General features: G+C 38.3%; 3 protein-coding genes across 6 annotated transcripts in view; 2 read left to right on the top strand and 1 right to left on the bottom strand.

Moving 5' to 3' along the window:
• Positions 1 to 79,566: 79,566 nt before the first annotated feature.
• On the bottom strand, positions 79,567 to 85,441 carry shox2 (shox homeobox 2). 2 transcript variants are annotated; one of them, XM_079886183.1, is made up of 5 exons: positions 84,909 to 85,361; positions 83,685 to 83,893; positions 81,627 to 81,684; positions 81,269 to 81,357; positions 79,567 to 80,853 (listed from the first exon to the last, which is right to left on the bottom strand). In XM_079886183.1, exons 1-5 carry the CDS (start codon positions 85,156 to 85,158, stop codon positions 80,596 to 80,598), a joined length of 864 nt encoding a protein of 287 aa, XP_079742309.1. In that variant the 5' UTR covers positions 85,159 to 85,361; the 3' UTR covers positions 79,567 to 80,595. The 2 variants fall into 2 exon arrangements, with proteins under 2 accessions (XP_079742309.1, XP_079742308.1); XM_079886182.1 differs by having other exon boundaries at positions 79,586 to 80,889; positions 84,909 to 85,441.
• Positions 85,442 to 87,438: 1,997 nt separating this feature from the next.
• Positions 87,439 to 228,124, top strand: rsrc1 (arginine/serine-rich coiled-coil 1). 2 transcript variants are annotated; one of them, XM_079886180.1, is made up of 10 exons: positions 87,439 to 87,535; positions 88,262 to 88,445; positions 90,543 to 90,665; positions 124,495 to 124,674; positions 161,647 to 161,683; positions 173,773 to 173,824; positions 204,868 to 204,933; positions 223,544 to 223,650; positions 225,831 to 225,941; positions 227,648 to 228,124. In XM_079886180.1, the coding sequence occupies exons 2-10, from the start codon at positions 88,276 to 88,278 to the stop codon at positions 227,738 to 227,740; spliced, it is 939 nt and encodes a 312-aa protein (XP_079742306.1). In that variant the 5' UTR covers positions 87,439 to 87,535; positions 88,262 to 88,275; the 3' UTR covers positions 227,741 to 228,124. The 2 variants fall into 2 exon arrangements, with proteins under 2 accessions (XP_079742306.1, XP_079742307.1); XM_079886181.1 differs by lacking the exon at positions 204,868 to 204,933.
• Positions 228,125 to 269,989: 41,865 nt separating this feature from the next.
• Positions 269,990 to 288,358, top strand: part of hephl1a (hephaestin-like 1a) — a 38,744-nt gene continuing 20,375 nt past the window's right edge. Inside the window, exons 1-13 of one of the 2 annotated variants that reach the window (XM_079885632.1) lie at positions 269,990 to 270,822; positions 271,125 to 271,369; positions 274,700 to 274,912; positions 275,102 to 275,290; positions 276,724 to 276,978; positions 279,108 to 279,282; positions 281,027 to 281,166; positions 281,744 to 281,875; positions 282,180 to 282,385; positions 282,982 to 283,132; positions 283,258 to 283,470; positions 285,369 to 285,576; positions 286,167 to 286,306. In XM_079885632.1, the coding sequence (XP_079741758.1) occupies positions 270,677 to 270,822; positions 271,125 to 271,369; positions 274,700 to 274,912; positions 275,102 to 275,290; positions 276,724 to 276,978; positions 279,108 to 279,282; positions 281,027 to 281,166; positions 281,744 to 281,875; positions 282,180 to 282,385; positions 282,982 to 283,132; positions 283,258 to 283,470; positions 285,369 to 285,576; positions 286,167 to 286,306 (2,413 nt within the window). In that variant the 5' untranslated portion in view covers positions 269,990 to 270,676. The remainder of the gene's footprint in view (positions 270,823 to 271,124; positions 271,370 to 274,699; positions 274,913 to 275,101; positions 275,291 to 276,723; positions 276,979 to 279,107; positions 279,283 to 281,026; positions 281,167 to 281,743; positions 281,876 to 282,179; positions 282,386 to 282,981; positions 283,133 to 283,257; positions 283,471 to 285,368; positions 285,577 to 286,166; positions 286,307 to 288,358) is intronic. The other variant, XM_079885633.1, reaches the window with a different exon arrangement.

Consider the following 288,358-nt stretch of genomic DNA (forward strand, 5'->3'; position numbering starts at 1 on the left):
GAGGTTTTTTGAAAATTCAGAGCCACCGTACAAGCGAACGACAAAATCCAGAATGACGTCTGACAAGTTGATACACTTCGTCTCGCAGTACTGTATGAAAAACAAAATGCGGATTACAAAGACACTGAATAAAATATAACCTGTATACAGCTGTTCTGTCTGCCCAGCGCTTCTGCCGGCCGCGCGCGCGTGTGTGTGTGTGTGTGCGTGTCCGTCCATAGACATACTGCCTGTTCAGGATCGACTGGTTCACGGAAGTTGGTGGTCTTCTTTTTAATATGTGGCTCCAGTATCGGTAGCAAAGCATCAAACTGTTCCACTGACATTCTGAGGTAAATTTTGAATCGCTCGGAATAATTTCGCAACTCCTTGATAAGGAGGTGAAACTCTCCTTCCTCTCGGCGCAATCTCAGGATTGGATGGACCCAATATTTCCTTTCTTTTTTTCTTTTTAAGAAGAAAGAGTGCAACAAATTCATCCTCACTGCTTGACGAATCTTTTTGTATTTTTTGCGTTTTTTTCTGCAAAGGTTTAATAAATACGCATCGGACTCAGTGTGCAAGGTTTCTGTGCGTGACGAATTTTAAGGCTGACGAACACGAAAAAACGCATACGAAAATTTCGGACTCAGTGTGCAATGGCCTTTAGTTTTACCCTGCTTGATCAGCAGATGGTGCTGCCAGCCTGCCACCATAGACTGTATGTCTGCCCCATATACATACACACACATATAATACACTAAATTATTTATATACTACGCAAATCATGCAGCAGTGCCATCTATCTTTATTTCGCGATCCATTTTTTTCGACCTCGATGCGTTTCGTCACGTTTTGTATCGCGATATTTCGTCAAACGATATTTCGTCCCATCCCTAGAGATGAGTGGTACCCGGTGGGGTCTTCTGCTGTTGTAGCCCATCCGCCTCAAGGTTGTGCGTGTTGTGGCTTCACAAATGCTTTGCTGCATACCTCGGTTGTAACGAGTGGTTATTTCAGTCAAAGTTGCTCTTCTATCAGCTTGAATCAGTCGGCCCATTCTCCTCTGACCTCTAGGATCAACAAGGCATTTTCGCCCACAGGACTGCCGCATACTGGATGTTTTTCCCTTTTCACACCATTCTTTGTAAACCCTAGAAATGATTGTGCGTGAAAATCCCAGTAACTGAGCAGATTGTGAAATACTCAGACCGGCCCGTCTTGCACCAACAATCATGCCACGCTCAAAATTGCTTAAATCACCTTTCTTTCCCATTCTGACATTCAGTTTGGAGTTCAGGAGATTGTCTTGACCAGGACCACACCCCTAAATGCATTGAAGCAACTGCCATGTGATTGGTTGATTAGATAATTGCATTAATGAGAAATTGAACAGGTGTTCCTAATAATCCTTTAGGTGAGTGTATATATATATATATATATATATATATATATATATATATATATAGGGCCCTATAAAATCCGTTTTATTTTTTCCCAAATTCCGTTTTATTTTTTCCCAAATTCCGTTTTTTCCGTTTTAATTTTTGCAAATTCCGTTTTTTCCGTTTTAATTTTTGGGAATTCAGTTTTTTTTTACCCTTTACTGTTATTTTTGTCGTAAAAAGAGTGTTTTTAATGTTAATGATTAAAATGTACATAAATAAAATAGGAATGACCCTAAATTTATCGAGGTAACAAACAAAATTCTCATTTTAAGAGGTGTTAAATATGGTTTGGTTTGTTTACATTAGTGAATGTATTAGGCTAACTAACATGAACCACGAGCAATACATTTGTTACTGTATTTATTAATCTTTGTTAATCTTAGTTAACCCTAACCCTGCATTTTTATTATGTTACTCCACACAGTGCATTAAGCTAACTAATGTTAACAAATACAACTTTTCATTTAAATAATGTAGGCTACTAAATGGTGAAATTAACATTAATAAAGATTAATAAATGCTGTAGAAGTGCAGTTTATTAATAGTTAATGAGTTTAATAAATGGAACCTTATTGTAAAGTGTTACCGATTTTGTTATACACCGAACCGATTCAGTGTTGGACAGATCAGTTGTTTTAACTATTCATTAAAGTGAATCGGTTCAAAGGAGTCATTAGTTCGCGAATCGGACGTATCATTAGCAGACTTGTACGCGTTGTGTGATTATCCCGGCAGTTTTAGGATATCGCACAAGATTTGTCAACACAGAAAACATTTCATCATTGGATAGGTTTTGTTTAGTTTATTGAAAGTGTTTTTATGTCAGCTGAATGGGCGGAACGCTTTTCAGAGAAGAAGGCAAGGTAAAAAGTTGTTGTTTTTTTGCACAATTCACACCCAGCGGTAGCCTAATTCAGGAAAAAAATATCCGAATGCTCCACGTGAAACTTCGTTCTTCCGATCTTTTACCATTGTGTCAATTCTCAATTGATTTAGATTAATAAGCGCGAGGGAGTGAGAGAGAGCAAGACAGTTTGAAGACGCGCGCGCGACCGGGCCTCTCTCTCTGCTCGTTCTTTCAGTAATATGCGATTTTCCTCAGACATACGTTTTTCTCCCACTCAAAAACAGAATTTTATTCCAAATAAGTAAAATTCCGCGAAATTCCGTGTTGACATTAGATTCCGCGTTAATTTGCCAATTCCGCGATTCCGTCCGCGATTCCGTGATCGCGGAAATTATAGGGCCCTATATATATATATATATATATATTTTTTTTTTACTCCTTGCAGCTCCACCGAGTTCCCTCATCCCATCGGATCCCCCTTGGTCAGTCGTCACTCTGCTTCCGCCACAGACTTGCAAGCTTTCCGCTGCGCTTCGTCTCTCCACCCTCTCGGCTTCAGCGGGCACATATACACCACATATATTATGATCACATGCCTTATGACAGTAAACATTTTTATAACAGGGTTTTTTTTTTCTTTATGGGAGTGGCTTTACTTCTCTTTTTGTCTAACAGTAAGAGGGAATTTATTTATTTTATTTTTTTGAAAGTCAGTTGCCCCTGTTTACACCTGTCTGTGGCTGTAACCCGTTTAATCAAACCCTAACTTTCAGCAATGATTCAAGTCAGACTTTGCTGTAAAAAACACATCGTAAGATACATTTCAATTGGATCGCTTGTCATCCGCATGGGCTATTGGAGCTTGGACCCCAACATTTTTGGCTAAATTTATTTTTATTATTCTACTTCACTTTTATTGAATTAGTATATAGAATTTATATACGACAAGATTTAAAATAATATTCATTTGGAGAAAAACTCTCATATGCTTACTTTTAAATTTCTGTTTATTTCCCCGAAAAACCTTCTTAACGCTACGTAGTTCTTAAAGGTCCCATTGCATGGATTATTTTATTATTTTAGAATGTTTCCTGGGGTGCCCTTATAATGTTAGTATGTTTTTTAGATAAAAAATTGTTATAATTTAGAAATAAAAGGCATTTTTCCTAGCCTGATTTCATCCCCTCATTTGAATGCTCTGTTTGAAGGGGTGTGTCTGCTGTGAGACTTCAATGTAAACGCCCACTGCTGTGATTGGCTGACATGCTTGCATATGAAATATCTGGCATTACATGTGGAACTATCTGGAAAACTTTTACTATTACAGCTATTATACGTTTTTACTATTACAGCTATCGGGATTAACGAATCGTGAGAAGTTTTTTAAGTATTTAGATCTATTCCCATCACATAAAAGTTTGCAGTGATGAGCATTGAGCAGATAACAGTCTGTTGATCGCGTGAAAAAAGATCTTATCATTGCAACGCAGTTTCTGCACTCTCACTAATGATTTCACCAATGCAAACATGAGGTATATAAATACAGTAAGAGCTTCGTTTTGCAGTGTAACAGCGTCATTGATTTCATAACGAGTTTTGGCAAGTGTCCAGATAAACTCGCGCTGTGTGATTGACAGCTTGGGCGATTGGAAAGGGATTGTTCTTTGATCGCTTTCTGTATATTAATCACAGTTTAAGTAAGATTATTTTCATCCTACTAAGAGAAATGATGTGAAGTTGATCGCTACTTCCATAGTAAATCACTACTTACCGCTTGCTGGAATATAGTTGAAATTGCCCCCTTCGTCAGTATGAAACGCTGAGAGAAGCTTTATGTTTAACAAATAAAAAAAACAGATATAATACAGATGAACAAATGTGATAAAGCTTGGTTTGCTGAATATTAGATCTCTTTCTACAAAAGCACTTTTTGTAAATGACATGATCACATATCATAACCTACATGTGCCGTGTTTGACAGAAACCAATCTAAAAACAGATGATTACATTACTTTAAATGGGTCCACCCCCAAAGATTACTGTTATAAACATGAGCCTGTCTGAAAGGCAAAGGGGGAGGTGTTGCTGTAATTTATAGTAATATTTCCAGTTTCTGGTCTAGCACCGGCACTGTCTTTGGCTGCATCCGTGTGCGAGGATTGTGCAGTGAAGTTGTCCAGTGTCCCTCATCTCAGTCCAGTGAAGTAGGTGCGAGGGCGAGTTTGGACTCAGAGCTTCTCTGCGTCCTCATTAAAGCTGTTGAAGACCTCGGGCTCAATTGGTTTTCGCCTCAGTAGCCCGATAAGAGGCACCAGGCTCCTCGTCAAAGACCAGCGCCGTTCTTTCCTGAGGTACACAACGAGCTGACTAAATCATGACGCGCCCCCAACTCAGCCTGCCTGATAAAATCCACCTCCGCAACGCTCTCCACCATTGATGGCGCAGAGGAGAAGGGATACGAGAAGCTGCCCCTCCTAGAGGAGGCAGTGGCCGTGCCCCTCTGCCCGGCCCCCGGCTATTGGATGGAGATCCAAGGCAGTTCATCCATCGAAACCCTGCAGAGCCACTTCAGCTCTCGCCGGCCGAGCTTACACCACCGCTGGCCAAGCTGCATCGTTACTGCACATCATGGCGGACATAACCCTGAGGCTTTTAGGGACCTGCGCAGCGCCACTGATCTAGCCCTGCGTGCCAGTAAAACCACCACCCAGGCTATTGGAAGGAGTATGGCCAGTTTGATTGTGCTAGAGCGCCACCTCTGGCTAAACCTGACGGAGATTAACGATGCAGATAAGACTGCCTTTCTGAACTCTCCAGCCTCTAACACTGGCCTCTTCGGTCCTGCTGTGAAGGGCTTCTCCGAGCGCTTCACCGAAGCACAGAAGGCATCGCAGGCCATGCGTCACTTCTTGCCGAAACGCTCCAGTTCGGCCTCGGGCCAGCAAAGCCAGCGCCACCGGTTTCTCAGCCCTGCCCAGCGGCTGAAACTCACCGGCGCTCGCAGCCAGCAAATCGCTACTCGTTCATGGAGCGTCAGGGGCCCCAAACCAAGATTGTGTTGGACCCTGAGCCTCAAAAGCCTACCTAGTCCCACTCAATGGGCCCATTCTAAAACACGCACCCCTGCAAATAAACGCTGTTTTAATAGTAACCCAAATAGAGCACAAAAAGAGCAGTTTTTCAACTCACAACATCAGGGTGGCCGGGTCCCCTTTGCATGGCGGCCCGCCCCCAGACTTCATTCAACCCCTAGCCAATCGGGCTGAGGCCTGGGCAGCCATCCCTGATGTGTCAGAATAGGTAATGAACACAATAAAACAAGGTTACTCGCTCCAATTCGCTCGCAGACTGACGGTCAGAAGCAGCGTGGCTCACGTCCTTCGCACCGAAGTATCAAAACTGTTGACAAAAAGAGCTGTAGAAACTGTTCCCCTGTCACTGAGCGAGTCAGGCTTTTACAGCCGCTACTTCCTTGTTCCAAAGAAGGATGGCAGCCTCAGGCCCATCCTAAACCTCAGACACCTGAACAAGGCCCTCATGAGACGGCCATTCAGGATGTTGACAACCAAACAAATCCTCGAGCAAATTCGCCCGGGGGATTAGTTTTTGTCAGTGGATCTGAAAGATGCTTACTTTCATATCCAGATATACCCCATCACAGGCTATTCTTGAGATTTGCCTTCGAGGGGCAGGCTTATCAATACACAGTCCTGCTATTCAGCCTGTCTCTGGCATCTCATACATTTACGAAGTGCATGGACGCAGCTCTTTCCCCCTGAGACAGCGGGGGAATGCGCGTTCTGAATTACCTTCACGATTGGCTCGTTCTGGCCTAATCGAAGGCCGAATTACTGACCCACAGATCCTGGCTTCTCAGCCATTTGCAATGCCTTGGGCTCAGGATAAATTTTTCCAAGAGTGTACTGTCTCCCAGCCAAAGTGTAACCTTCCTGGGAACAGTTATCGACTCGGTTCAGATGAGAGCATGGCTCACGCCAGACCACGCTCTCTCCATTCAACAGCTAGCAGCGTTGTTCAGGGCGGGCTCTCACACACCCCTCAGAACATTTCAGAGGATTCTTGGCCTTATGGCCTCAGTATCGTCAGTACTCCAACTGGGCCTACTGCACATGCGTCCCCTGCAGCGCTGGCTAAAGCCCCGAGTACTGGCTCATGCGTGGCGTTCAGGGCACTTGCGCATTAAAGTGAACCACAACTGTATCAGAGCCCTGGCACCTTGGAAAGTAGCCAACTGGTACCAATCGGGCGTGAACATGGGAGTGGTCTCGAGGAGGAAGGTGATTTCAACAGACGCCTCCAACCTAGGTTGGGGAGCCCTGTTCGAGGGCAGGCCCATTTCCGGCCTCTGGTCGAGCCCGGAAAAGCGCTTGCATATCAACTGCCTCGAAATGACAGCATTTTTTCTGGCCTTAAAAGCCATCCTCCCAAACCTGACGGGGCATCCAAGTGGTATCCTATATAAATCGCCAGGGCGTTTCAGGTCAAACAACCTGAACACCATGGCCAAACTCCTCCTCTTATGGGCACACGCCAATCTGCACTCGCTGAGAGTGGCGCATGTGCCAGGCATTCTGAACCAGGGTGCAGATATGCTATCCAGAGACAATGTTCCCCCGGGGGAATGGTCTCTTCACCCCCTGACGGTTCAGCTGATCTGGAGTGTTTTCGGTGAGGCAGAGGTCGACCTCTTTGCCTCAGAAGGCAACTCTCAATGCCCAATCTTCAAAGACAGGGACGCGCTGACCCACGACTGGCCCAGCCGCCCTCTTTATGCATTCCCTCCGGTCTTGATGCTCCCTCAGGTCATCGAACAGGGGACCTCCTCATGCAGGCGAACGGGACAATCTGGCATCCCCTCAACGGGTACCCGGGAGCCCCCCGGAAAAGGTATTAAACACCATCACTGAGGCTAGAGCACCGTCAACTAGACACCTTTATGCCCTGAAATGGTCAGTGTTCACCGACTGGTGCGCAGCCTGGGACCTTGACCCTTATTCAAGTGAAGTACCACTGGTACTTTCTTTTCTCCAAGAGCTGATGGACACGGGTCGAATCCCCTCCAAGCTCAAAGTATATGTGGCGGCCTTAGCAGCCTTCCACGCTCCTGTGGCAGGCCAGTCACTGAGAAGGAACAACCTCATTGTGCGTTTCCTCAAAGGGGCCAGGAGGCTGAACCCACCTTGACCCCCTTTTATACTGGTCTGGGACCTTTCCACTGTCCTCAGGGCCCTAAAGGGACCCCCTTTCGAGCCACTTCAGTCGGCTGATCTAAAGCCTCTTTCACTGAAGACCCTCAGCATTGAAGCATTGGTCCTAGCCCTAGCATTGGTCAAGCGAGTCGGTGATTAACAAGTACTCTCTGTGAGCGCTTCCTGCCTTGAGTTCAGGCCCAACGACTCCAAAGTTGTCCTTAGTCCCAGGCATGACTATGTTCCCAAAGTTCTCTCGACTCCGTTCAGAGCTCAGGTAATTTCTCTATCAGCTCTTCCCCCTTCGAAAGAAGATAGAGATGTGTCTCTTCTCTGCCCTGTTAGGGCCCTTTGAGTCTAATTAGAGCGTTCTGCCCCATTCAGGCAGTCAGAACAGCTCTTCATATGCTTCGGTGGCTGCACCAAAGGGCTTCCTGTCACCAAGCAGAGACTATCACGATGGATAGTAGACGCTATCGCCTACGCTTCTATGGGCCTTCCTTGCCCCATTGGCGTTAGAGCTCATTCCCCGAGAGGCATGGCCTCATCCTGGGCCTAGTCCAGTGGTATACCAATTGAAGACTGTGTGGCGGCCGGCTGGTCCTCGCCGTCCACATTTGTAATATTTTATAACTTAGAGGTTCCTGCTCTGCAGGCTCAAGTTCTTTATGTATAAAGGCCTTGGCCTCGGGGGAGCCCAAGCCTTTTATCACCCGATTTGACTTTAGCTCTACTATTAACCTCGGGCTTCGAGCCCTAGGTGATAGTTAAGGGCGAAGTGTTAAGCTGAAAGCATGGCGTTTTAAAATGGGTTCCCATAGCGTATAGCTACGCAATACTCGTTCCCTTACTCTCAGGGAACCGAGGTTACGTTAGTAACCGAGTTTGTTTACTTGCGTTGTCGGGTTATTGGTTTGCATATAAACCCAGACAACAGATTATTTCAGTGATATTTGTGAGTTATCGGCGTACTGGTGTGCATGTAAACATGCTCATTTTCGTAATCATACTTTAGATCTAATTTTGTCACATGGAATCAGTGTTGATGGCGTTGAAATTCTGCAGCACAGCGATGACATCTCAGATGATTATCTAGTCTCATGTATACTCCATTTAGCCAAGGCTGCAAATCAAACCTCCTATTACAAATATGGTAGAACTGTCACTTCTACCACTAAAGATTGCTTTATAAATAATTTTCCTGATCAGTTTCAACTCCTCGGCATACCAAATAGTTTAGAAGATCTCAATGTTTCAACATAAACTATTGACTCTCTTTTCCAGCACTTCAGACACGGTTGCTCCTTTGCGCTTAAAGAAGCTTAGTAGGGATGCACCGACACCACTTTTTCCAGAACGAGTCCGATACCAATACTCCCATTTTTGGTACTCCCTGATACCGATATTGAAAACCATTACCTGTATTTTCACTGTATTTCTAATTTTCAAATGTATTAGAAGATAAAACAAAAGAATATAAATCATATTAGTTGGCTTAATTTGTTCATCAAATATATTTCCTTCAGTTATTTTCATGCTTAATTAAGACTGCTAAAATGCATTGTATGAGCTTCTGTTACTTTCACTGTTCATTCTATTGCTCTATCATATTTTATCTTTCATTTAATAGCACATCATATCTTTCATTTAATAGCACATCATATATTTAGAGCAGCTCCAGAAGGTCTCAGTGCTGAGGATTGGGTCAGTGGTACAAATGTTTAGACACCAGTGAAATATCAATTCTTTATTCCAATTTTGATACTACAAAAACTACCAGCCTAATTAATGTGAATTTAAAACATTATTAAAGAGAAGTAAGCAGTCAGTAATAAAATAAGAACAAATAATCAAATTACACATATATAGCACAAATAGCACAAAGAAAGGCTACAAATGAAATAAACAGTGTTTTTACAGTTTTTCAGGTAGATCTAACAGGTACAGAAATTTGAATAAGGTAATCAAATGTGAAAAAAAAAACATTGCATATTCTCTACTGTATAAATTAAATATAGATGGATCTTTTTGTAAAGTTGAAAAGGGTAGCCTATTTAGTCAAGAGCAGTGAGTAATTTATGTGTCCTTTGTTTGATTAACATTAAAACACAGCAGCAGGTTTATTAAACTGCTGCCCCTTTAAGACAGAACGCACGGACCCCATTTTGAATATACTCTCTACGTTCACATGAGATATAACCGACTTTGTTTAGTGGGATTCTCCCAAGACAGGCGTTTTTACTTAAACTTGTGTGAATTCGTCTGTACAAGCGCAAGACATGAAATACAATTCAATTCAGTATTCGCGCGCGGTCTATGAAGACGTTGGTTTTCAGAGCTTTGGTGGCTTTGGATGTTTCGTTCATGGAACTTCTTGACCTGCAAACGTCCTGTAATAATGTAGGGAACCACCCATTATACATAAATCAGGTAACAGTTCATGTTTTACTTAGACATACGATTTAGTTTTAATCCAAAGAACACGTGCTGTTCACTCAGATAAATGATAATAAATTATAAAAGTATAAATTATATTATCAAACTCAGTAAACACCCTACTAATAATGCATACTACAGAAAAGCAGATGAGCACAGAATATGACGAAAGAAAGCAAATTTGTATTCAGTGCAAATAAACCTGCTGCCTGTGTTTTATTAATAATGTATAACGAATTGTGTTGTTTTTTTTGTTTTGTTTTTTATAACTGTTGGTCCATTAAAGTCCGCGTGAACCGGAAGTTCCAAACGACTTTTCTCCAGTGTTGTGACGCATTTCCCAGTGAAACGGAATATTGAACAGAGGGCAGGGTTTTACTCTAGCGCTCCTCCTCTCCATCTCTGCTCATAACAGACTAACGGTTTGAGGGGAGTGGTTAAGCGTTGCCCAAACCAATTCCTCAAACCTACGTCATCAGAGAAGGTCCTCCAATGCAGAGGGGAGGGGCATTTTCAGATTTTGATTAAAGATTACGAAGCCAAAACATTTTTTTGTGTGGATTGACTTGCATGGATGAATTGTTCACCACAAAACGATCAATTTAGGCAAACAAAGTAAATATGGTCAATTCTGATTTCATGTGGACTTTAAGCCTCATTTTTTATGAGCCTCACAGGTTTTCTATGGGAGCAAAACGCTTAATTTACAATTAAACGCACTGCGTTCATATTCTGTGCTCACCTGCTTTTCTGTAGTATGCAATATTAGTATGGTGTTTACTGAGTTTGATTATATCATTTATTTATTTTAATAATTTATTTAATGCATTAAGCCATGTTAGCATTTCAGAGCGTCCCAGAGGATGCTGGTTTCGTGACATCATCGCGTACACTAGAAGTCCCATTTCATTGGCTAGGCACCAACCAATAAAACAGCTCATTGGAACACCCCCGCACCCGCCCCCCTTTCTCTCTCGCCACCACTGAGTTTCAAGTGCACAAGTTAGTTTTGTACGTAATATATCACGAAAAGAGTAGCAAAAGTCAAGGCGCGAAATTTTGTACAAAAAAAAAAATGTGTGAGATGGCTTCCTCCCTATCGGGAGTTATTCTATTGAGGCCAGCGCTCTGTCAAGCTCCAGATAGAACTACAAAGTCAAGCATTGGCCCTCTTTGGGCCACCTTGATAGTTGATAGCCACCTTATACTAGAGTAGCAGTTCTCCTTAGCCTGGGTTTCCCCATGCTGCCTTGCGCACAGCGCGATTTTATTCACGCTGCCAGGCAGCCGGAATACCATGGACCAGATTTTCCCCTCAGGGAGGGAACCAATCACAGACCGGGGAGGGAGCAGCAAGACAATGACGACGTCTATGCGACACACCGAAGCAGTTTGTTTATATCTATGGATCCAACATGGCATCAGACGCGAAGTTACCTTTCGATGCAGCCTTAGATAGTGTTCTAAGTAGTTTAGTCGCTGAACGCCATCGTGTACACATAAATCTCTGACCCATCGTCTTTTTCCTCGTCGAATTTCTGTCGCTCTACATACGTCACCTGGTATAATTAAAACGATTGGCTATGAGCTACGTACAGGCACATTTGATAGACATTCGTAGCGCCCAATAAACGGCTCTGGGCATTCGTAAACCACGCCTCAAATACGAGAAAATGAACATGTGGTTCCCAGACCACGTCTCAATGAGACGAGGTCTGACGTTAGCCAGGCTAAGTTCTCCTCTCACTTTAGAGAGTCGTTGAGATTATAGCTCTGAACTTTAGTCACTTTATATCCGTGTGTGCCCTAGGGGTGACCCCGAATAGTCGAAGATTCGATGCTTCAATTGGAGGAGCCTGATTCGACTACCGATCTTACGGTCGAATCTTCGCAGAGGTGTTATGAAACGAGGATCATGCCACTTTGGCTATATGAGGGCGCTCAATGTCTGATTTCACGTAGAACTACCGGTTTAATACGTTAATATTCAGCCTATTATGATAATGCTGTATATAAAAATGTGCAAAGAAAGAAGCTTTTAATAAATATTTTTTAACGTGCATGAATAAATCCAAACACCCCGTGACAGATTTAAGTTTCGCTTTCAATCCGTGACCGACAGAGGAGCGTCTTGGCGGCAATGATTTAAATCTTTAACAATGTCTGGGATAAGAAAATCGAAAGTGTGAATGTAAACCATCAGAAAGGATATTCTCCAAGGCTGGATTTAGCATCAGGAAAACCATGATCACACTTCTGCCGGCCAACGTTAACAAGTTGGTTTTCCACAGGACATTCAAAAATGCTTAACGTGAAAAAAGCTTTTAAAACGCTTAAAGTGCACTTTAACGTGGCTTAATGCATGTACACAGTACACACTTTATTAAGAAACCATACTATGTGCAGATAAGCAGATGAACCCAGAATATGAACGCAATGCGTTCCTCCTATAGTAAAGCGTTTTCTTTACATAATTTGATATTTTAATTTAACTATTTTAGGAGATTAAGTCGTTAAACGTTTTTCACGTTAAGTGTTTTAGAAGGTTTTTTATCCGCGCGCACAAAAGACTCCAACGGACACAGACAGTGAAAGACTGGATTTGTTCTCTCGATCAGGTAGGGAGGGGTACAAGTGATTTCAAAACTTTTCAGCCGGTTCTTATTTGATTTTTGGATGCTGTGAACATTTTTAGCTAAAAAGACTGCCACTCCAGTTTAGCATTTATTGTTGTTTCTGGCTACTATCGTTATTTTAATAATTTCTTTATTTTAATTTTATTTATTGATCTGTCAGGGTTATCTAATCTAACTATTTGTGGCTTGTGTTTTGAATATATGTTCCCCTGCACTTTAGGCATTTTCACACATTTGCTCATCTTGTGACTTGATACTGATTTATTTCGTTTTGTATTTTTATTTATTAGAAAGGTATATTCTGTTCTAATTTAATTTAGTAAATTAATTGTTTATTTTTTCGGTGCATCGATGTTGTGCTGTACTTAGAGCCTGCTCGCACAGGTAATTTAGCCGATTTAATTTGATTTGCATGTGAAATGCAAATCCTGTCTGCAGTGTGGCCATTCTGGAGTTATTTATGTTATTTCTTAGTTTTATTGATCCAAAATGTTTTTATACATTTTCTTCTATATCTTTGTGTGATTTTCTGTACATCGCGGCTTTGAAATGTTAAAGCCACGCCCCCAGCCCCACCCCCATACACGTGATTCGACCATTAGTCGACTATAGGCAAGACTTGACGATTCTGATTCGACTATGAAAATCCATAGTCGGGGACACCCCTAGTGTGCCCTCACGGTGCCGCCTCGATTTCTGGCTTAGGCTTAGTAACTAGGAAATTGGTGGCGGTTTGCTAAGCATTAGCAAGAGCTAGAGCCCATCAGGATAATTTATTCCTGTAAATCTAGTTGTTCCTAGTACTGGCCTCCTCTTACTAAAAGAGTCGTCTTTTCTCTCTAGAAAGTAAGAAGCAGTATGCTCAGGCCTCTGCCCTTTAGAGCTGAGTATTGTGGCTAGTTTATCCAGTTAGGCCTTATAATTGAAAAATTATTTTTTTCCACTGAAGTCATTAGGTTGAATGTCATTGGACACTTATTGTGGACTCCATTTCCTTGGGTTTAGTAGAGAATGTAAAATCTGTCTTGTAAAAAATGCAAGATAATAGGCCTCGACCCTGATACATTCCTCAGGGTCATGCTGATAGTACTCCCCTTGTTAGGGTCTTTATTAGAGTACTTTGCCACCCATAGCTCGTGTGATATCACCCTTCACCACCCAGGCTCAGGTAGAGACAGATTACTTAATCCCTCCCACTTGGGATGGTTGAGTATGCTCCCTGAGAGCCGAAGCACTGCCTGGGCTGACGCCTGTGACATTCGAAGATGTAGGCCTTACAGTAGGCCTCCTCTATAGTCCGGTAGCGTAAGATTGTACTCACCTTGCTTTAAAGGGTTGATAGCGCTTCTGCTGTGTATACTGCCTGTTGGCAATGTGAAATAAGTATAACCAGGCCCAGAGAGATGTCTGTTAGAGCACCTGACTTCTGTGGCTAGCTCTGCTAACAGTTCCGCTATCAAGTAGTTAGGCCTTGGCAGGCCCCCTTGAAGGCGGATCTCCAGCGAGTTGGATGTTTAGCATTGTAAAGACAACACCTAGCTTAGAGCCTGGTCAATACTTATCAGGTTTTGAGTATAGTGTTTCAGAATCTATCTGAGGATCGTTCTGTATGAATACTTAGCTCCCTAAGTCTGGTCAGAAGGTCAAAAGACTCTCATGAGGCCTCCCTGTTAGATCAGCCCTAGAACTGGAGCGCTCCCCTATTAAGACAAACCATGTGCAAATGCATAAGTCAACACCATTGTTGAGTATTTTCTCCTTAAAACTGCAGCAAACCAAATACTCAAAAACACGGTTTGAAATCGCTGGTGTTTCTGACGTCACAAACTACCTTGTAACCAATCAGATCAACGTGTTATCGTCAACGAGTGGATCTCTGAGCTGGTGTGAGTGAGTGGAGGTGGGGCTAATTTGCATGTAATTAGAACCGTGTATACTAAATAAGGCAAGGGTGTAGAGTTACATTCAACCTATGTTAAGGCATGAAAAAAAATTCAAGGAAAAAATCTTTAAATGTGTCATTTTGGTGATCAGAGATGAGTTTTAAGGGGTTAAAATTATTGACTACAGGGGGACTTTAAGTAAACATTTTCAGTACACTTTCCACTTCTGCTTTAGCAAATTAATCTACCGAACACTATTGACAGCTACAGTAACAGAATGTTGACATAAGGCTTGGGCATCTCCAGCCCCCACACATCAGGGTAGTGATATTACTCTTAAACAGCATATAAAGTTAAAGATAAACAGCATTTGTCCTACATAACAGCGCCAATACATATATTTCTAGCTCTAGGATATTACAGACAGATCTTTTTTTTTTCTACAGGGTTTTTTTTTTCCAACTTGTTTTTATCTTTTTTTAGAAAGATGTTTTTCTTATCAAGAAGGCCCTTCAAAGTGAAACAAGCCACAAGTCATCCTGTTTTCCTATTAATAGAAGGTGCAACATCAACTTGACCTTTCAATCCAGTTGTGCAAATAAAATTAAGGTCTTGCCACATAAAGTAGACTTAAGTTTTTTCTGCCCTGCCTTTCCTATTTTCCTCCTGTTAGGAAAATAAATTGTTACATTAGCAACATGCATATAAAGGACTGTCAATCATTTGAAATTAACTTCATAATGCTGCTGATGATTTTACCTGAGATTGGTGCAACACACATGATTAGAGGTGGCAGAGCGTGTTGGCAAGCTGAATAGCTGTCACAAAACAGTAATGAATAAAGACAGCAGAAAATCATGATTAAAAAAGAGAGGTTGGCTACCTTACTCTCATGCTTTCATTTGTTCTTTCATCGCTCTTATTATGAAGTGATAGTAAATAACTATAAATGGATCATCGTTTGTCTATACCTGTCCACACTAAAATGTTCGGCAAGTAAATTCAGTCCAATTTTCAAATGAAATTAGTCTTTTCAGACCAATGCCTAAAAATTGGAAGATGTTTGCATAAAAAAACCCAGCAAATTTGAATGATGTCATCATAACTATATGAATACATCTATTTATGCTGGTAAAATTATGTTAATTTTAATGCAAATAAACAATACTATAGATTTAAAGTCACCATGAAATAAAAATTGACAAATCTTTTTTTTTCTTTACATAGAATGTTGCAGTGTTTCTTATAGATGAGTTATCCATGCACATCATTATTATTATTTTTAATTCATGTGAGCTCTTAATCTTTAATCAATAACCTTAACCTCCCCTCCCCCTCAAAACACCATCTGCTCTCTTTGTGACGTCTGGTCGAGGGTGGGACTAAATATCCATCTCAGTTGACTGCAAACTGACATTCATATCTGCCTCCATTTATTTGGCAATGCCCAAATTCCTACGATCCAATCAATTCCTAAGGATAAAATCCAGTCCTGACCTTCTCATTTCAGAAGCCAAAATTCGTATATACTACGTCACAATATGGAAGAAATGACGATCGCAACTTCCGCTTCAACTTTAAAAAATTACCCAGGCAGAGCAGAAGAGCCAATGAGATCAAGCGACATAAATGGGTCTGGAGGCTGGGTCGGAGCCGCAGCAACTTCACCAAGGTGAAGCCAGGGTGCCAGAGGACTGAGGCGGACTGGGGAGCCCGGTGGAGCCATTTGAATGCTGGCCCCAAGTGGAGCCGATGGTGGAAGGAGCCAAGGTGGAGCTGACTGTTCTGGCGTGCCTCACCCACTATCCAAACCACTCACTTTGCATATTTTTTTTTACCCCAGTCTTAACGAGCAGTCCAAGGCGGGGGGGTCCAGTGTGGCGAGGGGGGCTTGCCACACCCCCCTCGCCATAATCAGTAAGCTTAATATATATAAAATCATAATTTATTGGGTACTTTCAATTGGGAGGTGGCAATCCCGAACCCTAACCCCTAATTTTCAACTTGGGAAAATATTCGCATTTTCACATCACTAGTCCATTGGCCGAGACTGATTTTAACCACACCCCTACATTTTTGATCAGGAAATATTCCTTTGTCCCTCTCTCTCATAGCCTCTCTTTCATTGTAGATAGGTACCATCATTTTGAGGGAAATGTGTTCAAAAGTCTGAAAATCTGTGTGTAACTTTAAGGAACGTCACTACCAAACACCTTTTTTCTGCAATTAAGCAAACTTTTTTGGGTGTTTTTCCACGAAATTTCGTTTTTATGTGTGTACAATTGTTCAGAACTGTGCTAGGTAACCATGTGCTGATTATCATCTTTGAACTAGGCTCAAAAGTATCTTAAATTGTCACTACCGAAACAGTCACTACCGAAACATGTGGTGAAGTTTCGGTTGTGACATCATGGTTTTTTCGAGTGTTATTCGATAACATGTAGTTTTTGTGTGTGTTCAACTGTTCAGAACTGTGCTAGTTAACCATGTGCCGATTAGAATCTTTGAGTTAGGCTCAATAGATTGCAGTATCTAAAATTGTCACTACCGAAACAGTCATGACCGAAACATGTCATCATTGTTTTGGTAGTGACAAAAGGGAACACAAAATCATTTATTTGGGGGAAATAAACAACATTTTTGTACAGTTATGCAAATCATTATCTTAGTATGTTTTAGTAGTGTTTTAGTATGCGAGTTAAAATTCTGTAATGTGATGTGGCCGCTACCAAAGCATTACTGTCACTACCGAAAATGTGCCGTCACAACCGAAGCATGGATGTTTTGTCTAAAATAAAGTATATCGAATTATCAACTAAGATGTTATTATAGTGTTTGGTTCAATGTATATTCAAACTAATGAATCCTTAACTTTGAAATCAGTATGATTAACTTAATGCCTTTTACAAAGAAAGATTGGATTCAAAATACAACAAATCTTAAAAATTATATTGAACTATTGTTAAAATTGTAATAGTTATTGATTTACCTGTGATTTTTTTTTTTTTTTTTTTTAATAGCAAAAAAATATATGTACAGGGTAGATGTAAACAAAAAATGAATAGATCAATATAAGCCTTCTTATTAAATTATTTATTATTGTGTTTCGGTAGTGACAAATATGGGGAGAGGAAAAATATGATAATTAACTGCACAATTATTAGAAATGTGTACCTTGGATATTATACAATTTGCATACATACAAATTTTCTGGAAAAAGACAAAAAAAAAATTCAAGATGTTTCCAAATTGGACTTTGAACCAATTCTGTAGAATGGCCCATATAACAGTGCTTTCCAACCCTGTTCCTGGAGGCACATCAACAGTGCACATTTCGAATAGCTCCCTTCTATTTCTGGTCCTAGAGTCTCTACTAACAAGGTGATTAGTTGAATCAGGTGTGTTTGATTAGGAAGAGTTTGGAAATGTGTGGTGTTGTTGTGCCTCGAGGAACAGGGTTGGGAAATGCTGATACACCATGAAAGGTAACATATAAAAAAGAATATTCGGGCACTTTAAGAGTAAACATTTTTAATGATTAACAGGCCTTTGTTACACATACTTACGCTACTGTAAAAATTATAATAATAAACAAATTATTTTGTAACTATGTCAGAAGCAGCATACCATCTTATAATTTATTGCCAGTGTTAAAGAAAATACCTGCTGTTGTAACCCAGAAATAACTTAATTTCCTGTGCAAAGCTGCAGCTCTGTCATGCAGAAGAGACGCTCTCAGTGTAAAAACCCAACCCATCCTTATGTGTGAAACAGGCCTTATCTCCACAGTAGTTGCATTTATCATAAACCATTTCTCTTGATTCTCTTAAATGATCATGCCTAAAAGTCATAAGGTGTACACAAATGAAGCCCCAAGCTTCCAGCATTCAACATTCATCATTACATCATCTGTTGGTTTGTTGAAATACGGAAAAACTCAAAAAAACTCACTCAAGAACTACTAGTATTACTTATACGCAGGCCCGTTCAAAATGAGTGGCCTCAGGAGAAATGCCCTTGAATCTGTGCCTGACCACAACTGTTTAGTTAGAAAGAGTGTGATATGGTTCACCCTTAATTTCACATCTAGAAAGCCACTAACTGTTTAATTTCCTGCCTTACACTGAGGGCTCTCAAATCCTTTGGTTAAAGTGATTACAAGTTTCCTGTTATTTTCTGCACAAATAACATTCAAAATCTATCTATCTATCTATCTATCTATCTATCTATATATCTATCTATCTATCTATCTATCGAAAACATGATGAACTCTCTCATTGTGTGATAGCTATAAACAGACAATTTAAAATGTCATTAGCGTGAGCGGCGTCACAGCCTGTCAAAAAGTCAATACTCAGTTCTTTATGTCTGTACAAACATGGAGTAATTATCCCTTTATTAGGGAGCAGAGCAGCTCGCCAATAACGAACTTCGAGAATGAGGCATTCATTACTGTCAGCCACACCTGACTCTGGGCTTATTAAAAACATTAATAATGGAAAATAAAACCTAATTAGTAAACAAATGCAATCACTCACAGGTGTGTCAGAGAAAATACGCACTTGTGACTTTGATTTTTCACTTAGCTTGTATCTCTCTTTCTTACATGCAGGCAGACACACAAATAGCACACAAATACACTCACACATAATGGCATGGGAGCAATAAAGACTATTTTCTTTCATCTAATGAAAATCAAAAGAGGAAGAGAAGGAAATTAAATAAGAAGTGTTTATATTTGTAAGGACACACAAAAAAAGTGGGAAGAGGAAAAAACACTCCCCCTCTTCATTTCCCTCTCTCATCATTAGCTATAACACTCTCTCCATCACCACTCGCCCCTCAGCGACCAAACATTCAATTAACGTCTAATGAGGCTTAATGCATGGTAAATACATGCACCCGCTAAAGGCAAACAAGCGCTCCTGATAGGAGCGGACAAAAGAGAGACAGCCATAACCACTGCCATGAATAAATGAAGAGAAGGTCATATCACTATCGCCAGGGTCGAACCTGTTTTTAAACACTATTGAGGCGTTGGGGTCAGTTCTGCTTGACCTACGCTGTTTTATTAATAGCAATGTGTGGAGAACATGCCGTTCTGGCCTCTTGGCTCCAGACTGTTTGGAATTGGGGATCAATATCACAGGTGTTTATCTGGCATCTTGGTCAATCAGGTCCCGCTAGAACAGCGATCTTTTGGTCTGTCTTAGTCCTTAGTGAATATGTTGGAGACTCCAGAGCATAAATGTGTACATGTGCACTTCAGTTCAATTTGACATTTAAATAACTTTCTAACCTAAAGGAGACTGTCAAAGCGTACCAAGACGTAATGTGCAGTCAGCCGGTCATTATCCGATTCATTTTGTGACTGTTTTATTATCTGACCACTGAATGCTGTGTTTGACCAATCGGAATGAAGTATTCCAAGGAGCTGTTTAATAAGAGACATTAAAAGGCCATTTGATTAAACACATTTAAAAAGTTCAGGCTATGGTGTTCTTCTGAACCAAGAAATAGTAAGCAAGTAATTTGCTCTAATGTTTATGATATCTGCAGAGAATCAGACAAAGAGAAATGGAGATGGGGGGAGGGGTGCTCAATGAGTTTCGTCCTACCTTCTATGTCCCCCAAAAAACTAAACGCATACACACACCCAAAGCACTTCACATAAGATTTATTACAGCCAAGCAGAAATATTATCTTCTGAAGGTGCCATTCATCAACCTCACTTTGAAAGCCACTGAATTATATGATGGAATTATGCAGATCAGGGATGTCTGAGGGAGGATTCCATTTGGTAACCTTGGCAACCTCAGGTGCTCGTACCCCAGTCCTGAATACAGCCCTGCACATCAATTAATGACCATACTTTAGAGAACCGGAGAGAGAGAAAAAAAACTCCCACTAATTGGGATGTAATTGTTAATGCAATATTAAAATGATGACGTTTTTTTTAATTGAGTGCCTCTCGCTCTCTTCCTATTTCCTACAGAAAATGAGAAAATAATCCTTTTGTGTGTTTCTGAGCTGTGAGGTATAAGGAGTACAAGGTACAATGAATTACTGTATAACCAATGTATGTACTGTATATATGTATATATACTGTATGTACAATATATATATTATTGTACAATTATCCCTCTTTTATTATTTAAAATGTACTTAACAAAAAAAAAAAAATCCTTGTTACTAAAATTACTTTTCCCACCTTTAAATGTTGAATTATTTTACTTACAGCATTTCACTCAAGGGGAGTAGGGATAGTGCTTAATAGAACATAATTACTGAACAACACTGAACACATCCTAAACAGGCATTTTTGCTTGACTGAATTTGCGTCTTGAATGCAAGCAGCAGCTAACTCAATTAGAATGCAAGCATGCCTTCTTGAAAAGTGTAGCCCATTGTAATTAAGACACACTCATACCTATTTGTAGCTTGTGTCCTGATATTATGCAAATTGTATGCAAATCATCTCAAATTATCTTGTGTTAGCTGTGGTCTACTGAGAGACTTCTAGTCATATTGTAAGTAAGCCCATCTTAACAGCACAGAGCAAAATATGGAGGAAAACCTAGCCTCACTTTCCTTCACACATCACATATGTGTGCAAACTCAGTAAAAACATAAATGATTAGCAACTCAAATATCCACAGTAGTGCTGTGTTTTATTACCATCTCCGGAACAATCCCAAGGTGTTTTTAGGTGTTTTTTTTTTTTTTTCTTGCGCTTAAGCTTTGCGCATTAATTGCACCTGAACACTGCCACATGCTTCAATGAAAAATAAATTGCTTTTAATTTGCGATTTCCTTTCTGCCACTGCCGGCGTCACTTAATTTCATTAGCTCTGAACCTGTTGATCACGTTCAAAGCATCAGCCGCTCTCGAAAATAAAAAGACGCAGGCTCTTTTTATTTATTCATTCATTTATTTATTTCTATATCTTTGCCCCTCCTCTCCCACTCTTCAATTAACAGAATCGTTCCCTTTCAACTAAAATGAATGTTATTGAAACCAATTAGCATAGACTGGAAAATCTCTCATTAATGAGAGCAGTGTGAGTGAGTAAACAGAAATGTAAAGATGAAATTAGAGGAGAGCCTCTTCTTGTTGGCCCAGAATAATTACACGCTTAGTCGCCTAATTGTCTGGTGAAAAGCGCTGTGGCGATAGTAACAGATTGCTGTGTTCATTAGGCTGCAATGGGCCACCTGCTGCTGGGGCCACAGCGCCCCCGCTCCCCATACACGTGTTTATCCCAGGGGGGAGGGTTTTTTGGACCCAACACTCACTGTGAAAAGCAAATGAGCCTGCCAATATGCCACAGTGATAATGAGTCTTATGTGTTTGCTTTAAAACGGTCCAATAATCCCTGTTTTCTCAGATGTTTTAGGGTCCTTTTGGTCTTACCCCTGAATATTTCATTGAATTGTTTAGGCTAAATTGTACAGAAGCTGCACGGGTTCTGCTGTATTGTTATCTGTCTGTGAAAAAGGGGGTGATACTCATGTTGTTTTCACTTCTAATGAAAGATAGTTCTGCAAGCTTATAAGCATAAGGATAATGTGTGGAACGCTAATAATACTTCTACATAATTGTAAATCACCTTGAGCAGTGAATTGCTCTGTACATTTTTTAGGAATTCAATCACACAAGCATAGCACAATTCCGATTGTATTTTATATGTACTTGACTGAGATTCTGGTAAACTTCCTTTTGGGGAAAAAATGTCCCCACAAAGATGGCAATATCCAAAATCCTGGTCCCCATGAGGAAAACAGTCTATAAATCATACTAATTGATGTATTTTTGAAAATTTAAAAATGCAGAACATTTTCTGTGATGGCCAGGTTTAGGGGTAGAGTAAGTGTAAGGGGAGAGGTATAAATACCCCCCTTAAACATAAAAACCCAACATGTGTTTGTGTTTGTGTGTGTGTGCGTGCATGCGTGCGTGTGTGTGTTTGTATAGGAGGCAGAGATTGGCTGAGGTCTTCACGGCATTTGCCTTAATTTCCTCTCATTAAATAAGCTGGCTTTTCAGTTGAGTGCCACTGAATCACTTTCAATTCAGACTTTTCTTTGAATCACCAGTACTGCAGTTTTAGTGACAACAAAAAATGTAATCTTACCAGTTGTATGGCAAGTCTGCTTTACAACAATGAAAAAAAGAAGACTAGTCTAAGAAAGATATTGATGAACAAAAGGTCAAGTCAGGTTAAGTCATCTTTATTTATATAGCGCTTTTATAATACAGATTGTATCAAAGCAGCTTCACAGTGATAACATGAAAATAATACAACAACGTTTGCTTCTAGAAGAAAATTGCGTCTTCGTCCACCTTAAGTAAGGCAGATCAATAATATTGTTGAATATTAAATGTCCCCAACTAAGCAAGCCAAAAGCCAATGCAACAGTGGCAAGGAACCAAAACTCCATCAGGGACAGAATGGAGAAAAAAACCTTGGGAGAACCCAGGCGCAGTATGTTTGTGACCAATTATTATTATTATATCAAATAATAAAAGGCAGCCTAAAAGATGGCTGTATTTATTTAAGTCTAATTTCTCCTTCTATAACAAACGTGACGGCATTTAAATTATAAAAAAGAAACCTTGAATTACCAAGTATTTTCGGACATTCTTTGAAGTATATTAAAATAAAATGTAAATGCCATGGTACAGTACATAAATATGGTAGTCACTATTTATCATCACCATCTTATACCATTATTTAATTTGAGAAACTTCAATTAGACACACACTTTGTTTTTGAAAAAACATGCATTAGATGAAATACCTATTTTTAATATTTCATTTAAAAATAATATAGACCTAACTAGTTGCTCTCTATGAAGTTAAACATTCAGCTTTTAGATGTTAACACTGCTGTATCTCCAAAGTGAAATGTATTCTCTCTCTGTCTCTTTCCAAAGAAATACAGCGTTCTGGGACAAATTCTTAATTGATTTACCTTATGTGGAATTAGATGACCGCTCTGCGCACAGATGAATATATGGATATTTGTCAGGACAGGAGGAATTAATGTTCTTGTATGAATGGATAGCTTAATTGAGTAATTTTCAGGGAAAAAAAGAACAGAGGGTCGATCTCCATACTGATGAGTGTCGATACATTGTTTTAGGACTTTGGCTGGATAAGGTTCCTCTCTGTTTGGAGTCTTTTGGGGATTGGGCTGCCGTATATACAGGAAGAGGTTCTCTCAGTATAGATTATCAATGAACAGACACATTCCTGACAAGCAAAGCTATAATTACTACCTCATCTGGTTGTTTAGTAATCTAATAAAGCATGTCTAATATTGGAAACCAATGATCAATTGATGGCTTTGGAGACAGACATGAAAAACTTGCAAGACTGTTTTTTTTTTTTAACCTTGTCCTGACATTTTGTATCACTAAATAGTGCTGGTTTTCTAGTATTTTGTCATTTTTACATAAATTGAGACAGTTTTAGAGATTTTGTAGATGGGTATTGTTAGATTTGCACTCATCTTAACTTTTGGCCCTCTAGCAGTTGCGGAAGAACATTTTTTTGGTTGTCCTTCGGCATTCCATAACCCTTTACAAACTGCTTTACAATGAACTGTTAGAGAGCTACATATGGCAATTTATCTGTGTGTTTATCAATTTATATGTCTCCGCGTTGCATTTACCACATTTAAAATCCCTCAGTTCTCGCCATCTCCGAAAAGCCAAGCCAATGTTGATTCTCTTTTTGCCAGCAGACTCTCCTCTATTCTTGTTTAAAATGGGTGATTTCCTGGAGGTTCAAGATTTAGCTGCGCCATGTCAACCTTTCTCACTCGTTGTGACAACTAACCTCTGCCACTCCCACACCAGACACGCATCAAAGTAGCTGAAACAACTTTATTCTCTATTTACGGATATGACGAGACATGCATGGGCGAGTGACGTATGTATGCAAGTTCCCATGAAAACCATTCCGACAGGTCTAAAATATAAACAGTGAATCAAAGACAAAAACACGTTTTGGAAGAAGGATTGATGGTTTATGGACTCATTATTTAAATTTTGTTAATTTTGAACCAAAAAAAAGTCACATAGTGTACCTTGAAAAATACCATTATGAGACTTTATCTTACTATTTACAGATGTATTTCCATTACAATGAGTACAGAGACAACACCTGACCACTCACTGCATAATGTGAGGAATGTTAAAGGGACGTTACGGATCGTACATGGACCATCTGATGATGAGATATAATCTGATAAGCTGGTTTTATACTTTTTGGGGAGAAATGGCGTTAAATCTTTGAAAGGTACTCACAAGTTTTGTTTGAGATACTTATTTTCAAGTAAATTATCACTCATTTAGTTCAGCTTTGCTCGATATATCCGATTTCAGATTAAGGGGCTGTTTACACGACACCGTTTTCAACTAAAAATGTTAAACTTTTTATGCGTTTTGGCCGTTCATTTACACGACAACAGCATTTTGGGTGCTTGAAAATGCAAACTTTTGAAAACGGGTTTCAAAGTGCAAGTTTTTGAAAACGGCGTAAACATCAAAAACACGAATCACTGAAGACGTTGACGTCATGCACACGTGTATTACATGTTCAGTCTATAGTGTTTCATCGCCATCTAATGGCCTGGCAGCAGAATACAGTGTTTTTAATTGTTTTTGCGGATCTGTGTGAATGGGAAAACTTTGGCTGTTTGTCACGGATTCAACCAGCATGCCATCAGCACCAGGTCCTTCAGCTCCACCCATTCGTTCACAATCACCAGAGTAACTCGCTACTCAAGCACCCTTTATAAGCACACAGCTCACACTCACTCACTGTCCGGTCTCCTCAGTTTGTACATGAGAGTGAACTTAACCAACAACTCACCTTGATATAGGCCTACCAACTACCTTCATTGTCCTCTCCAAGCTATTCAATCCTTCAGACCAGATATCCTCGGCGTGTTCATCTTCCATCCTACAAAAGAAAGATTTATCGGTTAAGTGTGATAATCATATGCTCTTCACTCACCTGTTCAATGATCCAATAGACTGCAACATATTGTGAATAAAGAACTGATACGTTTACCTCTGTGTCCCCCTGTGTTAAATAATGTTCATACACAAAGCTAAAGATTTCAAGTAGCTATGTCTGCCTTTTCTCAAAAATGCATTATATGCAAAATACTGTTATTAATAATTCATAATAACTTGATAAGTAAAATACAATTAGGATTACCCACCAAGCCTGCCTAATATAATTAATTAAATTTGTTCAGCATAATCATCGTAATATCATACAGGTATAAATTAATTTTTAATTGATCATTAAATAGTTTAATTAAGGTTTATACATGCTAGTTTCCATGACAGAGTTCAAGATAAATCTTTTCATTACTACTGGAGCTGTCTACGCCAGAACCTGCGCAAAATTCCCTTTATAAAACCCAGTCAGTGGAAGATTGTGCGTACATGCATCTCTACCCCATCTCCTCCTCAAAATAACCATAAATGGAGCTTACAACGCCTCGTTTTACTATGCACAACGTCATCTGCATATCATTTCCATGCGTATTCCCATCCATGTGATACCATGTTTAACACAAGACATTAGGAAATATGAGAAAAGGACGATGTGCCGTCACATTGCATTACTAAAAATAATTCAGTGTCCTTGCCTTGTTTTAGAATAAAAAGGCCCTAAATCAATGTTGTATGTTGGTAACACTTTATAATAACTGCACACTATTAATCATTAGTTAAGCATTAGGAAACAGTTAATTCATCATTTATAAAGCATTAATAGACATTAATAAGCAGTTTATAAATACAGATATAAATGCTTTATACTTGATTTAAAAGCATATCTATAATGTGTTTAATAATTGTTTTTTCATACTTTATTAATGATCAATTTATCATTTCTAAATGAAGTATAGCATTATTTACACACCAGGTATTAGGAGTTGTCAGTGGTTCATAAGATCACTTAGAAAGTGTAAGTAAATGATTAATAAACTATTTAAATGTGCATTCATACATCTTATTATTCAGACATATAGTAATAGTTACTTAGTGTGTTAATAAATGGTTTATTAACATGTATTTCTACAGTAATTCAGGGTTAATTCAGGTAGTAATAAAACATATGTAGTTGTTAGTTAACTATTTTTGTGAGCTCATCTAAAGTGAGGACTATTTATGCCTTGTAAAACATTTATAAAGGCTGTTAATATTTCTATGTTCTGTATCGCTGTGTGTGTTTGTTTCCTTTTTCTGTTTAGAAGATAAATGAGTGTTTAAATCTCCTTTATAAATGCTTTACAAGCCATAATTAGTCCTCACTTTAGATGAGCTCACAAAATAGTTAACTGACCACTACTAAATGCTTTATAACTACCTGAATCTACTACATTTACGTACAATTTCTTGTGATCTTATGAATCACTGGCAACTCTTATGAAATAACTGGTTTGTAAATAATGCTATACTTCATTGAGAAATGATAAACTGATCATGAATAAAGTATGACAATAAAATTATTAAACACATTATAGATATGCTTTTAAATCAAGTATAAAGCATTTATAGCTGCATTTATAAACTGCTTATTAATGTCTATTAATGCTTTATAAATGATGAATTATCTGTTTACTAATGCTTAATTAATGATTAATAGTGTGCAGTTATTATAAAGTGTTACCTAGGTTATTTTTAATTGCTTTTAGCAAATCAAATGTATGCAATTTTGCCTATAAGATAAACATATTTTAAGCTGGTTTATATATTTTTTAATGGAAACAGACGGGCCTTATTTTTTGCGGTGTAAGTAATTGTCTGACTCAGCGCTTCACTGACAAAACATTTAAAAATATGCATATCTTACCATTACCTTCAACTTCTGTCCTTCGAATACAATCGTTTTTTTCATAATATTGGGAAGACCCTGAAAATGGTTATCATTAGGCTACTGTCTGTCTGTCCACGACACCAACAGCACCTGTGTGCAGTAGAGGTTATAGAGCCTACAGTCATCGGACTTATTCAAACCCGCCAATGGACCGTTTGATCACCCTTCTGGATAATGAATTCATGAAATTTCAGTGCTTAACTCCATTAATGAGAGGGGCATATTTAATCTAAATGTGTATATGTAAAACAGTTTAAATCATTCTACTTCATTACTTTGGTCACTCCAGTAAAATAGTGCGTACGCACGGTCTAGAGTGGCCGCACATATTTACGCAAAGTTTATTTTTTTATAAATCCCGATATGTGTGTGGAAAATTGCGTACGCACATTTCAATGCTTTGTTATGCGTACGCAACGTTTATAGGTTGGATTTTAGATTGTGTTTTCTTTATGTTTGAACGGCAGTCGTCAGTGAGGGGCTGCCGCTTTTCTTTCAGTTTGTTTGTTTATTATTAAAGTGTTTAAACGTTTGTGCCGGTTCCCACCTCCTTCTTTCCTTATCAACAAATTAGCTACCTAATAAAGTGGCCGGTGAGTGAATATGGTTACATTATATGTTATTTTTAATGTGGCCTCTGATAAATCAAATTTTGCTTTTGAAAAGATTTTGTTTCAGCTTCTTGATTTGTCAAAGAGAGATAATGAATAGTGGAAACATTACCTCAAAACAATTACATGAACTCTACTCAAAGTAACTTCTAGAGATCTTTTCTAGAGAAGATTTAAAGGGGACCTATTATGCAAAATTCACTTTTATATTGTTTTTGAACATATTTATGTGTCTGCAGTGTGTGCACACAACCACCCTATTTTGGTAAAAATCCATCCATCCCGTTTGTTTTCTCCCCCATAAATCTGAAACAGTGGCTGCGTCCGAAATCGCATACTCTCTTGAGTGGGTACTTATTATGATTAAGTAATAGGGATGCACCGATACCACTTTTTCCAGAATGAGTCCAATACCGATACTTTAATTTTTGGTACTTAGTGATACAGAGTGTCGTGCTTCGGATGTTTCGTTCATGAAATCGATCAGCAATCAAGAGGATTCAACAGAAGTGCTCTCTCTCTATCTCTTTCTCTCTCTCTCTCTCTCTCTCTCTCGTCAAGTTAACGTCAATAATACATGCCTCGTTTTACTTTCTTTGTCATTGACATCTGACTGAACACTAAACTTTCCACTGACATCTGTGAAAAAGGGATGCGCTCGTGCGACTGTGCCGCTGCGCGCTCAATCCACTGTACGTTTTTCTCTTATCAGCTCGCGCACCACAGCTATATCGCCATTACTATATTCTATTTAATATTCCATTCTCTTCAATATTTTATTTAATATTCCATTTTCTTCATAGACAGCTTTCTTTTTTATCCCCATTATAATCTCTGTTGTCTGTGTTTCTTTATCTGGACAAAAACACTGGACACATGCTATAGTATCGGTTGGTACCATTTAATTACTTCACGACTGCTAAAATAGTATGTTCTATATAGTTTGAATGTGTGTAGTATACATGTAATCTGGACGAACTACATTAGCTTAGCTCCTCCCCTGAGTGAGCTGTACACAGTCCGCCATGTTTATCTCCTCACCAGAGCATTTAACAGCAGCATTCAAGTAAGAAATGTATTCTTATTAAAGCTACTGAGTTATTCAATCAAGAGCAGTGAGTGATTTTCTGTTTTTCTTTTGTTGATGGATTCAAATGTACAGCATATTATAGCAGGTAGTACTGTAGATTATACTTGTGCTTTCACTTTAATACCCAGTCTGGGTACAACTGAAATTTATATTACATCTTGTAATAAGGGGCATAATAGGTTCCCTTTAAAGTATTGGCTCAAAAACTAATCTTTGCCTATTTAATGCAGAATTTGTAAAAGTTTGATGGAGTTTTGTGTATTGTTCTATAGCTAATAATTAATTTGCTCAGTAAATGCTCAGGATTGTCTTTTAGCACAGATGCATTTAAATGTAGCATGCTAAGTGATCTGTGATAGTAAATGTTTTGAATAAATGAGCACATAATGCACTGATTTATCGGTACATGGGTTGTTTGGGTTCCAAGCAATGTCGCTGTTCTATCTACTCTTCCTGTGCCATGAGTCAATAAAGTGCAAACACATGCACACACACCCGACATGCAAACACACCGATCCACACGCACCGCTACTCAATTAGGGCCCTGGGCACGGCCTACACCCTGCTGTCACTCATCTGTTTCCTCTTGGAAATGACATGGTCCTGCCAGCGTGGCATGATGGGAAATGACCTGTCATCGCCGTGATAGGCCTCTGGAGTTGCTAATCAGATATGGGCGTCAGGGAGAGGCAGTATTGCAGGAACAGAGCTTGGCTGCACCAATAGTCCATTTGTTGCCCTGTTTCCTCCTGAGTGGGTCCATAGTTTTAACTGACCAGACAAGACAAATATTTAGCCCCAGGAGGGAAATGTGTATTTCCTGTCACTGAGCAGAGAACAATAAATCTCTCTCTCTCTCTCTGAGTGTGAATGGACTGCTTTGGGTTACTGCTTTGGGTTTCTCAGAATAGCAACAATTATCACACTTCCCTTTATTATGTGGTTACTCTCATTGTCTTAGGAAATTTAGCGGTAAGCTTGAGTTTAAACCGGAAAGGCTTAACTAATAGTTTGTCTGAGTGAGGCGGCTGAAGCATGCAAGGGTGTAGGACAGCAAGCCCAGCTCAAGATAGAAGAATGAAAGGTCACTCAGATAGCCTGTTCGGTTACTGAAGCATCAGGCTTGGGGGATTGAAGAGTCTTTGTCCCCGTAATGGCCATTTGGCAGTCAGACAATAAACAGTACTTACTATTTAAGTTCTTGTGAGCAATCTAATTTTATTCAAAAGGAATCATTTTACAAATTCTAACATACATTTTATATATATATATACACACACACAGCTGCGCTAACATCTGGTATAGTATTCTTCCATATCAAATTATGTATTATTATTAACTATAGTAAACATCACTTTTTTTGTATATTATGTTAAAACATGAAAAGTTACAGAGGCTGTAAATACCTTTAGCATGAACGTGGATTATATCATTGGTTTTCCATGATTTTCCATGCATTACACTGCATCAGAAGTTCCGGTAACGACATGCATGCTTTTCACCTGACGTAAGTACATTTGAAATTGTTGAACTGCGGTAAACGGTTGTTGAAGAAATCAGTGCAAAATGTGCATATTCAGGATGAATAAACTCCATAATAATTTCAAAGTATTTCACAGAATTAAGTGAAAGGAGGACAGACTCACGGACAAACACAATAAGGAAATAAGGTGAACGTGATTTCAACAACCAAGTACAACATCTTTGTTAATCCTGGAACAACAATCCAAACAAGCAATTAGATTTGAGGGACAAGTTTACAGTTTATGTCAAGTTTAGGCTTCCAACAAGAGATAAGTGCTTCTAGATCAGTGTTATTCACATATCGTTTCCCTCTGATTTTAGAGTTAGGTTTAGTGGTAGGACAAACTTTTTGGACAGGAACATTGTTCCAGGATCAACAAAATATGTTGATCCAGGAACATGTCTTACTTGGTAAACTCACAGTGACCGTGGAGATAACAGTTGCCCATATAATGTTTATATGGGCAACTGTTGCAATGTTTACTCGCTGCTACTGTACGTGACCCAAGCAACAGAATTCCTGCGCAACAAACTTTTCCACAATCATTTTCAGAAAGTGGCTTTTCGGGCCAAAACGAATTTGCCATTTGGCTAGGTTTTCTAATCAGGCACTTTCATCCAGTGGAACACAGTCCTAGGCGGACACATTTTTCATGGGTAAAGTAACGTGGAACAAGTTGTTTACTGATCGAGCTGCATGTTCAAATTGTGCTACAATTATGTAAGCAACATGTACAGTATGTAGCCTACACGTTTGATTAAAAAAATATATATATATTTTTTTTTTATTATACTTATATTGTATTTATAATAGGCTACTTATATTTCTATTTATTATTACACTATATTTATAATATAAGTATATGATATATTAATTATATTACACTATAAGTATATTATTTGAAATTTCAAATAGTAAAAAATAAGTGAATGAAATATTATATTAAATATTTCATATTTAATATAATTAAAAATATATAAGTATATATAATTATCCGAACCCTTTTGGCTGACATTGCTGATCCCCCTGCCTGAACAGGGCCCTTTGAATCATTCTCAACTTCATTACAGCGCCCCTGCATTCCACCCTTTAATATGAAAAGGTTCACTTTCATCTCTTCTGATTGTTGTTGTATAATGTGCAATGCGCTGTGATTAATTTGGGGAATTTCAAAGTGTGACCTTTTATGAATTACAGCTGCCATGGTCTATGTTGCTGTCTTGAGTTCTGGCGTGGTGTTTGTGATTCGAAAGGCTCTCGGTTAAAAAGTGCTGAACACTAAACAGTAGCTGTGTTGACTTGCTATTGTCATCTTTATTTACACCTGTGATTGTTTGCTTCCCAGGCAATTCAACAGCTATTTGAGAGCAATGCATAATCAATACTTCAAGAAATCAAAACGGTGCTTGTAAATAGACTGAATGAATCAGCTCTGAATAATAGCCCTTTCCATGAGAATCAGCACATTGATTGGAATACCAATACCCCTCGGCATTGGCATGCTATCTGAATTAATTCTACCTTGATGTGGCCTGGCAATAAATTATAGGAATTAATGTTGTTTTGATGTGACTGAACCAATTGGTGAGGTGGGGGTGGAAAGAGAGAGAGAGAGAGGGAGAGAGAGATTCTGACACAGTGATAACTACACATTATAACAGTCGATTAAGATCTGGACCCCGCAGTTTGGGCCTCTTTGTAAATTTAATTTACAGCAACTTGACACTTCATCAAAACAAATGTTATATTTTCAATAACAAATGAAGAAAGAAAAAAAAAATACCACCAGAATTGCAATGGGTTATCCGAGAAAATTGTGAAACCAGCTAAGAGTGAATTCTTAGTATACATCCTTTATCTGCTTACATTTCCAATGAGAATAGATATGTTACTCTGATCACACTGTAAAAAAAACAACAACATATAAAACCCTTATAAAACTCTCGTTACACTGACTTTGTTAAAATGATCACCCAGTCATGGAGCAAATAATATATTGTCTTGAATTTTCATACATTTTGATTGAAAATGTTATATTTCTTTCATTGGTGTGTGTGTGTGTGTGTGTGTGTGTGAGAGAGAGAGAGAGAGAGAGAGAGAGAGAGAGAGAGAGAGAGAGAGAGAGAGAGAGAGAGAGAGAGAGAGAGAGAGAGAGAGAGAGAGAGAGAGAGAGAGAGAGAGAGAGAGAGAGAGAGAGAGAGAGAGAGAGAGAGAGAGAGAGAGAGAGAGAGAGAGAGAGAGAGAGAGAGAGAGAGAGAGAGAGAGAGAGAGAGAGAGAGAGAGAGAGAATAACTTTTTTATTTCATGATCCTAAAATGAAATAGGCCATTTTGGCTCATGATGGATAGGACACACACGCGCACTGATGGAGATGTCATTAGAAGCAACAAAAGCACCCTGTCAGGTGGCATCACACACTGACAAATGCCCCATAATCTCTTGAGATTGCCAATATTACATTTGGCTCTTTACTCTGTTTTCTCTGGGGCTTTCTGACTGGTCTGCTTAGCTATATGTCAAACGTATACATACACATAATGCCTTTTGACTTACCTGCACATCGTGAGATAATGAAAAGATTTACATAAAAAGCACGAAATGAAGAAACCACAGGGTCTGGATAAAGAGTATTTGCATGATCACATTAGCAAATCATTTACAGAATACAGAGCATAGATAGATATCAGCCACCTCCACTGAAAAAGACACCAGTTTAGTGCCATGGACACAGATACACATAGACACCACAGCCCAGCGCATCTCTCCATCAGTAATAGCCAGACAGTATGTGTTGGCAGTAATTGTTTCATTGCAAAGTGCTTAACCTTCCATTAGTGGGGCAGCTGATCTGCACGGCAGGGCAATGGAACTTGATTTACAGAGTGGAGCGGAGAGCACCAAGAGATTTACCATCCACACACACAGAAGCCCCTCTATTGACCCAGAGAGATGGAGCCAGCTGTTACTGTACCATTCTTCCTATATCAATCCATGCACTTAACGCCACAATGGCTAAGTTTGGTTTCTCTGATACACGTGACAATGGAAACCATCAGCAGGAAACCTTTGCACTATCATCACTTTTTGAAAGTTTATGTCCTCATTCACTATTATTTTCATTTATATTGCAATCATACATTTTGGCGAGCGCATCAGACACTTGAGTCGGCTTTTCTGTGAATTCTACTTTGGTGTGCATGGATTGTGTTGGAATATGCATGCACTGATTTGTGAAGTCAAAGAAAAGGAAAGGGGTGGAAGGTCAAATGCGGGTGAATTTTAATGTTCTTATTCTGTAGACATTTATGACCAGTGAGATGTGAACAAGAAGCATCAGCGACTTTGGTGTTTTATGACATCTATAACATTCCAGGAGTTATTATCTGTGTGTGTGGGTGGGTGTGTTTGGAAGCTGTGTGTTCTTGACGACACGTGTAGAACATGCAGTGTGTCTGAAAACATTGTCTGTGTGGTCCAACTTCTGGTGTGTGTTTGTGGTTGGACTTGTGCAAGCAATGCAAAACAGTGAGACAGCAGGGATGATAGGAGCGGTCATGAAACCTGTCAGGGAAAAATATCACAATTTGAGGGAATTGCCTCTGCTCCCACTGGGGTTGTGGGTGGTTGCCAAAGAATTCTACACTCTAGATATGCTGGTCCCTATATGACCTGACCCTTATGTCTGTTAAGTCGTAATTGTATTGTATTGTATTTATTTATTTAATTCAGTCCTGACAACTCTCAGGATAATTTGTAAGACATTTTATTAATGTATGACTTGCTTCTGCTAAATGCTCAGAACATAAATTAAAGGAAACATGTTGCTGCTGCTAGAGAGAGGGAAACCCCCCCAGAGCAGATCTAGGCAGGTGGTGCTGGGGAGGAGGTGGAGGGCTAGGAAAAGAAGGCACATAGCGCGCAGCGATAGTGCATTCCTTTGATGCGATGAGGTTATATAGAGACATGTTAATGGATCCGTGAAATCGATTGGCTGGGAACATTACGTTTGGTAAACCAACCTGAATGCGAATAGTTTCATGGCTGAACTATTTATTTATTTATTTATTTACTGTGCAAAAGATTAATAGGGGCCTTTTCAAGGCTTGTTCTTGTTCAAATCTTGTTCTAACCGTAAATTTTAGCAATTTTACTGATATGATTGCCATTTGGCTCATTCTGATAATGTTGACATGTACACACTCAAGATGCCATTGTGCAAGTATACTTTCACATAGTGATCTATCTGTGCTCTCTACACTCTAGCATTCAAGTTCTAGTTTTTTTCACAATGATCCATAAAAGAACCATTCTGGATTACCCAAAGAACCTCAACAGTTCTTAATTATTTTTATTTTTCTTATATGAAGAACATTGTAACCATCTATATAACCCTTTTCCACTATTAGGAACCTTTTGTGCAAAGGAAGGGTTCCATGAAAATAAAACCTAAGTTTATAAATCGAAATTGGAATTCATTTAAACTTGAAATCCCTCGTAAAAAACTGACTGAATTTGAGACAGAGCTAAAGGGTGTTAACTGGGATGAGCTCCAACAATATGACCAAGTAAACAACTGCTGTGATAAGCTTATGTCCACTATTGGATAAATTCATTAAAAAGCTAAAAAAAAAATCCCAGAGAAAATTTCAGCTACCATGGATGAATGATAATATTAGAAAATTTATAAAAAAGAGGGACCATGCCCTGAAAATTTTATCAAGACTCGAAGGGACATTGATTTGAAACCATTTAAAGGTCTGCGTAACCAAGTCGTTAAGGAACTCAGAATGTCCAAATCAAATTATTACATTCAAGCTCTATCAGAGGCCAAAGGGAATGGCAAAATAATTTGGAAGCATCTAAACAGCCTACTAAATCCAAAGGCTACTGCCATTCGAAATAAATATGAACTTAGAATGTGTGAAAACGTCATTACTGATAGTGCACAAGTTGCAGAAGAATTCAATAACTTTTTCATACAATCTGTTAATAAACTTGCATCAAGTTTTCCAGGCAGGAACGATATAGGCCTAACTACAACAGACCTGCTTGAAGATCAAGATAACTAATTTCAGACAGCTGTTCTTAAAGCTATACAGGACCTACACATCACCTTCTCAAAAGATATTTGTAATTTAGACACAGCTCTTCTTAAAAAATATAGTAGCATTTTGGTCCAGTCTCTCACCAGTCTTATTAATATTTCCATTAAATCTGGGCAGTTCCCAGATGGGTGGAAAAATGCTTTGGTAACACCTCTTTTTAAATCTGGAGATGATCAAATGTCTTGTAATTATAGACCTATTAGTCTTCTTCCAGTTTTGATTGTCTCAGATTGTCTCAGAACAACTGATGCACTATCTTGAGACAAACCATTATCTAAGTTCTCTGCAATTTGGATTCAGGCACAATCATTCTACTGAATCTGCTGTTTGTTTATTAACCGAAAATATCGGTAACACTTTAGATTACAGCCCGGAAAGTACTGCGTAATTAAAGCGATTTTAAAGTGTAACTTTTGTTAATTATAGTGTACCTAGAAAGTAATTACATGTAAGTATAAGGGACCACTATGTAATCGTTTGGAGAATAAAGGGGTAACAACCAGGAGAATTAAAAAAATATTTATACTGTAAGTATTATAGAACTAAGGGGTACTTATTCTACTATTATGATACAACAATCTTACATTTGGGAGCAATTCAGCAAAAACATACATCAGTACCTTTTTGTAATAATGGTTATTTTTAAAAATGACAGGGTACATATCTATGCATTTATATAGTAATCTTTTTAACAAAAGTGCACTGAAATATATAAATATTGGGGAAAGATACTCTTGTTTCATGTAGTGGTGCTTGTTACCCTTTTGTTACATGTAGTTACAGGGTAAGTGTGACATTGCGGGCCGTAAATTAAAGTGGTGCTTTTTACCCTCTTGTTACATGTAGTTACAGGGTAAGTACAATAAATATACATTGAACAAATGTATATTTCCCAGTATTTAAAAAAAAAAAAAAAAAAAAAAATCAATAGTTTTAGCTTTACTTGCCTTGAAACATGTAAGCCCAAACTTAAACATCTGCAATTTTGCTATCAAAAAAAAAAAAAAAAAACTGTATAAATGCATAGATATGTAAAACTTTAAAAAGCCTATACAGTATGTATTGGTACACCATTATTTGAAAAAGGTTCCTAAATTGCTCCCAAATGTAAGATTGTTGTAAGTACCTCTTAGTTCTATAATACTTACAGTATAAATATTTTTTTTAATTTTCCTGGTTGTTATCTCTTTATTCCCAAACTTTACATATTGTTCCCTTATACTTACATGCAAATACTTTATAGGTACACAATAATTACCGAAAGTTACACTGTAAATTCATCTTAATTACGCAGTACTTTCTTGGTTGTAATCTAAAGTGTTACCAAAATATCAAACAATCACTTGACAAGGGAAATGTAGTTGGTGCAATATTTCTAGATCTAAAAAAGGCATTTGATACAGTAAATCACAAGACCTTAATTTCCAAATTAGCTAAATTCAATTTATTTAAACAGCCATTGTCTTGGTTTGAATCATACGTAAAAGGCCGTGAACAATGTGTTATAATTAATCATGTGAGATCCACCCTTCTCAAAATTGAAACAGGGATCCCTCAGGGCACTGTATTGGGACCTATACTTTTCAGTCTCTACATTAATGATTTGCCATATGTATGTCCAGATATAGGTCTACAGATGTATGCTGATGACACAGTGGTGTATGCATCTGGTAATACCTGTATTTCTGTGGATGATAAACTAAATGCCAACTTAGAAATAATATCATCTTGGCTGGCCTCATCTTGTCTAATTTTGAACACTAAAAAAACAAACTCTGTCTGCTTTTCCATTAAAAAAACTACATTCAACACAACTATTGAATGTACAAATTAATGGGGAGCTTATTGAACAAGTACCTGAAGTGAAGTATCTGGGAATAATTATAGACTATCAGTTGAATTTTAAAAGTCATATCAAGAAAATCAGTAAAACCATTAAGGCCAACTTGGGCTGTTTTATGATGATAAGAAACTGCTTGACTCTTGACTGTGGTTTTATTTTTATGAATACTATGATTTTCTCACACATATCGTTTGGCTTAAGCACATGGTCCCAAGCTCATCAGTCATCAGTTAAGTCTATAGAGTGTCTTTATAACCGAGCCTTGAAAATCCTGGACAAGAAGAGAATAAGGTACCATCATTGCCAAATTTTAAGCAAATATAAGATTTTAAGTTTTGCTAATTTTATCTCCCTGCACTTTGTTAAATTGGTCTTTAAATGCCTAAATAACGCTGCTCCCCCAACCCTTTGCAAAACAATAACAAGACAGCAAAGTGTTACCAGACCCACCAACCAAGCAGCATTAAAAGGCAATTGGATTATCCCTTTCCGTAGAACATCATTTGCCCAAACTGCCTTTTCAGTAAAAGGGGCGAAATTATGGAATTCTCTACCAGGCCACTTGAAATGTGTTCCAACATTACCCTCCTTAAAAAACAAAAACAAGCTGTCGCTAATTCAGGAACGATATTGCTTTCATATTTAGTTTCTGCATTGTGCTCTCTCTGTATATATATATATATATATATATATATATATATATATATATATATATATATATATATATATATATATATATATATATATATATATATATATATATATATATTTTTTTTTTTTTTTTTTTTTTTTTTTTTGTTGCTCTTTTCATTGCATTTCATTTAATTGTATCTCTATCTCATTTATAATAATGTTAGTCTGTATTTTCTTTGAACTAAAAGCCCTACTAGGGACAAGTGTTGTGAATTAGCTTTAGCTAAATAACACTATGATACATACATCAGATGACTGTTTAAGTTTCTTATGTTTTTTTTGTATCTGTCCCTATCTAAATAAACTTTAATAAAAGTCAATATTATGCAAAGAGAGGCAGAAAAAGAACAACAGAAGCAGGGTTTTAACATCAAACCATTATGTCCGTAGAATGACGTTTCTGTCTCTAATAAAAGCTCAGTGTCCAGATGGGCCCCCAACCTGCTCAGCCAGACCAGTGTTTGTCTGCATACATGTTCCAGACATGCATTTGTGTCAACATACACAACATAATGACGGAACTCTGCATAACACTCAGAAAACTTTTCAATATTTAATTTGCCAGAGTATTTTCTCTTTTTTTTTTCATTCTGTCTGTCCCCTCCCCCACATCTCTCTCTCTCTCTCTCTCTCTCTCTCTCTCTCTCTCTCTCTCTCTCTCTCTCTCTCTCTCTCTCTCTCTCTCTCTCTCTCTCTCTCTCTCTCTCTCTCTCTCTCTCTCTCTCTCTCTCTCTCTCTCTCTCTCTCTGTTTCTCCAGCAGCAGGTGAGTGGGAGACGCCTTGGGGATATGGATGAGCCCAGTTCACACAAGCGTCTCATTAGTGAGCACTGAATTACACTCCAGACACGTCTTTATGTAGACTAATCATATTACAGCAACCAGGGGAGAGAGAGAGAGAGAGAGAGGAATGACGGTGACGGGGCAGAGGTAGAGTGGGAGGGGGGGGCTGCTTAACCTTTCTTGCAATCTGATTTGCCCGGGAGAACTCAATGTAATCGAGAAGCAACGTCGTGACATCGCTCTGTCTATCTCTCCATCTCTTTACACATGACTCCCTCCTCTTCTCCTTCCTCTCCCACTGCACAATTCCTGCATCCCTCAGGGACCCTTCCTGTCTCTCTCTCTGCATTGTGAATTCAGCCAGGCTGAATATAATCGCTGGTGTGGCGCTCGCCTCTGACCACTGTGCACAGTCATTAACCTTGACTGCCATAATTGAATTCAAGGTTGATTGCATGTGACCCCTCCTTGGCTCGGGTCCTTAATGTACATATTCATTACAGGACATCGGCTCTAAACGAAAGGCACAGGGAAAGCTGTAACAATCTCATTGCACGTGCCTGCTTGGGGTCGGGGGGAGGGGGAGCGAGGGGGCGTTTGTGGCAGCAAGGGGGCACTAATTGCATGTTGGAGAGGAGGATTGGATTATGAAAAGAGTGCACGAATGAATACAGATCTTCATGACACTGTCAAATTAAGGTCGCCTGTGTAGCGCAGCTGAACGCAGCAACAATACAAGAGGAGAGAGATAGAAAGGTGCGTATGGAACAGAGAAAGAAAGAAATAAACACTGAGCGCCTCAAAGCGATAAGGAATCTATACACAGCCGAGTTAAGGCTGCTTAATGCAGTTTTGCGCAGACTTCAAAGTATGTCTAAAGTTGCAGTGATGTGTAAAGGGCCGGTCACACTAGACTGTTCGATTCATTGACTTCCGGGAGACCGGAATCGCAAAAGCCTGTGTGAAGACGTTTTGCATTCCACTGTATATGAAAGTTCAAGTTTGAAAGTTGGGGACATTTGCATGATGAGATGTGACAGACATGTGACCAGCAGAGGATTGTTTATGTGTAAGGGTATGATGCATAGCATGTCCATGGACTTGTATAAAGAAACATGGGTAACACGCACTGCAAAAAAACAGTTGCTGCCTCAAATTTTTAAGTACAATCAACTTGGATGTTTGAGTCATTTCAACTTAAATGTAATTAATCTTGTATAACAAAGTTGAAATTGCTTAACTTATTTTGATGAGTTAAAGCAATCTAAAAACATATGTTGTCATAACTTATTGTATATATAATTTACACTGCCAATAAAGTTCCATTTGTTAACATGAACTGATAATGAACAATAATTCTACAACATTAATTAGTTTTAGGTTTAGTCAACATTTATTAATACGTTGTTTCTTTTTTAAATTATTACAAAGTTGTATTTGTCAATGTTGGTAAATGCAGTGTGAACTAACACAAACAAAAATGAACAATTGTATTTTATAAACTAACATTGGCAAAATGTTTATATATATATATATATATAGCTCACTATGTTGTTCATGTTAATACAGTACTGTACATTAACTGCACATAATGGTAACAAATGGGACCTTATTGTAAAGTGTAACTGAAAACTATAATATATTTTAGGATCTGAGATTGTTTCATCCTTTTTCAAGTTTTAGACCATTTGAATTGCCTTTTTGCATTCATTAGATAAATTTAAAGTACTTAATAGTGGTGTGAGTATTTTCAAATGAACAAAATAGGCATCATTCCATAAGGACATGTCAAAATTCCAAAAGTATATTTTATAATGTATAATTTTATCGTTTTATTAAGAATTTCTCTGCTGTGTAGAGATGACAATAGCAAAAGTGAGGAATAGAATGAAACATGGAGAGGGACTGGAACAAATGGCAGATGGGGAAGAAAGCAGGGCACATTCCACTGCGCACACACACTCACATCTTGTCTCTCACACCTCCACTAAGTGTTCCACAATTGTGCCCTCACTCCAGTGTCTCTCTGACTCCACTAATGAAAAGAGGGGGGAGGGGATAACCGCTTAAAGAGAAGAACCTTTAACACAACACACACACGTGCCTGTTCACCCGCTGCTGCCCTTGTATCACTCCTCTAATGGCTGTCAAATTACCATCACCCAAACAAGACAATTAATTTGTCTCGAGCCTCTACGCTACATTCTGTAGGCAGTCACTTTCCTCTCTACCTCTGTCACAGGACAGAGATTACATGTAAATAAAGTTTATGTTCTGGGGGAGAGAAGCCATCCTGAAGGAAACTGAAAAATATGACATTACTGCACAAAATACACCAGAAAGATTGCATTTAAAGACAAGATGTTAGCAATCAGCTAGTTTGATGTGTCAGCTAGTTTGATACGGTGTAATTCTATGCTGATAAACTGTTACAATGATCAGTGATAAATAAGTTGGCAGATTTTAAAGAAAAAGACAAATCTTTTTAAAATCTTGTTATGTGACAATCAAAATTGACTTCCTTTTTATTGAATATTGCAGTGTACTGTAGAGGTCTACACGGGTCCAAAAATGTGTACCCGAACCCGAAGGGACCCGTAATGTGCTACACAGAACCGACCCGGACTTGTCTATTATTTCAAAGGACAGACCCGGACCTGTGCAGATCCGAGAAATGCCATAAATGTACTATCCGGAACCGACCTGGACCTGTCTATTATTTGAAAGCTGGGCCTGAACCCGGTGGGAAGGCTTCCTTGTCGTTCGTTCATCATCTGCGCTTTATTTTTTGTGAAGCATTATTTTGTTGCGCTTCTGCTACGATAAATAGACATCCACTCTTGCATTGTGTGGGCGAGCTAGTGAGAGTTGTGCAGGCTGATGACTGCTATAGAGAATGTGGTGTTTCTTGTTTAGCGTCCTTGTTCGTGCATCCAAATTCACATGCAGAGGGATCAGGGTTCGAGACCAAGCAGGGCAGTTAGGACTGGAGGGTGAGCTTTGGAGGCAGATCAATAAAGAGAGGGGTGTGTTTGTTTGGGCTGATTTCAAATATCAACAATGTTCAGCAACGACTTTGATAAATAACCTACTGCTCATTCACATGATTTGTCATTCGTTTCAGCTGGGTTCACCCCATTTTCATGAGTATACATGTCATTCTGTTTCAGTTGTCAGTTGTCCGGTCTACGTAACGTTAGCTCTTGTGTTTATTCGATTACATGTCTTTGGGTGCATCTTTGAAGCTTTATAAAGTTTATATCTCACAATTCTGACTTTATAACTCACAATTGTATTTATATTACGTGATTCTGATGGTATAATATGCAAGATGCGAGATGTAAACTATTTGGAGACAAAAAGTCGCAATTATCTTTTAACTTTTTCTTCTGTGGCGGAAACAAGCTTTCATAGAAAATACTTAATTGCAGTTTTGGACAAACTATTAGATCTAGACAAAAAAAAGTTTCAAACAAAGTCAAAGCAGAATCAACTGTTGTGTGTCTCTCGAGTGTCTCTCGAGCAAAATATCATTGTGCCGTTTTGTTCCAGTGGTTTGAACAAATTGTATGAGTGAATGATTCAATGATGCACTCATAAAGACAATCACTTGTCAGTTGTACTGACTTAACAATGTAACCCACAAAAAGGGTCAAAGAAAACCCCCCACCACCAACACTCTGTCTAGGCTATCAGTCAAGTTGAGTCAAGTCACCTTTATTTATATAGCGCTTTTTACAATACAGATTGTATCAAAGCAGCTTCACAGTGATGACATGAAAATAATACAACAAAGTTTGTTTCTGGAAGAAAATTGCATCATCGTCCACCTTAAGTAAGGCAGATCAATAATATTGTTGAATATTAAATGTCCCCAACTAAGCAAGCCAAAAGCCAATGCAACAGTGGCAAGGAACCAAAACTCCATCAGGGACAGAATGGAGAAAAAAACCTTGGGAGAACCCAGGTGCAGTAGGGGGCCAGTTCTCCTCTGTGTATGAAAAGCGTATGATGATGATCCAGGCAGCATTACAGGTCAGAAGTCAGATTGGATCAGAACAATCAGAATATTTATCCAGTTCCATCTAGTTGGAGGTCATCACGCCGGTATGGAGACGAGTTTGTTGAGGATCAGTGCCGATGGTGTCGATGAGGCCCTTCACAGGGCTGATGAGGCTGGCACTTCAGGGATGTGTCATGGATGGGTCCAGGTGCAGGTCCACCATCTGATCTGGATACGGCCGGGATCCGGCTGACTTCAGTAAACAGGGGAGGGACTGTTTGACACTTCAGGACTGCGTTGGCATGTGCAGGTCCAGGTGCAGGTCCTTCATCAGATATGGATCCGGCCTGGATCCGGTGGACTGTGGTAAACCTCGGATAAATAGAGAGACTAATATTAGCATAGATGCTATCCTTCGTATGATGTAACCAGAACATCAGGATTTATGGGGAGTGTTCCCGGTTCCGGTTGACCTAAACTATGCAGCCTAACATTGAATTATAGAAGTCATGTGTTGTATTCTAGGCCAAAGAGATGTGTTTTTAGTCTGTTTTGTCCCACGACTACAGCGCCTCACCGTCACGCAACTGCCCTGCTACACAGGCTCTACAGCCGAAACCGAACAATGTACAGAGTTCACTAAGCTAGTTGCATCCAAAGCAGTATCTAAAGCCCTTGCAGTCTTACAATTAAACCTCGATTAAAGATTGGATGAGTGTCTCTAGTTCTGAAATCTTCTCCGCCAGCCTGACTATCTCCCTGCATTTATCACAAGTAAATCCTGTGCTGACAGAGAATACATGCTATACATGTGACTGGAAGTGCAAGTGGCAATAAGAGAAGAAGATGACATGACTCACCGTGTTTGTTGACTGATCCTACTCACCTAAGTTGTTTGATGAACTCGTAAAATGCGCAAGCGCATGAAAGAAAAACGAAATAAATAAATAAATAAAGAGTGCACGGATGGCACACTAACAGGCTAGTGAATTACTAGCGTGTTGTGCTAGCAAGATTGAAGCTAGCGATGTCGGGTTAATGTGTGATGTTGAGTAAGCTATATTTAGATACAACAAGGAATGATAGTAAATAATGATTCAAAACAGAAAGATATACGAAGCTTACAGACACAAACCAACGCAACAGCAGTAGCAGCAAACAATGCAGCTGAAACAATCGTGATAACATATAGTGAGTATATGTGTGAGTGAGTATATGTTTGATATATCAGTATGTGCATTAGTACAAAATGTGAAACTTCCTAGTATATTAGACTGTATATGAGCACTATTGGTTAATCAAATTTGAGTACAAGAACTAACAGTTGTAAAAAGTAAAACCCAGAGTGATTCAGAATTTATGCACACCATCAGTGGCTTTGGTTCAGGATGCCGATTTTACATTGGGTCACAGCAATCTGGGTGTTTTGAAACATTATTTTAGCTGGCAAGAATCACTATATGGGCCCTATTTTAACGATCTGAAACGCAAGTGTCAAGCGCAAAGCGCAAGTATCTTTGTGGGCGGGTCTTGGGCGAGAAACACACCCAAATTAACTTCGGTTAAACAGGCGTATGATAATTTGGGTAAATGTGTAAGCTAGATGTATGCTTTTATAATAAACTCTATCTATCTATCTATCTATCTATCTATCTATCTATCTATCTATCTATCTATCTGTCTATCTATCTATCTATCTATCTATCGTAATAATGTATGATTTGCAAAAATGAAAACTGCTGCTTCTGTGTAGATGAGAGAATCAAAGTGTATGCGCGTTGTGCACACTCTACATTGTTTATGGCCAAGCATGCACCCTTAAAATAGCATAATGAACAACGCGCAACGCGCCACTGACTTTAGACTAGGTTTTTTGTGGTCAGTGGCACAATTGTTTTATGGAACAGTAAAATAGCACCAGGGATTGTTTGCGCCGGAACACGCCTCCTTTTTTTGCGCTGAACCGCCCAGGGAGCGCAAGTTCATTCCCTACTTTAGCGACGTGCTTCTGTGGAGGGAAAAGCGTGCTTTTCGCGGGTGCAAAATAGGAATGATACATGCGTCGGTGTACAAAGTCAATTGCGCTGGGTGCAAGATAGGGCCCTATATGTGTCTGTTAATTGTGATTCCTATGTTGATACATTTACTACATAAATGTATTTTATACATTTGTGCCAGTGCACCTTTTCTTTGTCATATTTGCAGGGTGGATGGATTTAGTGGTCCTGTCTAATAACCTCATTTGATGTTTCAGGTCATTATTTTTTATTGTGTCAGGTCATGAAGTTTTATACTCTTCTTACTGTCCTCACACCCAGACTAAGTTACTAGCAGTGCTCCCAGTCCAACCATCCTACTCATGATTTAATTTTATTCTGCCGCAACATTTGGCTGTATTCCAGGTTACAACTGGGTGTACATTCAATGGTTTTCCCAATGCTGCGGAAACAAGTGAGTGAAAGGTCTGCGATCGGATGTGGAAGTAGAAAATGGAGGGTTTTCCAACACTTAATGTGTCTTAAATGTGTCCCCTGACTCCATACTTTAACAAGAGATCATGGGTTCTGTTACCTCTGCCCACCACACAGGAAGTGTTAGAGGCTGGACCTCCAGAAAACCCCAGCTGCCTGAACAGCTAAATATCTGAGTCAGAAGTGAATGTGTGTAATTGTGCGATTATGTTCATCTGTCTGAGTTTGTAGGTGTGATTTTTTCATCTGTGCTGTGCATGATTGAATGGTGTACTATGCAGAATAAAGTAATACCAAAAGTTCACAGGAAAATGACAAATATCTCCTTTCTGCATCCAGGCAGAAGTAGATCCTTCTTATAGAGAAATTAGACCATGTGCTAATTATTTTCTTAATTGCTAACACACTAAAAGTAATTCTGTGAGCCGAAACTCCATTACTTAAATTCTCAAAACAAAGACACATTTCTCGAAACTCTTCACCTGTTTTAACAGGTTGTTGAATATTAGAAGACATGGACATTTGTCCCTTAATAATATAAGCTACACTGGTTCTTGTGCATGGGATGACCATTAGTGAAACTTGGAAACAAGTCCAGCTGAATGTGAACCGTTTCAACAAAGCATCTATTGTTGGAAAGCTTAGACGAGAAAACAGGTAACTAAAGTATAATGTAGTTACCTTTCGAAAGGGAACGCGCACTGCGTCGAATGATGCTTTGGGGAACGCCACACAGGTGTCTGAAACTGCTATCGAATCACAGCAATCCTATTGACTTGCAACAGGCCATGGTGTCATCATCGTGACCCGGAAGTATAAAAGGGGCGCCTTGCAAACATGACATTCACCTTTTTCGTCTTCAGGGACTGTTCTGTTTGTAAACACTGAAGGATTACGGTAAGAGAAATAAAATAAAAAAAGGGGGCAAGCTTGATGATCGGTTTCTCCCCGGCCATAGACCACCAGCTCAGGCGAGCATTCCATTCCTTCCTGATCTTCACATGGAGATCGAGAGGGCATGGAAGAACCCATACCCTGCCCGGATCCACCGACATCAGCAGGCTAGTTTTGCTGATGTTGATGGGATCGGAGAGCATGGGTGTGTGTCGTTGCTGCCTAATGACGAGACGTTTGCGAACTATCTTGTGTCTGGGCGGGCGTCTCTCTCACTCACATCCTCTGATCCAGCAGCGAGCGTTCTGCTGTGTATAAAAACAACCAGCCCAAGAGAGCAGGAGATGGCTGATGAGGCTAATGAGGATATACAACCCAAACCCTCACAGCCACTCTGCACCGCGTATGTTAAGCTGTTGAGTGTTAAGGAATGCGCTTCAACGAGGCTTCTGCTGTCGTTGGAGCGCGTGAGGGAAGAGAACGCTCGTGACAGACTTGACAAATGGTTTCTTTCCAGCCATAAAGCTCCAGCTCTCATGAGCCTTCCATTCCTGCCGGATCTATACAATAAGATTGGAAAGGCATGGAAGAACCCGTATTCAGCGCGCATTCATCGCCATCGGCGAACTACTCTGATGTTGAGGGGATGTGCGAACACGGGTATGTGTCGATGCCCCAGTTGACGAGATGTTAGCGAACTATCACACGGCTGGAGAGGCATCGACCCTAAGTGCTCCGGTCCTGCCTCTTAAGCCACTAAAATATGACGGCACGCTTAAATGGCAGGGCATACGCAGTGTGGGTCTGGCTGGTGATGCTTTGCACACAATGACGGTGTTGCAAGCATACCAGGCTGATCGGCTGACAGATTTGAAGCATTTAAATCTCTCACCCCAAGCGCTTCTTGCATCAGCCTGAGGCTGGACCTCCTTCAATTTGGAACCTTTCTGTAGGTCTAGCGTCAGGTTTGGTAGTAAGTGCGCTCTTTCCAGCTCTTATGGTGATAGGCCTCCATTTTGTAAATGTCGTTTAGGCCATCGCTCTATGGGCAGCAGGTTGAACTTTGTAGGTCTTCTCCCTTTACGTGAGTTTTTAGTAAGGTTGAATCATAGGCCACGGTTCCCTGTTAGGCAGTATTAAGGGGGTGTTCAATATGGTTTTCATAGGATGTTGAAATTAGGGCCCTGAAGTTCCCATATATAACCTTCCCATAGGCTTCCTCTTATGTTAGAGACGTCAGGTTTATATAACGGGTAGTGCCAATCTGTAGTAGTGAACAGGTTGGCTGTATGGAAAATTCTCTAGTGAGGCCACCGTTCATCCGAGCACCTTATTTTGTGTGAGATGGCTTCCTCCCTATCGGGAGTTATTCTACTGAGGCCACCGCTCTGTCAAGCTCCAGATAGAACTACAAAGTCAAGCATTGGCCCTCTTCGGGCCACCTTGATAGCCACCTTATACTAGAGCAGAAGTTCTCCTCTCACTTTAGAGAGTCGTTGAGATTATAGCTCTGAACTTCACTCACTTTATATTTGTGTGTCAGCCCTCACGGGTCCACCTCGATATCTGGCTTAGGCTTAGTAACTAGGAAATCGGTGGCGGTTTGCTAAGCATTCTCCCCTCAAGCCTCTCAGTATCTGAGTATAGGCTCCTTAGAGCTAGAGCCCATCAGGATAATTTATTCCTGTAAATCTAGTTGTTCCTAGTACTGGCCTCCTCTTACTACAAGAGTTGTCTAGCCAAGGCCTGCCTTTTGCACTAGGTGTAAAAATGCTAGTGGTGTTACAGGGTAGATAGCAGCATAGGTAGCAGGCTGTATTCAAAAAGCCTCCCATGCAGATATCTCATGGGCGTTGTCAGGCCTTTTCTCTTTAGAAATTTAGAAGCAGTATGCTCAGGCCTCCACCCTTTAGAGCTGAGTATTGTAGCTAGTTTATACAGCTAGGCCTTAAAAATGAAAAATATTTTTGCCGCTGAGCCCCTTGAATAAAATAATTCAAGTCATAAGGTTGAATGTCGTTGGCTGCTTATTGTGGCCTCCATTTCCTTTTAGTCCTTACATTTAGTAGAGAATGTAAAATCTGTCTTGTAAAAAATACAAGATAATAGGCCTCAACCCTGATACATTCCTCAGATAGCACTCCCCTTGTTAGGGTCTTAATTTAGAGTACTTTGCTACCCATAGCTTGTATGATATCACCCTTCACCACCCAGGCTCAGGTAGAGACAGATTACTTAATCCCTCCCACTTGGGATGGTTGAGTATGCTCCCTTAGAGCCGAAGCACTGCCTGGGCTGACGCCTGTGACATTCGAAGATGTAGGCCTTACATTATGCCTCCTCGATAATCTGGAAGCGTAAGACTGTACTCTCCTTGCTTTAAAGGGTCAATAGCGCTTCTGCTGTGTATACTGCCTGTTGGCAATGTGAAATAAGTATAACCAGGCCCACAGAGATGTCTGTGAGAGCACCTGACTTCTGTGACTAGCTCTGCTAACAGTCCCGCTATCAAGTAGTTAGGCCTTGACAGGCCCCCTTGAAGGCGGATCCCCAACAAGTTGAATGCTTAGCATTGCAAAACCTAGCCCAGTGCCTGGTCAATACTTATCAGGTTTTGACTATTGTGTTCCAGAATCTATCTGAGGATTGTTCTGTATGAATACTTAGCTGTTAGATCAGCCCTAGAGCTGGAGCGCTTCCCTATTAGGGTCCCTTTCAGAGTGCCCAGCCTCCACATGGCTTTGAAGCACTGTGTAGATCCAGGATTGGGTAGGGTTACTCCCTTCGTTCGCAAGGATTAGAAAGCGCTATGCTGAGTTCTACTCTCCAGGATGCCCATCTCTATGATCCGGTCTTTGAGCAGCCATGGTAGGCCTTCATTGTATCGGAGGCCTCTTTGAGGCTTGGGCAGTGGCCGTAGAAATACTGTCACTGACAGCCTGTATGTGACCCGAAGGAGGAGTATTTTTGGCATTTCAGTGAAACTGACGTTTTTAGATGTTTTTTGTCACAGCCATAATTTGGCATGTACTCCCCTCAGCATGGCAGCACGGGTAGATCGTTCCCCATAGCGTTCTGACGCAGTGCAAGTTCCCTTTCAAAAGGGAATGTCTTAGGTTATGACTGTATAACAGGGAACGAGACACTGAGTCTTTTCGCCATGCTGAGGGGATGCCTGCTGAACAGTCCCTTCAGACGATAAGTTGTTGACATGTTCTCCAGGCTCCCCTTATATACTTCCGGGTCGCACCAGTGATGATATCATAGACTGTAAAGCGTTTCCGACACCGGTTCACGCGGAGGCGTTCCCCATAGCATTCTGACGCAGTGTCTCGTTCCCTGTTCTCAGGGAACATAGGTTACAGTCGTAACCTGAGACGTTTTTCCCCTTGGGAATAGCTTGCAAGGGGGCCTGGATTTTACTAAATATTTTTTAATTAATAATATTATCAATATTTTAATATATTTTAAACTGTTATTTTGTAAATAAATAAATCAAATCAAACTTCCTAATGCCTCCCCCAATCTCATTTCCGTAAGAAGCTGTCGCATGACGAATCTGCATTTTGACGGATAATAGCTTATAGTATATCCTGCTTGCCTATAGTGTGGTGTGACTGGATATTCATCTGTTTTTTTTTTTGTTTTTTTTTACAACTTACAACAACTGCAGAGAAACCTGGACCGAACCAAAATAAAGTTATATAAAGCTACTGAAGCTGATGCTTGACGACTCCGGACCCGGACAATCTCAGAAAGGTGATCCGCAGGATGCTCTGTTGTAGCGGCTCTTACATTTATGTCAGGAAGAGGACCATTTACATCCAAATGGTGGCTCTATTTACCCCAAGCTATATCAAGCTACACCTATGGTTTGTTCCCTTAAAAGCACATTACAGGAAATATTTTTTTAGTAAATTTTATTTTTTTTGTTAGAAGTAAATTATTATTCCAGTCATTTGCAAATAAGCCAGTGCAAATCTGTTCAAAACTATGTTCTTGCCTTGCTTAGAGTATACAGTGAGCCTAAAATAAAGATTCAGAGCTGTTCGGTTAAATTTGGCTGGAAATATCAGGCTTCCATCATTTGTCCTTGCATGTTTATGTCATGTCCGTAACAAAGAATAGAAGATCTGGCTACTAAGGTGGCAAATATGCTACTTGCGTGCACAGACAACAATCAACTAAGAGCAACCAAGAGTGAATCCCTGTTTGAATGACGTTATGTGTTGGACAATCTGTGTTTGTTTTCATGGAGCAGAGGATGGTTAACTGTCCAAATAAGATGAGGAATAAGCTGGGTGATGAGGAAAGGTATCAAATAAACAGACTTCACAAAATTAGTAAAAGGGTAATACAGTGTTTTTTCCCTTTGTTGAAAGTAGGATGTCCATTGTTATGATTAAACGTTATTGTTGATGAGCTGCTATCTGTTGCACAATGTGTCTTCTGCTGAGGCACCAGCAGTTTGTGAAAGACAGATTGTGTATCAACATGTCAAAATGGGTATTAATTCAAACAGCTATAAAAACATTGAGACAGGTCTCACAGACGTATTGTTTTGGAAAAGCAGAGACAATGAATCTAGAAGTGACACAGTCATTGTGTACAGTAACTCTGTACCTCAGCAATAATAGATTGTATATGTTTATACTGCTATCTTGCAGTACACACACACACACACAGACACACACACACAAAAGTTACTAATTAAAAATAAAATAAATAAGCGTGGACAGACTGTGATAACCCCAGGTCACATAAATCTTGATGCTTCTTTCATATTGTATGCAGACTACAGGAGCACCTTCAGATCTGTGTGTAGGTACAAACACAATTCAATTCAGTTCACATTTTTTTGAAAAGCGCTTTTCACAGTACATTTCGTTTCAAAGCAGGTTTACAGAAAATGCATGTGTCTACATTACAATTTAGAGTGATCTGTTATCAGATGTGTCTGTGTCCAAGTAATGGATTTCAAAACATATAAAAATCACGCAGTTGCTAACATCATGTAAATTTTAGGCCGAAACAATGAGCTCACAGAAGTATTTAATTACATGGTGTGAACATAATGAGTACAATATAGAGGAAATGTAGCATTGGTGCATGTTGATTCAGAGTTTGCTTCCTCTGAAGTCCTTGCAAGAGTCATCTCTTCACAGGTGTTGGGGCATCTGAAGTCTTTGTAAGAGGCTGGGAGACTTCAAGTCACTGTGAAATCAGATTTGCCCTAATTTATGTTATTCTCCATGTACTACAACCCCTCACAGACAACCACATGCCCTATAAATACCATTCTGTCAATTCTTGATGGATAAAATCAAATCCCGCCCTATACCCAGCTTTTTTTTCTCTTTGAATATCCTGTTGTCACTCAGATATTGGGTTGTGACCACAGTTTTCTCTCATTTATTATGAAATTGTGTTTGGCCACTCATTGTGAAGGTATCTCAAATGTTCAATGCAAAATTGTGTATCACTATGGTAGCTTTTAAATTCAGTATTGTGTTCTCTTATTTTATTCCCTATAGGTTACATATTCAATGGTATTATTTAAAAGAAGAGATCCCAAGATAGAGTCATGAGTTCTACAGAACAGTTAAGACCTAAAATCACAGTGTCTGGAGTTTAAGATTAAACATTAAAAATATTCAACTGTTTTTGTGTAGTGGAGAAAATCAGTGTAGCTCCATCGCAACCATCTTTTTTTTTATAGATGTGTGTACATTTACTTTTTTATTAATTTAGCAGACGCTTTGCAACTTTGTACACTTATATATTTTGGTTGTAGTCATCCACAGTTTATTGGTGTAGAAGGATTTATGCACTCTCTGAATTTATTTCCATCTACTTAGGTCTATATCATCAGAATTAATCATCACTCATCTTTGCATTATGCTTTTAGCAGGTTTCATTACACCCTGAGACAAAAAAATACAATTATACAATGTAAAATGTATACAATACTGATGGTATACCCATTTAAATAGTATGACTAGAGGTGCAAAATCACACAAAAACAAACGTATGATAGCATCTTTTCAGCTACTTTTTTTCTCCTTTAAGGCAATTATGGAGGACGCTTTCATCTAGGCATATATTTAAATGACACATGCAGTCATGGCATAAATTAATATGTATATCAAAGTGGGGACAATCTAATAACTCACCTGTCAGGCTTTCCCCAGATGAGTGAGAGAAAACACTTATGAAATAACTATCAAATGTTTTCCATCATGGGTGTGCTTTCTAAAAAATAAAATCGCAGACAAAATATCCCACTGGTGAAATCACTTCTATGCTGAAGAGTATCGGGTTAGATTTCTGTTCAGATTTAGTAAACCATAAAAGCTATTATATAGCATCATAATAACTCTTATGCATTTAATGGACAATCTAATGTTACGCTCCCTCTCCTGTTCCCATCAATGTTATGATCTGAAGTTCTTGGCTAAATGTGAGCACTTCTCTGGTGAATTGATAAGGGCTTCTTTCAGGAATTAAAGATACAGTTCACCCCTAAATTAGAATTATTTAATTATTTATCCACCCTGTCATTTTCACAGAAGAAAGAAAACCATACAGGTTTGGAGAGATATGAGGTTGAGGTAATTGATGAATGAATTTGCAATTTTGGGTGAACTATCCCTTTAAGAGCTGCCATTTAAAATGTTTGGTTCATCAGTCTAGTCATCCCGGTCTAGAGTGCAGTTTTATACAGATAGATCCCACTTGCATGCATCTGTGGTTTTCATAGCTTTTTTTTTTCATAGCATTTGTCAGTAGCGCACCACTGACAAATGCAAACATAAATTTGACTGATGACCAAGGCGGAGCCCAATGGAGCTGAAGGGGTGGAGAGATGAAGCATAGCTGAAGGCCCGTAAGTCCATGGCGCAGGCAGAGGTATGTCTGACCAAGGAAGAGCTGGAGGGACGAGGGAGCCCGGTGGAGCCATCAGGACAATGGTCCCTGGTGGAGCCGAGGGAGGGAGGAGCCAAGGCGGAGACCACCCCAGACTGGATGCTTGCTACTGCCAGGCCACACCTATGAAATATCCACACAATAGAGTTGTGTAAGAGGAGGGGCTGAAGGTAACCAGTGGGGCCGGGGCTGAGGAACTGGCTGTTATTGGAAGCGCACAAAGACGAGGAGATTATAACACAAACACTTTATTAATAAATAAAATATACATTCAGGAGATTGTAGAAGTAATCACAGGAAAACAGAACCATTACACATAAATGCAAATGAGACCCAATGCTGAACAAAGGAAACTAAGGTGTAATAAACACAGGGAGTACTAATCAAGAGAAAAACTAAAGACTAATCAAAATCCATAGTAACTAATGAAGAGCGGGAAAAAACAGGAACAAGGGAACAGGAGATAATGATAAACAAACTAAAACACAACCTAAATGTGACCGTCTTGAGTACATCTTTATATGTAATTTCACAATTTTAATTTGAAATATGCTTAAAGTGTACTGCTGAATGTACCAACAAAACTTGTCATGTTTTTTTTTTATTTTTTTTTATATATATATATATATATTTGTAATTACACATTGCAATGATAACATTGCAATTTAGTCAATTTAAAATATATTAACTTTAAATTAAATGTTTAAAAACACACTACAGTTCAGATTATAATTAAGTACAGTTACACTTTTGGTGAAGGCGAAATCCCTGGATCCACAATATATTTTGTTGGTGTGGTCTTCTGTCACAGATGGGAGAACATACAACGGGATGAGTTTTATTCAGTTGAAGCGAACTTCATCAACAGACAACAAATGAACGTAAGGCACTCTATGGAATTCAGGCAGGTAACTTAGCTTGATTTAATAGTCTTTTCTTTTGTTTCTAGTAGTCTCTTGTTTGCCACTGCTATTAGGATACAGGTTCAGGTAGGTCAATGATGAAGTCGACTCCTAGGTGTGACTTGGGTCGGCAAGGAATGGGCAAAGGCAGGAGTTTTCCTTCAGGCAGATAACGAGGAGATTTGAAAATGGCGCAGGTGGGACATCCTTGGACATAGTGGTGGACCTCCTGAGACATACTGGGCCACCAGTAATGGTTGTGGAGGAGCGAGAGGGTTTGTTGAATGCCGGGGTAACCAGAGCCTACACTCTAAAAAAATATGTTTCTTTAAAGGTTCTTTACACGTAGTAACAGTTCTATTTAGTACCATAATCGCCCGGAAGAACCTTTTATATACTGAAATGGTTCTTTGTGTTAGAGTTTAGGGTTCTTTATTCCCGCCTTTTAGTTTTTCAAATCTGTAACTGTCAAAGCCACCTCATTACTGATCTTCTGGAGCTCAGCTGTTCAACCACAGTTACTACAACACACTGTCAGCATACTCTCAACAAGTAAATGATTTATTTCTTAAAATATCTATAAATTATAACTTTATCATAACTTAATCATTTCCTAACAATCATGTATTTTTCTCTTTTTAGTTTAACAGAACATGTAAGTGTGAGCAGCTCTGTTCAGTAAAGGATACTGTTCTTCTCTTCTCCACAAAGTAACAGAGATATGGAATTTATGATCCATATTGTTTGATTTTTTTTTAAATTATGACTTTATGCCTAAACATACACAGTCACAAAAAACATTAAAGCTATACCATGACTTTATATCACTTTCTCCTTTTAACATGGTAAAGGGCTCATTCTGTCCATTTTTGTTAATTTTGGCCTTCACGAACATAATTGTTTTTACATAATCAACTGGAAAAGACACTATGTAACTCTAAACTCAGTTGTGTATTTCAGATGCTGTCTCGTATTATAACCTCATCATCTGCAGAGAGAAACTGCCACTCAGAATACACACACATTGAAGGACGTAAAGACATCATAGAGGATTGTGAAAATATTTCACTGAAACTTGGTCTTCATTACATCTACATTGTGTTCAATGTCAATTGTTATTTATTAATGTATTCAGCTAACCTCTGTTGTTAGAGCACTGTAATTATTGCTACAATCTGCCATGTCAATAAAAAATAAAAGTACCTAATTGGCACAACATGCTGTTTTGTTTTAATGTAAAACCCAAATAGAGGTAACAAAATATAAGACCAGGCAGATAGAGGGCTAAAAAACAATATTCATAAATCATTTATAAAAAAAATAATAGTCATAATAGTAATATTACTAATATGAAGATACTAATATTAATGAAAATAAATATCGTTGAAAAGGTTATTTATAACACCATAAAGGTTCTATATAGCACTTTCAAAGCATGGTTCTTTATGGAACCTTATAAAAAGGGTTCTATTTTGCACAAAAAAAGGGTTCTGCTATTGTTACAAGCCGAAGAAGCCTAATTTGGTACTGTTTAGAACCATTTTTCTTAAGAGTGGATGGAAGAGTGTACATGGGAAAAGAAGAGTCCATGAGGGACAGGCCAAGGACTGACGGTACATAGATTTGTCCCTCAGGACCTCCCGGCGGAGCAGGTTCTGAGAGGGTGGTTTCTGTGATCTGATTACTGAATAGGACTGACTGGTGGCTGGAGGGAGGATGTGATAAGGAGTATCGGTAGGCACTCCTGAAAACAAGATGTGGCATCAGCTTTTTGGTTCTTGATTCTGAGTCGATAAGTCATTGTGAATTTAAACCGTGTGTAGAACAATACCCATCATTCTTGTTATGTTTTTAGGTGGCGAGCTTCTCGTAGGTACTAAAGATTTCGAATGGGTGATTCGCTCCCTCCAGCCATTGGCGACACTCCTCCAGGGCCAGCTTGATAGCAAGGAGCTCCCGGTTTCCACTGTCATAGTTCTGCTCCACCGGGGACAGTCTCTTAGTGAAGAACGCACATGGATAGAGTGTAGATGGATCAACCTGCCGCTTTGAGATCACCACTTCAACCCTAGTGGTGGATGCGTCTACTTCCACGACAAATGGCAGATCAGCATAATGATGAACAAGGGTGGGAGTGGTGGTAAAGGCCTCCTGGAGCTGGTGGAATGGTTCAGTGAGAGCTGGTGTCCAGGACAGAGACTTGGGCCAGCTGCAGAGCAGGGATGTTTATGGAGAAGAGATCTTGCTGAAATTTGAGATTAAACGGCGGAAGAACACTGAGATTCATTGTAATTCTTTGATGGTGGATGAAAGTGGCCAGTTGTGAATTGTTTTGACTTTCCCCAGGTCCATTTTGATGCTGTGTGTGTTGATGATATATCCCAGGAACTGAATAGATGACCGGTGGATTTGTTTTCAAGTTTGAGGTACAAACAGCGGTCACAGTGATTCTGTAGGACCTGCTTAAAGTGGAGGCGATGGTCGGCCATTTTCCTGGAGTATATCAGGATGTTGTTGATGTAGATTATGTCAAAGTGGAGTAGGTACTCCCAGAACACCTCATTCACAAAGTCCTGGAATACGGAGGGAGAGTTGGCTAGCCCGTACAGCATGACCCGGTACTCAGAGTGCCCTGATGGTGTGGAGGATTCCCCCCTCCGTATCCGAATGAGGTTATAGGCACTATGCAGGTCCAGTTTGATGAAGAATTTGGAACCATGGGGCATCTCTAGGGCTGCTGTGAAGAGTATAGGGGTATGTGATAGTTTGCTGGTTGAGAGCACGGTAATTGATGCAGGGTCACAAGCCTCCATCTTTCTTTGCCACGAAGAAGAAGCTCGAAGCGCCAGGGGATGTGGAAGGGAGTATGTAGCCCTGACAAAGCGCCTCTTCCACATACTTTATGTTCCGGGATAGGCAACGGATACATCTTTCTGTTAGGCACCCAGTAATAGGTCGACTGGACAGTCTCATGGCTGATATGGAGGGAATTTGGAAGCTAGTTGCTTACTGAATACATCCTAGAACTCCCAAGACTCCCTTGGTATTTTAACCTGTTTGTACTGGACAGGACTTTCGATTTTTGTGGCTTGGAGTGGAGCAGATGGTTCGCTTGAAGTATGGGGAGGTATCTGTGGTAGTTGGCGAAGCATTAGTCCCCCGCCAGGACAGAACTTTGCAGGTGGTCCAGGAGAAGTGAGGCAAATGGGCTTGAAGCCATTGGAGTTCCAGGATGATGACAGCTTTTAACCATCAAGCACCAGCAACGATATCACCTCGAAGTGAGTACAACCAATGCGGAGTGTGAGGGTTGGTGTGCGGTGCGTGATTACCCCTTGTCCAAGCGGCTTACCCAGGATAGTGTTGATGTTTAGGATCTTTTGGCGAGGGCTTTTTGGATGTTGAGATGACAGAGTAAGTTTCTTGAAATGAAGTTGCCCGCATAACCAGAGTCAATAAGGGCATTTGCTGCAACAGAATGGTGAGCAGAAATTGTTATATGATGGATTTTTGTTCTGAGGGTGAGAAGAGAGCATGTGATGAAGAATCTGTGATGATGAGTACATTTACATTCTTTTTCTTAAAAAAAAAAAATTATGTACATTATTTTATGTACAATATACAACTACAACTTGTTAACATTACTGCAAGGGTGTTTTTAATGCAAAAAGGGGAGGGAGTAATGATCTTTCTCTGTTCTGACTGCTGTAATCAATCTCTCTCAAAAAAAAAAAAAAAATATTTCTTCCTATTGGAACAAATGGGAAAGCAAAAATTATATTTGCTGTAATCTCACATTCACCACTATAGAAGTTTGCCAAACTATGATGACTTTTGCTTCTCAGAATCTGAAAAGGATCAATTAAATTTGGATGCTGTCACCCTAATTGAGATTTTTATAGTAGCTTGTATTATTTTTCTCTTTATAGTAGCTTGTATTATAGCTTGGGAAGCTACAGTCTTAAACATGAGGCACACATTGAGAAGTTAATGTTCGCTCTGTATATGTATGGTTATATGAGGGTTATGTAGTATTATAGGTGTAGGAGTTTGTAGCCTGGAGAATATTGCACAGAATGTTTACAATCTTGCATAAAGTGGTGGTTCTAGCTTGTATGGCACCCATGGGAAGAAAAAAACTGTAATTTTTATTAAAACATTTGAAACAGCACAAATAAAGAACCATGAAATGTAAAACTATATAAATATATACAAAAATACTCATAAATATCAAAAAGTAACAAAGACAAATATAAAGGAATTATACTGTAAATACAAATAAAACAATCAATTTATTACACAGGTGGCGTAGAGCAGTGTCATGATGTTACTGCTGTCATATGCAAATGATCATAAAAAAAAACCACTATTCCTTTTTCTTGTTTTTCTTTTTTGCCCCTGACAAGATGCAGGTCCGGGTGGCAGCCGATGTCGCCATCCCTAAATCTGCCACTGCTTGCATACAGGGCAACATGTAATAGTTGCTGACTCGCTTTGAATGTTCATAAACAAAAATTAGAACGAAAACAAAGAAAGACGAGTGTGCATGCTCACATTATTCCTGTTGGATCCGTACATTTCTGTGTCTTCTACACCTGGCAATTATCGGCAATAAAACTCTTATAGGCCCTGCTGGTCTGATTTAATGTTTATTCATATGTTTGTGCCCATACTAAAACAAATCACCCTTGCCTGAATCTCCCATGCAGCCCTAATATATTCATGGTGAGAGAAATTAATTAGGCACCAATTACAACATGCTAATGGGTATGCTTTGCCTTTCTGCTGTGTCTGACTCTGTTCTGTAATCTGTAAAGTTGATTCATATACAACAGTGTGGAACAGATTTACTGTTATTTCAATGTTATCAAATATATGGGAAAGAGAAAAACAGAATGAAAGTGAATCTACAATCTGTCATGAGTGAGTCCTGGTGAGAAGGTTTTTTGTTTTTTTTATCAATTTGAATATGAAGAATTCTCACAATATTGATAGAATACGGAGACTTGGATAAAAGGAGGATGAAGGAGAGAATGATGAAGAGTTTTCTGCTGTGTGTAGACTGATTGACACACAGGAGATGAGAAACCCTAACAGGTCAGAGCAGGTTTTCTCTCCATCTGTCTCTCTCTCTCTCTCTCTCTCTCTCTCTCTCTCTCTCTCTCTCTCTCTCTCTTTACATTATGGGGACAAAATGTCCCAAAAAAGATGGCAATATCGAAAATTCTCGTCCTTGTGGGGATATTTTTTGGTCCCCATGAGGAAAACAGCTTATAAATCATATAAAGTGATGTTTTTTGAAAATGTAAAACTGCAGAAGGTTTTCTGTAATGGGCAGGTGTAGAGGTAGAGTTAGTGTAAGGAGAGAGAATATACAGTTTGTACAGTATAAAAATCATTATGTCTATGGAAAGTGCCAATAAAACATTAAAACACAACGTGTGTGTGTGCGTGCGTGCGTGCGTGTGTGCGTGCGTGCGTGTGTGTGTGTGTGTGTGTGTGTGTGCGTGTGTGCTTATTTATATGATTTATGAGGACACAAATTTGTATAAAAACACTGGTATTACACTGATATTACAACGTAAATGTGGTTTATGAGGACATTTCCTGAGTCCCTGTAATTAAAATGGCTTAAAAAAACAATGTTTTATTAAAAATGTAAAAATTTGGAAAGTTTTCTGTGATGGGTAGCTTTAGTTTAGTGAAGGGGAATATATGAATGTGTGTGTGTGTGTGTGTGTGTGTGTGTGTGTGTGTGTGTGTGTGTGTGTGTGTGTGTGTGTGTGTGTGTGTGACCATTTTTATCATGTCATTGAAAGCATGAGTGACAGTGATATCACTGTCAAAGCTATGAGAAAATGTATGCAAAACTCAATGTGCAAGAAAGAAAGAATCAATCCTGCAATTGTCTTTCTCTCTCCCTGCTGTAAGTCACTCCTGCCTCACGCATTTGGCCCTGTTGTAATTACTGAGCGGACAGGTTACATGCATTGATTTCCTTACATGTGTCTTATCACTATGGGTCTAGTGGGTGTGCGTGATTCACAATAAAATCCATGTCTGATGCGTTAAAGATGCTGGGACAGATAAACACCAACATTACCATCCTAACAGGTCATTTGACAAAGACCTGCTGATCTCTGAGAGCAGCTTTAAATTGGAAATTATTACACATTAAACCCTCCACAAGGGCCCTGGATAGAAGAGGATCGATATTTTGCCCGGACTATAAATCAGCAGTTTTCCCTCTCCACTCCACTGCCACGGTCTGCTGCACATATTTAAATTTTCTTGTAACAAATTAATTCCAACATTTTCTCTTGATTGAATTAGGGCGAGTGCTGGTGCTGTCACAAATGTTATGCTGCTTCAGGGAGACAAATTGCTGGCCTAGACACAGGTAACATGCGCCGGTGTTGAGTCCCTGATAATCTTCCCACTAATTCTCTATTACAGCAAAATGAAGCCATAAATCTTCCTGACAGCTGATCGATGTAAACATTGTTTCCCCCATGATTGCCAGCACTCCCAGTGGAGGTACTGTCCACTCACCACACACTGAAATTACTCCCCACACAAGCACCAGCGCGCGCCTGGAACAAGAGAGAGATGACACGTGCGCGCTCAAGAATGATGGGAAGAAAAGCCTTAAAGGGATAGTTCACGCACAAATGAAAATTCTGTCATCATTTACTCACCCTCATGTTGGTCAGAATCTGGATGACCTTTTTTCATTCCATGCAATAAAAAAGAGATGTTAGGCAGAATGAAACGCTCAATAAGGAGGAGACAACCAGGCAGGCACATTGTCCTTGGCCCTGTGAAGTTCTATGGTCTCATCCCTAAAATAAATATCCCGGGCCTTATGCGCATTTTAGTGATGGCCCTGGCCTCAGTCACCAATTACTTTTTATTTATTGTATTTAAAAAAAAAATAATGCAATCAAAGAAAATGATGATTCAGTAGGCGCTTTCAAGCTTTAACACTTTCCATGCCAGAGTTTTTTTTTTTTTTTTTTTTTTTTTAAGGTGCCAGCCAGCACCAGCATTTTATTTATTTAACTATTTTATGAACACTATAAAAATTAATACGCTATATCTAATCAATAAAATTGTGGCAACAGATTACAAGCAATATTATTCATTAAATTTAACAAATTAGAATTGAGTAATAATTAATCAAATTAATTCCTTAAAAGTTAACCATTTAAAATGAGTAAAAAAAAAAAAAAAAAAATGTAAACAATTTTTTTTTTTATTGCCAACATTGAAGACACCTGGTGTTAACAAGCAGAATCCCTGAAGGAGAAAACCGTAATTTTAAGTGTTTGTTTTAGTTGGGCTCTTGACCTTAAATCATTGACTTTAGATTTTGTTTGGCTGCTGTACCTGAGTTATAACAGCCAGATGAACAACGAGAAAAGGTGATCTGATGGTGTTGGTTGTGTTTTAACATAATCATTATTTCACAATCATTTGACCTGCATCTCTGAACTCATATAGATCCCAATTTACTTGGGAACCTAATTTATCAATTTAGGTTTTTAATTATAGCAGCACTGTTCTTGCACAGCATAATATTTTGAACTTTTACAATGTAATCCTAGCCTGGGTTTCCCCATGCTGCCTTGAGCGCAGCGTGATTTTATTCACGCTGCTAGGCAGCCTGGACACCATGGACCAGATTTTCCCCTCAAAACAGCCCGGTCTCACCCCAAAACGTCACATACTGACGGGTCTTGACCATACGGCAACATACGACGAAAAGGGTACCCCTATAACGTCAATATGAGACGCAGACATAAGCGCACCAGCAGCCTCCTAGCGGTACCCTAACGCATACCTAAACCTACCCATAACCCGAATCGTCACACATGGACGTTAAAGGGGTACCCTTTTCGTCGTATGTTGCCGTATGGTCAAGACCCGTCAGTATGTGACGTTTTGGGGTGAGACTGTGTTACTCAAAAAGGGAACCAATCACAGACCGGGGAGGGAGCAGCAAGACGATGACGACGTCTATGCGACACACCGAAGCAGTTTGTTTATATCTATGAATCCAACATGGCAGCAGACGCAAAGATACCTTTCGATGCAGCCTTAGATAGTGTTCTAAGTAGTTTAGAACGCAAGTTTATTTCGTCTTCTTCCTCGTCGAATTTCTGTCGCTCTACATACGTCATCTGGTATAATTAAAACGATTGGCTATGAGCTACGTACAGGCGCATTTGATAGACATTCGTAGCGCCCAATAAACGGCTCTGGGCATTCGTAAACCACGCCTAAAAAATACGAGAAAATGAATATGTGGTTCCCAGACCACGTCTCAATGAGAAGAGGTCTGACATTAACCAGGCTAATGTAATCCAAAGATTTCTTAAACATGTCTCATAAACAAACAAACAAAAAAAAAAATATATATGGTTTTTTTTTTAGTTTTTAGACACACAGACATCAGTAATCAGCCTGTTATCTCAACAATGGTGACAATTATAAAGCATGTTAAAATTAAAAATCTAAAGTAAATGATTTAAGGGTCAAGAGCCCAAGTAAAACAAACACTGATCACCATAATGGTGACTTAAATTACGGTTTTCTCCTTCAGTGATTCTGCTTGTTAACACCAGGTATCTTCAATGTTGGCAATAAAAAAAAAAAAATGTTTTTTTTGTGTGTGTGTAAATTTTACTCATTTTAAATGGTTAACTTTTAAGGAATTTGATTAATTATTACTCAATTCTAATTTGTTAAATTTAATTAATAGTATTGCTTGTAATCTGTTGCCACAATTTTATTGATTAGATATAGCATATTCATTTTTACAGTGATATAAACCAACTCCCATGCCTCTGTGACATTCAGAATGGAAGATATCCCTCTATGGATTTTGGTTGCTAAGGTGCTCGACAATGGTTGCTAGGGAGGGGCTAGGAAGTGTTGAGATGATTCATGTTTGGCTGTTTATTGCCCCGAGTCAAACGAGACCACCCTCATGACCATCCTCACCCCGTAAAAGTCCTTTGCAAAACTCACAAGTGTAAGGGAAAAGCTAGTGAATTTAAGACTCCATAGAAATTTTTGCGAAGTGTTGACAACTTAGTATTAACTAATAATTGTTGCAAACTGGTACTACCAACAAAATATTAGTCCATTCCTGGAACTGTGCATCATTACACTACATCCTTATGCATCGCTTTCTGCCAGGACTTTTCCCAAATCACGGAAGTGACGTCGACGTCCGGGTTAGCGGTAGCATGAGCCGTCAGGCAAGTGTTATTTAAATAAACTCCTGATGTACTTACAAACTTTCCAATGCCTCGTTTTATGAGTACACCCCCACGGCCCGTCCAAGGGCCGATGCTAGTCAAGGAGTTCCAGCCGTCTGCCACTTTACCAGATGAACTGGTGCTAATGATCTAATGGCTTGTTGTTCATGACACAGTATTTATTCTGTTTGAAGCTTGAGGACTGCACAATTTTAGTTAAATTACAGTTTATTCCAGGTAAATAATTGCATTACAACTGCACAGTGGGACATTTCTTGTAAAAATCTACAGTACTTTACTGGCAATTTTAGTCAGGTTTTTACAATTGTACTGGTTTTACTGTGATTTTACAGTATTGGAAAACACAAAAATGACTGTAAATATCATATTGTATTTCTACAGTGCACATGTACTATGAAGGTGCCCAGCATGCAGTGCGGTATGAATAGATTATGCTGTAGAATATTTTGATGCTTGTTGGATTTATCTGTGATGCTGAACTTATTTTTGCTTCACTTTTTTAACAGTTTGTGTTGTTGGTTTATTTTGTAATGTTTTTAAATCTGTTGAGTGTCACCATTGTTGTGTTGTCTGTTGAGTATTGATGTCGTGCATCATTAAGTGATGCTAATAATCTTGTGCTGCAGGATGATATCACATCTTTCCAAGATGAATCTCAGCAGTTGCTTCACTATTATGAAAGATCCATCTGCAAACAGTTATGAATTTTAAATAAGTTCTAAATAAGTAAATCTTCATATTTAAATACAGCTAAAATGCTTCATGCTATAACATAAAATCAGCCATTCAGTTTATTTCTGCTTATTCTTATTCTGCTTATTCTAGCTCATCATCGTTTTTACATTATTTTCATTTGTCACACTTGTCTAGATCAATAATTTGAATATGAATATAGAAGGTCCAAGATCCCAAGCAAATGGAACACTGTTCACCATGATGGTGACTTCAAAACAATTACAGTATAATAATTACAATATAATTAAAACAATTACAATATGATTTCTTACAATGGCATGATTAAAGACAACATTATAATGTGAATTCACAGTAAAAAAAAAAAAAAAAAAAGAGCAGTAAATTACTGTGATGTCAACATCATTCTGCTGTTGATTAACAGTAATTTGTTAGAAAATGACCCAGCATGCATTAATCTCACTGTAAATTTCTGACTACAGTAATTTATTGTAAAATAATATTCTTTAATCCTGGAAATTCCTGGAAATTTTTGTAGTTTTATGAATGTACAGATATGTTATTCACAGGTGCACAGTTTAAGATGTTATTTACAGATGTACAATTTTGAGATTTTATGAACAAAATGTGTAATTATGAATACTGTTGGTATTTGAAATCAACCCAAACAAACATCTTCATTGCTTCGCCCCCAAAATGCAATGTCTGTTTATCATAGCTGAGGCGAAACAAGATAATGCTTCGCAAAAAATAAATGAACACAGTACACAAGAGTACATACAAGCAAGAGTTGGTTGTTAGTCACCAGCAGCACAGCAGCTTCAGACAAACAATGACACTCAAAACTGTCTTGTTACTATAGCTAACAATACAAGAACAGCATATTTTGGTTCAGTGAGGTTTTCCCACTTAGCTCTCTCCAGCGCTGGAAAACGTTTCTAATATTACCGCGGGTCCTAAAGCTCTTGCCTGATCATAACCCTTTATTTTCCAGTGATATTCCTCTGAGCTCCTCCCCCATCATGAGTGACACGCCCCCTACTGCTGATTGGCTACAAGTTTGTTGTGGTGTCCGATCAACAGCAGTTCTCAGAAATTGCTTACTGCACCTTTAATCCCACCAGCCCTACAAATATGACAAAAATCACCAATCTTATATGGAGGATGCACTGTTAGAGTGATCAGAATGGAATATTCACACACAAATTATACACATAGAAAACATAATATCAGAGGTAGAAAATCAATACTTTTAGAAGTGAACAAAACATGCTTGTTTAAATCATCTTACCTTCAGTCAGCACATACAGAGGAGAGCGACTGCGCCACCTGGCAAAGCAGTTAGGGCAAAGACGTCTGTCTAGCACATGATGACACAGAAAAACAATTAAAATCTGCGGTAAATATCTACGTCAACTTTATGACATCAGCATGTTCTCATACCAGAAATCTTATGCTTAAACTGTAGCAGCATATTTGTAATTTACTTGTAACTTCTCATCTAGCAAATTAGGGGTCATTTTCCAGAAAGGCTGAGTGTGTGTGTGTGTGTGTGTGTGTGTGTGTGTGTGTGTGTGTGTGTGTGTGTGTGTGTGTGTGTGTGTGTGTGTGTGTGTGAAAGCCCTTAGCTAGATGTTACAAAGATAGTAGTACAAGGACTTTTAGTTTAACTTTTTTTCTCACATTACTTCTCACTCCTTTTTCAGTTGTATTACCTTTGCCAGTATTTCTCCACCACTGAAACATCAAGCTCAGTGTCAGTGCTGCACTTTTCTTATTAGTGTTATTTTCTATAATGACTTATGGATCCATCTTGATGAGCTAAACCGCTTTTTTCTGGTAGTGATTACTGTGAGCAAACAGTGTTTGGTTTAATCAACTTAGAGTTCAGGGTTAATGTTAAAGTAAGTTAAACATGCTTTTTGGAATAACCTGGAATTCATTTTCAGTAAGAGCAGGCCACGTCTATTGACATGAGTTATTTTTTATGTCAGGATGTGGGCGTGTCCATCAACATTGTTAATTTTAACTTTATGCGAAGTGCAGCATCTACAAAATGTATAGGTGAAGAAACTTTGTCCATTTCTTCAGCTATTGTAGTGTCTCAAGTTAATATTTTTATTGAACAATTTCATGATTTTCCACACTCAAAAGTGTTTTGTTGCTATTGATCCATACACCTACTGTAATTGAAATGAGCAAATGCAACACAATTGATTAATTCACAAAATATTTTAATTGTATGCAATCAACTTAAATTAGTAAAAAGTTTACTTAATCCATTTGTGTTGGGACTACATAATTTAGTTGGCTTTAACAGAAACTGGGTGGGGCATTTCTAGTTTCCAGATTTATCTGTGTTTAATCCAGATCTGTGATCTGTTTCCAGATCTGTGTTTAAATATTCTCCCCCTTTTCAGGGGTACAACATTCTGTTATGTTGACATTTTAGGGGTTACCTTTATGCTTAAGTGTGCTTAGGTTGAGGGTTGTTATGAGATGACTGTTCTGTATGTTGCTTTACTCATTGACTGCAGAAATGACTGCATGTTAACGTGGTATCACTAGTTAATAGTAATCTGAATTAGATAAAGTTGAGTTGGTTTGGAAAGTGTCATTTTATTGGGCTATATTCAATTCAACTAGTTTACTACACAAGCTAAATTGATAGAGTGTATGTCATACTCACACTCGCAGTGTTAGACACTGCCTCATCCTTGTTAGAGGCAGATGCATGAACAAGTACACTAAAGACCACAGCCATATCCATTAAATTCGAAAACAGAACTCTCTGAAGATAATGTTACAACAGTATATCTTCTATGAAACATTACTTGCCCCTAATCTATATAAGCAGAGATTCAACTTCCACTTCAACCCCCAAGCAGCCCCGCACTTTGGCAGGACGTGGGGAAAAAAGACACACACTGTCAAGGTCATCATTCAACCAGTTCCAGAGGAGGTCCTAATGACAGTCTTACTAGAGGTGGAGGCTATATTGAGCTCAAAATGGCTTGGCTATGTGTTGATCAATGTTGCAGACACTGACTCTGTGACTCTAAATAGTCTACTCTTGGGGTAACCATATGGGTCCTTATCACAAGTGGTATACCCAGAAGCTGAGTTCCTGAGTCGCAGATGCTGGAGATCACAAGCACTGGCTGATCAATTCTGGCCCAGATGTACCAGAGACATGCCCTGTTTACAAACTAGGCAGAAATGCCATTCATCTCCTCCCGATTTGAGAGAAAGATGGCTGTCATGGTTATGCGCCCTCAGATACTTAGCGAGAGTGTTAATGGCCATGTGAGGTCGGCAGATGTCTTCATCAAAGTGCAGGTATAAACTAGGCCTCTAGTACGGTTCAAATCAAACTCATTTAAATCACCTTTTAGTGACAACATGGGGGATTTGCACAGCTAGATAGAGTCATTACCACCTTTACACCACCAGCAATGTCCCTGTTCTACATCTATGGGTGCAGATGTAAATGCTCCAGAACAAGCAACATTTATTACATACTTTTATTATGATCATTATGTATACACTCCTCTCACTTACACACAGGTGTCTTTATGTGTATATGCAGCCATTTTGTATCAAGCGAGTTTGCTGCGCTAAGAGGGTAATGCCTTTTATCTGGACATGTGTCAGGGTTATATTTGATTCTAAACACACACACAAATAAATTGAAGGAATAAAAAAACACTAAATTATACACTTAGAAAGTGACACTCTGGCCTCTTAATTTAACAGAGTCAGTGCCTGGCAGCCCTTTTCCTCTCCAATAAAGAGGAAGAAAAAGCTAACAGGTGTGTAAGCAGTCGTGGTAACTGAAGAATACCATCAGTTGAGACACACACAAAACAAAATCAAATATAAAGGAAGAAAACAGATCAGACTACAGTAGAGTCTTGACAAGAGGAAAGTAGCTGAATATATCAATGCATAAGATATGCACTGTAAAAAATGTCACTCCTCAAACTCAAAAATTTCTAGTGACTGATCACATCTGAATTACATTTGGCCCAACTGAATTTCTGTGAATTTAATTTGATCAGTTGTGGCAATAGTCTGTTAACAAGGGCTCAATCAGAAATAATATGTTGAGTCAATGGAAAAAAGTTAGTTTACTATAGCCTACCGTGTTGTTGGTTCAATCATATATTTTACATTGTAGAAGCAATTTTATTTCTCACTGGCCCAAAATAAAAATTGTATGAAAAACATAAAATACATATAGCAAAATACAGAACACAGACAACGGTCGACATTTTATCACATCACTTTATTAACATAAATTCCAACACGGGTTATTTTGTGAAAATACCTTCATTTAAATATTGAAAAACACTGAATAATCAAGAAGTTTTGGTGGTGAAGAACACGTTCAAAAGTGGCACTGCATAGGTTAAAAACCTGTAAATGAAAATAAAAACTAACATTAATGACAAAGTTCCCCTGCAACACATCTGGCAAGTGACAGAACAGAAGTTACTTATATAATGAGGACGAGACTTGTGTCAGTCGATGTAGATTTTGCTTTCGTTTTTTCATTTATTTTTTGGTATGTAAATATATCCAGCTTTCAGAACTGCTTAAAGTTACAGATACGAACGATAAAAAAAAACATTATTGGATGAATAAGAAAATCATGAGCTTGACGTGTTTGATATTAAAAAGCCCGAAAGAGGCCGACGCCAACTGCAACGACAATCTAACGTCACTGTGGTCAGTGGTCGCATGGCACACATTTCACACCAATTACTTATTTTACTTATTATTTTAGACATAAATGACTTGAGGAAAATAAAACTATTGGCAACCAATAGATAATTATTTGGTAACCGGGAAAACACGATCATGAAACCAATGAATGCATGAACTCGCGATTCTACAAAATGCCTTTTAAACTTTTTAGCGGTTGCTAAAGAAAAACTTTGGAGAATAATTTCCATGCTCAATTCTCATCATGACGTCTTGAAACTTGTGGCAATGAATATCTGTATTCTCTTGGAAATGCTTCAGCACAGTTTGGCTCAGTATCAGTCTGCCTCTTTAAGTGTCCTCCAATTTGAGAATAAAGTATCAGTTTTTAATTTCTTAATCATTACTTGTTGAAGGTACGGACAATCATTATTCAGACTGCATCATTTTTTATGTCCATGTCAACAGAAATTATTTGCTTAAATAAGACACTCTACTCTCAAATCCTTTTTTTAATTGGTTGGTCAACCCAGTGGAGCCATGCTGAAGTAGTCAGCAACGGGCCAGCACAGGATCTTGAGCCATTACTGGGAGTTTGTGTTTATGAGAACCATCCAGTAGACACCCATGGGGTGTCAGTAAAGGACAAGAGAAGTCCCTTTCAGCACAGACAGCTTCTATTGGCTTTAAAGGTTATTGCTCACCCAATTGGTCTCAGTCTGGCAGTGTCACTTGCATTATGACTTCATCACCCTGGGAAAAGTGGATGAGAAGAAAGAAAAACAGTTGCTAGCCATCCGTCAATGTCCGTCTCAAATTACCGCTCGACCAATCACTGCTAAAGATCAATAGGGAGCCAGTCGGGGAGGAGCGTGAGATGTAGCCAGCGGGGGATAGTAGAATAACTGATCAATACAGGAGGATGGATTTTGTCATCTTGGAAATGCACTGTCAGAGAGAGAGTGCTTCACTATGACAGTCCAACCAATATTAGAGACATCCTAAAAGACTGTACCACAATTTTAGAAGAGCACCAAGTCCCAAGAAAATATACACTATATTGTCAGCTGTTTATCCAAACTTAGAGGGATAGTTTAGACAAAAATGAAGATTGTCTTCATTTACAAATCTTCTTTCGTGTTTTGCAGAAGAAAGACAGACATGCAAAGTGAAAACTTGGAACAGTTGGTGTAAGTCCATTCAAATTCATCTAAAAAAAAGAAATGTTAAGTTCGAAATGTCTTGAAATTTGTCTGGAATAAGTGTGCTGTGTGGCCAAGAGCACTGGCCTCTGTGAAGTGTAATATTGCATGATCAGAGTAGCTCAAATTGAAAACAAGACCTCCACGACCGCCTGATTACTTTTACACAAAACTTTATTTCTCCTGCTGTTTCTTTGTTAGTTCTTTTCATTCATATATTCATTCTGGGGTTGTATTTTGTCGAGGAAAGGTGACTTGTCCTGAGGCATCTGATTATTTTTGAAAATTTCAGTGATTTAAAGTGTAACATTTCCAGACTCCAAGGTCAAATCCGTGTTCTCCCCTCCTCCTCTTTCCTTTCCCCTCGCCCTCCCAGCCAATCGATTGTTTCTAAAGAGCTCAAACGGCATGTGTCCACCCTGGAGTCTTTCAGCAGCGCAGGCGAAGGGAAAACGCTGGTGGGGACGCAGGCGGAAGAGAAAGCGCTCTCCCACTTTTTCCTGAGTGGGAACGCTGGCAGCGTGACCTCAGAGTCAGGGTGAGCGGGTGTATTGGCACGGGTACAAGACCGCTAGGCCCCTGTGCAAAACTGCCCTGGCTCGCACCCTGCGCTCTGCCCCCACTTGTGCCTTTGCCAGCTGCCAAGTTGAAAAGTTTTTCAGAGATGGATGTAAATTTCTGGAGCTCTGTTTATTAAAGCCTGATTACAAGATTGGATGCGGTCTAACTGACTCTTTCATGTTTTGACAACGCAGAGTGTTTGTTAAAAACATGAGGTCAAAGAACCGCCGCTCTGCAACCCTACAAATTCACCAAAGCATGCAGCGGTCAAAATGCATAATGCAAGATGAGACAACAAACGGAGCAGTTAAATGCGAGCGGTCATTCGCTAAGGCTATGGTTACCCTCACCCTTTGATAAGTTGCGCTGGATCAGCTCCTTATCAGCATATTTGGCCTCGATTCACAGTTCAATAAAAGCTAGAGGCTTAGGTGGAAACAGATGACTAGGTGTTGGTGGTGACCTCGTTCCATGCCTGAGCACCAGTGCCATTTCACGGAGGCAGAGAGGAAGAACCAGTGCCTGGTTTGAGTCGAGGCGCAGAAAGATCACCTGCTGAGCAGGTAAAGAACTTTAACTGCTACTCTCTGATCCACGGCAGCAGCGCGGTCTCCCTTATTCTCTCTTTCATACACCTTGACTCATGCGCCACCACTGTCCTTGCTTCTCAAGCCCCACGGGGGGTCAGCCGTGTAAGGAACATAAAAGGCCAATTTAATTTAGCACGTCCGCAGCTCCCAAGTATTTTAATTCAGACAGCTATGACTGAGGAGTTAATATTTCACTTGTCAGAAGGCAGGTCGAGGCCACTGAATCATTGTAATTCTCATTAAGAGGCTCTCCCCCAGCAGCACCCTAATTCAAAATAATGAAAGTAAAGACTGAGAGCGATTCTAATGCCAGTTGAGTCCTATCTTTTAATATTCCCCCCTTGATGGATTAGAGAACCGGGAAATTCATCTTGGATCATGGGACCTAATTCAATAAGGGATCATTCCAGGAGTATTGCATTTTATAATAATGTCATTTAAAGTGTCGTCTTCCATTGCAGCTGTCCCATATGTATGCTTATATAATGGTGCCAGAGGGATAAACTTTTACAGCAGGAACCACTCTCCTACCATTGTGCGCTGTCAGTCTCTCTCTCTCTCTCTCTCTCTCTCTCTCTCTCTCTCTCTCTCTCATACACTCACTCTTTCTCTCTTTTTATTCAGTCTTCCTGTTTTCCTTGTCCAACCACATTTAAGTGAAATTTTTATTCCATTTATGTGTCATTAAAGTTTGAATCTCAGGAAGTAGAGGTGCTGTACAAAATGCATGCTATACACTAACATTTAATCCATTATCATAAAAAAGTAGGATTTATGTGGAAACACAACTGTTGAATGGCATCACACTCAGCGTTGTAGTCAAGACCAACTAATTTGAGTCCGAGACATGACGAGTCCATGACTTTGAAACATGTGGTCCAAGTGAATCCAAGAACATATTTTCTTGGTCTTGTCATGGACTCTGGACCATGTGGATTCAGTCTTGAATGACTTGGCCCTCTTCTGATGTTGGTTTCCATCAGAAGGTTGGATATCACTGGTCCCACATTAAAAATCAATCCATGTGAAGTGGAAGTTGAGACAGACTTTACTCTTTCAGTTTTGTGACGTATTTCCAAGTGAAACAAAGTACTGAATAGAGGGCAGGGCTTAATTTTAGGGCACCTCCTGAGGCCTGTTGCATGAAGCCGGTTTCAGTTCCTAAACAGGTAAGTTTGGGATTAGTTTGTATTCTTTTGAGCTCTTTGTGAACCTTTACATAAATGATCATTTCAATTCAGTCGATACACATGCATTGATATAGTCAGATGTTTTAATTCAGCTGCCTTCTCAAACTCTCACTGCAGCAGCAGTATTTATTCTTGCCTTGTAAATGTGTTTAATTTCATGATATTCTTTCATTATGATCTCTTAATCTGCAGCAGAGACATGGATTGCTGTCACATTGTCTAGTCCTTTCAGGTGCACACGCTTCACAATCACAAACTCTGGATTAGTTGACAGAAAACTTTCATTTTGAGCCTGATCTAAACCAGGTTGGATTTGTATGTTTTGTCAACTCTATCCTACTTTGAAGTTTGTACAGTAGCTTCATGCAACAGGCCTCCGGGTGGGAGAGGTTAAGGATGTTCTGCCTAAGATTAACTACTTGCACTGCTTAACTGTTCACCACAAGACTGGTGATGTGCGCTATGTCCATTTTTATTTAATGTGGACTTTAAAACATTAAAGAGAGTTGGAAATCCATGTATATCTGGTATCAGCTCTTTGCCTAAATGGCAAATCAGAAAGGATGACACTGTCTGTCAAACATTCTGGAGTGTGACCTGTTAAAAGATCCCTCTGTACTCATTAAGATAAGATGTAGCGTTTTTAAGGCCCTCTCCAAACTGACAAAGGACTCCTCTTGTGTCTGCGCCACCTCGCTGTTGTACTCATCCCACGACAGTGAGACTCCCAGGGTTCTTCTCCTTCTATCTCTTCGGGTTTTATCACTCACATTCTTCTGTCACATGATGTGCACACATCCCTTTTTGGTGTTGGGTTTTCATGCAGTCAGGGGCTGATCCAGGGTCAGACGTGACCCCTTCTGACTTCACTGAGTGCAAAGGCAAAAACTGATGTGAGATCAGCATGTTTTCTTAAATAATCTGACTCTGGAGAGACATGGAAAAAGCATGTGTGACTGTAGAGTCTTCATATATTATATTGTGAGAAAGAAAAAATGTTCTTTAATTAAAGGATAAGTTCACTTCAGAATTCAAATTTCCTAATTATTTATTCACCCCACATCATCCAAGATGTTAATGTCTTGCTTTCTTCAGTCGAAAAGAAATGAAGGTTTTTGAGGAAAACATTCCAGGATTTTTCTCCATATAGTGGACTTCAATGGGGTCCAACGGTTTGAAGGTCCAAACTGCAGTTTCAGTGCAGCTTCAAAGTCTCTACACGATCCCAGCCAAGGAATAAGAGTCTTATCTAGCCAAAACATCGCTCATTTTCTAAAAAAACCAAAACATTTATATACCTTTTAACCACAAATGCTCATCTTGCACGTCCACGACTTCACGCATTACGTAATCACATTGGAAAGGTCAGGGGGGGTAACCATCTCATTTTCTCCTCCAACTTCAAAATCGTTCGACATCGTTGTTTTACCTTTTAATATTTTTTATTTTTTTGGTTAAGGCCGTTCAGGTCAGGACTAACACTAGGTCGGTACTTCCACCTATGTCACACGTGACCTTTCAACGTGATTACGTAATGCGTGAGTAAGATGAGCATTTATGGTTAAAGTATTTAAATGTTTATTTTTTTTAGAAAATGGCCGATCGTTTGGCTAGATAAGACCCTTATTCCTCGGCTGGGATCATTTAGAGCCTTTGAAACTGCACTGAAACTGCAATATCAAACTGTTGGACCCCATTGAAGTCGACTATGGAGAAAAGGAATATTTTCCTCAAAAGCCTTAATTTCTTTTTCGACTGAAGAAAGAAAGACATGATCATCTTGGATGACATGCGGGTGAGTAAATTATCAGGAGATTTTAATTCTGAAGTGAACTACTCCTTTAAGCACAGTTTTCACTGCTGTCTCAAATAGTGTGATGATTGACAGCACTGTGAGTACAGTGCTAAATTGTTTAAAAAGCCTTGAAGTGAACCAAAAGAGAGAGAATAGTAAGTAAAGACTACAGGTGATATAGACGGAATCTGTAGGCATGCTTGCAAAATTCAGTTTTGTATTCAGAACCAGACACACGCACACACACACACAAGCGCGTGCGCGCCACACCAGCCTTGCACACATGGACGCTAATGCATGGCTATTTAATTAAATGTTGCCAGATCACTGGGCCAAATAGGTAATCCAATAGCTCTGTAGGAGCCGTGTTAAATCCTGTTCCATCAAAGCCCGCTTGCCCCTGACAGCCCCTGTGATGTTTCCCTGGAACATCATGTCTACTTAGTCTGTCTCTTTAAAGACTGTGACATAATTTTATATTGAGTAACAATCTATTCATCTGCATTATCCGCAAACCACAAGCGCACGTTCAGCTGAAATTGACCTGAGCTATTTTTATATACATTTATATTCTTGCCTGCTCAGGTCTATAATAGCATAACCCATTAGAGTGGGTCCATTTAGGGTTTTGTTTAACTTTAAGTAAATCAGGAATTTACTCTGAGCAAGATGACTAGGTTCACTGTTCGTAATATATTCAATTGATAAATAATCTAAATATCACAACTTGAATATCAAACTCTCACACTAGACATCTGATAGGCTACTAAAGAGTGTCTGAAAACTTCTGTGTTCCTGTTTGATGCTAAATACACATTCCAAAGTTTTGCTCTCAAAATCTCGGCTTGAACGTTTTTAGAAAAAGAAAGAGTGTTTTTCTTTTGTCTTACCCTGGTGCAGAAATGGCACAGTTTAGGTTATTAAATCAAGCTTTATGTTAAAGCTGAATTTGGAACTGAAGTATTCATTTTCTCCTGGTGGAAAGTGGATCTGTAGAGATTTTTTTTTTTTTTTTTTTGCCTGGTTTTATGAATTGCCATACTTAGCCAGCTGTTTTGAGACACACTCTGTTAATTTCTGTATACAAAACTGACTTCAACAAAGCGGTAGAGTTCATACTGAGATTTGTGTAATTCAAGACTCCTAGTATAAATATCACATGACGTGAGTGTATGGCTATTGTCATAGCACATTGTTTCAAAGAATATTCCAATGTTCCTTCTTGATGAAAATATATTCAAGTCAAATAAACAAAATAGAAAATTATGTATGGTTAATTTACAACTTCAACTGGAGAGAATAAACTTACAGTATTACTATCACAAGAATAAATGCGCTTTTACATCTTGTGTGATTTTCACTTTGCAAGGATGAAATGCCTCATAGCAGTTTTGTCCTCCTTTCAGTGCCAGTTAATTGTTGTTATTCAGTTGTGTTACTGCCAGCTGCAACAGGAATTACATCGAAAATAAATAAATGCTCATAGTCCATAAAAGATTTGCTGGTCCGTCTGCACTACCTAAACAGGATGCCGAACAACAATTCCTCACTTTGTTTGACTTCATTTGGTATTGTGAAGCCTTCTTCCTAACAGATAAATTAAATTGCTGCAAGTGTTGCCATTTTTCCCAGCGCTTTATTTGGTCAGTCCCATTGTTTTCATCTGCATCCCATCTGAAATTATACACACAGTTATGAAGTCTTTGGTTATGAAGTGGTTCATACAGACTCACTCTCATATGATACATCTGAGCAATAGGCTGCTTTAATTGGTCTGTTTGAGCAAGTTTTAGGCAGGTTTCTGTCTCACTTTCACTCCATTTCACACCTTTGAAGTCTCTCTTTCATCTTCTTGCTCTCCCCTGATGTTGCTTGTCTTTTGTCTGATGATGTGCGCACATTTCTCTTTCGCAGCACTTAATATATAACAAAGGCAAACCTTTAGAGATCTACCTTATCTTTGTGTTCTCTCGCTCTCTTCACCTCCTTTCATGAGTGCTTCGGAGTTTGATTCAACATTCATTGACATTTTCTCAAACACACTACCACTCTCTGTCTCTCTTACGGGCTCAGAGACATATTTAATATGTCATCTTCAGTGGAGACAGCGAACTTGCATGCTTCAGGTTTCACAATAAAACAACTGAAGTGTAGATATGGTTGCCTCTGTAATGGGTAGACAGAGCCTGTTCGGAGATGACTGTTCAGCATTAACTGTCTGTACAGTGGTAAATTTAGCAACAGGTCATGAAGCTCCGATATACACCATCGACAGCTCAAGGGATGAGCCTGACCCTCAAAATGCTGCTTCACTTGTCTTATCGTCAATGCAGGGTTAACTGCTTGAAGTTTGCAGGGGTTCAAATGGCTCTCGGTATCATTTCTAGGCCATAAAGTGCCGGGATACAGCGTGAACCTCCCACTCCGGTGAGTCACACATTTGCACATCTTAAAGATCATTGCAGAACGGAGAGAGTTAAGGAAAGAGACGAAGGAGAGGAAGAGGGAGGAATGTGGAGCCAGCACAGAAAGACATGGAGCCAGTATGGTGTGAAGCCTGTTGACTGAAGAGAGTGTGGGGGAAAAAACGATTGCTCTCTCCATCATTAATCTAACAAGTACTTCAGTGTTCCCGTCCCGTTGTCTCCTTGAGTACTTGTAGATTGATAAGACTTAACGCTGAGATATAGAGGATAAAAGAAAGAAAAAGAGGGGACTTTTGGGGAAGTTTAAGTCATTGGATACAACGTTTTGAATTCCTAAAATAATGCTAATATATTTTAAAGTGCATGTCAATTTGCTGAAATGGTAAGTTACTGTAAAACATTTGAGTTTTTACAGTACTGGAAAAAGCCGTTTACTGTAAGCAATGTCATTTTCTGTAAATTCACAGTAAAATTTGAGTCATTTCAGCTGTATAATAAGGAAGATTAGCTGTGACTACATTACAGTAATCTCTTGTATATTTGTCAGATTAACTGTAATACTGTCTTCTTCAGGCACTCAGCATGAATAAATGATGCTGTTGCATTTTTTTTTACTGCTTGCTGGTTTGTTGCGCTTGTTTTTGTGGCTCATATTGTAATGTTCTGGGTTTATCTTAATATAAAAATGATTTGTTTATTGTCACCATTGTCATATTTTGTATATGCTGAGTGCTAATGTCTGGTATAACAAAATCTGGCATTGCATATTTTAAAGCATATTTGGTAGCTCTTCTAATATTGTGGAGGAATTGAATGATAATGACAATGATAATGATTATCAAAAAAAAAAAAAAAAGATAACATCATAATGTTCTCCAAATTTATCAGTGTCAGCAAATTGATTCATTTGAAACACGTTTGAACAGGAAGAGACTTTACTGGATCCCCAACCAAAGTGAACACTAATCGCCCTAATGATTAAACAATTATTCTTAATATAAAACAACAAAACTAAATAGAACCAAACCTCTATGCATTTGGCAGCAACACACAACACATTGAAGTTTTAGTTATTATTATGTGTTCCTTGCTCTAACAATTGAGCCAGAGGAAGAGTCAGTTAAACTGTTCTGATAAGTCCCTACGCTTGCCTAAACATGTTCATGTAGTGGCTAATGGGTTTTCCCCCATTGTGGGATCCTACAAAGCAAGGAAATGTACTTATTTTTTGTTTTTATAGAGTAATTAATCGTGTTATGAGAGACTGATTTCCTTGTACAATTCTAAACATCATCACGTTGTATTTTCTAAAACAGCTCTTGATTTGAACCTGTAATCTTTAGACTCACAGATCAGTTCTTTAACCTGTCTGAACAATCTGAAGTTCAGTGTTGGCATCCCATTAGTCACTGCATTTTACATGCTTTTACAATAAAGCATCTTTCAAGGCCGGGCAGCAGCTCGAGGAACACATCTCATAATATCAAATTACATATTGTAATTTCAGAATTTATGTTGTTATTGTCATATTTACTGTGCAATTTGTTAAAGTGCTTTTTGGCAGTACAGGTCTCTAATTTAATCACTTAATCTTCAAATCACTTTTCTAGCTCAAGTTCAAGGTCACAGCCTAGCATGGTGACTCTCACTTACTAAGAAAACTGCTGTGCGTTTGTGGAAGAAAAAATGATATCCAATGCTCAATGTCCAAAAACGCTGATAAATGTATCCACTTTGGAGCGAAGCGCTAATTTTTAATACCCACCTTTCGCCCTCTGTACTGTACGATCCCCATGCATTCACAAGTTTGTCTGAACTAGACAGTAACAGGAATCAATAATTCAATAGCGCTGGCGTCCGAGTCCAACCCGCGCTGGAGACACAAGCCCTCGTTATACACGCGTTTGTTAAAGCAGGATTAATTAATAGGCCAAAACATTGTGCTTTGTGTCCAGACAGTAAACTGAGCAGACAGGTTATTCACGATAAGAGATGGCGTTTGGTATTTATCCAATTCTCAAGAGAACCGTTTTAGATCTCTACAGAAGACTGCGAGTGATGTGCCATTTATAAAGGTACAGTCCATTTTACACATGCAAATACAAGTCAATATGTTTTTAGTAGTATTTAATTATTCATTTTAAATTAATTTATTACATTTTATTCATTTATTTGTCACCATTAGTTTGGCTTTGGAAACAAACAAAATGATCAGATATATATATTCAAATATTTATTCCTTTAATTATTTTATTTTTTGTTTTCCTTTTTTTCTTAAGTAATTTTTCCACTGTACACTCTAAAAAATAAAGTTTTTTTTTCTTCACAGTGATGTCATAGAAGAACCTTTTTTTTTTTTTTTTTGGTTCCACAAAGAACCTTTTAGTAAACCGTTCTTATTTTAAATTTGTTTCCCTTAGTGTGAAGATTATTTGAATAATCTAAAGAAACTATAAATAACCTTTTGTGGAACGTAAAGGTTCCATGGATGTTAAAGGCTCTTCACGGAACCATCAATGCCAATAAAGAACCTTTATTTTTAAGAGTGTAGAATAAGTGTTTGCTATAAAGGTCAGCTCCATATATTTCACATCCAGAACTGAGAGAGGTCGGTGTGATTTTATGACAAATGTTTTCCCCCCAATATATGTAACATATGTTTTTACATATTCATATATATTAGCTAATTGATTTTTGACAACATTTTAAAATAATCTTCAGTAATAATATAATGCTTAACATATACAACATATCCATCCAAACAAAACAGAAACGGGTCGATTTTTTAATTAGGCTATTTACAATTTATAATTTAAGAGACACCGCCAGCGTCAGTCCAATTCTACAATAATAAAGTGCAAACGTCTGTTTAAACGTATGTATCCATTACATTAAAAATGAAATAAAACGAATTGGTACGTATATAGTATGATGACACAGATGCTACAGTTCTTGACATTTATTTTATGAATCGAAAACACGGTGTTTAGGTGAGCTCAGGTTTCACAGTCATGATCAAATCAGAGATATCATAAAAATGAGTGCCCGCAGTCGATGCTTTTATAACCCTTATAAAACATACATTTAGAGATTCACATGGTTTTACACACTGAGAAAGAGATGAAGGGAAAAAAAAACAGCAATGAAAATCCAGAGTGCTCCCACAATGCCTTGATGAAGCATAAAACAACCAAAATCATTTTTGTTGGTATTAACATAGGTATTTTACATGTGCCCGTACCATATCAATATTAGTCTATTACCTGAATTTGATTTATACACCGAGAATAAAAGCCTGATGTGTGTTCATATGAATTGGGCATCAATGCAACTGGAACTCTCCATTGAATAATTACCTGATATTTGATGATTATATTCACAATACACTCAGTAATTATTAATAAGTAAAGGAATGATCGTCATTTCATTTAATGTTCATTTATTTTGCTTCAGAAACCAAAGAGCATAAACTTGAACTTAAATCTCGTGTTATTATCCGTGAGGACAGAAACGCATGTTCCACACTGGAGTTTTCATGTTTGGCAACAAAAGTGATTTCTGTAATATTTCACAAATATCCACAGAGAAACTTTGTTTCAAATAAAACGAGGCCAGCCTCTTTATTTTCATTATTTACTAATAACGTAGAATTAAAGCAGAAATGTTGGCGTTGTCACACAAACAGCCGAACAATCGTCCCCGCTGCTTTATATCAGTATATTCAGATTCAGCTTCTTCTGCAAAAGTTCAGTCAAAGTTCAACATTTTGTAGTTGTTCGCATCCTTCCATCCATGAAAAGATCCACGTAAAGTTGTCCACTTCACAGTTTGTGTTCTTATAAATAGCCTATCCTTTTCCCCCCTCGCGTGTCCTTCACAAGAAAACATAAATAATGTGTTTTTCTGTTGTTCACGTCAACAAGCCACCGGTGCGCGCGATGCTTTGTTTGTGACGTCACAGTCCCAGCGCCGCGGCGTGTTTTTTCGCCTTCAGTCTCAGATCCGCGATGCTCGAGTTTTTGTTGGTGGTTTTCGCGGCCGCTGCCGCCGCGACCACCGAAGCTGCTGACGCGGATTCCGCCGCGAGCGTTGCGAGCGGCAGCCCGAACGGCGGCGCGGGAAACATCATGTATGGCGCGTGCGCCGCCAGGTGTGAGTGCAGGTGATGGTGCGCGTGGGCCACGGCGCTGTCCAGCTGCAGCTGAGCCTGCACCTGAAAGGAGAAGGGCGGCACGTTGAGATGACTATCCTATGGACGCACGGGTGGGAAGAGAGGGGAGAAACACATTAACTTAAGAGAGACTCTATGCAGAGCTGTTACTGGGCACTGGATCAATTGCATTTAGGCTATTTATCATTATAATAAAAAAAATCATTCGGACACCATTCCATTGTTTTGGTAACTATATGCTCCCCTGAATCCGATTCAAACCATAAAGCAAACAGACAAATTCACAAATCTCATCTCGTCTTTATAGTAGGCTATATTCTTCGTCAAAGACAAATTTCTCTCTTATGCTGACAATGCAATATAGCAATAACAAAGAGAGATATTTGAGTGTGCAGTGCGCCATAAAGGACCCACAGACATAAAGTCTTGGGACGCCTCTGTGTTCAGGGTAACTTGCCTGCTGGAATGGCATGCGCAGAGCTCCCACGTTGACATATGGAGCGACGCGACACGCTTCAAACTGACTCGCCGCTCCGATGAGAACCCCTGAAAAATAGTGACATCGAGTTTTCTTTACGGGCCACTTTAGCTAGGCAAACGAGAGACTGCACGAACTAGGCCTACTAGATTTTATATTTCACAGTAAATACACATTAGGCACAACGTAGATTATATTATATGAAAATATATTAGAATAAATAAACGTATATTAAAATAAAGTATATAAAAAAGTAAATTGTATTGAAAAAATGTATTAAAGCAAAACAGAAAACCAATGTTGATTTGTTTGTTTATTGTGTTTAAATTCAGCGCACCTTTATGTAACTGGTTTTCCTGCTTTCTGCATTTGGCCCGTCGGTTCTGAAACCAAACCTGAAAGCAGAAGACATTGATTGACAGCTGTTGGTGAGGGCATGTGTACATCCTCCCAAAATGACAACAGTCTCAGTAAAACTCCGTATCCCTGAGGAGGACCTTCTAAAATATTCATAACGCGTAACCGCACATTTTAATTATTATTATATCGTTATAACGAGCGGCGCGGCCAACTAACCACAAAACAAACAGATTTGTTCAAATGTTAAACAATCGGAAAGAAACAGAATCTTGATGTAATGCATTTGAAATAGTGCCATAAAATATCGTCTTTCTCCAATGGTTGGATCTATCCAGGGATTAGAGTCCCAGAAGAAGCGAACTGATCCTTTCATAGCAAACACCCAGCATGGGACGATTGTAATGTCAGGGGTGGGCAAAAATTGGGGCATTAATTGCCTATATCCGAGAGAAAGTTTTTTTTGTTGCCCATTTAGCCATGTCATGGGCATTAGAGATTTGGAAATGATTGTGTGTTCTGCATCTGTTTTGAATCACGCGCAGTTTCATTGCATTGTTTATTCATTTTGTTTCACCATAACAACGCAGCGATCGACATTGCATTTGCATAATATTTTGCTGTAAGTGAAAGTGGAAACACCATTCTAAATAATGAAATGGCCTGGACATTATGACTTCATCCGTTAAAACGGGTGTATATCCTTTGAGCCAGTGGTGTGGCCTCGTCTGTGAATACTGAATATGAAAAGAGCATCAGATCTTTATTTGGGTAAAAATGATAGATAATTTATGTAAATCCGCAGGCCTTGCTTGGGACAATGCCTTTTGGTAAGATCCCAAAGAGAGACGATGGTTTAACTTTTTCCAGGGAGGTCTTTTGAGCCCATTTTTAAAAAGGACCAATGTATTCAAAGAGTGAATTTTATATCCCCACCCAAGGAATGAATAGATAAAAGAGAATGAAATAAGATATTGTTTTTTTTTTCTTCCCTGATCAATCACAGCAGAGCCAATGTCTATGTTGAATGTCATTATTCGGCTCGGTCGCTCGTCTCTTGTTACACATATATTATGTTTCTGTGCAGATGGTCTTCCCCATCCTAAAAAGCACACTACAGATGTTGCCTGCAGGGCCAATGCGCGCGAATCACGGAATCAGTTCTGTTCATTGTTCTGTTCATTATAGCACAGCGGCGCTTATTTAAGCGGATTATTAGCACTTTTATTTTCAACAATTTCATCCCTCCGTTCGACACATATCCTATAGGCTGATATCTAATTTGACATTTGTAAACATGAACTACAATATCGCCAGAAAGAGTGTCCATGTAACATTTTAAAAAGGCCTACCTAGCTCTTTTTATTCATCGATCCTATTTCAAATGCCATTTACATTTTTAATGCTTAAATAAATAATAATAATAATAATAATAATAATAAAACGCTACATTACAGAGCAGTGTTAAAGTTGCTGTGTCATTACATTCAGTTTAATTCCTGTGTATTGAATATATGCCTATGACACGTGCAATATATATATATATATTGCACACGTGTCATTAGGCATATATTTTGTCATTAGGCATTATATATACAAATAAGGATACACTTTATTTTAATGTGGCCCTGTTACAGTGTAATTATACAATTTAGTACTGAATAATAATAATTAACTAGCCTACATGTATAGGGTTAGGATTGGAGTTTGATTTAGGTTACATATTTGTTACATGTAATTATGCATAATTTATAATTATCACTACAGTATGCTAACATGTGCAACAAGGACACTGTAAAATAAAGTGTGACCATATATTTATTTATTCATTAGCAGGTCATTATTTTGCACTTAATATGTAATTGCATTCGGCCTGTTACGGTTAACATTAGCATTAATCGAAATGATTTCGTCTCTCGCAAGGGAAACCATCACTGCCACTACATGCGCACATGACAGCACACACACACATATGAAGTGCCTTTCCATACACACAGCGCACATGACAGCACACACACACACACACACTGGGTCTGACCTGCACCCTGGCCTCCGACAGCCCGAGTCTCTGGCTCAGCTCCTCTCTCATGAACGCGTCCGGATAGTGTGTTTCATCGAACAGTCTCTCCAGCTCATTCAGCTGCTCAAGGGTAAAGTTAGTCCGACTCCTTCTCTGCTTGATTTTAGTCTGTGTCTCATCCTCCAGCGGCTTACAATCCTCTTTGCGTTCTTTCATATCTGTGTTCCCTGAAAACAGAAATGAACGCTTGATCCAGTGATGTGAAGTGAGGGCAGTTTTTGCCCACTGATGTCGGTCACGGATGTTTTGTCCTACACACAGCTCTTTAATTATTTACACACTATACATATGCATGGAGTTTCTCTCTCTGCACCGGATGCTTACAGGAATATTATCCTTTTGCACGTTAAAATGAACAACCTGGCAAAACGGGTCAATGTTAAATGAAATCAATAAAGACAACAATTAACGTATAGCTGAATGAAAATCCCTGCTGTCAAAATAATAATTAACCTCTATTCAAATGTGAAAAATCCAAAACAACATGTTCACAATTATATCTAAAGGAAAAATAATAGGTATCGAAATTATCTGTAGGCTAATTCATATTATTATTATTATTATTATTATTATTATGATTATTATTATTTTATTATTATTATGTTGTTGTGGCTGTATGTTCTGATATTATTTTAAGTTTCAGACTTGATGAATTATAGGCCTTCAGTGTGTCTCATACAACATGCGTATTGATTTATAATAAACTGCACATTCTTTGTTTTTTTTTACAGTAATTTCTTTTTCTGTTTAGCAAGCTGTACGAGGAGCCTACATTTATATTTTATCAGTCTAGATTGTTATCTAAAGAATAATCTGTAATTATTTCAAGCCTATAGCTACAAACAATATTTACAAACAATATTAATTCAAATATAGGCCCACATGCAACTATCCAATAAAATACAGCGCTCAGTTTTTATCACTGGAGAACTTTTGATTTATTCTCGGCACTTTTGTTTTTCAGGCTGCTCCAGTCATATAATGACAGTGATACCTGTCAAATTATTTTGTCATGCTTCGTGTAGTTTTGGATTAAATCAATGCAACTTTAAAATAAAAATATATAGGCTATATAAATGCTATTGAAAGCGAAATTATAAACCTTAAAATACAGAGATGGGCCTATGAAAAAGAGCGTGATTACATGATTTTCATGCTAAATGTCACAGAAAGCACCCTCACCGTCTGTAAGTTTGGGACTGCTCGAGTCTCTGCTCCTCTCGGACGCGAGCATGTCCGCGTCTCTGGCCGGCGACGAGCGCACGGAGCTCCGCGTGATACTGTTCCCCTCCTCGCGCCCCGGCTCCACCGACAGACTCTCTCTGTTCCTCCCAGACCCGGTCTCCAGCACCTCCCGGTACGTGATCACTTCCTTCTTTTCCTTCACTTTCTGATCAAACGACTTGGAGACAAACGCGGTAAGTTCTTCCATCACTGCACCCAAGAAGAAGAAGAAGAAAAAACACACTCTTCCCTTTAGATCCTCAGCAGTCTACCATATAAGACATCAACAGTGCTCTCTCTCTCTCTCTCTCTCTCTTTCTCTCTCTCTCTCTCTCTATCGGCCTGAATGCGAGATGATGCGAGGAGATCTTTCACAATTCCTCTTGTTGCGGACTGTACAGACTTGCTGCCGATTCACTATTGAAGTCACACTATTTATACTTAGCGAAGCGTCTCTGCCCCTTGATCCGCGCGCGTTACCTTCCCTCTCCACGAGCCCCTTCCTTCCCATAGAAGAGGGGGGGGGGGGGGGGGGGGGGGGGGGGGGGACCTTATCTGTCCTTCAGATCCACATCACCCGTCCGTGCTTGCTATTGGCTAAGATTGACAAGAGGAGCAAATTAATGTCATTAAGCTGGACTGGTTAGAGTTTGGAAACACCAGGCGTGATGATGAGGATGATGAGGATGGTCTGAAACTATACTGTAAAGGGCACACCGTGGACATCTTATTCGGCAACTCTTTGATCTGAGCTGGAAGACGAGAAGAGCAAAGAGAAATATGCACTTTGTGATCATGGAAGTGACACACACATCGTTAAGAATCGCATTTTGGCCCACAATTGACTTGTAGAAGAGAAATCTAAATTTCATCTTCACAGAAAACCGCTGCAGGCTTTTTGCGGGCTAATTATTTTAACAGTCTGTTTTATACAATTGATAATTAATGTAATGATATTATGAATGAGAGTCGTCTTGCATAATTAACGCCTTTTTTTTAGTGATAGGCTAGTTATGAATGTAATGATAATATGAAGAACGAACACCTTGAATCGGAATCATTTAAAGAGAATACAAATGACCAATTTTAACAATTTACAAGTCTAGCCTACAGGTTTTTACATATTCCTGAGCAGCTTTTTATTAAATAGCCTCATATTCGAAAAGCTTAAAAAGTGCTGTATTTACGTTTGTTGTGTTTATTCACAGTGTCGCACAGCATTAAAGAAATATTTTGCCTATTTAAAAAAAAAAAAACTTTTTATTAATATTTCAGCTATCAAAGGACAGCTGTTTCTAATGATTAATTTCAGTTTTATTCTATGCTGCTTTATTGCTATTTAAATAAACAAACTTTGTAAAGTTGTTGCATATTTGCATAACAAGTGTAGCCGTTTAAGTAAATAAGCTAAATGTAGCTTTTTGGGGATCGAGAGCGTATAATAATAATAATAAAAGTAGGCTAATAACGCGGTGGGCTAAATGAGATACAAAACTACACGCCTTTAATTGTCAAATCAAACACCTCACCTTTAATAATTAGGCTACATCACAAAATTATTTATCTTGTAGGGTAGGCTATATTACTCTTCATATTTATAACACTATTCTTCGAGGCTTGAGCATCCATGCCTTCGATATTATTCAAAACGCAGCAGAAAATAAATACTTTTAAGCATTTCACCCATCTCATATACGCCAGCCTCATGATAATAATAGGCTAATCTTCATAAAATTATATTTCATTAAAAAAAATAAAAATAAAATAAATTAGCCTAAATGCGTGCTATGCCTATCAGTGTGTTTGTATCTAAAAGGGTGCAGTTTCGAGGCAATTGTACATTCTTGTAATCTGTTGGCTTGTAGGTTGAGTGAACACATAGCCTACAATATTTGGATGATTAGGCTAATCTTCAAATCTTTAATTTGGTGTGAGCGTTTGTTTCTTCAAAAGGGACTGAACTATTTAAATACTATTCAGTTTGACTTTATTTAAAAAGCATTTTGTGTAACGTTAGGTAGTCGAGAGCTTTTACCTTCTACATTTGAGACAAACCATCTTTACCTTCACCAATAGGCTACAATTGTTTCTTTTCTAATTTGTCTATGTCCCATTGACAGTTAGGCTAGACCATTGTGATTTCCTTATTTTTGTCTTGCGACAGAAAAGCCTTGTCCATAATAGCCTACATTCCGACAAAATATTAGCCAACATTTTTACCTGATGACAAAATTTACGGTCTTTTTTCCTTTTTTTAAACAAAACATTTCACTCATCCTGCAATTTCTCAACAAACAAAATTAACATAGGTTTTGTGATCGTGTTTCTTATGACGAACTTGTCGCTGAGAAAAAAAAAATGTTGTAGGCTATTACCTTGTTTTATACAGTCTGGCTATTACGCTTATCTTGCGCTTCCCTGACAAGAAGGTGAAAGCGACTGACGATCGTGTTTGATTTGTAATGCCTGCCGGCTGCACGCGCATCGATGATCTCAGGATCGCTTACTTTAGTCTGTTCATCGGCTCATGGCGCTGCTCTGTCAGTTGCTGGTATGACACAATAGGAGTGTGTATCGTTGCCTAGGTAAGAGTATGAATATTGATATAAACATCAGTTATTTTACATATAAACGTAAAAATATATTAGCAGACGCGCTATTTGTTTGTTTTGTAACGTGTGTTAGAGAAGGAAGGAAGGAAATGTGAAAGATATCTAACGTTAGCTAGTAAGACTGACAACATTCGGTATTGAAGTGTTTGTTAGCATGTATCGTTTCACAGACATGTAACGTTAAGTTAAAGGGACGCGATTTTCATATTCGCATTTGTCCTATAAAACCATACCTGGCAGCGTTTCTAACGCTAGTTTCGCCTAGTTTAAAGGTTATGTTTGGGTTTTAATAACGTTACAGCCTTAGACCTTATGGACAGTAGCAAATAATCTTTCGTGAAAACACATTTCTCGCCGTGGTACGACATACCGACAGTCTATGCAGATAAATAATCACGTGTTTTATGTTTTACCGCTCTTCTCAGCTCATATTACTACTTCAAATAAGAGGAATTAAGAATTTTATGTTCGATTAAATGAGTGTACTTGCATTTTAATTCAGAATGGGGTCTTAACAGCTCGGTTAACTTAATAAATGTAAGTTTCATCCTTGTGCTTGAGCTACTGAATCACAGTAACAGCATGTAGTAGTAGTGAGAAGAAAAACAAAACATTTTTGATATCTGAACATCTGATAAACTTTTTTGTGTCCTACCATCATCAACACATTTTTCCTCTCCATCTCCCCATTTAACCCAGTGACCGGAGTGAACATGGGCCGCCACTCCTCAGACAGTGAGGACAACAGTCGAAGCCGGAGGAAGAGGAGACCGAAACAGCGCTCTTCCTCCTCCAGCTCCGCTGAAAGCAGAGTGACCAGCCGCAGCAAACACTCCCGGAGACGCACTCGCTCCAGAGACCGAAACAGAGTCACAGACAGGAGGTAGACAATGAAGAATGAGATAAAAAGTTTCTCCCTGTAATCTTTCATCAAAATGTAATAACTTATTCTTCCTCTGAAACCATTTTCTTGTTCGCCTGACATCACAAGCCCTCCTATTTCTCACCCCGGACCAAGCACCTGTCATATACAGTTTCTAATAGCCTATACCTGGAAAGAGTTATTCCATTAGCATCCCCGTTTATGTCAATGGCAGTTGCTCGGCAGGCACACTGATCCCGGGAAAAGTGCACACTCAGTTCCAGAACTACGGCCAATGTGACCGATCGCTCCGAGACTGCAGCGTTGATCGGCTTGTGTGACCATGAGCATTTACAGAGTTAGCGGTATATTAAAACTACTTGCTCCAGGCTAGTACATGAGGCATGAGGTGAACAACAGCACATTACAGTACAGACTTGTCTCAGTTTAGTGATCTAGACGTTTGGACCAAAGCTGGATGCAAAACATTCTGTTATTGCATTCATGCTATCTGCACTCTTACATTCTGTAACTGAACATGAGTCCCAAACAAACAGACACGTGCAGTTTCTTGAACCCAGACGTTGCTTTATGCAGTCACTTAGCACTGTCTGCCTGAGCTCAATTATTCATGACGCTTGCTCTGCTGCCATTATGTATGTGATGGGAAAGAGCTGCTCTCAAAGAAAGAAGGATGTCTGTGGAGGTCAAGGAGCTAAAATAGAGTGCTGTTGATCAGCCGTTGTTTGCATTATCCACACATGCATCTGTAAATCTGTTTCGCTCTTTTTAAGTGGCCTGATCTGTGTAATTATGCAGACGTTTAATGCCCTGATTAACCTCACCTGAAGAGTGTGAACTGCTGTGCTTTCAGCATCGCTCTGTTTGTGATCCCCGATTATCTGTTAGTCTGACCAATGGCAGATTATTTTGGTCAGACTGTACACACTATTTCATAAGGTTTTGAAACCCTTTAGAGAGGAAATTTCATGACTCTAAAAAATGAATATGACGTACGCCATTATGTAAAAAGTATTTTACACCTGGGATCAATGTGAGTGTACACCTCTTTCCAATTTTAAACACATTTTCAAGGTAAAACCCAAACATCATGCATTATTAATTCAGTGTTTGAAGGGTTGTCAGCACTTTTTACAGTCTGAACTAAACTTGCCTTGTATAAGCAGTGAAGAAGTTGTTCAAATATGTTTAATAAGAAATAATAAAAGACGATGCCAAATTACTTATGTTTTCTGTTCAAGTATTTCATTTCTTTAATGAGGCTCTTTTCTTCTTCTTCTTCAAAAAAAAAAAGAAATGCATTTTAATAAAAAATTAAAACATGGCTAATCAAACAAAAGGTGTATTGAAGTCATTGTATGATTTGCATTTGAATGTTTTTCTGAATAAAGAAATAGGTTTTGTGGACGTTGACCCACATGCTTTGAGGGTTATGCATTTCCCGCTCTCTCTAAAGCAGCACTAACGTTAACTTAGTCCTCAAATGCTGACACAATCACGGAGAGAGAGACGGCCTGATGCCTGAGCCGGGTACCGTCCGATGCAGAAATGCATAATAAATTTAATTATGGTTTTTAGATAAACATTTTATTTATTCATGATGTGGGGAATGGGCTCGCGCTTTTTATTTAGCTTTTGAAAGTGCCTCTAAGAAGTCCTGGTCTATCAGCTGGAGTAGAGAAGAGGGAAGTTGACAGAAGCTCATTGGAGAGAAGGAGGATAGAGAAATCGAGTTCATTAGTTAAAATAATGCAGTCAGACTGGTCTATATCCGTGATGTCAGCCTTTCTAAACAGTGCAGAGAGTCATACTGGCTGATGGCCAGAAGCTCAAGACTTTAAACACTGTGGCTCTGCAGGCTTGCTCTGTTGGTTTGCATGGCCTGGGATTATCTGTTTGTCCAAGCAATGGTGGGTGGTTCGGTGTTCACGAAACCTATTTCAAAAGTAAACTCTTGAAACATCTTATACTGACACCTGACTGTCATGAAAAACGTTTTTGATGAGCATTGAACATATAGATGAACAGAGTACGCAGCAGAGAATGCACCCTGTGGCTGCGTGTGTGTTTAATGGACTCTTGTTACTGATGTTTCAGGCACAGAAAGCGCTCCAACAGCAGCTCTTCCAGAGGGTCCGCTCACAGGAGGCGGAGCCGAAGCGCAGATAAGGGGCGGAGCCACAGGTCACACAGATCTCAATCCCGCAGTCGAAATAGGAGGTAAGGACGAGCACACTGTTTAATATAAATAGTTATGGTAATAATTGTTCCTTAATGCTGGTGGAATGAATGTGAGCAGGCGACTTCAGATATATACAGTACAGGTCAAAAGTTTGGAAACGTTACGTTTTTTGATATTTTTGAAAGAAGTTTCTAATGCTTATCAAGGCTGCATTTATTTGATCAAAAATACAGAAAAAAAAAACAGTAATATTGTGAAATATTATTACAACTTAAAATAATAGCTTTCTATTTGAATATACTTAAGTATTATATAAGTATTTTATTTTATACTTATTCCTGTGATGCAAAGCTGCATTTTCAGCATCATTACTCCAGTCTTCAGTGTCACATGTGACATCCAGTCTATCACATGATCCTTTAGAAATCATTCTAATATTCTGATTTATTATGAGTGTTGGAAACAGTTCTGCTGCCTAATATATTTGATGAATAAAAGGTTAAAAAGAACTGCATTTATTAAAAAAAAATCACTTTTTATCAATTTAACACATCCTTGCTGAATAAAAGTATTGATTTATTTCAAAAAAAGAAAGAAAAAAAATTACTTCTAAAAGATTTCTATTTTTAAAAAATGTGCTTCTTTTTTTTTATTTTTATTTTTCTACTTTTTATTCATCAAAGTATCCTAAAAAAGTATCACAAGTTATGAAAAAATATTAAGCAGCAGAACTGTTTCCAACTTTGATAATGAATCATCATATTAGAATGATTTCTGAAGGATCATGTGATAGACTGGAGTAATGATCCTGAAAATTCAGCTTTGCATCACAGAAATAAATGATAATTTAAAGTATAATAAATTGAAAACCAATTATTTTAAGTTGTAATAATATATCACAATATTACATTTTTATTCTGTATTTTTGATCAAATAAATGCAGGCTTGATGAGCAGAAGAAACTTCTTTCAAAAACATTAAAAATGGTAATGTTTCCAAACTTTTGACCTGTACTGTATATATATATATATATATATATATATATATATATATATATATATATATATATATATATATATATATACACTCACCTAAATGATTATTAGGATCACCTGTTCAATTTCTCATTAATGCAATTATCTAATCAACCAATCACATGGCAGTTGCTTCAATGCATTTAGGGGTGTGGTCCTGGTCAAGACAATCTCCTGAACTCCAAACTGAATGTCAGAATGGGAAAGAAAGGTGATTTAAGCAATTTTGAGCGTGGCATGGTTGTTGGTGCCAGACGGGCCGGTCTGAGTATTTCACAATCTGCTCAGTTACTGGGATTTTCACGCACAACCATTTCTAGGGTTTACAAAGAATGGTGTGAAAAGGGAAAAACATCCAGTATGCGGCAGTCCTGTGGGCGAAAATGCCTTGTTGATGCTAGAGGTCAGAGGAGAATGGGCCAACTGATTCAAGCTGATAGAAGAGCAACTTTGACTGAAATAACCACTCGTTACAACCGAGGTATGCAGGAAAGCATTTGTGAAGCCACAACACGCACAACCTTGAGGCGGATGGGCTACAACAGCAGAAGACCCCACCGGGTACCACTCATCTCCACTACAAATAGGAAAAAGAGGCTACAATTTGCACGAGCTCACCAAAATTGGACAGTTGAAGACTGGAAAAATGTTGCCTGGTCTGATGAGTCTCGATTTCTGTTGAGACATTCAGATGGTAGAGTCAGAATTTGGCGTAAACAGAATGAGAACATGGATCCATCATGCCTTGTTACCACTGTGCAGGCTGGTGGTGGTGGTGTAATGGTGTGGGGGATGGTTTCTTGGCACACTTTAGGCCCCTTAGTGCCAATTGGGCATCGTTTAAATGCCACGGCCTACCTGAGCATTGTTTCTGACCATGTCCATCCCTTTATGACCACCATGTACCCATCCTCTGATGGCTACTTCCAGCAGGATAATGCACCATGTCACAAAGCTCGAATCATTTCAAATTGGTTTCTTGAACATGACAATGAGTTCACTGTACTAAAATGGCCCCCACAGTCACCAAATCTCAACCCAATAGAGCATCTTTGGGATGTGGTGGAACGGGAGCTTCGTGCCCTGGATGTGCATCCCACAAATCTCCATCAACTGCAAGATGCTATCCTATCAATATGGGCCAACATTTCTAAAGAATCCTTTCAGCACCTTGTTGAATCAATGCCACGTAGAATTAAGGCAGTTCTGAAGGCGAAAGGGGGTCAAACACAGTATTAGTATGGTGTTCCTAATAATCCTTTAGGTGAGTGTATATATATATATATATATATATATATGTCAATCATGCAAAGCATGATGTTTGCTAAGGCAAGAATGAAGTATTAAACCTTATTCTGCACTGTTTGTGCTGGGGACGTGAATTATGCTGCTATCATATTTATGATTTTCAACTGGTGGATGATAAAACAGGCCAAAAATTTAAATATCTACCAGAATCTCATACTTTTTTCATAAAATCACTTTTTTATTAGCTAAAATCTAAACATGTTGGCCACATCTTCATCATCATCTTCATCAGCAGCAGCAACAGTGATTTTCTGCCCCCCCTCCTCCTCCTCATTCGGGCTCAAATGGTAACATGTGCTTGGCTAATTAGCGTATGACAGGTTGCCATTAAAGACCTTCTGTTCGCAGAGCCACTCACTCTCACAGCTGCTTGTCCTGTGCACATAGATACTCACACTCATTACAGGGGTTATTAGTGTAGATTATTATTGTTTTTGTCTGTATTAATTAAGCACTGGCACAAGCACCCTTGGGTCAGTCCACGTTTGCCTGCCCTTGTGCCTGTTTGGAGCTTGGAAGAAAAAAGGGGGCACTTAGGTTGATGAATTAATGCAATTAAAATATAATTATCCATCAGCCGTTTATTTCATTTTTTATTTAAAATAAGCTCTCATGCACATCGACACTCACAGGAATAAGAACTGTAGGCTTTTTGTTTTTAAAGGTAGGCTGTTTCATTAACATTGCAAATGTGTGTAAATGAAGGAGTGTTTTGTTAAACACTTTAGAAGTGTTAAGATGGCTTTCATAATACATAGAGGCTAAAGCCTTTGTTTACTTGTGTTTGGCTGTAAGAGATGCTGGAATCATTTAAATAAGTCTGGAAATGATTCATTCATATCTTAATTAGACTGACACAGATAAGCAGGGATTATAGCATTTTGTCCACACTGTATTAAAGGTATTGTTGGTTGCAGTTTCCTTTTAATCCAGTATTTTACGTTAACTCTTACCCTGTGGGAATGAGATTATTTGACATGAAAATATTAGATTAGTTAACTATTGAAAATAGTAGCTATTATTGTTTAATTATCTGGGCTGATAACTGTTAGGTTACTAGTTCTTGGCCATGACCATCGTACCCTTGACTTCCTCCTGGATGATTGGCCCTGTAATAAATGTAGCGTAAGCTGACCGTGATAAAAGCATTTGCTACATGAAAAAAAATATGTTTTTTTCGAAGTTTAGGTGACGAAGAAACGTGAAAGCTTTTTCACAGCTTTTGGCATTCGAGTCTGTATGATGTCAGAGTTTGGTTTGTTTAGTTTGTGTGAAAGCTGTTTTCTGAACTTGCAGTGGAAACCAAGTAGTTGAGCCAGTGTCATAACAGCCTAAAATGTAATAGATTTATTAGTGTCTCAGGTTTCTTTTTAATGCAAGCTATGTGACCATACTGTTAACTATTGAGGTCATGTTTGGCGTGATGCAGTTTAAGAATTCTCTATTTGAAAACAGACTGAAAAGGAACAAGAACAAGGAAAATATTTAAAAGAATCAGCACATGATGGCACTGTACATTCAGAAGGAGAAATGTGTTGAGTTTTGAAAATCAAATATACAAAATGTTATGTATTCACATGTTATACATTGGATACTACAGGCATTATGGATTTTGTCTATTTGGTTATAGGTAATGTATACAAAGTGTATTTTCTAATGTGACAACATTTTCATTTAGCATCTTTAAAGGAACACGCCGTCTTTTTGGGACTTATTCACCGTATCCCCTAGAGTTAGATAAGTCCACACATACCCTTCTCATCTCCGTGCGTGCCGTAAGTCTGTCTGACGCACCCACCGCTAGCCTAGCTTAGCACAAAGACTGGAGGTAAACGGCTCCAGCTAGCACACTGATCCCAATAAGTGACAAAATAACGCCAACATTTGCCTATTTAGCCTACATGTTTTGATTTGTATAGTCACAGCGTGTGCAAATAACAAGGTCCCATGAGACACAGCCATCTTCTAACCGTATACATACTGGGAACTATATTCTCAGAAGGCGAAGCACTGCTACTTCTGCGCAAAACTCTGAGCGAACTCTCTGCTCCTCACCACGGGGCTTCTCAGGTGCTGCGAGTAAATCACTCCACCCAAGTAGCAGTGCTTCGCCTTCTGAGAATATAGTTCCCTGTATGTATACGGTTATTAGATGGCTGTCTCTCATGTGACCTTGTTATTTGCACACGCTGTGACTATACAAATCACAACATGTAAATAGGAAAAAGTTGGCGTTATTTTGTCACTTATTGGGAGCAGTGTGCTAGCTGGAGCCCTTTACATCCAGTCTTTGTGCTAAGCTAGGCCAGCGGTGTGTGTGTCAGACAGAGTTACGGCACGCACGGAGATGAGAAGGGTATGTATGGACTTATCTCTGGGGGATACGGTGAATAAGCTAAAGTCCCACAAAGTCGGCTTGTTCCTTTAAAGGGATAGTTCACCCATAAATGAAAATCCTCATTTACTACATAACCTGTATGAATTTCTTTCTTCTGTTGGACACACAATACTATACTCCATTGACTTCCATAGTATGGAAAAAAAAATACTTTGGAATTCAATGGGGCCCATCAACTGTTTGGTTACAGACATTCTTCAAATTATCTATGTCTAACAGAAGAAACAAACTCATACAGGTTATGAACAACCTGAGGGTGAGTAAATGATGACAGAATTTTCATTTTTTGGTGAACTATCCCTGTAAGGTTAATATGAAATATCTACAGGCTTAAAACAAATGCATCTAATAGTCAGTTAAGTATGTACTGTGGCAAACAATGCAACTTAAAATAAAGTGCATGTTTAAATGACTAAATTGGAAGAAGATCGTGTGTTGTGTGTGGGAGATTAAGTCAATATTTTTACAATCCTAATGAGAGCACAATAGCAGGTTTTGAATGAATGACTAGCTGTATTACAAGTGACTTAAACAGGTTAAATGAAAGCCCTTTCGTTAGGAAGCCTGTTAAGCCATATTAGTTTTCACTATTATTGTTTATTTTGAGCCATGTTATTGCTTTTTATTTATCCCAGGTTCACCCTCATCGGTGAAAAGTGACGGAGCGTGCCTCAAGCGCGCGATGGGCTAGACAGAGTGAAACGGGTTACCTGGGTCGGGCTAGCGATCTGTCACTGTCGCGTTAAAAAGGTTTGGGTCTAATAATGGCGTTTGGGATGAGGCAGACTGATAAATCAGGTGTGAATTGAGTGGACAGCTCTCTTTGATTGATACACTGACAGGATATGAGCAAGTGCCATACCAGATAGAGGATATGAGAACGGGAAAGAGAAGAAAAGAATAGAGCCTACAGAAAAAAAGATCCAAGGAGTGGAGGATATTATTCAGAGAATGAGAACAATAACTGCGGCATGGAAATATTGCAGGAAAGAAGATTAGGGCAGTTCAGTTGGGCATATTACACTCCTTGGCCGCCATAAAAAAATAAACAAGTAATGCAAGAGAAATGCATAAAGTTAGAAATGTGTGGATTCTGGTGTGCTGTTCAGTGTTCACCACTCCGCTCTGCTGTTTTCCAGAGTAGTCAGAAAATAAGATGAACAGAGTGGGTACCCATAGAGACTCAGTCTTTCCCCCTTGACATGTAAAACAGACACGAGTAGCTCATAAACCATTAGACGTTAATATCTATTCCCTTTGATCAAGTTTGGCAGCTCATTCAGCCAGGGTACTACTGGGAACAAAATATTGTTGAATGCCTTTCTCTTGCATTATACAATAGGTTGGTAACTGTAATTGACGCGCATGGGGAATTCACTAAATAGTTACGCTACTTCTGCGCATGGCATGTTAGCGCAAATACATGCATCTTATTCACTAACCCACGTGATCCAGTTTAGTGGGCGCAGCGTCTTAAATACTTAAATTAAGTCTTTGATGTTCCTTTTTGCGCAAACACGCCTATACTTAAATAGTTTCATTCATAAAAATTGCCCCTATCAAGGTGATAAATAAACATAGCATGTATAAAAATATATAATTTGCATATATAAAAAGAGATGCTTGAGTGCTGAAGCAGGTGCTTTTATATAATCTGCCCTAGACAGGGCTCTACTCTTACATTTCTTTTAGGAGCACTTGGGCTGCATTTAGGGCTTGGGCTGCAAAAACATTTAGGAGCACCTTCTGATCAATGACAGAAATTAACCTTCCCATTATGAGGCGATATTTTACTTAAAATGACTTGCTGTGGCATTTTTTTAACCTAAATGTGTCATATTTTATGTCAAATTCACAAATTTCTAAATTGAGTTAAGATACAAACAGGAAGAATAAGTTTCCAATCAAATGAAATCAGTATCAACAAAATTCACAAGACATTTTTTGATACTCGATGGTGTCGAGGCAATTCGATCTGTGCCTAAAAAGTATCGAACTCGATAGCCAGCCCTAGAAAGGAAAGAATTGCACTAAAATCACACAGCCCTAGTTTCTTGCTGTCATTGCTGTAGGGTTGCTTTCGTTGCAATGTCTCCGCTCTCCACAAAAACGTTGCAAATGTATTGTCTCGCCAGCTTTGCGTCATCTGATTGGCTCTTCTGATTGGCCTTTATGGAGACCACCTGTCAAACTATATAAAGCTATTATCGGCCGATAACGATCACCCCCCGATCAATCAGAGTAACCTTAAAGGTAGGGTAGGCAATTCCAGAGAGGCAAGCAATAGCAAGCTAGCTGTGAAAGCATGAGATCCCACCCTCCCTTCAGAGCGTCTCCAAATATAAAATGATAAACAAGGCTTAAACCTCCATTTTGTAACAGACGCACATGTTTATTTTAGCACTTCTGTCAGTGAAACGCAGCACTACAGCCTGTAAAACATTTAAATAAATATCAGTAAATATTGGTAACCTAAATAATAGAAGAAAGTTACGTATTATTTAAAAAAAAAATATTCGTTTTATATTTCACGACAAAGATGCATCATTTAGCCTACTTAGCTCTGCGCTTTGAGAGGGATGTGGGACATGAGCAGGAAAGAGACAGTCATTCTCTTTTCTAATATCTTCATGTTTTCTCCTGATGTTCCAAGCAACTGACACATGTTGTAAAAGGTCTGAAGAGTGAATTTATCTTTCGCAGTGTCAAGACATTTAGGCTATGTTTGATTTTGTGCTGCCAGAAAAAGTAAAACTTGAAACGTGCATTACAAATAAACTTGAAGCGCCTTACCAAGTCTAATAACAAGCACAAATTGTGTTAAATAGAATTTGATGTGCAAGCAAAAAGGTATCAGGTCTATTATAATTCGCATTTTTACTGTGGTAAAGTAGAAAAAACACTGTAGGAAAAATTAAAAGTGAACCAAAATGAAGAAACGTTTATAATCTCCTGGAAAATGGGTGAAGATTTGGGAAAAGAAACAAGATATTCCATGTCCAATGGAATATTGTTAAATTCGCTGTTAATCGGGTGACCAGATCGCAAAACATAATACAAAGCCCGACAAAGCTTAAATTTATGGGCTCACGTGACGTACCTCTCTCATTCGGCACAAATCCAAATGTTTCCATGGCTGCAATGTAACATTTAATTGCTAAATATTTCTTTTGTAAACAAAGCTTTGTGCTTCACTCATAAAGTTAACGTAAAACACGTAAAACAGCAGAAATGTGTTTTGGCGGACCACCGGCAGTGCTACTCAGCCACCGGGTGATGTGCTTGTCAAGTTTACCGGCACAGCCCTATTGCCTTCCCTACATTTAATTTACTCTCCCTCAAGTTTTTCCAAACCTGTTTGAATTTCTTTCTTCTGCTGAACACAAAAGACGATATTTTGAAGAATGTCTGTAACCAACTTGAGGGTGAGTAAATGATGACAGAATTTTAGTTTTTTGGGTGAAGCTTCATGTGATGTAAGATGACTTGCAGATCTGGGCCGGGTTAAATGTTAACCATTTTAACACATTGTTTTTCCCATAATTAATTGCTAAATTTTGTAAAGATTAGACAAAATTTGTAGTAGAAATAGCAAAAAAGGTGGAAAAGAATGTCGTTTCTAGGCCTTATTGTTCAAAAGTTATTAGCCTAAATATCAGTGCCTTTGGTGGCTCTAGTCTAGAGGGACTGAAAAACTGACCCCAAATTTGGGACTGACCTCTTTATTCTCTGTGCCAGTGTTCAAAACTATTTACCAAATGGTTCTATGGGCTGCCATAGACTTCCATTCAAGAACAATAATAAGAAAACTAACAGATTTTTTTGTCATTGTGTAAAAAAGCCATAAGTGCAAGCCTACCTTTACCTTCTGCTGCTGCAAAGAGAAATACTTCTCTATATTACAACACGGGCATATACAGTAGTTAACTTAAATGACATTATTTAGCACTTGTGAATATGAGGATTCAGGCATCAGACATGATTTACATGCACCATATTATACATTGTGTTGGTATTGATGTCTACAGAGCAGTAATTCATCACATGTTTGGAAGTTTTCTTCATCACAGCGCTAAAGATCAGTGATATTGCTGCAGATGATAGCAGTGATCTTTGTTTGATATTCAGCTCTCTCCATAACACTTTTTAAAAAAAATTTGCTATGTTTTTTTTCTTTGAATGGCGAACACTGGTATTGCATGTATTTTCTACAGTGAAAGCAGGAAATCAGCTAGGTTTAGTTTTTTTCTCTGGGATCTCTCCTGTGCTTTGCTCCTGGGGCTCACAGTGGGGGTTAACGTCTCTCCATAACCCCTCCTAAACACGCTGGCGTAGCTCCAGAGAACAATATTCACATGCACATTATTATCTGACTCGATGCAAACCTAAGCCTGACCTTCTTTTAGCATGTGTGTTCTGGCGTGGTTCAGGTGTGTGTTCTGTGCTTCATCAAATCAACATGCTTCAGTTTCCTCAATCTAAGAGACAGCTCTCCTCTCCTCCTCTGCCTTTCTTCTCTCCTTCTGTCCCGAGTGTCTGCTTTTTTTTATTATCTCCTCTAAAGGCTAGTCAAACGCTGCTGGCCTTTGTTGTCAGAAACTTTTATTTACCAAAGAGGGGCGTAAGTGAGTGACATGGCAAGGGTCTTTTATCCCTGGCTAGCCGCAAGCTCAGCTCTCTCTTGCTACCAACAGCAACCTAGCAAACCTCCATCACCCCACCCCTCCATCCACAGATTCCTCCAGCCGTCTCCCCTGGGCAGAAACAACCAGAGAGCTGTCTGTAAACACTGCCTTACACATGGACGCACCATTCACCTGCTTATTTTTAGACATGCACATGCACAAACTGGATGTACAGACTGGGGATGCACATTTATAAACACATTTACCAGCATCAGTAACTGGTCACGATAAAACTAACGATCAGACAGACATGACAAAGGCTATTGTCAGTCTTCACTGGCGGAATTTGAAAAACACTGACAGATCGTTAAGTGGTTTCTGTCATTTTGACTGAGCAAAGAAAACTAAGATCAAAGAACAATGTTTTGCGGTTTCCACAAAAGTACTCTGCAGCACAACTGTTTTCAACGTTGATAATAAGAAGTATTTTTTAAACACCGAATCAGCATATTAGAGGGATTTCTGAAGGATCATGTGACACTGAAGACTGCTAAAAATTCAGCTTTGCATCAAAGGAATTCAATTGTAAAATACATTTATATAGTTTTTATTATAGTTTTTGTTTTTTATTGGAATATTTCACACTTTTACTTTTTTTAATGATACAATTTGATACATTTTTATTTTGATAAAAATAAATAAATGCAGCCTTGGTGCCCATACACAAAAGAAATATATTTGAAATATATTTTCAGAATATATTTTGGAATATATGCAAATATGTGAAATTGGCCCAATAAATATGTTTCACACTTAACATCATATATTTTTGTTATATTTCTGAATATATTTCAGTGTATTTGGAATATATGCCACATTTATTTTTGACAGGGTCCCATACAGAAAAAAATACATTGAAATATATTCAGAAATATAACAAAAATATATGATGTTAAGTGTGAAATATATTTATTGGGCCAATTTCAAATATTTGCATATATTCCAAAATATATTCTGAAAATGTATTTCAAATATATTTCTTTTGTGTATGGGTGAGCATAAGAGACTCCTTTAGAAAAACATTAAAACACCTTACCGAACCCATACTGTGGGGTAGGTGATGACTGAAAAGTGATATAGGCCTAAATTATCCCTGAAAATGAAAACACATTTGTTTTTGACTGAGCATATGTGGATATGTACGCACACACATTTGTACCTATGTCTGGATGCTATGAGCTGTAAAATAGGCAAGGAATAAGGAATAGTAGACCATTGTATTAGCCTATTGAAAATTAATGCACACCTCTGGTGGTAATGCAGACTTCACGCAAAGCAGAATGGCTGTTGTGAAAGATTAATTTTCAGTAACATTTCTGCATTTTTAAGAGATTATTCAGGTGTTCCTTGCAGATTATGCCAGGTTGTCGCGGTCTGTCATGTTTCCAGCTCCGTACACTGAGAAATGCTGGTAAATTTGGTAAATGCTGTTTATTTAGACAACCCACTTCGTTATTAATTGAAATTTAATAAATGATGCATTAAAGACAAGATCAAAAATGTCAGACTGCATTATCTGCTTAAATGATCATGAAACCCTAAAACACAAACCAATGAAAGCAAATAAAATCACATGTTATTTTGAAAATGAAGGGAACGTGTTTATTTTTTTTAATGTTTTTGTCATTTCTTTGTTCCGGTTTAAAAAAACTGAAAGGTTGAAGTATGCAATGAATCATGACTGATGTACAGAGCTGCAGAGAACAGAAATATGTCATTAGATTCTGATCTCCACATTATTCATGAAAGGGAATGCCCACCGATTGATTTCCATCCAAAACAGCGGAGAATATTAAAAAATATACACACGCTCGTGGAGCAGACATGAGAGTGGTTTTACACAGCAAGCTAAGCATCACATGCAGAGCGAATTACAGTTCGTATCCAGACATGGAGCGAGCATGTTTAAAGAGAGATTTCACCCAAAAATTCATTTTTATTTTTACTCCATACTTGTCCAAGAAACTTTTTTAAAATTACGTGTGCTTTTAATCTCTAAAGGCTGGTCAAATGCTAGTCAGAAACAGGTTCAACACTCATTTCAGCAGCAAACATAAAAACATTGTTTTATTTATTTGGTTGTATTTGATCATCTGCAGCAAAAGTATAATTTTAAATATAAGGAGAAAACAATTCGATTTTAAATACTGTCATCATTTTCTCTGACTTATAGTCAAGAAGCCCCCAATAAATATCAAATCCACCTATATTTACAGAGATATTCAAAATTAGAAAATAATAATAATAGAAAAAGTCATTGTTTGAGGAAAGTGGCAATAATAATACATAACAATAATAATACATAATTATATTGCCAAATTAAATAATTGAGGAAAAGACTTCAGATATTCAAATTAGATATATATATATATATATATATATATATATATATATATATATATATATATATATATATATATATATATAAATGGTTATAATGCCAGGCTAATGTTTGCACCTTGTGTGAAGAGCTAAATCCATTAATTCTATTCAAAACCAAACTTTTTTATTTTTTATTTTAAACCTTGAGGCTGATAAAAGGATCTGTGGAAAGAGACAGACTTGTAATACGATTCTTTAACACTAAATCCACAGAGTGTGTTCAGAAAAACGCACTGAACAACTAGTGGCTATGACGTATTCAAACGTGCATCAGAGATGACGCTCTCTTCTCCACGAGTGGTGCAAGAAAATAAAGTTTTTCTCTTTTTGACACAAGTCTGCTTATTTCAATTGCTCTCATCAGCCCTTTGTCTTAAGTTTTACAGCTTAGAGATCTTGCTATAAAAAATCAACTGGGTCTGACAAAATAATCCTAAATTAGACCCAAACATTGCACCCTGCAACTGCACATATTTATTAACCAGTTTATGGGGAAAAAAAGTCTCAAATGAGTGGACAGGGCCAAAAGAGTTACCGTAGTTTAGTTAAAATTGACAGAAAATATGCATTTTTGGCCACTAATATTACTTTGGTTCAAAAAGAGTGATCAACAAAAGGGTTAAACTTCATGTTTCTTGTTCACAGTCACGGGATGCCAAAAGATTGGTATGATTCTCACTTACATCACTGCGATTTCGGGAGGACCTCATTTTCTTGGAATGTCCATTTATGAAAGTCACTTCCACATTCTAAACGTGATTGATTTGCAGTGTGTTGGTGACCTTCCTGAGTTTTCCTGAAGAATGCAGTTGTCACTCTCGTAAACACTGAACTGTGTGTCTAGTGTACAGAACAGGATTAAATACTAAAGGGTGAAGGGACAACTGCATTTAGCTGCTGTGAATACGTATGTGTCCATTAGGGTAAATTGTCAAAATCTTACAAATAATTAAATCTATTGGTGCCGTCACCTTGAGATTTCACAACACTGGGTTTCCAGCATACTAGTTAGACCTCCTGTCCATGTATCATTATTTGTGAGAATTCATGAGTGCCTACAATGATTGCTAGCATAACCTTTGAAGAAATGATTGTGTTCTATCCATCACGTGAGCCTCCATTGAGAGCATTGTGTTGTGGGAATTAGAGACATGGCTGGCTGCTAATTCACCGTGAGCTTAGTTTATTTCATCCTATTCAAAGTTACGTGTGGTGGCTGCCTCCTTTTCAAGCCTCTGCTATTGGAAACTAATATAAAATGAACTGGCCTCTCTTTCCTGCTATCCATCCCCCATTTAAGCCCTTCTTGAAGTTCTTCCAAATTACGTTTTAAATGCCAATTAGGAGGTTGAATGTAGTAAAATAAAAGCCAGTGCTAGTAGAATGGCCTCACCTTCTGGCTGACCAGGCTTCTGAGAGCACATGCCGAATCTTTGGCTCAGAGCATGACTTTGAAAGAAAATATCCTGCCTAATGAACACATTAATTAGAACCATAACTATTTATAAGATGATAATTAGAAACGAAGCGAGGTAAACTGGGCTCTTCCTGCAATTAATGGTGGATTAATTACGGGCCATAATTAAGTGGCGTTTTGAAATGCATTAAGGTGAAGTACAGAGGCATGCAATAGCTTTGTGATCACTGGCATAATTATTCGCTGGCCGTTTGAGCCCCGCTCACTCTGAGCCCGCTAATCAGCATCATTGCATCGTTATATGTGCACTTAAAAAGACTCGCCACTGCAATAACTGCCTAATTATTTCTAATTGGCAGGCCCAAATGTGGTCTCTGCATTGATGGGATGAGTCGGTATTTAGGAGACAGCATCTACCCAAGGGCTGAAACGTACATTCGCTTAGAAATCTATGAAATACTGTCACTGACCTGTCACTGTTTCTGAAGAGAAATGACAAGGCTTTCATTTTTTATAAAACGCTGAAGAAGCCATCTATACTACTAGAAAATAAAGGACCCGTCAGAAAGCTTATTGATAAGTCTAATTCTAGATGTTTTTTCAGCAGTCTGACCAGACTTACAATCAAAGGCATTTTAAAACTAGTTTTGCCTACTGTGATGAAACCGTGAATAATCAGCTGTTTTCAATGGAGATGGTGCATTTTGAGGTGTACAACACACGTCGTCGTACACATCCATTGACAAATCTCAAATCTCAGATGGGCTGGGATCAGTTCGGCTGTGAAATAAGGAAAAAAAGCATGGAGGACATACATGCAGTATATTTCCCTGTCCTTTATGATGATTCTTTGCCAGCCTTCAAAAATAGTGATTGTATAACAAAAGCTTGGTGAAGTGTGTCAGTGATTGCTGACGTTGCATGTTGGTGTCATTGCAAATTTATAGTTAGAACGCCATCTCAACTTTGCTCCTGTTCTTTGCTAAAACGGCCCTAATTGTATGTGGCCACTGGCGTATTTTCAGTTCATTTTTACTGTGACAACCCTAGATTTGACACATTTTTACACAGTTTAATCTTGCTTTATTTACATTACATTGTCACTTAACCTTACCTGAACAGAGAGGGATTATGCTTTTGTAAAAAAAAAGAAAAAAGACATCGTTTATTCAAAAAAAAAAACAAAAAAAAAAACATACAAGTAAACAAACCAAAAAACTGGCTGCTGTGGTTGCCATAATAATTTGTAAAAATACAGAAAAAATATAAACATATTTACAGAACAAGCGGTACATTTTATACTTTAAAATTGTAATTCACACACACACAAAAAAAATAAATAATAAATAAATAAATAATAATATTTAACTTATACTGGCATCACCTATAATACCACATGATAATCACAAGTAGCTTTTACACAAGCTGAGGTAAAAACTAATATAATAGAAGCTGCACTGTGTCATACACACAAAACACACGTGACACTTAAATAGTGCAATAAACATTTATTTAACAACACAAGATGTGACATAAAACCCTAATGTACATAAAAAATTTACAATGTACAAAAAAAACAAAAAAACAACAACAACTAAGAAACCGTTAATAAAACAAAAAATCATCAAATCATCACAGTTTACGGCTTTTCGCTGTAAATTATAAGATGATTTGTTTGTTTTTTTACCTCAAAAAATGGTTAATTTAACAGCTGTACGCTGTTCATCACTGCATGCAATGAGACACATTATACATGATTTTGTAATCTCATCGTACATTACACAAATCCACATAGATCTTGTGACAAATGACATTTTTACTCTACATCGAAAATATGTTAACATACATGTTTTTAGAATTATTTTTATCGGTGATATCAGTGAACTCTTAAGACAGGTTACACTTATGGTATGGATAGGTCACATTTGTGTCTGAGACTTGGGCTTTTATGCCACAAAGAAATTTACATGAATAAATATGAGACACAGATGAGTCCTCGATGTACTATAATGTGAGAAAACGTCACATCCTGTGATGTTGACTCCATGAAGTTTTGAAATAGTACACAATTATTAACCACTTTTCTCCTACGTTTTAAATTAACGGATGCTTATGTCATCTAAATGCACCACAGACACTTCTGTTTAAATCGTAGAAGTTTAGTGTTTCATGTTTAGTGTTAAAGTGTTTCATGACTTCAACATTTGAAGGGGATCAAAACCTTTCATCAAAGTTATAAATGAAGTTTGAACAATACCTGTTCTTGTCTTAAGACAACTTCAAATGTTGACTACTTCTATGGCATTGAGCACACCTTGATTCTAGTAGGAATGTTACCAACAACACAAGACAGTCCTACATGCACCTCAGTAGATAATATGTGATAGACATAAACACTTGATCATTTTACAGTTTGATTAATATCCATCAAATGAATATGAAGCTCATCAAATATAAATATAAATATACTAAAAATACAACTTATAGCCAGAGGAGAACACCCCCTGGTCAAGCCTGGTTTCTCCCATGATTTCTTCATTACCAACACCTAATAGTGTTTTTCATTAATTGCCACAGTCACTTTTTGGCTTGCTTGATGGGGTCATGCTGACAAACATAAGGCATATACACTGCCCGACCAAAAAAAAAATTTTTTTATTTTTTTATTTATGTTTGTATTGTGAAATTTGTGAAAGAATGGTCTTAAAGAGACGACAGCCTAATAAACCTGCTGCTGTCTGTGCGATTTAATGTTAATCAAACAACAAAATAAAAAACAAAATCACCCACTGCTTGACTGAATTACTTTAATTTTTTTTTTAAGAATTGGTGTATAGTAGGGATGTGACGGTGAGGATATTTTCCCACCGGTTAATCGACGTGTGACAATACCGATAATACCGGTATCACCGGCGGGGGTTTTTTATGCAAAAGTAAAATGCGCACGTCCGCACAGGCATTCATAATGGTGCGGAGCAGCACTGTTTTGTTGTTGTGTTTTTCAATAAGAATAATAGGCTAATGAACTCACTATTCAAGCAATCAGCCCTTGTGCTAATTTGAAAGCGAAACTAAAATGCGCACGGCACACGTGTCCACGGGCGCGGAGTGAGCAGAATAGAGCAAGCATTTTTCCATAGGAATTAACTGAAAACGCTCGTTCTGTTCTGCTCACTCCGCACATTTTAGTGTTGCTGTCAAATTAGCACCAATTCGGGCACGGATTTCTTGGATGGTTAGTTCATTAGTCTATTATTCTTAATGAAAAACACAACAACAAAACAGTTCAATGAAAAATTTGCTTAAATAGGCGCTTTTACATTTCGCTTTGACACCAAAAATTCCACCGTCACCTTGTCAGTCAGCGTGATAAATGAAATCTGACTCCTGCTGCTGATCTGTGATGCGATTCCCGATCGGCTCGCGATTTATTAAGCAGACACTGTTCAGTTTAATAGTGTATGTTCTCTAACTGAACTAAAGGATTTTATAAAAAAAAAAAATCCATGGTGGGTGGCAAGTGATGTTACCGGTGTTGCTTCTGAACACCGGTAACACCGTCAACACCGTCAACACCGACTATCGTAGCAAGCCTAGTGTATAGTTAATTTATAAAGTGAAGACTATAAAGTGCTTTTTTACGTTTCATTTTTTAATGTCTTACTTGAATGCTACTGTTGTTAAATAGAACTACTGTTCTATTTAACAACAGTAGCATTCCTGGAGTGCCAAGAACCACCTGGTCACTCGGGCGTTGGAATCTGTAGCCCAAGCCATCCACTGCAGGGGAGCGTGATCTGTGACCAAGGTGAAACCGCTTCCTGTCAGGTAATACCTCAGCTCCAGGACTGCCCACTTTATGGCCAGGGCTTCCTTTTCCACTGTAGCATAACGGGACTCAGCAGGGGAGAGCTTATGGCTGATATAGACGATGGGATGCTCTCCTCCTTCCTGGACTTGAGACAGCACTGCTCCTACTCCTATGTCGGATTTGTCTGTCTGTAAGATAAAGGGGCAGCTATAGTCCAGGGCATTCAGAACTGGCGAAGCGGTGAGTGCTGCCTTAAGTTCTTCGAATGCTCGTTCCGCCTCTTTTGTCCAGTGTAACTTCTCCGGCTGCCCGTTCTTTGTCAGGTGTGTGAGAGGACTGGCTATAGAGGAGAAGTTAGGAATGAAGCACCAGTAATAGCCCACCAACCCAAGAAAAGCACGTACCTGGGTCTATTTTCTGTTCTTGTGGCTTGATGAGGCAAGCCACATCTCTGTCGATCCTGGAACCCAGGTACTGTGCCTCTGACAGGCCCAGGTGACATTTCTTTGGGTTAGCGGTAAGTCCATCTCTCCTTAGTTCCCTCAAGACTTTCTTTTGGTGATCCAAGTGGTCCTCCCAACATTCTGAATTAATTACCACATCATCGATGTAGGCTGTGGCATAAGCTCAGTGCGGTGGTACAATGTAGTTGGTAGGTGGTACACGTAGTACAATGTCCATGAGCCTATGGAACATTGCTGCTGCCCCATGCAGGCCGAAGGGTAGGACCCGATAATGCCAGTGCCCCCCGGGGGTTCTAAAGGCTGTCTTTTCTCTGCCGTTCTTAGACAACGGCACTTGCCAATAACCCTTAGAGAGGTAGAGCGTTGAGATGTAGCGGGCCCTGCCGAGGCATTCGACCAACTCGTCTACTCTGGGCATGGGGTAGCTATCAAATTGGGACACCTCATTCAGCTTCTGAAAGTCATTACAGAACCGATGAGTCCCATATTTATTGGGCACCATAACTATAGGGCTGGACCATGGAATCCAGATTCCTCAATTACCCCCATATAAAGCATTCGTTGCACTTCCTCCTCTATAGCCTATTGGCGAGCTTCTGGTACCCGGTAGGGCAGCTGCCTAATGATGGTTCCAGGAGGGGTGCGAATCTCATGGGATAGGATGTCGGTCCGGCCTGGGGTCTCTGAAAACACGTCAGAATAGGTGCTTACCAGGGCCTCCAGTTCTTTCTTCTGGACTGCTGAGAGTTGTGTCCCCAGATCCACCACAGCCGGTTCCTTTACGGCAAGCGCTGCCTCATGGTTGGCTGGCTCGACCCTCCTCTTCAGCAAGTTAATGTGGTAGATCTGTTCACCACGTCGCCGTCCCGGCGGGCGAACACAATAATTTACCGGCCCCTCAATTTACCAGTAACTCAAAGGGGGTTAATCCAGTAGAGGCCTGAGGAACCTCACGGACCCCAAACAGCACGTACGGAATCAAGAGGTCCCAATCGCGCCCATCTTCGGCTACCACCCGCTTCAGCATTCTCTTAAGGGTCTGATTGAAACGTTCGACCAGTCCATCTTTCTGTGAGTGGTAGACTGAGGTATGCAGTTATTTAACCTTTAACAACTTGCACAAGTCCGCCATAAGCCGAGAGACAAATGGTCAGTCAATATTTCCTTGGGGATGCCCACCCGGCTAAACAGAAGGAACAACTCCTTGGTGATGTTCTTGGAGGTGACTTTCCAGAGTGGAACATTGTTCCAAGAACATTGTGGCATCTGGAACAACCAGATGCCATTTCCGCCTTGGTATGGGGCACCACCAGTAGATGCCGTTCCTCACCCCTCCTGATTACCACGCAGTAGAGCAGACAATTTTCCACAATTAAGTGTGGTGTTGGATGAAACTGGGGTAGACGCTCTTCTCCATTAATTACTCTGACCTGATCCCAACAGTTCTTAAGGCGCTCGTCTTCTCTCTGTCCTCTGCCGAATGAACCTCCTGCTGTTACCTGCTGAAACAGAACAGAGTACACATTTAACTGGGAGGCATGTGACTCACCCTCTTGTTCACTGTCGGTGGCGAACATCACTGGCTGTTGCGGGGCATCCCTCTTTGCTCTTCCTTTGTTTGGCCGGCGCCGTTTGGCAGACTGCATTGTGCTTGACAGAAGGCGGTCAAATCCAGGCCAGTCGCAACCAAGCAGGAGGGGTACCGGCAGATCCTGTACTTACCCCCACATCCATCCTCCAGCTTCCGGGGTCTGTGTCAATGGTAACCATACAGGCTGGCACATACCGGGTGTCCCCATGCACACATGTGATGGGCATCACAGTCCTACCCCTGCCTTTCGTTGGTACAACATCTGGACGGGCCAGGCTCACTGAACTACCAGAATCCAATGACGCCTTCACTGGGCGCCCATCAATCCTCACTCTCCTTTCAGGTGCCCCAGAGGGTTTAGCACGGTGCACGATACAACCTGCCAGCCACGCCCGCACTTCTGATGGGTTGGGATTGGTGGGCATGGGCTCATCACGGGGCCCTGTCATGACTGGTCTGCCTACTGGCCTAGAGGTGCCCTCTAGCGGTCGTCGGTCACTCGGCACCCTCCGGGGAAATCCTCTGGCTCTCTTTCCGATGTCCTGTGCTTGGGCCACCTCCGCTAATTCTACCCCTTGCACCAACTCACATTTAGTGACTGGATTTTGCATCCCCACAGCCTTCCGGTGTACTTGGGGAAGAGATCGAAGCAGCTTGTCTACCACCACTTTCTCAGTGACTTGCAATGCCGTGGGTTGATCAGTGAGAAGCCATAGATGGGCTAACCTGGAAAGTTGGGCTGCCTGTACTCGAACCGGGGAACGGGAGTCATATGCCCCACCCAGGCCAATATCTCCTGCTTTAACGCTGCATAATCCGTAGCCGAAGCGGGGATAACGAATAGTGGTGAAATTACCCCAGAGGGGCCTTTATTGAGTGACAAAAGATGGTCACAAAACACAACATTAAACCTCTTTTATGTTATTGTGAGAAGTGTAAATATATTTTTGGGCCGCCACAGTCTAGTTAATGAATAGGAAGCATTGAAATCAGTTTGTGCCGGTCAGTGTTGATATTGTGGCGTGACGCCACAGATAACTCAATATATGGGAAACCCTATATACATTTATGAAACTTTAAATAGGTGTTGGTGGAATTGCAGAAATTTGTACTGCAATATTTTTCTGTAAAGCTGCTTTGAAACCCTGCACATTGTATACAACTCTAAAATAAATGAGACAATCCGACTTCTGACTAGCTATGCAGCCTGGAATTATGTTGCTTTTCTGTCACCTGATGGAGTTTGGGTTCTTGTCACGGTCGCCTCTGGCTTGCTTAGTTGGGAACACTTAATATTCAACAGTATTGATCTGACTGTACTGACACTGTTGTATGAGAACTGAACTGAGCTGGACGATGATTCACTGTTTTCTACAGAACTGCTTTATAGCCGAATTGAACTAATTTAATATTTGACGATCTTTACAACGGAACAGTGACACTTTTTTTTTTCTTTTAAGAGATGCTTTACAGCCGAACTGAACTCTGTTTGCATCATTTAATCATTATTTTCCTGTTGATTATTGTGAAGCTGCATTGAAACATTCTGTATTGTATAAAGTACTATAAAAATAAAGGTAATTTGACTTAAATTCATAAATACTTTGTTTTATTAGTTGATATATAAAAGGAAAGAAGGCTTGGTGAATAATGTTTAATGGTTACATGATAACCTTTCTGGTTACATACTAGTATGTACAGTACATAATTGTCAGTTAGTACCAAAAAAGAAATAAATAAAAACGAAAGGAGTGATCATCGAAGGCATTTTATTTTAATATACTTCGTTCATAAAGCTGTAAGTTCCTGTGTGGCTCTCAGCTCATGTTTTAGCCAGGAGTTCAGGAGATCCACTGACCTGTAGAAGTGCTCATTTCTTTCTTCAAAGCCACGTATCTGCCATCACCCTCTCCTCTCAAAAGCACTTTAGCAAATTGTACTATAATCAGGTTCACAGTGAACCTGCACCTCTGACAAAAGTCTGGATATGGATCCAGTTTCATGCTCAATATTTAAGTGTAAGGAAGAAAGAGGGAACACAAAGAAATCTTAAAGCTGAATTATGTGCTTCTTGACTGAAACTGTGACACCCCTTGGAAAATAATGAAACACTTTCCTCTTTCCTGATACTTGCAAGTCATTTTTCTAAAATGTCTAACAGAGAAACACAGGGCCAAAACTATGGCTCCAAACCTCATAAGTCAAACCTTTCTAACCATTTTAGAAAAAAGAAAAGAAAAAAAAACACACTCTAAATCTAACTGCTGTTACTTTTAGTACTGTGCAACAGAACATAAACCAGTGACAAGCGTTTGTGTGTGTGTGTGTGTGTGTATATGAAAAGAATAACAATAAAAATGTGTGCAGTCCCTTCCATACCTATTAATCAGTAAGGACTGCTTTATGCATTTATGCCTTTCTTGTGAATTTAGTTTTTTGCTAAAATACAGTTTCTCAGCACCCTAAACACACACCCTCTGTGTGACTGATGGGCTGGTCAAGTTAAATCAGGTTTAATTTTAAAGCACTTCCCACAATATCACCCAAGCTTTACAGATTGGATAACTATTACTGTATTTTGATATGTACCAATACCATGATAGAAAATGACCCACCTTGTGGTACAATATATCGCCCACCTCTATGTTTTATCAGCTGAACCATAATTCTTTAGTTCATTAGTGTCTGGCACCTTACATTTGAAAAGAAGTGACATTTCCCATACTCTCAATAGTTTGTCGTCATGCATTACTAAATTAGTTTTTTTGTGTTGTTCTAGTTGTAGTTCTTTTGTAAGAGAAATGGAGAGTAATGTGAGGTAGTTCTTGGGTTGTGAGGGTCTAAGGAGCTGTTTACACAACACCGTTTTCAACTAAAAACATAAAACCTTTTATGCGTTTTGGACGTTCGTTTACATCACAACGGCGTTTTGGGTGCCTGAAAACGCAGACTTTTAAAAACGGGTTTCAGAGTGCAAGTTTTTGAAAACGCTGTCAGTGTAAACAACAAAAACACAAATCTCTGAAGACGTTGACGTCATGCACATGTGTTCAGTCTATAGTGTTTCATCGCCATCTAATGGCCTGGCAGCAGAATGCAGCGTTTTTAGTCGTTTTTGCGGATCCGTGTGAATGGGGATCGTTTTGACAATGATGTCGTCTGTACGTGGAAAACTCAAAGGAAAAACCTCTCCGTTTTAAGCATATCGTTGTCGTGTAAACGTACCCTAAGACACACAGACTGTCCTGTCACAACTGTTTTTTCTTGATGGTTATTGAAATCTGATATCTCTCTTTCATGGCCTCATTAGAGGTGGACTGAGCTGTGATTAGACACAACTGATGTATTCGGCTACAGCAGAGTAGCTTAGCTTTGCCATCGGGATTCTGGGAGAGCTGATGTTATGTATATATGATCAAACACTCCTTTTCTGATGCTATTTTTGCTTAATTTATGGATTTTATGCAGGTGCTATTTCAGATGCTCGTTTAGAGTTTAATTAAGTGTGGTTTTTCTTTTAGTAGTGGAATGAGTGTCTGCTCTCTGTCACAGTGCTGTCTCTGTGCTGTAGTTTTATGGTCGGTCCACTTAGTCTCAATATTTATGCTTTTTCTTGTGCGAGTGCTTAAATTGAAACATAACCCTCCACATTTAAACAATAAAAGTCTTTAAGGACCGACCTTCAGATCTACCGTCACTTCATAAATACCTTATCATAAAAAGAACAGAAAACCATCATCTTACCCTTCGAGAACACCTACTAATTAAAAACACATGCTTCCAACATCATTTAAAAATTCACTCTTCTTTTGCCCCCAAACTCTCTCCAAAAGAACCTTTATATGAAGTCATAGAAAGTCATTACTAAGGATGCGTTTTTTTTTTACTTTTCTGATTATTTATCATAATGGAAAAATCTAATTATATTTCTACAATCTGTAATGTACTCCAGAGCATCTGAAGTGTGTCTTGTTTAGGCACAGTCGGTCTTATGATTGTGTGTGTTGACAGTGTTGAGTTAGCACTTATTGACTTTCTGACCTCTTGCCTCTCGTTGACCTCTGCTTGCGGTGCCCTCTGTGCCACTAATAGGGATCTAATACAGTCTCAGTGGTGTTAGTTAGATAGGAGCGTTTAGGATGTAACTGTTGTTGTTGAGTGATGGCGCTCACATATGCTTTTCACAAATCATTTAAAAAAAAAAACTCTTAACTCCAAAACTCCAACCCTAAACTTTTGAAACAAATGACTTCATGTAGATCAGAGCTTTCTCAGAGACCTTTGAACTGGACTGAAAGACACAACCTTGCAAGTGTGGGTGGCCCAAGTGTGAGCAGATTTTTTTTTCCTCTCGTCTCAGAGAGCGAAAAAGATTGATCTAAGAAATTTCAGTAAACTTTAAAAAAGTGTATTTGCCACACGTTTCATGTAGTTACTATAGAAATAACTATAAATTACGCATAATTCCATGCAACTAACCCTAGCCCGACTATAGTAAATATATGTAGTTAATTATTATTACTCAGCACTTCAATGTTATTTTATGTTCAATGTTAATTACTCTGAAACATGGACACCTTAAAATAAAGTGTAACCAAAATTTACAGATTAGATATCAGTTGTTATTTTGACTCTCTCCCCGCCAGCGTTTTTGAAAAATGTTGCAAGCCATTTTTGTAAAAAAAATTTTAAGAAAGTTTTCATGGCCCCCAGAATATTTTGTTGTATGAATATGTGAAAATGCAGTATATCATAAAAAAGAACAGTGCGCGTTTTTGTGCTAAAAAAACAACAACATTTTATTATAGCTTCATGCATTCTTTTTCATGCAAGTTTAAAGAAAAAGCAACATTTTGAGCAAAAAGCTGAGAAAAGCAGATTTTTTGTCAAAGAATTAGATCAAAACACAGATGGAGTAGATCGAGTCCATCAACACCCCCAAAGCTTCACAGTCCTAGAGCTCATCCTGGGTCGACATTTCATTCAGTAACATTAGGCAGTTTTGATTTTATATGTTGTTTATTGTTGATATTCATGTTACCTTACATATGCATCTGCTTACATTTGCTATCACTTGTTTCTGCTTCTTTTTCACCTGTGTTTTGATCTGGAGATTCAGCGCTCTTTCAGAAGATGCGTAATAGCGCCCCCTACCATCTAACAGTGAAAACACGGAAAGCCAGAAATTTAATTAGTTAATGTGTCTTAAATTGCTTATCAAATTGGTGCTAACCAGTTTAAAACGGACACCCATTAAAGGAATACTGCCCTATAAATGCAAAGCACTAACACTTCCCTTTATCTCAGAATTTTCTCATAATTTATTCTTCGACACAAATACAAATGACCAAAATCTGTATTTTTGCTGTGATATTAAAACAGTCAATTCCAATACTATTCATTTTTCATTTTTGATTTTACGTGATAAACTGTTGTGTTTGTAAAAGAGCAGTGAACATAAGCAGAAAGAAACAGCTTTGGAAATGTTCTCATGAGCTCTGGCAATTAGAGGAATCTCATAAATTACACTTGAGTGGCACTGCATTTAAAGAGCACTCCGAAATAAGACATCCTGAATTGTTAACATTTTTCATTACGTGGAGCGCTTGGGAACAAGAAGGAACAGCTGTTTGGAGCACCGGCGCCTGTAGGAAACCCACATTGCTTATTCAAGGTGAACTTCGGTGCTCTGGAATAAAAAATATTGAGAACTTCTGTCACACTAATTAAGCGGAAGCTGTTTGTTGGTTCTTTCCGTCAGAGTCGACTAGAAGTTGCTTATACATATATATATATATATATATATATATATATATATATATATATATATATATATATATATATATATATATTATTTTTTTTTTTTTTTTTTTTTTCACACTTGTAGTGTTCCATTTCTTTTTTAACTGTAACTCTTCTTTTACAATGTAAGCAGCACAACAAAACTGAATGTTTTATTTAAATCATGAAAGATGACCGTGTCAGTGTACACAAGGCCAAGTCAGTGAAACAATCATCTGATTCTGAAGCTGCAACGTTTGCCTTGTAAATCATCATATAGCAGCAATTTTTTTGGGGTTGAATATTGATTTGATTGGATATCATTATCACACTTGGTCTTCTCTGCACCTGAGTATAGTTGAGGCAAACCCGTCTGTCACAGACAGGAAGGATCATTGTCTAAAGCCTGTTTTTCAGCCTGCCTGTTTGAGTTTACTGCATTAAGCATGAATTCATGCACCCTATGACTGTAGTTTGTGGTACTCTGCTTTACCTGTAGAGGACAGAGTTGTCATCTTTATACATTTTCAAACTCAAGATGTACAAACACCTTCTGACCTTATCGCATATCCATTTTTGTTGTTGCGTTTTCCGTCGTCGTCTTAGACTGACTCTGTAAAAGCAACTGTGAGTGTTGCCGTAGATGCTTGCTGTGCAATACATTAGTGCTGCTCCTGACTAAATATTTTTCTAGTTGACTAGTAGTCATTCATTTAAGCCATGTTTTGACTAATCACACATTTATATTAAATTAATTACTTAAATGTATACTGGGGGGAATACTACACCATATTGAGCCTTTAATAAATGTAGGCTTAATGCTAATATGCCTATTCCACGTTCAAGCGTACGCATAAAGCTTGCCACAAAGCACTGTCAAAAGCAATGATTATGAATGTCTTGGAAAAAAAATAGCAAGGAGACATTTTGATTATTGATTATAAAACGAGTGTTTTCTGTTTTTGGCTGAAAATATGAAGTTGACGATGCTGACTCGCCATCTCCGCATTACAGTGGACACGCCTTTAGAGAGAAATGCAACATTCATACGGATATAGGGCTGTGATGGTGGCAGTTTTTTACCACCGCAGTGGTAATGGACCAACTACCGGCGGTGGTGCGGTGGTTGGAGGGTTGTTTTGAAAAAAAAAAAAAAAAATATATATATATATATATAAGCCTGTATGTATTTGAGCAAAAAAGTGTTTATTTGAGCAATTCCATCAAAGAAACAACATACTAAACCCTGTAAAGCATTGAAATAAATATTAGTAAATACTGGGAACTTAAATAATATAATAAAGTTGAATCTATTTTTTTTTAAAAAACAAAAAAACTTTCGTTTAATATTTCCACACAAAGACGAGTGTTAGCCTACCGCTCTGCTTTGAGAGGGATGTGAGACACGAGCAGGAAAGAGACCATTGTTCTCTTTTCTGAAATCTTCATGTTTTCTACTTGTTGTAAAAGGTATGTAGAGCGAATTTTATCTTCCACAAGGGCAAGGCATTTAGGCAATGTTTGATATTGCGCTGCCAGAGAAAGTGAAACTAAAATCACTTGCGTGTGTGAAACGCGGTTTACAAATAAACTTGACGCGCCTTACCAATTACCATGTCTAATAACAAGCACAAACTGTGTTAAAAAGAATTTGACGTACAAGTAAAAATGTAGGCTATCTGTCCTACAGCGTTTTTTCTACTTTACCCCAGTAAAGCATACGAAAATAATAGGCCTAATTAAAAGCGAACAAAGGAAGAAAGCTTTATAATCCCCTTCGGAAACGGGTGAGTGATGATATGGGAAAAGAAACAAGAGATTCCATGCAGGAATGAGTCACAATTTTTGAATATTCGATTAGTTGATTTAATTATAGAATATCTAATAGGTTGTGTGATTATTCTCTAAAATAAAATCTCCATGTTCTGGTGCTGATGCGGTGGTGACGGTTCATGTAACCGGAGGGTGACGCTGCCAATAACGCATAACAGCTGTCACAAAGAACCGGCAAAAGGAATGATTATGAATGTGTCAAATATAGCAAGGAGACATTTGAATTGTTTATTAATAAACTAGTGTTTTCTGTGTCAGTGTCGGCTGCAAAGATGAAGTTGACGATGCTGACTCGTCATCTTTGCAGTGAACGCGCCTATAGAGAGAAATGCACAGTTCATACAGAATACATAAGCATAGGCTAGTCAGTTTATTTTAGTTTTGAATTGTTTTGTTTAAAAGTAGACAATTCAAGCTTTCTATATGGAGTAACTAATGGAATATTGTTAAATTTGCTGATAATTCAAAGCCGACAAAGCTTAAAATTTATGGGCTCACGTATAACTCTCTCATTCGTCATGAATCCAAACTTTTCCATGGCTGCGATGTAACATTTAATTGCTAACCTATTATTTCTTTTGTAAACAAAGTTTTACAGTAACAACAGCAGCAGCAGTAATAACCAACAGTAACCACAATAACAACTGCAGCAGCAGCAATAACAGCAGCAGCAATAACAGCAACAGCAATAACCAACAGTAACAGCAATAACAGCAACAGTAACAGCAATAACAGTAACAGTAAAAAGCAATAACAGTAACAGTAAAAAGCAATAACAGTAACATCAATAACAGAAACAGCAATAACAGTAACAACAGTAACAGCAATAACAGTAACAGTAAAAAGCAATAACAGTAACAGCAATAACAGTAACAGCAATAACAGTAACAGCAATAACAGTAACAGTAAAAAGCAATAACAGTAACAGCAATAACAGTAAAAAGCAATAACAGTAACAGCAATAACAGTAACAGCAATAACAGTAACAGTAAAAAGCAATAACAGTAACAGCAATAACAGTAAAAAGCAATAACAGTAACAGCAATAACAGTAACAGCAGTAACAGTAACAGCAATAACAGTAACAGTAACAGCAATAACAGTAACAGTAAAAAGCAATAACAGCAATAACAGTAACAGCAATAACAGTAACAGCAGTAACAGTAACAGCAATAACAGTAACAGTAAAAAGCAATAACAGTAACAGTAAAAAGCAATAACAGTAACAGCAATAACAGTAACAGCAGTAACAGTAACAGCAATAACAGTAACAGTAAAAAGCAATAACAGTAACAGCAATAACAGTAACAGCAGTAACAGTAACAGCAATAACAGTAACTGTAAAAAGCAATAACAGTAACAGCAATAACAGTAACAGTAAAAAGCAATAACAGTAACAGCAGTAACAGTAACAGTAACAGCAATAACAGTAACTGTAAAAAGCAATAACTTCAGCAGCAGTGTAGCAGTTCTGCCAAGACCAAACATATCATTGCCATATCCATTAACATGCCAAACACTCAGAGTTGTCATGTTATGAATATTATTGTTATAGTTTAGGTCAGGGGTTTTCAAACTTTTTGTGTGTGTGGACCACTATTTGTAATCAAGAATTTTCGCAGACCACCTCACTATACACATAATAAAATATGTCTACACACAGTCCTACCTGAATTAATCCGCACCTCTAAATAGGCTTACTAGCACTAAAACTATAACTGGTCATCACATCAGTACAACAGGCTTGTTAAAAAAGTTTACTGCAAACAATGGCTGCCACATATTTAATTTATTTATTTACTCAAGCGCCCGAGGGCATAATCAGGTTCATTTAAACAACAGGCTTGTTTCCATAGCAATGGATTATGAAATCTATACAGTAATAATAACACTTGGATATAGTCAACATATCAAAACCTTTGGCGATTTTAGGGGATTATTAATCTTCAGAGTTTTACAAGTCCTCAAAAAGTAGGCTTGAGTTTGTCCACTTAATGTTAACAGCACATCCGCGAAACATTTCAGAAACGCGAGATCAAGAAACTAACTGGAAATTAAAATAGTAACAGGCCTTATTCATTCCATTTATAAACATTTCGTTTCATATAAACTGCCTATAAAGGCTATGCGTGTGATGTGATAATGAGAACATATCTGCCTCTGCCACTTTTCTCTTCAGAGAACCTGTTGCTATCCACCAATCCATGTTGTGGTTCTAACTGCACTGGACTTGAACGTCACGGCCGAGCGCCAGTAGCCTATTTTAGTAATCACACAATAACTTGACAATTTAATTAAAATTTTATATCAATATAGGCCTACATATTCTTTTTACTTTTTTTTTTTTATGGGAATTTCCTGGTAAAATGAAGGTAAAAAAATATTATTTTATATTTTATTTTGCCTTTCCACGGACCACCTGCAGTACCCTCACGGACCACAGTTTGGGAATGGCCGGTTTAGGTAAAAAGGTACAGTACGATAATTGTCTAATATGTTCCTTCCTGTATATAAATATCCATGAATATCTTCCTTGTAGAATCACAAGGCCATGTTTCTGAAGAAATCACACAGCTGATATTGGTCAGGAGATTAGAGAGTTTATTTCTTTCTAGAGTCCATTATTACATCTCATGATAGATTTCTGATGTATACACACAAAAGTCATTATTATTATTATTATTTATAAAAAATAAAAAATAAAAAAAAAATATGTATATATATAATATATATATATATATATATATTTTTTTTTTTTTCTTTCTTAGTAACAAAGTGCAAAGAGAAGCATGGTGATTTGGTGGTCGGAACTGACGTTTTTTTGTCTTCTCTTTTATAGCAGGTCTTAAATTAGTGTTTACAGTGTGACTGTGTTACACCGTGGGCCGATAGTGGAATGTGTGTGTGTGTGTGTGTGTGTGTGTGTGTGGGACTGAACCGAAGAGAAGAGCAGAAGAGAGAAAAGGCCACGGCAGGAATAAATAATCATTTGGCCAGGTTAGGATTCCAGTGGTGTGTCTTACGTCTGTTAGTTGCACTAGTGCTATCATTTGCCACCATTAATATCCAATTTCATATGAAGCAAGAAACCTTGTTTAGCAGGAATATAATATGGTGTGATAACAGCAGGACACCATCCTGCTCACATAATTACCCAAATGCAATGCTGGGAGGTATCAGATCCGCGGCTGGGCAGGGGGCATCAGCGATAAGCGCCCGGTGTGCTCCCACACACTGGTAATTACTTTATTGATAATTTGCAGGGAAAATTGCCTGAGCCAATCGTTGCTGCTAGATTTAATGGATTGGAGGGAGGGGGAAATAAAAAAAAGGATCTTTCAAAAGAATTTTAAATATTTTTAGGCCATAGGGGAAGGCTTTTCCTCCAGCGATAATAGCTGAAAGTCATGTAAAATAGCCCACTCTTGGCATGATGCTGCTGGACGCATGTGTGCTTGTGGCAGGGGATGTTTATCTGGCCATCCTGCATTAACACATTTACCCCCTCGCCTTAAATGAGGTCATAATTCTCTAAGGGTAAGGCCTTGGTAATGAAATTGACATTTAGCAGCCGCACCACAGTCTATTAACTACAATAAATTTAATTTGCAACAGGCCCAGAAGTGAGCTGGGCTGCAGAAAGAGAGAAAGAGATGAAAAAACAGCAAACCGACGGCCCTGGTGTTTATTACATGCGCTGGCCACAAGTACATTTTGCTAAAATAAGACCTCTCGTGTTCTCTCGTGTAACTATAACTGCTTTTGCTCTGCCTGCTAAACGATCAGATAAAACAACATAAGAAATAGAAGTACAGCAGATTTAGTGTTTCCAGACTCACATTTTTCAAACGAGGATCTGCTTCTAGACCCTATCTGTAATGTCGAGAAAATTGGTAAAGCTGAAACAAGATTGCCTACATCCCTCATAAAAAGATTTTGGCTGCCTTCCCAATTAAAATTGTAATATTTACTCACCCTCATGTTGTCCCAAACCTGTATGACTTTCTTCTGTGGATCAATCACCAATCAACCAACTAACCAATCAATCAAAAATAAAAATGCACGAGGCAAGGAATTGTACTGCCATAATTTCCACCACACTAAACAATATTGTTCTTAATGAATTCGATCAAAAGCTTAGTGTACTTGTTTACCAAGGAGACAGTGAAGAGCATGCTGGAGATGAAATATGAGACACGATGACAGAAATGTTTCTTGAGCAGCAAATCATCATATTAGAAAGATTTCTGAAGGATCATGTGGCACTGAAGACTGGATTAATGATGCTGAAAATTCAGCTTTTATCACAGGAATAAATTACATTTTACTATAAATTCAAACAGAAATCAATTATTTTAAATTGTAATAATATTTCACACAATTACTGTTTTTACTGTATTTTGGATCAAATCAATGCAGCCTTGGTGAGCATTAGAGACTTTTAAAAAAGATTTAAAAACTAGTCGTGTGGCTTCATGATCCAATTTTGTTAAAGGGCACTTCTGATCAAATATTTGAACATTTTCAGTATATAAAAAAAGCAAAATCATATTTTCATGTCTCACACAGTGATATGTACTGTAGGCCTATATGTTAGTATTTTGCTACAGCGGTGGTGTTTCAGGTTTTATTATTATTTTGTCTAGCTGTGAATATAGCATAAGTCATTTCAGGAGTTCTTACATAAATGTAAAAAAAAGTAATGTCATGTACAGTGCTAATAAACAATGCATCAGAAATGACATAGTGGTTGGACTTTTCATTAAAAATCCAAAATTCTCTTTGGGTATTTCTAGTGGACAAAGTAACTAGTGAAATGTGTGTTGTAGGAGATTTTTTCTACAAACATTTTTACAGTAAAAGTACACAAATGGATTGTTGACAATAGAATCAGCTCAGTTTACTTTCTACCATGTCCCATACTCTGTGTGTTTACGTATCGGTGTGTTTGCGTGAGCATGTCTGTATGTCACAGTGTGGATGTATGGCTATGGAGTCAGTTGCTCTGGTAAGTAAAATCCTTTAAATCTCCGGGCATTCTCTGGCCTGTCCGTAAGGATCAATACAGCATGTGTACAGTCATTTTGAGGTCCTCCCTAATGGCCACTTCATACAGCCAATAGGGATTTTGCACGAGCACTACTAAGTGACACCAATGATCGATCATAAAAACTGATCATCATGATTGTGTGCTGTGAGTTTTTACTGAATTTAATTATAAATTAACAGCTTTACAGTACACGTGTGGGGGCCTGTTTTTCTTTATTTTGTTATTAGTTATTATAACAAGATTTTCAGTATGGTGTGCAGAATGGTTCAAAAAATGGCCCATTTGTTCTCAACACCAATACTGGCCACTGAAAGAGGGCACTAGTTTCAGAACACAATGCTGTTAAAAAACTAATAAGGCAGGAAACCTTTAAAGTGACAGGTCACCTAAAAATGAAAATTGTCATCATTTACTCACCCTCATGTCCTTCCAAATGTGTATGACTATCTTTCTTCTGTGAAAGACAAAAGAAGATATTTTGAGTGTCTCAATGTCTCAGAAGAACACTTGAGAAGTGTTTTTTTTTGTTGTTGTTGTTAATTTAATCTAAGTCAGTGGTCACCATTGCTGTTTGGTTACCAATGTTCTTCAAAACATCATATTTTCCCACATCATTGTAGCTGGACCTTCTTTTCTTCACTTTTGGATGTGACCGAGGCAAAAGGACAAATTACACAACCCCCCCCCACATTTCTGGCCAAATATAAGTCGACCGCTCAAAATATAAACCGATGACTTAAGACGTTGTGTTGTGAATCAAAGGAGTGCAAAATTGAATTTTTTAGAATAAAAAAACAAAACAAAAAAAAACACAGGGATTTACATTACAAAAAAACATTTTTTTTTTTGTAATGTTACTTTTGCATCAAGGTCTATAATACTGAATATGCGAGACACTGAAAGACACTATGAAAAGGCTTCTACCAAGGTTCCCACCATGTATAGATGATTACTATTCTTGTGAAGACATTTGTTCACCGCAGTATAAGTTAAATCTGTACACACACATAAACTTTGATTGCGTTGTCAAAAGAATCTTTGTCCACAGGGACAACAGATGAATGAACATTGTTTTAATTAACGTTGAATGGTTTCTGTGAGGGTTAGGATTAGGGGTACAGTCAGAGCATAGAAAATATCATCAGCTCAGTATAAAAACAGTAAAAGTCAAAAGAAAGACGTACAGAGATATAAAAACAAGCATGTGTGTGACTATAGTGTCTTTGCCCACGTATTAAGTGTACCTGAGGTGAAGGCATGCACCAATCATGTCTGAGAAAAATTCTTTATCACTTTAACACCCAGTTTACACAGAGTTTACACTGCAGCGTGTCACATCAGAACTTCAGTACTTCACTTATAGGATCTGTCCCAATAAACCACACTTGGGGTCTTTGTACTTGCCTACTTGTTACGTATTTCTGGTATTTGGCCACAGTGTGCAAGTATTGAATGAATTGAGTATGTGAATTTGGATCTACGCATGACTTTTGCACATTTAATTACATTTTTTTGCCTTTTTTTCATGACAGTCAAATGTAGACAGGAAAGTCGGGGTGAGAGATGATTGGGTCATGGGCTGAACTTGGCTCTCCAACAGTTGGCCGACAGCTCTCATACATGTCTAGAGCATACGCAGAGCACACTGCACCACACACACACACACTTGATGACTTAACAGTTTTAATTTGTGATTGCGGCAGCGTTTTTGTCGTTCTTCTCAGTTTGCGCAAAACCATATTAATATTACGCGCTTAAATTAACTATTTAAAATCTCATGTTTTTCAATAGATGCATATTGTATCAGTAACATTTTGAGATATCAATGGAACAGACACCAGGCCACTGATGAGCCATAGACAGTCACAGTAAGAGTTGTGAATGGCATAATTGCTTTTGGAATTTGTTTCTGCAACTTTCATGCAACGTCCATGTTGAGTTAGAGGTTTAATCAATCTTGATCAATGCCACAATGGTGGCGTAATCTTTTGGCCAATCCAGCCTGGATGTTTAACAACTAAGCTAACCACTACTTAGGGCTGGTTCTGCTTTTTTTATTTATTTGATATGCTTTTCCAGTTTATATGTATTTTTGGTGTGCGTGTTTCTTGAAGGTCTCGTTCCCGTCACCGAAAGTCTCGCAGTGGCAGCAGTGGCCGGTCCAGCAGGAAACGCAGTCGCAGCAGAGAACGAGAACGAGATCGTGGCCAGCGCAGAACTCGAGACAAAGACAGGGCACGAGACAGAACTAAAGACAAAGAGACCGACAGGGCCAAAGACAAGGACAAACAAAGGTAATACTTTCTTTTTGAGCCATTTGTATTTCCAAGCTCTCTCTTTGTTTTTTCTCTAGCACGCACACAGAAACACACTCCCAAACTGTTCCAACCCATCAATATTTCCATCTCATGTCTGAACGAAATCTTATAGTTTAGATTCAGCTGAGAGTTGAGCTCAATCGTGTGGTAGGCCTCATCCATCCAGCCTGATATCTGCCCTTCAAACTCAGTGTATACACCGTCCCGCTGGGCGTCTAATGCATTTCCTTCTCTCTCACTGTCTTGATTTATACCCCAGTGTAATATGCGTGAGCAAGAGCTAACTGCATTTCCATCTCCGCTCTCCTGTTTGCCCCTCTCAAGCTCCACCTTTACTCTAGAGAGAGATTTTACTCCAAGACAAAGTGTTCTCCTTTCCAGTTCCAATGACAACAGTCAGTAAGACTGAACATATTGCGTGAACTTATTTACAACACGGAAACACCAGTAATTATAGACATGTGCAAAATCTATTCAAGATGTTATGATTTCTGACATTCTGATGTTTGGATGGTTCTAGAAACATTTCCAAATAAAAGTATACATCTTACTAAATGACAGCAGTAATTATTACAAGGATCATTAGGTGTAATATGTTGTGGGGCCACTTCCCTCGCGAAGCCCCTGTCCATGAAAATTGATTGGCTATGAAGTAACCCACTAAAGAATACATAGTCTGGAGAGAAATAGTTGATTAGTGATTAGTGACATGATGGAGACAGGTCTAGTTTCCTCAAGGATACATAGCACCACGTCTAGGGCCTGTTAACCATTCCAAAAAGTGAAACAAATGTATATGGATAAACTTAATAACATTTAACTAGGGGTGGGCTATATAATTATAGACACAATAAACCAGTAGGAATTTGATTAATGCCTGTCATCACGAAAGTTCATCATTTGCATGCATTTTTAAGCTTTGCCAGTTTAAACATCCAACAATTTTAAACCGATCGAGTCTAATAAGCTGTGAAAGAGAACTCGTGTCTGACAGACTTTGTTTTGTGCTCATACACCAGTATTCAATTGAGTGTTTTATCGCAGCTTATCGTGTTTAAACAGTCAAATACACAGAGAATAATGTCAAAATACCTGTCTTAGGGAGTGTTCACATAAACACAGATGGTAATGGCTTAAGTAAATTAAACAGCTGGGGGAAACTGATGTGTGTCAATGATGTGTGTTTGCTGTGGGCTGTTTACATTAATCTCACGTCATAAAAGCATCCTGAGGTGTAGTACATTCTCAGACTCAGCCAAACGCACATCTGCTGGAAAATATCCATTTGAAAAATATTGGAATCGATCTACGAATCGCGATGCATCGATTTATTGTCCAAAAAAAAATTATAAATAAATAAAAACACTATATATATATATATATATATATATATATATATAGTACATACAATTTTGAGTACAACTATATAGTCTTTCTTTCTTTCTTTCTTTCTTTCTTTCTTTCTTTCTTTCTTTCTTTCTTTCTTTCTTTCTTTCTTTCTTTCTTTCTTTCTTTCTTTTTCCTCTGGTGTTGTTTTTTTGCTCAGGTATTCCTTGTCCTTAATTCATGCACTACAATCTTTAAAGGGGTGGTATAATGCCCTTTTCACAAGATGTAAAATAAGTCTCTGATGTCCCTGGAGTGTGTATGTGAAGTTTTAGCTCAAAATACCTCACAGATATTTTTATATAGCATGTTAAAGTTGTCACTTTTTGAGGGTGAGCAAAAACGCACCGTTTTTGTGTCTGTTCCTTTAAATGCAAATGAGCTGCTGCTCCCGACACAGGGGGCGGAGCTACAACAGCTTGTGTGCTTTTACCTCACACAGACATGCACTGAACATTTCAAAAACGTTTAGCCTTTTATGTTCAAACCGAAGTCAGAAAGATGGAGAGACTCAAGAAGTGACAACATGTAGATAACATTTCTGAATGGTTAGTTGGTGAATTTATGTAGTTTATGTGTAGTTATCTTCTAGTCATTGATTAGCATATTCTGTCTTGATAATCGTGTTCAGGGGGCGGGGTTTATGTAAATTCTAGGGTTGGTGATGTCACTAACCCGGGAGGAATGTCGTGTAGTCCCTACCAGCCGTTTGTTGTAGTCCTTAAAAAGCAATTTCTTTAAAAGAAATTATCTCCCTTTGCTTTGAACTTTGAGTGTTGTAACTTTGCAGATATTGTTTATGCTCAAACAGCAACATTACAATCATATCCAACCACCCCTTTAAAAAAATGCAGTATTTAGCTTTATGGTGTAATGATATCTTCACTGTTACTTCATTGTTAATAAACACAAGTCTATGATTTATTTATAGTCAAGTACATTTACAGTGGACAAATGTACGTAAACACTTTAACTTGAGTAGCTTTTTCACCTGTGGTGAGTAGGGGTGTGCGATATTGACAAAACATTATATCTCGATATTTTCTGGGATTTTCTTGATAACGATTATTAGACAATATTTTGCTGAGTGTGTTTATTGTGTTGGTACTTTGGCAGGTTTAGGACTGTCCTGGACAGCCGACTCCTAAAGTTTTTGATATTCTTCATACTCTGTGTGGTGGTCAGTTCACAGCAGTGACAGAAATAATACCAATATATTTCAATTGACTTTTACCTAATATGGGCATTTTTACCTTTATAAAGCCACTTTTTAAACCTAATTATATGCATCCATCCTCTTTTGTGTCAATTTCATAAATGTAATCAAATTCAATTATAAAAATAAGACACAATAGGGCTGTTACCAATCAAATTAAATCAGTATCAACAAAATTCATCTTTGCAATATTGAATATTGATATTTAAAATTATTTAAAACAAGAAAACCGCCAGTAGGTGGCATCAAGTCACTGTTAATGAGCAAATCATTGAGATTGAACTGATTCATTCAAACGGCTGATTCATTCAAGGAAAGAAGCATTTGACTATCTTAATCTATCCTATTCAACTGATTTGTTCAAAAAACTGATTCACCGCCGTGTGTGGCTTTGTTTTGAACTATTTTCGTTGGTGAAATAGAGCAAAAACAGTCAATATGGTGTCTAAAATGTAAGTCACTTAATATTATCTTCTTGTTTATTAAACTTGTATAAAATCAATATTACATTTGTTATCATGCTGATATTTGGAGAAAAACTGCACTCTTGTGATATTTATTGCTAAATGACATAAGACTACATCACGCAGTGAAAGCGTGCACTCTAAATGCGCACCTGCACTAGTCTAATCTACAAGACTACATCACGTAGAGCAGCGGTCCCCAACCTTTTTTGCGCCACGGACCGGTTTAATATCAGACACGTATTCACAAAGCATTTTATCTTACCACTAGGAGTACTCCTAAATCGCACTAAAAGATTTTAGCTAGGAGTTTTCTCTTAAAAGTTATTCACAACGCCTTTCAGACCTACTCTTAGTAAAGATAAATGACAACTCCTAAACTAAGAGTGAGTCTTCGTTGCTATGGATGACGTCATTACTCATGCACGAGCTTGACTGAAGTGACCACCTTTATTGGCTGATGATTGTAACGCGGGAATGATTCCAAACACCTCCCCTACGATGATGAGTGACAGGTGACAGGTCTGAGAATGCGTGCGCTACACAAGCAGTGCGAAGGACGGAAGATGATGAATAACTGAATAAATAGCCTAAATGAATAAAGAGTAAGGCAAAACAAATAGCCTAGTAGCCTAATGAAACATATGGATTGATGCAATATCTTTGCAACATTATTGAATTAATCTGTCACTATATGCCTCTGCCTACGTTTGCAAAGAGAAGAACATTTTAATTTGATTCACAATGAAACGTTACAATTAGTTTACATGCAATGAGTAGCCTAGTTTTGGTTGTTGTTGGTGGCGTTATTGCATCCCTAGTTATGCCTACAATGCAAAATTGTTTCCTCGCGATTGGAAGCTCCTGTAGCCGCCGCATACGCATTTCAGAACATCGCAATGTGAAATGCCACAAAAAGCGGTTTGTGAATAGGTCTTAGTGAGTTAGGAGTCCTCTCGACTTCTTTTAAGCTGTCCCAGGCTTAGGTGCTACTTTTAGGGCTAAAGTGCTTCGTGAATTACTCTTAGACAAAAAAATTAGGAGTCCTAAAGTTACGAGTGACACGCCCATTATTTTTAGGAGTTGCTCCTAAATTCGCCAGTTAGGAGCTACTTTTAGCCTTAAAATTCTCAGTTCACACGCCGGCGCCTCCGTGTCGTGATTATCTATTTTGTACTATATTTACTTATTTACCAATTGCCTATAATTAAAGGCAATTGGTTGATGAAACATTGATTAAAATTAAGATACTATTAATACAAAACGAAATTAAATTTAAAGACAGGCTTTGTGCTTTCTGTTTGAGGTCTCTGTAAAAGTTTTAAAGCAGTCTTTTAGTGCCGCTTTCAGAGCGCTCACGTCCGTAACGGAGAACTGTCCCGTCTGTATCACTGTTTTTTTGGTTTTGTGAAATAAATTTCGAAATAACTGCGACTTATAGTCCAGTGCGACTTAGGCTATATATGTTTTTTCTTCTTCATGACGCATTTTTTGACTGATGCGACTTATACTTCGGAGCGACTTATATTCCGGAAAATACGGTAAGTTATTTATTCTTTCTGTGCGGCCCGGTACCAAATGTCCCACGGACCGGTACCGCGGCCCGGGGGTTGGGGAGCCCTGACGTAGAGTATGCATGCACTCTCTGGGTGTGTGTGAGGGATAGGCTATACTCGATAATGCCAAATAGCACATCGATAAAACAACAATTATGATATTATCGCAGACGATCAGTCGCAGAGCTACTTGATCCTTCAGGTGATCTGGTGAAACTACTGGATGAGTCATGTTTTAATTGAATTGAATAAAAGTCTTTCTAAATCTATCAAAGAACTAGTGATGAATCGGTGTAAACAGTAAACACACATTTTGATCCCCAGACACTTGCTTCTATTCTTTGTTAGTCTGTGCGTGTGTCCTATATTTTGTTTCTCTGCAGCTTATATGTCCTAGGGGAGTCAATACATGTAATTGTGGCTGTAATTAGGGGATGTGGCTGGGATGACATTAACATAATGGAGGGACAAACACAAATGAGCAAACACAGGGGCCGTTATCTTAAACACTTCAGACCCTTGGGACCCCCTGCCTTAATCTGAGCTACAATCTCCAATAACTCCATTCACTCTAATATGCTTGTTCACTTACACACTTTCCTGTAGGACACATCGGTCTTCGCTTTCACAACTATCTTTACTTATTAGCAGTTTTTATTGAATATTTAATATCAAAGTTGGTCTACTATAATTTCACTTATTACATGGCTTGGCTGAATTCCAATGTAGAATGCGGTCTGTTATTTCTTTATAACTGCGCTGCGGAGTATAACAGACCGTTGCCATGAAAAACAGCGCGTTGCTATGGACGCGGAACGGACTATTTTCTTTGGCGGAAGCAATACAATCGTTTTTAAATCAATAAACTCCTTTTTAAATCAATAATTCGTGTCAAATTATTTATTTATTTTGTAGGTAGCCATGCAATAAGCGGCTACCTACAAAAGGTAGCCGCTTCGCGTCGGGGTCTCGTTCAGCCTGTCGGGCTTGTTATTCGCTATAACAACCGCCTCTCTATACATTATCCCTTACTTTAATGACATTTGGAGGTAACATAGATTTGATGGTCTAGATCAGGGATTTTCAACTCTGGCCCTCGAGGTCAGGCCACTTTCGTGCCAAGTTTAGCCCCAACCTTGATCAATCTCACTTGCCTGTAACTTTCTAGTGATGCTGAAGACCTTGATTAGCTTGTGTTTGATTAGGGTTGGAGCTAAACTCTTCAGGAAAGTGGATCTCTAGAGCCAGAGTTGAGAATCCCTGGTCTAGAACGTAGATAGGATTGTGTCGAACCAGTTGGTTTTCTATATGCAACCTGATGCAGGCGGCAACTGTGAGCCAGTGAAGTGAGCTAAAGAGGTGTAACCTGCAATCTCTTGCAAACCAAAGACCATAGGATCACAGGTATGGGCATGAACAAGGTCAGGGTGATGTAAGGAAGTGCTTTGGGCCAATCATATATACACTGTTTACAGTAAGGCTGTTTTTGTGTTCCACTGCACTGCTTTTTAATTGTTTTTCAATGTAAACGTGCTAGATAGACGTCATCGAACATTATGCCGCTTCTCGCTGCTTTTTCAGTGCAAAATGCATGTTTTGTTTATTTACTAATTGATAGATGGATAGATAGAAGGATAGACAGACAGACAGACTGACAAAAGCCCTATTCGGACGGTAATCGTTTTAAATGTGGAGGTAGGCTATTGTACTAATTTCACAAGCTTCATTATAATTTTAATCCCATCCTAGTTGACTAGCTTAGTAATTGTTCCAGACTTTTTCCTAGACTGCACGTTCATGTTCCAGTAGAAATTACAGTGTATTTTACCCTCTATAAAATGGCCTGTAAAAACAGCCGCAGTAGTAAATTGTCTTACTAGTAAAAAGCCAGTGAAGTTCCCCAAGTGTCTGAACTGGATGTTGTTTTATAAGACAATACCAGAAATCGAAGACACTCGCTTCCAAACTTGGCTGTTGCTTATAGACTTGCGGACTTGGAGGGCTGAGAACCAAAGGGCACGAGTAGTGGATGGTAGTTCAAATAGCCAAGACTGTAATTAAATCAGAGCCGGCACCAGCAGAGCACTGAAGCGGGAGCGTCTGAAGGAACAAAAGGGGGTGATGACAAAACACAAAGTTTCCCAGCTTTTAAAACATATGTGGCCCACTCACTTATTTGCTGGACTGCTACTACTACTATTGGAATTCATTCACACAGAACGTGTTTTTGCTGTTAAAAACTTAAGACACAGGTCAGTGGAACAAAGAAAAATATTGAATAATATTACATAAAACAAAATGGAAAATTGCATAGGCCACCATATTTGAAAATTCGATTCATTGCTATCAATGAAATAAGCACATTTCAGGCCACTAGATATAATTATATCTTAGACACGCAGTTTTACCATAAATACAATGATACCACCACCAAAAGTAATGAATTGTGCCTCCTTTACTATAAAACAAAAGCTCATTGCAACTTCTTCACTAATGTAACACACTCATTGCAACCCATTTAACAGATGCATAATTTTATGGTAAGTTAGCCTGAACAGTAACTGGTGACAAACAATAACAATACAGTGAAATAATCAACTAACTACGACCAAGCCCAATGTCATCATATCTTTAGCCTGCTCAGCAGAGCTGCATTCATCATGGCGTGGGACATTTGTGTGTCAAAGGTGCCAATAAAAATGTGACTTTGTGAAACAGACTGTCCTTAAGTAAATTGTTGCTTTGCACTTGGCAATTGTGATTTAGGCTATTTATTTTTTATTAGTATAATTGCAATAGGGTTCCAGCACATGTGTAACAATACAGTAGACACGCTAATATGTTGGCTTGACAAAGCGATTGTTGGGTAGCCAGGATAGTTGCAGTGCTGCCAGGGAGTCCTGGACAGTTGCCCAGGGTGTTGCTATGTGGTTTCTGTGGTGTTCTAGGTGGTTGCTAGGATGTTTCTTAGCAGCTGCTAAACACAAAAGCATTAAAAGCTGAAGATGCCAGTTGCGCTGCTGTCTACAGGAGAGCAGAGTTTGCCTGTTGTGTGAGTGCTGTAACGGCTGATGGAAACTTCTGTCTGTGTATGCAGTTATGCTGTGTTACCTGTCAAACATCATTCATCCTTACTTTTGCAATTTTACACATCTTGATGTTGTTTCTTTTATTTTGTAAGTTACATTGCAAGTTAAATGTTTTTTAGATATTTGTTTTGTTCTGCGGATGAAGGGAAACCACATTCTTTGTATAGGCAGTGATTTCTCTTATTTTAAAAATATTACAAATTTTCAATGCAGTTTAATAAAATAAATGTAAAAAAATAATAGTAAAATGGCTGTATATAGGTTATATAACGGCACCTGTTTTTAAATATTTCTTTATTTTAATAGTCTACTGCAGGGTTTCCCAAACGGTGGTTTGCAAGCTGCGCTGCGTGTTTCAGAGTGAAGCATTTCACTGTGTTCGTTTACGTGAGTGCAGCTTATGATCCGGTGTTTTCAGTGTTTCGCAGAGGCACAGTTTGCACTGTCCATAAAAATGACTTTTTAGTGCCAGAATCCCTTTATTTTCACATACCCGTCATTTCCAACATTTTTATGGACAGATTTGAAACAAAACATTTATAAACCTGTTGTCAACTAAACAGAGACTTTCTGCAGTTTTCCTCCAAAATAAAAGCTTGAGGATTTTAAAACATAAGATCTATACTATTGTAACTTGAAGTGTAAAATTAAATTATTATAATTATTAAATATAATTTTTTATTATAAAGTACAATTGTATTATTACAATAGTATTTTTTCTTGCATCATCTAATGTTGGTTTCTAGAAAGGAAAAGAAAAATGTAAATTATATAAGCACAACATTTTTTTTTCTTCAATTGTTCATATTTTTATCATTTTCATAATTTTTTTATTTAAAAAAAATCAGTCTTTTCACCATGTTATTTTGTTTTTGTGCTCATTGTAATGATGATCGTCTATTGTGAAATTATGTTTATGTTCAGTGTTGGGGTAACACATTACAAGTAACACAAGTTATGTAATCAGATTACTTTTTTTCCAAGTAATGGGTAAAGTAACGCATTACCTTTCAATTTATGACAAAATATTTATTTTAAATAAGTAATGCAAGTTACTTTGCTTTCCCATTTATGGATTGACAGCTCTCCTGTCCCTCTTTTTAGAGAAATCAGGAGTAAGTGCAGAAGCGATGTGGGTGCTGTGAAAAAAAAAAGACGCAAAAACAAAAAAGTTAAACCTAAACTGCATTTACTTGCACTTGCACAAAAACAGCTCAAAATGAATAAAACAGTAAAATGCAAACTCGGAATGTGGCGTAAACCTGCAATAATTAAATATGTTAAATAACACAAATATACTTTTTAATCTGACTTTATTAACTAATGCTGTTTACCTTCGATGATTCAGTTCAACCATATGAGCAAAAATGACTTAGGATAAACATCACACTTGTTTTCTATTCTTCCGAATAGAGGGATTCTGGACTGCAGAAGAATAGCCTTTTCTTCTGTGATCTGGCATAGCAGTTAAAGGTTTGTTTGAGCTGTGCCCTCTACTGTACAGGCGTGAATTTGCATTTCCTTCATCCTGAGGCGTATTCATTTCACTCTTGGTGGGAAAGGCTCTTTATTTTTGCCAAAAGTTTTTTTTTTTGTTAAAAACAAACAAGCAAACAAGCCCAGCCCTGGGGCCTGATGTATAAACGTTGTGTACACACAAACAAGTCATTGAAATGTGCGTACACAATTTTCCATGCACATATTGGAGTTTATAAAAAATGAACTTTACACTCTAGACCATGTGTACGCACTCTTTTACTGGAGTAAGCGAAGTAATGAAGTAAACAGAATGATTTCAACTGTTTTACATCTGATATACACATTTAGATTAATATATTGCACTCTCTTTGATGGAGGAAAGCACTCAAATGACAAAGTCCTTATCCAGAAGTTAAACAAAAATTATATGAATTTAGATATAAATGTTTTTGAACACTTTTCCTGTGGCACACTATGTTTTAATGACAGTGAGGAGTGCTAGGAGCGTGATAATTCCCTTATTATAACTCATGTTCTGAGAAAATATTTCTGGCGAGAACAATGATCAATGATGCGCAGTTTCATTCTGTGGTAGAGTGGTCCATTAGCTGGTTTGAAAAGGTCAGATGAGACAGTACTGTACAACCACTGCTGCGCGCTGTTGATGTTGTGTGCAGACAGACAGTAGCCTAATGATAACTCCTTCTGGGATTCTCCCAACATTATAGAAAAAACAAACAAACAAACATTGTATTTGAAGGATAGAATTTAAAGGCAAAACAGTAAGATTTCCATGTTTGTGAAAATGCTTTGTTTCAGTGATGCGCTGAGTAAGACAATTACTTTAACACTGAAAAAAAAATAAAAAATTAGGCCTATCTATTTCCATTAAAGATATACTATATAAACATCCTAAAACATATGTTTACCTTATAGGCAAAATTGTATACATTTGGTTTGTTTAAAACAATTAAAAATAGCCACTGTTTGGCCAGTGGGAAAGATTGAGAATAACTCTTCTTTGAAAAGTATTTTATAAAATTTTTGATAGACTATATTTATTTGAAAACAAAACGAGGATATTAAATGATGTTTGGCAATGTAATGTGATGGCACAAATTGCGTTTATAGTCTGTATCTCATATTTTCCTAATGTCTTAGCTAACCTTTAAATACAGTATTCCGTGGATGGGGATATACATATGGAAATGATATGCAGATGGCGTTATGATTTGTAAAAATTTGCGGAGGAGACTGGGATTTCGGATTTCGCTGACTGGGTTTTACTGGGATGAAATCTACGTACAATTTTATAAATGAGACCCCAGGTGAGAAAAAAAGCAAAAGTATTGTGTAACATTGCTTTCCATAAAAATTGCCTAGCCTAGCCTAGTAGTTTCTTTTTTAGGGAGCAACGCAATATGGTAACACATTACTTTGACAAGTAACTTTCCCCTACACTTTTTATGTTGGGCATATTTGCACATACAGCAGGTGATCATGATATATATATATATATCTGGTCAATAACTGGGTCATTTTAATCATGATCACCTGCTGTATGTGCAAATATGCCCAACATATATATATATATATATACATATTTGATAACTATCATATATATATATTTACTTGGCCATGAACCTCTATTATCTAGTGCTGTTGAATTATGACAAAAATCATAATTGTTGATCATTTTCCTTGCTATTATAATCATTCTTATTAATGCTGATCAATAGAACTTACTTTACAATATTTTTTCTGCATTAGGGAACCGCGTGTCACGTACACATTCAAAAGCTGAGAACCATTTCAGAATGAGTTATTAATTGTTGCTGTTTTATGCACCAGTTAGACAATACAGCAACTAAATGCTCAGTTTAATAACTTTTCTTTAAATTGTTAATAAATTGTATGCAGAAAGTGAGCGAGGATTATGTCTGTGTGTTATATGGAGAGGGATGCAGATGATATCTAGGTGTTTTTATTAGCATAAAGAGCTGATAATCAATATAATGACTACAGTATAATGTTGTGAAAACTACATGACTAATGAGGATTATGATAATATGATTAGGCTAATGCAGAATGTGTGTGTGTGTGTGAATCACGGACCCATCAATCACTCTTACGGTTTAGAGACTGTTGTGCTGCGCTCAGGGACATATGCACATTAAAAGCACTTCCCTGGTGCTTCATGTTGGCTTTTCTCCTCAAATAGCCTTTTCATTTTTTCCCTGGATTTTTTTTTAGCATGTTGTGGTTTGTTAACCTGCTGTATGCACTCTGACACAGACACATTTGAAGTGGTTCATGAGTGATTTGCATCCACGTTGCGGGACGTATGTGTGTGAGGATCAAAGGGGAAAGCGGCGTAGCGGGGGGCTTACAGACCCACGTGTGGTGTTGTTTTCATGAAAGATTTATCAGACCTCTAGGATGACAGCAGGCTTCTCCACACCCAGCACAATGTGTTTTCATGCAACATTTATTGAAAAAGACAACACATTGTAAAGCGATCTTACTGCCTTTTAAGGCTAAATTGGTTATTGTGGTGTGTGTGTGTGTGTGTGTTTGCCTATTTATGACAAATTTGCACCCTGACAGATGATTCTTCTTTTAGGGATCATGTCCTAATTTGTATATGTTTATTATTGTTATTGTAATATGCAGAAAGTTTTCTGTTAGGGTTAGGTTAGTGTGTGTGTGTGTGTGTGTGTGTGCATGCGCATTATATAGTACTATGAAACAGTTAGTATAGTAAAAATAGTACATAGTCAATATAATTTAGCAAATGACATTTGGAATGTATGCATTGTTATTGATTTGCAGAGCTTAAGTCTGTCAAGTCTTTTAGATTTGGATGCTGGTGCTGAGATGCACATAACAGAGATGCACAGATTAGATTATAGATGACTGTAACCATTAGTTCATTTCGTTAACGATAACTGACGGAAAATGTTTGTCGACTAGCTTTTTGACGATGACGAGACGACACCATTAAACATCATTAAACATCTTTAGACGATAACTGTGACTATATCAACAAGTAATATCGTTAAATAAATTAAAACATTTAAATTTAAAAACATAAAATCATACTAAAATGTAGTTAAAACATAAAAACTTTACCAAAATCTTTATTTATTTTTGTCGAAAAAAAAAAGAAGATAAAATATTACAGCCTCTTCTACGATCTGTCATGTTTGTGGTTGCCAGATGTCAAGAGTTTAAATCCCCCAATCAGAACTTTTCTCTTAAAATGATCCGTTTTCTGCCTGGTGTTTTACTCAATCTCTGGCAGTGTTGCACACGCACTCTCTCCACACTGCGGAAGAAGCGCCAATGATCTGACAAACACGTAAGCTGGAGTTCATATTCTACTTAAATGAAAGTGTCATTCAGTCAGTCTGTGTACTTTCACGAGCCGCTTGCACTGTTTGCTCTGACTAAATCTGCCATCAAACATTCTGTGATGAACTGTAATAAATCCAAACATGGATCTCGACGATTGCTGAATAAATGCACTTACGCAGCTCTGTGTGACAATACAAAGCCTTTTTACTGTTGTTAGTAATAGAAAAACTGTAACATGGAATTAATGGAATCACTATTAGGAATTTCACTGTTTTAATTTCAGAGAGAAGTTTCTAAAGTCAGTCAAGTAAACCATGCGTATGAGTTTGTGCTTCTAGGTGAAAGATGTTCAATAATTCTGATGAAATGACAACATACATTGCGTTTATAATTTTGATCAAAATAATCATTATCAGTTTAACCATTTTGCAGCATGACGAGTTTTCATTGACTAAAACTAAACAAAATCAGAACAAGGTTGACTAAATATGATAAAAACTAAAAGGTACATTTGACACAGGACTAAGACTAAAACTAAATAAAAAAATAACACTGGTAACCATCAAATCTTGGGTTGACCAAGGTTGAGCGCTACTTGCGAAGAAGCACTTTGATATAGCGCCACTTAGCGGTCAAAAGCTGCAAATGCATTTGTCACAGAAACAGCGCCGATAACTTTGGCAGCAAAATAATAATTCTGGTCGAGCACCATCTGTACTCACAATTTTTTGTCGACATTAGCTTGTTATAAGTTATTGACGCAATTGCTCTAAAAACCATAAAAAGGTTATACTTTTTTTAATTAGATTTATTTAAATGTACGTGATGCTGACTTAGAATTATGCTGCTATCTTTTTAAAATAGACTTTTCATTGTTGAGTTTCGATTGTTGCATTTACAAATCTTGAAATTTCCCGTCTTCAGATGTTTAGTGTGTTTGATATGGGGGTGGACATTGTGCGTGTGTGTGTGTGTGTGTAAGGACTGCTCTGGCCACTGCTAATCACAATGGAAACACCCCATGTGAGCAAAAGAAAGCTGGAACAATCCACTTACTGGCCTCTGTAATCTGGTTAACCATTAGGAGGTGGTTAAATCACACACACACACATGCCTGGAGCTTCTGGGCTGTAGGACGGGCACATGTTGTCAAAGGTTGCCAAGCTTTTAACATGTTAAGCATTTTCTGATTATGTTCACAATTCTTGTTTTACTGCCTTGTAGGGGTTTATTAGTTTAGTTTAATCATAAGCACAATCGCAGTCACTCACACACACAGAGATCCAGCCCTGGAGCGTGATGACGGCGCTCAGGCAAAACCAAATGAAATCCCACAATCCAATTAAAGTGATCTGCTCATGCTGAGCGGTGCAGTCGCCATCCACAACAAACTCATATCTAATCAGTAGTGCCTCACTACGGCCCTCTTTTACGGGCGTTTCGCAGGGACGCGCACACGCTGAGCTGAGCCTGATGGGCCTGTAATGTGTTTGCGCTGTTTTATGGGCCAGACAGACAGAGGGAGGACTGATTAGAACCGGAACAGCTGCTTATGAGATCCCGACATGACAGACCTCTTTCTGGATTTAGGAGCGTTATGGAAATGTGCTTGTCAACACATCCACTTCCCCGTTTAGCTACAGTGTGTGTTTATTTCACTGTCCCTTGTCACATGCTCTCTCTCTCTTTCTCTCTCTCTCTCTCTCTCTCTCTCTCTCTCTCTCTCTCTCTCTCTCTCTCTCTCTCTCTCTCTCTCAAACACCTTCCATAAGACAGCGAAATAACACTTCACGTCAGTTCGCTCCACCTTAGTCAACAGTCATTTGACTTTTGAGTAGTTCACTTCAGAATTAAAATTTCCTGATACTTACCCCCACGTCATTCAATATATTCATGTCTTTCTTTCTTCAGTTGAAAAGAAATTAAGGTTTTTGAGGGAAACATTCCAGAATTTTTCTCCATACAGTGGACTTCAATGGGATCCAACGGATTGAAGGTCCAAATTGCAGTTTCAGTGCGCCTTCAAAGTCTCTACACGATCCCAGCCGAGGAATAAGAGTCTCATCTAGACAAAAATATTGGTCCTTTTCTAAAAAAATAAACATTTATTTACTTTTTAACCACAAATAACCGATGGTTTGGCTAGATAAAACCTGCATGTCCATGTGAATTGTATGTCTTTATTAAAAAAATAAATAATTAAAAATTTTTTAGGTCACAGCGCTAACTTCCTTTGTATTGATATTTTAAAAAATATATTTATATTTGTGAAAAATATTTTAATAGGATTACAGAAATTGCCATCTGCTTTCTAAGATATTAGCATTGGCGATCAAAAAAACGAAATTGGTCGATCACAAATTTTGACTTGTACCACAGTTCGTAGAAACAAAATATCTCATTACCAAATGCACTTCCTAGCGCTTTAATGGCGCTCAATGACCCGCGAGCTTCTGAAGAGTTTACATCGTCTTGCTTGCATCTGATCCAAACACAAAGATTATTATCTGTGATGATTGTGAAACTGAGCATGAACATTCTGTGTCTAACGGATTTCATTTCACTGAAGCTGTGCGTGCTCATAGGAATTCCAGTATTATGACAAGTACTTAATCAATAGATGCTCTAACAAATAAGTGTTCTTACTCTTTTAATAAACATGGACCAGATCAGAATCAATGTATATCCACAGCTAATCAAATTGAGAAAAATAGCAAGCTGTCTCTGTTGCATCTTTTTTTTTTTTTTTTTGCATTATTATTTATGGGTTTTAACTGTATAGCAAACTAGCAATAATGGGACAGTTGTTCTCATCTGTCAGATTTTCCTCCCACAACGCCTCGTTTTGACTTTCTCCTAGTCTGATTGTGTGCAATTTGATTGATATGAGATATTGAGATCCATATAGTTTTGATTTGCCTTATACTGTTTAATCATGCGTTATGTAAACAGCTCGGCTGGTTCTCTTGTACTTCTCTTGTGGCGCGAGTGTACGTTTCTTTAGAGATAGACAGATTGTTGACATCACTCACTGTGTTACAGCTTTGAAAATGTAAGAGTGTTTGAAAGCTGTTTAATTTGCAGCTGTACACACGGGCAGGGAAGTGTGTGGGTGCCATGTTTACCATTCAGACCGAAATGAATCAAGTTGATGAATTATGGACAAGAGATTGTTATGACTTCCCCATTAGTCAGTTTGCTATTTTCACCAAACTGCCCAATGTAGACCTTTGAAAGGCTTATTAGAGGTGAATTAAAAAAGCAACGCACACTTTTATCATGATTGTGTTTTTTGGGTGTGTTTTCATGTTTTCATTCAGTGTGATTACAGTGTTTCCCACAGGATTCTTTTTAGACTGGCTCTCAACCCGTTTGATTTCAATGACCCCACTGTCCAAAGACAATATTTGAAGATATTTCTGATAGTTTTGCTATAATAACAAAACTGCTCAATTGTTATTATAATGAACAAATTTAATAATTGAAGTAACTCAGTGTTCTTCATGGTTTACACTGTTTATTACCAGTGAATTTACACAACTTTTCTAGTTTGTGATTACAGGTTTTTTTTTAAATTATTTTTAAATCACAAATAGCATTTTTTACCCAGTACAATATTATATAGCTTGACACAAATGCATGTAAATTCCTTAAAAATGTAAATGACGTATGAAAAAAAAAAAAGACTTTTGCTTCGTTTTTAATTGTTTTGACCTGGAAACATATCACACTTTTCAAATTCCCTCCTATAGTACAAGTTGTCCAAGAGCTAAGACAAAAAATAAATAAATGGTAGTTGTTAAAGGGAACAAATTACATTAAGAAATATGATTTCATCTTTGCATGTTGATTTTTTTTAGCTGAATGGTTTTTTTTTGTTAAGACTGAATCTCCCTTGTGGGCCCTGGTTGAGAATCGCTGCTTAAAGGTGCTTTAAGCGATGTCACGCATTGTTTAGGCCGAAAATGTTTTTGTCACATCCAGCAAACATCTCCTCACTATCCGCTAGCTGTCTGTCCCCTGAACACACTGTAAAACGCGGTCTCTGTAGACAGCCCAGGCTCCACAAACGGCAACAAAAACAAACTGGCCCAGCCTGGACCACGAAACATAACAAACTGTGTTACAGCCAATAACCGACAAGAATGATTTGGGGGTGGGTGTTGGGGGGTTAGTGTGCGTGCACATGAAGGGGGGTGTGGAGGAGAGAGAAGCATGAAGAGGGAAGTTAGCTAGAGGAGAGATGTCCTAGACAACGACTAACGTTAGAATTATATTCTCTTGAATGTTGATATAGCCGACACACGGAGACGACGTAGCCACGCACCAAACTCTGGAAAGAGATTGAGCGATCTGAGCGGACCGGTCTCAATGTTTAGATGGTGCCTGGGGTGCTCAATGTTTACACTTCTGGGGGAGATAAACCCATGAATAGCATACTAATAGTAGTCGATGAACAATAAACTGGGTTAAGAGCATGTATTTTAACATAAAAAACTTTTAAGTTTATGTGTTTACTTCATGGTTTATAATCACTTCTCATTACAAATTTAGTGAAATACTGTAAACTTTTATCCACAAAAAATAATGGAGATTATGTGAATGTGAAAATGAACCTGGCGTAAGTTGCGTCCTCATATGCATGTTAAACTCGCAACACATGCAGAGATTCAGTTTGCAATGTTTAGTATGAACCGAGAAAACACCAGATCACCAGCTGTACACATGCAAATGAACACGGTTCTGCGCAGCGCTCTGAAACACACACCGCAACAGACTATAATTACTTGTGTAATTAAGTCACAGTCTTTTGCGATTTGATTATCGCACTAAGCCATATCACAATATTTTTTTAAAATATTATTAATTGTATGCAAAAAATATTTTCGCTTCATTATGAAACTGTGACAGGACATTTTTTGGTCACTGCATTCAACACAGATTGTCTTTAGCATAGACCTTTTTATGTGACAAACTGATCTATTAAACATCTACTCTAGAGGGTATTTGATGATTTTCCATTGTAGATTATAAACACGTCCTTTTATTTATGCAGGCTTTTTCCTTTGTAATTTTAGCCTGTATGGGATCAGTAGCCCATATTGTTCTGTAGCTCTCTTTGCATCACCAAAGAAACACCTCTCAGCCTTCCACATGAAGTCACAGAGCAAACCCCAAAGAGCAGACGCCACATGGCAGCATAGCGCTTGAGGCCAGATTGGATTTTTTCCCCCCCATCCTGAGGAAAGAGAGAATAGGGGTCTTACTGTCCCTTCAAGCAGGGGACAGCGGAGAGATATTCATAAAGGTGGGCTCAGATATGAATAAGAATCGAGAGTCCAGCTCTGATAACCCACGGGTGGCCAGCGCCCCTCTGCCCAGTGCTTGGTCCCTGACAAAGACGGCTTTGTGACCACTTATCCAGTCTGTACAGTGGTGGGAGCTCATACGGATAATCGCTCTAATCTAGTTAAGGTTAAAAGAGGGCCATGACTGAGAGCTGGCCTTACACATACAAATCTCTGCGCGCAAATCCGGTTTTAGGCCCAAAACAAGAGAGGTGTCATATTGATTATTCTAATAGGAAGCTAGCAGCACTGTTTACCTCCAGCCAGCCAGTCACATCAGACAGATGGGAAGAGAGAGGCAGAAGGAGAGAAAGAGAGAAAATAATCACTAGGTTAATGCATTATGTGTATTCATGTAGTACATTAGTATACATATTTATAGAAATAGAGCAGAGATAATTGAGTAATAGGGCATCTTCCTGTATTAATGCCATCTAAATTCCCTAGTGTATGGCTTAATGAGTGGCATGAGTTGCTCAGTGTGGTGGAGTACATGCACTACACGCTAGGCCGTAGCACCAACCTCATTGTTTTTCCTGTCAGTGTTTTCAGTAGGTGGTACAAATAACAGTACAATTTCACGGTTCTCTGTACAAATTTCGGTTCCAGAGCAAAAACTGTTATAACTATTTAAATATTGAATTTATTTACAAAAAAAAATGTAATTGAATTTATTGATATCAGATCGGATCTCTCGCACTGGAAGCTGTCCAGTCCAGTTCTGTTTCACACAGCGCATGTTTTCTGAGAATGTGGTTGTAAGTGCTGAAAATGTACAGGTATGAGTCTGGTTATAGAATGCGATTGACACTCCCATAAATAATTGATCTGTGCGTGAACGTAACTGTAAGGACTCAAATACTGGACTCACAAATGTATTCTGTTGCTGTGTGAATGTGGCCTAATTCGCCAGTGGTTCCCTCAAGATTTTCATATGGGTTTATACAGTGTAGGAGTAAGGTCTGTGGTAAACATAAGTTGACGATACTTGGACATTTTGTTCTACAACGTAAATTGCACACACTCACACCCCAAATGTTCTTATCTAGTTACTTATTAGAAACAAGTTTTTATTTTATTTTTATTAACAGAACAGCTTCAGAATTTGTGTTTTTGATTTAGGTGTGTGTATATCGTGCAGCATTATCATATTCAGCAAAAGACAGAACTATATAATGCAAGCACTGTAAAAGGTTTTGCTCAACACAGTCACACTGATATCGCAAGACAGCTTTTCATCTTGATGAGAAATATCGTCACATTTTATTATTGCGAATTCTCATGGGACGAGATCTCGTCACACCCTTATCAACAGCCAATGAGTTCGCACTGAACAGAATTCTGGTATTTCGAGAGGTATTGAGTGGATTCTGACTTGCGTAAACACGTCTGATTGGCCATAGTGTTCACGCACTTAACATTGTCTACAATGCTTCAAAAATCCTGCTGTAAATAGAAACCTTTGATGCTCTTCACAGAGCGAGCACTATAATTCATCTGTTTTGAAAGCTGCTGCCTAACAGTGAGTACCAAGAGGAGTCGGTACTCAATACTATCGGTACTGCAGAAAGAAATATCATTACATTTTTAAAATTTGGTACTGGTGCCTGTTCTTTTGACAACACTATAATTATAATTAAAATAATAATATACAACAAAAATAATGACCTAGTTCTGGCATGAAACTCTAGATGGCACAGGCTGATAGGTCTTTAACTCATTTGGTAGCGATCACACCATTATCTACATGGCACAGCTAATTGGTTGCTATTGCATCAACGTCCATTGAGCTGCGGCTCAACATTCAAACAAATACCGGTGTGTCGCTGTTAGCAGTATGCAGCGCGCTTTCAGAAACCCTCCTCCTTCCCCAACCTGTATCTAATGTATGCTACATTGTATGTTACATTCACAGCAATGTCTGTGAATGTATTAGCAGTGGCGAGTCTCTGAAGTGCTTGCTCTGGAGCAGCAGCAGTGTAGCAGATCAAATCCGCCAAGACCAAATACATTAACATTGCCATATCCATTACCATGCCAATCTCTATTACCGTACCAATCTCCCGAGAGTTATCATGACAGAATTAATGCTTCACTTTGTGCCTTCAGACTCTCCTTACCCTTGCAATAAACAATTGTTCCATCAAATACTACAGTTCATCTGTGTTGCAAGCGTACTAATGAGAATAACTATATTTGGTTTGACGTTTTTGAGCTTTATATTCTTGACTATGCTACGGCTTTATGATCCGGGATTTTAGAGAGTAAAAGATGGGAGATAGAACAGATGTTTTAGAAAATAGGTGTACAGCCTTGTGTTTTTCTTAACACTGTGTGTGTCAGGTTGGAGATGTCACATTGCTGTAGAAACTCGGTGGACAGATGTCTATATTATTCAGTAATGTGATGAAGCTGATTACCTTGTTAACTCCAGTGTCTAAGTGCATGGGTGCCGTTTGCAAATGAAGTGCTTGTTTCTCCCTCCTTCTCAATTCCTCTTTGATACTGTTTGTATGCGGTGCCAGCACCATCTTTTTACATGCTGCCATGACAGATGCCATGGCATTGTCCAATTGCAGTGTTGGCAGCAAGAATATCTCCATGAGCCATTTCAATACCTCCTGCCCTGCTCATTGTGCTCTAACCAACTGAGCTCTGCCTCAGAAGAAGAAAAAAACTGCAAGTCTGGAAACAAATTGTCATTCCATACAGAAACTTATTGATTTCATTGTGATTATTTCAATAAAATTGAGTGAGGATGTAAAGAGAGTACTGGATTTCTGTGTCCACCCACTGTCTTTCTCCTGCTATAGATTATCTTCTTCCTTTCAACCAAAAGTCTTTATTTTATTCAAAATTGTGGCTTTGAAAATAAATGTTTTCGTTGAGAATGGTCTGAGGCACAAAGTGAAAGTGTAATCTATCAGTTCCTTTTGTGACTGTATTCAAATCCCAAATAATTATTTGATCAGTTTTATATTCTCCTAATGATAGTTCTTAACAAAAAATTGGAAAATCAGTTATCTTCATAAAAAAAAAAGTTTTTAACCAAATATCAAGGTTGAAGGATTTATGCATTTTGTACCATCTTGTATTGTAAGTTGTTTTAATATGAAACTAATTTTGACTCCCATTGCTCAATTCCCTTGTGGTTTGTTTTCACACTATTCAAGTTATACAATGGAATTCGAATTCGTTAAAGAATTTGATATGGTATTTTAGGAAGAGTTTGTTCTGGATAACAGGAAATAGCTAAATATTTATCAGTGAAAAATAATTGAAATTGCTAGTCACCCTTATTAGTTACCTGTCACCCATTATTCACACTAACTTAAGGAATATTTATTCCAAAGTATTATTTATTCTCCGTCATGTCATTCCAAACACATATGACTAACAAATTATGTTCTTATACAGCATAAAATGTTATGTTCATACAGCATAAAAGCTCCAAAAAGGTCAACTAAAAATTAAGTCTTCAGTACAGAAGAAACACTAAAACTACACATTTTTTCAAAATTTGGGTTGAGTGAAATCAAGTTTCAAATCAGGTGCAACTATGATCCTGTGACAGATGGGTGCAACTTCAGTCAGAGCCATTTTCTTCATTTCAGCGCTGGTGTAGTTAATGTGTTGGCCTTTGTAGGACAGCCTAATGCTCAACTCTCATTCAAGCTTACTTATTGTCAAACCTGTTGCCTCACAGTGCGTTTTGTCAAATTGGACGCAAATCATTGAAAGCATCATTTTTTTTTTTTTTTTGCTCGACAGCCCCAGTTCCCTCAAAGTTTTGCTTTATGGAAAGGAGCAGTGAGAACATTCTTTAAAATATTTCCTTTTGTGTTATCTAAAGCCAACGATCACTTACACAGTCACATACCCGTAATCTGAGTCCTGTTGCGTAAAGCTAGTTGAACAAATGTGAGTTTCAGAGTGGGTTTGGAGTTGACCAAACCAAACATATTCAACCCGGTTTCAGCAGCATCACTATGCTCGCTATAAATGTTCTCTGTCACCTTAGGGTTTTATTCAGGGTTTTTGATTAACTCTGGAGTGTGTGACATCTGAAGCGAACATCCAATCACATGAAACATGCAGAGCGTCAGTTTGATTCACTTCTCTGCTGAAGATTAAGAAAATCATTCTACTATAAATAAATAAATAAATGAACACATTTAAAAGGCAGGAAGAAACACCACTGCTGCAGTGAAGGTTTGAGAAAGAAAATATCTGACTATATCAATGCAAGTACATCAACTGAATTTATTTAGATAATAAATTAATTAAAGCTTTATTTATATGTATTTATAATTGAATATAATCATAAAGCATTTATATGTATATTTGTAATAATTTCAATGAAAACCTTTTTTTTTTTTTTACCAAAATATAATTGCTTATGTGTGTAATGCATCAATTGCATAATATAAGTAATATATAATCATGTAAAATTAATATAATAAATAAGTAAGGCGATGTAATTACAAATCTGGCCGATTTTCTTTCACTGTGAACTGCTTTAATTTTGCACTTGACACCCTAGGGCCCTATCATACACCCGGGGCAATGCAGCTCCAGGCACGACGCGAGTGTGTTTTGCTAGTTTCATCCCCGACGCAGTTTTCATTTTCACGTTCTGCGCCACATTGTTTAAATAGCAGATGTATTTGCGCCCATCTGTGCGCCCATGGGCTGCTGGTCTGAAAACCAGGTGTGTTCAGGCGCATTGTTGGTGCGTTGCTATTTTGAGGCACTGAAATAAACTGAGCCATTGACCAACTGAAACCTGGCCTAAAGTCAATGGTGCAGTATTTTTTTATTTATTTAAAGAGCGTGTTAGTAATATGTGCCTATAGGCGGGTCCACAACGCGCGTGTACTTTGTCCCATAGATGGTCTGCTTGTGAGCTTTAACCTCGCACACGTGCACATCTAGATCCTCTCAGGAGAAGCGTTCAGTCTTTCCGCTTGCAAATTCCGTCATGTAAATAGCGAATCCACCATGGCACAGGCACAACTGGCTTTTAAAGGGAATGGGAGATGAGACTCTGATTGGTTTATTGCACGTTACGCCCCAAAACACACCCATTACTCATTAAGAGAATAGGGATGACCCTTTTAGACCATGCCGACCATTTTCCCCATCGTTAAACTAGTAAAAGTGGATTCGGACTCACCGTAAGTGCACTTGCACATGCGCTTTAAACCATGCACTTAGATCCTTAAAATAGGGCCCCTATACTTAATATTTGGTAGCACAGTCTTTGGTTAAAATAACTGCATTCAAGCACTACCTTTAACATCGGAGAGCTTCTTGCACCTCCTTACAGGCTGTTTTTCTCACCCCTCTTGTGCAAACTGCTTCAGTTCTCCCATCTTAGAAGAGTGTTTTCTCATAACTGCTGTCGGATTTGGGTTTTAGATCTGGACTCATTGCTGCAGAACAGTCCAGTGTTTGTCTTGAACCATTGTTGGGTGCTTTTTGAAGTGTGTTTGGGGTCATTGTCCTGCTGGAAGTCCCATGACCTTCGATGACGTCTCTGCTTTCTGACACTGCATCCAACGTTGTGTTACAAAACACATTGGGATTCACCATGCACATGTTCAAGGCAGCAAAGCCTCCATGTCCGGCTGTAGGGAAGGTCTTGTTTTCTTTGAAAGCTTAATTTAGTTTTAAACTTCTTCACAACATTATGTACAATGGAAACCGGAACATCAACGCCTCTGGAGATGCTCCTGTAGCCTTGAGATTACTTGGCTACAGTCTTGTGTCTGACCTCCTCAAGATTATTTTCTGGGTTTCTTTTATTTGTCCACGCTTATTGCGGTACACACAGAGACACAAATCAGAGGAAATAGTCATTTACTCTAATTAAACTGGCTGAATATGTGGTTTTATACTGCAGGCACTTTCAACTCACCACTGGTCCAAAGTAAACGAGAATCATATCTTTAACTACTTCGAGAAGGTGCCAGCAATATTATCTGGGTCCTTTTAGCATTTCAATGTGGAATTACCTAAGGTGTAGTAAATATAGTAAAATGGTTATAATCTCAACAGTTTTCTAAAACAAATTGTGGAGTATTTGAAAAATGAACAATGTAAAATTTTTGCTCTAGACTACGTCACTTTACTCAAAACAGATTGAATTTTGGTTTGCAATCTCTAACACAGAATCAAACTTTCTCCAGAGTAGCCATGTAGCGTGAGTTACCAGAGTAATGAAGACCAGCAAAAAACCTGGTCCACTTTCTTGAGACTGATAAACAAGAGTTTGCTCAGACTAAACTCAAACTTACCGGGGTAGCCACAGAAACCGGCTTCATGTAACAGACCATGACACGTTTTCTTTATCTTATTGTGGCACGATCCAGACTGTTGGCATAGTTAATTATTTAATATGTTAGAGTAACAGTTTAATACTTTCATGTAGGTATTGGTAAGTTGTTTTAATATGTATTAATAATATAACAGGCTCACTGATGCAAGGAAAAGCAACTTATGCAGGAGCCTGAGGGCAGAATATAAAGTTAATGTCAGATAACACTGCAATTATGCACGGGTGTATTAGCCTAGTTTTTACTGTTCGCAGAAATCATGTTGTTCAAGCAATGAGTTGTTTTAATAGGCTGATAAAACTCAACTTAATCTTTATTTATGAAGCACTTCCAAAACTACCAAAGTGTTGTACAGAGAGAGAACAAAATAATTACATAAAACACTGCAAAAGAAAACTAAAATAAATCAACTAACCTAAATCATAATTTTTATTATTCAAAGTCATCAAAAAGGTAGTATTTTAAAAGTAGTCAGTAAGACTTGCTCTGTGTACAATGTCCTTTGAAGTCCTATGATTTCTTCAAATAATATGTGTGCTTTTCTGAATGGCAACTGCTCTTCAAGCAAAGTTATTATATGGATTTGTATCATATTGGTTTGGAAAGACACACGGGTGTGTAAATAATTATGTAAGTTTTCATTTTTAGATAAAATGTTCCTTTAAATATACAGTTTGTCCAATAGTTAAAATTTGGTCTTCATTTACTCATTCTGATTTCTTTCCAAACTCAAAAACAACAACAACAACAACAACAACAGCAACAACAACAACAACAACAACAAAAAAAAACAGAGAGAGAGAGAGAGAGAGAGAAAAAAGGCTACAGTCAAATGTATTCTTCAAAATATCTCTGTGGTAACACTTTACAATAATGTCCAATTAGTTGACGACAGTCAATGCATTAACTAAAAATGACCAATACAGTTGTTACCATATTTATTTATCTTTGTTAACATTTGTTATTAAAAATATGTTCATTGTAGCTCAGGTCCATTAAGTAATATTAACAGATACAACTTTTGATTTTAATCATGCATTAGTAAATGTTGAAAAGAACATTAACTAAGAATAATACATACTTTAGGAGTATTTTTCAGTTAACAAATGGAAACTCTTTGTAAAGTGTGACCATCTTTTTTTGTGTTCTAAAAGAGAAAGCCATACATGTTGACAATGACAAGAGGGTGGTTAAACCAAATTGTATTTTTGTAGGTGAACTATGTATTCATTTTTAAACTCTCATCTGGCTCTTGAACACTTGTCTGCCAGGGAAAGAGCATCTCCGACCACATGCTGCCCTCCATTCCTCATGAAAACAGAAGAAAGCTCCAGTCTTGTGTTCGGAGCCGATCGTGGCAGAGTTGTCATCTAACCCTCCAGTCTTTCTTTCACTTCTTTTGTGTCCTATGAAGAGTTTTCCTGGTTTTTAATGGATTTTGAATCTTTGCTGTGCTAGGATTATGCTAAGAGCCCAGTTTTGTTATTTATAAATCTCTCTATCCCACCCTCTCTGTTTCTCTCTCTCTGTCTCCCTTTTTAGGGACTTGAGCTCTAAAAGAAGGGAGGTTTTGATCTGATTAAAGACTCACTGGCCAGCCTTTGCTATTATCAACCTACTTATGCTGAAATGTGATGGTGGCAGCCTTACCAGCATACTCTTGTGTGTGTGTGTGTGTGTGTGTGTGCCTGCCCCTCCTCTCTGAACAGTTTAACAGAGAAATCAAAAGGGCCAGCAGTGCTATACACTCAGGAACACAATTTCAATTTCAATTCAGTGCCGCTGCTAAGTACGTGATATGGAGATGACAATCAACCTCCTTGTCCTCCATTTTATTGCACAGCCAAGTCTATCACTCTGCCACGCTCTCCTCGGCTCTCCTGTCATTTCCCTGCCACACAGGAAGCCAGAGAGACATTGATGAGTGGATCATATGGATGAAGGATGCATCTCTCCATTATCATCATCTCCTTTAATAAACCCACCATAGTTTTTTTTTAATCAGGCATTGGACAACATATGAGCACTCACTGACACATTTGATGATGCATAATGTGACTTGCTTGATCTTGAACCTTTCTTCATATTGCTCTCTTTCTCAGTCTGTCTTCTCTTTTTAAATGAGAACCTTAAGGGGTCATTTTTTTTTAAATATTAAAATGTTTTTGAATTTCTTTTTTTTTGGTTTAAAAAAAGTCAGACATCCATAATACATCACCATTTTCTGGACTAAATTGCAGCTGTTTGCCCTTTGAAAATACCATGCAATTAAAATACCCCGATTTTTACCACAAGAATCTAAATGAAATCCACATTAACAAACTTAAAAAAGCTCTTAATTTACACAAAAGAGAACACATTCATCTATCGCTATTGACAAAAAAATAAAATAATTTGACCATAAAATATTATTTATTGGTAATTAATTAAATAATTAAGATGGTCACTTAACCAAATTGTTGTAAATTGAACAAAACCTCACAGGTTTCATAATTGTCAATTTCACCAGATTACAAATTTATAACTGAAATTAACCAAATGTATAATTAATAACAAGTTGAAACTACAACAAGTATATCCAACCTTACCCGGATACATATAGTACGCTCACGTTAAGCGCTATGTATAGCAAATCTCTTCTACTTGATTGTTTATATATCATTTAAAATAAATGTGAACTATATTATTGCCCAGTGATATATTAAAAGTTGTACAAACATACAGTACACACTATATAGCAAATCTTGGCTGCTTGATTGTTTATATTGTTGCAAAAATGTAAACTAAACTACTAAGCCATGAAGATATAAATATATTTTAAACATTAACATGATATACTGTAAAGCTGCTTTGAAACAATGTGTATTGTGAAAAGTGCTAAATAAATGTGATTTAACTTGACTTAAAACAGTTCAGATGAAATTATTATGGCAAATGTTGATGTTCAGATGTGAAGTCCAGATTAATAAGAGCATAACCATTCAATAAATGTGTTAAGATGAGATTTACATGGTATTCGGAGTGAATTTTACTGACATATATATCTGAAAATCTACATCCATATTATATAACAAAATATTAAATAAAGGCATTTTTATAACATGTCCATAGTTCATGCAATGAGCAACACTTGTGTTTGCCAGGACACCTTTGTGAACTTTATAAATCGACTAAAAATCACCTTGACTCTATCTGGTTAAAAACTCTATCTGAAAAACAGCCCAGTTTATAACTACTTTTTTGGGGCCAATGTAGATCACATTTAAAGCTCATAAACAGCTGCGTATCATCTTGACCCCGGGCCACCGCTGATCGAATCGGTGCCCTGTGCAAAATAGCCGCTTTCCAGGGGTCACCTTCGGTTGAAATGCCCCTGCAGAAATGATGCCCTCCTTAGGATACGCTTTGACCTGTCTGTAGACACCTGTAAGACACTGGCAGGGTTAAAGTGGGCCAGAACAAAACCACTACCTACTAAAGCTGTACATTAATGCATCTGTGTTGAGCGATGGGCTAAAAGCTTGACCTCTGCTTTTCACCGACTTTTCAAAATACAGGAAGATTTTCAGAATACAGAAAAACAGGTTTACATTCATCAAAGGTCAAAAAAGGTTTATACTGTACATCGCACATCACCACATTTTTCAATGATTCTCAAATAACTCGCTGGATGAATCTGTCTCTCAAAATCCCTCCTTTCCGAGAGCTGCTCTGCTCTGATTGGTCAGATGGCCCAGTCTGTTGTGATTGGTCTGCTCTGCTCTGATTGGTCAGATGGCCCAGTCTGTTGTGATTGGTCTGCTCTGCTCTGATTGGTCAGATGGCCCAGTCTGTTGTGATTGGTCTGCTCTGCTATGATTGGCCAGATGGCCCAGTCTGTTGTGATTGGTCTGCTTTGCTATGATTGGTCAGATGGCCCAGTCTGTTGTGATTGGTCTGCTCTGCTATGATTGGTCAGATGGCCCAGTCTGTTGTGATTGGTCTGCTTTGTTATGATTGGTCAGATGGCCCAGTCTGTTGTGATTGGTCTGCTTTGCTATGATTGGTCAGATGGCCCAGTCTGTTGTGATTGGTCTGCTCTGCTATGATTGGTCAGATGGCCCAGTCTGTTGTGATTGGTCTGCTCTGCTCTGATTGGTCAGATGGCCCAGTCTGTTGTGATTGGTCTGCTCTGCTCTGATTGGTCAGATGGCCCAGTCTGTTGTGATTGGTCTGCTCTGCTCTGATTGGTCAGATGGCCCAGTCTGTTGTGATTGGTCTGCTCTGCTCTGCTCTGATTGGTCAGATGGCCCCAGTCTGTTGTGATTGGTCTGCTCTGCTATGATTGGTCAGATGGCCCAGTCTGTTGTGATTGGTCTGCTCTGCTCTGATTGGTCAGATGGCCCAGTCTGTTGTGATTTGTCTGCTCTGCTATGATTGGTCAGATGGCCCAGTCTGTTGTGATTGGTCTGCTTTGCTATGATTGGTCAGATGGCCCAGTCTGTTGTGATTGGTCTGCTCTGCTATGATTGGTCAGATGGCCCAGTCTGTTGTGATTGGTCTGCTTTGCTATGATTGGTCAGATGGCCCAGTCTGTTGTGATTGGTCTGCTCTGCTATGATTGGTCAGATGGCCCAGTCTGTTGTGATTGGTCTGCTCTGCTATGATTGGTCAGTCAAGTTTATTTATATAGCGCTTTTCACAATACAGATTGTATCAAAGCAGCTTCACAGTATTAAATTAAAATAATACATCAATGTTTGTTTCTAGTGGAAAACGTCCACGTTTGGTAATGTTGATCAATAGTATTGTTGATTGATTAATTAAATTAAATATCCCCAACTGAGCAAACCAAAGGCAACAGTGGCAAGGAACCGAAAAAACTCCATCAGGTGACCTGATAGAGAAAAAAAAGAAAAGAAAAAGATGGCCCAGTCTGTTGTGATTGGTCTACTCTGCTCTGATTGGTCAGATGGCCCAGTCTGTTGTGATTTGGTCTGCTCTGCTCTGATTGGTCAGATGGCCCAGTCTGTTGTGATTGGTCTGCTCTGCTCTGCTCTGATTGGTCAGATGGCCCCAGTCTGTTGTGATTGGTCTGCTCTGCTATGATTGGTCTGCTCTGCTCTGATTGGTCAGATGGCCCAGTCTGTTGTGATTTGTCTGCTCTGCTATGATTGGTCAGATGGCCCAGTCTGTTGTGATTGGTCTGCTCTGCTCTGATTGGTCAGATGGCCCAGTCTGTTGTGATTGGTCTGCTCTGCTATGATTGGCCAGATGGCCCAGTCTGTGGTGATTGGTCTACAGCGCCTGACGGAAAATAAACGCTCATTATCAGAACTGAACTTCAGCTCCAGAGGCTTCTTAAAGCTCAGTGATTGTACACACTGTAAAGACAGTAATGATGACGTCGATTTTACCATTTAAAAATTTAAGTCATACTTACAGGTTGTGATTTTGAGGAGCAAGTTGGTCCTAATAAACTGGGAGCCGACCCATCTTCAATGGATAAGGATTTTGTAAATCCAATTTAGTCCTCATATAGATTTGAAAAACAATCGTCAAAAGGTTACTGCTGGTAATTTTACTCTTCACATCCTCATCCTTTGGAAGTGTTTACATAGAGAATTTGCTTTTGCAGCGGAGAAAACAGCGTCTTCTCGACATATACGCAGCACCAGCTACAGCATTTGAGGATGGGTCGAAGTAAACATTGTTCGCGGGCAGCCAATGAAGACCATAGGCGGGCATTAGGCAAATGTGTTACCCAGTGACATGTAGCCGTCACGGAAGTGGGATTCGAATTACTGACGACTCGTTTTGGCGGTTCAGAGTCGATTTTTTCTTTTGAGAGACAATAAATGTATTTATCGTGCACTTTCGACTTCACAACCGAGCAGTTCGTGTACATTCACGGATAGCTGTATTACACACTGCATGAAAGGGAATATTCGAAAAAGCATAATAGGGGCACTTTAATTAATTCTGTCATGCCTGTGCAGAAGACAAGATGATGGACAGAGAGAGAGATGGAGAACAGGGGCTTTCAGAAGAAAAGGATAATAACACATGGATACGATGCAGTTGGGAATGAACACACACTCAGAGAGACGTCAGTCAGGGCCTCTTGAATTTGACAGATTGGTCAGACGTTTCCTATTTGGCACTATTGACCTGTAAGCAAATGGCTGGCATTGCATCAAGCTCTGTTAACACTTTGACTTGTTTGTCCTCTTTTACTTAATTAAGTCGAGATAAATAATGACTTCTTTACGGGAAGCCATGCAGAGGGAACTTTTTTTTCCCCGTCCTTCATGCTGACTACTCGTTCATTGACCGATTTCCTCTTTATTAGCTCTCTTTGTTTTTTTTTGGTTCTCTCTCTTTCCCTTTTATTTTAGTCGCTTTACAATTTTAAAGGTGAAGTGTAGGAAGTGCACTGCAGTTCCTGTCCAATTCAAAATTGGATAATAATAATTTGTCACCCAAAATATTTGCTTACCCTTGTATCATTCTAAACCTAAGGAGCCCCACATGTCAAAAATATAAGTATTGTATATTGGCCACAAATTACCAATTTGTTCCCACCACTTACTAATACGTTAGCATGTTTCACTAATTAATTCCCTCGTTTTACTAAATCCTGGCCACGTCGTAATAATTTGTTCCCTTATTTTATTTAAATAAAAACAAGGGTTAGGGTTAGGTTTTACTAAACTTGCCCACAATTTACTAAAATGAGAGAACAAATTCCTAATTTGTGGCCACAATACATGTTTTATTTCCTGCATGTCATGCGTGTACAAACCAGAATCCCTTTTCTCCTTAATGGAACACATCGTTCATAGTTCAGAACATTTGTCCACAATGTTCCAACACATCTGAAACCTTGCGCTGTAGCTGTTTCAAAACTTATTTGTGTGTATTTACTTGACGAAGCGTAGGATTTTCACCAAATAATGACTTGCGTTTCAGTCTGTTTCACATTTTCTGAAAAGCTAAAAACACATTTATCAAAACAGTAACCATAAACTCAATTGGATAAATCTAAAACTTAGTCCTTCGGTGACTTAGGTGAAACTCAAGCATTTAATGTTGTTTATATGTCTATGTGGTGTTTTTAATAAGCTTTAAGACAAACCATGTGTAAATTCATAAGTCAACAGCATTGCTGAGTATTTCCTCCTTAAAACTGCAGTGAACCAAAGACAGTCTCAAAAACACGCTTTGAAATCGCTGGTGTTTCTGACGCCACAAACTACCTTGTAACCAATCAGATCACGAGTGGATCTCTGAGCTGCTGTGAGTGAGTGGAGGTGGGGCTCATTTGCATATTCATATAACCGCGAATACTAATTGAGGCAAGGGTGTAGAGTTACAATCAAGCTATTTTAAGGCATGAATATTTTTTTTTTAAAGAAAAAAACTTTTATATTTTATTTTGGTGATCAAAGATTAGTTTTAGGGGATAAAATATTGACTACAGGGTTTGGTTTGGTTAGGTTTGGTATTATTATATACAACTGGCCAGTGCGTATATCTTCCACTGTTGCGCACTGGAAACGCTATGTGTTTTGGCTGGAGTAGGTTTATGTTTATTAAGATCATTATAAGCCGATCTATCGATTGTGCTATCGATTTATAGCTCAAGGTCAACACTGATCTTGTTTCATCTTCCACCACTGTCCATTTAAACAATATAAAATGCTTCATGACATGCTTCTCTCGCACACAAATTGTAAACCAGCCAAACTACCCCTGACACATTTTCAATATTATTACATTAAACCAAGTTTGATTGATAATGTAATATTGGGCTAAGGCAAAACATCGATCATGGCAAGTATATTAATTATTTAATATTGCACTGTAATTCAGAAATCGATGCGAGCATGTTCAGGGCGTCCGGAGAGAGGGAGGGAATGAGAGGGATGGGAGATCTGTGCTCCCCACAGAACTGCAGGAAATGGACAACATCTGTAGAGGAAAAAAAAACTGATGAAGATAAAAAAAAATAATAATAAGGTGAAGATGTACCAGTTCAATAAAAATGTATATTCATTTGCCAATAATGTCTTCCTGTGTCTGCACTCAGCAGTGTTGTGATTCGGTTTGAAGGTTATAATTTAATTGGGATGTTTTTTTTTTCCAGCACAGACGTTTGCCACAGAGAGAGACAGATACAATTACAAGAATAAAGTCATTTAGCCATAGACAGGGGAAGCTGCTAAATGACAAAAAAAAAAAAAAAAAAAAAAATAGAGATATGGGGGGAGGGTGCTAAGATAATAAGCACTTGTGAAATTGGATGAGTGATTATAAAAAGAAAACAAAATTAGTGTGATGAGGGGAAAGGAAAGGGAGTGTCAAGAGGAAAAGAAGTGATGTTGTCTCTTTTGTGAGTAATTGTTTTCTGCTAATTGTTCTTATTAAAGGGTTACAGCTTTCTGTCACCACGGTAACTTGTTTTTATCCAGTGCCCCAAACCTCTGACTCGTGTGTCTCAACAATGACCTGTTTGTGTTTTACATGATGATGTTTGTTAGCTTGCGCTGGCCTTTCTGTGCTCATCAGGAAGAGACAGCGTCTCTGTAGGAAGCAGTGAATCGCTCCTGGAGAAGGAGAGATGGATGGATAGATGTGCTTGGACATCAGAGGGAAGAGGGGGAAGAGTGGATATCACATGGGGTTTTGTGTCCCTGATCACTGGAGCCATTTCTGGGCTGCCATAGGCTAGTTAACGTCATGTTTACAAACCACACACACACACGGTGTGTAGAGGATGTCCTTTTCTGGCCAGTTTTCCATTTTCAAGTAATAATAATAATAATAAATACTATTGCTTGCTTATATAAATTTTTTTTTATGTATATATATATATATATATATATCAAAACAGTATTTGGGGTTAGACTTTATTTTATGGTGTCATTGTTACAGTGCAAAACTCCCCATGCCTCTTAATACTCTATGTTTGGGGTCTCTGCAATTTCAAGTCTCAGTCTGTTGATACTCAGCAGAGAAATAATGAAGAAAAAGAGGCACAATAAACACAATGGACCATTTTCATGGACTGTGATGATGCGTTTCCGCAAATTTAGTAAAGTTTTTCATATTTTCACTTTTAATACACATTTATGATGCTATATGGTATATTATGTTATTTAACTTTTTCATATGGCAAAAACGCTGCTGCAAGGCTGTTTCTAATACAACAGCTGAGGGAGTGATGGCAAATTTGACATCTTTCTCTCTTCTGGCCAACGTAATCAACCTCTCGAAATTTTTTCCCTCTTTTGTAAAGTCGCGGAAACTCTTTCACAGATTTTTTTTCTTATGCTTTCGGAGCAAATGAAAATGTAAAAATTATATTTGCTGTCGTCTCCCGTTCACCGCTATAGAAGTTTATGATGACATTAAGTTTTTGCTCACCAAGGCTGCATTTTTTTTTTCATCACAATTGCAATAAAAACTGTAATATAAATGGTTATTATTTAGATTTTTTTTTTAAATGTAATTTGTTCATGTAATGGCAAAGCTGAATTTTCTGTATCATTACTCCAGTGTTCAGTGTCATATGATCATTCAGAAATCATTCTAATATGCTGATTTTGGTGCTCATTTATTATTAATATTATTATTAATATTGAAAACAGTTATGCTGCTTAATATTTTTATTTTCAGGATTCTTTAATTAGATCGTTTTAACTTTTGAACAGTAGTGTACATACAGTTGCAATCGAAATTATTCAACCCCCATTGCAAATCAGGTTTATTGGCAAAATGTACAGACTTTCAGCTGTTTGCAATGAACAAATCAAACAAAAGTAATTGAAACAGCTCAACACAACGAATGTTTCAAGTGGTTTCCCCAAATTTAACTGAATATGCAACTTTTAATGACGTCTGCAGTCACAAAATTATTCAACCCCTTCATCTTTAGTACTGAGTAGAACATCCTTTTGCTGTTATGACCTGCTGCAAACGAGACACCAGCTTCTGGCAGCGTTTCTGTGGACTCTTAGCCTATTCCTCATGAGCAATGGCCTCCAGTTCAGTAATAATCTTGGGTTTGAGTGCTGCAACCGCCACCTTCAAATCCCACCAGAGATTTTCAATGGGGTTCAAGTCAGGTGACAATGATGGCCACTGTAGAATCTTCCAGGACTTCTTCTGCTACCAAGCCTTGGTGGAATTTGAGAATTGCTTTGGGATCATTGTCCAGTTGGAAAGTCCAATGACGCCCAAGCTTCAGCTTCCTCACTGACGGCATGATGTTTTCTCCTAGGATTTCTTGATACTTCAATAAATCCATCTTGCCTTCCACACGCTGCAGGTTTCCAGTGCCAGAGGATGCAAAGCAGCCGCAGAGCATCACCGAGCACCAACATGCTTAACTTTAGACAGTGTTCTTTTCAGCATATGCTTCATTCTTCCTCCTCCAGACACACCGCTGATCCAGAGGGCCGAAAAGTTCCAGTTTTGTTTCATCGCTCTACAGAACAGAATCCCAAATTTGCTGTGGCTTATTTATATGATTTCGAGCAAATTGGAGCCAACCCTTCTTGTGCTTTTGGGTCAGTAGTTGTGTACGTATTGGAGTTCTGGCATGTGTTTATTCCGCCACTGTGCAGCTTAAATCTCAGTTCCTGTTGCCACCAAGTCTTGCTGCAAACATTCTTTTGACTTTGCCATATTTCTAACATGCAGTCAACTGTGACACTTAATAAAACTAGCCAGTTCAGATATTTCATGTGTTCTAGCTCAAGCACTCCTGGTGCAACTAATGAAGCCCTTGATTAGTTCCATCAAGTGTGCTTGAGACTTGAATAATTAAGGCATGAATAATTGAATAATTTTGAAACTGCAGAAGTCATTAAAAGTTGTATTTTTAGTTAAATTTGGGGAAACCACTTGAAACATTTGTTGTGTTGAGCTATTTCAATTACTTTTGTTTGATTTGTTCATTGCAAACAGCTGAAAGTCTGTAGGCCTACATTTTGCCAATAAACCTGATTTGCAATAGGGTTGAAAAATTTCGATTGCAACTGTATATAAAACAATTTTTTTGTAATTATGGGCTAGTTCAAGTCAGTGAATTATATGGTGGCAGGGCCTGAAGTTAACTTTTTTGACCACCAGCCACTGTGGCAGGTGGATTTAAAAATCCACCCGCCACAGTGACTTTTTACCAGCCAGTTTTGTACTGCTATCTGTATTCTAAGAGTTATTACTTGTATGGATCTCGTTAATAACTTGACAGCATATTCTTACAAGTTAAAGAACAAATGTTTCCAAAATGCAATTCCTCTTTTTTTCACCTTTTATGAGGCGAAATTTTTTTTTTTTTTTAAAAAAAAAAAAAAAAAAAAAAACTGGCTGGTAAAAAGTTTAATTCGTTTGAATGTCAAAGAACAACAGTCGCAAAAAAAAAAAAAACCCTTCGCAAAGACCCGTCCCCTTTAGTTTCTGTTGCTATGTCCGACAAGCTACACCGCGCTCACGCCAAACCATGATCTCACGCAATGAAAAACACATCGCGCAGCAGAGACACTGACAACACGCTGACAGACAAGACAGTCCACAGGTTACTTTTGATATTAAACAAAGTCTCAACGTTAAAATTTGGTCATTTTTAAAGAAATTTAGACAATACCGTTTTGTGGCTCTGTAATGTGTCTGACAGATCGCTGTGGTGCCTCAGTTAAAGCTGCTCGTGAACCGATCATCTCTTCCTTCTAGTTAATTTATAGCATCAAATAAACATGAATGAACATAAGAAGGAATGAAGTTTTAAATGCGGAAAGATGTCAGTAGGCTTACTCAGTACACTCCGTTTTTTCAAGTTCAAATCCTCCAACGTTGAACTCTCCTGACTGCTTTGTCGGACAAAAAAAAATTTCCGCGGATTATGATTGGCCAGATCGCCTGTCAATCAAACTCCCCGCGAAGGGTCGATTCTCATTGGCTGCCTGCCAATGTGGCAGGTAGATTGACAGTGTTACCCGCCAATTGCAGAATTCACCCGCATTTGGCGTGTGGTCGGGTGTTAATTTCAGGCCCTGGGTGTTACTGTTGTCAAAGCATAAACAAACATGATGGACAATTAAACTGTAGTCACTGATAATGTACAGTAAAGCAGAGTTTTAGCACACAGAAGACTAAATAGGATATGTCCAGTATTTTCTGTCAGCTCTTGAGACATGAGAACATTTTTGAGTTAATTGAAAATAACTGACTGTTTAGTCCTTCCATTGTAAAGGCATATTAATGCCAAAAACATGCATAAAAAAAATAAATAATTGTTTACCTTTTTTGTCAGGTAAACAGATTCCGCAACACTCTGCATGAATCCTGCAATGTATTACTGTTCCATACTTTGAGCATGTATATAAATGAATTGAGACACAATGAATGGTTATTTAATGTAAACACACACCCACACAGCATCTGTGAGCATCATTATTCCCATGAAGACCCAGCTGTCTTTAACCGCTGTAATTTTTTTGATTTCCACTCTAACTCTTTTCACTTGTATTGTGTCATCATTTTAAAAGAAGTATAAGAGCCCTTTTGAAATCTCTTTCCCTCATGGAACTGGGTAAATACAGTACACCTTTAAAAACAGCGATTATGGGCGAACCGTGAGAGGTGGAGGAGTGAGTGGGAGCACAGGGTGATGAGATGCTTGGTGTCTTTGCGTTATTTACATTGAAACAAATTTGTTCTTCTGTTGCAGGGAAACTGGAAACATCAAAGCTGGATTAGAACATCTGGTAAGTTGTGCTTCTTTCTCCCTTCAGTGTTTCCTGAAACGTTGATATCTGCATCCAAAATGAATGTTCAGCAATTGCCTTGAAATACCGGAGAGGTCTTTCTCCGACTCCCACACGAATGCCTGGGTTTTCATTACTTCTACTCTTTCATTTGTCCCTTTCCATTTTTTACATTTCCTCTTTAATTTTTGCTTTTGTCTTTTTTACTAGAAGGTGTTGCTTGTTAGTTCCCCACCTGAACTGAGTTAGTTGGGCAGTTCAGAAAAAGGAAACACAAATTCACCAGTAGAGTGTGCATCCTTTGATTTGTATCCTCAAGCTGTTGAATTTTCAGTTGAATGTACAGTTCAGTCTGTAACAGTTCACACACTCATGTCAAGCACACATTACGTCTGAACACATCTGGAGAGATCACAGTGCCTTCCCACTTCTACCGTCCTGCCTCCCTCTCTCTGGATGTAGGGCGTGCTGTTGGCCCTTAAAATGAGCCCTGGGGAGGGTTTAAAAATGTAACGTCCAACATTTCCTGGGTTTTCTGCAGCCTTTCTAATACAGGGTCAGAGTGCCATGCACTGGAGTTAAAGGGATGCTTTTCTCCTCCTGGGTGGAATTGAGTTTCCATTTCTATTTTTTTTTTCTAAGGGATGAATAATGGAGAGAGGTCACAGCGGGGTCCTGACTCTCTGAATGTACACTCACCTCCCTGAGCTCCACACCCTGAATATTAAACGCACGCCTGGCCCTTTAAGGGTCACTCTACACACCTGACCTTACTCCTTATCAATTATCATGCTTATATTCTAAAATCAAATCTTTGTCACATATTCCCGCTCATTCCTTCTCAAGATGTCTCACTGTTGGTCCTGTTCCTAAGCACAGGCATTAGTGTTTGTATGGGACATCATCAGTGTCATGTGGTGCATGGGGCGGCTAGTGTAGCCTGACCTATAATTTTGTGGACGACCATAGATACTGTGTCCTCTTCACTATTAAAGGTGCAGTTAGCGATTTCTGAGAAATGATGTTGAAAGTGGATCGGACACCACAATAAACTTGTAGCCAATCAGCAGTAAGGAGCGTGTCCACTCATGATGGGGGAGGAGAGAGAGAGTGAGAAAATCAGCAGTAGGGGGCGTGTCCACTCATGATGGGGGAGGAGAGTGAGCCAATCATCAGTAGGAGGCGTGTCCACTCATGATGGGGGAGGAGAGTGAGCCAATCAGCAGTAAGGAGCGTGTCCACTCATGATGGGGGAGGAGAGAGAGAGTGAGCCAATCAGCAGTAGGGGGCGTGTCCACTCATGATGGAGGAGGAGAGTGAGCCAATCATCAGTAGTAGGCGTGTCCACTCATGATGGGGGAGGAGAGTGAGCCAATCAGCAGTAGTAGGCGTGTCCACTCATGATGGGGGAGGAGAGTGAGCCAATCATCAGTAGTAGGCGTGTCCACTCATGATGGGGGAGGAGAGTGAGCCAATCAGCAGTAGTAGGCGTGTCCACTCATGATGGGGGAGGAGAGTGAGCCAATCAGCAGTAGTAGGCGTGTCCACTCATGATGGGGGAGGAGAGTGAGCCAATCAGCAGTAGTGGGTGTGTCCAATCATGATGGGGGAGGAGAGTGAGCCAATCAGCAGTAGGAGGCGTGTCCACTCATGATGGGGGAGGAGAGAGAACGAGCAAGAGGGAGTTTTGAAGAAAGACTGTAGAAAGAGAGATGGCTGAGAGACATCACAAAAGCTAAGAGGAATATCACTGGAAAAAGAAGGGTATGATCAAGAAAGAGCTTTAGGACCCGCGTTAATATTAGAAAAGCTTTCTAGTGCTGAAGAGACCTGAGCGGGAAAACCTGAAAACAGTCGCGAGAGTGCTTTTGATTCTGCTTCATACGTGAGTAACACTGGTTTTGAGTGTCATTGTTTGTCTGGAGCTGCTGTGCTGTTGGTAGATGTGTTTTTCATTGGCCAGTTATTACCCATGATTTGGATAGACAAAAAAGAAACAGAAAATATAGAAAGAAAAATTATTTTTACCGTCACTAGTACTATGCCCAAAGCTGAAATGCTAATTCACTTAAACCACATCATAATGTGAATTGATAAGAGTACATTCTGCTATGTTTGGTGTATCTTGTTATCAGTCACATTATAATTGCAAAATAATATTAATAATCCACAACATTTCTCCTTCAAAACATGTTTTGTGCCCGCTGTTAAAATAGTCAAAATGTTTAAGCTAGTGGTAAGTCTTTGTTCCACACAACATAATTCACAGTCAATATTTTATTAAATGATTAGGTTACACTTTATTTTAAGGTGCCCTTGTTACAGCACCCTTGTTATGTCCTTACTATATAATCACGGTTAGGGTTAGTTGCTTGTAATTATGCATAATTTACTGTTATTACTACAGTAAGTACATAATAAAAATAATGTTTTTATATAATCCCCTTTCAAGAACCAAAGGACACTTTACATAATATTGGCAAATTACACCAATAATTAAAATGTACAGTCAGGGAACAACAAAGTGAACATGCAGTCAGACGGTGATCATAGAACATTCAAGACAATAACCGAAGTAAGTATGGACCTGACAATGAAAGTAAACAATCAGTTAACAAAACGTATTGTAAATAAATTAGTTTTGAGTTCACTCTTAAAGTGCCTCTATTAAGCTATTTTAAAGTCTCCTAATGTTGTTGTGGAGTCTCCTACAACAGGTTTACATGCATCAAAGGTCAAAAAACTGTTTTATTTTCTCAATATATACATCGCACATCACCACATTTTTCAATGATTCTCAAACGACTCGATGGATGAATCAGTCTCTCTAAATCCCTCCTTTCCGAGAGCTGCTCTGCTCTGATTGGCCAGATGACCCAGTCTGTTGTGATTGGTCCCACATAGCGCCTGTCTGAAGTTAAACACCCATTACCATAACTGAACTTCAGCTCTGGAGGCTTCCTCAATCCTCAGCGATTGTTCACACTGTAAAGACATTAACGATAAAATTGATTTTACCATTTCAATGTGAGCGCGAGTCCGATGACGAAACATTGGAAGAACTAGTTATTCAACCCGAACCTTCATCGCAAGGACGACTCGAGCGGGATGTTTCTCAGTGATGCGCTACTCAGTTTGAGGAACATTATGAGATTTTTCAACTGTAATTCCTCACCATCAGCATTAACAAGAGTATGTCCATCAATAAACCCATGTGTATATTTTTATTGCGGTGCACATGTGGAAACTGTATCATTAACTGTATCAATAACAACGTATATGTTAGCCGAGCACTAACGTGAATGACTGATGTAACATTAAAGTTTGCAAAACAAATCTTGCTCCATCCTTTATCTTTCTTTAAGGTGAGACACGGCAGGCAAAAACATCGTTTTTTTTTTTTTTTTACTGGTCAATTTTGAGATTTTTTGATATTTGTCTTCAATAACATGTCTTCTTTCAGACTTGTGGTGAAAAAAAGTCTGAAATACACATTTAGGTCTTTATTTTACTACACTTTGTCTGTTTGTGTCTGTAGATTTCTCATAAATTCAACAAAAGTTGGCGTTGTAAATCCTCCCGCTGCTCCGCGATCGCTGTCTGCTCCCTGTCATCACATATACCGTTGGAAAGCTCTCTCTCTCCTGTACAATTCTGTCGGATCCAAATATGGTCATTTCCTTTTTATCAGCAACCAATCGTGAAAGTAAAAGGGCTGAATGCGCAATCTCATTGGCTGACGATAAATCTTTAAAGCCCGTTTTCTCAAAATGACTTTTCTCTCATACTCCAAGTCCGAAATCTGCACTTCAGTAGCACCGATATACACCAAACTTTCCAGTCTTGTACCTAGTTATATTATGAAGACATTTACCGAGGGATTTGTAAATATATTATTCCTAGCATGATTTATATAACATTTTTATATAAAAACATGGCGAAAATAATTTTTTTAAGGCTATTGACAGTATATTCTGATTTACAGGATAACAAAAGTAGATATCTATAAATCCCTGTTATTTTTTTCCCCATCTAATATGTGAACAATGAAAACATAATTTTTAACCTGGCTTTATCCAATACTCAGATTTCGTTTTTTAAAATATATTCAAATTAGCGCATATTTAATTAAATATTGCCTAATTTGCATATTTAAACATTAAATTACAGAAAACTTGTAATTTATACATTTTTTTCTCATCTTAATGTAGGTAATCAACTGGGAAAGTTTCATGGTGATATCTGCTAGTTAAAAATTGTACCCTATTTTAGACCTACACACAATATAATACATAAAACTATGTATTTTGAACACCCGGAAGAAAATATACTGTATACATCAATAATTATTCATACTTACAGGTTGAGGAATATTTAAAAAAAAAGCATAATAGGGGCCGCTTGTTCCAAAGCTTAGAAACTGAAATGCTGAACGCTCTTCCACCAACAGTTGATAGTTTGAGCTTGGTTAGTAAAAGCCAATTCTCAGAACTCGATCTAAGTGTACGGGCAGGAACATGAGGCTGTAATAATTCTGTAAGATATGAAGACATGTAACAAGGATGCTTTAAAACAATTATTAATTATTATTGCCATTGTTATCATTTTAGTTTTTGAATTACACACTATAGAGTCATATCTTTCTAAATAACATGACTTGGTTCAGTATCCTGTTAATGACCAATGGCACCATTTCCAGAGAATGAACCATTTTTACTGATTTTTGACTGTGCGTCACAGGTTAATGTGTAATTAACTTGTCTTCATTTGGGAAGACCGATGGACAGATGTAGAGGGAACAGAGGATGAAAGGAAAGATTGTGCCGGACTGATTTGACAGAGGAGAGAGTGAAAGGGGAGGAGAGTTTATGAGCGCATCTGCATTGATCTACAGCTGTATAAAAGGCACAGTGAATTATTGAAAAGAAGATTACATGCATAACCCTCTTGAATAAATATGTCTGTTTGAAAAGGGTCTCCCAAGCCTAGAGACTAGAGACACTATCAAAGTTCATTCTGAGACTTCAACTTTTTTCAATTCTTTCAACAATAGGTTTAAATGACAATTAAAAAGCCTGTGTACTCTCACAAGCGCACAATCCATATAAAAGTTCTCTTTTGTGTTATTATTTTTAACTGCATTTCCATTAAATGTTTTTTTTGTTGTTGTTTTTGTGAGGAAAGGTTTAGCACTGAATGTTTACTGATACAGCTGTTAGAAATGATACATTCATTGATACAATCTTTTTTTTTTATCATTAGCAAAAAAATGTCTCGATACTTTTCATTGAGAAAATGTGCTTTAATGCAGCTACTGTAGTTTTGGCGGGGGCACTAAAGCTAAAAAGTAGATTTGGGTTTATTGACATACACTAGGGTATGTGTACAGCGTGCGTGATAGGAATTTCGTTATCATCACAGTATGTGTGTATGCCTTAAAAAAGTATTTTTTTAGGCTTTACAGAATTAAATTACAGTTTTGTTCCCATCAAAGCACTGATAAATCTAATTGGACTCCAAATGGCCTGGATGAATCAATATTCTGAACTTTTTTTTTACTGTATCATTATTTTGTTTTATGGTACCATGAACTGTATTTTGCTTATTACAGTTGAATGAGCCAAATCATTTTGGGACAGTCTTTGTCAAACCGCAAGTGTGTTTGACTAAATTTTAAAGGGCTGATTAAAGATTGGTGGTATTTGCAAGATTTTCACTGTACCCATCTTTTTTATGACCACTTAAATGTTACATTTTATTTTGTTGACCCATGGGCTTCGTCACATAAAGGAAGTTGCATGCAGTCCTGCTCCATTTTATTTCCTAATATAATAATTTGTGTTTACAAAAGTTCTGTGTATTTAAAAAAAAAAAAAAAAAAAACATAAAACGCTAGCTTTGAAATGAGCCTCAACAAAATACAGGCGTTTAAAATGGCATCTGCACTGAATCTGAGACGTGTACAATGTCAGTGTTAGTAGACAGATACTAAAGAAAATGGAGAAATGTTGAAATTAAAATGTACCAGTTATTAGTTAAACCGTGCTAGTTGTGTTTTGTAAAACTTGCAGATGCTGGTAGAGACTGGTAGAGTCTACCAGTGTTCAGTTGTAGGTTTTCCTGAAAAATTTGAATATGTGAATATTGTCCCTGAGAATTTATTGTTGCCTCTATAAAAGCTTGTGGATTGCATCCTGCTCGTCAGACACCAGGTGCCGCAATATTTTATTAAGATTTGTGCCGACGAGCAGTAAGTATACACCTCCCCTAAAGCCATACGCATTTACCCAGTAAACATGAGCCATAAACAGCCCCGCATTTACAAGCTTCAGATCTACCAATGTTAAAAGATGGCAAACTTTACAAAGTCTAGATGGAGGCAACTTGGTAAAACTTTCCGTAGCTGCTTCTAATCTTGTGATGCTTACCATTAGCTCCAAAAATACCAGTTACTGAAACTTAACTCTATTCATACAACATATTCAAGAAGATCTTCGTAATTTTGCTGAATGGGGAACACTGTTGTGTTCAGATGGCAGATTTCATTTAACCTTGTTTCTCTGTGGGACTTTTAATGGTTGTGCTTATTAGCTTTTTGTGGGAAAACTAAGGCTGTTTATTTGTTTTTCTGTTTTTTATTGCTCAGTTGTTCCTCTATCTCTCTTCTAGCATTTTCCTGTCTTAGAGAGGCCTGAATCTAGCTAGACGGCTAAATAATCACAGTAAAAAAGTGACTTTCTGCATTCATTGACGTATCCACCGTGCCTTGTGATGGTTGGTAGTGTGTGCCGTATTGGCTCATTTCTAACCAGTCTTAACTTCCTTAATCTCATGTCCATCCGCTTTAAAAACGAAGAAATGATATTTTAAAATGATTTGCCCCTTGGGTTTTCGCCTTTGAGGCCTTGTTTATATTTAATGAATTATTTATGGTTCACATTAGGACAAGCGATTGCGAGAAACAGCTCTGTTTTGGCTCTGCCAGATCTTCTGGTGCTTAATAATAGATTTATCCCATAACATCATCAAAAGCACCTGTCTCTCTCTCACAGAACGAGGGAAGATCAGGGCTTGAGAAATCAATAGAGTGTCAGAGAGTCTGCAGCGTCCAGCACCCGTGATCCGTCTCACTCCCTCGCTCCCGTGTTTGCCAGTAATTTGATTGTGGGATAAAGAGGTGATCTGACAACACCTCAGCAAGTGTCAGCTAAATGAAAGCCGAGGAGCTGCGCGAGGATAATTTGCTAGCAGATTTACATGCTTATTACACTAATGATTTCATCAGATTGGAGGTGTCTGGGAGTCTGCCACGGGCCTCCGTCTTCCTCCATTTGTGAAATAAGCTGCTTTGCTAAATGATGGAGTCATCAGGCTGACCTTTAACCCGACGCCTGCCCAAACATAATTGCATGTCATACTGATAGAGGGGACGAGCGCAGCTTTCATATCCCGCTGCTTTATCTGTTTCTCTCTTAAGATCCTGTGCTCTTTGCATAGATCTCGCAACAGGAGTAGAGGAACAAAAACAACAACAACAACAAAGAAATATTGCATATCCATTTCCAAATGATGCTGTTGAATTTAGCGTGAGATATTTATATATATATATATATATATATGTATATCACGGTGGGCGAACTGGTCCCTTACTGTATACATATTATCTAAATGGTATCTCTGAATGTCAAGGGCATAAAGGAAATTAAATCGGAAAGTGCAGATAGAGCAAAGGCGATTTTATCTCCTGATGATTGCAGTTTTGATAGGTATTCCAGTGAATTTCATTTTCTCCGGATGGTGAGGAGATGAGTTAGCCGCCACATTTGTTCATTTTTCTTCTACATGATTTATGTGAGTTGAGTGTGAGCCCAACGCCCAGCCTTCTCTGGCTGTAACACACACACACACACACACACACACACACACGTGCATGTCAAAAAAAGTCTATTAATACAATTGCCTTTCATTTTGGCCCAGCTCGCGTGTGCGTGCGTGTGTGTGTGTGTGTTTGGGGGGGGGGGGGGGGGGGGTCTGTGAATTGTGTGTTTGAAGGCGAGGACCGCGGCGGTTAAACCTCTGTCATCACTCACGCTTGTTTACATTCTAAATACGTAATGAAATCTTGTTGGCAATAATCAAGGAAATAAAAGTTTGGGAAAATTGTAAAAGTGGTGAAGTTTGAGAAATGAGCGTCAGGCGGCTAAATAACATTTTGGGGCAGGAAAGCTTATTATTATGCAGCGCAGTGCCTACTGTAGACACAAAGATGAACAGCCTCTGCTTTCCTAAATGCTGTTAGCGCCGTCCTGAAGTATGGCATATTGTAAAAAAGGCCTCCGATTTCATATTGAAATTATATTTAAAAAAGATATCCATACACAACATTATATTTTATAGACGCCCGGCCCAGAACTCCTGATATGCAGTATTTGTTATAAATATATAAATAAACATATTGCACTGGAGCCCATCTCTACCCTGATCTTATAGACCTGGATATTAAAAACGGAATATTGCATTTTCTAGGGGGATCCTGTAACGTAATGCTGCAGTCTTTATTTATTTATTTATTTTTGGGTTAAGGAATGGGGCAGAGGTTGGAAATAACAAATGAAAAATGACTATCAATGAGGATGAAGAAGTCAGATGAGATGAGATGAGTACAGTAATGAGTAATGGAATAAACTAGATATATATTGCCGTTCAGAAGTTTGGGGTCGTAAGATGTTTTTTTTTTTTGGTTTTTTTTAAAAGAAGTCTCTTCTGCTCACCAAGGCATCAAATATACTGTAAAACAGCAATATTGTAAAATATTATTACAATTTTAAATAACTGTTTTCTATGTGAATATATTGTGAGATGTAATTTATTCCTATGATCAAAGCTGAGTTTTCAGCATCATTACTCCAGTCTTCAGTGTCACATGATCCTTCAGAAATCATTTCTGATTATTATCAGTTTTGAAAACAGTTTTGCTGCTTCATATTTTTGTGGAACCTGTCATACTTTTTTTTTTTTTTTTTTTTTTTAAGATTCTTTGAAGAATAGAAAGTAAAAAAAAAAAAAAACAGCTTTAATTTGACGTCAGATTTTAATTTGACTCTCATGGCTTGTTTTCCTCCATGCCTCCTTGATTGTTCATAAGGATGTAAAAGGTTTGTTTCTACTGTACAGGGTGTTTGGGGGAGTAATCCATTACAGTGATGATCCAATATATATATGTTGTTACTCAGTTTTTTGATATGTTTTACTCAAGGACACAGAAGTGTTCGGCATTCGTAGTAGTATTGGAGACCGATTGCTTCTTGTGATGTCTAAACGTTGACTGTTCGAAATTTTATGGAAATGAAAACAGGGAACAAATGCAAATATCAGTACTCGAGATTCATGGAAAACAGAATCCCAGTGCAGCAAATTAAGATTCTCCAGCCCCCGTCCTTCGGAAAACAAAAGGGAGTAAACAAAAATGTCATACTGCTAATGTTTTGTCTGAACAACTGCTGAAGTGTGAGCGTTCCCCCTGCTATCCCGGTGTGGATGGACAGCAGAAATCTAGACAGAGGCCGCTGAGCAGCGTGAACGTGGAGCTGTGGGTGCAGTAATTGAGATAATTGGTTTGGCTCAGTGTGTGTGTGTGTGCGTGTGTGCGTGTGTGTGTGTGTGTGTGTGGGGAGATAGAGACGGCTCCAGGACCGTGGGATCAGTGGGACTCTAAAACCCATGAAGCCTGGACTCATCATTTCTCGAGCTTGGAGCTCAAATACATTTGCGTATGAGTATGGCTGCATAATGTGTTGGTGACCGGGATATCAGCCTATATCACATTTATTTATATCACTTGATCAATATTGTTGATTTATTTTCATTTAAACTGTATGCACTACCGATCCTAGTTTGGAATAATTAAGATTACTCCAGTCTTCAGTGTCACATGATCCTTCACAAATCATTCTAATATGAGTTATTATCAATGTACAGCAGGAAAACATTTTTGCTGCTTAATATTTTTGTGTAAAATGTGATATATTTTTCAGGATTCTTTAATGAGTAGAAAGTTCAGAAGAACCCTATTTATTTGAAATAGATTCTTTTTGTGACATTATAAATGTCTTTACTGTCACTTTTGATCAATTTAATGACTCCTTGCTGAATAAAAATGATTTATTATGTTCAAAATCTTACATGTCCCAACAGTTTCAACATGGATGATAATCAGAAATGTTTCTTGAGCAGCAAATCAGCATATTAGAGTGATATCTGAAAGATCATGTGACACTGTTAAAGGGATAGTACACATCCTTTTGTTCTAAACTTTCCTTCTCACCTCCTGTATGACCTTTTTTCTTCAGTGTCCTTTTTTCATACAGTGAAATTCAATGGGTCCCAACATTGTAGTAGAAAGAAATATTGATTTTAAATAACAAGAGGATGATTAATTTTCATTTTTGGAGAGCTATCTCTTCTATTTTGGCTGGACTGTTAAGAAAGTGAGCGCAGAGCCTCTAATATAAAGTTGATTCTAGTCAGCGAGAGATTCTCGAAACATCAGTGATATTCTGAGGGCTGCTTTTCTACATGCTTAAAGCTTTTCGACCATTTTTACCTGTATAATTTCTCTTTCCTGCAGGTTGTTCTTATCATGATCATTAACCGGTCAGTTCTGTTAGTTAGGATGCCGCACTGTGGGTTATAACTAGATTGGATAGTATTCCAGATGTGGGCGTCAAACAGTGTTTTGTAGCTTATTTGTATCATATCTGTGTCAAATTTTATCAGCTCTCTCTCTTATTGCTCAGCGTTTGCCAGAATGAGGCCTGTCTCATAATTTGACAAACTTATCTAATTATTAATCCGCCACTCATTTGTCATCCTTTGAAACTAATTATATTTTTCTTCATATTGATGCTCGTCCCCCCAGCCCTCCTTTATGTGTTTTCTTTTTTTTTTCTTTTTTCTCCCTTGTCTAAACACTTGGTGGTGTAATATCACCGGACACTTGCCTCAGGGTCACTTTAAACAAATGCAAATGCAATGGTATAAATTTCATAATAAACTGTAACTAAGATGATTGCGCTGCCAGCTATTATCCCTCTATTTAAGTGGTGTGATCCGTCTGTTCTTCCGCCTGGTTATTGCGGCATGACTGGATGTTATTGTAATGGCTGAGAGAATAGAAGATGGGTTTGAATGGGAGGAGAGAGGGGGTTTATCTGAACATTCAATAATCCTTCCTTTATTTCTGTCTGCTTGATTGATGCCCTGAAACAGTCTGATATGCTTCTGATAACAATATAAAGGAGGGAGGGAAAAAACGAGTAAGAGGAGCATGCTCAAAATACCACAGAGAAGAGGAGCCCGTGTTTTTTTAAAAGTTATCGAAAGCGAGGTGTCAAAAACAAGCAGATTTCCAAGCAGAGCTTGATGTGTTTGTCATCTAAGACACAGTGGAGTGACAGTTTTACATTAAAGCGGGTCATTATATTTCCCTGTCATCACCCCAAATGACATTTTTAGAAAGTGACACCTTTACAGTTTGATAAATCAAATTTATGCTGAATAATGTGCGTTAGTGCTGTCAGCGACACCCACATTCTCCGATGAGCTACGGTGAGCCTTGCAGGATCCACATTTAAATTTCATCCTATTAGCATTTAATTTCTCTGTAATCCTACACACCTTCATAACACCAACACACACCAGGCTTTCCCGCGTTCGAGAGCAATCTATAGCCCTTTATAACTTCCTTCCCTCATCATTCTTCTTTCTTGACAATTAAGAGGGTGGAATCTAATAGTGGAGGTATTGGAATTATATCCGAGCCTCTTCCAGAGCCACTGCGAAATCTCAACCTGTTTAGCCCTCGTGCGCATGTTTACACACACACACACACGATCTGCTGGGATTTATTGTCATTTGTACATGACTGAAGATGTGATCTTGAGGAAATGATTCTTTTTTTAGCCCTGCCACTGAAGCTGCCTTCTTAACTGCTCATGTTGGTTCTGTGTACTGTTTGACTATCAAGGTTGGAGTTGTGTTTTATTATCTTATTTCCTCAATTTCATAATGACATCCTCTGTGTTTTCCAGACGCCTGCAGAACAGGCCAAAGCTCGACTCCAGCTGGTGCTTCAAGCTGCAGGTACCTGTCCATTACTCTCTGTTCTCTGCTCACGTGGCCAGTTATTACCTGAATCACATACTGCATTTGTTCAAATGTGCAGCATACAGCTCAATTCAGTGTGTCTGAACTTCCATTTCTAGTGTAAATGAACCGAAAACGGCAAGTGCAAACATCTTTTTCTTGACTAACTATTTAATTGAACTGCCGTGAGAACTAGGCGATAGTCTCTGAATTAAACACGTAAAACCATGATAACAGTTCAGTGTAGGCGTACTATAATTTGAAAAATGAGTGTTCTGCTCCACATACTGCAGTACATGTAGGAAAAGAGTAGCCAGTGTACTGTACATACTGTGCAGTAAACAGTATGCAAAATATGCCAACACAATATTGCACCTTATAATACAATTGTCAACTAAATGCATGCATGTGTAATCCATCAGTTTGCTGCCTTTAACTGGATAGTAAATAAATGTATTACATTACATTACATTACATTACATTACATTACATTATATTATATTATATTATATTATATTATATTATATTATATTATAAATTCAAAATGCTGTAAATTCTAGTCAGCAGAAATTAAAACCGTTGCTTTTGACTCAACATGAGGAATTCAGAGAATTACATTTGTTGACCATACGGTTCAAAAGTTGTAAGCAGAAACCTAAGAAACCCCTAAATTTAACCATGGTTTACATTGACATTGAGCTTTTAATGTGTGCCAAAGTTCTCAACTTTTTACCATTTGGGTCTATGAGACCAGAGACAGTATATAGCAGAGACGGGACACTTGTTTTGCAGTGAATGGGAGGAATTGAAAGTCCCAATATGGCGGCTCTGGTAAAAGAAGTCCCACCTTCCAAATAAAAGAGCCATTCACATTCAGCCATTGCTTGGCTGACAGTTTAAACAAGTGTGAGCTTGGAAAGCATTGTTTTTTTTCTCCTTTCAGTTAGATCATAATCTGTAAAGTCTGATGTCACTCGTCAACATTTCCGGGTCCAAACATTCTATGAGATGCCAAAAGCAAACAACTAACGGTGCTAATGTACACTGGTGTAATGCTGATGTGAGACCAGGATCTTAACCTCCGTACTGAGATCTCAGTTGGCCATACAGTGATTCATCTTTTCTGAATCTGTAAAACACTGGTGTCCGGGACGCCATGAGCCCAGAGACTGTAGTGGACACTGTGAGTTTATTAAAGCTATGTGTGCTATGATTTTATAGTGCTCATAAACGATTTCTCTGATAGTATTCTCACTTGAAATAAGTGGAGGCTTGGACCTGGAAACAGAACAGTCACGTCATGACTGGAAAATGACTGGAAAAGTCATCAAATTCATTGCCTATAAAGAGTGGGAGTCCTGAAAAACTTTTAGTTCTTATAGACCATTACATAATTATTTTAATTATATTGCCACTCCTAGTTTGTGTAAATAAATAAAGTTTGAAAAGAAAAAAGCAGCTGTTACTATGACAGAAGTACCAGAAATACCTTCACCTCCAGTGTGAGGGCCTTTAAAGACGGAGGGTCCTTGGAGTCATCGAGGTTTAAAACGGGTGTAAAGGACTGAACTGTGTGAAACGTGCGCTCATTGATATAATCCAGTTGGTCTGCCATTTTATATCTATCATTTTTCCTGGCTGGAGGCTTCAGTAAATATTTAGTTTATACATAGGGTTACATTTCAACTATATTTAATGGTGCAACGCTCAAATATGTGGAAGTGTGTAAACTGTTCCTGTGCTCATTTACCCTACATTCAGGCTGAGTTGCAGAATTGGCCCCAGATCTTGTCAAGGGTGAGAAATATAAGCAGGAAAGTCACTAGCTAGATCACAATGAGGTTATGAGTAAGAAGAAGGATAGACCTGTTGCTGTCGCAGTTTTCTGTGTGAAGAGGTCATTCGAGACTCAGAGCGGGTGGAGAATACTCATGACTAAGCTAAATCGACATACTTTTTAAGATAAAAGGAGTCCTAAGCTATTTCAACAGCAGCACATGTGTGTCTTTCAGTCCAGAACTCACTCTCAACATGTTGTGTTTCATCCTTTCATCCCTGTATGCTTTCTTTTGTGGGCTTTGATTATGCAGCAGATGTGACCGTATGCTTATTACTTTTTAAAGTGCGATCCCTGTGTGTGTGTGCATGAGTACGTGTGCGTGCGCGTGTGTGTGTGTGGACATGCAGTGACCCACTGACACTGTCAGTCGTACAGGAAACATATAAAGGGACGGTATGCCATACATCATCTAGCACTCACCCGCCCATCAGTCCTTGCAAACACACACACACACACACACACACACACACACACACACACACACACACACACACACACACTGCTGCTAGTAGGAATAGGCAACTGAAAACACATAACAAAAACTGAATACAAGGATATTTGAAGTTAAACAAGAGAACACAGGTGACAGAAGCAGTCGTCACTAGCACTCATAAATACAAATAAAAGAGCAGAGAGCATGTGAAGCGAGTGATGGGAAATATGCTGACAGATGCTAGTTCTCTCCAGCATGTGTTCGTTTCTTGGGATCCGCACTGAACGGATATGAGTTATCGTTATTGATTGGTCTCTGGTCAGCCCAAATATGACCCCTGTTGTGTTTTGCAACATTATTACAACATTAAACTCATAAACTGACACAACAGCATGTCTCTGAAATACACATTTACACAAATGCTTGTTTTTTGCAGCATAATAATTCCAGGTTGAGTGACGAAATTCATATACAAATATTCAAATGCAACATTGTTCAGAAGACATTTGAGTTCTGTCAGCTATGTCCATGCAGACAGCAGACATAGTCTGACATCAGTACTTCTACGTTATGCTCCCAAGATCTCAGGACACACTTTTTTTATAATATTTATATCAAATAACCATGTAATGTTATACAGTTGTGGTCATAAGTTTGCATACACCTTGCAGAATCTACAAGATGTTAATAATTTTAACAAAATAAGAGATTGCATGCTTTTTTTTCTATTGTATTGTATTTACTACTGCCCTGAATAAGCATTTTCACATAACAAATGTTTATGTACAGTCAGCAAGACACAATAATAGCCGAACTTTACCTTACGCTTGATTCTTAATGCTGTCATTACATAAATATAAAACTTGTAATTGTAATTCAGTTGTTATATATCCAAAAGGGATTACATGCCAAGATACTTGCAATCTTTTTAATTAAAAAAAGAAAAAAAACGATTGCTAATATATCGGTGTATAATCCCTTATGGCAAGTACTGAGTGGGTTTTTTTTTTTTTTTTGCTCTTTCCTCTACCTCTTCTACATTACCTGGATATACACAGGTATAGTTCATATATGTTAATATTATATTTATACTGGGGATCGTTGAATATTAAGTTGCACAGAACTACAATATATTATTATCAGAGACTGGAAGTGCAGATCTTGGTAAAATTAATTAACCACAATTCATTTTTTTTTTTTATTCCAAAAGTTACAAGAACTGTATGTTCTTCAGAGTAATCAATAGGTGTTGAGGGGGGGAAACAAACATAATTTCTACTTACTTAAAACATTTTTTAAAGCATTTTAGTGAAATAATGCATATAATAACATGAATATGAATTGTATAAATACTAATATATGAATGAAAATAATCACCCTGTGGTCCTGTTGGAAGTTTGCTGAGGCCCCCTGGTGGGCCCCGTCCCCCGCTTGAGAACCGCTGGCTCAGAGGACTTAGACTGGTCCTCTCTCATATATTAACCAGGATTTGCAGAATTGTTTTGTTCAGTGTTGACAGTATTTCATTAATTGTTCTTTGTGTATTTCTCTCTCTGTGTGTGTAACGTTGTATCCGGGAATGTTTGTTTGAGCGCGTGCATGTGTGAGATCATGTGTAATTGATAACTCAGGAGTTGTTGGCTTGTAAATGTGATGTCACAGCAGTTGTGTGACTTCATGCCCCTCTGTGTTTCATTCTTCGTCAAATGTAATGTTGTAAAATGAAGCATATCAGCTTATATTGTTTAGTGGTGATAAACAAGCGAGGACCGGTGACCTGCACCCCCATCCCTCTCTCTCTCACGCTCGCTCTCGGAGTCTGTGATCGAGCAGATGTTGGTGGTTTTGGAATGGTAATGTCGTCTAACTGAGAGCCCTGCCATGCTTTAAGCCCTCTGTTCCTCTGTACCCCCGCCAATCGCTTCTCTCCAGCTTTTTCTCTCTATTCCCTCGCTTTCCTTTTTCAGCGAGGTCTCCTGAGATCTCTAAATCCTGCCCCAGCGCTCTAAGCTGCCCCCTCCTCCTGTCCATGTGTGGGAGTGTGTGTGTTGATGGACTCGGCGAGTGTGTGTGAAACAGATCATCCCGGCGTAAGCTGCTCACACTCAATAGTGGAGGGGCCCCGGCAGACCTGTAATGAGGTCCCTCCTCTGAGTCGTCCTCGGGTCCCTCGCCCTCAGGGGCCCCGAGTCTCACGCGAGGCCATGCGTTTAAGGCCCGCTTCCTAACAAACACACTCGCTGATGTGTGGACAAACATTCCAGGCTTAATAACGAACGTATCCTCGTGAAGGATAATGGAGAGAGTCAGCTTTAAGTAATTGACGACTCCATGAAAACATATACACTACCAGTCTTATTATGCACAGATTCAATTGATCAAAAGTGACAGGGAAGACATGTATAATTTCTTATCTTGAACTTTCTATTTTATCAAAAATGAGTACAGTTGTAAGCGGCACAAACTGCTTACAGCACTAATAAGAATAAGAAGAACCGTTATTAAAAATTCAGCACCAATAATAATTGAGCAGCAAATCAGCATATTAGAAGGATTTCTAAAGCAACACGTGACACTGAAGACGAAAGAAAATTAGGTTTTGCCATCACAGGAATAAATGACATTTTAAAATGTTTTAAAATAATAAACATCTCTTTTAAGTTAATAATATTTCATACTATCACTGTTTTACTGTATTTTTGATCAAATTAATGCAGCCTTGGTTGAGCATAAGAGGTTTCTTTCCAAAACATCAAAAAAAAAAAAAAAAAAAATTCATAATTATTAATCGGTAAACAAATTTGAGCTGTTTCTGACACATCTGCCACATTCTCCACATCTTCCGACATTAAAGCGCGGAGAGGTCAAAGTGCATGAAAACTGAAGCGGCGTCCTCCATTTGTGTGCTTTAAATAAAGCCCTTCAGTCACAGCTAATTAGAGACTGTCCCGCTTGTTCTGTCGCTCCTCTGCTGAGTTTCTGAGTGTTATTCTGCAGCTCCCGGAGAGAGAGAACAGAACGCGAGCTTATACTAAACACAAGCTGACTGATTCCCTGCGTAAAAGCAGCATTAACTGCACAGACTCCTGCAACAGATGTGAGGCCAGCAGACCACATACATAGAGGGTGTCACATTTCACACACACACATACCTGAAGTGGAACTAATAGGCTAACATGGAAAGCCCGGGTCAGAGTCTGTCTTTGTGTGAACCGAGAGAGGAGAGAGTGATGAAAGACATGTTCAGATATTTCATTATTGCACAGCTTCATTCCAGTGAAATGCTGTTTGTCTCATTATCTGCTTTATTTCACATTGTCTTTCTCAGTGGCCACCCACTCAATCTCAGGAGAACATGTGGGGTGGAAGTGCAGAAACAATATGCATTATTCCTACATGAGAATCATGTGCTCCTGCTTTCAGAGGCCTGTCACCTCTTTTAGTTCCTCTCAAGTGCTTTTGGGGACTCGAGAGTGGAAAAACAGCCCTTTTGTTAAACGAGTGACAGTGACGGCTCGCATTTCAGAGGTTCAGCGCTGACACGCGGATCTTAGTGACATTAGTGGAGCGGTTCATGTAGAAGGAACAGACAGTCAAAGAAAGGGGACAGCTCAGTAAAACAGGGGGTTTATGTGATATTACCTCACCGTTCACAGTCATAATCCAAGAGTCTTCATTCACCCAACATACAGGAATACGCTTGTACTGCATGTCAAAGTCACTTAGCCTTCGTAATGATTTCCAGGCACAGGCCTCGGAAAATAAACCACAAGAGTGAAGTTATAGTACTGTAATTTATCCTGATTTATATACAAGGTTTAAATAATTGGCTTTATGAAATGACAGTTCAGTGTTTTCTACGAGCCTGCACTGGTTTAAGTAGTTATCATGTTTTCATTTAGACTTTTCTAACCTCATTTTACTGCATATATGTAAATATGACCTTACATTGTTTAGAGATGCCACCTGAACTCCTCCATACTATGCAAGTGTTTGTAGTGAAAGCTCAGAATAATGAGTCAGGTGTGTGCAGGAGCGAAGTGAAGTGTTCAGCTGACGCTGTTTGTGGCAGATTTCAAACAGCGTCTGGTGAGCTCTCGAAACCAAACCTTGTGTGTTCAAATCCAAATGGATTCATTTATTTCTCTCTCTCTCTCTCTCTCTCTCTCTCTCTCTCTCTCTCTCTCTCTCTCTCTCTCTCTCTCTCTCTCTCTCTCTCTCTCTCTCTCTCTCTCTCTCTCTCTCTCTCTCTCTCTCTCTCTCTCTCTCTCTCTCTCTCCCCTTGTGGGTAAGTCACTATATTTACAAATTACCATAGCAGAAAAAAGAGAATATTTTAATCATGCTGTTTTCCATAATTTCTGCAACATATGGTATAAATGATTTTGATGCAAATGTATGCGCTAATTATTTGCAGACGAGTTTCAAACAGGCCTGTGACTGAAGTGGAATGAAAGAAAATTTGCAATCACCTTAAATTTGACTAACCATTTACTGTTAAGTAAACTTTGCAAAGTAATTTAATTAGCTTGGCCCGCCTGCTGGGGTTTGTAGGTTGCTGTGAGCGCGCGGAACAATCCTGATTCCCACGACAGCATTTATAACTGTTGCTCTAATTAGATGAGATACAATAAATGGGTTTAAAACAGTTGGTGTAGTGATTGCTAATATTATAATCGCACACGCAGTTTAAAAATAAAAGATAGTTAGTGCTTTTAATGCAACACTATATTGATGTTTCTAATAATTAGTTAATCGCGAACTGAATTTGTAGACAAAATCAGCTTTTCATGTGCTGTCTATTTTTTGGACGTAAAATTTATATTTTAAAATGTGTCAGTCGACCTACATTGGTATAATAGATGGATGTTTTGATTTTCTTAGTCTATGTAAACCTACTTAAGGTTCAGAGTATTTATTTTTTCCCACATTCATTTCCCACATGTTTAGTACAGTCATGTGGTTTTGTTTCATTAATACAGTGTATACTTTTTTTTTTTTTTTTTTTTTTCGTGATTTACCCCGAAAGAATGGAAGTGAAATGTGACAACATGCCCCATAGGTGAGGTACATTGTAACATGACCGTGTGACAGCTTACAATGTTATCTGATCAAATCAAAAATGTACAAGACAAACTTAAATATTTTCTCACTAAAATACAATTATTATATTTTTTAAAATAAAATAATGGCATTTTTGAATAATGAAAAATAAACACATTTTTGAGTTTGACAACAAACTAAACACAGCTATACAGCATAGTTCAAAACATTAATAATTTCTGAACATTCTGAACAATGTCTTTATTCACCTTTTTCTCATGTTTTCTCAATAGAATTAAAAGTATAGAGAAGAATAGCATAGTTCTAATAGGGGCTCATTGCAATGCAGTGTGACAACATGCCCCGCCTGCGCAGCTGGGATTTAAACCCGACTAGTGTCTTCAGCTGGTTAGATCAGCATTAAAGAACTATCCCAAAGGGATAACAGATATAAGATTAAAATAATATGTGATTTGTCAAATTTTAAATAAACACAAAAAAACAGAGATACAGTTTATTACAAAAGAAAGAAATTTACTTTTGCTATTGTTAAATAAATGTTCAGTGATATTCTCTACATGGTGTTGATTGGAAGTATTTAAAACAAGTGTGTGTTACTAGCCTGTGTTAGGTTGTGCCCCGCTTACCCCTACTTTATCTACTGGTCCAATCTCAATCTCAATTTAGTGCCCGAATTATGTTCTCTCTCTCTCTCTCTCTCTCTCTCTCGTTCCCTCACACTCGTGCTCTCTCTCTCTCTCTCTCTCTCTCTCTCTCTCTCTCTCTCTCTCTCTCTCTCTCTCTCTCTCTCTCTCTCTCTCTCTCTCTCTCTCTCTCTCTCGTTATCATCAGTTAGGTTTGAATATGTTCATGTTTTGCTAACTCTGGCCATTTTAGCGCAGGGGCACATCTCCACCCATTAAGGAAATATGTTTTTCATTAAGCGGCACAGAACGCTGCGACTACAGAGGCCGGACAGTCTGATGCTGGGCGAGACATTAAGGCATTTTTGATGACCAGTCGTGAATGATCAAAAAGTTGACAATTGTTGACAATTTCTCTGACAGCCCTAACTAGCTCACCCACTGATTCCAGTTTAAAACATCGGCACGGGAAGTTTGATCGCAGGAGTTAAAAACAGCTTCGACTTCGCCGCGGTCTTGTATGCATTATCTCATTCTCTCTCTATCAGCGCTCGGTAAACGCTTTTAAAGACACTTTCACACCCACACCATTATTTACAGCAAGATTGAAGGGGAGAGTTTAAATTGAAGTAATAAAAACCTCTTTGTTTTAGTTTTTATTGGCTCATTCATCATCGCTTTATTTAATGCGAGAAAATGATTGTGCCATCCGTGGCTGCCACTAATGGCTGTATACTCTTGTATTTTCTTTGTTGATCGCAATGAATGAAATTAGGATAAACAACCTTCCTCGTCGTGTATAATCAAGGCCTGATTAATGGATGTGCCGTTTCAGCGCTGCTCCTTATTCCAGAACACCTGATATCTTTCCCATAAACAAGTGCTGTTTGTCTAAATGGAGAGACGAAATGACGCATTTGATGAGTTTCTGATTGACCCTGTCCCACAGGCGGCCCATTCTTCTCTGTCTCTTAGCGAGTGCTTTTCGGTGACTAATGCTCTGTCAGAAAAGAGGCACGAGGATTTATTAGACATGCTGATTAATGAGGAAGCCGCCCCACCCCTTCAACTTGGCTGCCCCAAACAACATTTTCATAATGATGTGAGCCGTCCATCCAGAGAGAGCGAGAGAGAGAGAGAGAGAGAGAGAGAGAGAGAGAGAGAGAGAGAGAGAGAGAGAGAGAGAGAGAGAGAGAGAGAGAGAGAGAGAGAGAACATAATTCGGGCACTAAATTTGACCGGGCCCGCGACAAACCCGGGGTTATGGTCATAAGCGGTCTCTGGAGTCATTTGAATCATGGATGCCTGTCTCTATTCATATCGAGTTTTGTGTCTTAAGAACAGATGGCGTAGTTATGTTTTTTTGTCTTTTTGACTGCGGCTTCTTGCTTTTTTCCATCCATATTTCTTATTTTCTCTCCCTCATCTGTCAAGCTCCTTTTAAGACCTAGCCTCCCATACTTAAAGGGTGGGGTTGAAGAGAAATAAACATTTAATTAATTCTCAATTTTTTTTCTGTAGTTGCATATTTCTATCTAATTAGCCCAGCAGCAATCAGGGCCTTGGATAAGTATCCACCAGATTCCCTCGTTTAAGATAAATAAATAGCAGAAATTACACCAGAGCTCTTTCATCTCCTGCAGAAAACACGCCGGGAGAATTAATGTTAGTAGAATTTTTTTCTTCCCTGTGTGTTTGCGTTCTTCAGGTATTCTCTCTCTCTCTGTACAGCGACGGCATCTACGCTCCATCTGTATCACATATGTGTTGTACTGTATGCCTGCAATGAGCCTGTGTGAGTTTGAGGGAAACTAAGATAAAGATTCTCGGCATTTAGAAGATCTGGACAGTGTAAAGGCAGTGTAACTGATTGAAGGATGTCTCTCAAACAAGAACGTCACTCGGAAACTTTGGGAGAATGCACCAAATGCTTGGCTCATGCAATTGCAAATCCCTGAGAATCGAGTTGAACAGTTAACATCTTATTTGTAACACTGAACTGTAATTCTTAATCTCGCCATTCATTTTGCTCAGACACACAGTAATCGAGGAGTTAATGAGTGAGAGAGGAACCCAATTCCTGTAGGCCTGATACATCTCTTGTAACACTTCCAGCTTTTCCTCCCCCATTCACTCTGCAAACAGCGGATGAACATCTTAACTATAAATATATAATCTCTATACACATGTGCCCGTAATCCTCCTGGATTACAGCCCGAGAGGAATTACCACTGGATTTCAGCGCCTTCCTTTTCTCTCTCACCTCGTCTGCTTGCCCTCGCCTTGTAAACATCAACTCTTGGCCCTGCCTGCCAATACCCAGCTTTGATAAAACTGTATTAGCTTCCTTTGGCCGCCCAAAACAGATTACTGAATAGAGAGAGAAGGCCATTATTGAATACGTGGAGCAGAAACTATTTATGATTGTGTAAGTAATCTGTAACCCGTCCCTGGATCCCCTCATTTTCTTGGTTGCCTTGCTCTCCTTTGCTGTGCTTTATCTTCTATCCACAGACATCTTTAGTAAGGGCTGCACCTGATTTTTTTGGTCTAATCGCTTATTTTTTAAGATCCTCTGATAGCAGGAGATCATCTTTAGTCCTCAACTCCATTGTGCTTTTCCACCACCGCTGTGACACCCTGATTCTTGTGCAGGAACGAGGCCTCTGCCAAGCCGTAATCATTCTGTATCTGATCACAATGCAGCAGAGGAGAAAACTCACAGATTTGGGTCACTTGAACGTGCAATTCTGCATCTGATCACAAAGCAGTAAATGGGAAAATTCATAGAGTTAAAGTTACTATATTAATGACATACTTTGTTTACTGTAATCAATTTGAAAACATTTACGTTTAATGTTGCTGTTTCATTCTGCTTTGACTGGTAGTCAAAGTGTTAGTAAGATTGTTATTGAACATGTTTCAAGTTTAATTAAAAGGAAGAAATTATGTATTTAAATTGTATCTGATTTATTTGCATCTGTAAATTTCCATACTTTTCAAACTCTTCCAAGGCCGTTCATCAGATCTTCACCAAATTTGCAGTTTAATGAAAATTGTGATGCGTTTTGTTGTTTTGCAGATACAATCTGACATATCTGTTGGATGTGACGCATTATGACTAATATTAGAGATGCACAGATTACAATTTTCTTGGCCGATTCCGATTTTACTGTAAATGTGACATGCCGATACCGATTTTTCAAAGATCTAGAAGTAAAAATGTACTTTTCTTCAATGCAAAATTGTATTTTCATAAAAAACAAGACAAAAGACAGTAATAAAATAAGAACAAATAAACAAATTTAAAACAACAGCACAAATAAATGCAATAGAATAAAGACAGATATGAAATAAACACTGCTTTTTTCAGGTGGGTATAGAGTATATTCAGGTAAGAAATACTACAGAAATTAAAGTAATCAAATGTAAAATAACACTGGATTGTCTTCATTGTAAAAATGAATGCTTACAATTAGTTACAAAAGTTATCCAGTCAAGGGCAGAGAGTGATTTTCTTTGTTTTTTTTTTACATGACAGACATCAGCAGGAATATTAGGCTGTTGTCACTTTAAAAGAGTCAATATACTGTTACACAACTTGCACTAAACTGATTAAGTTTCAACGCTGACTGTGTTTACCTGAAAATTCGCCAAGACGGCATTTTGACAATTGTGTGTATTTGACTGTTTCAGTACAGTAAGCCACTCATTTTGGTACTTGCGACTCACAAGCTGCTTGAGACTTTGAGGCTCCACTTATATAGATCAGTGGTGTAAATGAGCAAAACCTGCGGGAATTAGTCAAATTATGCGCAATACAAGCAGTATTGAACTGGACCGAATGAAACGAGTGAGAGGAAGCGGGTATGTGTCACTTCACCGTCAGAGAGAAGAGAGTGAGAACTCGCAACTGACAACTGACCGGCTCAGAATCGGAAAGACGTGAGACTGTCGGCCAGTCACCGGTCCGAGCCGATCATGAGGAAAATCGTCCGATTACGGTCCCTGGCCGGTTGATCGGTGCATCTCTAACGAAAATACTTGGATCGTGTGTGCACTAGGTCCGAAGTTCTCAAAATCTTAGGAAACTTGCAAAATTTCATCAATTTCTGATGCTATAGGCCACAGGATAATAAATCTTTTTAAGGCTAATTGTTAAGCGTCAGTGAGAATAGCTGATTAACTTAACCTTTATTAATTAATAAAATGCTCAGAAATTCAACCAAGGTGCAAAACATAATTAATTTGCAAAGAAATCTCTCCAAAATATATGTCCATAATGGAAAGCACACATAAAGCATAATGGGTAATTTTGTTCTTCAGGAAAACCATGGACAGTTCATTAAATTTTAGCATACTTTCATAATTTTTTGGACATTTTTTTTTAACGTTTTTACGGTTTATATTTTTCTCCCTAATATTTTATATAGAAAAATATTTCTACAAAAGTAGACTTTAGTATTCTGTACAAGAGATCACATTCTCATGTAACCTACAGTATGTACAGTAAACGTCATACTCATGTAGAGCAAAATTTACTGTACACTTTCTAACATGTCAATGGAGCAATATGGTCTGTTTGTAGTAACATGTATTATTAAAGTAACAAGTAACATCGCAACACAATTTTAGCAGTATCACTTTGAGTCTTTTGTAACTGAATGTGTTCTGGTTTCCTCACAATCTGTATTTTGCATCTGTAACATGTATATTGCATATGTTTCTAATGTGAAGCAGCAAAAGACACATTAGAGTAACACAAACATTTAACCACACACACACACACACCTGTGATGGCCATGAGATCTCAGGTGGTTGTCTCGAGTGAAGCCCTCTGGCTGGCCGTAGGGTCCTGTGCATTATGCATGAGTGAGTGGGGTGTCTCGGGACACCAATATCAGACCCTATAAAGCAGCAGGGCCCCTCCCTGGACACGATCCACCAGACCTCTGGCACGCTTGCCAAACCATCTGTGAAACTGCACCTTTAATTCCACCAGTACTCCACAAATATCTATTAACAAACACCTACTCTATAACATTCATTCAAACCCTCTTGTAGCCAGGGATCTAGAAAAATGTAACAAAATTATAACTGTTAGTATATTAAAATAATTTTATACATATATCACTTTCACAATTACAATATAAGGGTCAGACATAATCACAATATGCCCTAAGCAGGATTTAAGGGCCATGTTATTTTACCCAAATTTTTGTTGCCTTCTTCGCTGCCTTATTCTTCTTCTCCTCCTTCTTCGTCGCCTTCTTTTCATACTTTCTTTTGACGTTAAACTGGTGTTGAATGAGTACTAGTTAATGAAGCTGCCAGCTGAGCACCAGTGAGGGGTCTGTTTCTTAAAATAAGAGAGCCTGGTGTACTCTTCCCTCGTGTTGTTATGCGTCTGCAATGCCCACTTCTCTTTGTGTCCTGGTTAGATCCAGTTTGCTTTCTTCTTTGAAGTTGGTAGTGCATTGAATAGCCTTCATCTCTCAAAAGAACAACAGAGCAATACATTTCTATCAACCATTTTGGTTTCAAATTTTGACTTGAAATTGTACAGTGACAGGAAATGCAAGTGTACTTAAACCGCATTGCCCTTTCCGAACCCTTTCACATCAGTGCATTAGAATGATTTCCTAAGAATATATGACACAAAGTTTCTTTAGAAGTCGAGAGTAATGGCTGCGTAAGCTAGATTTTTGTCATCACACGTAAACAGTTTAATTTGAACATATGCAAAAATAAAGTTTAAACTTTACTACTGTATTTTTGATCAACTAAATCCTACATTGGTTACAGCAGAAGCAATGATTTCCTTCAAAAGCATTCAAATGTGTTATTTATTCTAAACTTTTGAGTGGCAGTGTAGATACATCATGGTTTTAAACCCATATGGTCGAACTTCTTCGAGAACCAGCTTTTCCAATTCATTGATTTCATTGAGTCAGTTTAGGTGGCAGTTCAGTGTCCCATAATGCTGTTGATGAATGATTTCCTTTCAATGCTGAGTAATTAGTGGGGTTTAAGCCCTACCCTAGGCCCAGTTGGGCATTTCTGGGGAGGGGGTTGGGTGGGGGGGGGGGGGGGGCTCGAATTTATTATTCAGGAGTTTTAAAGGGGATCGATAGAGACTAGTGGATCTTCAGAGGTTTAGGGCTCTTTGGGGTTCACAGGCCTTGGGGTATGGACTACTCAAGCTTGCTGTCAGGTTTTCCCTGGTTGCTTAATTTCAAAAGGTTACAAGATTGAAAAATACAAAAAAAAAGTTTTTAACCCTTATAATATAATAAGATTTGATATGTAGTTTGAAAAATATACTTTCAAACAAATAAGACCACAGTATATGGACAGACATTTGATTTATTTTTCTGTTATTTAAATAAATCTAAACAATACTGTACATGTTTTCTCCACTTGGACATCATCCAATGTACATATGTTGTTAATCACATATGTTGTGCATATGTTTACGCATGATGAGGTCCATTATTTGAATGTTATTTTCGCAGAGTTTGTTTGGCAATTCTTCAGAAAGTGACCCCATTAGATGTGCAAGCAATGCATTGGTATTCCTCATAAACGTTCTGGTTAGGGTTTCTTCTGATACTCGGATCTCATGAAAAAAGCATTTTATGAATTGGAGATTTCGTAGGAATTTGTACAATTTGATTTGATGAAAACAATTTTATAGCAAAGCATAACGTAAGAATAAGATTGTATGATTTCACCACGATGTAGAATTTAGGCCCAGGGTGTGCTATCTATCTTTTTTTATTATTATTATTTTGTATAATCTCCCAATTACTTTGATTCCATTTGAAAACCTAACCATCAGTGATAACACCATAATATTTGCATACTAAATTCTGATTGATCTTATATTTGCAAATAGTTGCATCGTGCTTTGGTTGTTATTATACACAGGACAGAACACAAAAAATGACAGTGGCAAACGTCCTTTCAGGGCCATTTCATTTATAAAATCGAACCTTTAAAACCTAAGCTTACCTAAAACTTTAATGCTATTCCCTCGCTGCCTTCCCTTCCTCTAGGAACTGCAATTTAGAGTATAGAGATGTTATAAAGGTCTGTTTTCCTCTAATTCTTGTCATTGGAGAAAAAATGCAAGGTCTTTCTTTTTCTCTATACATTTTCAGTTGTAAAGGTGTTCATTCCTCTCCACTTATTCCCTCCTCCTGGATCACAGACACTACTCTCACCATGGGTCCTGGTAGAGGTCAAACGTCTGTGCTAAATGATGAGGACAGGGCCAGCCCATCCACACCTCCAGCTTATGAGTTTCAGCTTTTGGTGTATGTACTACAAAATGTTGGCTGTCTGAAGATCTCGTTGAGAAACCTGTTTGTACTGCAGCCCTTTTTTAAGAAGCCATGAGTTATAAATAGTATAGCTTTCTTTATACACCAATTCTCTCAACCATCTGACACTATAGTAATTCAGTTTTATTCCAGTTTAGTGTCAGTCCTCCATATGAAGCTACTCATTGGCTCCAGCTAGTGGGATGTGGTCCCATGTTAAATACTCCTGGTAAAACCTAAAGTAGTTGTATAAGAAAACAAAAAGCCTTGTGAATTAGCCACCTGCGTACCTCTCCTCTCATCCGTTTAACACATCCTCAGCCAAGACAAAAGAAAACATGCACTTCAGCAAATAAACGAAGAGGGAATTCATTCTTAATTGCACACAACAGACAAAAGGGAGTCAGAAATGGGTTTTTTAAAGCGGAGCTCTTTTTAGGGTAGAATTGTGTAACGCCCTGTGTAGGTGTGAAGAGGAAAGCTCAGTGGAGACGGGCTGAAGTGGGCGGCACAAACCAACTGAACAAAAGGCCAGTGAGTTGGCACACGGAGGCGCCCAGCACAAAGCCTGGAACCAAACCACACAGCTAATTGCCTTCATGCATTGTGAAAAGAGAGGCAAAGAAACAAAACAGGGATAAAGATTAATTTCATACTTCATCTTCCTCGCTTGAGAGAGATGCTGTGAAAGGTCTTACAAATTGAAAACACCAGGGGTGTTAAATAGCTCAGAAACAAGGACCGGATTTGTAGCAACGACGCTGCATTATGTGGAAACAAAGTTGTTGTTGCTGTTATAAGATTCACTCTTGGTAGAGCTTTCTCCTAGGGCTGCATGATTATTGGAAATAAAACCTAAATCACGATATGGCTTAGTGCGATTATCAAATCGCAAAGGCTGATTGAATTAAATAAATATATGCGCTGTGTGTCTCTGAGTGAAGCGCGGCCCTGTGTTCATTTACACGTGAGCGGCTCATGGTGCTCTGAGTTTGAGTCAATTTAACGTGTTTTTGGGAACGCCAGTCATCTTTCCAAACTTGTAATGAGCAGCACAGCTTTAAGACATCCCTGTGATTTTAAGTCTATAGTTTTTTTTTTTTTTTTTTTTGATGGTTTAACGTTTGAAATTTAAGAAATTTGGACAGCCAAATATCAGTATTGTAATTTTACAGTCATAATGTAAAATATGATTATATTACTTAAATACTCAATATTATTTTTATTTTTTTGATTATTTTTTTTACAGTGATATATCACAATAGTAATATTTCTTATTTTGTTTTATTTAGTACTTTTGGTAACATTTTACAATAAGGTGTCATTTGTTAACATTGGTTAACTACATTAGTTAACATGAACTAATAATGAACTGCAAGTCTACAGCATTTATTAATCTTTTTTAATGTTCATTTCAACATTTAAAGTAGTTGTACAGTATGCATTAGTTGAATCACTGTAAAGTAACATGAAGACACAATGAACAGCTGTTATTTTTTGTTAACTAACGTTTACAAAGATATACAAATACAGTAACAAATGTATTTCTCAAGGTTAGTTCATGTTAGTTAATACATTAAGTAATGTTAACAAATGAAACCTTATTAAGCCTTACCATTCCCTTATTTAATAATAAATAATAAATTATTATTATTATTAGCCATATTGATGTAATCACAACAGGTTGGCCAAATTGTCCTACAAAAAAGCACAGCAAACATGGATTTAAAAAAAAAAATCACATTTTAAATCGCAATCACAATTTTTATCAGCAAACTCTCAATTAGATTTCTGCTCCAAATCATGCATCCCTTCTTTTACTGAGTAAACTGGTACATGTCAAAGCTGTGTCTTATTTTTTTTTTTTTAAGTAAAAAAAAAAAAAAAAAACATAATTTTTGAAGTGCACTTTTAATTCTTTGTAAATGTTCCAAACCTGTTTAGTTTTTTGATGTTTTTTCTTCCTAAATGCCACTGGTTTACCCTGAAGACCTGCGTGGCTGTCGTGTGTAATCAACAGGCGGTATTATCAAACATAACATGACTATTACCAGAGGACACTTCTCTTCTCCTCCACTTCTGTTTCTATTTTTACCCTTTTCAGTGCTTGAGCGGCCCGGCCTGTGCTTGCTGTGCTCTCTCTCCTGTAGGGGAGCTGCTTCAGTTCTCAGTAGTGCAGAGTTTGCTCCTCTCTTATGAGAGTCAGGATGAGAAGAGGTTGAAATAATAGCCCTCAGCCAGAGACAAAGGGAAGAAGAGAGGGATTGTGATGCTGAGTGAGATGGAACGGGATGATGGAGAGGAGGAGGAGGAGGATATGGAGGGAGGCACCGTTATTGTTGTTGCTGTTGATTTTCCTTTGTTTCCTGATATCTGCTCTAACGTCTCCTGACATGTTAGCTCTGCATTCAGCCCATAGTGGCGCTTTTGCAGACATTTTCTTTCATTCCTCCTCCTTTCGCCTCAAATTTACTTTTTGGATTTTGAAGAGGTGGACAATCATCTGTCATTCTTGTCCGACCATCATTATTTTTCCTTTTTTCCCCCAAAATGTATTTTTCTTTTCTTTCTGTAGAGATGTTGGGAGCTTGTGCCCAGTGTTTGGAAGATAAAAGGCATGAAATCGAGCAAAATTTCTGCCCTGCCACAGAAAACCTCCACTGCTCTGACAAGTCTGTCAGGCCTCATTTAGCTTTAAACTGCCACGGTAAACTTCGGCTGCCTTTTGCAATAAAAAGGGTCTGTAGTCTGACACTGATTTCAGGCCCTGTCAAAACCCTGCTGATAAGAGCCGTTTTTCAAGCTCCATTTCAATCCCCTTGCCCCCTTTTGTAGCTCTGATAAAAACCATGTAATTAAGCTCGTTGCTTCTTTGATTGAACAAATAGATCAGAATTCAGATAGATTGGCTCAAAGGCCACACAAACAGATGTTCAGCTGATCGGCCTCAGATGATTAGGTTGTAACTTGAAGATTTGTTTTGATGAGCCATACACATGATGCAGAATGACAAAAAAAACAGCAGGTGTTTTTTAATGAGTTTCAAAACAGTTGCGCTCATGGTGACAACATAAGATGCAACACAAAACCCTAAATACAAAGAAGAAATATAATTATTTAAATGAAAAAAAAAAAAAAAAAAATCTAATTCCGAGAATGTCAGTTTATGGGTTTTCACTATAAATTATAGCATGACTTTGTCCAAAAACATCCAAAAACTGTAAATTTAAGAATGCATGAAATTACTTTTATTTTTTGAATGTATTAGCTTTTCACCATACACAGTAAGGAAACTTACTTTTAACTATTTTTACAGTGTTTTACCTTTAATGTCTGCCAGTTTAACATGTACATTTTTTTTACATTATTAGTTTTAAAATATAATTTAATCATTATAAAAATGTTACCAATGTGATGCTCGAGCTAGGTTTTTTATTATTTATTTATTTATTTTTTTGTCATTCAGGTTATCACAGAACTTATTGCATAATGTATCCTGGAGGCTCTGGACATGTGTTTCTACAGCAGATTACTAACATTCATGAATTTTCTCCCTATTCATCCCAAAGCGCAGCTCTTATGCCATGAATTTTAGTTTTTCTTAAGAAAATTCTGTTGAGGAAGACCGTGTATTCCTGGTCAGGTCATTCTGCAAGTGTCTTGGACTGCAAAATCAAACCCACGACCGATGATTTGATACTGGGAAATACAACAGCAGATCTGTCTCCGCTAGTTCTCTTATTAATTCTGTCTTTATCTCACAAAGCTCATGGCCTCCACCTTTTTTGTCCCTTAATTCCAGCATCATCATTTTAATTTTAAAGGCAAAAGGGCAAGTTCCCCCCTGAAGATGTTGGCGCTCCAGTGGAGGATATTCTCCCTGCTGCAGATGTTCATGAATAATGTCCATCTCCGCTCAGACGAGAGCTCCTCGTGAAAGGAGGTTTCCGAGGGTGTGGTTGGGAGGACGCGGGGCCAGATGAATTACACGGAGGGGGAATCTGACAGCCTGTGCGGGGCTTTGTGATCATTCCAAACTTCTAATAATCTCCCTCACCTTTCTCATCTCAGCTATAATGAAAGAGAATAGGCGATTGCACCCCAGGCTATGTTCCCCGCGCCTAATGACTCCTCCAAAGCCAGAGCCACCGTTGAAAAAAAAAAAACAGCTTTGAATGAGCTTTGAATTGGCTCTGACAGTGTGATAGACTTTGACACCAATTCTGTAACAAAACAGACGTAGCGCTAATTGATTATCAATATTTTAAGCAACGTGATGAAAATGAGCATTAAAAGATGACGGAGAAATGGAGTCTTCTGTGGCGGGTCTCTCCTTCAACAAGTTCTGATTTCTCCTCCCTCAGCACATGTCCTCCTCTTCTGATTTGCATCTCTCTGTATATGTATGGCTCTTTGGTCTCGGTACCCCAGACCGACAGCTTACTGAGCAACTTGACATTGCAATTAGGCTTTAATATAGCAGAAAAAAGCGAGCGTTCCCTGGGCCCGTTTCCAGCTCAGTTCCCAGCGCCCCCCTCTCTCCTGGGCTTAGCACTAGCGCTTGACTAAGCACAATCTTAGGGACCACCGTGTTTCTAGCCCTTTGTGCCAGGTGTTTAAGTGTTCGCCCCAGTCCAGCTCTGTCCCACTGAGCCATATATGGTTTATTCTTTTAAACAGGCCCTTTTGTTAATATACCAGTGTCCATTAACCCATCAGGAGATGCAGTATACCATAAGCAGTGGTCATAATCATTCGTAATCATTGATCTTCTGTTCACAGATATGCTGTTCTCAGATGAGACACTTATTAGAGACACAAAGCCAGCTTGTTGATGGCATTGTGAAGATGCTGAATCAGTTTACTTTCAATATTAAAGTCAGCATGAAATGGAAATTGTGATTGTCTTTTCTGAAACTCGCCTGGCCAGTGGACCAGCTTGATGCTCAGCCCCCATGCCAATATACACATTAATATATCTGAGTAAAGATTACAAGGACATGTTTTTTTATTTTATTTTATTTTATTTTATTTTTTTATAAAAAAATAATAATGTGCATGGATAAATCATTTAAATTCAACCATACACACAAGGCTCCAGGTGATCAAAAAAAGCAGTTAAAGCAGCTGGTCTTGGAAGCAGTTAAAGACTTAAATGTTGGTAAAATTTACTTTTATTTCAATAAAATATAAAAATCACACTTAATTACCATGCAAACTGTCATGCTAGTAAATAGCCAGAGAATGGTCGCTGTCCAGATTATGCTCCTTATTATTGAAACTGGAACAACACGCCAGCGTGATCTATTACGTCAATTACGCACGGTTTATGTTCATCTCTGATCCCCTGTCATGTTTCACACAAAACAAGTGTGTGACAACCCTATTCTATAACCGAACTGACACCTGCACATTTTCAGGACTCACAACCACATTCTCGACAAACCCACGCTGAATGAACGGAAAAATTAACAGTTGTCTGCCACGTCATATAATGTGAGAGCCACAGTGAACTTTATAATCACGATGGGTTTAATATACTTATGGAGATGGAGAAATTTGTGTTCGTTGTGATCTGCAAGGCACTCGACTCAAACGCACTTCCGGTGACTAAAGTCCTTGTTGGTTAACATATCTGATAGATGAACTCTCGCCTCGATTGGACTTGTTTATTTAATAACACGCTGTCAACTGTGATAAAACTTCCCGATGTTATGTACATCGCCATTTTTGATACCGTCACTGAATGCAGTTGTGAGTCCAGAAAATGTGCAGACTCGTATCAAGCGGTGCTGCCATACTAGCCTTAGCATCTGCTCTAGAGTTGTGTTTTGTGTGAAACATGACAGGGAATTAGGGATGAACATAAACAGTGTGTGATTGACATAACCAATTATGGCGACGTGTCGTTCCAGTCCTGCTTAATATATCAATCGTTTTTGAAGTTCTCCAGGAGTCTGAAGGGGATGTTTTTCAATGGGCAGACCACTAAACATTTAAAAGACACACTTTACTTAAACTTTTTCAGGAATAACATAGACTATAATGAGAAATATGGCTGACTGTTGCAGATGGACTTTAAAGAATTTAAGTTTGAATTTGAATGTAATATGAATGGCAGTGGTGTTCCCTAATAGCAGGATAATGCACACTGCAAAAAATGTTCAGGAATGGTTTGAGGAACATGAAGAGTTCATGATGTTGCCCTGGCCTCCATATTCCCCAGTTCTCAATCTGATTGAGCATCTATAGGATGTTCTGGACCAACAGATCTGACCCACCTCGAAACTCTCAGCATCTGCTGCTAATGTCTCGCTGCCAGATATTACAGGACACGTTCAGAGTCTCGACGCATCAGCATGACCCTAGTGAAAATTATATATATATACTAAAATGTATTTGAAATACATTTATGTTGTGCTAAGTATACTTCAAATATATTTACATATGTATGTACTTAATAAAAAATACCCTGCAATTGTACTTTTGGTATAAACTCTAAACCCAAACTACCATTAGGCCCAGAACTACTTTCAGTATTTCACACAAAACAATAAAAAATATGAACAAACAGTCGATCAAACTCATCCATCCATCCATCCATCCATCCATCCATCCATCCATCCATCCATAAATCCATCCATCCATCCATCCATCCATCACAGGCCTAAAAAACATTCATTTTTTCAAATAAAAACTTTTTTTTTTTTACAAAAAGTTGTTTAAACTCATGTATCTATCTATTCATCTATTCATATGTTCATCTATTCATCTATCTATCTATCTATCCATTCATCCATCCATCCATCACTCCATCCATCAATCTATCTATAGAAATAGAAAACTGACCTTTCACACTAACACTGAAAAAGACCATCCATCCATCCATCCATCCATCCATCCATCCATCCATCCATCCATCCATCCATCCATCCATCCATCCATCCATCCATCCATCCATCCATCCATCCATCCATCCATCCATCCATCCATCCATCCATCCATCCATCCATCCATCCATCCATCCATCCATCCATCCATCCATCTACTTAAAGTCTGCTAAATTGGAACAACTAATTTTGTACTTAGTAATTTGCACTTTAGTAATCTGGAAGTATTTCTGAGGTCCAACTAAGGATATAATTAAGTGTATTTGATGGGGCTAAAGTGGGACTGTTGCAAGTATACTTTAGGTACACTTTAGATCATACAATCCTTATTAATAGTGATATTAAAAACACATTTTGGGCATCATATTAAGAAATGTGCATAATATGTATATCAGTAAGTCTCAAGCAATATGTCACTGAATATGTTTATGGATTTGCCAAATACTTGCCTACAGATATTAGGCAGGTAGTTTTAATGTTGAGTGTAGGTACTATATTAAAATTGAGTAAGATGCAGTCACATTTACCATTGGTCAAGAAAGTTTTTAACAGGAATCCACACGATCGTGAATTTTGCGTGAGACAGAAATATTTAGCTGACTTCTGTGCTTCATTCATCACTATAATATTGACAATAGACAAATGTACCTTTTTGCCTGCAAAATTCAAAGCACCTTTACATTTCAGACAAAATCCCTCCGTATACATGTTATGATTAACCCTGAAAATAGCCATTTGTTTTTCTCTTTCTCTCCCCATCACCTTCTAATTTCTGTTAAACATATGACATTGACTGATCTTGAATGCTGAGGTTTGAATTTGTTCAGGATATGATCAAGAGAGATGTCCGAGCTCTGCCTTGGGTTAAACTAGAGAACATGAAGAGCCTTGAGTCCATGTAGGTGCACAGCCATATATTTGCATTTAGTTACAAACGAGATTTCCAACACCGATGAGACTGTCTTACACTTATCCTTCGGTTAGACCACCATCACATGCTCCTCTTAAACCGCTCTACCCGTTATGCTATTAGAGGCTTCAAGCTATATGTCCTCAAATCGACTCTGAGTTTGAACTCATGGCAGATACCTTCAAAAGAGACAGACAGGCCTACGCACATTTCTCTCCAAACGCTCATGAATAAAACAAGCTTCATCAAGCAGAGTCTCAAGTGGACATGATGAAAACTCTCAGACTGTTTTGTTTCTGCAACCAAATCTCCAGTATTTACTCTGTAAATTAAAGAAATCATCTCAAATTATTCTCAGAAAGCTGCTGTGGGATCTTCAGGCGGGATGTGCAGAACTGATCCCACAGTTGTGTGGAGAGACGTCTGGTGGAATATGCGGAAATGGAATATTTGATCAGGGCTCAGGGTTTGATTGTGATGTTTGTGTGCTCTGTTCAGACTCTCCAGGGCCTGATTCAAAAACACCACGCTATACACATGTAATTAATTAATTACTCTTGGTGAGGGTGCTTCTCATATCTTCATTGCGCCTGTCTTCTCTTGGAAACGTGCAGGATTTATGTCAGTGTCTGGAGAAGGGATGAAGCAGAGCCCGGTCTGACCACAGAATACAGCAGCAGACATCTGATTATAGAGACATTGATCCCACAGTTCACATCCAAAATAGAAATCCAGTTAAAGGACTTTTTGATGAATAATTGATCAAATTGATATGATAGCTCCCTTTCTAATTGTTTAGTTGTTAATATTTCATGAATATCATTTAAGTTTTACTCGAATGTGACACTGTTAGGTAAATCTCCATTTAAGCGAAGTGCTTTTCTGTTTTGTTTAGTTCTTTGTTGTTCAGCTCAATGGATTGCTTTCGCAAGCCTGTGGTTTATATCTGTGTTTGCAGTTTGTACATACTCCCACTAAATAACTTGGCTGCATTTTGCCCTTCTTCATATTTGTCATTGCACAAATTAAATTCCTGCCGAAGTCAAATTTGCTTGATGCAAACCATGTCTAACAATGGACTAGTTTTAATCGTGACACTCACACAGGTTAGTTGTTATTGAATAATTTACTGTAATATGTATATTATCCTTTTTTTTTTTTTTTTTTTCGTTCCGTCTTAACAATCACACATTGATCTCTTCTTTTGCTTTTTGTGTACATTTTACAGACGTGTACAAGTATGTAGGTTTCTGGACTATAGCCAGAGGTGTGTGTGCGTGTGCGTGTGTGTGTTGTGTGAATGTGAGTGTAAAGTGAATTCCTGATTCAAAGGGACATTTTTCCAATTGTGGGGTGCTACAGCAAATATCATGTTTGTCATTTGGCAAGCCGCTGATTTATCACATTTCCCCGAGCTCTGACATTCAGATTGCTTGTGATTGACGTGGTCGCTCAGGACACTCACAGACACACACACACACGCACACGCACACACACACACACACACACACACACACACACACACACACACACACACACGCACACACACACATACACATACATACTCATTTACAGATATTCATATTCTTTGAGCTTGTAGAGTTTGTGTAAGTTTTTGCCTGTGTGATTATTTGACTCCATACCAGTTTGTATTTAAAGAGACTAGTTTTTTTTTTCTCTCTCTCTCTCTCAATCTTTCTTTCTCTTACTTTGTCTCACTGTCTTATAAACTCTCTCTCTCTCACACACACACACACACACACTGATTAAAGAATAGTGATGGTGAGGTGCATAAGTGCACTAGATAAACAAGATCTCACCCAAGGCTGTTTCTGACATCTATCCGTTTCACTGAAAACTGTGAAATATGCTTGTTAAAAGAACATTTATGTGCTCTTCCAAAACCTAGCATGTTTCTGTAGCATAATTATAACCTATATTTTTATATTTATATATTTAAAATTCTGACCTCTTGTGTAAAGCTGTGTGTGCAGTTCAGTGTGACAGAAAATAAATGTATAGTTTTGTCACACTGCACTGCTATTCTTTGGAAATAAATCTGCTGTTCAGGCATTACTGAAAAATGATAACTTTTAGTAAAACTGTATTTACAGGATCTGTTAGTCACTCAATATCTCCCTTGTTTATACACACACACAAACCCAAGAGAACTTGCTCTTGCTACTTTACATACAGTGCTGCACTTTCGTATGCCTTTTCACAAAATTATGAACAGTATTTGTTACATAGTTTAAATTGTAGTTTTTATATAGCTTAGGAATGTAACGGTTCACGGTAAAATATCGAACCGTACCATTCTCCACAACACTTGTACCGCGGTTCATCTCAAATCTGACAGCGCATCTAATTATGCTTTGACATAAAGTATGTCAACACGCCCATCTTGGCGAGTATCCTATCAAACACATTCGGTTATGCCTTAAGTGAACATAAACAGTTGAGAAAGACGACGCATGTGTACAGCATCAGTGCATTATTTCTTAAAGTGACAGCAGCCTAATTTTCCTGCGGTCTGTGTTTTTAATGTTAATCAAGCAACAAAAGACAAGGAAATAAAGCTGTTCTTGACTGAATAGCTTTTTAATCTTTATATAGTTTATACAGTTATGATTATGCAAGTGTTATTTTACATTTGATTACTTTATTCAATTTCTGTACCTGAAAACTAGACAGTTGGATACCAGAAAAGCACTGTTGATTTTATTTGTGTCTTTGCTCTATTGTATTTATTCGTGCTACTGCTTATAGTTAGATTATTTATTCTTATTGGCTTTATTTTTATTTGACAGTAGTCCTTTTCCCCCCTTAATATAGCACAGACCGAAACAGTGACCCTAAAACCGTGATACAGACTGAACCTTGAGAATTTTGAACCGTTACACCCCTATTAAACATACTATACCAGCAATACAGTAACATCATCCTCACTGTTCATTAAACACAACAGGGCAGATTTCTCTGGAGAGGGACGCAGGTATGCCGGCTGAATCTGTTCTGTGCTGCAGCTACGGGTGCTTTTCTTGCTCCTTTGTGCTCTTCTTTCCTCCACACCAGCGCTGTAAGAGATTAAGGCCGGAGTAATTAATCACAGAGGATTATTATGGCTGTTGTGTGGTTTTACTGAGAGGCCTGAGGCTGGAGATGAGGATTCTGCACGGGTTTGGAGTCTTTCGTTTTTAGGGTTTGTTTTAAGGAGGTAGACAATGTGAGCCGTGCGTGTCCTTAGAGTATTCTTGTCTGTTATAGATGTGAAATCCCTCTCATGCAGCATTGCGTATGATTGTGCAATATATCTTCCCTGTGCTGTATGTGTTCAGGATGTGTATATAGGCCATTCTACACAATTAGTTCAAATTGCAGTTCCACAGTAAATATCAATATTAAGGTAAATATACACTAAATTAAATCTGTAGAGTACTTTCTATTAGGATGTGGCTGTCCTCCCAACCCTAACTCCTAAAGTTAAACTGAAAGTAATATGTAGTCATTTATATTTATATATATATATATATACTGTATATGAAGAGTTCAGATGCAAAAGCCTCTAAGTGCCATCTGAAATTTTCTTCTAGAATGTTCATTTTTATCAAGCTTGTATATTTAAGTTCAGTAATTTCACTTAAATGACAATTAATAGGTCATTTTCATTGCTATTTATGTGAAATTACTGAATTTCATTCTGAACTCTTCATATATATATATATATATATATATATATATATATATATATATATATATATAATTATTATTTATTTTTATTGTTGTTTTTTTATTGTTGTTTTTTATTTATTTAAAAAAGATCTGTTTGATTTCTGCGAAAGGAAATAAGAATATGTAGATTCTAGGAGGATTTCATTTTTAAATTCGTATTAAAAAATACTGTTCCACACTTTTATATCACTACTGACACTATATATATTAGTCTGTTTGCTGAACCTGATTTTAGCTACATTTTTTATTTTTGAGCATAAATTGAGACTGCATATATCTGTTCATCATGGGTGGTTAGATGCCATCATTTTAAAGTACAGTAAATGTGCTCCAAAATCTCAAAATCCAGTATGTATGTTTCAGAACTTCAGTATTTTCTGCAATTAAATAAACATTTTGGGGTTTTAATCAATATTTTATTGTTTCTTTGTATGTGAAAACCTATGTTTTCCAGGCTAGAATTGTCTTTCTTTTTTTTGTTCAGTAATGCTCAAATGCTCAATGCTCATTACCTTAAACTTGTAAATGTACCGAACAGTTACTATCGCTACAATAATGTCACTACCAAAATTTTACTGAGTTTCAGTAGTGACATTATTATATTGATTTTCCAAATGGTGATTTTGTCTTATCCTGAATCACTACGGTACACCTATAATAAGTGTTTATATTGGGATAGAGTTGTCAAAAACTACCGAAACTTTAAAAATGTGACACTTTGAGTGCTGTTAAGCAGAATCGTAAACACTTCTGATTGGCCATTGTGTTCATGCACTCATCGGATATGTCTGTGATTGGCTACAATTTGGTACGTTTGGTTACCGAAGTCGGTACTTTTTGACTAATCTATATTGGGACTCTTTTAGACCGGTAGCCCAGTACCTGCGTGACTCGTCATCATAAACAGAGAAAAAGCTCAGGCCACAAAGTTTTTTTCCACAAGACACATGCAGTTCTGTTTATTAACGACTAGAGCGCCAAATGTTATGGACTGTAACTTTAAAGAAGTCAGTTTTAAAGTAAAACGTGTTTCACATGTTCTCCATGTTTCCATTCAGTTCTGAATATAAAAACGCTGCGTTTGTTGTGACATTGTCTAAGTGAACTATGTTACTTGTGTTCATATATTTTCTGTTAATATCAAGACACGTTTGTGTCATTCTTAGTCTTATTCCTGGTGAAGGGAAACAACACTCCCTTCAACAGGAAAGACAAAAGAAAAAGTCACATTTTGACTGTAATGGGGAAAAGAGCAGGTGCACTCATGCTTTTGACTAGGACTAATAATGGTGATTCCTATTTAAAGTCGGCATGCAACAGAAGTTGCGCAAGCATTTTTTTCCTGTTGTGACGTATATATCCGAGTGTAGCGGCTTCTGGAACAAAAACAAATGTAGGGCAGGGCTTGATTTTGTCCGTGGGGAATTGATCAGATGATTGGATGGTTGTGGTTTACTATTGGTGGATCTCATGTGAGTGACAGGTTATTGTCCCGCCATCGTCATCAGAGAAGAGATGGGGAGGGTAAATTATTCTGATTCAAGATTACGAGACATGAATAAAAAAATAAATAAAAAAAAGATGTGCATGGATAAATCATTTATAATAATGAATAACTGCAATATTCCATAAACAAACAGAATTTTCCATTTTGATTTCATGGTGACTTGTACAATTTAAAAGTAATGTTAGTTCTTCCAAACATGGATAACAGGATAAATTGAAACTGAACACTACACACTAAAGAAAGCTTTAAAATGTTAAAAAGCATAATAAGACCCCTTTAAGTTTGTTCTACTGTGTACATTTTCCGATAGTTGATGAGGCTAAAAGGTGATTGGTGTATCAATAATTCATTATTTCACCCGTTCCTTTTTACCTTCTCTCCATCACAGCATTGAAATTGGTGTGTGTTTGTATGTGCATCATCCACCCACACACTTCGTTTACTCCATGATCCATTCAAAAAGCATTTTTATGCATCTCAGTTCTTCCTTCGAATTCAAACTTTGCCCAAACAAACCCTGGGCCTCGTGTGACACCCTTCAACACCTCATCTGTCCTGGTTTTACATGGCATCTGTTAGACACTCCCGCACGGATTTCGCAGACACACGCTTGAATTCAATATCCTATCTCACATGTCTGCTTAATGTTATTCCAGGAGCCAGTAACCTCCTTCAGTTGGCAGTGTTACATCAATGAATTGCTGCTCCGTAAAGAGGGACAGAAAGTGGGTGAAGTCGAGTAGGTTCTGCGTGTGGCTCTACTGTAGTGGATAAACCTGATAAACCGAAGCGCTTTATTCAATCTAAATAGTGGGCCCCCCTGAGCCCCCGTGTTCGTACAACACACTACCCCTCCATCAATCACTGATAATGGGCCCCGGCCATCTCTCTCTGATGTTTGCGTTATTGCATTGGATTCTAACGAGCCATCGCTGCTAATCAGCCCACTGGATGAAGGAGGCGGATGGATTTGTTTCTGTGTGATCATTTCAATGAAACATAGTCCTGCATGCCTACATGACTCTGGGGCCCGAAGCTGCAATTACACATATAATCACAATTGAATTTCAGTGGAGGCTCCATTATCCATCCTGCCAGCCAAACTGGAATTAAGTGTAGATGAAGTGAAAGTCTTTAGCTTTCTACTGCGGATAGTGCTGTGCTATCATCTTCAGCTCCTAATACATCAAGAAATGCACAAATCTGGTGGATCTTATGACCCGTTCACACCAAGAACGATCACAATAAGGATAACTATGTTAGCATCTACGCCAACGGATGATCGCGTTCTGTTTCTTTTAAGCCTGCACTGCAGTTATGTTGTCTGCAGCTTTAAGCAGCTTTAAGCTTTAAGCAGCAGCAATGAGTCATATCGCTGTTAAAAGTCCCATATATGGCAAAATAATTAAGTTGTGCAGTCCCATATATAAATAATTTTAAAATTAAAATAAAATATTTACCGAAAAAAAGGTGATTTCACCCTTCGCAGGGAGATTGATTGACTGACCAATCATAATGCGCCATTTTGTCCGACAAAGCGGTCAGGAGAGTTAGTAGATTAAAGTCGTGGATTTGAACTTGAAAATTGGTGAGTCCTGACGTCTTTCCGCGGTTGAAACAGCATTCCTTCTGATGTTCATTCATGTTTATTTGATGGTATAAATGAACTAGAAGGAAGAGATGATCGGTTCGCGAGCAGCTTTAACTGAGGCTCTACAGCGATCCGTCACAACACATTAAAGAGCCATAAAACGGTATTTATTGTTTAAATTTCTTTTAAAAAAGACCAAATTTTAAAGTTGAGACTCATATCAAAAGTAACCTGTTCTGTCCTGTCTGTCGGTGCGTTGTCAGTGTCCTCTCTGCTCCGCGATGTATTTTTCAATGCGTGAGAACATGATGTGTGGCGTGAGAGCAAACTTCAAGCACGGCTTGTCGGACAACGCAACAGTAACTAAAGGGGGCGGGTCTTCGCGAACGGTCAATTGAGCTTGGAGAAGGGTAAAATACACCCGATTCCTGGAGCACTAGAGTGTGGAAGAAAAAATACTCTAATATTAACAGTCATACTGAGCTCATTTGTTAAAATGGTAGTGTTGTCAAACAGTGGTCAAACAATCATATTTTCCAGCTGATTTGGTCTAAACATGGCAAACTGTGCAATTTGCTTCTCGTAATGACTATGATTACCCTCCCCTCTCCTTTTACTTCAAAGTTGAAGCTCATAGAAGGTAATGCTATGAGGGACTCAATTTTGCATGACTCCTCTCATCAGCGAGTGAAACAGCAATAAAGGCAAATTGCTCCTGGGAGACATGAACGCTTTAGAATAAATTACGTGCGGGAACAGAGGTGTAATTAATTTACAGGCTGTATTGATAGTCCCCCTTCACTGCTCACTATATGTCTTCATCTCAGCTAACGTCTTCATTATTTGGAGGGCAGGAGAGAAGCGAGTCAACAGACTAAATGAATTGCCATAAGACTATGTACACAAACTGTGTTTCCACAGCGTAAGGATTTCTCTCAGGCTTTTAATTAGCATGCTGAAAAATTATTTAATAAGTGTGTGCTTAAGACTAAAAGATGTGCAGGCGGGGAGAAGTGTACATTTGCAGAGAGAGACATCATAGTATAAAGGGCTTCTTAATTATATATTAAATGGGCTGTTTATAACTTATAACTAATGTTGCAATGTTCTCTTTTTTTGTTTCAGCTAAAACTGATGAAGTACTGAAAGCAAAGGAAAATATTAAAGAAGAAAAGACGATAAAGGAGGAAGGTGAGCTGAACTTTAAAAATGTTAACCTCAAACTAATGTAAAGGTGCGGTCATATGTACCATTGTTTACTGGTGAAATCCACTCATTTCAATAGGAATCTATGCAATTATGAATTTCTCATGAGGGTGGAAGATTCCCCCACACAGATATCGCAATGGGTTCGAGTTGGCTAAAAGGTCCATTGTCTTTTATCAGTTGTATAGTGATGTACAGTATGAATCAGTTTTGGTCAACACAGTGAATACATGTGACCAACGTGAACCTGTTGCAAAATCTGCATGGGGAAATCTTCCGCCTTCAAGCAAGACTCCCAATCACATGGATTCCTATAGCAATGACTGAGCTACAGTAATTTGACGGACAACGGTAAATGTGACCGTACCCTAATTAGTGTTAAACTGTTTTACCAGGCCACATATTTCCTATAGCTAGTTCCTGTCTCTTGCGTCACTCCATGCTCTCTTTCTTCCCACATAATAAAATAACGCCAACTGAAATAATTCTCAAACATTTAAATCTAATTTTAATTATTGGATTGTGTGTGATATTTTTTCCCCCACTTAGCATTTGCATCATGCTCTTCTTGTGTGAATAATTTTGGAAACAATTCTCTCTGTAACTTTCACATCACTTTTAGTGTGAAAATGCCTTATGCTTATGATATCATATTATCATATATTATCATATTCCCATGACAGTCTGTTAACATTTGACGGATGCTGCTCATGAAGCAATGAAGTAAAATAATGAGGACAGTTTTGCATGATATCAACATCATTCACTTGTTGATCTTAGCAATATCAAAAATACTGAAAGGTGTATTGTTATGGTTTCTTACATGCTCTCTTACTCTCAGTTCATTAGAAATAGATAATAATGGTTTAAAAAAAAGTATATCAGTATAGCATTTCATCCTTCAGCTCATCTCCCGACTCTCTCACTTCCAGTTAATTCTGCATTGATCCCTCTTTCCATTACTGGATCCAGATTCCAGCGCTGGTAAATTGCACATGCGTGGCTTCAGGCTACAGTGTGTGGCTCGCAGTCACACACTGATTTTCTTAAGCAGAGTTCATGCTGTAATCTCACCCTTTGGAATCAATTGACTTCTCCCCCCTCCCAAAACACTTTCATTTCTCTCTTAAACTCTTCCTGTTTTATGAAGTAACGCATTCCTTCTGCCTAGCGCTGGAAGGCTCTTAACACCACCTCCAACCCCGCGTTTGTAATGTACAAAAATAGTCACAATTACGGTCTTTTGAACGTGTCTCTTGCTGCCGACACTCAATCTCTGTCCGCATGATCTGGAAGTGACATCGTGAGAGCAGGGCAGGTTTTGGTCTGGCTTTAATCTCCATTCTCCAGGATGAACAGGGTCTGCTCACACTTCCCTCTGGGGCTCGCAAACTTCAGCTCCACAGCTACAATCAGCTGAACTGAATATGAAGAGGAAAACATTCTATCAAAACACACTCATGCTCATGCTAATCATTTTAGAGGGGATTTGTATGGAGTTAATATTGTGCCATAATTAAACAAACAAATCCAGCATTTTGCAAATAAACTCGATCTGCTTTTGCAAAGGAAAACTCGACTCGCAAACAAACAGAAAGCATTGTGCAAGTACAAAGGTCAATTTGAGCAAAAATGCAGTGGAGTAACAAATGTTTTGTGTTTTACAAATATAAATAAATGAGCCTAGATGATATTTCACAAATAAATACAAACCATCCTACAAATTGCATGTAACATTTGAACAAAGACCAAATCTAGTGCATACAAATGCATATCTGTCTTTTATGATTGTGAGACACTTGGCTTTTTATGAGATTTTCTCACAAATGTGTCCAGGCAGATTTTCTCACAAATGCAGTTGAGCAACTTCCTCCTCTAAAACAGTAGATGGCGCTAAGATAGGGGACTAATTTAGCGCTAGTCTCCCGGGAGAAGCACTGATTTGAAACTTGCCTTTGCCTATAGCTGAGGAAAATGACTGGTGAACAGGTGTGTTTCTGTCTTACTTTATCTAGAATTAACCTTCTTTAGGTTTTCTTTTGTAAAATGTGTAATTTATCCGCCGATACCGATATCTGATTATTCTGAATGATATTGGCCGATACCGATAGCTGGATTTTTCTTAAGGAAAAAAAATCTCTCAGAAATAATGCTGCAAAATATACAGGGAACCCTCTCATTTGGTATAATATTATAACATTAGAGGTTAAAATTAACAACAGAGCTGTTATATTAAACTGCTCTTTATTTCCAGATATGTTTGAAATGTTTGTATAGGCCTACAACTCAGTTGCGCATAAGGTAGTTTTCATGAACACTTCTTCATGGCAAATTTATTCAAACTTACATATATAATTAACAGTAAATAATCTCTTCTCTAATGTTTTTATAGCTAACTACGAACTGTGAACTTTCATGAGATAAACATTAAGTGATATTGTTCTCAAGCTGTTTTATTGAGGCCTTTCCACGGTTGAAACACTGATTGAGTGATTACATGAGACATGATACGGATTTCGGTAAGTTGTACTGTATCTTTCAACATACCTTCTGATATTCATGCATGTTTCTCTAGATATGATTTGTATAAAAGTGGAAGAAAAGCTTCCGAGCTGCCGCTTGAACTACAGCGATCTGTCACATCAATTTGAAAGCTGAGACTTTGTTTCTTATCAGAAGTAACCGAGCACAAAGCTCTTCGTGATTATTGGATGGGAGGTGCTACAAGTAATGTTTGATGTAGGGAAAAAACGTAGATCTGGCAACCCTGGCTTGAACTACGGGTGATTCATAGGGTCAAATAAAGCCTGCATTAACATCGCTATATTTTAACTGTTAAAGCGTTACTATCGCATTAACTTGCCCTAAACACACAGTATGAGTTGCAGTCTGACACGTTTTTCCTCGGCACCCTTTTGATTGACAGGATATAATCGGCCCTGATCATTGGCTGTTTTTAAACAAGCGAAAAGAATATTTTTTAATATTTTTAAGGGTTAGGGTTTAAATGTTCAGTTCTTTGGGGAACCCAAAATAGTTATTCTATGGCATTGTGTAATTGACGTAAGCTTTCTTTTATTTATTTTTTATTTTTTCATATTCAAATCAGTGTCGAATCCCTTACAGTCCATCACTGCTGGGCACTTCAGTCTATAACTGTTTTCTCTGCCACAGACCTGCATTCTGTCCGTATTCATGCAGATCATATATTTTAATGAGCCGTTAACAGCGTTTAACCCGTATCATTAGAGCAGCTTGCTCTTTCACCATGGCAAAGGGAAAGACTTTCCTTAATTATGCTGTGTCGTGCGGGTCATCTTTGCTGGTGTGTACCTCTGTGTGTGTGTGTGTGTGTGACTGTATTGGAGAATGATACTACCATTAAACATTTAGATGAAATTTAACACCCCTACACACACACACACACACACACACACACACACACAGAGACTGCCCCCTGTATCCATTCATTTCTAATCTCACTATAACAAGCTCTGTTGTCATTCACAAGAGGTGTCTGTCGTAGTGCTGAACAAGCGTGTGTGTGTGTGTGTGTGTGTGTGTGTGTGTGTGTGTGTGAGAGAGAGAGAAAGAAAATCAGATGGTCAATAGGACAGAGGATGATCAATGACCAACAGAGGTGCATTTTATCATTCACATATGCATATATAATATGCAGAATTTCTTAATCCTTCGGTATAAACTTAATTAAAGGCTTGATAGGGCATATCTGGTTAATGGTGTATAAATATGAAAAATATTGCTTAAGTCGAAGTATAATAGAATTGTTTGTTACTTAGTGTTAATGTATTATTATTGCATTAATACTGAAATATTGTGTACACACACACATATTTACATAAAAAGACATATATTAATGTATGGGATTTAAAAAGCGTATTGCTGTAATACTTTCTGTAAGGCTTTTAAATATTTCTGAATTACTCCCTCAGAGAAGAAAATATCAAAACAATATTTCATAGCATTTCAAATGTTGCTCTTGAGTTAAAATCCAAATTATAACTTACAGCACAGTTACGGTCTCGGGCAAACCCATTAAATGGCTTGTTGTCCACGATATAGGGGGGGAAATGGAGAGTGAGGTGATCTCTTTATAAATCAAATGATTTGACCTGTGAGCTTAACAATAGTAACTCCTGCAAGACTGTTGTTAAATATTTAGCGCTCTGCTGTCATGAATACGAATGCTGTGTAAATGAGGGTCTACAAGCAGTTGACCCGGGGACTAGAGCCTGCTGAGTGGGGGCTCGCACTGGCCTAAATGATTTAATTGTCCTGACTGCAACTGCTCTTTAATGGGTCAGCTTTGAAATACGCCACCTGCTAAATGAGACACGTCTCTGTATCATACAGCTTTTCGACATGACTTCAGAGAAGGATTTGTCTTTGAGGAAAAAACTAGGCTGCTTGTATGCTTGACACCACATGGTATTTATCTGATGATGCAGTTTACTTACGCCATCTTGAACAGTCACTTTATTCTGTGCTCCATGCGTTATACTGTAATATTACATGGCTTGGTTGAATTCTAATGTAGAATGCGGTCTGTTATTTCTTGATAACCTCTGCGAAGTATAACACACCGTTGCCATGAAAAACAGAGCGTTGCTATGGACACGGAACGGACTATTTTATTTAGCGGAAGCAATACAATCGTTTATAAATCAATAAACTCCTTTTTAAATCAATATTTTGTGTATGTAATAAGTAATAAGCCATGTAATAAGTGGGATAATGTAGAGCGAGGCGGTTGTTATAGCGAATACAACCCCTTCAGGCTGATTCAAGACCCCTCCGCTTCGCGGTTGTATTCGCTATAACAACCGCCTCGCTCTACATTATCCCTTAAATATACTTCAGTGCCTTTCAAAAGTTTGGAAATGCCCTAGGTTTCAAAGTGGGGTTTTGGACAATATCGGCATAAATCCTTATCATTTCTTGATCAATTCAGTAAAGTAACTTGACATTATCAAGAATTATTTTCTTTTTGATTACACAATATTGACAACATATACATATTCGCAACCCTTCTCAGCTGTGATGACTGATCACTGGATTTAACTTGGCCCACTTTATTTTTGTTTTACTACTGTACGCTGCACCAATTAGAACACAGTTTAGATTGTTTATTAATAGGTCTAGTATTTATTTTTTTATTTTTTTTAAACAGCCTAAGCTGGTCTTAGCTGGTTACGTTTCTCAGCCTGATCAGGATGGTGTTTAGATGGTTTATCCCAGCAAGACCAGCTGAAAAGTGTCTGGAAATTGTTGATAACATTGGTATAGTTGGAGCTTGCATCATGTAAGAATTTACAAGATCAGGATTGCGGTCTTATACTAATTTGGCCTGTTTAGTAAATCTGGCCCATAGTGTCTTAAGGCGTTTTCAAACACTCCATGTCCAAACATTGCTTACATGATATTACATGTTAAATTAAGAAAATCCAATGTATTTACTTATTTCCCTTTAGGGAACATTTACTAGTCATAGTTTGTAAACCAGTCATTAGTTATTGAATGTTTATTGTGTCTAAAATCTACATGCTAACATACAGTAAACACAGCTTGCTTTTTGAAGCAATAGTGTGTTACTAGACCCAGCTAAAGGTTAAAACACTGCATATTTTTTACATCATCTCACTAGTGAAATTCATCATTGTAAGCATTATGTAGCTGTAATATTTGAAGTAAAATATGTTTGCATATCTTTCTCTCATTCAAAGCAACTATTTTCCATACTCCAGTGATTAGTTATGCTTGGCTCATAAGCAGTGAATCAGTATTGTGGACCCAAGGGAAATAAAATTGGCAGAAAATCAGAGTGAGAAGATTTAATTATCACGCAGAAACCTTTACCGTCGACTGGCCCACTGAACCCAGAAAAGCCTAATCCGCCTGGACATCAGCCTCCTTCTCAGAATTTGTTTCCCATGCTATGCCAAGCAATTACGGTTTTATTGATTTGTTTTATCACTGCAAATTTAAAGTTTTATTTATTTATTTATTTAAAGCCATGGTCGTTGAGTTCAACGTAAAGAAAAAAAAAATGGTGCTTTGTGAAATCCTACCCTTCATTCACCTGTGTTGATATTTAGACATATTATTGGCCAGTGTCTACAGCTGGACCATTTCTCCAAACACATATGCCTTTTCCTGTGCATGATTCAATTAATAGATGATTGACATCCATTCCTCCCCCCTTTGTAATTGGTGTTGTGCTAGCCAAGAACTGCATCGGACATTTAAAGTTTTTTTTTTTTTTTTTTTTATTAATATGCACATTTTTAGTTTTTTGACACTTCTCTAAACCCCACGTTATTAACAACACTACTGACCAATCCTACTGTACATTCTCAAACCTCATTCTCAAATTAACATGCATAGCATCATTGAGAACACCTACATTGATGTTAAAGTTAATGTCAATAAAGTATGTTAGTTAATGACGTAATATTGCCATATCCTTGTGGCCGTCGTATAGCACAACAGCATTTCGACGACACAAGTTTAAGTCCCAATCCAAATCACCTCCTGTCTCTCCTTTACTGTCCCCTCAAATAAAGACAACAAATAAAACTAAATAAATAAATAAATAAAAATGAATAAATAACTGATTAATTCACACAAGTAAAAAAAAATCTGGAACAATTCTGTTCAGTGTTAAATTACATAATTGCTTCAATAACATCCAACCATGTAAGAATAATAATCCTTCATCTTCTTTGATCAGTTTTTGACTGTGCGCTGTTGATCTGCTGAGTAAGAGTGGTAGCCAAGGGAAGTGGAGCTAAACAAAGGATTAATCTGCTTATTTCTAGAGTTGCATTACACTATACGGTCACACAGTTTGACATGTGAAACCCTCTGTGCTCGCAGAGGTTTCGTAGCTCTATTAACAGCTGTCTGTGTGCTTGTGTTTTACATGCTCTTTCGGGAGGCTGTTTTTTAGGGTGTCAGGACAGGGTGGCCCGACCAAACCCCCACACGCATACAGTGTGGCAGCCGTGTTCATGAAGAAACTCTTCTCCTGTCATATGCTGATACGTGAGAAGGTGTGTTTGAGTGTGTAATGTGAGAAAGTGTGTATGTGTTTATGTTGTGGGAACGAGAGGAAATCCTCAGGGTCGAGTGTTGAGAGTTGCATGTGTGTGGTTGGGTCATTTGCACCTCATCAAGTCGGGACTGGTGGTCTCAGACACACACCAGGAGCAGAGCCTGATGGGTCAGTCTGTGGTCGGTCAGGCCACCAGTTGTCAGAGGCTCTTAGTGTTGTGCAGCATGTGTGTTGTTGCTGTAGCAGTAGACCAAGTACCCCCCCCCCCCCCCCCCCCCCCACACCCACACACACACACACACACACACACACACACAACATCCTTTAGCTAGCGTTACAGTATTTAATCATGCTATCTGTGATCCAATCACTAGACTGGGGATGAGCACACAGAGAATTGACCAAGTGTGTCGCACACGTCCTGAAAAGTGAAGCCAAAGCCTTTCGATCGCCCCCTGGTGTCTGGCTGCAGTATAGACCCTTTTACAGTTGTTCAACATGGTGACGTGTTTGTGTGGGCGGGGCTTAGCTGGAGGCAGAAAGATCCCTCTGGCCGCTTCACTAACACTAGTTCGCAAGTTTTGTTAGCTTGTTTTTTAACAATGACTGGAGAAAATCCGATTTTGTCTTAATGTGCAAGGTCACTCACTGTCCAGGACCGCGATTGTTATTTGCAAAAGTTAATTTTAACGGACGGAACCAGATGACCGTACACGCTCATTCAATGGACGATCTGACAGGATTAACGTTAACGCTACCTCCGGTTGAGTGGCCTGACTTCTACACCTACCCGATAGAGAAACCGAGGGTAAAGAGAAACTGAGGGCATATATATATATATATATATATATATATATATATATATATATTTAGATGGCTATAACTATGTGCTGAATGGTCATGTAAAGACTTGTGTGGTACGATCCGCAGTTCTGCCTAGCCAGCGCCAAGAAGTCGACAATGTAAAAAGTGACACTACGGTGCAATTTTAATGATATGAATATTTTCTAGAAATAAAAATTCCAGATACAGCATACTCATTTTTCATCGATTCTTGCACCCAACAGCACAACAAGATGACATTTAATAATAAAAATAATAATTTAAGCTCCTTATTATGTAGTCGAATCTGTGCTGGTTTGTATTGGCCGCCTCCAGTTTTCCGTTTGTTTTGCCTCCAGCTAGCGCCGTGACGTAACTGTGACGTCGGCACAAAAGGGGTCTATAGGTCATAAACTTCGCCCTCTCCATGTAATCGAATGGGACGCGAGCCCAATTACACTTTATTCCTGAAGATGTTTTTTGTCATTTTATCATGCTGACGTATGTTGAAGTATTAATTTTTACCAGTTAGTTTGGTTTTAGTTAGTTATTTGATGAAAACAGGGTGTAACGTCATGATTGATGTGTTTGGGAATGATGCCACGGCTCCACATCAGGATCACAACTGCGCAGAGTTAAAGTCATCTTTAATGTAATTACATGTTCAATTAAGTGTAAAAAGAACAATGTAATGTTCAATTATCAATAATTGCACATCGTCCACCTTTTTATTTTATTTTTATTTTTTGCAGTCTACAGAGAAAGAAACATCACCAAACACACTATATAAAAGGCTTAGCTAAATGTAACATTTATTATAATAATGTGAATTTTTTTTTTTAAGTTTGCTTAAATTAAGTTAAGTGAGTTAAGTTTCTCCCATTATAATATTTATGTTCTTGTTAATAAATGATAAATAAAACCATATAACTTGCTGTATAAGTCTTTCACTTATGCTGAAAAATCAATTTAATAGAGGCATCAGTATCAGACACTTGCCTTCATTCACAGTAATGAGTAAAAAGATGACATTAAACAAATATTTAAAATACTATCTGTATGAGCTTTTCACATTAATTTGGAGATTGTTAACACATTCATTTGGAGAATGTGATTACAAGTTTTAATGATAGGTGCGATAAATTACAGAAACCTGTGTGATTGATTAGTTATTTTTTAATCGATCGAATGCCTTATCATACAGTTGCTGTATGTTTTGTTCTATTCAACTCTCAGAAACAGAGAAATCAGACTTTTGTAATTTTCTCTTAATAAAGCAGAGTGCAAGGTTGTAAAATTCTCGTGGGTTATTTGCCCAAGACAGAGGTCACCGGGGCACTGTTGTTAATTAGCCAAATGAGTCCGCTCGCATTGTGGCCGTGACCTTCTCTGCAGTCAATTACATGAGTTACACTTCAGCTCTGTGAAGTAATGCTGATCATAAATATCTGTGATCTGATTTGTTTGTCTCGCTGATAAGAGTAAATGAGAGTTACAGCCTTGACGTAAAGCTTCGGTCTCGTGAATGGAGAGGCTCTTAGTCTGCAAATCTTGCTGTTTTATGTCTGATTACATCATTTGTGTTTTAAAGGCTAGCTCCAATTACGTAATTAGCCAGTTGGGTGTTTCCTTCATTATAGAGATGTTTGTGACAGAGCTGCTGACCAGCAAATCCTCCCAGTGCTGCAGTTTATGTGCCTTCCAGGTTCCTTCGTTCTCTTTCATCTTGTTGTTCATGTTAAAGTGACATTTGTTTGGCTCTCTCTCTCTCTCTCTCTCTCTCTCTCTCTCTCTCTCTCTCTCTCTCTCTCTCTCTCTCTCTCTCTCTCTCTCTCTCTCTCTATCTCTCTCTCTCTCTCTCTCTCTCTCTCTCACACTCTCACACACACACACACACACATACACACACACACACACACACACACACACACACACACACACACACACACACAAAGTAAACAGCCTTTGCTTTCTCATTATGGATCTTGTGTGTTATGGGTCAGTTTTGACATTATTAGATGTTGTTTTCCATTGTGCATTTGTATTTGCATTGACATGAACTGTTATAACAAAGTATGATTATGAATCATGGATACAATACATCTGTTTTAGCAGTAACTAATGTTTAAAGGGTTAGTTCACCCAAAAATTTTAATTCTGTCAGTAATTACTCTCCCTCATGTTGTTCCAACCCCGTCAGACTTTCGTTCATCTTCTGAACACAAATTAAGATATTTTTGATGAAATCTGAGAGCTGGATCACTCCTCCATTGGCTTCTATGTAATCGATATCTGCCATCCCAGAAAAGTTAGTAAAGACATTGTTAAAATAGTCCAAGTGACTACAGTGGCTCAACCTTAAGTTTATCAAGCGACGACAATACTTTTTGTTTGCAAACAAACCCTAAAATAACAACTTTATTCAACCATTCATTTTCTTCTGTGTGGGCCTCTGACGTGAGTTCAATTTTAATGTTGTTTATGTGTCTATCAGTGATGTGCGGGTTGATCCAAAATGAGCTGTTACGAGTCATCCAAAAATATTTTTAATGATATTCGGGTCGCGGACGGTCGGGTCAAATTTTAAAGGAGTGTCTTGCAACATGTTATCTACTACTAACATGTACAAGTTCAAATAAAGTTTTGACAAAAGAGTTTTTATAAAAAGATAAACCTTGCATATTTCAGCCTTTAAATCATTTTTATAAAAAGAATGAGTCAAAAAAGATAAATTACTGACATTTACAATGCACATTAGCTTATCTTTTATTATTAATAGTAGAATTCGGTCAGATTTTCCCGTGGCGTCTGTCGTTGCTATGCAACCATGCACTTCGCTCTCCACAACGACAAAGACGTTTTAAGAGCTAATGGATTTCCACCATCGAGAAACGCTTGCTGTAGCTCTGCTACTAGATTTATTTACGGAGAAGAAAAAAACACCCGTAGTTTGGGTGCACCCCCATCCGTCATGTTGACTCGCTGCGCCTGGAAAAAATGAGCGCGTCGCTTCAATTATTTGAAATAACGAACTTGAGCGCGCAAAAGACGCGATATGTGAACGGCCCTTGGCGAGCTACCTCCAATCAGGCCACGAGCTACTGGTAGCTCGCGAGCGACGTGTTGGAGAAGTGGGAAATCCTTGAGCGTTATTAACTTTTGAATAAATTGACAAAATGCCCGATTTCCCAACACGTTGAACTGAGCAATGCCATTGTACCATTTTAATAGGCTACTTTTAAACGCATATAGCTCAGTAATGTCAGTTTTATGTATGTATTCTGAGAGGGGGCGGGATTTTTGTTGGGAAAGTCGGGGGAGAGCCCCCCCCGCACCCCTAGTTCCTACGTCTATGGCCCAATGACACTACGATGAGCATTTACTACTTTTAAAAAATGCGGGTCAGGAAGCGGGGGATGGGTACAATATTTTCTTTCTTTTTTTGCGGTCCGAGTTGCGGGCGGGTTAGTTGAAAACGTCGGTCGGGTGCGGGTTGTTTATACATTGACCCGCGCATCACTGGTGTCTATGTGGTGTTTTTAATGAGCTTTAAGACGAAGCATGTGTAAGCTCATAAGTCGACACCATTGCTGAGTATTTTCTCCTTAAAACTGCAGTGAACCAAAGACAGTCTCAAAAACACGCTTTGAAATCGCTGGTGTTTCTGACGTCACAAACTACCTTGTAACCAATCAGATCAACGTGTGATCGTCAACCAGTGGATCTCTGAGCTGAGTGAGTGAGTGAGTGGAGGCGGGGCTCATTTGCATATTCATAGAACCACGTATACTAAATGAAGCAAGGGTGTCGAGTTACATTCAAGCTATTTTAAGGCATGACTAATTGTTTTCAAGGAAAAAATAAATATATATATATGTCATTTTGGTGATCAGAGATGAGTTTTAAGGGATAAACTGATTGACTACAGGGGGACTTTAACACTTTCTAAAACACCTTAACCTTAAACACTGTTGAATGCGAGTGAAACCCAGCTCACTCACAGATCATCATTTCAAGTCAGGGTTTGGTTTGTATGTGATTGAATGTGATGATATCTGAGTTGTTTCACCATTTTCACCCATTCAAGCAGATTTGTGGATCACTTGCAAGCATGAGAGGTCTGCATTATCACAGTCAATGCAATGAAGCAAACGTGATATGCAGGAATTATCAAATCAACAGAATAATGAATTTTCATCTGTATTATGCCATTCATGCCACATTTAGAGTTTGTAAAAATGATTTAAACACTATTTGAACACATATTGATCATATATATATATATATATATACATTTTTTTTTTTTTTTTTTTTGTACTGTCGATATTTTTCTGCTTCCTCGTGCATCCATGTAACAAGAGGTGTTGTACAGAACTGATCCACAGATATAATAGTGCAGTAGTGCAGTTTTACAAGGAATTGCTCAATTATTTGATGAGTAATGGGGATTTAATGATTTACCTTTAAATTAGGCATTAAACATCAAATACATCTCGAATTAAAGTTGTAATTTGTGCTGGAAGCATCAGCCATCAGTGATATTGATAAAACCTCCACAAACTAATAATGTTTCAGATGCTGTAATGACTTCTCCCTTGTATTTAATACAAAACTATATGCTGAAACTGCTGCTGTTTCAGCAGGGAAAATAGGAAAAGAAAGAAACGTCGTGTAGGATCATTATCAAAGTTTCTGAAGAATTTGGTTGCTAGCTTTTTCCGTTTTTGCATCATTGCAGTCTGATGTGTTTAGTTTGAAGCGTCATTATGGGACTACAGCTTCCTTTGTGAGCTGATCATACATACATCTATTAGAGAGACTATTCCTGAGGAAATCCTCTGTCCTACAGCTAAACCCATTGGATTGCAGAGCATACTTCTCTCCGTCTCACACTGCTTTAGACCCTTGGGGACATTAGCGGCATCTGGCATGAGCCAACATCAGCGAGAGAGAATTCACTTAGATGACCCACATCAAGTGAGACGCATATCATATCGCTCGAGAACCTTTTTATTTGGCCCGTTTGTGGAGCGCGATCTGCTCCGAACATGGATTGAGTGCATGTTACTAGGAGGAGACATTGGCCATGATTGCAAACTCTCTTTGTTCATTGAGATCTCATTTGTCAAGGCCGAGAGCCGAGAGGGTATTAGTTAGTTAGCAAATATTGACATGCCACTTTGTTCGGGGAACTATCAATTGAAATCAGCAAATCAATGCTCCTAATAGCTGCTCATTACGCACTTGATGCATTTTCAGTGTTCGCATCAGCTTTGCCGGTCAATGCAGTCAAAAACTATTACTTGACCAGCAGCCAGACACGTTTCTCACCCAAAGCCTTCAGTAGCTTTGCATATGGAAATCTCTCTATCTTTTAGGTGGTTGTTTTGTAGCTTGAACGAGGTGTAACGTTGACTCTTAAATGAGTATATCTCACTGACATGATTATTTAAATACAATTAAGGGAAGATTTTGCTGTCACACACTGTGATTTAGTTAGCGCAATGACCTTCCATCTAGGTTTCTTTTGTGCGTACGATGCAAATCACAAAGGCTTGAACGAAACCACATTTTCGGCAGCACTCACACAAAGTCAAGCAGCATTCGTCGAGAGAGGATCTTTATTTAGACACCAGATCTTCCCAGATAAATAAAGACAGTGTTAATGGAAGAGGGGCGAGTCGGATGCGTGTCAGGGGTTTGCCCAGATAAATCATTAGATGGAAGGTTATTGGAAATGCAGGGAGATAAAAGACTGAAGAAGCCAGTAATTGCCTTAAAGATCAGACTACAAAGCATTAGCCTGGCTTTTACAAGGCCAGTCGGCAACAAAAGAGTCGTAATTTATGAGCTCAGCGTAAAAGAATAGCATAATTGCATTAAAAATTAATGCTAATGAGGTCTAAAATGGGGAAGGTGGTTATTATGAAAGTTTGTATTCATCTTCTTTGGCCTGAATGATGGCTAGTGGCTTGATTAATGGCTTAATTTCTATCAATTAGCCGGGCCAAAAATAAATAAATAAATCTATCCACAGAGACGAGGCTAAATTGAGTATTGAATTACATATCTTATCCTGATGCTGAGAGGGGGGCCGGATTACCATAGAGGGAATGTCTGTGTGTTTAACGGTTAGTTCAACTTTTTGCGTGTTCGTAAGTGCACATTGATGGAAATGGATACTGGATGTAAATTCATTTATTTTATGTGATCTATGTTGATTTATATCAGTGGTTCTCAACTTGGCGGCTGGGTTCGGTAGGGGGTGTCAACATTTACTTCTTCTTTTTTGGTCATGTAAATGAATACAATTTTATAATAAAACTCCATGGGCGTTTTATAACGACACCGTTCTCCACAATATTTTATTGGGTAGAAATTGTGAGTAAAAATATAAATGGGATATATAAATAAAAATTATTTGTATTATACAAACGACCTTTTGAATATTGTAGTCAAGTCACCTTTATTTATTTAGTGCTTTTTACAATACAGATTATTTCAAGCAGCTTTACAGTGATAATAATGCAACAAACTTTGTTTCTGCTGTACAGCAGATCTAGAAGAAAGTAGCGTCACAGTCCAGCTTAAGTAAGTTCAGTGATTGTTCATTTTTGTTGTAAAAAAGTTAGTTGTGAGCAATGTTTTGGCTGAGCTTGATTATTTCTAGCAAACACATAAACACAGCTGTGCCAGTGCTTGTGAGAGGTCCTCAGGTTTTTACATATATATAGATATTGTGTGTGTGTGTTTTATTTTATTGCAAGCGCTCTCGCACTCGTCTCTATGGACTTTTCATTCTCAGTCAGTGCAGTGCCATCATTAGGTCTTGTTTTCCTTGTTCATGACATTCAAAAGCACCTTTGAATCTGTGGCCGTTTGAGACCGTCCACCTGATGATGGGCAGTTTCTGCTTTAATTATTCCATCAGTGATGAGAGCTGTTGTAATTTTGCTCGTGGAAGTAAGGCATTCAATTATGGGAATTAATGGGGCTCCGTGAGTTCTGCGTTCACTTTCCTCTGGTATCCTCGATGAGCGCTCTCCTGCAGGACCTTGAGTTGTTGAACATCGCCCTCTTGTGGTCTTCTGCTGCCACATATGCACAGCGAGCAGTCCTGCCTTCTGAAGAGGATCATTTCTTTGATTTGGAAGTGGAGAAACAGCTATTATGAGACAGTATTAAGGGCATTTAATCATGCTGGATATTTTGCTGGTGTCAGTTGTTTTACAAAAATCTTGGCTTGTTTTCAATTTATTCACATCTTCACATCCAAATCTACATTTATTCAGGTTAAAAAAAACAACAGTAACAGCCAACCAATCATGAGCTGAATCCGTTTAGGCCTTTAGGGCAACGAGGATGGGGGAAAAACATACTTCAGTATAACAAAATCACATGTCATCTCTCTTTTTCTGTGGTTAAGACTGCTATAAGGCTTGCGTAATGCAGCGACAATGGACTCTAAATTAATTTTGTGGATAATGTGTCAATATTAAATGTCAACTTTGACCTGGCCTTGTGCTGATCGTGTCTGGCAGAGATGTCTCTCCGACAGCGCTATCGATTTTCTGCTATCCGCTCGGTACGGGCCCCTCTCTCAAAGTCCATTATTTTTGATTTTCCTATGAAATACATATCTTTCCTCACTGACATCTGACAAACAGCATATGGAAGTCATTTTATCTACCAATAATGTGTTTGTCAAAAAGTATGAGGCATTAATGGAATTCCGGGCCAAGGATAGGTTGTCACTGATATATCTGGGTGGGCTTGTGTGTTTGTGTCTATGTATCAGTCATTAAGATGTTCAGTACACACACACAGGAGGGGTAATAAGTGTGTGATTGAGAGCCAGTGGACTGCTGTCATCTTCAGGACAGGCTGTAGACTTCTCGAGGATATTGCACCTCTGTTTTGCCTTATGCTCAAGTATGTTTCTTTATTACGAAAAGTGTGTTTTCACAATGTATGTAAGTAAACCAGTAAATAGTTTGGGCTCATTTTACTGCAAGTTTGTTTCTCAGAGCATGTTTGCTGTGGCATCAGAACTATGTCTATAAGTATGTTACTCGAATGAGAAGCTTGATATTCATTAGAATCAGTATTTTAGTTTTCTCTGTCGACATTTTCCAACTGTTTGCCAAGAGAGAATGGCAGTGCTACAGTGTTTAAGTTATGTTCATAAGCCGTATTATAAGACAAACACTAGAAGTTGTGTGTGTGTGTGTGTGTGTGTGTGTGTGTGTGTGTGTGTGAGCGAACGAACGAGTGTTTCTGCTAACAGAGAGAAAACCATAGCAAATATTCATTTATTCATTAAACGAGCAGAGCGAGAAGATGTGTTGTGACAGTCGCTCCCTGGCAGTTAATGGATTAAATTAATTCCTCTCATTAGCACAGGGATCTCTCTCTCTCTCTCTCTCTCTCTCTCTCTCTCTCTCTCTCTCTCTCTCTCTCTCTCTCTCTCTCTCTCTCTCTCTCTCTCTCTCTCTCTCTCTCTCTCTCTCTCTCTCTCCCTCTCTCTCTCTCTCTCTCTGTGCGTGTGTGTGTGTTTGTGCGCCAGAGCGTTCTTTCTGCCTAATAGTGTTTGTTTATGAGCATTTTCATGCATATGAGTGGAGAGAGATTAAATTGTTGGTGAATTTGAGTATCAGTAGTACATTGTGTTTTATGATTTAGAAATGTCTTAATTTACTGCAATAAAATCACACAAACAACCAACAAGAGGACTTCTGATGTTCTGACTATCAGCAATCACAGTTTATATTCAGTCTGACAGCATGATTTCCAGTTTTATATTGCTTTAATACAAGAAACAATAAGTTGGAATAGTTTAAGTTTTAGACACAATTTAGTTAGTTGCTTTTGTCTATTCATGGAAATAATTCCAAACAAAGTCCCGGCAGGTCTTTAGTTCATATCAGTACTCCCAACCACAAGAGGGCGTCAACGACTGACAGCCAATAGCTTGACCAGCAATGAGTGTGTGCTGTGTATCAGACCAACATAACATAAATATATTTCTGTAATGTTGTAATTATGCAGGGAATATTAATCATTGGCATATGTATCTCTTAATGTAAATACTTGATTTGAATACAATATACATCAAATACCAACCAGAATAAGAGCATGTGATACTATAATTCATTAATATTCGAGTCTGTTTACCATGCATTATTTTGCTCGGAAAGACAGCATACAGTGCATGCTTGGAAAAACAAGCTCTACGTCTTCTAGATCTTTTTTTTAAGCATGACTTTTTTTATTTTCTGATGACTTCTCATTGACCAGCATCCACTTCAGACTCTTGGAGAAGAAGAATTAAAGAGCTACAGACTGGACAGCACAACTTGTTGGATTTGTACTAGTCAGTTCACATAGAAATAATATGTTATGTTCAGTTTATTGTTGGATTAAGTTAAGTTTACAAACCAATTTTAGTTAATTTAAAGTTAAAAACCGTTGAACCTCGTGCATGAAGACACAGTGGTTATTTAAATATTTATACAATTAATCACTATACAAGGTGAATAAGGTTCTGTGTGCATAGCTTACAAAACATAAATTATTGTATTAATGTAAAATTAATCATAAAATGAATGTATTCAGATTCAAAACTTTGACATTTGCAGGATCCTACATATGTTGCAGTGCGTCGTCCGTCAGCTGGTCTGATGTCGCTTCAGTGCTGTAATGAATATGAACATCACCCGCTTTCAATTTCAATAAGCAGGAGAACAAATAACCTGACTGTACAGGGAGTCTTCGGACCCACGAGCTGTGTTTGGTTGGAGAACCTTTATGTTATTTATTATAGATCAGCATATATATACACCATCTTCTGAGAGCAACATTTCTGACTCTTAACTCCCAGAGCTTTCAGGCTGTTTTCTAACTCATCTGTTTTCATGTAATCTGTGATCAGTTCCGTTCATACATCCGCCTCGGTTTTACCCTGAAATTAATCAAATTAAATTAATTCATTTCACTCTAATATCAACAGGTCATTGTACTTAATAGGAAAAAGTTGAACAAAATCTGATTATTTTAAACTGAATGAGTTGCAGCAGATTTCTAGTTCCCAGCATGATTTTTGTCAAACTGTATAAGGAGAATAAAGGTTGAAACTAAATGTTATTTTGTGGTGTTTGCAAAAGATAAATAAAGGCGGAAATAATGCTAATGTTTAATGTTCTGGTATGTTTTTGGGATTTGAGTTGTGGCAGCTTAACACAACATATGCTTTGTCAAACCAACACCAGTGTTGTGTGTGTGTGTGTGTGTGTGTGTGTGTGTGTGTGTGTGTGTGTGTGTGTGTGTGTGTGTGTGTGTGTGTGTGTGTGTGTGTTTTTTTAAACAAGCTTTCCTTTCGGTTTCTTTCTCTCACGATCGGACTTTTTCCCAATATTCTATTTTCTCCTCCATTTTGTGTGTTCTTGCTTGTTTAGATGTAGTATGCTGTTCTTTTGCTGGAGTCTGGTGGTACTGACATACTGAACCTGGGCACAATCAGGACACCACCATTGTTTTTACGTGTCATGAACAAACATGCACTACCGGCTCAACAGTATCCAGCAGACAGAGACGAATCCATCAGCGTGATGTTTTTCAGTTTCTGTGGCTCGTGACCAGTTGACCTGCCCATCTGACCTCTCGTCTGTCCACTCACCGCTCTGTTTTCTGTTCTTCTAGAGGAATTATCTCTCGCGGAGCAGGTGAGGAGGATAAAGGATATCGAGGCCATTGAGGATGACTCCTTTGTTCCTCAGGCTTTCAAATCATCTCGGGACGCCACCAAGGTACATCTCTCGCTCTCTCCCTCCCTATTCTTTTTGCCGTCCGTCTCATATCTATATATTCTTTTATTTGATTTCCTTTCGCCGAGTTATGTAGCGTTTGTCTGCAGATGAAATGATTCCCATTAAATTCCGTTTGCTCTGTCCACTTGAGCTCGGGCTCCTGAAAAGCATGTGCCCGTTGGTGGGCCGCACCGGGCCTCGTTCACTCTCTCCACAGACAGCTTTACTGAATCTGGTCCCGCCAGCATTCACATTCACCGCTCAAATTAGATTACTAACAAATGCTCACAGATCTCTGTGGTCTGAGACAAAAGGTGACAGTTGAAATGAGCCCGTATGATAGATTACAGCCCAGAAGGGCCAGGTGGCTCTCCCGAGCTGATCTCAGATCTGTCTGTGCAGACTTCAGTGCTCCACTGAGATTTACTGAACTGATGCTAGACCAGCACTTAACATTACTTTACCTGCATGCTTTTTTTTCCTTTCTGAATGATGTACAAACAGCTCTGGAGATGGAGCAATAAAAGCTCCATCTAAATAAAATGGAGGACATTCTTTGGACAAACACGAATACACACAGCCACACAATAACACTCATTTGATTCTTTCAATAATTTCCATTAGATGTAATTGGATGCTCTCAGCTATACTCTCACTTAACAGAGCATGGATGTTAGAGACAGGAATCTGGTAGGTCTGTGCTGGATACAGAAAGGACAAATGCTGTCTGCTAGAGTTATGATTATACTGATAGAATCCATGAGCAAGGTCAATCCCCTTGGACTAACCTGCAGATAAGTGTTTGCTCAACTTAACTCTGGTTCAAGAATGACTCATTATGGGGTTCAAACCTTCAACCTTTCAGCTGCACCTACTAATTCCAGTTTAAATGGGTCAATCAAATTTAACTTGATCTCTTGAGATAAAATAGCTCATTGAACTCACTTCCTTCTCAGTCCAAAATGAGCATTATTAAAACCTGAAAAAGGTGCAAAAACCTTTTAACGTCTGCTACTTACTGATGTCAGACAGATCTTTAACTCACCCACATTTAAACATCAGCAATGGCTAATGGGCGAACAAAACCTTGTTGCTGCCGAATCATCGTGCAGTCTTTCCAAACCGTTATTGAAGGGGATGCTGAAAACAGCAGCATAAAGCATGTTTTAATCAATCTGATAGTTCACACAAAGATGAAAATTCACTTTCTCATGTCATTCCGAACCTGTGACTTACTTTCTTCTGTGGAACATGAAAGAAGATATTTTGAGAAACTAAGACTGTTTGGTTCACCAACAAATCTGAATTTTCATTTTTCATTTTTAGCTCTAACCCTTAACAATGCACCCCAGACAAGCTAATCATGATGTTCAGACTTACAGTTTCACTGGGGGCGTAGCTAAAGTCTGCAGGCCACGGCCCTCCAGGACTGCAGCTGATGAGCCCTGCTTTAACGGGTCTAAATTATGACTATTTTTGGCACTGAAAAACAGTGTGCCTCAAAAGATTAAGATATGATAGCATTTCTTTTTAATTAAAGGTAGGGTAGGCAATTGCGGAGAGGCTAGCAATAGCAAGCTGAAAGCATAATCCCACCCTCCCTTCAGAGCGTCTCCAAAGCCACGCCTCCTTCAAAACTCATGAACGGCCACAAATTACCTCATGTCTCAAAGCACATAACATTACAATAATAATGAACGTAAACAGCACTGATCTGTACCACCTGACTGCTGCAGATTAATATCATCGTTGATAGTGTTGACATAGTAGCACATAAATCTACAGCTCCAGGTAGAACGTCACGGGTTGCAGTCTCGTAGTTACTGTTAGGACGTGTGTGTGGACACAGCATAAGCTCATTGTTTTAGTTCAGGAGGAACTGTGAAAGGCTGATGTTGGTTTGTGGCTCTCAGTGACTGTCTGTCTAGCCTCATGAAACATGTCTATGACCGAATGCAATGATTGGATGAACATGTTTAGGTCCTGAGACTTCAAAAGAAGATATATGTACATGTTTTAATATTTAGACCTTTTATTATTGAGTTTCAACCAGAATAATGCCTACCCCACCCTTAAACAACTTGCAGAATAGGTGTTTTGAGTGTTTGGAACGATGGAAACATGAGAGCTCTGTGTGATTTCTCAGGGTTGTTGTAAAAGACATAACCGTTAATTCACAGGTGACTGAAGCTTCAGAGATCAAGAAAGAGGCCGAGACTATGAAAGAGGAAGTCACCGTTCTGCCCATCTCCATCACATACAACGACAGCAACAGCCTGGCTCACCCCAACGTAAGAGTGTGTTTCTTGTGTGTGCCTACTTGTCCATATTAAAAACTGGAACGTTTAAAACATTTTTTTTTTTTTTACATCAAATAAGACATTTGTGTCGTAGGCCTTACATCCCAAGTTACAATAAGCTCCCCAAAAGGCCTCCAATCAATAATTCTCTTCTCCCAAGACTCATTCCCCTCCACCCTTGTAGAAATTGCCTATTTCAGAAGCTCCACTTCTTGACAACCCACACAGGGCCCTTCTTATGCACCCTCAGTAATATTTGCAGACAGAATTTCCTATGAAAGTGCGCTCCATCTCTCTCACTCGGCAAACTGGGTTATGTGTGACGGATGCAGATGAGCTCGACAGGCTGATCTATTGCAGCAATATGCCCAAGGCGAGAGAGCCCTGATCACCAGTAATGATTCAATCATTTAGCCACCACCACTTACTGTATCTACTGTAATTTCAAACTCGTTATCTGCGCTTCGCTAGGTGCGTTGAGAGTCAGAGGAGGCTCGTTGTCGTGTCGCAGAATCGCCTACGAAGAGATAACCAGGCGACATACACCCTCAGTCTATTAGCGCTGCTCAGCACGTGTTTCCCAGTCACACACAGACCCCGCAATGAGTGCTACGGGCGGACCCTAACCCGATGTAAATCACACGCTTCTAATGCGCACGCAGCGGGATGGAAGTGATCAGTCTTTCCCAAGCATAGATTTGATTTCATGCCTCTCGTGTTTTTTGGATGAAGGAAATGAGTGATGAGTGTTGGAGAAGAATCCGGAACTTCCAAACTTAAGGAACTCATAAGCACAACTAATGCGGGAATCACTCAAATTCTCCCTTTATGCTGACATCCGAATCAACCGCGTGTATTACCCTGTCTGATGTGTTTATGATGCAATACCATTTACACTTCCTCCAAATCTAATCGCAGCTGTGATTGTCCTATATTAAGCCGACCGAGACAATTAGAGAGCAGACTCGGAATCCATTAGAAACCAATAGGAAAGATTTGTTTCAAAAGGATTACTTGCATTTTAGATGTATAACATCAGTAGACCCGTGGCCAAATCCAGACATTTCCTCACTTCTGAGGGGAGCAAACGTACATGCAGACAGTTGTGGATCCGATCTCAATGACTTTCCCCTGCGTGTGGATGTATGAGGACTCCGGGTCATTCACTTGTACTTCACAGATAGGGATGATAATACACAATTTATTATGCATTTCTAATCCAATATACAGTTATTTTAAATAAGAGATTTTCGATATACCTCAATCATCGCTTCAATTACATTTATCCTCCCGACTAATCAAAACAACATTGACACACATTTATATTTCCTGTTGTCCTGCCTCATGAAGACACCAGTCTCGAAACGATCCCTGTGATCACAGCAGAGCGTGAACCTGTTTTTTACTCCTGTGTTTCACTAAAAACTATGTATTTCAGAATCAGAATCATCCATTGCACAGCTGTGAAAGAAGATTAAGTAGAAAAAAACTAGAATATATTACAAATATTTTTTCATTTCTGAGGAAAAAGTCTGAGAAAAAAGGTTTTCTTCTCTCACCTGTAGGTGGATGATTCAGATGTTGTCAGTTTCTGTGGTGATGCTGTACGATGGACAGAGTAGTAAAGTGCTTTAGAAGTTCATTGCACTTTAATAGTCTAAATGACTTGAACTGAACTGGCTCTCACTCTCTTGCAGTTGTTCATGGATAAAGAGGAGGCAGAGAGGTTGTGGTTGAACAGACTGGTTTCTCTGCGTCAGGAGAGGCTCATGGGAAGTCCGGTGTCCTGATGACATCCAGCTTCTTCAGTCCTCCAAACCAATGCGGATGTGAACATAGGTTTAGCCTCTGGAACTCCAACATCTCTCAGAAAGGAGCAAGTGCACCTCCTGCTGGTTTCTGCGTGAAATATCTTCCCAAATTGAATTCGGCATGTGCTTATTCTGAATCTTTGCTGGTTTGTTAGTGTTTTTTTATACTAACTGATAATGATGGTAGTTTTAGTTGTTGTTTTTTTACACATGCTTTTGTCCTCTAGCTCTTTTTTTATGTTTTAAGCAGACATCCTTCTCATCAACATGAATGTATGTCAATTGTATGTAGTGTGTGCTAGTTTTTTTATTTATTTATTTTTTTTTCCTTTTTCAAAATAAATGATCTTGTAATTCTTGGACAGAACTTGTGTTGTGGTCGTTAAACAGTTTAAAACTTGACCAGTTCAAAGTGCAGCCAGTTATACAGTACAAACTCTTTTTACTACAGAACGGCCACATGAAAACCTTTTGAGGATTCACTGTACACGACAGAGCCTGAGTTTTTTTACTAATGAAATGAATGAAACTTCATACATATCAGAGACTCAAGAAAAGACAGCTAGGACATGAGCTCATGAGGGGTTTCCATTACAAACAGACTTTATTAGGAACCAGTCTACAGGCAGAAGACAAGCAGCTGCAATTTACTCTCGTTTTACTCTTGTCATATGATATGTGAAAATTTGTAACAATGCATCTCTTGCTCAGTTGTGTTGGATTTACACATGCATATTTCTACGGTTTATATTGATGTATCCTCATATCCACACACCCTCTATCCCTAACGGTGGTTGATGAACGAGAAGTGTCCTCAGGTGCTGTGTGTCACGGGGGTTTCGGCAAGGATGAGTTTGAGCAGGGTCTAGTTGCAGCAGTAAAACTTTAATTAACAATAACTCAAATGAACAAACACTCAGGAGAGAGATCAGGACGCAGGAACAGAACCACTAAACAAGATGCATACTAATAGACATAAGAACAGACAATGAACTGAACGCAGAGTGTATACCGTACACAGACTGAATGAGTGAATTAACAAGGGCAGGTGGACACTTGCTATGGTACAGTAACTAACAGACACACACTAGGAAACTAGTTCAACTAAGGAAAAGAAGAAATAAACACAGGAACTGGGAACACACAAAACTAAATCAAAATAGAGCATAAACCTGACTGGATGTCACTTCATTCTGCAACCCTTCATTTTCATCAGTGCCTTTGTAACTCTTTATCAGGAGAGATGTCATTCGGAATAAAACTACACCATATAAACACAGACGTCCTCTTTCTGCTATTAGAAGTCTAAAGCAACTCTATTTTGCATTGTCTTCACCAGTTTCTTCCAGCTACTCAAGCACAGAAGTTAAAGGTGACATATCATGCCACTTTTCACAAGATGTAATATAAACTATGGTGTCCCCAGAATGTGTCTGTGAGATTTCAGCTCAAAATACCCCACAGATCATTTATTAGAGCTGCTCAAATTTTTGGGTGTGAGCAACAACGCGCTGTTTATGTGTGTGTCCCTTTAAACACGGAAAAAGTCAGATTTTCACCCCTTTAAAGCCTTAATTGTGTAATTGATTAATCTTTGATTATTGTAGTAAATATAATTGATCCACTCTGTATTCTTAATGGGAGTCATAGGATTTGATTCCAAACCTAATGCGATTTCATTTCTAGCTTTGCACAGCCTCAGCTTCATCTTACAGACAGACCTTTCTAACCTCAACTAAGTGAGTGCTAAATAATTAAGGTTGGTCAGACGAGGACCAGCAAAAGTCCCCTGGACATTCATTGGGTTGAGGACATAATTAAATATGTAAAATTATATATATGGGTCAATGACGTGACGCCTACATTTTCTGTCCGATTGCATTTTTTTCAGGCAAAAATGGGTTTAAATGCATAAAAAGATAGTGTATATTTGTAGTACCTCTCCCATGTATGTACTCACTTTAACTTTTCAAAAACCTTTACTTATGTGTTATTTTTTTTGTTATTTAAAGTGTCAAAACATCATGTGGTGCGACCGTCCGGCCATAACTTCTGTTTTGAAAACGTCTTTGAAATTACTCTAAATTTATTCAAATTTATATTCTGCACTATTTGGCATGATTTCCAAAATGTTTTGTAATCCTTTAAAAAAAATCAAAGCATTTGTATTTATATTTCCATCATAATATACAAACAAACTTTGTCCGATGATGTCCATTTTATGAAATATCATGTGGTGCAACCATCAAGGAACTACCGTTTTGGGACTTTTATGTTGAAAACTATTCAAACACAGGAAGTTCCATCATATACCAATTTACCAAGGACCCATGGAAGCAGCAAGCAGGTTTGTAATTCTCTCAAATTGGAAAAAAAATAAACCTTTGTAATGGTTGGTATGTAGTTGCCACATTTGGATGTCATGTGGTATGACCTCAAAAAAATTGTAATATTAAAATTATTTCTACAAATATATATTTTTTTATTATAAATTTCATAGTGACCTTTTTTGGGAAGCTAGCTTGTTTTGTTTAGGTGGCCAATTCTGTGCCTGTAAATTATGACTGAATTTTAAAATATCATGTGGTGCGACCAAATATCATGTGGTGCGACCACTGCAGACTGTTTTCCATGATAGATATATGTCCTAGATTGGCAGTTTTATGCTTTTATATTAAATTTACGGTTTATATACAAAAAGTACTTTAGTATTATTTGGAATAGATTTTTATGCAATTTGGGATATTTTTTTATATATATTTCAGACAGTTTATGTTTACTCTTTGTACAATATGAAAAAAATTAGAGCATGTAATTTCAGTTTAGTAATGATGCATTTATTAGTAGTGTATTTATTATTGCCTATTTATTTATTTAAAACTATTTTAATCTATTTTACCAGATGCCACTGCCAAGCGAAAAAATTCTGACCCTGCAGCAAAAGCGGAGTACCTTGATAGGAGAAGAGTGAAATATTATTACAGTTTAAAATATATGTTTTCTGTGTGAATATATAGTAAACTGTAATTTATTCCTGTGATCAAAGCTGAATTTCCAGCATCATTACTCCAGTCTTCAGTGTCACATGATCCTTCAGAAATCATTCTGATATGTAACCCTGGACCACAAAACCACTCACTGGGTCAATGTCACATGGGTCAATTTTTTGAAATTGAGATTTATACATCATATGAAAGCTAAATAAATAAGCTTTCCATTGATGTATGATTTGTTAAGATAGAACAATATTTGGACAATACAACTGAAAATCTGGAATCTGAGGGTGCAAAAAAATCGAAACATTGAGAAAATCGCCTTTAAAGTTGTCCATTTATGTTTGCGATATTGCTATATTCACTCACAAAAATAAATGTTTTATATATTTACTGTAGGACATTTACAAAATATGAAACATGATCTTTATTTAATATCCTAATGATTTTTGGAATAAAAGAAAAATAGATAATTTTGACAATGTATTGTTGGCTATTGCCACAAATATACCCGTGCGACTTGTGACTGGTTTTGTGATCCAGGGTCACTAATGATTTGCTGCTCAAGAAACATTTCTGATTATTATCAGTGTTCATATTTTTGTGGAAACTGTGATGCATTTTATATGTCAGGATTATTTGATGAATAGAAAGTTCAAAAGAACAGCATTTATTTGAAATAGAATCTTTCGTAACATTATAGCCTAAATATCTTTACTGTCACTTTTTATCAACTGAATGTGTCCTTGATTAATAAAAGTATTAATTACTTGAAAAAACTAAAATGAAGTTTTATGTCCCCAAATGTTACCTGTATACAATACTTTTATAAAATAATTTATATCTATAACATTATTATTTGTTAGAAAGAAATTCTAAGTCAAGTTAAATGAAATGGTGCACTTGTGTTTGTGATGTGATTTTTATAAAAAATAAATAAATAAATAAATGTTTATAAAATGTTCTGTGAATTTTGTATAAAATCTGGTTTAAATCTTTTTTTTTTTTTTTTTTGTATAAAATGTATTGTTCATTGATCTCTTTAAATATATTTTTAACTATATAAGGTTTTCGTGTCATTTGGAGCGACCACTTATCATGTGGTGCGACCAATAAAAACAATCACTGTATTAAATTTAAAATAAAATATCTTATTTCTGTGGCTGAAATATGAATCACTGATACAGTATGCTTTAGTGAATGATATTTTTAAAACCATTGTATCAGTTTTATGTGATTTACAGGAAAAATAAGTCTGTTAACTAGATTTAAGAAGGCAACTCATTAATTATAGAACAAAAAATGTGATCATTATTTACAAAAACTCAAAAGAAATGCAAATACTTGGTTTCTAAACACTTTAATTACTAAGAACTTGTAAAAAAAAAATTAAGCATGTTAAGGAAATTAATTAATTTTAATATAAATCACAGTCGCACCACATGACTTTTTTAAGGCTACGGACAATTCATCTAGATGAAGAAACACTAAAATCACTTAAATTATTTTTTTTAAATGAATTTAGGTGTACACAAGATCCTTAATGTTTGAACAATTGCAACAGATATTATTTTTCTTTTGTATTTTAAAATTGGCCAGTCGAAAATCCTTTTACGTCATTGACCCATAAATACAACATAAAGATACAGATTCAAACAGTGCTTTAAGTTTAAATACTGTTTGTTTTTCCCCGTTGTTGTTTGATTAACATTAACGACACAGATAGGAGCGGATATATATTAGGTTGCTTTCACTTTAAGGCCTAGTAAATACCAATTGTCTCTGTAAATACTAACACGTGTCACAAACTTGTTCACTCAAGACATAACCGCCAAGACGGGCATTTTGGCATAATTATGTGTATTTGATCGTTCAATAACAAGGATTACACTTCTCTTTATTCCAGCTGCTCTCTTTCTGCTGGAGATGGAGACGGTTTCAGGTTATTTGGTAAAAACTGTTGTTTAAAGCTCACAGTAATTGTTCTGACTTCGTGAAGCCTCCTGGTGTGAATGAACATCAACTGACCAGAACAAACTCTTTGAAATGATTGTGGATGATGTGGATGATTTGTGTTATAAATCACTATTTTGGTCGTGAAACTCTAGATGGTGCAGGCTTGACATGTAATCTGTAAGCAATCGCATAATTTCCTGCACGGCACAAGCTGATTGGTTGCTGTTGCTTCTGCAGCCAATGACTTTGCTTGCTCAATATTTAAAGGTCCCGTATAGTCAAAACTGAAATTTCCTGTCTTTTTTCATGATAACAGAGGTCTAGGGGCGATGTAACTACCATATAAGTTTCAAAACAGTCGATCCACAGACAAATGCACACAGCCTGCATAAAGTATCTGTGCCTTTTCACAAGCCATTGTGACTTCCGTATAAATGTGATGTCAGAACTACTCAGTCACCGCCTTCAGTCACCACCCCCACCAATGGTGGGTCACTCAGAAAACAACAGGCCAATCAGAAGAAAGGCTCATGAATATTAAGTAGACAGGCCAAAATCGACCTCTTCTTGGCAGAGCTCCTGAGAAAGGAGCTGTAAAAAATATATTGAGATGGTTTCTGGTACTTATACCGCAAATATATATTCTTAAGGACATCACAACCTAAAATAAAACTTTGGAAAGGTGTACAATATGGGACCTTTAAATAGTTTGGTTCAGGGTTTGGTCAAGGGAAAATAGTTGAAATACTCTCTGAAGAAAACAGCATTGCTTCATTAGCGATTGAATATTCACGCCCAGTGTGAGTTTCCACTATTTCTACTCAAAAACATTTTGTTTCAAACAATTGTGTTTTGTGTGAAAAGAACCTTTAGACTTTACATTTCACCTGCACTTTAGGATTTTCCTGGGTCACATTTACTTAGAATATCAAAAACAATCAAGATCAATGTCAAAATTAATTCACTTTGAAGGGTGTGGACTGGAATCCACTGCTGCTTCAATGTATATGTAATGAGTGATTATAATCAAGGAATTATTCAATATTTTTTCCTTCTAAATATCAAGTGTGTTGAATGACTTCTCTGGAGATTTTACTTTGTTAGAGAAGTTACCAGTGTGATCACTGAAATGTTCTTTTCATGTATTCTTTAATGTCAGTATTTGATATCTGAATGCAGTAACAGTGCTTGCTCATTTAGCCCGGCTTCCAGAAATGAAATAGGGACTTGTTTTGTGTTTGAGAAAGGTCTTCAACGTGTTAAAACATATAGGGGTCATTGAAGTCTATAGTTTAAGGGACCATTTCTCAGTTAAAGCCTATATTTTCCATTTAGACTAAAGTGTCCTATCCTTGAGAGAAATAACTTGTTATCATGATGTTTTGAGACGAAACTCCTGTTTATAGCTAGAGCCTGGCCAAATCCAACCTTGGAAAAGGTGTCGGTGTGTGTGTTAGTCTTCTTGGTTACAGGTTAAGGAACCACTGGCATTATTGGAGATTGACTGAGTTGTTGTTCGGGACATACTGGCATCCAGCAACCCAAATCTACAACCTGGAAGGTCACGACGTGCCTAACTTCAGGGTCCGAGTGTCAGATGCATATCTATGGAGATATGCTTCAGTCTATCTGTATATGTGTGGAAAATTACTATGTTTATCTATTTCTTAGCCAATGAGAATCATTCAACCTGAAGCAAGGACGTAGCTTAGACCTTGGAAATGGTATATCTGCTGTGATCTTTGTAACTGTAAGCGGGGCGATCTACGAACTCCCGTGTGAGTCTTGAAGCTGACTTCTGCTGATGAAACCTTCTTCCTCTTCCTCCTCTTCCTCCTGCAACGTATCCAGGGCCTTCCGTCTGGCTGCACTCATTTTCTTCTCAACATGTTTGAGACGTGTCTGCCTCTCTTTGGCCAGAGCAGTGGTCTTGGCCTTCTCGGCACTTCCACATGTAGCACTGCAGCCGTACTCCGCCTGCCTCCATCCTCTTCTCTCTGTCGGTCCCTGCAGCCCTAATGTTCCGGCAGAGAGTTTTATCAACTGGCCCCATGTTGATGATGTCATCTCTTTTGAACAAGCCAATGCCAAAAATGAAATGCATGCACCTGATCTGATGCCCATTGATGGTCTGTGTGGATGTCTGCAAAGAGCAAGTAGTTTTCAAAAGGTTCTGCCAATCTCTTTGCAGCGTTGTGGACGTGATGTCAAGAGTCACCATCCACATCAAGCAGAGTGGGACAATGCCTCTCTCGGATCCTTGTCTCCAGTCCTGATTTGCTCCCGCTCATCACGTTGCTTGAGTCTAGCATTATGCTGATTAGGTTCGACCAGGTGTTCAACCACAATATCATTCAGCTCTTCGTTGAAGTTGCTGACGAGCATAGAAAGGACCTTCTCATTACTACTGGAGGTACTCTCATCCACATTCAGAGAGAAGGTGTATCCTCGTAAGTTGGAGAATGTTTCCTCCGCAAATGTATGGCCCATACCATCCACCATTTTGTAAGAAGCTGGAGTGCGGGACAGTTTAATCTGGCTAAGGGCCTTGTCTGCAGCGAGACCCTGGCTTAACTCCACCAACACAGGTGCCATTGTCAGAGGTCGAGAGTGCTCAGCAATATCTGCCAGGACCATTGCCTAGTAAACAGAGAAAGAAAATACATAAATTACTCATTTAGTGATTAATTGTAAACTAATTTTGTTCATCTCCATTTGCTTTGTCCTCATTATGTACTCATTTCCACAAAAAAGATTTTTGTTTAACTAGTCTTCAACACACACACACACACACACACACACACACACACACACACACACACACACACACACACACACACACACACACACACCTACCTCTCCATTAGCAATGCAATTACACATAGGCACTGGAAGCTTAACACTTTCCCTGATCTTTTCTGCTGCTGAGGCCTGGTTCTGAGTAGCTGGTGAAGGATCTTCCTTACGGAGGAGTTGTGCCACACTTTGAGTTGGTAAGACTGAGGTCACTCTGTTTGTGTATGGATGTCTGACAGTGTGTAAACAGGGCATGCACCCTTTCTGCTACTGTAGTTCATTTCCTTCATGCAGAGAGAGCATTTAGCACAACCTTTTCTTTTTTTTTCAATTTTCTTAAAAAAGGCAGACAGTATGAATGTGTGTTTGACTGCATGGACCTTGATTGTAGTTTCAGGTTTCAGCCAAGACCAATTCCAACTGCTTTTACAGCCTCTATCCATCTATTGCACAAGAAGGGCCTCACTTTCCTCCAATACAGAGTTGAATATTTTAGCAAAACTGTATCGTAACGGAGTGCAAATAGTTCGCTCTGCCCCTTTCCACAATGTCTTGTTTATATGCTGCAATATTTCTTGCCCACTCTGGGGTTGCCATAAGATGTAGAATGTTTATGGGTCCATCAGTGTCCTGCGCTAATTAAAAGTCATCTTCAGCTGTCTAAACCGGCTGCTGATCAGCTAAACCCACTCACCAGCTTCTCACCCTTCATACCTTAAGATATGGTAACGTGGGATCGCGTTAACAAAACGTTACTATGAGAAAATCGAGGACATGGATATGGAGAAGAAAGTTAATAGAAGTAAAGCTTGACGCAATGCTAGCTAACCAACAGCAAGCAAAGTCAAGGGCAATATTTCTAGACGTTAACCATAGTAAATCCATGGGCATGATCCATTTGAAAAAAATGCAGTTTGTCACTCACTTTCGTTTAAATGCTTCTCGGTGGCATCAGAGAGGCTCTCCGAGTCAGAGCGGTACCGGTGTGTTCTGAGGGAGCACAAGCCCTAATCTAGAATTAACAACAACATTGCAAAAGCGGTGGCGTAGTGTATACTTTAATATTACTGTACAAGATAGGCGATAGTAGCCAAGTCAGGAATGTAATATTAAAATGCAAGACATGCAAACGAACATGATTATAGTCAAACACCTTTTTCTATAAGATAAAGCCATCCATCATTTTATCTGATAGCTAGCACTAGGTCTTTTACAGGTGAACTTGATGTAGCTAAAACGTAATGATATGTAGGTTACACACACACACACACACACACACACACACACACACACACACACCCACACACACACAACATATTACCTACCCAGTTGAAACAGGCCTAGTTGAAATGTTTAATAAATTACATGACTAGTAGATTATATAACATTATAAACCAAAAATATCCTTACCCCAGTAATCTCACCAGTTGCCAGTAAGACGGGAAGGTGCGGTGCCGAACTCTGGTCTCAGGGAGAAATTTGTTTCATTGGCAGATACCATATACAGTAAAAGATTTGCAGCAAGAAGCAACACTAGTGGTTCACGCTTTGGCGCGCAGTGTTCTGATTTGCTTATTTCCCATTTACTTGTTTGGTGGAGGCAATCCAGAATTACTGTTGTTGAAATTATAATCAGACCCTCTTATTAAATGCATGCTTAATCTCTCATTTTAAATTCTTGTAATCAAAAATGTAAATCAAATAAAAAAAAATGTAATCAAATTAATTTACAATAATAAGACACCAAAGGACCAGAGGACTGTTAATCAAATTAAATAATTTAAACTGAAAAATTACCTGCATTAAATAATGTTATGAGATTTAAAAAAAAAAAAAAAAAAAATATATATATATATATATATATATATATATATATATATATATATATATATATATATATATATGTACACTCACCTAAAGGATTATTAGGAACACCTGTTCAATTTCTCATTAATGCAATTATCTAATCAACCAATCACATGGCAGTTGCTTCAATGCATTTAGGGGTGTGGTCCTGGTCAAGACAATCTCCTGAACTCCAAACTGAATGTCAGAATGGGAAAGAAAGGTGATTTAAGCAATTTTGAGCGTGGCATGGTTGTTGGTGCCAGACGGGCCGGTCTGAGTATTTCACAATCTGCTCAGTTACTGGGATTTTCACGCACAACCATTTCTAGGGTTTACAAAGAATGGTGTGAAAAGGGAAAAACATCCAGTATGCGGCAGTCCTGTGGGCGAAAATGCCTTGTTGATGCTAGAGGTCAGAGGAGAATGGGCTGACTGATTCAAGCTGATAGAAGAGCAACTTTGACTGAAATAACCACTCGTTACAACCGAGGTATGCAGCAAAGCATTTGTGAAGCCACAACACGCACAACCTTGAGGCGGATGGGCTACAACAGCAGAAGACCCCACCGGGTACCACTCATCTCCACTACAAATAGGAAAAAGAGGCTACAATTTGCACGAGCTCACCAAAATTGGACAGTTGAAGACTGGAAAAATGTTGCCTGGTCTGATGAGTCTCGATTTCTGTTGAGACATTCAGATGGTAGAGTCAGAATTTGGGCGTAAACAGAATGAGAACATGGATCCATCATGCCTTGTTACCACTGTGCAGGCTGGTGGTGGTGGTGTAATGGTGTGGGGGATGTTTTCTTGGCACACTTTAGGCCCCTTAGTGCCAATTGGGCATCGTTTAAATGCCACGGCCTACCTGAGCATTGTTTCTGACCATGTCCATCCCTTTATGACCACCATGTACCCATCCTCTGATGGCTACTTCCAGCAGGATAATGCACCATGTCACAAAGCTTGAATCATTTCAAACTGGTTTCTTGAACATGACAATGAGTTCACTGTACTAAAATGGCCCCCACAGTCACCAGATCTCAACCCAATAGAGCATCTTTGGGATGTGGTGGAACGGGAGCTTCGTGCCCTGGATGTGCATCCCACAAAACTCCATCAACTGCAAGATGCTATCCTATCAATATGGGCCAACATTTCTAAAGAATGCTTTCAGAACCTTGTTGAATCAATGCCACGTAGAATTAAGGCAGTTCTGAAGGCGAAAGGGGGTCAAACACAGTATTAGTATGGTGTTCCTAATAATCCTTTAGGTGAGTGTGTGTGTGTATATATATATATATATATATATATATATATATATATATATATATATATACAAACAATAATACTATATTATGGAAATATACATTTGTGTTGTTCATGAGCCTATAGTTTTCAGTCTATTTAATTACCAAAAAAAACCCCACATATCTCTGTGGTAAGTAGTATGGGGTGTAAGAAAATATCAATACATGTTAATATCACAATATTATTTTTGGCAATATTGCATCGATTCTCAAAATCACTGTAACTCCAAAATGCGTGGCAATTGCTTCATGTCGATTTAAACCGTGACCACTAGATGGCAGTGTTGTTATCTCTAAACTTGCAGGGAGAAGCAAAAGAGTGCACCATTAATGTTTAGCCGCATTTGAGTGTGGCAGGCTCAACACAATCTGGGCAACCTTTCATAATTTGGGGAATTTTAAAATGCCACTTGCCCGATTTGACAAAACATAATTTGTACCATGAGTCTATTTTTATTGAGCAAATAGCTAGCCCACAAAACGCATGTCAGACAACGTTTGCAACTGTAGCTGAAGTCTGTACTCTCGGCACACAGACTGATTAGGCAAGGCTACGTCTGTAGTGCAAGGCACACCATTTTATTATCAGCTTACCTTGATTATCATCCAAACTTTCAAGCGCGCATCAGTGGCTCAGACTCCGAACCTATGCTCCGAACTCTCTCTGAACTTTTCACACGCAACTGACGTATCAGGTTTCAGCGAATCAACGATCAGAGAATACTGCAGTGAGAACGTTGTAGGCAGATGTTACAGCTGTGGGCCTTAAACTTAAAACGGATTGAGAGGGGAGAAACATGGATTTTGGCATGACATTTCTTGCCTGTGCGTGAGAGCGTGAGATTGATGCTGAAAGCTTGAGTGTCACGCCAGATGCGTGAGAGTTGGCAACCCTGCAAGCTCACTAGTCTCCAAGTTACCACCACCAAGACGAAATAATCGTACCAGCTCCTATTGCAGTGTTCAGGTCCAGGTTCTTACGGCACTGATCCACTTGTCCGTGCGACACTTCTGTCGTGCCGCTCTCCACTATATTCCTATGGGTGATGTCAAGCGACTTTGACGCGCCCGCAAAGCATTCCGGGAAGGCGGCGCTTCATTTGGAAAAATGCTGAGCGTCAAAAAGCTGGTCGATGCCCATCTTTATGCAAATGAATTCCGTTGAACGCGACGCGACTATCCAATAGAAGTAGAGCATATGGAGACGGGGGGGAAGTCTCTCACAGGTCCTCTGTTCTAATACGCTACATTTCCCGCTCGGTCAAAACCACGCCCATAGTGGTAAACGCCCATCAACGTACAGATGGTGGTCAACCAGAATGCCTATTACCGCCGCGCCAGCCGCCGCGGCGAAATTACCGCGGCGAAAATAAACCAGCCGCATTTCAAAGTCGTTCCCGAAATGACCGCCAGGTGGCGCAAAGGGACATTGTGCAAAACAGCAGCAATTGCCGTATTTTAAAATGTAAGTGGGTTAAATAATAGGCATATTTTTCATATATATAAATAGGCCTATTAGGCTACAACAGAATAGAACCAAAGATAGAATCAATTTTACAGCTGAAAGAATAGAATCAAAAGTTAAAAATAGAGACGATGTTAGGAGCAATGACGCTGCATATTTTTACTATTCTATTGAGGAATTAGATAAACGAAGAGCTCTCGTGAGCGATACAATTTATAGTGATTTCAAAAGCAGTCCTTAAAAAAAAAAAAAATTACATGGAGTAGTGTGGCATAATTTTTGAGAGATTACGCGGAACACGTTTTAGTTAAGATCCTGGTTTCAATGCCCTTAATGTATATAGGCTAGGCTTTAAAAAAAATTCACAACGCGTTTTGAGATTGTTTTGAATTAAACATTGAAGTTTAAAATGTAGTGTTTTGGCACACCAGGCCGAGTGGCGTTACGCATTGTTCAAAAATCAGGTTTTATTCTGGCATGTTGAATTGGCGTTAATATTTTTTTTTTTTATTTATTAGATTTAGATTTTAGGTTTTGTTAGATTTATTTTTCTCATAACAGCTAAAATAACTTAATATATGCCTTGTCTTCATATGATTTTTATCAATGAACTAGTGTTTTCTGACAGTGTTGACTGCAAAGATGAAGTTGACGATCGCCATATTTGTAGTGAACGCACCTAGAGAGAAATGCACAAAGACATAATCAGAGAGTAGACTTTTTCTTTTTCGTTTTGAATTATTTCGTTTGAAGACATTTCAAGCTTTGTGTATTTGATGTATTTATCATGTCTGTGTGAGGCATACGCTGAGTTTCGTTAAGTTAGGAGGATGAGATGCGCTCCAGCTGACGTGCAATGCAAGTGACCTCACGGGCGCCTCTATGATTAGTGTCTGTTTGCTTCTCTTACTTATTGAATCCAGACAATTGGGTGATGAAAAAATGATTAAAATTAAGATACAAATTATAGAAAACGAAATTCACTTTAAAAAAAGGTTTCTACTAAACAAAACTTAATGAAGTGGTCAAAATCATGTCTGACCCACTCCATATCCATCTCTCGATATAATGCATCTTATCTTACTCATGCTGTTCACTTTTCATATTCAACATAGATTGAAAAAACAACATTATAATATTTTAACAAATATGATACTAAATGAGATTATTTAATGTCTACAACAGTATAGTAGGCCTATAGACTCTATTTGTACAAATTGCTGCACGTTAATGTAATTAAATGAAACCTTGAAACGAATTCACACTGTAGGGTAGGTAGACTGTGTACAGTTGAGACACCTTAAATAACTTGCGTTCCAGCAAGCACAAGTTGTGATTTTTGCTGTGCACTTGCATATAAGTGTCAGCTGGGAAGGAAATATAGAGACCAGACCTCTTGGAACTTTAATTGAATACATAGCGTTGGTAAAGCATACTGAAATTACATCCCTACAAATGTATTAGGCCCTACTGAAAATAAATGTATCGAATTTAAGCAAAGTAGCCTAAATGTTAAGACTGTAAGCCCTTTGCTTTTTTACGTAGCCTAAAGGACTCTTATAGCCGACTTTGGGTTAATTTAATTTGTAGAGGATTTTTTAACTCAAACATTAACACTGAAATAAATTAAACTAAATTATTGTAATTTTTTGGCACACCACGACGAGTGGCGCTATGCATTGTTCTAAAGCCAGGTTTTATTCTGGCATGTTGAATTAGTGTTCAACAAATGCGGCGGCGCGTTCATTTGAATGAAGAGCGTTTCTCGCTCGTGCGAGCGAACACACACTGGAACGTTAGGCCGTATCGCAACGAGTGAATAGTGGCCGAGTGGTTGAACGTACGTTACGATCATTTAGATGACACGGGTTCGAATCCCGAACTAACTTGGACTACTGGTGTTTTTATATTAGCCTATTAATGCATTTTATAGTCTATTGTTGATGCAGAGAGATTTGTCTTCTAAAACATTTTTTTTTTTGCCTATTTACAAAATAAAATCGCCATGCATTTCCATTTTACACTAAGGAACAAATATTATACAATGACTTTACTTCTGTAGCCTATAATAATTCATATATATGACGTTTAAACGACAAACAATAAAATCAGAACCAGTATTCTGTTGCGTTCATGGTTCCAGTGGCAGTAATGCATCCACGGCTTTTCAAAATGTCACAAAGCGTTTTGAGATTGTTTTGAATTAAATATTGAAGTTTATAATTTGTTTGGCACAACGAGTGGCAAACTCTTTGTTTTGTTTTGCAAACTCAGCTAGCCTGTGGGGGGTTTGGAGAAGGCAATACTTTGCTTTATCGTGGGGGTGGAGGACAGAGGTGTTAATGTTCCGTCTTTCATATGGAGAGTGTCGGAGCCAGCCTGATGAGCAGGCAAAGGCAAAATTCTTTTAAGGATTAATCTCAAAATCTCCAAAAGTCCATAGCCTATGTACAGTAGGCCCTATATCTTATAAATTATATATTGTAGTTTTATTGATTGTATAGGTTTTCCACAAACAATTTAAATTTAGCAGATACGAGCTCTTTTATTGGCGACCCACCTCGTTTTATTGTAAGGTGAATTCAGCAAGGCATGTTGTATCTTTGAAGGAACAAAAGCTATTTGTTACAGTTTTTTCTTGCGTGATTTGTGTGGATGACACACAGCGACATATACAGTATTATCAGCTGTATGGTGTTTTTTTACGCTGAAATGCTTAATTTCGAGAAAGACCCGCCGCGCGCAGTGAGGGAGACCAAACTTACTAAAAAAATATCCAGCGCGAGAGAGGCAAAGAAAAACGCCTGTTCTTAATTTATGTTGCTTTGAACTTTTTCCGTTTTGTACCGTTTTAATTTTTTAATTTAGCTGCAATTTCTTTGACAATAGAAATTTAAAATGTTGCAAGAATAGGCCTAAGATTCTGTGTTTCTTATTTTGCATCACAAAGGGAATAAACTCTATCGATGCAACCCTGTTTAAATAAATAAACTGTCCCGACACTTTATTCATATCTTAAAATGTGCAAGAACGGAAAAACATAAACACTGTCGGCTACACTGAGATTCGATCTCAGATCGTTTGAAGCTCCGAGAGGCTGTTGATAATGCTTTGACCACAGAGCTACCGTCTGAATCGCCAACGTCTACTATTTTCTCTGTTTTAAAAGTTTGTAACATGTAAGGCTATTTAGTTCTGAATATAACAAAGAATGCTTAAACCGACTACATCGGTTAGGAGCTGCAAGTCCTGAAAATGTTTTAATTTCACGGTAAATTATTTTAAGTTATTTCACTGTTATGTTTCAGTTAATAAATCTACAAACACATTAAAATAACACGAAGAAAATGACAAGTAACCTATTGACATAGCCTTTCTAAATTATAGAAAAACTGGGCACACAATGTTAACGTGTGTCTACTTTGTTTAAATTTAATGAATTTGAATTCGTTTAACCACAATATTTATCTTGAATTTATCTGTGACCTCAGCTCAAATTACTGCCGCGGCAGATTACGTCATAAAGAGAATAAACTGACACTTTTCAAAGTCTGTGATTACAGCGCCACTCAGCGGTAAAAGGCAGCAAATACACATCCCAATTTTGCCGCCGCGGGAACGGCGGCGGTAAAAGTCTCATTCTGGTTGACCACCATCTGTACCAATGTGGGGAGGCATCGCAACACCACGCGACAGTCGTGTCGCAAAAGTGGATCAGTACCGTAACGGTACGGATCCACTTTTGCGACGCGACTGAAGCGTGGTGTCGCGACGCCTCCCCTCATTTGTACGTTGATGGGCGTTCCTCAAGTTTACCACTATGGGTGTGGTTTTGAGCCGGCGGGGAATGTTGTTTTTAAAACATTTGCTCGAAACCAACCTAACTTCTTCCCTCTCAAATTCTGAAATTTGGAGGGAGAAGTGATGTGTATAAATATGGATTTCGTTGAGCAGTCATGAATCGAAAACAGAGAAGGATCATTGCTGCTCTGCTCTACCTCCGGAGGAAGACGCCATGTCGTCGCCACTGGGTTCACCCTATCCGGAGTGAAGTTGCCCGGCGAGAGACTTCCCCCAGTCTCCATGTGCTCTACTTCTATTGGATAGTTGCCACCCATAGGAATAAAGTGGAGTGTGGCGCGACAGAAGTGTCGCACGGACAAGTGGATCCATACCGTCACTCCTCCGGTCACAGTTGACTTCCCTCAACAGCTGCCGGTTCCCCCACATCGCTGGTACTGTGAGTGTAATCACCTTAGGCAACCACAGGGAGGCGCTAACAAACTACACCTCTAATTCACCTGTCGCCCCATGATGCTGGGCCATCCCTGGCTATCGCTCCATAACCCACACACTCTCAGAAAAAAAGGTACAAAAGCTGTCGCTGGGACAGTACCCTTCAAAAGGGTACTAATATGTACCATTTAGGTACTAATATGTACACTTGGTACCAATATGTACCTTTGAGGGACTTATATGCACTCTTAAGGTACAAAAGTCTACCTTTTGAAAAGGTACCGCCACAGTGACAGCTTTTGTACCTTTTTTTCCTGAGAGTGCACATTAACTTTAAATGCCTCAGTTCAATGCTGTATAACTTCAATCTAATAAATACATGTACTATAGATTCAGATAAAGATACACACATGCAAATACACACCAAAATAACATTTTAAAAAGGAGGTTTGTGATGGTTTTTCTTCTACCCTTTATTCAAAACAATGTGTAATTAGCATCAAGACATTAAAAAATGTAATCTAATTAATTACATGATGTGTCGTGAAGTTGGCTGAGAAATTACCCCCAAAAATAGATGTTCTTCTGTTGAATAGCAAATTACCAGTTGTATATTATAAAGAACAAGAATAATTATTGAAAATTATTTTAATTTTTTGATTATTTTGGTAGAATGAGAGTATTTTTATTTTAAAAAAATTATTTCTACAAATAAAATACATATCACATGGGAAAATTACTTGTTTTAATTGTTAGTTTTTTGTAAGGTAATGTAAAAAACAAACAGTGTTCCAATGGATGTTCTCTGAGGCTCTTTTTTTTTTTTTTTTCTATGTTTTTTGTTGTTGTCTGTAACCACTCTGAGAAGCAAGATGGCGCCAAATAGCTAACTTAGGCTCATAAGCAAATATGGCAGACATGATAAAATGAAAGTATGTTAAGTTGAATCCAGCCAGAAAGCACAGATTGAAACAAGATCCATGACCTCATGAGTTTCCAGGATGAGAAATAAATAGTGTTGCCTGGATGAGAATCAGAACCATCAGGTAGGGTGAATTCAGGTAAAGTTGGCCACTTTTTGTTAAACGTTTAACTTAGATACACAGAAGTTATTTTGTTTCTTTTTTTTTATTACTTTTGTTAACTTTAAGGTTCAGTTGTTTAAATTCAGTCATAAAATTGGTTATTTGGCGTGTATATACCAATAAACATTCTGAGGTCATGCACTCCAGACAAATGATTGTTTCAGGTAAAGTGGGCCATTGCTGATTTATCATAATTAGAAATTAGAAAAGCTCCTTGTTTATTAACACATCTACAACATATTAAAAATGTGACTATAAAACATATGCAACAACAAATAGGCTAACAAAAAACTGAACAAGTGGAACAACTGAACTTTAATTGTAGAGTTTATTTTCATTTAGTCAAAACACTTTTGTAGTAGAATTCTATCATTTAAAGGAAAAGTGCAGTAGGCGATTTCTGAGAAACACTTGATATTTGAAATCAACCTAAAAAACACACCCCTCCCATTGTTCCACCACCAAAATACACAAACACACAATGCAAGAGTGGATGTCTCTTTGTCATAGCTAAAGTAAATGAAAAAATGCTTTGCGAAAAATAAAGCGAAGATGAACTAACGACAAGGAAGAACAAAAAATGAACATACAGTACACAGGAGTATATACAAGCAAGAGTTCATTGTTTGTCGCCAGCAGCACACCAACTCCGGACAAACAATGATACTCAAAACTGTCCTTTTACTTCTTCAACAGCGTTTCTCAGAAATCGCTTACTGCACGTTTAATTGAAGACCATGGGCCCTATTTTAACGATCTAAGTGCATGGTCTAAAGTGCATGGTCTAAGTGCACTTAGGGTGTGTCCAAATCCACTTTTGCTAGTTTAATGACGGGAAAAATGGTCAGGGCACCAGGCGCATGGTCTAAAAGGGTCATCCCTATTCTCTTAATGAGTAATGGGTGTGTTTTGGGCGTAACGTGCAATAAACCAATCAGAGTCTCATCTCCCATTCCCTTTAAAAGCCAGTTGCGCTCGCACCATGGCGGATTCGCTATTTACATGGCAGAATTTGCAAGAGGAAAGACTGAATGTTCTCCAGAGAGGAAATAGATCTGCTCTACAGACCATCTACGGGACAAAGCGGATTCATTTCACCATATCTTTATGTACACAATAATAATCTTTTACATTGTAATCATTTTATTTTTAATATTTGGCTAGTTTGTGTGCTGCTGTGCATCCCTGTGTGTGCAATAAGCAGAGTGTACGCGCATTGTGGAACCGCCTATAGGCTCATATTACTAATGCGCCCTTTAAATAACAAAATAAAATACTGCGCCATTGACCTTAGACCAGGTTTTTGTTGGTCAATGGCACAGTCTATTTCAGTTGCCTCAAAATAGCAACGTGCCAACAACTAGTTTTCAGACCAGCATGCCCATGGGCGCATATGGGCGCAAATGCATTTGCTATTTAAACAACGTGGCGCAGGACGTGGAAATGATAACTGCGTTGGGCTGAAACTAGCAAAAAACACTCGTGTCGCGCCTAGTGCCGCATTGCGCTGGGTGTATGATAGGGCCCTATGTATACTATGCTCTGACAATGCATACTAATTGAGCTCAGTAAAATCAAGTAATGGCCCACTTTACCTGAATTCACCCCATTCCATTCCATTTTACATTTCGGTCTTAATTCTCACAGAAATTAAATTGTGCTATATACAACTGAAATGTTATTGTACTATACTATTGTTATTGTAAAACATACATCAGAAAAACTACAATACACACCATATGGACTACCTTATCATACTTGTATATGGTGCTTCTGTGTCCTTTTTTTTAGCTTGAAAGTTAAGGATCTGAGATATGCATCAACTACAATTATACTGTAATTGTTATTTTAACAATGTGTAAGCTGACATTATAGAACATTTCACTCACTTAGCAAAAAAAAACAAAAACAAAAAACATGCATTGATAGGCCCTTTCCCAAATGACTCACATGTACACTTGTGGACATACAAGACCGGTGTAGGGGGGCCCATTTGACATTTTAGTTTTCAGAAGGGTGCACGCAAACACCCCCCCTCTTTGCAGTAGGGGTGCGCAATATATCGTTTTAGTCTCGATGTTGCGATGTGCGCATCCACAATTGTCACATCACAGGATTTGCGATGTCAAGTACTGGGGATCGAATATGTAGGGAAGGTCAGGTCAGATGGAGATGATTCGTCCAAACTGACCAAGAAGCAGAATTCCATAAAGAGTCCACGGGCCCTATCTTGCACCCAGCACAATTGACTTTGTACACCGACACATGTATCATTCCTATTTTGCACCCGACGCACAGCGGACTTTTCCCTCGATAGAAGCACGTCAATAAAAAAATATCTCAGATGGTGTGTGACTCCATGTCCTATATTACAAATGTGGAAGCAAAATGGCCTGGATCTGTGCATGACTCCAGAATTTTCAGAGAGTCACATTTATGCACATTATTTGAACGTGGTAAGGGAAAAAAATATATATCAAGATCACTGTATTACATAAATTTATTCTGAGCCTAAGAAAACTGCATTTTTCCATCATACAAGTGCTTAAGACGGGATCCTGCTTGGTGACGGGCTATGCTTGCAGGCAGTATTTCATGACCCATTCCCTGACCCGAACCCTGGACCACAGACCTGTTTCAATGCGGCTCTAGCCAGGACAAGGACACACATTGAAATGACCTTTGGGCAACTAAAGGGAAGATTTCAGTGCCTGCTGTGAGTGTGTTTGTGTGCTTCGGTGCTGTAAGCTCCGTCTTAGCCTTATATTTCTTTGTTTTGAACCATCATTTTACTACCATTTCTAGTTGTTTATACTACTACATTTTACCCAACATCTCAGATTAACCTGACATCGCTAGCTTTTGTTATTAGTACTACTAGCACAAAACGCTAGTAATTCGCTAGCCTGTTTACGCGCCACCCGTGCGCTCAGCTATTTTATTTATTTATTTTTCTCTCGCGCGTCCGCGCCTTTGAGTTCATAAAAAGCTCAGGTGAGTAAGAATCAGTCAACAAACACGGTGAGTAATGTCTTGTCCTGTTATTGTCACTTGCACTTCATGTCACATGTTTAGTATAGCCTTCTCTGTCGACAATATAGGATTTATATGTGATAAATGTAAGGAGACAGTTAGGTTGACAGAGAAGATTTCAGAATTAGAAACACGCATCCAAACTTTAATTGAGGATAGTAAGAGTGCTAGTGCTTTAGATGTTTTGGATGCGCATAGAATAGTGAACACTTTACATGGCGTGGTTCCGGCTGAAGTAGAGCCCGTGCAGCCGGGCAAATGGGTGACAGTGAGGGATCGCTCTAGTCGCGGATCTAAAAACCACTCTTCCGTTCCGATTACCATAACAAATCGATTTGCCCCGCTCAGTGAAACACCCACTGAGAATGATTGTGCCCTAGTTATTGGCGATTCTATCACACGGAACGTGAAAATAGAGACACCAACCACCATAGTCACATGTTTGCCGGGAGCCAGAGCGCCTGACATCAAAGCAAAATTAAAAGTGCTGGCTAATGCAAATCGTAAATTCTCTAAGATCATTATTCATGTCGGCACTAATGATGTTCGACTCCGCCAGTCGGAGATCACCAAAATGAATATTAAAGAGGTGTGTGAACTTGCAAGTACGATGTCAAGGACTGTAATTTGCTCTGGCCCCCTTCCTGTTCGCAGGAGTGATGAGATAGTTAGTAGATTGTGTTCGCTTAACGGTTGGCTGTCTAGGTGGTGTCCGCTTAATAATATAGAATTCATAGACAATTGGAAAAGTTTTTGGGGCAAACCTGACCTGTTGAAAAGAGATGGTATTCATCCCTCCTGGGATGGTGCTGCTCTTCTCTCTAGTAATATGGCTCATAGTCTTAGAGCTCAAACATGACAATCTGGGGCTCAGGTCAGGAAGCAGACAGACTGGCTAAACCGACCGTCTGCTAGCGGCCTCGCGTCACCAAGGTCAGATAAATCCTATCACATAGAGCCTCTTTCACCTAGCTATCATCATATAGAGACTGTGTCTGTTCCCCGAATTTGGAAATCCAAAAAACGTTTAAACCCAACTAAGGTTAAAAATGTAATTGATGTTCAACAAATAAAAAACAGCTATATTACAGATGAGCAAATGCTAAAGCTTGGGTTGCTGAATATTCGATCGCTTACTTCAAAAGCACTCGTTGTTAACGATATGATTTCAGATAATAACCTAGATGTGCTGTGTTTGACAGAAACCTGGCTAAAACCAAACGATTACATTACTTTAAATGAATCAACCCCGCAAGATTACTGTTATAAACATGAACCTCGTCTGAAACGCAAAGGGGGTGGTGTTGCTGTAATTTATAGTAATAGTTTCAAAACCACTAAGAAATCAAGTTTTAAATATAATTCTTTTGAAGCATTGGTGCTTAATGTAAAAATATATAGTGTAAACGATAAATCACGTTTGAGATTTGTGCTGGCTACTGTATACAGGCCACCAGGGCACCATACAGACTTTATCAAAGAATTTGCGGACTTTCTATCAGAATTAATATTGACTGCAGATAAAGTACTAATTGTTGGTGATTTTAATATACACATCGATAATGAAAAAGATGCATTGGGATTGGCATTTAAAGACATTGTAAATTCAATTGGAGTTAGACAACACGTGTCAGGACCTACTCATCGTCGTAATCATACTCTAGATCTAATATTATCACACGGAATAGATGTTGATGCCGTTGAAATTCTGCAGCAGAGCGATGACATCTCAGATCATTACCTAGTCTCGTGTAATTTGCATTTAGCCAAGGCTGCAAAGCCGACTCCGTGTTTCAAATATGTTAGACCTATCACTTCTGCTACTAAAGATTGCTTTATTAATAATCTTCCTAATCAGTTTCATCATCTCAGCATCTCAGATAGCTTAGAAGAACTAGATATTACAACAGAAACGTTTAACTCTCTCTTTTCCAGCACTTTAGACACAGTTGCTCCGTTGCGCTTAAAGAAGATTAAAGAAAATAGTCCAACGCCGTGGTACAATGAGCACACTCGGGCCCTTAAGAGAGCAGCTAGAAAAATGGAGCGCAACTGGAAGAAAACAAAACTAGAGGTATTTCGCATTTCATGGAAGGAGAGCTCTATTGCTTACAGAGAGGCTTTAAAAGCTGCTAGATCTGCTTATTTTTCAACCCTATTAGAAGAAAATAAACATAATCCTAGGTATTTATTTGAAACGGTGGCTAAACTAACGAAAAATAAAGCTTCAAGCCCAGAAGTTTCCAAGCAACACAGCAGTAATGACTTTATGAACTTCTTCAATTATAAGATTGATAATATCAGGGACAAAATTATAACTATGCAACCGTCTACTACTGTATCGCATCAGGCAGTGCATTGTAGTCTCCCTGAGGAAAAATTTGATTCATTCGTTGCTATAGGAGAGGAAGAATTTACTAAACTCATTAAATCATCTAAATCTACAACATGTATGTTAGACCCTATACCGACTAAGCTACTGAAAGAAATACTTCCAGAGGTCATAGATCCTCTTCTTAATATCATTAATTCGTCTTTGTCTCTAGGATACGTACCAAAAAACTTTAAGCTGGCTATGATTAAACCGCTTGTTAAAAAAACGCAACTTGATCCTACAGAATTAGTCAATTACAGGCCAATCTCAAATCTACCTTTTCTGTCAAAGATATTAGAAAAGGCAGTATCCTCACAACTGTGTTCCTTTCTTGAAAGAAATGATATCTGCGAGGATTTCCAGTCAGGATTTAGACCGTACCATAGTACCGAGACAGCTCTCGTTAGAGTCACAAATGATTTGCTCTTATCATCCGATCGTGGTTGTATCTCTCTATTAGTGTTACTCGATCTTAGTGCTGCATTTGACACCATTGACCACAACGTTCTTTTAAATAGATTAGAACATTATGTTGGCATTACGGGAATTGCACTAGCATGGTTTAAATCATACTTATCTGACCGTTATCAGTTTGCAGCAGTAAATGATGAGATGTCTCATCGATCACAAGTTCAGTATGGCGTACCACAAGGCTCAGTACTAGGACCGCTGCTGTTCACTCTGTACATGCTACCCTTAGGAGATATCATTAGGAAACATGGCATTAGCTTTCACTGTTATGCCGATGATACTCAGCTCTATATTTCTTCAAAACCTAACGAAACTTATCAATTCACAAAATTAACGGAATGCATAGCGGATATAAAAAATTGGATGACTTGTAATTTCCTACTTCTAAATTCTGAAAAAACAGAGTTTCTAATTATTGGACAAAAAACTTCCTCACATAATAATCTAGAATACTGTCTAACACTCGATGGCTGCTCTGTTAAGTCTTCGTCGTCGGTTAGGAACCTGGGTGTGCTCTTTGATACCAATCTTTCATTTGAAAGTCACGTGTCTAGTATCTGTAAAACTGCATTTTTCCATCTTAAAAATATATCTAAATTACGCCATATGCTCTCATTGACAAATGCGGAACAATTAGTTCATGCGTTCATGACCTCAAGGCTAGATTATTGTAATGCTCTACTGGGTGGTTGTCCTGCACGCTTAATAAACAAACTACAGCTGGTTCAAAACGCAGCAGCTCGAGTTCTTACCAGAACCAGGAAGTATGACCATATTAGCCCGGTTCTGTCAAAACTGCATTGGCTCCCTATTAAACATCGCATCAATTTTAAAATATTGCTGATCACTTACAAAGCACTAAATGGTTTAGCTCCGCAGTACTTGAGCGAGCTCTTAACGCATTATAGTCCGTCACGTCTATTGCGATCTCAAAATTCCGGCCAGTTGATAATACCTAGAATATCTAAATCGACTGCTGGCGGTAGATCCTTCTCCTATTTAGCACCAAAACTCTGGAACAGTCTTCCTACCATTGTCCGGGAAGCAGACACACTCTGTCAGTTCAAAGCCAGATTAAAGACACATCTCTTTGACCTAGCTTTCACATAATACATTATAGACTTCTATAATTTAATGTTAGGCTGCATAGATTAGGTCAGCCGGAACCGGGAACACTTCCCAAAAATCCTGATGTACTCGTTACATCATGAGAAGAATGGCATCTACCCTAATTTTAGTGTCTGTGTTTATCCCGAGGTTTTCCTGCAGCCTGCCGGATCCAGGCCGTATCCAGATCTGACGAAGGACCTTCGCCTGGACCTGATGACAACGCAGTGCTGAAGTGCCAACTAGTCTCTCCCTATGGAGGATCCCTCTACCACTATACAGATAAGGCGTTGTCGGGAAAATCCGTTTCGCGTTCCTACCCCAAAGCAACAAAATAAAATAAAATTCTTTATCAAAATTTATAGGGAAAGACAAGTACTTTGTTTAGGCTTGGCTTGTAGGGAATTCCAAACCTGCATATATTCAAACGCACATAACTATAGAACTCATTCTAAATGCTCATGTGAACGCCATCAGTGTTTCTCACAGGTTCGCGTTTAAAGTCTGTGTAGAGGGAATGGTGTTGTCTTAGCGGCCCCTAATTTAATAACAAATGATCATTGCGACGGAAGCAAATCAATCAAAACTAACTTTAGATGGAAATAACTTAACTCTGCTGTAAAGCCGAAACAATCTCTGTTACCTTAAATTATACGCTTATCTCTGTAAAGCTGCTTTGAAACAATCTACATTGTTAAAAGCGCTATATAAATGAAGATGACTTGACTTGACTTGACTTGAAAAGTCTGAGGGCTGCACCTAACAGGGCCTGTGAGATTATTGTTGCATGTGCCATATTACACAACATTGCCACCATCAGAAAGGAGAGGACCCCTGTGGTGGAGGTGCAGCCTGATGATGACCCCCAGCCAGTGCACTTGGACCAACCTAGTGGAAGAGCTGCATGCAACAGAATTGTGAAACACCAATTTTTTTTTTTTTTTTTTTTACAAAAAACAACAACAAAAATCTTCATTAAATGAATAATAAAAGACAAGACAATATGCTTAGTTCCTTGAGTTTTATTTCAATTATTCTTTGTCAAGAAAAGCCAGTGATAGTCATCCTTTGCCTGCAATAAGAGATATTGTTATGCAAGGTCAGCAATAGTACTCTGTGTGAAAGTGTATTAGCACTTACTCTGAAGTTCCTTTTTAAGCAACTCAATCTCTAGTGCCAGTTTTTTCTTCTTTAAGGTGTAAAGGTCTATTCTCCCCTTAATTTTTTTTCTTCTTTTTTTTTCAGGTCAAAATACTCAATTTTCTGTTGTAGACTCCGTTTATATAGTGTACGGATATCACCCTCTGTCATTTTTGGATAAAAAGAATTAAAAAAAAGAAAAGAACTGTCAACACAAGCCTCATGCAACAAAAATAAAAAGGAAAAGTACTACACTGCCCACCTCTGTATCACTTTGTGCATTAGGCCTTTCTGTAGGCCTTTCCTCCTGCAACTCATTGCAGTCAGAAATAATATGTACACAACTATAAATTAAGTAAAGTTATTTATGCACTTACAAGTACTTCCTCCAAAGGACAGTCGTCTGAGAGGGTTTCTTCACTGTCCAGTGCAATGGAAACAAATGGGCATTACAAAATGGTGCACTTTCTTCCCTTTTGATGTAAAGTTAGAAAAAGGCCACTTACTGCACATGCTTCAGCCACTTTCTTGGGAACAGATAAAAGTGTTGGTGTATTGTGTAAAACTGCACAAAATAGGAAAACACAATGGCATTACAATGAACTACACAAGGAAAAATGGCAAATAACTCATGGCAAAATATTTTTACATTAAGTTCAGCAGTTTTCACCTTCACAAGTCAAAGCAATTGATCACTACTCAATATTTAACATCTGAAACGTATGTACGAAGAACGGACTCCTGATGTATAAACGAGTCAGACAATTAGGCTATTTACACTGCAAAAAAATAAGGCCTACTGTTTCCATTAAAATATATAAACATCCTAAAATATACAGAATGTTTAGCCTACCTTATAGGCAAAATTGCATAAATGTAATTTGTTTAAAGTAATTAAATATAATTAAATATTATTTGATCAGTGGAAAAGATTGAAAATAACTCTTCTGTGAAAACTTTCTCTGAAATGTTATACAATTTAGATTTATTTATTCTAAAACAAGGCAAGGATACTGAATAATTTTTAGCAATCTAATGTGTCAGCACATGGTCCGTATCTAATTTTCCTGATGTCTTGTAGGCTACTGTTGAACATGATATCTGTCAGGTTTCCGGTGATGAAGGACCCAAAAGAAGAGAAATGGAACACTGGCAACGTTCCAGCGCTTAATGGATCGTGTCTTAGCTGGAATGCAGTGGGAGATCTGCCTAGTCTACTTAGACAACATCATTGTGCTGGGGAAGATTTGAAGGAAATGCTTCAATGACTAGCACAAGTGTTCGAGAGGCTGCACCAAGCCAACCTAAATCTGAAAGCCAACAAGTGTTGTCTCTTCCACCGTCAGGTGGCCTACCTGGGACACATCGTATTACCACCGACCCCGAGAAAGTGCAGAAATTTCAGAATGGCTACAGCCCACAAATGTTAATGAAGTCTAAAAATTCGTAGGACTAGCGTCCTACTTCCAGCAATTTGTCAAAGACTTTGCCTCAGTTGCCAAACCCCTTCACAAGCTCCTAAGGAAACATGCTCGATTCCACTGGACTCTAGAGAATCAGCAGGCCTTCGATAAACTGAAGGAGCTACTCATCACTGCCCCTGTTCTGGGCTACCCTATGGACAGTGGGGGATCTCATTCTGGACACAGATGCCAGCAACTTTGGAATCAGGGCTGTGCTATCCCAACTCCAACAGGGAGAGGAACGTGTAATTGCATACAGAAGTAGGAGTTTGATGCCAACCGAACAGAATTACTGTACTGTAGCATGTAACTGACATGCTACGCCCAGTGATGATGTTCAGTATAGGCCAATTGAATCAGAAGTAAGGAACGTCTAACGGAGGGAGGAAATGATGGAACAGGTGAGTGAATAGTGTGGTCGATTTTTCCCCTGCGCACCTGACTTAAGTTATCCAAGTGTCCCTGACACTTGCAAAATTATACTCAGGTGACCTCTCCTCTGACCGTGTTGGTTGAAGTGTAGCTACTATGACCGCATAAAATGCCTAAGAATTATAGTTACCTGACCGCATCTAACCCTACCTAAGAGTCTTACACTGAGTTGAACGACGTCTCGTTCCTTTTTTAACACTATTACTTGGGAATAAGGTCTCTAGTGTTCCACTGACCTGCTGCAAAGCAATAACTAAACAGACAGTGCCTTCAAATATGCTTTAACCCCTTAACGCCTGAATTTATAAAGCTGTATATAAAAAAAAAATTCTGTGTGTTTTTGACTTTAAGTAGATGGTAAATAATGTTGAGATTATCAATTTCACTTTTGCACAACAAATAGATAGAAATTTTGGTATGTTGCAAATTTGCGACAACAGGCATTTAGGGTAATTTTGGTATGTTGCAAATTTGCGACAGTGGGCATTTAGGGTAATTTTTTACAAAATGGAAAAATTAATAAAACACATTTTCCCATCTCAGGAATGTAGATTTTATTCATGGCACAAAGTAGTTAGAACTTATAAACTTTATACTTTGACAAATTAATGAATCTTGACAACAGCAAGAAACAAAACACTCTCCTACTCCCTAACATTGACAGTAGTTTTTATACATTCCATGTTACACTCTGTTTAACTCTTTCCTTGTTTCTCCAGTGCATACATTATATATTCTTATAGTGTTATATCCTAACATGCTATTTTTGTGGAAAAAAAAATAAATAAATTTTTTGGGCTGAAACCATCTAAATACAGCATTATTATAATATGTAGCCATTAGCCCAATCCAGCCGTTATGGACCAATGTCGCAAATTTGCTACAAACAGAAATCTACAAAGTACGTAAAAAATATTCGTCACATGAAGTCTATATGAATAACATAGCTATAGAAGCAATCAATAAGCTGGTACATATTTTTATCTTAGCACAACTTAACTCATTTTGGGAAATTTCTCCACATTTGCGCACTTGATATGCGGATTTTGCAAAACAAAATATTAGCTTCGGTGACCCGGATGTAGTTCCCACTCCGACCGCTCCTACGAGAAACCAGTGCGTGCAAAATGTTCCTAGGTATGTATCGAATGTGCACAAACAGGCATTGGGGGAAAACACACGCTATCTCGCCTGCAGTCTGAATGGAAGGGGTTTGTTGCAAATTCGCGACAGTGGGCGTTAAGGTCCCGTATTATGCCCCTTTTCACAAGATGTAAAATAAGTCTCTGATGTCCCCAGAGTGTGTATGTGAAGTTTCAGCTCAAAATACCCAACAGATCATTTTTTACAGCATGTTTAAATTGACATTTTTTGGGGCTCAGAAAAACGAGCTGTTTTAGTGTGTGCCCTTTAAATGCAAATAAGCTGCTGCTGGACGACCCAGGGGGCGGAGCTTCATGAGCTCGCGCTCAGTCTCTCAGGACAATTTCATCTCACGGAATGATGATAATATCAGAAACTCTCAGTAACGGTGTTCATTTCGAGTCGGACAATAATGCCTACAGAGTCAGAGTGCTGTATAGAGATGAAACAGGTATAGTTTAGTAGTTTAATTACGGTTATTATAAAGTATTTGTCATCTGCTTGTATGTATCCATTATTTATTAATAGCCTACAAGTCTGCTGTTTCGGACCAGGTCCGAATGATGATCAAACATATACTGATGAGTTTAATAAAGTTTATTGTACATCACACAAAATATGAAGCGTCAGTTTTACTTCAGAAAATCACCGTAAGAGCTGAGTAAACACAGAAGGCTAAGTTATAAGAAGTGCGCAAGTAGCCAGTAGAGTTGAGGGAGCATTCCTGTGGGCGGAGGTTAGTCAAAACACGGTTCTAGTGACATCACTAAAGAAGGAAGTAGAGGGATGTAGTCCAAACGAGCCGTTCACTGTAGTCGACTTCTGTTAAATAAAATATCTCGCTTGGCATTGAACTTTGAGCTTTATAATTTTACAGATATTATTTATGCTCTAACAGCAACATTACACACTAACTAAAGTTTGAAACATGGGATCACGAAGAACGGGACCTTTAATCACGGCCGGAGGACAGTTTTTTATAGAATAGGAGCATGGCAAAGGTGACATGATACATTACATAATTTTTCTACACTATTATTGGTTCTTCATATGCATAATTCAGCAAACCCTTCTGTTACTAGGTAGAAGCAAATTCTGATTTCTTGATTGAACACATTGTTACTGAAAGTCATGAGTTTATAAATTTAGATATCTGTCCAGTTTCATTTCCCCTTTTTGTTATGTTCGGAGATGATTCACACACACACTGACTGAGTGACTTTGACTAAAGTGTTTGGAAACATTTAGGTTTCAAAAGCATATGAATTGTATTCCTGCAAGGAAAAGTAATGTTAGATATGATTAAAAAATCCATCAAAATAGTCTACACAATTTTGTTCTGATTCAGATATAAGATTATATTGATAAAGAAACAGTTATCTTTGTAGTTTGTTTCAATTAGATGAATCACAGATATGAACAATTAAAGGGATGGTTCAGAGTAAAATCAACCTAGGGTCCTTTGCACCATGACCTCGAGCCAAACACCCCCCAGAAGCCTTTTTCCCTTGGTCGAACATTTTTAAAGTTAGAGCTTATTTAGAGATATCAGCCGGATGGCTTAGTGCAGCGCTAATGGATCCTATGATGTATCTCGTAAATTACCCCACTAATAATGCCCAGTATTAACTTGTTTTTGTTTGTGATATTTTAAAACCCCAATTATATGACCAATTTTCAACATTTTTAATTGCTTCCTGAATTTTATTATTAACATACTTAACATTTTTTAGTATGAAAAATCTAACCCTAACCCTAACCCTAACCAAATAACTCCATCATCAGCATATAATGCTGATTGAATCCCTGATCCTACATCCCTAAACATACTGTTAATCATAATATTAAATAAAATAGGACTGACCACACTTCCTTGTGGAACTCCATTATTAATATTAAAAATATCAGATAGCCTACTTCAGACCCTACTTTTACCATAATTTACCTATTTGTTAAAAAACTCATCACCCGAGTTCACGCGCGTGATCATAGGTAACTAAACCTATGCGCGTGAACTCGACAATCGACTACTTTGGACTAAAAGTCGACTAACAGGATGTAAACACAGGTATTTGCGCTGGCTTAAATAACATAATTTTTATCCATTTCTTTCACATCTACTGCAGTCAGATTCACTCGTGTTCACTCTGAAGGAATCACTCACATGACCTGTGCACTTGTAATGACACATTAAGGATGTTAAGAGGCTAAAAGCAGGTTTAAAACTTGCCCCATTGAAGTCAACAGGGTGCAAATTTTAAAAAGAGGATAACACGGTGTAGGCAACACCGATTTTTGTCGTTGTTCTCTGTATTGACAGCACTCCAAATTGACAAAAAATGAGCTCAATGTTAAAATTGACCGGAGTTCTCCTTTAAAGGGTTCAAAACAATAAACACAAGACATATCAGGAAAAATTTAAATACTAGGTTCCCTCCCTCCCCTATGAGGTCAGAACCAAATGGAGTAATCTTTCATGAGCACATTCTAGTTTAAATATGGCTACTTTCCTAGGGTGCACCCTATTTGATCAGCATGTTTCACTAAACATTAAACATTTAATCACATTACAGCATTAAACGATTAAACAATAAAACTAACAACTGATGGGATATTACAACACAAAAATCAGGGCTACAAACATACAACTACATAAGGATGGTATATTTTGCCAGCATTTAGTTTGTGTGTATGTGTAATGGCGGAAAAAGTTTGTTGTGTGCACATACCCATGCTCAATCCCTTCAAAATAAAAGTCCTGGGTCACAGTTAGTCTGTGACAATACCCCCTGCCCAACAATGGAGCACCACTGACTTTGCATAGTGATCAAGGCACTTATTTTGAATCCGAGGTCTTCAAAACAATGTGTTGAACTCTTAGACATTGAAAATACCCGCACAACACCTTTCTGACCTCAACCCGATGGACAGAATCCTAGCCACGAGCTCGGAGCGGTATCATTGGGAGTGGGATCTTATGGTTCCTTATGCTGTAATGGCTTACTGAGCAACCAAGCACAGTTTAACTGGCTTTACCCCAAACATGATGCACTTTGGCCAGTAGCTAACGGAGCCCATTGATCTTGTTGCAGGACTGCCCCCCAATGATGCATCAGCTCAAACACCCCCGCAGTATGTGGCTCAGATGAGGGAAAGGCTGGAGCTGGCATGGTGGTTCGGTGACTGGACTAATTGACCCTTGTTGACTTAAAAAAAAAAAAAAAACTGGGAAAGGAAACCTTGTTGATAATACGTTTTTGTTCTGCTGTTAAAGAAAAAAAACTGAAGCATGCTTGCTGTTGGAAATATTTTATATGTTTTCCTTTTGTAACCTGGAGTGATTTTGTTTACATTTAAGGGGTTAAACAGACAAGCCGTGAATATTTTTAATGAAGCCTCATTTATTTTGATTTGTCTGTGATGGCTGTTGTTCACTCCTTTTCCTTCTGCAGTCTCAACTACCTCACTATTCTTGCTTGGACTGACTTACTCAAGGAACAACCCCTTTATAAAGTTAATCTTTAATCCCTCCCAGCACCATGCTATCCTTCTACCTTATGGACTTTTTATCTAGTCACATGGGGATTGGAATATATGGGCTATTGCCTCCATTGAGTGGAGTTGCTTGAATGGACAGAGATACAAAAGAGACCTTTTTTTGAAGACCTCTGTTTGACCTTTCTTTGAACAGCAGGACCTCTCTAAAACCACAGAGACTGCCTTTACATATCAAAATGCATCAGATCATTCCAAAACAATGCTAGATGGACTTATAATCAAATATCATTTCATTGAATAATTCTACGTAATGTCTGTAACCCACATGTTTGACTATCATGTTGTAATCACTCATTGTTTGTGCTTTTTAGTATTTATTAATGGTTCATAGGAAGCATGGAGTGTTTGATATCATCGTGAATGATTTCTCATATTTTGAATGATGGTATTGAATCAAATCTGTGTTAAATGTATTGTTTTCTCATTATAAAATTAATGTCTAAATCATACCCTGCAAGAGTGGGAAAGTGAAGAGACCATGTGACTAATCAGATAGCATGTATTTAATGTGAGAGGAGGAGAAACAGTCACACCCTGAACCAAAGACGATACCTAATTGTTGAGAACTCTTCCTCAACTCAGGACAAAAAAAACAAACAAAGCATTAGACGAGATGAGATCCGATCAGATGACAATGGTTTACGGTTGGTTCAAGGAGGCATAAGGTTACAGTTAAGATGGGCTAAGATTAAGGTCGACCCTGAAACACCATCATGAAGAAACAAGCCAACTTATCTAGCCTCACTTTTTCTAACTTTTTACATCAAAAGGGAAGAAAGTGCAACACTTTGTAATGCCCATTTGTTTCTGTTGCACAGGATAGTGAAGAAACACTCTCAGATGACTGTCCTTTGGAGGATGTACCTGTAAGTGCATAAATAACTTGACTTCCTGTATACTTCTGTTATTTCTGACTTTAACATGAGTTACACGAGTCCACATCTACAGAAAGGCCAACAGAAGAGTATGTACAGAGAAATGATACAGAGGTGGGTGGTGTTGTACTTTTCTGTTTTATTTTTATTGCATGAGGGATGTATTGTTACACTTTTAAGAAGGATGCGATGTCACTTCCTGGGGCAACACATTTATTTCTGTTCAAAAGGCATGAAAAACACAGGTCAAACAAGGAGCGCTTTTCTTTGCATGTAGGCCTACACCGCACTTCATCACTGTTCTCATAATAAGCTCACAAAATGATTAATAAAAGCATTTTACCACTGAATCTGACTGGAGTTCTTATTAACAGTACATACTGAATGCGCTTTTACATTTAATGGCTGACAAAGTAACGCTAAATGAGGTTAACATGTCAATGTATAGACTAATTACAGACAAGTGTGCCTTCTTAACTCAGACTGCCCAGACTCGTCAATACACACGACTGTGTTGTACAATGTTCGTACACATCTATTTGGTTAATTATCCCTCGTCTCGCACTCACATCTCGAGTATATATCTTTTTGCTCACATTAAAAGTTACTAGTTTTTCTCTTGAGTTGTTAACACTCTCGTCCACCATTTTATGTACGACACTCTTAATTACAGTCAAATTCAACTTTTCTTAACGTCTCAGGCACGAACTACGGCTCTATAAAATACGACTCTATTTAGTTGAGAACACATTACTGGTCAGTCTTTAAATTTACTAATTTAGCTACCATGCACGTTTGCTGTAAATTCTGCATAATAATTACATTCTTAAAGTTTAATAGGGTCAATTGCAAACATTTAATCGGCTGCTGTGCCAGTCTAATGATATGATTTATTATCAACATATGCGGAAGTGTCTGTCGCTGCTTTGCTTGCTTTGGTCTGAGCGCTGTCAGGATGCATCTGCTTATATAAAATGTTGTTGGTTTTGTGGCCAGTTGTCACCTTATTCCACTGAAATGACACACCAATTGTGTGATGATGCAATCTTTGTAATGTTGATCTGCATTTTATTACTATTTGTTTTATTTTGGTGATAACCCTCTCGCTCTGATGTTTGCTTGACATTTCTTGTCAAAGGTAACATGCAGTATTATAGAAGAGGACACAGTAAGCTAGGCTAATTTTAGCCCGAGTGTACTTTTTTCCAACGAGGGAAGGGTGAGAGGGCCAAGGTTCAAGACTCATGGTTCGCTACTGCTGAAAGATGAAAGTCATATACACCTGAGATGGCTTGAGGGTGAGTAAATTATGGGATAATTTTCATTTTTGCGTAAAAAGGGTAAAATCTGAATAGAGTTTATTGAATAACACACAGAAAGTTAGCAGGTTAGTCTCTGCATTGCAGAATGTGACTGTGATATTGGCATGTGAATGATGAGTCTTATCTGTTTGCAGGTAGAGATGAGAAGCGGCTAGTGGACTGAACACTGGCAGACGATGACACACAGAAGACTGAAGAAGACGAAGGATGGGACAGTTCGATCAGGTACAGGTTCAATGTTGAACAATGAGACCACAACTTTATGAGTGTGTGAAGCAGGCTTAAATAGAGTGGAGCTTATGAAGGCAGGTGTGAATGATTGTGAAGTGTGCAGGTGTGAGCCAGGAGGGATTATGGGACATGAAGTGTGAGGTGACTGATCTAGTGACTGAGGATTGTGACAACTAACCCTTTAACACTCAATTATATATTTTGAAATAGGGCCCTGGTCGCACTGAGACAATATTGATTGATCAAGCTATTATATGTAGCTAGTATGAGTAACTTACTAATGCAAAAACTTACACTTCAAATAAACATAAAAAAACTCAACTTCTGCATGACTGTATTTAATAGAGGCATCTGCGAAAACGCAAGTAAAACAAACGATTATCAGTTTGCTAAAGTTTGGATTCGATAAAATGTTCCTCACAATTGACAAAAGTTCCAGCAATCTATGGATATTGACATGCAGCCAGGAATTTTGTTTCCTGACATTTATATGTGCCTGATTTTGATGCTTGGTAAATACATAAAGCAAATTTGCCTGTGAACGGTTTACATAAAAACAATATATGTAGGTCTAATCCAGGTGATCACTTATATCAATGTTATATATATCTTCCGATCGTCTAGCAAAAAAACTTGTATATTTTTTGTCAGTGTTTACATAAAAACATCCAATTATGCAGAATATAAGATCATAAATATTTAACTGATGAGTTGTCAATACAATATATAAAAATAATATATAGGGTATGACTTTACCCCTAAATTCAGCATATTGACACACAATGATAACAGCAAATCCACCTTTCTCTGCCTGGAGTCCAGCTGTTCCTATGAATTGCAGTGATCCATTTGCTTCTCTGTTCTGTAGCTTTCAGCAGTCTGTAAAAATATACCTCAGATTTCTTGTCAAATCTATCTTTACAGTCAATCGCAAAGCTCTTTCCCATTTTAGATGCTGCCATTTTTGCCACACAGTGGGCGTAACCACAGTGAGAATGATGCTGAACCAAATAAAGATAAATGTCTTGGCGTCTGGCATGTTTATTTAACCAATCAAGAAAAATGTAAATCGAGAGTCACCGAGAGCCTCATTTGATTGGCTATAAGAAGAAGGTGATACCGCCTTCCTCCTTACGCTTGCAAAACTCATTGAGTGAGAGAATCGTGCCAAAACTGTAAAAGACACAGAACAGTACATATTGGGTTATTTCAGGAACTTTTTGCCCTACGTACACAACAAACCATTTAGACATTTGCAAGTTTGTTTTTTATACATATAGATTGGTTCTACACAGTCAGTATTATTTTTAGTTCTTTGTTTTCACTTGGAAATTGCTGTTCAGAGGCTTGCAAAGCTTTTGGCTTTGCAAGGAAAAAAATGGCAACAGTGTAACAGTGTCAACAGTTGGCAACAGTGTAAGCGTGGAAAAATGGAAGTCAGAAGATACAGATCATATTTATTTTGTGTTAGCTTAAACAAGTTGCAGTTTTAATTTAGGTTTACAACCTTATGTTCACTTCCACAAATCTTACCCTGCGATGTGATTCTTATGGCATAATTTAACCTTCATATGACCCCTTCATAAAGTCAGTGGACACTTGCTTTTTTCATGAATGAATCAGCGGGTTTGAACTAATTGGTTGAATGAATGATGATTCACTATGATTCACTTATTATGACTTATCCGCATCAACTGGTTTTAGTTACATCAAAGCATATTGTTCAGGTCTAAAAATATTTATGATCCATATTGATGATTTAGCAATGTATATGCAAATCCTTTAGCCTGAATTGGTAAGCTATAGCTAGTTTTGTTCAAAATGGCAATTATGGGTAGCCTACATCAAGATGTTAGGTCTGGCAACTCACCATTGTCAGGGCTCAGTCCGAGGGGTGGGACAGACAGCTGTCTTTCAAATTCGCTCTGCATGCAATAGGACAGCGCTACAACCAACCAGAGCGTTTTCCCAACAGCGGAGCTAGTTGATAGATTAAACTTTTGCTGTATCTGGCCAGCAAAACTATGAACACATCTTCCTGTTTTAAGAATGACCCTGTTTTTAAAAGTGCCACTCTTTGTTCTTTTCTCAAATAAAAGCTTAACTCCAAGTCCTCCAGAGTCACGGACAAAGCCTATTCGAAAGACTGCTGTTCGCCAGCAGCAGTAGCTCTTCTTTGTTTTCAAGTAGCAGGGAATTCACGCGGAACCGCTCAAAAGTCAACGAGTTGCTAGACTACCCTGGCTGCAAAATAAATTTTGCTGCCGCTAGGGTGCGTCTAGATTTCTAGGCTAAGTTATGGGGCAAAGTGAGCCAAATGCTGTGGGGTAAATTGAGCCAGTGTTTTAACTTACCCCACCACAATGCACTGTAGTTAAGTTAATTCTCTGAAGTATAAACTGGTATCATTTCAACGTTATAATACACAACTGGTTTAGTTTAGCATTTTTTTTTTTTTTTACGTTTTTTTTACTATTTTATTTTATATTATAATACACAACTGGTTTAGTTTAGCATTTTTTTTTTTTTTTTACGTTTTTTTTACTATTTTATTTTATAGTGCAAGTACACCATATCCTTCTCTGATAAGAACCAGAATATGCGTAATCATATATTTATATTCCACCTGTAGTCCCTAATGGCCTAACATGTTCGACATTGCAGAAAAACTACAATGCCAAGAACCTTTTGACCTAAATGTTTATTTGTTTCAGTGACATTTATTCATTCATTCAAATTCCGTTTTTATTTAATTTTACTCAACAAACTCTCTGTTTAGTCTGTTTTGGGAAGGTTACAACTTTAGTGTAAAAATATCAACTTACCTCTAACCTGGGGCAAATTGAGCCACAGGAACACTTTTTTATTAGAAGCCATGTTTTTAGAACCCTTTGTCATAGATGCATTCTGATCATTTAAAATGATATGAAACATCCTGAAATGAAATTACTTTAGATACTTTCATTGTACTTCTGACTAATTTTCTCTTATCTTGAGAACCACATAAGTAAAAACGGCTCATCTTACCCCACTCTCCCCCTTTGTCACAATAATGAAAACGTTATCGTAATTATGACTTAGTTTCTCATAATAATGAGTAAAATAAGAGTAATGAAAAATGTTATTTTATCTATGCATGCACAAAGCAGTCCAGACTGCTGTGAATATGATTTCACCAAGTGCAACATATTCCTGTATCAACATCTTTATTGATCCTGGAACAGTCCAATCAACCAATCAGATTTGAGGGACAAGTTTATGTCAAGTTTAAAGGGATAGTTCACTTTGAAATTAAATCTTGGTATGTTTTAGCTTACCTCAAGGGCATCCAAGATGTAGGTGTCTTTTTTTCCGCAGTAGTTTCAATTTTGATATTTTTAGGTCAAACCGTTCTTGTCTGTCAGTCATTTAATGCAGGTCTATGGTCACTGTCTCAAAGAGCATGCACAGAGTCCAAATTAAACAATTCCCCATCGTCCAAATTAAACAATTCCCCATCGTAAGTACACATTGATGGCCTAAGACACGAAACGAGCGGTTTGTGTGAGAAAACGAACAGTATTTATATCGTTTTTTAACTCTTGTACACAGCCACGTCCAAGTGATCTGAGGGCGCGCGCATCCTGGTGTGTGACGTGTGCGCAGACTGGTGCATAGATATATATATATATATATACACTAGAATAGATGCCACCTTGTCTACGGCATTCGTTCCAATGAACTGCCGTAGCCAAGGCGACATCTAGTGTATATATATATCTATGCACCAGTCTTACTTACCCTCTTGACCCTTGACTATAACATTAGTTTCTCTCTGGCTGCTTTAGCTGTGTGTTTATAAAACACATCTGTTATGGCAAGAAAAAGCCAAGAGGAAGATGATCAGGGGCCGTATTCACAAAGCATTTTATCTTATCACTAGGAGTACTCCTAAATCGCACTAAAAGATTTTAGCTAGGAGTTTTCTCTTAAAAGTTATTCACAACGCCTTTCAGACCTACTCTTAGTAAAGAAAAATGACAACTCCTAAACTAAGAGTGAGTCTTCGTTGCTATGGATGACGTCATTACTCGTGCACGAGCTTGACTGAAGTGACCACCTTGATTGGCTGATGATTGTAACGTGGGAATGATTCCAAACACCTCCCCTACGATGATGAGTGACAGGTGACAGGTCTGAGAATGCGTGCGCTACACAAGCAGTACGAAGGACGGAAGATGATGAATAACTGAATAAATAGCCTAAATGAATAAAGAGTAAGGCAAAACAAATAGCCTAGTAGCCTAATGAAACATATGGATTGATGCAATATCTTTGCAACATTATTGAATTAATCTGTCACTATATGCCTCTGCCTACGTTTGCAAAGAGAAGAACATTTTAATTTGATTCACAATGAAACGTTACAATTAGTTTACATGCAATGAGTAGCCTAGTTTTGGTTGTTGTTGGTGGCGTTATTGCATCCCTAGTTATGCCTACAATGCAGAATTGTTCCCTCGCGATTGGATGCTCCTGTAGCGCCGCATACGCATTTCAAAACATCGCAACGTGAAATGCCACAAAAAGCGGTTTGTGAAGGTCTTAGTGAGTTAGGAGTCCTCTCGACTTCTTTTAAGCTGTCCCAGGCTTAGGTGCTACTTTTAGGGCTAAAATGCTTCATGAATTACTCTTAGTCAAAAAAATGAGGAGTCCTAAAGTTAGGAGTGACACGCCCATTTTTTTTAGGAGTTGCTCCTAAATTCGCCAGTTAGGAGCTACTTTTAGCCTTAAAATTCTTTGTGAATACAGCCCCTGGGCCCGTATCCCTAAAGATTCTGAGAATCCTCTCAGAGAGCTCCTAACTTAACCTAAAAATTCCTTGCCAGGAGTTTTAGCTTAGAAGTGATTCCAGAACATTTTCAGTGAACTCTGAGCAAGGAATGGATGGAAAATCCTATCTTAGTGAGGAGGTGTGGTTGACCCCGTTGCTAGGTATGAGTCATCATTTCAAAAGCCGTGATTGGTTGATCCTACAAGTTTGATGAAAATGAACTTTTGGTGATAATGAGCAAAGGATGTACCCTCAAATCAATAAACATAATTATACACTCTAATCTTATGCAGACTGTAATTGTAAATAATATTTCACATTCAAGAAAATATCTGGAAAATGAATAGTAATCTGTAGGGGTTATAGCCTAACATTAGAATCTAAAATATGTGAAAACTTAAGCTCATTACACCCTGTTCAAATAATGATTCGTGTCTTATTTGCTCATATTAATATCCTAGCTGGCATATTTTGTACTTTCACTCCCATATGGACCCCATTGAAAACAGGATGGCCTATCTCAAGGGGCTGTCCTTAATGAAGTAGAAATTGCAACGTTACAACTCAGTGTGGTCTTAACGAGAGTAACACGGCTCAGCTTTTATCAATGTCTGTGATTGCTGGCTGGTCTATTTATGAAGGCTTGTTAACAAATATCCTACAAACACATAAAATGGAGAAAAAAAGGAATGTTTGCAGGACATCTCTCCTGCCTCCTCTGTTGGCCATTTTGTGCAGCTGCTTAGGGGAACTCCTAAGCCACTAAAAGTCCTCTTCCCTGCTCTTAGCAGATCTCGCCTTAGGAGCCCTTTTAAGCGCTAGGAATCTTGAGGAATAGCTTTTATATTAACTGGGATTTTCGTGTCACTTTTAGGGGAAATTCTAAGAAAACGTCATGACTCTGAGAATTTTCTTAGAATTTGGCCGCTAGGAGCCACTTTCTGCACAAAAATTCTTTAGGGATACGGGCCCTGGTGTTTAAGGCTGATGGGATGATGCCATAATCATCCTGGACATTTCTGATTCTCTGATCACATCCAGTATATAAGCTTTGAGTTTATGGGTATTTAATATTTATCATACATCGGTTAATATACAACATGAAATACAGCAATATTTCTGTAACCAGTTATTCTGAAGGATATTGAAATCATATAGTGCATTAAAACATTTTGAACTCCTGCCTTACTCAGACACACACAGACATCAAGAATCAGCACATGAATCTCAACAATGGTGACAATAAAACATTTCATGTCACAATGCATGCTGGGTTCCAGGATAGTATAAAACTCCCAGCATGCACTGCTGTATGAATATATGACTATATATATTGCAACCATTAAGATTCACGTGCAAAATTTTTTATATATCTGTGTTTCTACAATACAGTGTAGCTCTGTTTCTGTGGTTGTGCAAGATGTGTTAAAAAATCATCATTGTAACTCATTGCTGTAGTTTAATAGTGGTGCTAACGTAACACTTTTGATACAGGATTAAACTCTGAATGAGGTTAGTGATTAAACAGGCTATATGATGATTCTTGGTATCATAATCAATATAACTGCAATCATTCACTAACCATGTGTGTAAGTGTGATCTGTAAGAGTCCAGAACCCAACTAAAGCAAACACTGATCTCTATAATGGTAACTTCAAACCAAACATTTTCAATTAAACATCTCAATAACAACTGTAAGTAATTGTAGTCTGCCTCGACCCAATTATCATAGAGATGAAAGAAAGTCAAGTTATATTGTTTCTTCACCATTTGAGTTGATCACATCCTGAATAAATGGCAGTCAATTGTAGAATGGGAATGGGTGTGGGAAACAGAGAACCTTCTCAGACAATGGGGTGTCACAACTTCATTAACATACAGACCACAGCTGTTGCAACAAGAGCAACTTCATTTGCATTAAGAAGAGGATAAAAGGTTTAAGATTTGGATGTTCTGGGTTCATTCTGACGCCGGTGAACCCAATGTGCTTCGTGTACCTTGCCACTGCTATGCTATAATAAACTTCATTTTTGAGATCTTCGACGTCCACATCATTTTTTCTTACAGTTTACTGTAAACATTTTTTTTTGGGGTCACCGTTGTGCTGAAGAGTAGAGCCTGTGCTTCAGTCCAGGAGAAGATCTACAAACATTGATGATATTCTGCATGTTGCTTTATTTAACAGACAGTGCCTGTGTAGTTGCTGGTCCAGTGGACATTTTTTAATGTACAATAGTTTTTTAGTGGTCTCAAATGAAATAAGTTCACTTTGCTCACATTAATAATGCATTATATATTTTAGTTAATACATTTAAATGACAGTTGGTCAATTTAAGGCAGTCTGTTTCTGCAAGTGAAATTAGTTAACTCGAGTTTTAACTTAGTGCAATTTTACAGTAACATACTGTAGATTATAGTAAAGAACTGTACAATTAACAGTATATTGCCAGTATTTTACTGTAAAAAAACAAACAAAAAAAAAAAACAAAAAAAAAAAACCCTGGTAAGGTTTATGACATGTGTATGACAGTGTATGGCATGTTAGGAAAAATTAAATGATACAGCCATGTATCTGTTATGCTAAAATTTTACTTTAAAAAGTAAATTTGGCTTGTCAAAGTATGGGTGCGTTCCACTCCTGTTTCTCCTCGTCACAGTCTGGCAGAAATGATAACATGGTTTCAAAATGGTCACATGGCAATACAAGTGTATGGTTAGAAAGATAAAGGGAGTGGGTCAATTTACCCACTGGCTAATCTCTCCCATATTACTAAACGTTATATGAGAAAGTTTCTTAATATAATGAGACAGTCATAGCTGTGTTAGAAAGTTTCTCATCATTATGATACAGAATCATATTTTTACTCAACTGCGTAAAACAAACAGAGCAAACGATGGTCCGGTAGATTCAAAACGCGGCGCCCAATGAAGCAAATGCTTGTTTGTTTTTACAGCACGTACGCTACGTCAGCGCTCTTGGCTGGTTTAAATAGGCGCTCTGTTAAGGGGAAAGCCAGCCGAGTTTCTCTTCTGTTGAGAAACCGGTTTTTTAACGTCTGATCATGTGTTTTTGACGCAGTTGACGCCCAACTTTCGGTTTCGTTATTATTTCACCCTTGCAGCGCGCTTTGTATGTTGATCTCTATCACATAGTTTCAGTGTCGGGAAAAAAATCTGCGCTCTGGCATTTACGTGCGTCTCTTTCTGATCTGCCTCGGATATTTATACATGTGTGAGTGTGTGAGTGTGTTTCAGACATAAGCGATGAAGTCTTTGCTGTGCGCTTTAGTGACGGTCGTGATCGCTCTACAGCGAGCTGAATGTATAAAGAGGATATATTACATAGCCATAAGAGAGGAAAACTGGAATTACGCACCAAGCGGAAACCTTGTCAACAGTGATCTAAACGAGTAAGTTTGTGTGTTGACATATCTATTTACCAGTAATAGTAAAACAGGACAGTATTTGGTCACATTTTACATTATTTTTTTTACATTTTAATACTGTAGGCTTAAAAAAAACAACGTATATGGATAAATACGCTTGTAAGTGCATGGTGATGTATGCTGATTCTGATAGCATGTATTAGGCTATTATTAAAATGGATCCTAAACTGTACACAGTAAAGGCCTAATAACAGCAAGCCCAGTTGAATATAGGCTAATTATCATTTAAACTAAGCGACTTACTTTCGATTTTCTCTCTGTAACAGAGACGCATCAGTTTTTCTGTCAAAAGGCCCTAGCCGAATAGGAAGAGTTTACAAAAAGGCTGTGTACAGACAGTACACCGATGACACTTATTCCCAAGAAATACCTAAACCTGCGTGGCTTGGCTTCCTTGGACCTGTTTTACGGGCTGAGGTCGATGATGTCGTGGAGGTGCATATGAAGAACTTCGCAAGCAGACCTTATTCTCTTCACCCACATGGAGTGTTCTATAAGAAGGATTCAGAAGGTTGGACAATTCTCTCTCTCTATCAGTTTCCGTATACTCTTTCTTCATCCATTTCCTTCTGCTTTTCTTGCTGTGTCTTTGTTTATCTATGAGTCAGGACAGCGATTTAGAGTTTACTGACACACATAAATCCCATAAATCAATAACAGAGCAATAAACGAACAGATATGCAGCATAGTGTCAAAATGCAAGGTTTTACTGAGCAGTTCAAAGGGCAACTCACAGAAATGACTTGAGACAACTTGAATCTTCATAATAACAGCTATACCTGAAGCAACCACTTTCATAGCTGAAATAATAAACTGTTAAAATATGTGCTAAGATATCAAATTGAACAACAACAACATGTAGATCTGCACTTTTTAATTGTTTTTAAAGATTTACCCAGTTAATTAAAGGCTTTTACTTTCACCACATGAGTGACTCGTCTTTGTACATCGTCTTTTTTAATGTTGGGTTTAATGCTGGCGAAGTAATGGAATGTCTTTTGCCGGTATGCAAACAAACTCTTTTATGTGATTGGATAACCATGGTACAACATTTTTGTTTCTATTCAATTAGCATACATATAGCAATTTGTAACTTTCAACTCAATTTTTTGAGTTTTAAATTTTTTATAAGCTTAAAGCCAAACACCCCCAGAAGCCTTTTTCCCCTTGGTTGAACATTATTAAAGTTAGAGCTTATTTAGAGATATCAGCTGGATGGCTTAGTGCAGGCGCTACTGGTATCTCGTAAATTACCCCACTAATAATGCCCAGAATGGTACCAAAATTCTTCAGTAGTACAAATAGGTTCTGTTCTCATAAAACGAGGCATTGCAAAGTTTGTAAGTACATCAGGAGTTTATTTAAATAACACTTGCCTGACGGCTCATGCTACCGCTAACCCGGACATCGAGGTCACTTCAATGATTAGGGAAAAACACGTAAAAGTCCTGGCAGAAAGCGATGCAAAAGGATGTAGTGTAATGATGCCCAGTTCCAAGAATGCACTAATATTTTGTTGGTAGTATCAGTTTATAACAATTATTAGTTAACACTAATGCTTTCTGTCAGGACTTTTACGTGCTTTTCCCTAATCATTGAAGTGACCTCGACGTCCGGGTTAGCAGTAGCATGAGCCGTCAGGCAAGTGTTATTTAATTAAACTCCTGATGTACTTACAAACTTTCCAATGCCTTGTTTTATGAGTACAGAACCTATTTGTACTACTGTAGAAGTTTGGTACCATTCTGGGCATTATTAGTGGGGTAATTTATGGGATACATCATAGGATCCATTAGCGCCTGCACTAAGACATCCGGCTGATATCTCTAAATAAGCTCTAACTTTAACTAGATGTACCGCATCGCGGTACAAAATATGACCGCCGCTCAGGCCTGCACTGGCTTTCCACAAAAATAAATGACGTGGAGTAATTTGGCTGTATTGCGTGTTTATGTATATACCTAAAAAAAGTAGTAGTATGTGCATGTCTGTCTGTGTGTGTGTGTGTGTGTGTGTGTATGTGTGTGTGTTTGTGTATGTGTGTGTCTGTGTGTGTGTGTGTGTGTCTGTGCATGTATGTATGTGTGCGTACATGTGTGCGCGTGTGTGTTTGTGTGTGTGTGTCTGTGCATGTGGATTTGTATGTGTGTGTATGGGTGTGTGTCTGTGCGTGTGGATGTCAGTGTGTGTGTATGCTTGCGTTTGTTTGTATTCCTGCATGTGTGTGTGTGACAGTATCATCCTAAACCAGCAACCCTTCGCTCAACAGCACCATCTACAGGCCGATGAGTGTACAGTCACTAAATGTGCACATAAATGAATTTATTTTATACCCCCCCAAGGATGAAATTCTACGAAACTTAGCAGAGGATACCCCCAGAGGATGTCAAGTTAATCATACACATGAAATATGGTGCAGTTCTGAACATCTCCACTGAAGATAGGGGCGATTAAAGCAGAATAATATTGCATTTTCATTTTTTATGGGAGGGGCGCAAATCACAAATGAGTGATTATGGGCTAGGTTGATGTGGGCCCTTAAGAGCAACATACCATAAAAATTTCTTCATCCTCGGTGCCACGGTTCAGGTAGTTATTTAGGAAAAACTGCATTTTTTTGGGTTTGGGGGGGCCCAGCGCGGGGGGGGGGGGGTGGGTGGCCCCCGGGGACCAAACGAAATTTTTCCGTAGAAGTCTAGTGGGGCTACATGCCCACCAAATTTCATGTTCCCCGGTGTTTCGGTGTCCCTGGTATCGTTGACGAAAAATTTACGGGGGCCCCAGCGCGGGGGGGGGAAGTGGCCCCCGGGGACCAAACGAAATTTTTCCGTAAAAGTCTAGTAGACCAACATACCATAAAAATTTCTTCATCCTCGGTGCCACGGTTCAGGTAGTTATTTAGGAAAAACTGCATTTTTTTGGGTTTGGGGGGGCCCAGCGCGGGGGGGGAGTGGCCCCCGGGGACCAAACGAAATTTTTCCGTAGAAGTCTAGTGGGGCTACATGCCCACCAAATTTCATGTTCCCCGGTGTTTCGGTGTCCCTGGTATCGTTGACGAAAAATTTACGGGGGCCCCAGCGCGGGGGGGGGAAGTGGCCCCCGGGGACCAAACGAAATTTTTCCGTAAAAGTCTAGTAGACCAACATACCATAAAAATTTCTTCATCCTCGGTGCCACGGTTCAGGTAGTTATTTAGGAAAAACTGCATTTTTTTTGGGTTTGGGGGGGCCCAGCGCGGGGGGGGAGTGGCCCCCGGGGACCAAACGAAATTTTTCCTTAGAAGTCTAGTGGGGCTACATGCCCACCAAATTTCATGTTCCCCGGTGCTTCGGTGTCCCTGGTATCGTTGACGAAAAATTCAGTAAGGTGACGAAAAAAAAAAAAACTTTGACAATCCCTATATGACCGCTTTCGCTAGCTACGCTAGCGGCGGTCATAATAATGTGGGGCTCGATGTCATGGTGCAAAGGACCCTAGGTTGATTTTACTCCGAACCATCCCTTTAAGTACAACTATACAGTGTCTTATTATTTCTCCATGACTGTGAAGGAAGTTACTTAATGCTGAATAGGCATTATTATGTAAACTTTTGTATTCAGGGTTATATCAGTGCCATGAATATTTCTGCATGATCTATATAGTATAATCTTAGCTTCCATTTAAAGTCTGGGTGGACTACGGAGAAAGGTTGCTGTTCATTTAACTTTTTACATTAAAAGAGCAAGGAAAATCTTGTTTTCCATTAAATGTCCCCTATTGTCAAATTACAATAGGACTCACTGAATAAATCAGATTGGATAATCTCATTTGCTTTACTTGAATTCACTACTCTGTATTTTAGGAGCGTTGTATCCCGATGGCACCTCTGGTCATGATAAGAGTGATGATGCGGTGGCTCCAGGTCAGAACTGGACGTACACCTGGGAGGTCAAACCAGAGTACGGCCCTACTGAAGCAGATGCCAGCTGTCTCACATGGATTTACCACTCACATGGAGATGCACCTAAAGACATTGCATCAGGGCTTATCGGAGCTCTGCTCACCTGCAAGAAAGGTAAGGTTCACACAACCCCTGATAAACTGTTCATGCATGAAACACCCACAGAAGATTGTACAGTATCTCGCAGTACCAACTACTTCCTAACATCAACGCTTCTCCCTCCCAATTCAATTCTCATTATATTAACTCTTTATATCTCATTTCATGCTTTTCCTTATATTTTGTCTTCTCTTTTTATCTCAGGCACTCTGAAATCTAGCAATAAGCGCTCTGATGTGGATGAAGATTACATTTTGATGTTCAGTGTGGTGGATGAGAACTTAAGCTGGTACTTGGAGGAGAATATTGAAACATTTTGCTCTGAACCAGATGAAACAAAAGAACTTATGAAAAGCGGAGATGAGGATTTCAGAGAATCCAACCTTATGCATTGTAAGTCTCATTATTTCTCAAGGTTGAACTTTAACTTTATCATACATAACAATTAGGGTTTTTCTCCTTGTGTTCTATTGAGGAATGTTCTTTTTATCATAGACAAATTTAAATGAAAAATTTAAATCAGCTTAAACAATTAGATTTTTGCGTTTGGTAGACAATTTTAACTGGAGGCTTAGATTGCATTGTAGCCGTTAATCAGTTAAAAATAAGTGATTCATTCTTAATTCTTTAAATTGAAATCTTTAGTATTAAGGGATAGTTCACCCAAAAATGAAAATTCTGTCAGTGATTACTCACCCTCATGTTGTTACAACAGCGTAAGACCTTCGTTCATCTTCGGAACACAAATTAAGATATTTTTGATTAAATCTGAGAGCTGGATCACTCCTCCATAGGCTGCTAGGTGGCCCAAACTTGCTGGCCCAGAAAAGTTATTAAAGAGATCGTTAATATAGTCCAAGTGACTACAGTGGTTCAATCTTAAGTACATCAAGCGACGAGAATACTTTTTGTGTGCAAAAACAAACAAAAATAACGACTTTATTCCACTATTAATTTCCTTCTCTCTGGGCCTCGTAGTGTTTTTGTGCTGCGCGTCTGTGTTATACGTCATCACGCATCACACACATGACCAGCGTCGGCCAATTGTGAGCCTACGTGGTGACGTGTAACACAGACGCGCTGCGCAAAAACACTACGCGAACCAACTAGAGGCCCAGAGAGAAGGAAATGAATAGTGGAATAAAGTCGTTATTTTTGTTTGTTTTTGCGCACAAAAAGTATTCTCGTCGCTTGATATACTTAAGATTGAACCACTGTAGTCACTTGGACTATATTAACGATCTCTTTAATAACTTTTCTGGGCCAGCAAGTTTGGGCCAACTAGCAGCCTATGGAGCAGTGATCCAGCTCTCAGATTTAATCAAAAATATCTTAATTTGTGTTCCGAAGATGAACGAAGGTCTTACGCTGTTGTAACAACATGAGGGTGAGTAATTACTGACAGAATTTTCATTTTTGGGTGAACTATCCCTTTAAATTGTTATAACTACCCTTGTCTGTTACCAAGAGTATTAGATTTGCACATTAAATTCCATGATGTAAGTTTTAGCTGATGATGCATGACTGACATTTTCATGGAAAGTACCTTCTTGTATCTGCTTGACTTTGGAACAAAAGCATTTTAGTTTTTAGTAAACAGCAAAGTTTAGTTTTCCTTTTGATATCCAAAGTTCAAAGCACTCTAAAATTCCATTGCAGTTGTTTGTGATTTTAATTTCTAAGGATCAAATGTTATTATTTTAGTGAATAAAATGCAGAATTATTTTTTTTTTTTTTTTGGTATCTAATTATACAACTTGTGTAATCTCATATCCTTTTTTCCTTCAATGTCCCTTGTTCAACTTTTTCTTGTATTTTCCCATTAGCGATCAATGGATATGTTTATGGCAATTTGCCTTCGCTGAAAGTGTGTGTTGGGCGTCCTGTATCTTGGCATCTCTTTGGCATTGGCAATGAAGTGGACATTCATTCCGCTTATTTCCATGGACACACCCTCATGGATCGCATGCACCGCACAGATGTTCTTAGTCTGTTTCCTGCAACTTTTGTCACCGCAACAATGATCCCGAGAACACCTGGAAAATGGTTGTTAAGTTGTCAAGTCAACGATCATATAAAAGGTAAGTGTTCTACCGTCTTTCTGTCATCTCTGTGTTAAGCCCATATGTGTTCCTGCTTTTTTGGAAGCATTGTTTTTGTCTAATCAGTGTATGATCACTTTTGGTTTTGCTTTGATGATTATGAGTGGGATAGTGTTCAGTTTTGCTGCACCAGTTTTTTACTGACACTTGTTTTATCTTTCTGCCAATTTCTTCCTTGTTGTTGACACATTGTTTTAGTTACTTGAATAAGATTTTATAATTGACTGTTTATAATTTTGATTGCTACACTGTTAAAGAAAATGTATCATTGTGTTTATGTCATAACAACAACTTTGAATCCATGAATGTAACTTTTACAATAATTGCAATTTTCATGAGTTTTCTGAGAGTTCCAACTCTGTTATCTTCATCTTGATTGAATTTAAAGTGGTACAAAAATGTTGATGAACTTATCTCTGCAAGTCGGGTTTATCTCCCCCAAAAGTGTTAACATAGATCCTCCCAGGCACCATCTAAACATTCAGAGAGTCACCTCAGATCTTTCAATAGGCTTGTTCTATGGATTTAATATTGTGCCATAATTAAACAAACAAATCCAGCATTTTGCAAACAAACTCGGTCTGCTTTGCAAAAGAAAACTCGCCTAGCAAAAAAACTCGATCTGCTTTGCAGATACATTTACTGTTTTAGAAGAGGAAGTTGCTCAACTGCATTTGTGAGAAAATCTGCCGGGACACATTTGTGAGAAACTAGAGCCGAGAGATCTCATAAAAAGCCAAGTGTCTCACAATCATAATAGACAGATATGCATTTGTATGCAATAGATTTGGTCTTTGTTCAAAGGTTACCTGCAATTTGTAGGATTAGTTTGTTTTTATTTTTGAAATATTATCTAGGCTCATTTATTTATATTTACAAAACACAGAGCATATGTGTTACTCCACTGCATTTTCACTCTGATCCGATCGGTCTGTGCAGTGCCGGTTCAAGTCGAACAAGTCTATTCTCTTTCCAGCTCAACCAATAGCTAGAGTTTGGGGCGTGTCTAACTGTAGCAGGCGGAGCCAGAGGGTGTTTAGCCGGTGTGGGACAGTGGCCAATGTGTAACATGGGAAAAGACATTCAGCTTCGGCTATAGGAAACTTTTACTGCATTTAAACCTTCAAAGATTAAACAGATCATGAACATGTCAAAGCGAACAATACACTACAATGGATGTTACAATACCAGTTTGTAATGTTTACTTTGACATGTCCAGTGTAGACCACCTTAAAGGGATGATTCGTAGTAAAATCAACCTAGGGTCCTTTGCACCATGACCTCGATCCAAACACCCCCCAGAAGCCTTTTTCCCTTGGTCGAGCAATATTAAAGTTAGAGCTTATTTAGAGATATCAGACGGATGGCTGATTATTATTATTAAAATAATTCGTCGTTACACTACATCCTTATGCATCGCCTTATGCCAGGACTTTTACATCCTTTTCTCAACTCAGTGAAGTGACGTTGACGTCCGGGTTAGCGGTAGCATGAGCCGTCAGGCAAGTGTTATTTAAATAAACTCCCGATGTACTTACAAACTTTCCAATGCCTCGTTTTATGAGAACAGAACCTATTTGTACTAGTGTAGAAGTTTGGTGCCATTCTGGGCATTATTAGTGGGGTAATTTACGAGATACATCATAGGATCCATTAGCGCTGCACTAAGCCATCCGGCTGATATCTCTAAATAAGCTCTAACTTTAATAATGTTCGACCAAGGGAAAAAAGGCTTCTGGGGGGTGTTTGGCTCGAGGTCATGGTGTAAAGGACCCTAGGTTGATTTTACTACGAATCATCCCTTTTTTTTTGCTTATTTACTTACTCATGACACATAGCGTGTTGGACCTTTTATTGAAAGTAATCTACTGTTGAGTCATGACTTTACAAGCAACCAGAAGAGCTGTGATTGTGATGTTTGAGTTGGAGGAGGTGCAACATGCAAAAGAGTCATTTGCAAAATATGATTTATTTTTGTGATTCCATTAGGTGCCATTAGTGTCGCAGAGACTACATACTTCACCTTAAAATATTTAAGAAAGCAAGTAAAGTTTTATTTTCAAGATTTCTGAATCTCGCTCTTTTTTATGGTCTCTACTTGTGAGTAGCAGGTATGCAGGGTTTCTATGAGGTCTCGACCTGTGGGTCAGCGACCTCTCCAGCAGAAGCCCCTGGCACTGAGAGACGTTTCTACATTGCTGCTGAAGAGATGGATTGGAACTACGCCCCTTCAGGAATGAACTACATGGAAAATGAAACACCTCTACTTACTACACAAGACAGGTAGAAAGAGATTTGGAGACACTTAATGCATGATTGAGTAACACAAGTCCCACTACAAAGGCTTGGCAATTATATATTTGAAAGATTACACCTACCAGGTAAAAACAGAATTGGATGATGAATCTGACCATCTTAAATTGGATTCTAATCATTTGTATTGCTGAGGGATTTTTAAAGGGATACTTAGCATTGAATCGGACAAGACCATTAGCATCTCTCTCAAAAAATGACCAAAGAGTTTCGATATTTTTCCTATTTAAAACTTGACTCTTCTGTAGTTACATCGTGTACTAAGACCGACGGAAAATGTAAAGTTGCGATTTTCTAGGCTGATATGGCTAGGAACTATACTCTCATTCCTGCGTAATAATCAAGAAACTTTGCTGCCATACCATGGGTCCAGCAGGCGTAATGATATGACACAGCGCCTGAAAATAGGCTAACTTCCGTCAACATAACCAACGTGACAACCTGCTTGCCGGCTGAAACTACACAAACTTAGTCCCGGTCACGTTGGAAGTTACTGAGCTGGGGACTATTTTCAGGCGCTGCGTCATATCATTACGCCTGCTGGACACATGGTACGGCAGCAAAGTTTCTTGATTATTAAGTTTCTCGCTGGAATGAGAGTATAGTTCCTAGCCATATCAGCCTAGAAAATCGCAACTTTTCATTTTCCGTCGATCTTAGTTCACGATGTAACTACAGAAGAGTCAAGTTTTAAATAGGAAAAATATCAAAACTCTTTGTTCATTTTTTTGAGAGAGATGCTAATGGTCTTGTCCGATTTAATGATCTATGCTAAGCTATGCTAAAAGTGGTTGGATTCGAAAACGGTAAAACTCAACTGTTTAACTCTGGGGGAGTTGTAAAATGAGCCTATTTCCAAAAAAAGTGGAGTATCCCTTTAAGGGGTGACGGTCAGACTCACGCTTTGCTTGTAAATGTCAGGGAATAAATTCTGATTGGATAAACTTTTGCCACTATTAATTTGAACACAGACAATGTTGCAAACAGAAAGATTTAGGAGTAGAACACCATTTAACATCCATTTGGGAAGTACACTGGATTTTAAAGTTAAGATAAAAGTCTAATCTCGGTTTATTCGCTTTACCTTAAAAGTTTTTTAGCTTTTAGTATGAATATGTTTAGTACGCTTTGGCCTATGCTATAAATACCACCTGGCCAAAGCGACCGTTGACACGTCACGGAGCAATATGGCTCAGAGATGTGTGTTCATCTGCTCAAACGCTCGAGTTTTATTCCGTTTTCCAACTGTACGTTGGTTAAGAATGAAATGGCTATAATTTATTCACGCCTCTATTGAATCCAACGTATCATCAGCGCTTGGATTCGCTTCCATGGTGCTGTCAAGTACGACTTGCAGTCTGTGAGGTAAACTAAACGCTATTGGCTATTTGAAAAGGGGGAGGGGCCATTCAATATGTCCCGCCTCAGCTTCTGTTTCAGTGGAAATTACGTCAACGCATCGTACAAAGCTGCGCGTTCCAAGGCTCTTTAGTGGGCCTTTAATATATCTCAATTGTCCTTGTTTTTGAAGCCTTTGAAGGTACACAGAGATTCAAAGATGTCATTAATGTAATTATCATAGATATAATTGTGGCTAATGGTTCCTACCTGATATTAACTCTTATTTGAAGTTTAATTTTGCATTTATTTTTATATAATATAAGTGTTAACGTTGTCATTGAATTAGCGTGTTAATGTCTTTCTTTTCCTGCAGTGACTCTGAGTCGTACTTCAGTCGTGATGGTGGTAAACTGGGTGGAACTTACCGCAAGGCCAGATACATTTCATATACTGATGAAACATTTACTACCAAAACACATATTGTGGGCTCAGATAAGCATCTTGGAATTCTGGGTAAAATCCTTACTTTTGTCTTATTTGTGTATGAACACTGATATGTCTTTGATAATATTTTAAAGTATGCATTAAATGGAAGTTACTTACTTAGCCACATTATGATGTTTTTGTGAGTGAGATGGCTTAACAAAAAAAAAAAAAAAATTGTAGGACAGGACTTTGACTTATACATCGCTTGTTAATTGGATTGTGAAAAGTGAGCTAGGGCATCTCAATGTAAATCGCTTACCTGCAATACGGCACAGGAATATCACATTAATAGTAAGTTTTGATTAAAGAATTAAAAAAGGTAAAAATAAAACAACAACAACAAAAACATGCACAAATGAATCATTATCTATAAGACCAGTGACATTAATAAAGAAAATAAATTTGGTAACTTTTGATTTCTTGCTGACTTTAAAGTTTATGAATAAGAGTTCTAGTAAAATGCCGTAGAGCTGGTGCCATGCTACATGAGTGCTTCTCAGTTTCATGAAGCACAGTTATATTAATATAGTTTAAACATTCTGTTGTGAAGATGGTAAATGATCCGTTATCTCTCCACCCACCCCCACCCCCACCCCCACCCTAGGTCCTGTCATCAGAGCAGAGACTGGTGATGTTATCATTGTGACATTCCTTAATAAAGCTACTCATAACTATAGCATTCAGCCACATGGTTTGCATTATGAGAAGGCCTATGAAGGAGCAATGTATCAGGATGGTAAGTCATATACAGCTACAGGTGTACACACAGATAATCATGTAGACCTTCAAGCTGTTCTCAACTGGGGTGCTAAGAGCAAAGTAGAGGGGCATCCATCCAAAAAAGGGCCTTTGGTAAAATGCTTACCATTGCTTTAGCCCTTTGTTGAGAATTTGATTTTGAAACTGAACACAAAGAATAATAGTATAATACACACATTGCATAATATTTGGCTAAAATGTATAAAAAAAAATACATAGCATAAATAATGAAGGGAAAGCATTTCTAGTTTTTTTTAATGTATTTATTGTTTCCTCCACAGGTACTCAGAAAGATGGAGCCTCTGTGGCTCCTGGTAAACGATTCACCTATCACTGGAGAGTAATTGAAGGTCCCTCTGCCGATGATCCACCTTGTCTTTCATACTTGTACTATTCCGCTGTTGATCCTGTTCGTGACACTAACTCTGGTTTATTTGGGCCCATACAAGTGTGCAATAAAGGTGTTCTTGATGGAAGTGGGCATCAGGTAACAAACTCACACACTTTAGACCAATACAGACAATATGGTACTTTCCACCAATATTTAATTTGTTAGATATTTTTCTTACAGTATAGGTTTGATTGTTTGAAGAATGGCATCTACACTGTAGTTTGTGCAAAAATTGAAAAGTCGTATTTAATTGTGTTTTTAGCATAAGCAGAAAATCATAACAGGGTTGTGCACGACACAGCTAATGTGGGATATTATGTTACATTGGTCATTTAGGTTTAATAGCTATGATACAGATATCGGATGTGTTTGAAACTAGTTACTTTTAATACTAGAATAATTAGGTTCAATAACAATTTTATCTAATAAGTCTCAACAAAAATAAGGTTTGTGCCTGTAATGCTTTAAAAAAATCATTGGACATCAAACAAGTGTACCTTGTTGGTGGAATGTGCCATATATGCTATGCATCTTTTGCTTTTCAGACTATGCAGGTGAATATAGTAACCTATATATTTTGTGTGTGTGTGTGTGTGTGTGTGTGTGTGTGTGTGTGTGTGTGTGTGTGTGTGTGTGTGTGTGTGTGTGTGTGTGTGTGTGTGTGTTTCCATGTTATGGCTGTGTTCCTTAAGCGTGCTGACAAAATTCAGCACGAGTTTTTTCTGCTATTCTCTGTGATGGATGAAAATGAAAGTTGGTACCTGGAACAGAACATTGAAACGTTTGGCAATGCTGATTCAGATCCAAATAATGATGAGTTTCAGGAGAGCAATAAGATGCATGGTATGCATATATGTGTTTGTGTGTGTTTAATCACACAATCATGTACTTTTACCTCCTCACTTTGTGAATATACAAGTTTATTTCCTGGCAGTATTATAATTAAGAATGTTTGTGTTTCTTCTCAGCGGTAAATGGCTTCATGTATGGAAACCTACCTGGTCTGGATTTGTGTAACGGGGATCATGTTGTGTGGCACACACTTGGCTTGGGCACAGAGGTGGATATCCATGGTATCTATTTTCAGGGTAACACATTTCAGCGCGATGGGATGAACCGTGACACTCTCAGCATTTTCCCACATACCACAGTGACCGTTAACATGACACCTGACAACAATGGTAAGTCACAGCGCTTTTTATATCAGGGATTTGTTGGTGTGTCAATGCTTATCCATTATGCTCAAGTTATGGATGGTGTGATTGGCTTTGATACGTCGCTTGTAATGCTAATAATGATTTCGGTGTTGTGCCAGATCCTAAACCAGCGATTTTTGTTTCCCAGAATTTTCTGAAAAAATTATTATTAGTAGGTCATTTTCCATTAGTAAATTATTAGTAGGTCATTTCCAGATACAGACACTGCAAGGTTTTTTTTTTTTTTTTTTTTTTTTTTTTTTAGTTAGCAAGTTTTAGTTTAACTCGTTTACTTCAGTGATGATTTCAAACAAGAGAGAACAACAAAAAATAACAATAACACAAAATGTAAAGGCTCTTCAAAATGCCACAGGAATGCAAGTATTTGCAACAAGGAAGACATGAAAACATAAGGTATATTACTGGAGGAAAAAGTGGAAAAAAATCAAATCTATACTTATTTACTTGGTAATTTGATGTTAATGAAATTATGGCACATTACCAGACCTGCAATGTTGTAGTTACGTTTGTGGCCAATTAGTAGATTAGGTCTTTGCTGACTGAAAAGTATCGTGTTGTGGTATGTTCTGGGCTGGGTGCAAATCCAACATCTGGCCTGGATACATATTGGATCAGACTATCTATTGGCTTGTTTCCACCGTGCGGTACAGTACAGTACAGTATGGTATGCAATTGTTTCGATTGTCAGAAGTTTTGAATGCTACCAAAATACCGAACCGAACCATACCAAACCACTTTTGTGAGACCCTTCCGTTGGGGTACCAAGCACAGTAGTCCGGTCCCTAAAGGGTGGAGCTAGACTCACTGCAGAACGTTGATTTGCTGACAGAGAATCGTCACTTCTGTGTGCTGAGGAATGACAACACCATTTTTAATATACAGTTGAAACACAATACCGTTACAACAAATGTTTGTTTGTTTTTTTTCTTGTGACAAGCAGCCACATGCCAAGAACCAAGAATAAGATCTGCTTTATGTCCTCCATTGCTGTTTACTCTGTCGCTTTCTTCTTCGTGTGAGAATGACTCGAGGTTTACTCGCACAGCAACTTCTAGCTGGCCTCCGTTACGTCTATAAAACACAGCATATGTGCAACACAGAATTGTTAATGCTGCTTCATATTGTTCCGGTTCATATTTCAAAAGCACATATAATGTGATGGACATTGCTTACATTTTTAATATGAAATATGTATCCGTTGGAGAGATTTGATAAAAGTTCCTGAACATAGATGCAGCACAGCATAAATAGCCTATAAAGGATGATGTAGTAATGTGACTCAATGATAATAATATTTTTTGTAAATTAATATGTTATTAAATATTAACTATTTGGATTGTAAATTACAGTACAGTCTAAAATTATAGTGATAATTATTTTTTTTTATTTTTTTTTATTTTAAAATGATTTAATGAGATGTAGGTGTGTATATGTGAATTGTGTAATGATGATTAACTCTCTAAGGGGAAATGTTTTTGAGGCATCACATCAGAAAAAAATATTGTTTGCATCAATGTAATATCCAGACAAACTATATTAAACACACTGCATTATCCACTTTGAAGAACTGTTTAATCATGACTTATGATTTATTTGATCAGCTACATAATGCAAAAGGCATTTAGATCAGGCTTTACAAACCGCTACCCCTTGAGGTCCAAGGGGATGTAGGATTTGGCACAACAATGGTTTTAACAAAATTAGGGAAGATTATCCCATTATGCTTTGATACACAGTTGCTAGGTCTTGTAATGTCTGAAAAGCTTTTTGTTTTCTTAAATAATTAAAAGATATAAACAAAAAATAATTAAAAGATATTTTGACAGTAAACATTTTCTCATAAGCATGCACTTTTACTCCAGGCGAGTTTGAGCTGAGCTGTCGTACAACTGATCACTACAAGTCGGGCATGCGTCAGCATTACACAGTGAAGACCTGTTCAACGACTCCTGTACAAGAGCGCTTCACCTCCACAGTGCAGTACTATATAGCAGCGGAGGAAGTTTTGTGGAATTATGCACCAAACCGAACATGGGAACTAGAGAAACACATGGCTACACTGGAGGATAGGTATACCCACAAACATATATGCATATTTGTTCTCACACATAAATTGAGCTCTAAAATGAAACATTAAGGTTGAGATTAACACTTCAAGTGAGGCTTGACTGAGAAGAGTCACAGTTTTACCTATTTACTGTTACCTATTTACACATTCATGCACACATTATCTTTTCTGTCTTTCTTCTCTCTCTTTCTTCTCTCTCTCTCTCTCTCTCTCTCTCTCTCTCTCTCTCTCTCTCTCTCTCTCTCTCTCTCTCTCTCTCTCTCTCTCTCTCTCTCTCAATTCAATTCAATTCAATTCAATTCAAAATGAGCTTTATTAGCATGACTGTGTAACACAATGTTGCCAAAGCATCAACATATTATATATAAATAATAAAACAAATAAAACATATATGTATAGATCATGTCGTATGTAGCATAGTAAATATAAATAAATAGATAAATAAACACAATCTATCCTAATAAGTGAATAAATACAGTGGGTCTCTCTAGAGAATTAGCTGACTCTGGCGTTGTGAATAGCTAACAAGTAAGTTTTCAAGCTAACTCTCTCTCTCTCTCTCTCTCTCTATTTTCTGTCCTTCTTTACTCAGCCCTGGAAGTATTTACCTAGTACAATCAGATAATCAGATTGGTGCTGAATATAAGAAGGTGGTGTTTCGTGAATACACAGATGGAACATTTACCATACAGAAGCCCAGGCGTCCAGATGAGGAGCACTTGGGGATAATGGGTATGACACATCTGACTTTATAAACTCCTTTTTCTCTGACAACACTCCTTAAGATTTCAAAAAAAGATTTCGATTTTGAAACCTGTTTTTCAAAAGTTATCTGTGTGTGTGTGTGTGTGTGTGTGTTTATGTGTATATATATATATATATATTATGGCATGCCATTCAGGAAATTATTGTATTTATAATATGAAGTTTACATATATGGAATGAAACTCTGAATATATGGAATGAAACTGGCAAAGTAGCAGCAATCCTAAGTAATGATGAGCTACACTGCATGTACTGGGAAAAACACTGGTAACTTTATTCAGTACAGTTCTACTAATGATGGAATTCATTCACTATTTCATCACGGAAGACTGAATGCCTCACAGGCCTGGAAGATCCTGCTTATCAGGCAAACACAAATACAGAAAGAAACATGCATTCCACCTCACAGGGAGCGCCCACAGAAGCCCCTATCTACAAGTGATGCAGAATGTGCACTCCAAATGTACATAACATGCACTTGTATATCAGCTTCTACCTGGAGTGCTATTTCAGCCAACATCTCCCTAAGAGATTCATAAATTTGTTTGATAATGATGCATAATGTTTTCAGCAACATTTTGATGAACACAATTACTCATAAGCATTATGAATGTTTAAATAATGAAAATATGATCCTCAAGACGATGGGATGTAGACTCCAAACTGTCTGTGATGTTTGGAGTATGACCAGCTATTTCAAAAAAGTTTTCTAGTTCAACAAAGTATTTCAGGGAATGGCATTTTTAAAGTCAGAAGTTATGGAATATCACTCTGATAACAAGGATATAACTAGCTATACATTATTCATTAAGGACTGTCACATTTGCACTTTCATTCCATATATTCACACTTTTATTATATACTGAGTACACCCCTCAGCAAACATTTCAGTATATCTTCTCAAGGGACAATACTATAGAAATGAAACTTGGATATATTTTAGAGAAGTCAATGCACTGCTTGTATAGCAGTATATATTTACTGTCCTCTGAAAATAACTCAGCATACAGTCATTATTGTCAAAATAGCTGGCAACAAAAGTGAGTACACCCTAAGTGAACATGTCAAAACTGTGTCCAAAGTGTCAATATTTTGTGTGAGCACCATTGTTATCTAGCACTGCCTTAATCCTGGGCATGGAGTTCACCAGAGCTGCACAGGTTGTTGCTGGGATCCTCTTCCACTCCTCCATAATGACATCACGGAGCTGATGGCTGTTAGACACATGGTGCTTCTCCACCTTCCGCTTGAGGACGCCCCACAGGTGCTCAATAGGGTTCAAGTCTGGAGACATCCATGGCCACTCCTTCACCTTCAACTTCAGCTTCCTCAGCAAGCCAGTTGTCATCTTGGCGGTGTGTTTGGGGTCGTTATCATGCCGTTCGACCCAGTTTCTGAAGGGAGGGCATCATGTTCTGCTTCAGAATGTCACAGTATATATTGGAATCCATGTTTCCCTCAATGAAGCGCAGCTCCCCAGTACTAGCAGCACTCATGCAGCCCCTGACCATGATGCTACCACCACCATACTCGACTGTAGGCAAGACACAATTTTCTTGGTAATCCTCACCAGGGCGTCGCCACACATGCTGGACACCATCTGAGCCAAACAAGTTTATCTTAGTCTCATCAGACCACAGGACATGGTTTCAGTAATTCATGCTGTTGGACAGGTTGCTTTCAGCAAACTGTTTGTGGGCTTTCTCGTGAAACAGACTTGTTGCAGTGTGTGGCGTATGGTCTGAGCACTAACTGGCAGCACTCATGCGTCTGTCTTTTGAAGCCAGCTTCTGCAATTGTACAAGCAGCGCAATGACTTCTCCAAAATATATACAAGTTTCATTTCTATAGTATTGTCCCTTGAGAAGATATACTAAAATGTTTGCTAAAATGTGAGGGGTGTAATATATATATATATATATATATGTATATGTGTGTGTGTGTGTGTGTGTGTGTGTGTGTGTGTGTGTGTAGGAGGTGTAATTTGTTGCTGTAGCAATACTAAGCTTCAGTTACGTC

Source organism: Squalius cephalus (genome assembly GCF_949319135.1).
Source record: "Squalius cephalus genome assembly, chromosome: 11".
Classification (NCBI taxonomy): domain Eukaryota; kingdom Metazoa; phylum Chordata; class Actinopteri; order Cypriniformes; family Leuciscidae; genus Squalius; species Squalius cephalus.

What these genes read in the sequence shown, in the direction of transcription:
- shox2 (XM_079886182.1), bottom strand. Translation starts at nt 85,158, where the DNA reads ATGGAAGAACTTACCGCGTTTGTCTCCAAGTCGTTTGATCAGAAAGTG. An exon ending in CAGTCCCAAACTTACAGACG is followed by an intron (nt 83,894 to 84,908) that starts GTGAGGGTGCTT and finishes TTCTGTTTTCAG; the next exon opens with GGAACACAGATATGAAAGAA. An exon ending in TGCGCATGCCATTCCAGCAG is followed by an intron (nt 80,890 to 81,268) that starts GCAAGTTACCCT and finishes GTGCGTCCATAG; the next exon opens with GATAGTCATCTCAACGTGCC.
- rsrc1 (XM_079886180.1), top strand. Translation starts at nt 88,276, where the DNA reads ATGGGCCGCCACTCCTCAGACAGTGAGGACAACAGTCGAAGCCGGAGG. An exon ending in TCCCGCAGTCGAAATAGGAG is followed by an intron (nt 90,666 to 124,494) that starts GTAAGGACGAGC and finishes TGTTTCTTGAAG; the next exon opens with GTCTCGTTCCCGTCACCGAA. An exon ending in GCTGGTGCTTCAAGCTGCAG is followed by an intron (nt 173,825 to 204,867) that starts GTACCTGTCCAT and finishes TTTTTGTTTCAG; the next exon opens with CTAAAACTGATGAAGTACTG.